This window comes from Scardinius erythrophthalmus (assembly GCF_964197995.2).
Source record: "Scardinius erythrophthalmus genome assembly, chromosome: 5".
NCBI lineage: Eukaryota > Metazoa > Chordata > Actinopteri > Cypriniformes > Leuciscidae > Scardinius > Scardinius erythrophthalmus.
Window position 1 is genome coordinate 36,232,453 of NC_138225.1, and position 288,358 is coordinate 36,520,810.

The 288,358-nt window shown below is 41.3% G+C and overlaps 1 protein-coding gene across 2 annotated transcripts; it reads left to right on the plus strand.

The window, feature by feature from the left end:
- The first annotated feature begins 9,456 nt into the window (after nucleotides 1-9,456).
- Nucleotides 9,457-237,539, plus strand: LOC308691702 (uncharacterized protein). 2 transcript variants are annotated; one of them, XM_081367199.1, is made up of 37 exons: nucleotides 9,457-9,683; nucleotides 12,855-12,927; nucleotides 40,657-40,919; nucleotides 45,776-46,003; nucleotides 76,114-76,236; nucleotides 76,431-76,664; nucleotides 77,886-78,041; nucleotides 80,051-80,236; nucleotides 83,187-83,309; nucleotides 83,504-83,737; nucleotides 92,283-92,438; nucleotides 92,613-92,798; nucleotides 106,349-106,471; nucleotides 106,666-106,899; nucleotides 108,134-108,289; nucleotides 108,462-108,647; nucleotides 133,403-133,516; nucleotides 133,711-133,944; nucleotides 135,684-135,839; nucleotides 136,012-136,197; nucleotides 153,584-153,706; nucleotides 153,902-154,135; nucleotides 156,639-156,794; nucleotides 156,969-157,154; nucleotides 157,433-157,546; nucleotides 160,731-160,844; nucleotides 168,580-168,702; nucleotides 168,897-169,130; nucleotides 212,214-212,369; nucleotides 212,553-212,738; nucleotides 223,348-223,470; nucleotides 223,672-223,905; nucleotides 231,258-231,413; nucleotides 231,595-231,780; nucleotides 232,059-232,172; nucleotides 235,859-235,972; nucleotides 237,341-237,539. In XM_081367199.1, exons 1-37 carry the CDS (start codon nucleotides 9,626-9,628, stop codon nucleotides 237,403-237,405), a joined length of 6,027 nt encoding a protein of 2,008 aa, XP_081223325.1. In that variant the 5' UTR covers nucleotides 9,457-9,625; the 3' UTR covers nucleotides 237,406-237,539. The 2 variants fall into 2 exon arrangements, with proteins under 2 accessions (XP_081223325.1, XP_081223324.1); XM_081367198.1 differs by lacking the exon at nucleotides 237,341-237,539 and having other exon boundaries at nucleotides 235,859-236,068.
- Nucleotides 237,540-288,358: the final 50,819 nt, after the last annotated feature.

The window sequence follows — 288,358 nt, forward strand, 5'->3', positions numbered from 1 at the left end:
TAAGTACACAACTAAAAAAATATATATAACATAGATATAGTGATTTTTGCTATTTTTAAAGCAAAAAAGTTACATATTGTGCCTTTAATGTTAATATAGAAATCTATGTGAGCAAATAAAATCAAGGTTTTAATGTTGTTTGTATGTCTGTGTGGTGTTTTTAATATAATTTAAGTCAGACCATGTGTAAATTCATAAGTCAACACAATTGCTGAGTATTTTCCCTTTAAAACAGAGACGGTTTGAAATCTGATGTCACAGACTACCTTGTAACCAATCATGTCAACGTGTGATCATCCATGAGTGAATCTCTGAGCTGGTGTGAGTGAGTGGAGGCGGGGCTAATTTGAATATTCATAGAACTGCATTAAATTAGGCAAGGGTGTAGAGTTACATTCAAGCTATTTTAAGGTTTAAATATGTAATTTTGGCGATCACAGATGAGTTTAAAGGGATAAAATTATTGACTAGAGGGGGTCTTTAATTAGTGGATAATTGATATACTTCTGAAAACATTTGTATTACAATATTTCACAGAAATACATATTTTGTCTAGGGCTGCACGATTTTGAGAAAAAACCTAATTGCGGTTTTTCTGACAAATATTGCGATTGCGGTGCGATTTTCGATTTTTTTGGTTTTATTTATTTTAAAGCTTAAAACTGTACTTTTTATGTAATTTATGTAATAAATATAACCTTATTGTAAAGTGTTACTGATTAGTTATACACCGATTCAGACGTCTCCTGAGTTCACTGTTGGAAAGATCAGTTGTTTTAACCATTCATTAAAATGAATCGGTTCAAAGGAGTCATTAGTTCGCGAATTGGACGTGTCATGCGCGTTGTGTGATTATCCCAGCAGTTAGGACATGGACATCCAAGATTTCTGTCAACACAGAAAACATTTCATCACTGGATATTTTTTTCGTTTAATTAAAGAGTTTTTTTTTTTTTTGTCAGTTAAATGTCCGGAACGCTTTTCAGTTCAATTTATATAGCACAATTCACACCCAGCGGTAATTCAGGGGGAAAAAAAATCTCCGAATGATCCACATGAAACTTTGGTCTTCCGACCTTTTACCACCGTGTCGATTTATTTTGTGCGAGGGAGAGAGAGCAAGACAGCGCTTAGTTTGGAGACGGTGAAGTCTTGTTTACACTTTCGCCAGGCTCCGAAGAGAGAGAGAGAGAGAGAGAGAATGCGCGCGCGCGCGACCGGCTCTCTCTCTGCTCGTTCTGTTAAACATGCGCCCTGTCACTCACAAGCGCAGCAGTTCATCTACATTACTCACCGATCAAATAATACTTTGACGGGACAAAAATTCACTTTGGCGGGCGCTTAAACAAGTTCAATGCAGAAAATTCATGCGTGAATTTAACTTAGTAGGCTACATGACCATGCACTCGCACAAATGCGACCACATAAAATTTTAACTCGCACATTCTCAAAAAATGGTCGCATATTTCGGCCATTTCTGCGCAGTTACAAGCTTTTTCTATTGGCACAATTCGAGGTACACGTTGTGTGTTAGCTGCTTTGCTGCTGACAAAATACGGTGCACTGCATACAACCTTGTAACTTTCCATTGCCATTTCTAATTGGCCAGCAAGCCAGGAACGCGAGATTCGACCATTTTGATTGGCTAATAGGTTTGTCACTCAAATGTCAGAGGCGGGGGAAAAAACCTCAGACTCCTGAGGTTAGGTTATTGCGGGAGTTAAAACCTCAATATCGATGCGATAAAGGTTAATCGTGCAGCCCTAATTTTGTCTTTAGGCTATGTATATGGTATGATAACTTACAGTTAGTAAATAAACAGGTGTTTACTGTAAAAAGAACTCAATCTCAATTTTATTACATGATTGTAACTTGACCAAAAACATAATACACATCTTCAGAATAGGACTTTGATAAATTATGTTTTATAAACAAAGTTCGGGAGGAGCATGTTCAAATAATCAATCCAATCTACTTTTCATCAAACAATTGATCATCCAATTGGAAAATGAGAAGAGATGCAAATACAACAATAAGAAATACATGAGGCTGAGAGATCTCTCTCTCTCAGCCTCACGGGCGAATCTCACGGGCGAATCTGAGTTACAGAAAAGGCCCCGAACCCTCTGCTGCATTTCATTAAATAGCCAGGACCTCTTTCACTTGGAAATATCTTTTAACAATGGAAATTTGCATTCAGAGGTTACACCTTGGGTGTACACCTTTTTGTCTAGAGGCCAACCCCTCCTTGTGTGCCAGTTATCCATAAACTCTAAAAAACCTTATTACCTTTTGTTTTACTTATTTGGAAACAAGACATTTGTACCAGTCGCACTGAGACATTTTAAATGATACCAAACATGAAAAATACTCTATGATAATAATTCACATTAAACTATACATTTTCTTGGGTGATTTACATGTGGTCTCAGCATGTGAGAGGGGGAGTGAGGAAGAGGGGGAGAGATGTGTTCTGAGGTGAGACTTTGCCTCTCAAATGGTGAGTTCAAATGGTAATTTTTTAGAGAGGTCCTTTGTCCTCTCAGGGTCTGGGTGCTCCCCAAACAGACTGCCCGGCATTTCCTAATTTCTCAATTCTTACACATGCAATTAGATTGGTTTTACTGATAACAAAATAAAAAGATTCTAAATCTGAGCCTTGTGTTGGGTTCTCAGTCAAAAAGCATAGTTAAAGGGGTGGTTTACTGCTTTTTTTCTTTGCATGATTGTGTTTATGGGGTGCAATATAACATGTCTTCTTTCTTTTTTTTTTTTAAGTCTTATTTTTCATAAATTTCACCTTTATTGTAAGCCGCTTTCTCCTCTGTCATTTGAACGACCGGTTGACTTCCTGATTCTATGAAAACACTCCCTCAGAAACAGGCAATGGGCTCAGATTGGTTGTGTGTTGTAATTGACTAAACTGCGTACTGCACGTTGTCCGGAAACTTCACGCCCATTACCTTTACGGGCGAAAGTTGCATGTGCTCCGGTCAAATGTAAATAATGGTGTCAATACTGCCGTAACAGTTTGAGCCAGATCAGACCCAGAAAGCGGCAATGAAGAGAGTCAAGCAACCTCCGCAAACACGGCTCTTACTAAACGTTTCTGAATGGTACATTTTTTATTATTATTATTCTATTCTATTCTACTATTATTATATAAGAATTTCGATACACTGTTACTTGAAAATGCTACTGCTCCTTGTTAGCTTTTGAGATATGGTTTTCTCCTGATTAAACATTTAATATAACTGAATAATGACTGAGTAATACCGTTTTTTAAAGTTATTGTTTTAACTTTAATTGTATTGTTTTTACTTTATACACGTTTGTCTTATCAAAATAGCATCGAACTAACTGGCTATAAACAAACAGCGTTGGCATTGGTTTACGTTCTTGATCAAATCGAAAAATTACGTCATAAAGTATAGGCTACATGGAAAAATACATTTACAAAATTAGTAGCCCACATAATTACAAATTCAGGTCCAAAATGTTTGTACGCGTTTGTAGTTTTAGTAGTTTGTGGCTACTACAGCCAGCGCTGGCATTTGTTTACGTCCTTGATAAAACTAAAACATTACGTCTGAAATTATACATGCAAATTCATTTAAAATTATTAAGTCTTACTTACAGGTTGTGGCCCAAAAACTGTTGCCTCTGGTTTTAAAGTTGGAACTGCTTCATGTTTTAGTAACAGTTTCTTGTTGAATCCGGCATTAAATTCGTGGAGATTCTGGAAGCTGTCTTATGTAAAATGCGCAGCACAGAGAGCTAAATTACGATTATAATTTTCAGGAACATAATCAAACATAAATTTTAGCCATTGTTGACGAACTACAGCGTCCGTATGAAGCCCGAACACAGAAGACCTGACAGCTGGGTGAAAATAACACACTTTCGACGGCATGGCTACAGCTCTCCACTATAACTCTTCCTCTTCGACAAAGCCGCAGAAATATGGCCATGCCCCCTTTTTTGCATGGGTTAGTTACGTATAAAACCCGGGAAGTATCTCGTTGTAGTCCCATTCGAGTCGTTTTTGTAGGCATTAAACTTCCTGATTTTTAAAAGACGATATCTCTGCTTATGTTGAACTTTCAGCACAGCAACTTTGCAGATTGCCTACTGTTCATGCACCAACAGCAACATTACACACTATTTAAAATGAAAAAAGTGAAATCACAATCAACCACCCCTTTAAAACATAATCTTCTGAATTATAGTCCCAAATTATAATCAACATGGTGACGTGGAAATCTATCAGAAAAGATTGCTATCATGTGTATACAAATCAGTGAGGTATGTTGACCTGAAATTTTGATCTTTAAATGATCAAATATCCATGCAGAGATTGCTGAGAATTAAGAGAAATGGGGCGACATGGGGTCTGTACCACAAACTTTCACACAACCTCCAACAAACAAAAGGGTGAAGTACCTCTGTGTGACTAGCCCAAAGCAACTTCCTGTTTATGATTATGTAGCCAAAAACAAAGCATGTAAGGGAACTGTCCTGCAGTTACAGCTCTATGGTGCATTACATGTGCGCTGGGTGTCTGTCCACACACTGTATCTCTGTACAATGCTGTGAAGCAGCTGTGGCCACCCTAAAACAGACAAGTCTGTAGTGCAACCAGCTGGTAAACATGTCAGGCATTTGGGGTTGAAATGTTTGGGTTGAAACTTTTGAATTCTACATTTTACCATTTGATTCTCTCATATCTTCCCCGTCACAACGTGAGCTCTACATCTACCATGTCTTAAAATGTTCTCATTCCAAACAGTAAGATGCCAAACATCTATTGCGAGATGAATCCAGGAGATACCCTCCAAGCTTGAGCTTCACGTCACGCGTGCCAAGCCTGAGAATCTTCACGTCACGCCTGCCCAGCCAGAGACTGTTCACGTCACGTCCACACATGGAGGCTGCGCCTCTATGGCCAGCACGTCCTGCATTTATGTTAAGTACTTTAACTGAATCAGTTAATTCAAACTTATGATGTTACTGACAACATAAATTACAGCTCTCTGCTTCTCTGTTTAACAACAGTCACCTGGTTGAACACTAAAGGCACCCAAAATTGTAAATGTTTGAAGCCATTGTCCTGGCTTATTTTTTGACCATTGGCTAATACCTTTCTGAACTAAATCAAAACAATAAAAATGTACGGTGTCAAAATCCCAAACCTCAGTGACAGCATGCTGCATAATACATGCAACTATTTTCACTTTATCAATAACCATCATCATCATGCAAATCAAATTGAGAAAAATCTGTTTCTACAAGATATGGATAAGTTATCATTAGTCTATGTTACTACAGGAAGAGTTTCTGTACTAAAAGTCATTTTCTCATCAATAAAACAACAAGCACAAAAAAGTGTAGCCTGATGACAAAAACTCCCATTATAATAATATGAATAATAATAATAAATAACTCTTCAAATACATTATCATAAATAAATAAAACAATAAAAAAATTCTGTAGAAAACACACTTTTTTATTTATTTTAAATAAATTGGCTTGGATCCCCCATAGGTGCAGTGTAGGCTTTAGATTAAATTTAAAAAGTCGATATTTGATTATATTTCTAATCAAATATCGACTTTTTAAATTTAATCTAAAAAAGTCGATATTTGATTAGTTATATTTCGATGGTAACTAAAATCTTACTGTTATTGAAACAACAACATCGATCAGCTCATTCAAATTTTGGTGCTGAGATTTTCCCGCTTACATGTTTTGAGATCCCCAACTGAGTTTAATATGGAGCTTAAAATATGACAATATGATTTAAATTTGAATTGTGTAAATTTGAATTATTTACAAGTGAAATCTAATAAAATTGAATTTTAGGTGGTAGTTTAAATAGTTCTGAATTAGATTTTTTTAAAAACGAATATTGAACATTTGAAATTTAACAAACTGAAATGTTTTTATGGCTGAATTTTATAGACATGTATTTTCAAAGTATTCTGTATTCTGTATCTGTATTTTTTTAGTTTTTTTGTTCTGAATTCTTATACTGCAAATATTCAGTTTAAAAAAATACAGATTCAAGTTTTCAAGATGAAGAAATTCTGAACTTCAAATTCAGTTTTCTAAAATTCAGTCTCAAAAATTCAAACTCAAAAATTCAGATCTTACAGAAAGTAGGTCACAGGTCATCCACAGGGAAGAGTAAAGGATCTCAGATAAGTCGAACAGAGCATTTTGGCTGCAGTGCACTGCAGTAGTTTTCTTCCGCAAACGCGGAGGTGGTTCAAGAGAATCCATGTATCTTTCGTTCAGTCGTTTTTTTATTTAATATTAAGAGTAGAAAAATTTTTGGTTTTTGGTGAGCGCCAGAAAGATCTAAAGAGACCGAGATGCGCTAAAGCAGAGCATCATGTTGTTTTATTTATTTTTCAATGGCATGATATTTTGTAGTAATTTTGAATGTACACAAATAAAAATATACATTTTACTGTTTCGAATGATGTCATATTATCTGTATGACTATAAATAACAGAGTATTAACAAAGTTATTTCCCAGCTGTGGAACAAATCCAAGTGATGGCGCTCGCGCATCGCGCTCTCACACAACACAGTAGGCTATCAGTTCAAACACAGTCAACCAAACATATAAAAAGTTATTCTGCCTAATTTAATTGGTCTGTTGTACAATATAAAGGGCAAGCTGTGCCGCACAGTCCTACTTGTTATTCCAAACATTTCCCTTGCTGTGAAGACGCTGATTTAGCCTATATACGTGTATATTGGGACTCGACTGAAGTATGAAGCCTTTTTATTTGTATTATAATGTAATATATTAAAATACATAAACTTCTGCGTTTTATGATGTAGGCCTTATGTGTTTTATTTTAATTAAAATTTATTATAATTTACATCTCAAAAGGATGCGCTTTGTGCATTCTCTGACATTACATTTATTTATTTCATTAATGTTGAGTATCAATTGATGTCAAACAAAACTGTGTGTTATTTTCTCTGGCAACTAAACTTCCAAAATAAATAATAATAAAAAAAAAACAAACAAAAAAAAAAAACTTCCAAAGCAAAGCCATTGTGCGTTCTCTCCGCGCTCCACAGCTTTTCCACACAGATTTTGAGAATTGGCTAAAAAAATAGGCCAAATAAGTATACTAACGGCTAGTGTCTGGGAGATGCAAGGTACATTCATATATGAAATAAACATAACTGATTTTGTCTACACCTAAATACATTTCCAAGGACCCCCTAATAATAACACTGATTAAGCCCAAATGTGGGTGGGGGTAATGAACACAATATGTTTGTTTGTTTTTTTGCCCAAATGGTCTCCACTCTATGCATTTTGTAATACAGCAACATTTTTTAACTGACCGTATTTGCCAGAAAATAAGTCGCATGCACCTGAGTGCAAGTCACACTGGATCATGTTGAGACTGAGAGAGAAACGCGCGCGTGTCAAATCGTCATGAAAAACGCATTTTAATATTAGCCTATTCAGCAATAGTGTATAAGACCTGTAAATAAAATACAACATTTAACATGTATGTGTAGCCTATTTTACTTTCCCTTACTGTATGACAAATCCTTAAATGAATGCAGAAAACAACAAGAATGAAAAATAAGTAGCCATGTATAATAAAATAATATACAGTATAGGCAACATAGCCTATAAAAATAGCCCATATTGTGCCCTTTATTACAAATCAGTGTCTTCACAGCAAAGGAAATGTTTGGAATAACAAGTAGGACTGTGCGGCACAGCTTGCTCTTTATATTGTACAACACACCAATTAAATTAGGCAGAATAACTTTTTATATGTTTGGTTGACTGTGTTTATTTTGATAATGAGCAGTCTGCGATATGAAGCAACGCCATAACTGATATGTGTGAGAGCGCGATGCGCGAGCGCCATCACTTGGATTTGTTCCACTGCTGGGAAATAACGTTGTTAATACTCTGTTATTTATAGTCATACAGATAATATGACATCATTCGAAACAGTAAAATGTATATTTTTATTTGTGTACATTCAAAATGACTACAAAATATCATGCCATTGAAAAATAAATAAAACAACATGATGCGCTGCTTTAGCGCGTCTCGGTCTCTTTAGATTTTTTTGGCGCTCACCAAAAATGAACCAAAATACAGAGAATAGCCTTCTTGGCGCGCCTACTTTTGAAAGTCAACATTTAGATTATTTAACGTTAAATGCATTATGCCTGAGTCACTTTGGAATAAATCACAGCGTGTTTCATGATAAAATGTGACTAGGCTACAGTATAGGTTTATAGCAAATTCAGACCAACTGCTGGTCTACACAGAGAGAAAACCCTTTCTAGGCTCTTCTGTTGTACCGAGCCATTCGTTAGTCTAGTTTGATGAGAAAATGAAATGTAGCCTATAGTTGCAATACACACGTTAAGTTTTGTAAGCTCCGTGCAACTGCAGCAGCGGACTATTATTACTAGAATATTAGAAATCTAATTTTTATTAGATCTAATCTCATTTTTCTACTCTTAATATTAAATAAAACAAGTAATAAAAACTCGGTGAGTGTTTTAGCGCAATTTTCTCACTTCATGGGATCACAACACTATAAGATAGTAAATCTTTTCCTGGATTTTTTTTGTGCGTTCCCGAGATTAGACCTTCCTTGACATAATGCCGAAAACCCGAAGTCTCTAGGTGGTCTGGTTGAGGAGTAGATAGAAGTGCAAGATTGGTGCGCACAGATCATGTCACTAATCACTAATCATGAGTTAACAATCGCAATTTTGTCCGGTGGAAAATTGCGCTAAAAACGACTGAACGAAAGATACACGGATTCTCTTGAACCACCTCCGCGTTTGCGGCAGAAAACTACTGCAGTGCAGCCAAAATGCTCTGTTCGACTTATCTGAGATCCTTTACTCTTCCCTGTGGATGACCTGTGACCTACTTTCTGTAAGATCTGAATTTTTGAGTTTGAATTTTTGAGACTGAATTTTAGAAAACTGAATTTGAAGTTCAGAATTTCTTCATCTTGAAAACTTGAATCTGTATTTTTTTAAACTGAATATTTGCAGTATGAGAATTCAGAACAAAAAAACTAGCTGTTTGAAAATGCGTCTATAAAATTCAGCCATAAAAACATTTCAATTTGTTAAATTTCAAATGTTCAATATTCGTTTAAAAAAAAATCAAATTCAGAACTATTTAAACTACCACCTAAAATTCAATTTTTATTAGATTTCACTTGTAAATAATTCAAATTTACACAATTCAAATCCAAATCATATTGTCATATTTTAAGCTCCATAGTTTAAAGGGTGGGCGTGTTTTCCCCACTGCCATTTCAGAAAGTTTGTAAAGTAAATAAATAAATAGCTAAGGCTCCAGCTCGTGAAGTGGAGTGGCGGAAGGAGCCTCTGGATGAGAGCAGGGGAATGAAGCCTTGAATACATGATCTCATTCACTCAGCTGAGACTGCACGAGCAGCACCAGAGTTCGCGAGGACAAGCCACAAGTGCCATTTTTGGATCTATTCTTTATACTTACGTGATTTATTTCCTTTTCTTCAACAGACCAATGTTGGATATATGTTAAGCCTGCGTGGAATCCCACAACTATCCATAAGAAGAAATGCATCTTTTCCTCGTGAAACTAATTCTTCTGATATCACACATTACTTTGACGCAAGGTAGGCTACGTTTCATTGGAAGATGCTTTCTTCGTTATCAGACAAGAAGCACATTTCTACACGATCTTACATTAGGATTAATATGATTACTAATCAATAGCCTAAGTTAATTTCTGACATTTATTGTAAAATAAAACACCTTGTTCGAGAAGAAGTCACTTGTTGCGCACTGATGTCAGCACGCAGCCTCACTTATTTCAAACCACAGAAAGAGCAGGCGTCATAAATCGTTTGATTTTCTGTAGACTAAAGTTTAACTTTAATATTACCTGTAACTGTATCACAAATTATAGGGTTATCAAAATATTTTGGACTACGGCTGTTAACTTGTAACTAGTGTAACTTTACCGCGAATACATATTCATATTTTTAGTAAACTCTGGATATTGTATTTTTCGCACGTCACTCGTAATGATATAGATTTGAACTGAGCTGTTTTTGAATATCTGTCGCTCCGCATATGGCAGTTCATAAGTAGTATTCGGTGCAAATATTGATCTAGCGCAGTTTGAGTAAAGTTTCAACAGTTTTTCAGTTATGCTACCTAAGGGTATTTATTGCAAGCCGTTTTTTGGTTCTTTTGGTTTGGAACCAAACTGACAAATCAAGAAAATGTAATATATATATATATATATATATATATATATATATATATATATATATATATATATATATAGTGCTGGTCAGAATTATTTGCCCACTTGGTAAATATGATCAAAGATGGCTGTAAAAAATAAATCTGCATGGTTTATCCTTTTGATATTTTATAAAGAAAAATTAGCAAAAATCGAACCTATCATTGAAGTACAAGAATTGAAAGTGGGGGGAAAATCGCATTATGAAATAAATATTTTTCTTCAAAACACATTGAGAACAATTATTTGCCCCCTTTTATTAAATACTTTTTGCAACCTATTTTTTCCAAGATAACAGCTCTGAGTCTTCTCCTATAATGCCTGATGAGTTTGGAGAACACCTGACGAGAGATCAGAGACCATTCCTCCATACAGAATCTCTCCCGATACTTCAGATTCCCAGATCCAAGTTGGCGCTTCTTCTCTTCAGTTCAGCCCACTCATTTTCTATAGGGTTCAGGTCAGGGACTGGGATGGCCATTGCAGATGCTTAGTTTTGTGCTCAGAGTGATACATTTTTGTTTTGATTTTGATGTTTGTTTTTGGATCACTGTCCTGTTGGAAGATCCAAACATGGCCCGTTATAAGATTTCTAGCAGAGGTTGTCAGGTTTTGATTTTTTATCTGTTGGAATTTGATCGAATCCATGATGCCATGTATCTGAACAAGATGTCCAGGACCTCTGGCAGAAAATTAGGCCCACATCATTAAAGATACAGCTGAGTATTTCATTTTACACATGGGCTACTTTTTTATCCCTGTATGAAGCAAACCCATGTTAAAGTAACAACATGTAACTTTTCAACCTTCATAATATATTTCCAAGACCCTTGTGATAGTACATCGACTTACAATAGGTTGAATGAGACGTCTGCCAGAGCCTGACGGGGTCTGTATCGCTTTTACTGGCACTATGTAACTTCGGGGTGCGGGTAGTAACCAGCCCTCAAAAAGAACTACAAAATTCGACTGCTTTACGGCATACGTCACTTCGCCCACCACTTCCTCAAATGTGGCCAACCAGCGCGTTTGTTTTCGTACATCTGTTTTCGTCATGGTTGAAGCAGCAGCGAAACGTAAGAAGTCCAAGGTTTTGTCGGAGTAGAGTCGGAAGAGGAAAAGGGAGAGTGATAAACTGAAAGGCAGGACGAGGATCAATATTGGTCGAGCGTTTGCTCGCTGGCGTTAGCTTATGGAGGAGGAGAGTTACCAGACCGATGCTGACTTGGCCGTCATGCTGTTGAACTAGTAAGTAACTGTAAATTGCTTGCATACTATCTTTAGTTTTTCTAATCTGTTGTCTGCCTGGCTACGTTATGGAAACTATCTGATCCTCCATTTATTTATCTTCATGAATCAGCTAGTAGATGAGCGAATTATCAATCTGGTAGCTAGTAAACACTAACATGGTAGTTTTAGATGGTTAGGATGCTATCGCTATCATTCTCGTTCAGATTTGAGCATTGCAATCGACATGCAAATCGCAAATGTTTGAGTTAAAATGTTTAGTCTACTAAACATGTATAAATTATGAAAGGGGGAAGATTAATAATATTATCATTGCCCATATGAAAAAAAACCTGCATGCTTCATATACAGTAACCGTAAATCATTTTACGACAGCGGTAATGGACAATTCCGCTTCCAACCTGTAGGGCGACCGCAGAGGAAAAGTTCCATGTTGTTGCTTTAAGTGTTTGCTGCCAAAAAGCTCTTTTTTTTGTTTCATCTGGCCATAGAAGTCCCGTTTGAAGTTCCAGTAGTGTCAGTTACTTTTCTAAAGTTCTATGGCCAAAACAAGTAATAAAAACTCGGTGAGTGTTTTAGCGCAATTTTCTCACGTCATGGGATCACAACACTAAGAGATAGTAAATCTTTTCCTGGATTTTTTTTTTGTGCGTTCCCGAGATTAGACCTTCCTTAACACAATGCCGAAAACCCGAAGTCTCTATGTGGTCTGGTTGAGGAGATAGAAGTGCAAGATTGGTGCGCACAGACAGAACAGAAATCATGAGTTAACAATCGCAATTTTGTCCGGTGGAAAATTGCGCTAAAAATAGCTTTTTGGCTGCAAACACTTAACATATAGGTTTGCTTCATACTGGGATAAAAAAAAGTAGCCCATGTGTAATGTGGGGCAAATAATTGTTCCCAACGTGTTTTGGAGAAAAACATTTATTTCATAATGTGATTTTTCCCCCACTTTCAATTCTTTTACTTCATGAAAGGTTAGATTTTTGCTAATTTTTTTTAATAAAATATCAAAAGGATTAACAATGCAGATTTATTTTTTACAGCCATCTTTGATCACATTTACCAAGGGGGCAAATAATTCTGACCAGCACTGTATATATATATATATATATATATATATATATATATATATATATATATATATATATATATATATATATAAAGCAAGCTTGCTTAATTCTAGTCTTTTTAAGGATAATACTACTTTTGGAAATATGTATATCATGATATCAAATCATGCAACACTCAATGGAAATGTATTACCCTGTTTCTGTGTTTCCAGGCCTGGAATGTTCGGAAAAATGCCAAAATGATGGTACATGTGAACCTACTGCAGACGGGAGAGGAGAATGCAAGTGAGTAATTTGAACTCAATTACATAAAGCTGCTGCGTCTGAACCATATTGGAACCCTGGAGGAATTTAATATGATGTTTTTGAATTGCACAAATCACTAATATGAGATTTCCTTTAGATCCGGTTCCAAAAGTTTTGAATGCCGTGTACAAACAATTGCATGCCAAAACACATGCAATCAATTTTAATTCCAGCCTCGCAAACAAAAGCAGTCTGCGCAAAAAGTGTGCTTCTCTCCTTGAAGAACATGGCCTCAGCTAATGAACGACATACACAACCTCTGATGAAGAGAGTCTAGGGCATCACCCCCCACACCCCCCTCCGGCTGGTTGTGAGTACAGGCCACTTCTCCAGCCCAAGTCTCGTAGACACCCGGAGCCCTACATTTTATTTCGCTTTTCTTTTATGGAATGACAGTTGGGTTTTGCCAGAAGCCTGGCAATCATTGTTCTCCAGTCTAGATTAATTCTGTGTGACTAATCTGTTTCAGGCCAGTAATTGGACTGGATGTTTTCATAATTGGTAGCATTGCACCAGTGGAAAATCATGAGCAAACAGATTGCCTCATCGCGCATAGCATCACATAACTCTCCTTTCTGTACTGCACCCAAATGTAACAAACTCGCAAACAAACAATGGTGGACTGCTACTTTCTTCTGATTTTGTTGGTTGATTTTCTAATATGGTTAACTTCTCTTTGTCCCTCTGTACTATTTTACCTGCATTCAGCAGTGATGTGAATGAGGGATTGGGCTGCAAGCATTTGGCCACGTTGTCTTTCTCCGGCTATCAATGAGTTTATCAGGGTATGAAGGAGCACTATTTGAAATGGGATGGTGGTGGCTCTGTTTTTTGGCCTCCCTCAGTGGACTGCGAGCACATGGAGCCGCGCTGGCGGTGGGCCACATCTTAATTCTGTCTGGCAGCCTCCCTGTAGTTCACCCCAAAACATAAATTATGTCAACATTTAGCCTACTCACCATGTCTCTCCAAACCTGTATGACTTTTCTTATTCTGTAGAACATAAAAGAAGGTATTTAGAAAAATGCCCATAAATGAAAGTCACTTGGGACCTATTTGGTTTTGTCTTTCATTAGTGGAACAAAAACATTAGTGTTATTATTCCTCAAAATATTTTCTTAAAAATAACTGAATGTAGTCAGGTTGATTCAGTAATATATATATAAAAAAACATTTCTACATTATATTACACATTAGTTCCTCTTATTAATAATAATAATATTATGGAGAGCGAGGGTGGAAACCCTCTGTGTTTCATCTGGCTGAGGGTCAGGTGTCAACAAAACATTTCGGTTACTTGCGTAAGGCTCGCTTACGCCATGGGAAAACTCCTTTTCTCAAGAATATTGAAGCAAAATCTTTAAAATGCAGTGCAGCTGCACAGCAGACACAGATGAGTGTCAATGCGGTCATTGGCTGTGCTGCGGCAACTGCACGAACCTATGGCGAGGCGGCTCAGACCCATGAACCAATCAGGGCACTTCCCGCCCTGACATGTCAGAGCCCGCCAAAATGAGTGTGGCTTTTGCCTATAAATAACCCATTTCTAGCCTAGGAAACCCAGGTTTAATCGACTGAAGCGATCCTCAGATCACAGCACAGTAGCACGGCGGGTTATGCAATACTCATTCCCTCATCTCAGGGAACCGAGATTACGTTTGTAACCGAGACGTTCCCTTTCGAGAGGTCTCTCGTATTGTGTAAAGCTAGCTTATGCTATGGGAACCCCCCCTTCAAAACGCTGTGCGTGCTTAACTTCGCTCCATACTATAGCCCAAGGGAGACGCCTGAGACTCATAGAAGATTAAAGTATAATATTAGCCAGTTCTTTGACGAGCTTCATATAGGGAATATGAACCTTAGTTCAATTGGCTATAACCAGACATGTGTCGATCCCTATGGCTTATGGGGGGGATGTGTTTTACACTTTATACAGAAAGAACCCTCGCTTGCAAAGCGGGCACTTCCAAGTTATAAAATCTCATAAATGTGGAGGGCAAAGCCCAGCCGGCTGCCTCACATATATCTTCAATAGGTATTCCACTTGACCAAGTCCACGATGAGGCCATACCTCTTGTGGAATGAGCTCTGACGCCTAAGGGGCAATGAAGGCCCTTAGACTATAAGCCACAAGATAGCGTCCACTATCCAGCGCGATAATCTCTGCTTTGTGACGGCAAGCCCTTTAGTGCGGCTGCCAAAGCATACAAAGAGCTGTTCCAACTGTCTGAATGTGGCAGAACGCTCCAGATAAACTCTGAGAGCCAGTAAATTTGCATCTCTTTCGTCGTCTGGTGAGGAAAGAGCTGCCAGCGAAATAACCTGTGCTCTGAACGGATTAGAAAGCACTTTAGGAACATAACCGTGCCTTGGCTTACGGACGACTCTGGAGTCGTTTGGCCCAAACTCAAGTCAGGAAGTGCTTATTGATAGCGCTTGTAAATCGCCCACACGCTTAACTGAAGCCTGCTAGTAAAAAAACGGTTTTGAACGAAAGCGGCTTCAGGTCCGTAGACCGAAGTGGCTCGAATGGGGGACCCTTCATGGCTTCCAGGACCGTGGAGGGGTACCAGATAGGCATAGAGGGGAGTCAAGGAGGGTTTAACCTCCTTGCACCTTTAAGGCGAGACACGGCAGGCAAAAACATATTTTTTTTACTAGTCAGTTTTGAGATTTTTGGATAATTGTCTTCAATAACATGTCTTCTTTCAGACTTGTGGTGAAAAAAGTCCGAAATACACATTTAGGTCTTTATTTTACTACACTTTGTCTGTTTGCGTCTGTAGATTTCTTATAAATTCAACAAAAGTTGGCGTTCTTAATCAACATGCTGCTCCGCGATCGCTGTCTGCTCCCTATCAGCACATGCACCGCTGGAAAGCTCTCTCTCTCCTGTACAATGCTGTCAGATCCAAATATGGTCATTTCCTTTTTATCAGCAACCAATCGTGAAAGTAAAAAGGCTGAATGCGCAATCTCATTGGCTGAGAATAAATCTTTAAAGCCCGTGTTCTCAAAATTACTTTTCTCTCATACTCCAAGTCCGAAATCTCCACTTCAGTAGCACCTATATACAGCAAACTTTCTAGTCTTGTACCTAGTTATATTATGAAGACATTTACAGAGGGATTTGTAAATATATTATTCCTAGCCTGATTTATATAACATTTTATCATTTTTTTAAGGCTATTGACAGTATATTCTGATTTACAGGATAACAAAAGTATATATCCATAAATCCCTCTGTAATTTTTTCCCATCTAATATGTGAACACAATGATTTTTTTTTTAACCTGGCTTTATCCAATAGTCAGATTTAGTTTTTTAAAATAGATGCAAATTAGCGCATATTTAATTAGATATTGCCTAATTTGCATATTTAAACATTAAATTACAGAAAACTTGTAATACATTTTTTTCCTCATCTTAATGTAGGTAATCAACTGGGAAAGTTTCATGGTGATATCTCCTAGTTAAAAATGTTAAGGAAGCGCACAGTGAGGTAATTTCTTCCTATTGGTTTATCGCCCACAAGAGCGTGAGATGCTGTTATGGCAGCCACATACACTTTGAGCGTGGAGGGGGTGCGACCCACATCCAAGAGCTCTTGCAAGAAGGCGAGTACACTTGGTACTTCGCATGATTAGGGGTTGTACAGGGAACTACACTAACCTTTTCCACTGGTGGCACTTGCGCTACTAACTTTTTCAGTTACTGGCGCAAAACATGATTTGGTCGCACAAATTGTTTATAGTAAGCCGCTCTGGATAATAATGAACAATAATGAAACTGTATTGCATACAGATGTGTTTTTTATTTTACTTGCCATCTTTTAAACCACATGCCTTCTTGTTTTTGTTTTCTTTAACATTGGTTGGGATAGATTTACTGCAATAGAAAATACAGTACACAATAAAGTGCAAAATGGATTTCAACATGCTATGGTTGGCACAGATGGGCAGACTCCTGAACTCTTAAGTAGTGATGCACCGATGTGAAAATTGTGGCCGATATCGATAATAACCGATATTAATATTGCTGTTATGGCCGATATCGATATCTCTGTATAGAAAACAAATTTACTGATAATCAAATAAAGAGATATTTTCCAATTTTTTTTTTTTTTTTTTTTTACTTTAGAAATTACTTATGTTGGGCACCTTTACCTGTGTGCAAAATATGTCACACATAGGACACACATGCATTATATTGCATTGCATATAATGTGTGCTGGTCAACTTAGAAAACAGTAAAAAAACCAGAAAAAAAAAAACAGGTGTACAATAAAGATAGGCTACTTAATTTATTATTCCAATAACCAAATATGATACTAAATAGCACAGGGAAAAGGGCTTCTATTTGTGACGTGCTGTCTTTGCATTTGAACATTGCACATTTTAAACAGGACAGGCATTAGCTGCATAAATGTTAGCCAATACAAACATATTTATAGAAAACAGTCGACAATGAATAGACAGGAGTCCAATAATAGCATAACGAATCACGTATTCTAAAAATAGTATCAAGTAGGCTAAGTTTGACGAATCCGACAACGAGGGCTGTGTTGCAAAACGTCCGTCATTTAACGAATTTTAAAAACACGGCTGGATAATACAATATGCTTTCCGACATTTTGACAGAAAAAAAAAACAAGCAAGAACAAAATTTAAACTATAGCCCGTCAATTTTCATTTTACAATTATCTTCTCTCTCTGTGTGCGCGCGCGTCCGTATTTGTGTGAGAGAGAGAGCTCGCGAGTCGCGCAGATACAATGGTACGTTTTAATCTAAGTAACGGTCGCGGGGCTGAAGCCAACTTATGTGTTGAATGCTCAGACAGAGCACGTTATAAAACGTATTCTTAAAATACACATTTCTGTTTTAATAAATGCTCACAGTAAATCATAGCATATTGCCTAAAACATAGGTACAAAAATAATCAGTGATACATTTGCGACCCATTAAAAATTTTGGTCGCAATGGCATTTCAAAAGGTCGCATATGCGACCATTTTGGTCGCAGTGTAGTTCCCTGTTGTAGATTATGTTGATGACGTAGAAGATGACATAGGAGCTCTGGGAAAAGTTAAAGAGCGCAGGTGCGGAAATAAGGCACATGTGAATGTTGATAATAAAGAGCAGACCTGAGTTATACACGACGTGTCAGTAAGTTTTTATACACATATGTACATGGTGTCAGAAGTTAGCCTAGAGTGACGATGGCACAAGGACTTCGTAAGATTGACCCCCTTGTCTTTGACGAGAACATTGCGGACAATTGGACTAAGTTTAAGCACGAATGGCGCATATACAGCAATGCCGGTCTTTCAGCAGCAACCGAAAAAGTGCGAGCATACACATTTCTCAACCTCGCTGGTCCCGATGCCCAAGATAAATATGACACGTTCACTTTCGAGGAGGAGGAAGATCCGGAGGATTCAAAAGTACTGGTAAATTTTTTTGAAGAAATCTGCCTGCCTGTAAATAATGTAATTATGGACAGACATGCATTTAATACAACGAACCAGACGCCGCACAAAACAATCCAGTCCTACGTTGCAACGTTAAAAACACTAGCCAGAAAATGCGAATTTGGCATGTTGCATGACGAACTGATTAGAGATCGATTGGTATGTGGCATTCACAATGACAACATCCGCACACAGCTGGTGAAAGAAAAAAAATTAACTTTAAACTCAGCTATTGAAATATGCATGCTACATGAGCAGTCTGAAAAAGGAAACAAAGAAATATAAAAAAGTGGGTACCAAAGAGATAAAGAAGGAAAGTGAAGTTTGTGCAGTGCAATATTTTACGTGTTCTAAATGTGGTGGCCACCGGCTAGCAGCAGCTGTCCAGCCTTCAACAAGCGCTGCAATGCGTGTGGAAAGTGGAACCACTTCTCTAAATGCTGCAGATCGAGCAAAACGCATCTACAACAGATCAGAACAAGGTTCATCTCAGTCAAACAGAGCACCCCACACGATACGCAGAGGAGGACAGACGCATAGAATTAGTGAACTAGATGCACATATTGCATATGAACCAGCAGATCTGTTCTACTGTGAAAGTGTAGAGGTGCCAGCTGATAAGGGAGAGATATTTACCATCCTGTCCACTTCCAACACAGGGAAGCAACTTGAGGTGAAGATTGACACTGGAGACCGGTGCAATGTACTGTCCAGAGGTGTTCTCCAGCACATCGACCCAGGCGCTCATGTCGACCACAGCCATGTAGTCAACCTTGTGGCCTTTGGCCTTTGGCGGTCAGATCATAAGGACTCTAGGTGTCACTAATGTAAACTTCACATGCGGGACACTACAGTTCCATGTTGTCGACAATGATGTAAAACCTCTATTGGGCCTCAGAGACAGCATCAAATTAGGCTTTGTGCAACTTGGCCAGAATGTGCATGATCTCCAACAAGGGGACCCTGAGCTCACAGAGTATAAAGATCTCTTTGACTGCAGCACCATAGGCAAACTACCGGTAATGTATCACATGCGCTTGGACCCCTCTGTGCACCCTACAATATGTGCTCCCAGACGAGTGCCATTGGCAATGAAGGACAAAATTATCAGTGAACTCAACAGAATGACTGAACTGGGTGTCATTAAGTCAGTTCAGGAGCCCACTGAGTGGGTCTCGTCTATGGTGGCTGCACGTAAGAAAGACGGTGCCGTAAGGCTGCGTATTGACCCTGTGCACCTCAACAAGGCCCTCCTCAGGCCACATCATCCCATGAAAACAGTGGAACAGGTGATTGCTGACATGCCAGGAGCCAAGAAAAGAGCATGACCGGCGCCTCCGCCTGGTCATGGACAGAATACGTGCCGTAAACCTCAAGCTTAACCCTGACAAGTGCCGTTTTCGGGTGTCTGAGGTGTCGTATGTGGGTCACCTTCTAACTGACCAGGGCATAAAACCCGACCCTACAAAGACAGATGCAGTCCGTTCTATGCCAACCCCAGAAGACAAGCATGGAGTCCAAAGGTTCTTGGGCATGACAAACTATTTGTCAAAATTCATCACAGGCTATAGTGAAACTACAGCACCCCTGCGTCAACTCCTGCTTCAGGATGTAGAGTGGTGCTGGCAGGAGCACCACATGGCAGCATTCACCAGACTTAAGGAGCTACTCACGAGTCCTTCTATAATTCAGTACTTTGACGTGCATCAGCCGGTGGTATTATCTGCAGATGCCTCGCAGCATGGCCTAGGTGCTGTCTGCCTCCAAAAGAACAAACCGGTGGCGTTTGCCTCAAGAGCACTTACAGAGACTGAGTCACGCTACGCTCAGATAGAGAAAGAGATGCTGGCCCTTGTCTATGCTTGTCAGAAATTCCACGACTACATATATGGCCATCCAGTGACTGTCGAAACTGATCATCAGCCTCTCATCACAATTCTAAAAAAAACACTGCACTCAGCCTCTGCACGCCTTCAGAGGATGATACTTAAGCTGCAGCGCTATAACCTCAACGTCATTTACAGGAGAGGCAAAGAGCTATACCTAGCAGACGCACTCTCGCGTGCACACCTGCCCTCCAGTGACTGGGCTGAAACTAGTGAGGATTACGATGTGATGACAGTGGAAGTTCTCTCCTCGAGGAGAATGGTGGAATTAAGACAGGAAACACAGGCAGACTATCTGTGCAGTCGCCTATCTGAGGTCGTTGCCGAAGGCTGGCCTGACTCATCAAAGAAGCTGCCACATGACCTCAGGCAGTTCTATGCCATAAGAGATGAACAGTTGATAATGGCCTATTGCTCCGTGGTCAGCGTTTCATCATTCCCCACTCACTGCAACACTATTATATCAGACAGAGAAACCATGTTTTGACCCAGCATATACCAGGACATTGAACATGAAATCTCCAGATGTGCTCCTTGTAATTGTTGTGGTTGTATTCTTTTCAGGGGAATGACTTCAAAGATATTTGACATCAGAAAAAATTAGACTTTATTAACAAACAAAGCCGAGTGTCCCTCTGCAGACAAGACCCTCCAGAAATATTGCCCAGTAAACGTATATACCCTCTCCTTGTCCCAAACATGGTAATACATTCTATAGGTATTTTGAGAAATAGTTTTGTACCATGTGACATTACTGAAATAGAATTTTCTGCTGTGACAACACCTTGTGCTCTCAGGTTCCAAAGTCAGCCAAAGTCACCCACAGACAAGGAAATAATAGTGTACAAAAAAACCAGTTAAATTACTTATTTTCTAAATAATAAAATCTTCAACATTCCCTCCTCTGGGGCTTATTTAAGCCCCACATTCGCTATCCTTTTCCAGAGTGTAGTTTCAAAATCCAGTCCCCTCAGTTATACTACCTTAGTGACTAAATTAAGTCACTCATTCTTATTTTCAATGACTAAAATTATGCCACCATACTCCGGAGGAGCAATCGAGCCAAACATCTTTCTCCATACATTTTCTTTCTTTCAGTTGTTTTTTCTTTTTCAATGGAGAAAGTAAAAGACTCAAATCCTCCCTAATCAAAAATCAAACATTGTTACAAGTGTGTGGATGAAATTGGTTCAGCATTGTCTAATTGTCACAGTTATGTAGAATATGTCAAACACAAAAATCCCTTATACAGTTAAGAGTTCTCTTGCGGTGTAGATATCCTCTTCGACCCAGACCCCCAGGATCTGGCTTATTCATTTTCTTCTTCATCCTTATTCGAGGTACTTCAATCAGCGTCCAATGATTGTAAATCTCAATTTGGTTTATAAGCTCAATCTTAATAATATGATTTTTTGCCCTTTAAAATTAGTTTTCATTATCTTCTTAATATGAGAAGTACACAACAGAATAATAACCCTCTTTCAATTGCAACTCCAAAAAACATTTCTAATCTTTTAAATCAAGCTTTCCTTAACTTTTTTTTTCAATTGTAAAGTCATTCTACTTTTTTCTCATGTAATTGTTTTCATTATTATAAAGTCAAATCATTATAATAAATCTCTGCTGATTATAGAAGAATAAATGATTTAGTTTGCATGTTTATTTCGCATAATCCATATGAATTTTGATTTAAAATAGGGCTGGGTAAAAATAACTTTTCCTCATTTTTATTCGCTTCTTATTTTTATGAAGAAATATCAATTCTTAAATTTGAAGAATCCATCTTTTAGTCAGTCATTTTTAGTTGATGAACAACCATAACACTGTAGTGCAGCTACATTAAATTACAATTTTCTTCGTTATAACGTTTTACATTTCAAATTCTGTCTACTTTATTATCAAATTTAAACAATAAATATCTCACGTGTTGCAGCTTTTTCTCATTATAGCTCCTCAGTTCAAGCATACCTTAACTGAATACCTTTTCTTTCCTTTCTAATAATTTCTAAATGAACTATCATGAATTAACTTAATTATGTCACATGTAATCACTCAAACTAAGAAAGCTTCAAGAGCAATGTTACATTTACTTCATAAAAGTAATTCAATTAACTCATTAGACAATTAGAAAAAATACTCTCGAAAATAACTTTTTATACTCTTACATATTCATTGTACAGTCATTTCTTTTTCTGTATATCTAAGTTTTTCCTTAACCTTTTCAAACATAAAGCATTATAACTTAATTATTGTTAAAACTTCCTTTTCTGTAATTTAAGTTTTTGCATACAATTAATGTTAATTTCAATTTTTCTAGAATGACTGCTAAACCATTATCTAAACTTATTTCTGATAGAATTTCAAATCTAAGGAATAATTCTTTGGTCTTAAATTTAATTACTTCTCTTGACCCTCCTCTGTTGATCTCATTGCCTTTACCCATCTCTATCTTGTTCATATAATCCATTACCAAGAGTTTTATTAGTCCTTCTGGTACTGATATATGGCCTATTTTTGTCACTGTTCCTTTCCTACCTTTATTTTTGTCGCGAATTTCTCTTGTATACAGTCAAAAATTGCAAAAAATGCCTTTTTATTTAATTTTCCTTATTCTTTTTCCTTATTCTTAATTTAGCCTTTTAATTATTGTCCTTCCTTATTCTTTTAATCCCTCCCCCCTTGCGCAAGTGAATACGCATGGTTTGAGAATATTCAAAAAGTATGTTTTTGTGCAATAACCTGTCATTCTTACCCCCCTCTGGTACCACCATATAGATTGTTCATAAGGCAATAATCTACATGGTATTGAACAGTCTATATGCTATAACAATTTGTTTGTTATTGAATTTGAACAATTTCCATCTGAGGTGGTCGTTCTATTAGCACCATTTAAAATACATTTAATTAGTCAAATAGCATATTGAATCAAATCATAATTCAAATCATAAATGAAATCAAATATTTGTTAATGGTCAGTGTTAATCTTTCTTTAATTTCCAACTGTAGTCTTAAATTAATTACTTATACCCCTTTATTGACACTAGTACCCATTATGATTTATCTTAAAATGTTATTTAGGTCGATTTGTATTTTCCTTCATGACTTGTCTTAATTCTCACTGTGCTATGACAGTTACTTGAATTAGTCGCTTATCATTCATTATTTTCATTTGTTTTCTGATTTTTCATTATCGTTTTTACTTTGTTTTTGATATATTCTTTAATTCAATAATTTTTTCTCTCTGGGGTTATTATTAAGTTGCTACTAGTATATTCAATGGCTTTAAAGGAGAACTTGGTAGCTTTTTTAACTTAATAAAACTGTCTAGAAATCATTTGGATGGTTAAACAACCTGTTCTGGTGATATTGGTGACTTTCCCCGCTCCCCCCAGCGTTCCCAGGCGGAAAACCAACCTTGCAACTTGTTCACTACCGTCCCGGCAAGATAGAAATTGGAAGTCTCGTGAGAAGCGAAAGCGAGAACGAGAACGAGCGCGAAACACAAATTGCTTTACGGCAATTCGACATAAACACACACGCATTTATGATGTATTACCAGATTACCCACCTCAGTAGACATAGCTCCACGCGATACAGTTGGCTTGCTCCGATCAAAACAAACGCACATGAGCAGCGGTAGAGAGGGGGAGGAGGCTGCCGCAAGTGAGTTTTTTACGACTGTGTTGTGAAATATACGCCCCACCACAGCTGTAGGGGGAGCTCGTGGGGAAAACATGCGACAACAAAAGGGAAAATCAGCGAAGAAGTGACTAGAGTTCGCTAGAGTTGCCGAGTTCTCCTTTAACATTACATTTAAAGACAGTTTGGTTGATGTTGACTATTGTTTGAACTTGTACTCATCTCTGTTGATTCTCTCTTCTTTGCACAACTCCTTGAAAGTTTCTTATTCTGCAACTTTTCATTTATGTGTTTCTGGTCATTTGTCCTTTTTTTCCATTCATGATGGTCATTGTGAGTTGTTGCAATTGGCTTTTTCCTTTTCTCTCATTGGCAAGGGAAGGTCATTGCCAACATGTCCTTGAAACCTCACTCGCTGTTGTGGGGGTTTCCTGGAGTCGTTTGGTGTATTTTAAGTTGAGAGCCATGGACTCAAATGTCACTTTGCTGATCAAGGTTCAAGCTTCTTCTGAGATGACAAGGCACAGTCACTGGTTCTTTTTGTTTGAATTGTCCCAGAAACCTTCCTGGAATTGAACTGTTCTCATCTGTGAATGAAACCTTCATTATTTCTGTTAGTTCTTTTAGTGACAACAACATATTAGATCATCTGCTTATCTGCTCCATTGTCCTTCTTGTTGTCATCTGTAAAATGATCATGTGGGCTGAGTGGTGTTCTGGCCTCTTTTGTGTGTTTTCTGCTCATTAGCAGTAAGGCTTTACCCCTATATTACTTTTTACAATTAGTCAATTCAGCTCAGTTATCTCATTGTTTTGAGTCCCACTATCAGCATACTAGTTATCAGACTTGGACAACACTCAACCCACTTTGCTAAGAGACAAAAGTTACAAGACAATATTTCAGTCTTTTGACAAAACGTCAGCTCCTTCATGATATGCTGAAAAGAAAGTCAGATGTGTTATGCTCCATCATGATATTCTGAAAGGAAAGTTAGATTTATTAGGTGCTGCGCAAAATATAGTACTGTTTTGTTTTCTTTTACAATTTTTTCCCATTTTCTTTTTCTATTGTTACTACAGTTTCGACCAGGATTTTAAACAAATCCATCCATGGTCATTATTGGGCAGAATATGCCCTGTGGGCCCACATATGAAATTTAGATACAGCTGTAGGCAAAATAATTGATTTGCCTTAGTGTACACTCATTCATTCATAATCAGTCACTCATCGGCCGTCACACATTCTTCTTCCGCAGGTTGTGCTCTAAATGCGGAACTTGCAAATTTAGCTGTGGAATTCCAAAGGTCTGACAGACAACACCACAAAACAGCTATTCAAACACTATTCAGAAGTGTCAGTGATCTTAAGGTTTAGTTTACCACCGTTGTTACAAACCTTTTTTTCTTGTTTTTTCCCAAACTCTAATAGATTAAATATTTCAGAATAATAGGCCTTAGTATGGTGCAGTTGAGAGTAAGACAGCCAATTGTAATTTCTCAAATGCATTTTGTCATTTGTTTGGTCTACTTTTTCATATTCTTTTTGTTTTTGCTCATGAGCTTCTTTAAGAATACAATTGGAGATCTCTGCCTAATCTTGGATCCATGGCCAATAACATTTCCATCTCATTTTCCCAGTTTTGACAGCATTTTTAATTTCATATTTTTGGACTTTTGGAGTTATTTATCCTTCTCCAACTTATCTCTATAAAAAATATTAAAACAAGATGGAGTGACCAGTACCATTGTTTTGCAAACAAAAATTTTGCAAACATTTTGTGTCTATCTTTTTCTTTGCCAGAGAATAATTCTATCATGCTTTTAGCCCTATAGTTGTCTAATATAATAGCCTCACTATACCAAATCCAGCCTCAGTTTTAACTATGTAGTGAGTTGAGCACCCACTTCTCTGTATTTTTTTTTCTTATAGAGCTGGACTTGTACCTATTGAAAAAGCAGAGAGGGTTAGTGTAACAGTACAGAGACGGATACAATCGCAAGTAAAAGAATGTTTATTTAAAGGTCAGAGTACACAGGTCGGGAAACAACACTCAGATGAAGGAATGACGCAGGGACTTCAATGGGCAACCCGGTGATGGTGTGCGGTGAACGGCGTGCTCAGGAACCAGGAACAATAAACAATCCAGACGCGTGAACACACAACGAAGCAAATCCACGAAGACAGGAATCCACACGAGGAGATGAGAGCCACACACGGGAACAGGACACGACACCGGGGAAGCCACAACGATCTGACAACATGAGATGGGAATTACTGCACATATAAAGGGAACGGGGATTGAACACAGCTGGCAACAATAATCACCACAATGAGTAACCACACCCACACACACACAACACACACACACACATCAGTAATGAGACAGCCGATTCATGAACCGTGACAGTACCCCCTCCCTTAGGAACGCCTCCTGGCGTTCCCCGATAACCCTACCTGTCGATTGTAATCATCGATAAGGGAGTGATCCAGGATGTCTCTAGCAGGTACCCAACTTCTCTCCTCCGGACCGTAACCCTCCCAGTCCACCAAGTACTGAAATCCGCGTCCCCTCCGTCTCGAGTCCAGAATACGACGTACCGAATACGTAAGTTCCCCATCTACGAGTCGCGGCGGGGGGGGAACTGGGACTGGCGGATTAATGTGAGAATAAAACACAGGCTTAATTCTAGACACATGAAAGGCGGGGTGAATTCTCCTGTACGCTGGAGGAAGTTTGAGTCGGACTGTCACCGGACTAATAATCTTGGTGACAGGAAACGGGCCGATAAATTTGGGAGCTAACTTGTTAGAAACGGAGCGGAGAGGAATATTTCTGGTAGAAAGCCACACTTTTTGACCCACGACGTATACGGGAGGCTTTGACCGGTGGCGATCGGCCTTGGCCTTCATGCGCCCCCCCGCTTGGAGAAGAGTCTCACGGGCTCTAGTCCAAGTGCGGCGACACCTCTGGACGAAGGCGTGAGCAGAGGGGACCGCGACTTCGGATTCCAGACTCGGAAAAATTGGTGGCTGGTAACCTAAACTACACTTAAACGGAGAGAGGCCCGTAGATGACACTGGTAACGAGTTATGGGCGTACTCCACCATAGAAAGTTGTTGGCTCCAGGACGAAGGATTCTTGGTTACCAAACATCGCAACGTTCTCTCCAGATCCTGGTTGGCCCGTTCAGACTGGCCATTGGTCTGGGGATGATAACCTGAAGACAAACTGACCGTAGCCCCCAATAATTTACAGAACTCCTTCCAGAATTTGGACACAAATTGGGAACCCCTGTCAGAGACCACGTCCGTCGGGAGGCCATGTAACCGAAAGACATGATCAATGACCGTGACCGCTGTCTCCTTGGCTGAAGGTAATTTGGGCAAGGGGATGAAATGTGCCGCCTTCGAGAACCGGTCCACTACGGTTAAAACAACCGTCATGCCCTTGGAGGGCGGGAGGGCGGTAACAAAATCTAGTGCGATGTGGGACCAGGGTCTCGAAGGGACAGACAGCGGTCGAAGTAACCCATCCGGAGGTCGGTTGGATGTCTTACCAGTGGCACAGATAGAACAAGCCAAAACAAAATCGTGAACGTCGCGAGCCATTAATGGCCACCAGAATCGTTGCTTAACTAAAAAACTGGTGCGAGTCACTCCTGGATGACAAGCCACGTTGGAGCAATGACCCCACCGAATAACGTCGGACCGTAACCCCTCCGGAACAAACAAACGATTCGGTGGGCAGCCGGGCGGAGGCGTTACCCCTTCTAAGGCCGTCTTGACCTTCGACTCGACCTCCCATACGAGTGCGGAGATAACTACTTTCTCAGGTAAAATACACTCGGGAGTCACCGGGCGTTCGGAAGGATCAAAAATACGAGATAAAGAGTCGGGTTTGATGTTCTTGGAACCCGGGCGGTACGAGAGAACAAAGTCAAAACGTCCGAAAAAAAGAGCCCACCGAGCCTGCCTGGAGTTAAGTCTTTTAGCAGATCTAATATATTCAAGGTTCTTGTGATCGGTCCAAACGATAAAGGGGACCCCTGACCCCTCTAACCAATGACGCCACTCCTCCAACGCTAACTTGACTGCCAACAACTCTCTGTTACCAATGTCATAATTGCGTTCGGCAGGCGATAGTCGATGAGAATAAAACGCGCAGGGATGCATCTTGTCGTCTGAGGAAGCGCGTTGAGAAAGCACTGCTCCTACTCCCACCTCTGACGCGTCGACCTCCACCACGAACTGACGTGTGGGATCAGGGGTGATGAGAATGGGGGCCGAAACAAAACGACCTTTGAGTTTGACGAACACTGCCTCGGCAGTGTTCGACCACCTGAACGTCGTTCGGGGGGAGGTCAAGGCAGTCAGAGGTGCGACTAGTTGGCTGTAATTGCGAATGAAACGCCGATAAAAATTGGCGAACCCCAGAAACCGCTGTAGGGCCTTACGGGAATCTGGCTTTGGCCAATCTACCACAGCCTTAATCTTGTCAGGATCCATGCGCACTCCCTCAGAAGAGATGATGTACCCTAGAAAAGGAACAGACTGTGCATGAAACGCGCATTTCTCCGCCTTGACAAAAAGCCCATTCTCTAACAGTCTCTGGAGCACTCGTCTGACGTGTTGAACGTGTTCCTGGAGAGACGAAGAAAAAATCAATATGTCATCCAGGTAAACATATATGAACTGATCGACCATGTCTCTCAACACATCATTGACGAGTGCTTGGAAAACCGCTGGGGAGTTGGAAAGCCCGAAGGGCATAACCAAGTATTCAAAGTGCCCCCTAGGGGTATTAAAAGCGGTTTTCCATTCATCCCCCTTCCTGATGCGAACCAAATGATATGCATTACGCAAGTCCAGTTTCGTGAAAATGGATGCTCCCTGCAACCTCTCGAAAGCCGAAGACATCAACGGCAAAGGATAAGAATTCTTTACCGTGATGTTGTTCAGCTCTCGGTAATCAATACAAGGTCGCAGAGAGCCATCCTTCTTCCCAACGAAAAAGAACCCCGCCCCCGCAGGAGAAGAGGAAGGCTGGATGAACCCAGAGGCTAAAGAATCAGAAATATATTTCTCCATGGCCTCCCTCTCGGGAACAGAAAGAGAGTAGAGTTTGCCTTTAGGCGGAGATTTACCTGGCAGTAGATCTATCGCACAGTCATAGGAACGATGCGGAGGAAGAGAAGCAGCACGAGACTTACTGAACACCTCCTTCAGGTCGAGGTATTCCGCGGGCACGTTAGACAAATCCGCTGCCTCACTCTGAAACACAGAACCAGACACAGACGAACAGGCAGACAACAAACAAGACTCATGACAATGGTTACTCCAAGAGGAAACAGAATTATTGTGCCAGTCGATATGGGGGTTGTGTTGAGTGAGCCACGGGTGCCCTAAAACCACTGGTGCTAGTGGTGAATCCATGAGTAAAAAGGAAATGTTCTCGGTGTGATTGCCAGAAGTAATAAGTTTAAGTGGTTCAGTAGTGTGGGAGATTTCAGGAAGTTCTTGTCCATTGAGTGCGTTGACGGAGATCTTGTGGGAAAGGGGAGTGATGGGGATCTGGAGTCTGAGTGCAAGTCCGAAGTCCATAAAATTACCCTCTGCTCCCGAATCCAGCAGTGCTTGAGTGCGATGCGTGGAGGTTGCCCATTTCAGTCTTACCGGGAGGAGGGTCGATGATGGTGATGAGGTCTTCTCGGCGGAGATCCCACCCGATAGTAGCCTCATACTTACTATCGGGCTTGCTCTTTTACCGGGCAGCAAAAAAGGAAGTGGCCAGCCTTGCCACAGTAAAGGCAGAGTCCCTGGGACCTCCGCCTTTCCCTCTCCTCCCGGGAAAGCCGAGCTCTCCCTACCTGCATGGGTTCAAGATCTGGAACTGGGCTGACCGCGTTCCCGCCGCTGGCCCGTGGATCCTCAGGATGGTGCTGGAGTCGACTCTGCTGTGCACGAGAAGTCACACGATCAAGACGAGCATCGACCCTCAGCGCAAGATCCACCAGGCCATCCAGGGTCTTGGGAAGGTCCAGGATGTAAATCTCTTTCTGAACGCGGTCAGCCAACCCATGCAGGAACATGTCCCACTGCGCCTCCTCGTTCCATTGGCACTCTGCAGCCAGGGTGCGGAACTGGATGGAATAGTCCGACACCGAGCCATTTCCTTGGCGTAGATCCGCGAGTAATCTGGCTGCCTCCTTACCCGCCACCGCTCGATCGAATACTCTTCTCATCTCCGAGGAGAGTGCCTGGAACGAGGCGCAGCAGATGTTTTGGTTCTCCCACACCGCCGTTCCCCAGAGAGCCGCCTTCCCCGACAGTAGTGTCAACACGAACGCCACTTTAGACTGTTCGGTGCAAAAGGTTCGTGGCTGCAGTGCAAAGTGCAAAGAACAAGCAGTGAGAAAAGCCCTACAATACTCGGGCTCACCTGAGTATTTCTCTGGCGTGGGCAGACGAGGCTCCGGCTGATTCTCTTGCAGAGGCGGGGGGGGTTGAACGGGCGGTGTGGGCGGCGCAGTGGGAACACGGAGAAGTTGTAGCTGTTGGGTGAGCTCGGACACCTGCGTCACGAGTGTCTGAACCGCGCGACCTGTGTTCGCGATATCTTCTCCTTGTTGATCCATTCTTGTGACGCTGTGCGTGATGAACTCATTCAATCTGGCAGTACTTGCTGTATCCATAGTTGGTCAGATCGTTCTGTAACAGTACAGAGACGGATACAATCGCAAGTAAAAGAATGTTTATTTAAAGGTCAGAGTACACAGGTCGGGAAACAACACTCAGATGAAGGAATGACGCAGGGACTTCAATGGGCAACCCGGTGATGGTGTGCGGTGAACGGCGTGCTCAGGAACCAGGAACAATAAACAATCCAGACGCGTGAACACACAACGAAGCAAATCCACGAAGACAGGAATCCACACGAGGAGATGAGAGCCACACACGGGAACAGGACACGACACCGGGGAAGCCACAACGATCTGACAACATGAGATGGGAATTACTGCACATATAAAGGGAACGGGGATTGAACACAGCTGGCAACAATAATCACCACAATGAGTAACCACACCCACACACACACAACACACACACACACATCAGTAATGAGACAGCCGATTCATGAACCGTGACAGTTAGTTTAGCAGAGAATATAAAGAATTGCCATGAGACCAGTGAATAATCAGAATGAATTAAGTTAATATAATAATGAACTAAATTTGAAGCAGTCTCTAGAGTGTTCATTGTTCGTTGACATGTTTTTCAGCCTTGCTGTCACTCAATGGCCATTGCAGAGTGGAATATAGGCTCTGTTGTTTCTCTGTCTCTTCTCAGTTTGGGATTTTGATCAATCCTGTAACAGTTTTGCATCTCAGGATTTTTCTTTGTTTTCAGGAAAAGTCTCAAGTGAAAGTTTCACCTTTTCCAGTCTTTGCATTAACTCAATCTTTCTGAGTCTTTTTGAACTTCAGGAGGGGAGCTGAGAACCCCTTCTCTCTTCTTCTCTCTGCATTCATGTCTCTGCCCTTTGCCCTCTTGTTGCTTCCACAGGACACTGTTTCCATCTGCAATTTGAACACTCAGAGATCTTTATGAGTCAAATTGAACTTTTACATATAAGCTATTAGCTCTTTATCTACATGCCACTTTTTTAACCTGCATCTTTTCACTATTTCTTTTATATAAAAATCTCACTGGTTGACCATAGCAGTTCCCTCATTCTATTAATAAGCAGTTCTTCATTGCAGGAAAAAGCAAGCTAGTTCTGTTTTTCTATATCAGCAATAATATAACTCTGATGATCTGAGAATAATTCAATTAAATAATTTTCCCTATCATAAAATCAGACTTCAATCTTTCTTCTATATTTGCATGCTGTGTTCACAATAATCTAGTATGTTTCTCGACAATCATCAAGGAATTCTTCTTATTTTTTTACTCTCATCAACTTCTGTAAAGTATTTTTGACTTTTGAAACTTGGTCACTCAATCTTGCTAACCTTCAGCACACTGCACCAGTTATTTTTGTCTTAACACAAACTTATTAATCTGCAATGGAATACTTTTTCCACTCTGTCGTCAGGGATAATGAGATACAAATTTTAGACGTCTTCAGATATAATATATTCTATAATATATTAAGCATGTGCAATCATATTTGTATTTATCTATTAATATTTATCATTACATTTATTGATTAAATATATATCTTATTATTTTAACTTATTTTATACTACAATATTCTGCTAAGCTAATATCTTGAAACAATTGTTTTCCCTTACTTTTCTTTTTTTTCTTTTTCTAATACACACCATTTCAGTCCCTTCATTCACAGGTCAGTCACACATTCTCTGTCCCTCCAAGCAACCAGGGTCAGAGGTCACTTATTTTCAACCACAGGCACAGTCACACAAGACACAGGATCCCTCAAACACTTACACACACACACACTATTCTGTACTCCCTGTCAGATCTGAACAATACATTAACAGATTCACTCATCAACACAGTGACACTTTTAACTATCCTATATAATTTTAGTAACCTGAGCAGTCCCTCGCATTCGAGGCGGTAACCGTTACTTTAAACCTGTAGACTTTTAAAACCTCTATTTTTTCCAGCTTCACCCATAGCAGTCCTTCGTTAAAACTTTGTTTAACAAAGCGGTATCCGTGAGCTAACCATCTGTGCACATGCTATACTTCTCAAAGTAAGCACAGATAAACCACTGATATCCTTATCAGTACACTTGCCATAGGCCCTCTTGACAAGTAAATACAAATTAACTTATATTAATCCCCTGTGTGCATGCTTTTTGCTCATCATCCTTCGAGGCCCACTTGATGAACAAACACAGAACCTTACGTACGTACGTCAAAACTCTTTGCGCTAAATCAGCATCACCAGTAGTTATAGAATCCACTCAGGATTAAACAAGCACTGACAAACACTTTTGGGAGCTCCTTTACCAACTACTTGACATACAAAGACAATGCATGCATTTTTTTCTGACATCAAACATCCCTTTTCACTTTTTAAGTTCTTTAAATTTGGAGAAGCTTTTCTTACCACATCCGGGCCACTGGTGACTTACACACACCTTATTCAAAAGCAAAAACTGCTCACCTCAAAGTACAGCGGCCACTGTTGTCTGTGTCAGTCACCAGCGATCCCTTTGTGGCTCCTTCAGCTCCTAAGCCACGTCCTGCCGGGGTCGCCATTTGTTGTGGTTGTATTCTTTTCAGGGGAATGACTTCAAAGATATTTGACATCAGAAAAAATTAGACTTTATTAACAAACAAAGCCGAGTGTCCCTCTGCAGACAAGACCCTCCAGAAATATTGCCCAGTAAACGTATATACCCTCTCCTTGTCCCAAACATGGTAATACATTCTATAGGTATTTTGAGAAATATTTTTGTACCATGTGACATTACTGAAATAGAATTTCAATTCTATTTCACCCACAAAGTCACCCACAGACAAGGAAATAATAGTGTACAAAAAACCCAGTTAAATTACTTATTTTCTAAATAATAAAATCTTCAACATAATGCCCTCAGACCACACCAAACAAAGGAGCCCCTTCAACTGCACGATATTCCAGACTCGCCATGGGCTCTCACAGCAGCAGACATTTTTGAGTGGGAGGGGAAAGAGCACCTGGTGCTCGTCGACTCTTACACCCGGCTGGTTTGAAATAGACCAACTACCAAACGTGACCAGCACGACCATTATAACCAGGCTAAAGCGCCACTTTGCCACCCATGGAGCTCCTATACAGCTAATGACTGACAACGCAGCATATTTCACAAGCAGGGAGTTCAAAGAATTTGCCCACATATGGGACTTTTGTCATGTCACCAGCAGCCCCCACTACCCTCAGTCAAATGGGTTAGCTGAGAGGGCTGTACGCTCAGCCAAATACCTGCTGGAAAAGTGTGCACGTGATGGTACGGATGTATATGCGGCACTGCTCAATTTCCGTAACATACCAAGGGATGGGCTGCCCTCACCAGCCCAGCGCCTGCTTTCTCGGCGCACTAAGACTCTCATTCCCATGACCAAGGTTATGTATGTGCCAAAGGTAGAATCTCTGACACGGACCAGACAGAGAGGAAATAAACATTATGACAGATCAGCCAGACCTTTGGCTTCATTGCAAGCAGGGCAGACAGTGAGAATGCAGACGAACAGGGGATATGACAGATTGGCGACGGTAATAGGAAGAGCACATATGCAGATGCCACATATGTGAGAAACAGGCGCCATCTTCTATACACACCTGAACAATAAACACCCCTCCGACAACAGCAGAGGCCTCACTCAGCACCAACAGTGAACCTCTGCCAGAACCCCAGCCTAATGGCGAACAGCCGCAATCAGAACAGGTGCAGGAACCACCCGTAGTTGTCACCCGTTCAGGAAGAATTTCAAAGCCCAACCCCCGGTACAAAGACTACACTACATAAGTTTAGAGAGGTCCCTTTCCTCTGTTGCAGCAGCCCTGTTCTGTGTGGCTGAAAAAAAAAAAAAGTTTGGAGGAACAATGTTGTATTCTGTTTTGCAATGTTAAATGTTTTACCTTATTTTGTGTGTCAGGTCGGACACTGCTCCCAGTTCTACTGCACTTAAATAGCAAAAAAGGTTAGGACTAACTGTTACTATATATATATATATATATATATATATATATATATATATATATATATATATATATATATATATATACCCATCATTAAGAAGGGGGATGTAGATTATGTTGATGACGTAGAAGATGACGTAGGAGTTCTGGGAAAAGTTAGAGAGCGCAGGTGTGGAAATAAGGCACATTTGAATGTTGATAATAAAGAGCAGACCTGAGTTATACACGACGTGTCAGTAAGTTTTTATACACATATGTACAGGGGTCCAGGCTCTGTGCTGCACACCAGCCAGAAAACACTGCCCATTTCCGAGCATAGAGGCACCTAGTTGAAGGTGCTCTTGCTTCAGTGATGGTTTTCAGCACCCTATCCGGGAGACTAGTAGCACTGCACACTTGCACTCCCTGATCCTTTCGATGACCTGTGGTAGCATTGTGACCGGAGGAAATGCATACAGCGGGCTGCTCAGCCAGTCGTGGGCAAGCGCGTCCCTGCTCTATGAAAAAAATGTTTGGCAATGAGCGTTGTCTTCCAGAGTCTCGTCCTGTCGAGAGCTCCCTTCCAGAGTCTCGTCCCATTGAGAGCACCCTTCCAGAGTCTCTTCACGTCATGTCTGCCGACCCTGAGCTTCTTCACATCATGTCTGCCGAGCCTGAACTTCTTCACGTCAGTCCTGCCAAGCCTGAGACTGTTCACGTCATGTCTGCCAAGCCAGAGACTGTTCACGAAGGCCGATCCGCCCTGGCCGCCTGAAGGGTCTTCTCCGCCCTGGCCACCTGAAGGGTCGTCTTTGCCATGGCCGCCTGAAGGGTCGTCTCGGCCATGGCCACCTGCACAGCCTGCTCCATCGAGGACACGCCTACCGGGAGGGGGGAGTACTGTCAGGGTTATGTTTGTTTTTGATATGTTTCTCTGTTCATGTCTGAGTTTGTTAAACTTCTAGTCTGTTTATCAGTTCTTCTCTGTTCCCTACCTGTTTGTCTTCTTGGTTATTAATTAATTAGGTTCCTCGTTTCAGGTGTGTTGTGTTAATTATTCTCATTAGTTCCTCTTCTTTGCTATGTATTTAAACCCTCTGTTTATGTCTGTTCCTTGTCTTGTAATATTTAAATATGTGATATGTGGTTGTACGTTTTCATGAGAATCCTTGGATTAAAGTCTTTATCGTCTCTGTCGTTTGGCACTTGATTACAGCCACTTATTCGTAACAATTATAATGTTCATTATTATTCCGTCTTCCCCCAGATGCCAAAAACATGGCATAGTTATTCCATGTTCTGGATGGCTTTAGCTTTTCGCAAAAGGTTATTTCAGTATAGTCATGTTACGGGAGGGCCCCTTTTGTGTTGCTGAGTAAAATCAGCAAAATATTACTTTCAAGCCAACCCAGGAAAAACCTGTTATGAAGCCTGTACGGTTCTTTTACAAAGTTTTCACTGTGCCATCTCCGTATTCCCAAGGTCCTGATTGATGCTGTGGAGACTCTCTACTGTAGAATAATAGCAGGCATTGAGGTGGAGGAAGACAGCTTTGAAGTCCTGATAATGTTAGCCCTGGGTTCAAAGACCCTTGTATAGACATTGCCTTGTGTTTGGAGTGAATGAATTCAGATTCATTCAGAAAGGCTGAGGTGCTCGATTTTCTCCCTAAGAGCTGCTGATGGATGACTGACTTTCATAAATCCATTTGAAACTTGAACATTTTGAAGGATTAGAACTTTAAACATTTTGAAAAAGCACTATCATTTTCCTTTCTTATACTTTTAAAAAAGCCATATATTTGATCTGAATTCATTTCTCACAATGAAATGAAATTAATATGTACTTCTTACACTTTTGTTGCTGCTGTGTTTTGTTGCTGTATACTGTTATGTATTTCTCAAGCATACATTAAATGTAAGGATGCACAATACTAAAATTCTGGCCAATACAGAAGATAACCGATAGATGGCCATTATTAAAAATAATTTTGTGCTACAAGTGAATTTTGGCACCATGACATTATAATGTACAGAATCAAAATGATTAATTTTTAAACTTAAATTATTAAAATTTTTATGTCACGGTTTATTAATTCGCTGTCTCCTTTCTCGTTTTGTGTGTGTGTGTGTGTGTGTGTGTGTGTGTGTGCGAGTGTGGGCGGGGTCACTGATCACTGTCGTTGATCAGCACACCAGCCGCGTCTGATCAGCGCGCCAGCTGCAGCTGATCAGCGAACCCTACTTATGCTGGGTACACACCAAAAGATTTTTTACATTTTATATTTTCAAATGTGATAGACCACAAACATGAGGACAAAAAAATCCTAGATTTAACTGTTTTGCTCCTATAGTGTGTGGTGTGCCATGATGTGACAAAGATAGCACACCACACACAAACAGATTTTCAACCAGAGTCTTGACTGTGAACACAGGAAATCTTGCGAAACCTCGCGAGACCTCAGAATAAGCATGGCGGACGATATGAAGGAAGAAATTGCGATGATAGTGTTTGGAAAGGTTTTACACAACACGTTGTATTAACATTTGTGCTGTTGCCACAAATCAACAAGCTTATCCTCCATCTCTGCTGTCCACATCAATTTCACTTTGTGCTGCGCCATGACTGCCTTTGTTATGCTTCCGTCTTCCATCATCTCGCTTTCTGATCGGATGTTGTTTCATTTCACGTGATAATCTCCAGAGCGTATACACGTTTGTCCTTGGGGTTCCCCCCACACATCAGGATTTCTGATCGTCACAGGATGAGCAGTGCAAGCCTTGGTAGCACAGGTGTCTGAGCTCACCCAACAGCTTCAACACCTAGCTTGTCCCACTGCGCCCAGCCCACCGCCTGTTCCCCCCACTCCACCAGCATCTAGCCACCAACCTGAACCACGTCTTCCTACCCCGGAGTTGTATTCTGGTGAGCCGAACTATTGTAGGGCATTTTTGACGAAATGTTCAATGTTCTTTTCCCTTCAGCTACAGACATTCAGCACGGAGGAATCTTAGGTGGCTTTTGTGCTCACACTACTCTCAGGACGGGCGGCTCTGTGGGGAACAGCAGTGTGGGAGAACCAACATCTATGCTGTTCCTCGTTCCAGGCACTTTCAGAAGAAAGGAGACGGGTTTTTGACCGGGCGGTTGCAGGACAGGAGGCAGCTCGTCAACTTGCTGACCTCCGCCAAGGTAATCGCTCAGTGTCAGATTACTCGATCGAATTCCGTACCCTGGCTGCCGAGTGCCACTGGAACGAGGAAGTGCAGTGGGACATGTTCCTGCATGGGCTGGCTGACCGCATCCAGAAGGAGATCTTCACCCTGGACCTGCCCGGGAAACTTGACGGGCTCATCGAGTTGGCTCTGAGGGTGTACACTCGCCTACATTGACTGGAGCAGCGGACCAGGGCGGCCCAGCTTCCCATGAGCGCCGAAAGCCCTCAGGCCAGTGGCGGCGATGCGGTCAGCCCCATTTTTGATCTCGAGCCCATGCAGGTGGGTAGAGCTCGGCTTTCCTGGGAGGAGAGAGAGCGACGGAGATTCAGGGGTCTTTGCCTCTACTGTGGCGGAGCCGGACACTACTTGAACACCTCTCCAGTAAAAGACCGAGCTCGACAGTAAAAAGGGAGGCTACTGTCGGGCGGGATCTCTGTGAATAAGACCTCAGGTGGTGAAGACCTCATCCTCTACTCTCCTTCCGGTAAGACTGCTTTGGGCAACCCGTCCCACCTCAGTCAAGCTCTTCTGGACTTGGGGGTGGAAGGTAATTCAGACTTATCGTTGGCTCTGACACTCAAAATACCCATCACTCCTCTCAAGGATACCATTTCTGTCAGTGCACTTAACGGTCAGGAACTCCCCGCCATAACACTTACCACCAACCCTCTGACACACTGAACAAATATCATTTCTCCTCCTGGACTCACCTCTGGCTCCCATCGTCCTCGGTCATCCCTGGCTGGTACAGCATAGCCTGAGGGTTGACTGGGGACACAATTCCGTTTCATCTTGGAACACTCAATGTTATGAGTCTTGTCTTGTGTCTGCCTGTTCGTCAGTGTCTAGTTCTGTTTTTCAGAAGGAGGTGGTGAATTTATCAAACGTGCCCGCAGAGTACCTCGACCTGAAGGAATTGTTCAGTAAGTCCCGTGCTGCTTCTCTCCCTCCGCATCGTCCCTATGACTGTGCTATAGATTTACTCCCAGGTAAGTCTCCGCCTAAGGGCAAACTTTACTCACTTTCTGTTCCGGAAAGGGAGACCATGGAGAAATATATTTCTGATTCATCCACCCTTCCTCTTCTCCAGTGGGGGCGGGGGTCTTTTTTGTGGGGAAGAAGGATGGCTCTCTGCGACCGTGTATTGATTACCGAGGGTTAAACAACATCACGGTAAAGAATACTTATCCTTTGCCGCTGATGTCTTCAGCCTTCGAGCGGTTGCAGGGATCCTCCGTCCTCACAAAATTGGATTTACGTAATGCCTATCATTTGGTTCGCATCAGGAAGGGGGATGAATGGAGAACCGCGTTCAACACCCCCAGGGGCCATTTTGAATACTTAGTTATGCCGTTCGGGCTATCCAACTCCCCAGCAGTTTTCCAGGCACTCGTCAATGATGTGTTGAGAGACATGGTAGATCAATTAATATATGTCTACCTGGATGACATATTGATTTTTTCTTTGTCTCTCCAGGAACTCGTTCAGGACGTCAGACGAGTGCTTCAGAGGTTGCTAGAGAATGGGCTTTTTGTCAAGGCAGAGAAATGCGCTTTTCATGCACAGTCTGTTCCTTTCCTTGGTTACATCGTCTCTTCTGAGGGAGTGCGTATGGATCCTGACAAGGTTAAGGCTGTGATTGATTGGCCAAGTCCAGATTCTTGTCTTTGTCAGAGCGTTGTGGATATTCCTGTGTGTTCCTGCCTGTCTCCAGTTCCCGTGTGTCGTTCGTTTCCTGCACTCCTGTCATTCACGCCGTCTACTTCCTGGTCTCCGGTCTCCAATCCATCTCCGTTTTCCCCGGACTGCTATCGTCATCATCTTCATCGTCACCGGAGAGATCGGGTTTGCCCTCAGCATCCCTGTGCTGCCAAATGCCTTCATGAGATGAGACTACTACTCATCATCACTCTCCCTGCATCTGACCAATTCTATAATAAACATATATTTTACCTGCACTTGAATCCTCTGGTTATTATCCTGACATTTTATAGATCATCTTAGGTGAACTTTAGGTGATGGAAAAAGCAATCCAAATAAGTGAAAATAACTGCAGCAATAATGAGCAAGCACAATTAAATATTCAACATTGTATTTCCAATTCCACACCAGTAATTCTATGACAGTTCAGTGGTGGACTTAGTAAATAAAAGCCAGCGAAACTTCTGTGCTTCTTTTCCGTTGTTTTTATATGTAAACATGCACTAGATGTATGTGTTTGACTGTTGCACTCAAAGTTCAGCTTTTAAAAACACCTCTCTAGTTATTGCGTTTTTTTCCCCTGCGTTTCAAGTTTTTAAACGCAAAGACATACTTTGTTTAAATGGCCCCTTAAAGCTGTTTTGTGTAATTGTTTTGACGTTAAAATGCTATCCTAACTTACTATGCAAGTAAATGGAAGCTGTTTGTAGGATGAATCCAATAAAAGTTTTTTTTCTTTTCATTTGTATGAGCATCCCAACAAGTTAGACGCATAACATTACTGGTTGTGATTTGTTAAAAGATACTTTGTAAAACCTTTAAAAGTTAAAAAAGTTGTGGTTTCACATCATTGAATCAGTTGATTTAAGAGACCTACTAATGTCCAGTCCTCTCAATATTCTTTCTCAATATAGTTTTTTTTTTACTCCAAACTGTAAGACATTTAATGTTTGGTAATTTCCATATAAAACCCCCAAAAATGTCTAGTTGTCTAAAAGGATTTGCAATACAGCCCAGTTACCTCAATTTACACTGACACTTAATTCTGTACTAAGCAAAAGCTAATGAAAGTGGCCTTATGACTACAAAGCTCAAATCATATACTGAATTCAGTTTAAATTAATTTGTATTGAATTATGGTTGCTTTCCACTCTCCAGGTGTCTCGATCCTTATGCTGGCTCAGGGTGCCAGTTCCACAACCCTTGCTTCCTCTCCCCTTGCAGAAATGGCGGAGTGTGCCATTTGATTACTTCTGCCAACAAGGTGGACTTTGTCTGCAACTGCAGCCTGGGCTACACGGACCGACTGTGCCTCACTCCCACCAATAATGTGTGCCTTAGCGCCCCGTGCCAAAACGGAGGCACGTGTGAACTCACCAGCATCTACAATTACAAGTGTAAATGCCCACCAGGCTGGTCAGGTAAGACCACAATCCAGTTTTAAATGAGGCATTTGAGAAGTATGAAGTAAAATCTCAATGCCAGACAGTGTAGAGCAGGGGTGCCCAATCCTGCTCCTGCCGATCGACCGTCCTGCACAGTTCATCTCCAACCCTAATCAAACACACCTGCCTTTAATTTTCAAGTGATCCTGAAGACCTTAATTGGTTGCTTCAGGTGTGTTTGATTAGGGTTTGAGATGAACTGTGCAGGACAGTCGATCGGCAGGAGCAGGATTGGGCACCCCTGGTGTAGAGCATATTCTGACCTTAAAGGGCACCTATTATGCAAAATTCACTTTTACATGGTGTTTAAACATAAATGTGTGTTGGCAGTGTGTGAGCAAAACTACCCTAGAATGATAAAAATCCACCCAGTGGGTTTTTTACAATCTCAATAAATCATACGCACTGTCTCAGAATGAGCTGTTCTCAGATTCGGCGCAATGTGACGTAGAATTGCACACAGGCCCCTCCCACGACTGTTGAGTGACATTTCAGTTTGAGCATAGACCCGCCCTGAGTGAGCTGGACACAGAGTCCGCCATTGTTCGACGCTTGAGCAGCTGTAGACAAGAATGTCTCCTAAGCGATTGAGGTGGGTTGTTGATGGATGTAAGAATGAACATAGCAGTCTTCATTTACTCTCGTTGTTACTCGAGGATGGATCCGTAGCTACTGTTTGTGATCAAGCTTACACTCTCCGGAGCAACAGACCTAACGTTACTGATCACGGCAGAAATGAAATTGAGAGCGCGCACTTTATCACAGCTCATCGAGTCATTTTACGGATATACGGTTTACCAGTTTATTAAGCACCCACTGAAAAGGTGTGTATATTTGTTTACTGTTAGTTGTAACGAGTGTTCTGTGTACTTCGCGCTGTGTATGTTGTTGATAATGAAAGGGAGAGAGAGTTTATGGATAAGACTTTAATGCGCACTTCTTATACTGTGTTTATTCAGCTCTTACAGTGATTCTCTGGTGTAAAACTAAGGCTTCATCTTTTGTGTGATGTACAATAAACTTAAAGGGACACTTCACCCATTTGCATTAAGCTTTGCATTGTTAGAAACCCAGTCATACTATTGAATGGTCGTGCAACACTCTCTCATTTTCCCCTGAGACGGGAGAAATCTGTTATTTACCTCTTACACTTCCTCCTACAATGACGCAAAAATCGTCATTTTGCGTCATTGTAGGAGGAAGTGTTACAGGGGGGGATTTCTGTTAAGACTACAGACACTAGTTTCTCATCTTTCCCAGGGTGGGGCGCGCTCACGCTACAGACCTATTACAGATCAGTGGGTGGGACTTTACTCTCTGAAACTGAAAGCAATGTCCTCCATCTTGTTTGAAGCTAAGCTAACAGGCGCTGTGGAGACAGATGTAAAGTTATGACAATAGCGGAGGAGAGTGCTCAATATGATATAGAAGAAGAGGATTTCGGAAGTCTGATGCTTGAATCAGGTGTTTGTGGCTACCTTTACAAGCCGCATTATAGCGAAGAGCAGCCGAGGCAGAAGACCTGCCTGCCGCGGACGAGGAGCCCGGACTGGCTCGAGTTAGGGCGGACTGGTGGCGCCGGTGATCTCACAATGCAGCTACGAACCGCTACGAACACAGAGATAGAGTCCGTCTGCGGCAAAGAATTTCAACGATGACAATTTCTCCTGGACGAAATCTCTGAATCAGACGAGGACACGGACGTTTGTGTTGAGAACTATCCTAGTTTCGCACCGCATATGTTCTGACTGAACATCCAGGTACCATGCAATAATTCACCTTTTCGAAAGAAATACAAACGAGGAGTAATGCACTATATGAGTTCGCCAACTAACTAGACATTTTGTGTGAATGTGAAATGAATTTCAAGCTCTGGTAGTAGCTAGCCTTGTAGACGGAAGAGTGATTTCTCTTATAGGCAGATATGCGCTTTCTGGATTAGTGGGAGTGGCTTGCGGAGCTGTGCAATGTGGTGCATTGTGGGAGTTGTTGTCTTTCATACAAATGCGTTCTGAAGTTATTTTTTGTCTTTTCTCGGTCACGAAGGCACCAAATTCAAAAATTATTTTACATTTCGACTACATATATGACCCACTTTAAATAAAAAAACAATGTTCAAATGGGTGAAATGACCCTTTAACTGAACTCAGTATATTTTGGTCATCATTCGGACAGGGTCTGCCACAGCTTGTATTAATAGTGGATTAACCCCCTGAGGTCGACAATCACGCCGGCGTGATCTGCTCGTTTTTTTTTATATCAGTGTAAAATACTCTGTTGATTTTGATTTTACATACTTGTATTGTACAACATTCAAAACTGTTAAATGTCTTCTTTTATTTGTGTACACTCATAATAAAAATAAAATGTTGTGTTTTTCGCAAAACAAAGAAAATAAACATGATGCGCGTTCTGCCGTCTCTCTCAATTTGAAACTCATTCTGAAACGCGACAGAAAATGACCTGTAACTCAGCGAATGTTTGTCACACAGACTTGAAACGCATGTCTATACAACGCTTGGAATCTCTATTTTTAAAGTATGTAAATAATATAAAAAACAAATATTCTATTTTTAAGTAATCCATACGAAAGCAGCGGCATGTACAGTTTCTCAAACGCGTCCTCATTAAATTTAATTTGAACACGCCTACGAGCGCACGAGCGATTGACATGCAAATGATCCATGCGGAGAAACGCAGACCTGTAAACGCCCTCATCACCTCAAAACAAAGAAGCAGAGACTTCGTAACTTACTCCTTACTGTGTTTTAAAGACGCGCCTGAGCTTACATTGGATTTAGGCTACCTCAGAAGAAGAAGAACGCAATTTAAAGACAAGAAAGATTTAAGGTAAGAAATTTTTACATATTAGTTTGTTATTGTTGCATAAATGTCACATTGCAGTTGAACTGTTGCTAGATATATGGGGAATATTATAATATTTAGACCCGTGTTTACTGTTAGGCCTACTGTGTTTGTGGATATCTGGTCAAACGTAGATATGTATGTATGGTAACCATAATGTTTTATATTTGAGCGCGATCGCGTTTGAATGTATCAGATTTTTCAGCGCGATCGCGTTTGAATGTATCATTTGAAAATTTGAAAAGCAAAACGCACCAAACGGCTTCATGTTTTTACTATTACAGTATCTCATTTCATATCATCATAACGAATGGAAACATTTGAAGTAACATGATAATCAATATATTTTTCTCTAGCTTGGTTGTTACTGAAATATTTTGGAAGATTTATACTGCTATCTATTGTTATTATTATTTTACCCAGCACTGCGCATAGCTTATGCCTATAAGGCACAACAAACCTTGTGTTCATTATATTATATATTGTTGGAAACATTTGTGTGTGTGTGTGTGTGTGTGTGTGTGTGTGTGTGTGTGTGTGTGTGTGTTTTGTGAACTTTAAAAAGCAATTTTAACCAGAAAAATCTAATATTTATTTCCAAAATCGTGCAGGCCTTTCTCTTGATATCAGTATGTTCACTTTTTTTTTCAGGGCCCAGATGCCACTGAGGACTTCAACATTTACATGAGTCTCTGGAACATGAACATGGTAAAGTGAAAATCAAACACCTTGGAAATTAAAGGTATGTAGTATGTACAATGTTTTTAGGAATGGCACAAAGGTCTGTCTTTGAAGTGTTTTTTTTGGCATTTGTTGTGTATCTTTGGGTTATGTTGTGTTGTAAATAAATCCAAACAATTTAAAAGCCATTCTTTTTTAAATCTCCTCATTTACAGTTTTGTGCAAGGTTGCTCAGAATGACAGGGCTATTAGGAGCTATATTAGGATAGCTCCTAATAGGGCCGTTGGGGAGAGTCTTTGTCTTTCTCAGGTGAGAAAAACTTACATATTAATGAGGTGATCACACCTTCCGCATAAGGCTTTCTAACACAAAACACGTCGTAAAAATTTTAAATCAATATATTGTCTTCTCTGAATGAGCCGTCAGGGTGATTTTCACATAGTTTTGCAGCAAATATTCTAGGCTACGTCATACAATTTTCAAAAGTCTTGTGAAGAAATAATCAGTAGGGGTTTCATGGCCTTATTTCAGTGAGAATTTTTTTTTGTATTTTCACAAACCACGCATAAATGTCATTATCTCAAAACTACAAACTTTTACATACATGCTGTTGATATATTATTGTAGCAGAGTTTGTGCTGAATACAGTGTAATTAGACTTTAGCCATGAAAATGTCACAAGTAACAGAAATAACCAGAAATGTCAGAGCATGTCAGAACACCTCCAGGGCCCAGAAAACAGCTCAGACCTCAGAGGGTTAAAGCAGATGACAAATAAGTTAATCGTAATTAAATCAAACTATACCTTTTCTATCTCAATACAGCATATATTCTCTGGCTCTGTGGGCATTATTGTCCGACTCCGAATCGAAAAGATCACCGCAACTGAGAGTTTCTGTTCTCTGATATTACCAGTCTTGACTGAAGCGAGAGCTCGTGAGGCTCCGCCCCCTGTGCGTGGAACCACACCTTATTATCATTTAAAGGAGACACACTAAAACAGCGCGTTTTTCTGAGCCCCAAAAAATGACAATTTAAACATGTTGTAAAAAATTATCTGTTGGGTATTTTGAGCTAAAACTTCACATACACACTCTGGGGACATCAGAGACTTATTTTACATCTTGTGAAAAGAGTCATAATAGGTGCCCTTTAAAACGCTCTTATTCACTAGGTAAAAACTGCCAGCAAGCTGATCCTTGTGCCTCAAATCCTTGTGCCAACGGCGGTCAGTGTAGTCCTTTTGATTTTGACTACCTCTGCCACTGCACACCCTTCTTCTCAGGCCAAACCTGCAAACAAGACGTCAATGAGTGCGCCCAGAGTCCCTCTCCTTGCAAGAACGGTGGTGTGTGTGAGAACGAGGTGGGCACGTATCGCTGCAGCTGCCCTGCGGAGTACACCGGGAAACACTGCAAGACCCTCTATCAGCCCTGTAACCCCTCACCATGCTACCACGGGGGCACCTGCGTACAGAAGGGAGAGACGAGCTACGAGTGCTCCTGTTTGCCAGGTAGGCATCCTTAATTCTTTCATAACCATTTCCATTAGTTACAAGTGATAGCATTGAACTAATCATGCTACATATGCTTCACCCAAACTGGCAAAGCAAAGGAACTAGTTCAGGCTCCTTTCTGACTAAGAAAATAATAAGAGTCCATCTTTCCATCTTTTGATGATATTCTTTTTCTCAATGTTTATGTACTTTCTCTGGAATCATTTAATGAAATGTATAAAGTTCAGTAAATCTAGTTCAAATTTAAATTCCTAAATATTATTACCCCAATCAACAAAACCTCTACCAATTATATACAATATAGCAGTAAAATAAAATGCCTGGCAAAATAATAGGGATGCACGATATATCAACCACTATATCGGTATAGGCATATATATGTTCATTTTTAATGTTATCGTTATTGGCCTGATAAGAAAATTTTGTCAATATATTACAGCCGATAAATAAATATTATTTACTTCGGCTGAGACACTTCAGATGCACACTGTTCGCCATGATAGTTTTGAATTGCTAGAAATATTACTGGAGTGCAACATATGCAGCGCAAGTCTGTCATATTGGCTACATGAAATTATAGACATAATATACAATTTTGTGCTTAGGACATGACTTTTAATTGTGAGACTTTTGTTTTTGTAATCTGGCAAAAATCATATAACAATTTGGATTTAGATTTCTCTGCCAATATATCAGTTCTACCAGAAAGACTCGGTAGAATTAATACTGTGACGATGAACATTTATTTAAGAGCTCAGCAAACAATCAAATTCTTTGGCGTAGTCCCCGTCCGTAATTCGCATTCCGAGGGTATGGAATGTGCATATCCTGCCTGAAGACGAAGGCAGGGGCGCAGCCCACCCCCTGCGAAGTAAGGAAGGGGGCCATCTCGTGGTGGTGAGGTGGAAGGAGGAAGAGGACATCCTGGCGTCTTCAGGATGGAGGGGAGAGCCCGTCTGGAGGTGTTGGGGAGGATGGAGGGGAGGACCCAACATAGTGGTGTTGGGGGGATGGAGGAAAGGTCCCATCTTGGTGGTGGTTGGGGAGGATGGAGGTGGTTGAAGGGACGGCATCTGCGAACTCAGACATGTGAAAGTACCACCCTTTTATACTGGGCTATTAGGATATGATTGGATAGATGAGAAGGTAATTGTAACCACCTCCACTCTATACTCAGGTAAAGGGCTACACAGAAGAAAGGGGTTCTACCTATGGAAAATGTCTGTTAAAATCACACCAGAATCTTCAGAATGAATTAACCATCTGACTTACTTTATATTGCTTTATGGCACAGTGAAAATGAAAACTCTCAAAATAGACATATGAATTAACAAAACATTGAAAACAAAACCCCAAAAGAAAACAAAATACACTGTACTTTGACAATCATAAGCCGCTTGTTTCAATCTCAGATGGACACAATAGTAGTATTCAAGTATTTCCCCTTTGTTTAAATACCACTCAGTTCCCTGGATACCATTACTTAGACAATCACATTAAAGCACAACTTATCTGATAAGAGTCCAAAGGGGCCTGAAAGATGTGGGCCAAGTCTCTGAAGGAAATCATGAGAGAAGTCTGAGTCCAAGCAACAAAAAACCAATCCACAATGATGCAAGGAAAAAATCAGTATCTCCTTTCGCCCACAGTCCTTTCAGTCATTTATGTATCCACATTACTCATTCCTGCAGGCGTTTTCTACAGACTCCAAACAAAGAGCATATCAGTACTCATTCAACGTTTAGCAATAAGTCAAAACATCACCAGTTAAGCATAAAATAAATTCACTTAACACTGAATACAGGTCAGTAATGGGATACCCTCTCACATGGATATCACCATCTCCCCTTTAACCCCCCCCCCCTTCTTCTTTTCTCCCTCACTTTAAAGAAACCATGTCCTAGCGACAACATTCTCCCCGGTGACCCTAGTGGCCGGGAGGAAAATTACATTCTGTAATAGTGGAACTGTTACATACTCCCCTGTTTACTGGAAGAGTTAACTCCACCATAATAAGACTTAAGGTTCTGTACATGAATTGTGTCAAAAACCAAGGGAGGCTCAACAAATGAAATAGAATACTTTACAGGACCCAACCTTTTACACGCTTTAGCTGGGCCTTTCCACTTGGCTGACAACTTGGCCATATAACCTTCCTCAGCTCTGGACAAAGGATGAGTTTTCACCCAGACCAAATCTCTTCTTTAAATTCTTGCACCTTCCTCTTCAGGTCATAGAATCGTTTCTGCTTCCGTTGGGCACTTTCTACATTCTCTCTTACACGTTCCATCAACTCTTGCTGTCTTTCAAGCAGTTCATATGTTTGGCTGTCAGGCTTTGGAGGAGTAGGAATGGCCCTCTCTAGAGGTCCTTTCAGAGAACGTCCCAACGCAATCTGGGCTGGAGTAAAACCTGTACTCTCTTGCCATGCAGAATTAATGGCAAATCGGAATTCAGGAAGCCATCGATCCCATTGGCGATGATGAACTCCTACATGGGAAGCCATCATGGTTTTCAAAGTGCGATTTATCCTTTCTGTAAGATTTGTCTGGGGGTGATATGCAGTCATGAGTTTTCGAACCACTCCCCATTGCTTACAGACTAGGGTTAGGAGTAGTGAGGTAAATTGTGCTCCACGATCTGACACCAAGTAGACAGGCATACCCCATCGAGTGAAGATCTCCTCAACTAGGATCTTGGCGATTTGCGGAGCTTTAGCTGTTCGTAATGGGTACAGCTCCACCCATTTAGAACAATAATCCACCACCACCAGGAGGTACTCGTGTTGTTTTGCACTCTTTGGGAAAGGTCCCATTAAATCCACTCCCAGCATGTAACCCGGTTCGACCACCGGTGTTGTTTGAAGCAGTCCAGATAATTTGGAAATGGATGGCTTATATTTTTGGCATACCTGACATTCCTTACAGTAGTTCCAGATGTCTTTTCGAATACTAGGCCAATAGGCAACCTCAAGAAGCCTCAGGAGAGTTTTTAACCTTCCCAAATGACCACTCAGAGGACTGTCATGGGTGAATTTCACCAATTCCTTCCGATGGCCATAGGGTATAATCAACTGAAACTTCTACCCATTCTGTTTAGTTGGTACACTACGGAATAGATAGCCATTTACCAAAGTGTAGTGGATTCAATTAGGGTCACGTCTCTCTATAGAAGGTACTTTGGATATCAACTCCTTTATCTCAGGGTCCTCCTGTTGGGCCTCGGCTAAATCATTCCATTCAACCGGCAGGTCTATGGAATTCTCAGACATCTGAGAAGCTCTACACACTGCAAGCACCCCTGTAGAAGTGGTTTCTTCATTTCTTCTAGACAAGGCATCAGGTACAACACTACATTTCCCTTTGCGGTATTTTACCTCAACATCAAAGCCTTAGAGTCGAATAGTCCAATGGATTAAGCGTGAGGAGGGCTTGGGATGATTGAACACCCATGATAATGCTGCATGGTCAGTGATGACTTCAAATCAATGCCCCTCAAGATAAGGCCTTCATTTTTCCACTGCCCAAACAACAGCAAGACACTCCCTCTCTGACACTGAATAATCCTTTTCAGTGCCTTGAAGCAATCTGGAGGCATAGGCAATCACAATTTCTTGTTCATTTTCCTCTTGCGTCAACACAGCTCCCAGTCCCACTTGGCTTGCATCTGTCTTTACTTTAAAGGATTTAGTAAAATCAGGAGGAGCCAACACAGGAGCTTCAGTCAACGCCAGCTTTAAAACATTAAAAGACTTAAATGATGTAAAGATAAATATTCTTCACACTTTTCAATATACGTGATTGGGTCATCTGTGCCATCAGCCCCAAAACACGGAAACTCAAGGTTTACAGGAGATCGATGGGAAATATATGAAGTGTTGGATGAAAAGGGTACATGTGATCCTTGTAACTGATAATTTCTGTTGAGAAAACACCTTGAGAAACGTCTCGGTTACGTATGTAACCCTCGTTCCCTGAGTAGGGAACTGAGACGTTACGTCGGATGACGACGAATGGGGTTTCGCTTAGAAAGCCTCTCACCTTCGAGTATACAAAACGAGCCAATGGCAATGAAATGCCATGGGTCTGCGGAATTTGCATAGCGTAAGTCCGCCCCACGTCGTGGGTATATAAGGAAGTACGCTGGCAACATGCAGATATGTTTCTTCGCTGAGGAGCCGAGACTGAACTCCGGCGTTCCAGCGGTACAGCGGAAGTGGCAGGGAGACGTAACGTCTACTCAGGGAACATACATAACCGAGACGTTCCCTTTTGTGGTCACTCCGAGTTACGTCGGATGACGACGAATGGGGTCCCCAGTCTAATCACGCCACCTCGACTGTCTTCCAGTGCCCTGTGTAAGTCTGAGCCCCCTGTCGTGAGACTAGCATGGACGAAGGAGTCCTACTTAACACAGGAATACCAAGGAAGGATATCTCAGCGGAAATATGCAATTATGCCCAGCCCGAAGGGGGGGGGGGTGGACTTGGAATACACATATGACCCAGAGGGGCTGTATATGGAGTATACTGGGGTGTCCAACCGCAGGTGGAATATTTCAACCCCAGGGGTGTCAAGGAGACTTGCCGAGGGAAAGACACATGCTCAGAGAGGCTTACAGTGGAATACACATGTGGGGGTCGCCCAGAGGGGGAACCATGCACATGGAGGCACCTAGCCAAGCGCGAAAGCTGCCGGTGGCATAACTCTGGCGTTGATGTCAACAGTGCTGGAGGAGACTCGAACTTATTAGGCTCACCTGAGGAGAATATTGCACGTATCCCGTCCGTGGAGAGAAATGGCGAGCAAGCAAAGACACCTGAGCAGAATCTAGTACCGGCTAGTTGAAGCGAGTACATGAGAAGAAACTGGCTCCACTCGGAGATTATAGAATCTCGCGAATGTATTAGGTGTCGCCCAGCCTGCAGCTCTACAGATGTCTGTTAGCGAGGCGCCATGCGCTAGAGCCCAAGAGGATGACACACTCTGAGTGGAGTGGGCCGTCACACCAAGGGGGCATGATCGACCTTGCTGCTGGTATGCCAAAGCAATGGCGTCCACTATCCAAAGAGACAACCTTTGCTTGGAGAGAGCCTTTCCCTTCAGCTTCCCATCATAACAGACAAAGAGCTGGTCTGAGGTCCTGAAACACCGCGTTCTGTCTACATAAGCACGGAGGGCGTGTACCGGACAGAGCAGTGCCAAGGCTGGGTCTGCCTCCTCCAAGGACAGCGCTCGCAGTTAAAACCACTGAGAGGTCCCAAGAGGGTACGAGGGGAGGACGAGGAGGATTCCGTCTCCTCGCTCCCCTCAGGAACATGATGATCAGGTCGTGCTTTCCCAGAGACTTACCATCAACTGCGTCATGATGTGCGGCAATGGCGGTAACATACACTTTGAGGGTGGAGGGAGACAGCCTTCGCTCCAACCCTTCTTGCAGGAAGGAAAGCACGACACTGATCGGGCATTTCGTAGGGTTCTTGATGTTTAGAAGAACACCAGTTGACAAAGAGGTTCCACTTCAACGCATAGGCATGTCTCGTGGACGATGCTCTAGCGGAAGTGATGGTAGCCACCACCGCTGGTGGTAGGTTACTCAAACCTGCCTCGTCCAGTCCAGGAGACACACGTGGAGGTTCCAAAAATCGGGACGAGGGTGCCAAAGGGTGCCCCGTCCCTGAGAAAGCAGGTCCTTCCCAGGGGAATTGGCCAGGGAGGTGCTGTTGCGAGGAGTACTAGCTCTGGGAACCAGGTCCGGTTGTGCCAATACGGGGCAACCAAAATGACCTGCTCCTCGTCCTCCCTGATCTTGCGCAAGATCTGCGCAAGAAGGCTCACTGGGGGAAACGCATACTTGCATAGGCCCCGTGGCCAGCTGTGCGCCAGAGCATCCGGGAATACAGGGAGTCGTGGGAGGCAAACACATCTACCTGTGCATCTCGAACTGATCCCAAATCAGCTGGACTGTCTGGGGATGGAGTCTTTATTCTCCAGCGAGAGGCCGAAGCCGAGACAGCTCGTCGGCCACAAGGTTCAGGTCTCCCGGGATATAAATGGCTTGAAGCGACCTCAGATGCTTCTGACTCCATATGAGGAGGTGGCGAGCGAGTTGCGACATACGGCGGGAGCCCGTAGACCACCTTGATGGTTGATGTACGCTACTGTCGCGGTATTGTCTGATCGGACTAGTACGTGCTGACCCCTGAGAAACGCACGGAAGCGGTGCAGGGCGAGATGTACAGCCAGCAACTCGAGGCAATTGACATGCCAAAGGCGTTGGGGTCCTGTCCAGGAGCCCGCGGCAGCATGTCCATTGCACATGGCACCCCAGCCCATGGTGGAGGCATCTGTTGATACAACAACATGCCAGGAAACTCGTTCTAAGGGCACTCCGGCCCGTAGAAAACTGAGGTTCGTCCACGGGGTGAAGGTCTGACGGCAGGCCGGAGTCACTGGGACTCGGAGCGTGCCGTGTTGCCATGCCCACCTCGAGACTCGATTGCGAAGCGAAAGTTGAAGCGGTCTCATATGAAGCAATCCGAGCACCGTTACTGCGGCTGCGGATGCCATATGCCCCAGGAGCCTCTGAAATAGTTTCAGTGGAACCGCACTCTTGCCCTTGAACTGACGAAGACAAGTCAGCAATAACTGTGCACGCTCGCTCGTAAGCTGCGCGCACATGGCGACGAGTCGATCTCCATACCGAGAAAAGAGATCCTCTGCACGGGGCAGAGTTTGCTCTTCTCCCAGTTGACCCGAAGGCCCAGATGAGCTAGGTGCCGGAGCACTAGGTCCCTGTGTTCGCAAACCTGGTCTTGAGAGTGAGCTAGGATTAGCCAGTCGTCGAGATAATTCAGGATGCGAACCCCGTGTTCCCGGAGGGGAACAAGGGCTGCCTCGACGACTTTCGTGAAGACGCGAGGAGACAGGGCTAGCCCGAATGGGAGAACCGCGTACTGGTATGCCCGCCCCTCGAAAGCAAACCGAAGAAACGGTCTGTGTCGAGGTAAAATGGAGACATGGAAGTAGGCATCCTTCAGGTCGATCGCTGCAAACCAATCCTGCGGCCGCACGCACTGGAGGATGCGTTTGGCCGTGATTATCTTGAATGGCAGCCTGTGAAGGAAGCAGTTCAAGACGCGCAGGTCGAGGATTGGCCGTAACCCACCGGATTTCTGCAGAAAATGAAGTAGGGGCTGTAGAAGCCGGACTTCATTTCGGCTGGAGGGACAGTCTCGATCGCACCCTTCGCCAGTAGGGTGGCGACCCTCGCATCTCATGACATGGGCATTGCCACTGATCATAGTGAAGCGGACTCCCCAGAAGCGGGGAGGAGACATAGCCGAGCCTGATGGTTCTCGCGACCCAGTGGGACAGTCTGGAAAGTTCTAGCCAGCCTCCCAGAACTGCGCCAGCATGGTCCTTCGAACCACAGACGTACCGTCGGTGGTGCAGCGAGGCGGAATGGCATAGCATTAACTGCGTCCTGCCAGAGGAGGCCAGGGGAGGACCAGCGTCCCATGAGGGCGTGCTCTGGCAGGGGTCTGGCGACAGAGGGGGATGAGAGGAGCGTGGCCCGTGGGTGGCGCATGCTGTCATCCACAGCCTCTTGGGGCTTGGAGGAAGGGGCATCAGTTTTTGAAACAAGAAATTCTCCCCCGGCCCTCCACCGGGGGATATTCCTCTTCACTATCACCATCTCCTACTTTATGTTCACCATCCGAGCTTACATACATCTCACTGAAGGTATTTATAAGTTCCCTCATTGGCTCTCTCAAAGTAGTGAATGCGCCATCTGAAAAATCTTGTCTGGGCTCATACTCATCCTCTGAATCATCTGGTATAGCAGCCATACTCATTAATATTAATAAATATTAGAGGCTTTCTTAAAACAGTTCAACAGACAAAACAATTTCACATTTGGAGTCCCATCTGGGGTGCCATTTATGTAACCACCTCCACTCTATACTCAGGTAAAGAGCTACATAGAAGAAAGGGGTTCTACCTATGGAAAATGTCTGTTAAAATCACACCAGAATCTTCAGAATGAATGAACCATCTGACTTACTTTATATTGCTTTATAGCACAGTGAAAATGACAACTCCCAAAATAGACATATGAATTAACAAAACATTGAAAACATAACCCCAAAAGAAAACAAAATACACTGTACTATGACAATCATAAGCCGCTTGCTTCAATCTCAGATGGACACAATAGTAGTATTCAAGTATTTCCCCTTTGTTTAAATACCACTCAGTTCCCTGGATACCATCACTTAGACAATCACATTAAAGCACAACTTATCTGATAAGAGTCCAAAGGGGCCTGAAAGATGTGGGCCAAGTCTCTAAAGGAAATCGTGAGAGAAGTCCGAGTCCAAGCAACAAAAATCCAATCCACAATGATGCAAGGAAAAAATCAGTATCTGCTTTTGCCCACAGTCCTTTCAGTCATTTATGTATCCACATTACTCATTCCTGCAGGCGTTTTCTACAGACTCCAAACAAAGAGCATATCAATACTCATTCAACGTTTAGCAATATGTCAAAACATCACCAGTTAATGTTGATAACCCCCCCTCCCCCTTCTTCTTTTCTCCCTCACTTTAAAGAAACCATGTCCTAGCGACAACATTCTCGCCGGTGACCCTAGTGGCCGGGAGGAAAATTAAGTGACGTGAATGACTGAGTCTTCCTGGCAGAACTTGCACTAGGCTTCATTTATCGGCTTTCAAATATAAAGAATCAGTGCATCCCTACAATCTACAGTGTGTGCAGAATTATTAGGCACATTGATTTTCTGATCATATTTTATTTCCAGGAACATTTTGCCAATTCCAAACCATATTAAACTTAATAACTACTATTAATTTTCTATTTAATCATGTATAAGTGATATATAATTGTTCATGAAGGCTGGAAATGAAAAATGTCTTATTTTCAGGTGTGCAGAATTATTAGGCAAGTTTTCTTTTACAGATAAAATAAGCCAAAAATGAGATTTAACAAAGACTGAAAAGTCAAAAATTATTAAATCCCCATGAGAAGAATGCAAAACTAATGCAATACTAGAGATTACAGTTAAGGCATGACCATTGGACAGTGAAATGCTCATTGGGTCAGCAGGGTCAGACAAAAACAGGTGGAGAAGAAAAAACACATGTTAACTGCAAAAGAATGAAGAATTAAGGTGAAGAATTAAGTGTGAAACCATCAGGAACCCTTTAGTCTTCAGCGCCACCATTTTCCAGAACTGCAACCTACCTGGAGTCTCCAGAAGAGCAAGGTGTCAGGGTCTCAGAGACTTGGGTTAGGCAAAGAATCCTAAAAAAATGACCCCCTCTTAATTCTCTTCAAGAGTGACTCTTGAAGGACCAGCACCACATCCTCTTCAACCACTGTTTGAAGAATTCATCTTCCAGAATACATTTTAATACGTTTTGGGAGTTAATTTTTAGTCCATCTCTGCAAAACGGACTTCAGGGTAGGAGATGGACTAAAAATAAACTCACAAAACGTATTAAAACGTATTCTGGAAGATGAATTCTTCAAACAGTGGTAGAAGAGGATGTGTTGCTGGTCCTTCAAGAGTCACTCTCAATCTGTCTGTCTATAAAGCCTATAAAAAAACAGTCTTCATGTATTTAACAACACTTCAGCTTGTGACTCTTATTAAGAGGGGGTTATTATTTAGGATTCTTTGCCTAACCCAAGTCTCTGAGACCCTGACACCTTGCTCTTCTGGAGACTCCAGGTAGGTTGCAGTTCTGGAAAATGGTGGTGCTGGAGACTAAAGGGTTCCCGATGGTTTCACACTTAATTCTTCACCTTAATTTTTCATTCTTTTGCAGTTAACATGTGTTTTTTCTTCTCCACCTGTTTTTGTCTGACCCTGCTGACCCAATGAGCATTTCACTGTCCAATGGTCATGCTTTAACTGCAATCTCTAGTATTGCATTAGTTTTGCATTCTTCTCATGGGGATTTAATATTTTTTGACTTTTCAGTCTTTGTTAAATCTCTTTTTTGGCTTATTTTATCTATAATAGAAAACTTGCCTAATAATTCTGTACACGTGAAAATAAGACATATTTCATTTCCAGCCTTCATGAACAATTATATATCACTTATACATGATTAAATGGAAAATTAATAGTAGTTATTAAGTTTAATATGGTTTGGAATTGGCAAAATGTTCCTGGAAATAAAATATGATCAGAAAATCAACGTGCCTAATAATTCTGCACACACTGTAAATAAATGAATCAACCGAATAGTATATCACAAAACACAAAAGCATAATTTAAAAATAAATAATACTATTAAATGTATATAAAAAATACGTAAGTAAAAAATACAGTTACAATGCAGTTTGGCCACATGACAGAAAGTAGTGACAAAACAAAGCCACATGACATGGAAACCTCAAAATAAAAAGCTTTAAAATAATTGCTATATTCAGTGTTTTGCTGTATCTTATGGCCAGTTGAATCACCATGAATACAGGTGCTGGTCATAAAATTAGAATATCATCAAAAAGTTGATTTATTTCAGTAATTCCGTTAAAAAAGTGAAACTTGTATATTATATAGACTGATTAAATGCAAAGTGAGATATCTCAAGGCTTTATTTGTTATAATTTTGATGATTATAGCTTACAGCTTATGAAAACCACAAAATCAAAATCTCAGAAAATTTGAATATTACATGAAATCACACAGTAATTACACAGTAATCCCATGGTCATTGAACCAGGTTTTGGTTCTTTTGGCAGTGTGGGCAGGTGCAAATCCTGTTGGAAAATGAAGGAAGCATGAAGTGCTCTGAAAATGTCCTGGTAGACGGCTGCGTTGACTCTGGATTTAATAAAGCACAGTGGACCAAAGTCCTCTTTTCTGATGAGAGCAAATTTTCAATCTCATTTGGAAACCAAGGTCCCAGAGTCTGGAGGAAGAATGGAGAGGCAAACAATCCAAGATGCTTGAAGTCCAGTGTGAAGTTTCCACAGTCTGTGTTGGTTTGGGGAGCCATGTCATCGGCTGGTGTTGGTCCACTGTGCTGTCCACTCAACGCAGCCGTCTACCAGGACATTTCCAGAGCACTTCATGCTTCCTTCAGCAGACAAGCTTTATGGAGATGCTGACTTCATTTTCCAGCAGGATTTGCACCTGCCCACACTGCCAAAATAACCAAAACCTGGTTCAATTACTGTGTAATTACTGTGTGATTTCATGTAATATTCTAATTTTCTGAGATTTTGATTTTGTGGTTTTCACAAGCTGTAAGCCATAATCATCAAAATTATAACAAATAAAGGCTTGAGATATCTCACTTTGCATGTAATGAGTCTATATAATATACAAGTTTCACTTTTTTACGGAATTACTGAAATAAATCAACTTTTTGATGATATTCTAATTTTATGACCAGCACCTGTATATTGTGAATATTTGATATATTGCCTGGGTCTAATACTTATGTGATTATGTATTTAGCAGACTTGTTCTAGCATATACCCTTTCCTGGCTTAACAGCTGTTTACCATGATAACAGTTCAAAGACACAATGTCTTAAACATCCCTCATGATAATGGGGTATATGGCTTCAATCTTGAATCTTTTTAATAACAATGAAGGCTTTAACTGGCATTAGTTACATAACAAATTAGTTCATTATATGACGAATCAATGGCAGCCTCTTAACTTTTATCACTCCACTCCACTCAGCTTATTTTGACTCACAAGTGTCCTGTTGACGACATCAGTTCCAGTGGCAAGACAAATAATATCGGCCTTCTGTCCGGGTCAACACTGAAGGTAGAGATTTTAGATGCGCTCAGTGAGTTTGCAATTACAACGCAGGTATCAGTGTTTCCCACAACGTTTTCCAGCATGCCCTTCTCTCAGCCTCATTTAAACCCAGTCTAGTCATAGTATCTGCACTTACACTGCAGCTCTGTGTGTGTGTTTGTGTGTGTATGTGTGTGTGTGTGTGTGTGTGTGTGTGTGTGAACAGGCCGGCAGGAAAATATTTGCGGCCTTGGCGGAAGCTGCACTCGTCAAGGGCGGCTGCCCTGAGTGCAACTAGATGTATCTCCCCACCCTGCGGGCTCGACTGGCTGTTTTCGCCGACGATGACCCCGCGCTTCCCGCCTCTCTCCCTTTGCTCGATCCGCGCAAAAAGAATCGCTGTTCACAAAGGATGCCAGAGCAGATGGATGCGAGCGAACACACGCCGGCCCAGTCCCCGCGTGCCTCGCTCTCTCCCAGAGAAATTCCCTCACCGGTCCTGTTTACACAGGCGGACCAGCGCCCCTCTCTGCGATCGGCAGGTCTCATGTCTTTCGGGGCATCGGACGAGGCGGACGAAAAGGATGACAGCCTTTCCATCGCTGCATCCGAATGCAACGAGTCGGCGGGCTCCGTTTCAGGCCCCGCTCTCTCAACACAAGCCAGCGCGAGAACGAGCATCGATGCAGAGGTTCTCAGAGTGCTCACCAAGGCCGTTGAAAACCTCGGGCTCGAGTGGTCTTCACCCGATGAGCCCACGTGCAGCAGGCTTGATGAGTGGTTCCTGCAGGGAATTCTCCTTCCAGCTCACACTGGAGATGTGATGAAAGGTTTGCCTGCTGTAATGAACGTGCCCCTGCACTCAAGCACTGTTAACACAGCATTACAAGACGGCTGGGCGTCTGGGTCCCTGTCACAGAGCAGCCCGTCCCCAATTTTCATTCGACAAATCCTTGCGTAAATTCGCCCAGGGGATTGGTTTTTCTCAGTGGACCTGAAAGATGCTTATCTTCACATCCAAATATCGCCTCATCACAGGCCATTCCTGAGATTCGCCTTCGAGGGGCAGGCTTACCAGTACACAGTACTACCGTTCGGCCTTTCACTGGCACCTCGTACGAAGTGCATGGATGCAGCACTCTCCCCCCTGAGACAGTGGGGAGTGCGAGTGTTAACCCTTTCACACGTAAGTTTAAAATATTCTGGCTGACCCCCCAGCGTGAGTTTTTCAAGGCGACCGTTATTTAGCACTTGTCACTTTATGGTTTCCATGGTGACGCGTCATTGCTTGTCACGTGACACACGGCAGCAACAACAGAGCTGAATGAATGATGATCTGCTTTTATGTCAGTTTTCCTTTTTAATTCAAAATATTCACAAATTTGTTAGCTATGGCATGAAATATCTGATATTCCGATTGTCAAATATATGCAAGTGGAAGTGTTTTGTTGTTTAAACACCTTTATAACGATCGCGTTAGTTGAGCTGTATGCGCGATGGGCGCCGCCATGTTAGTTTGTGCCGCAGATGCAGTTCAGAGAATCGGATCTGTTGGATTTACAACACGTGAATTCATCCACTTATCCCCAAATACATAAAAGTAAGTGGCTGGTGAACTGGGAGAAGAATAGAGTAAACTTTAAAGTTACTTACACAATGTGTATCTAATATGAATAAAACGTAATTATAATGGAAAGGATTATTATTGCCTCTTCCATAGACATCAGTGTGTACTATTTTACAAACTCTAAATGTATTGTTTTGTTTAGTACTTATGTAAATTTATATGTCTGAAGCCTAAAATAAACATTATGTGGTTGAAAACACTGAAAAGTTGTGATATATGACAGCTCTGAGCGCGCCTGTCTCTGGCTCAGCGCCAGCCAACGCGCGAAAGCACATTTGAATTTAGCAGTTGATCACGTGATGTACTGACCGTTCTAATCACACCGGTGTGATCGTACGCTCCAGGGACCAGCCTAGACTGATCACACCGGTGTGATTGTACGTGCGAAAGGGTTAAACTACATCGACGATAGGCTGATTATAGGTGTAACAAATACGACTCTGGGTAAATGTGAATTAGCTCAAGGATATAGGGAATTTTGGAAATATTAATAATTATAACTCATGGTCATAATAATTCAGAAATCGCATGTACATTTATTTGATCAATTGTCGAGATTACCTTGTTCTGTAACTGGTTTGGTCATCAGTCATTCGTCCAGCGAATAAATGTGAGATTATCACAGTTAAGAAGGGGTATCCCTTTACAAACTCCAAGAAAGTTTTATCTTCTGGCCACGAACATCAAACTTTCTGAGTTTATGAATTAAGAACTACTCAATGTAGTCTACAATATCGAGCTTTGTAGCTTAGATCTTTTAGTTTCATTAACTTATAAGGTGGGTTTTCAAACACAGAGACAGTGAAAAGTATTAATGAATTTTAATAAATGTAAGACTAGAGATTATATGGGCTACGAATATAAACGTACGTAAAAATGCAAACAATAAACACAAACAAACATTTAACCAAACAATAACATACGTGATCAGAATAAAATGAAATGAAAGAAAGAAAGAAAGAAAGAAAGAAAGAAAGAAAGAAAGAAAGAAAGAGATAAGAGATAGAGGGTAACTTAATTCACAGACCTACGAGCTAGACACCAGGACTCAGCTGTTAGAGAGAGAGATACTTGCGAGATGTTGTACTCTTTCAGTGCGATGCTGGAAAAGGGACGCGCGCGTGCTTGCGTCTAGGTTTGCGTCTAGCTTCGTCTTCTGGGTCGTTTCGCAAGACGATGTAAAGGCTCACTTGAATTAAACGTTACCGAGAAAGTTCAGATCATTTCCCTTGTGGAGGGGAAAGGCCAGTAGGAACTTAGTTGCAAAGATTGGCAGCTACGACTCGAACATGTGTTGGTCCGAGGAGAAGGCCAAAGCCTTTCCAGAGGTTCCTGGAGAAGCGTTGCCGGGGAGAAGAGGTCAGAGCGAGAGCGAGGTGAGAGAGAGAGGAAACAGGATCTCTTGCTTTTTAAAGACATCTGTTTACGCCCTGTTTTGTGACAACAGCAAATCAGATCTTCTGATCTGAAGCGGGAAGAAAGTCTCTTTGTTTGTGAAAGAAACGCCTACTTTGACTTTGTCATGTGAGAGATAGAATTCGTATTTCCTCTTTCAGAAAAGATAATACCCGTAAGAATACATTTCATTGTAATCTCATACATATATGTAATTCCGTGAGATCACTATGATTAGAATGATACCAGACATGGTGTACAGAATATGGGAATACAGGTATGCATTTCTAATGTAGGATTCTGAGCATTTTAAGAGTCAATTGATTTCTATGATAGAACATAGAAAATCTCAATCTGCCATGGAAATTATACACATAAAAATACATATCAAAAACATGGTTCTTGGATCGCCTATGTGGAAGTGTATGGAATGTGGGCTTGCAGAGGAACTGGATGAGCTGCAGCTTTGGAGTCATAAAAGTTTATGACCAGGTCGAGGTCGTGTTACAAGACATTATTGAGGAGCCTTTAGAATTCAAAATTATACTCTAGCAAACCACACCTCTATTATAAGGCAAACTAACCACACATGCATAATGGAATTGTACATATATTTAAAATAAATATTGCTTATCCTGAGTTACACACAAAGGTTGGTCTCTTGGTGTGTGTGTGTGTGTGTGTGTGTTTGGAATGTCTTTGAGGCTTGTCACGTGATTCAAAGGTATGTGGTTTTGTTTACAGAGAGGGGGGATTTTACAAGGGTTCCCTTTGTTCACGTTAATGTATGACTTAGATGTCTCTCACGGGAGCCACCACGATGCAATTTTGACCGTTCATGGTAGACTTAGAGGCACCATGAACAGACTCGTTGTCTTTTTAGACAACGAAGAATGTGTTTGCGAGATCAGGATGCAATAATTTGACAGCATGTGACCGAATGTCATAATCATTGTCGTTACATAGGCCAATCGGAGGAACAGTTGATAACTCACAGATCCTGTCTCCTCAGTCATTTACATTGCCTGGGTCTAAGGATCAATACTTCCAAGAGCACACTATCTCCCAGCTAGGGTATTTCTTTCCTGGGTACAGTGATAGACTATACAAATAAAAGCGCGCCTCACGTTAGAGTGCACGCTCACCATTCAACGCCTAGCGGCATCCTTCAGAGCAGGTGCTTGCGCTCCTCTCAAGAGATTTCAGAGGATTTTGGGTCTCATGGCCTCTGCATCATCAGTACTCGAGCTAGGACTACTGCACGTGCGTCCTCTCCAGCGCTGGCTAAAACCCTGAGTACCGGCTCACACGTGGCGATTTGGCCACTTAAACATCAGAGCGAACCACGGCTGTATCAAAGCCCTGGCTCCCTGGAAAGCAGCCGACTAGTATCAGTCAGGCGTGAGTATGGGTGTGGTTTCAAGAAGAAAAGTGATCTCGACAGACGCCTCCAACCTAGATTGGGGGGCCCTTTACGAGGGCAGGCTCGTCTCTGGCCTATGGTCAAGCCCAGAGAAGCGCCTACAAATAAACTTTCTAGAGATGAGAGCGGTTGCTCTATCACTGAGAGCTTTTCTCCCATATCTAAAAGGCCACCATGTCCTGGTCCGGACAGACAACATGGCAGTGGTGTCCTACATAAATCGCCAGCACAACCTGCACTCTCTGAGGGCAGCACATGTGCCAGGCATTCTGAACCAGGGTGCGGATATGCTATCCAGAGACAATGTTCCCCCAGGGGAATGGTGTCTTCACCCGCAGATGGTTCAGCTGATATGGAGCATTTTCAGCGAGGCAGAAGTCGACCTCTTCGCCTCAGAAGACAATGCTCGTTACCGAACGTTTTTCTCAAAAAGCAAGGACGCGCTAGCCCACGACTGGCCTAGCCGTCTGCTGTATGCATTTCCTCCAGTCACGATGCTACCACAGGTCATCGAACGGATCAGGGAAAGCAAGTGTGCAGTGCTACTAATTGCCCCTCTCTGGAAGACCCAGTTATGGTTCTCCGAGTTGGCACAACTGTTAGAAACAGCCCCATGGCCAATACCACTGAGGAGAGATCTCACGCAGGCGAACAGGAAAATCTGAGAGAGACTGGGCGATTTACATGCGCTATGAGTAAGTGCATCCTGCCTTGAGTTTGGGCCTAACGACTCCAGAGTCGTCCTTAAGTCAAGGCATGGTTATGTTCCTAAAGTGCTCGACTCCATTCAGAGCACAGGTTATTTCAATAGCAGCTCTTCCCTCACCAGAGTATGAAAGAGACGCGAATTTACTCTGTCCCGTCAGGGCTCTCAGAGTTTATCTGGAGCATTCTGCCTCATTCAGACAGTCGGAACAGCTTTTTGTATGCTTTGGCGGCCGCACCAAGGGGCTCGCCGTTTCAAAGCAATGATTATCGCGCTGGATAGTTGATGCTATCGCGTTGACTTATGAGTCTAAGGACCTTCATTGCCCCTTAGGCATCAGATATCATTCCACGAGAGGTATGGCCTCGTCTTGGGCTTAGTCAAGTGTAATACTTATTGAAGATATCTGTGCGGCAGCCGGCTGGGCCTCGTCGTCCACATTTATGAGGTATTATAACCTGGAAGTTCCTGCTTTGCAAGCGAGGGTTCTTTCAATACAAGATGTGTAAGCACAAACACCCTGAGCCTTAGGGCCCGATACATATCCGGTCCTGACTAAATTCAAACTATGGTACTTATAATATATATATACAGTATATACATTATAAAAGGTTTGGCCCTCATTAGGCCCATTCCTTGATTTTCCCTATACGAAGCCTGTCACGGACTGGCTTTTATTGGGTTCATACTTTACTCTTCTTTAAGCCTCAGACATCTTGGCTTAGGCTACTGAGCGGAGTGAAGTTAAGCACGCACAGCGTTTTGAAGGGGGTTCCCATAGCATAAGCTATCCTTACGCAATACGAGAGACCTCTCGAAAGGGAACGTCTCGGTTACTACGTAACCTTGGTTCCCTGAGATGAGGGAACAAGTATTGCGTAACCCGCTGTGCTACTGTGCTTTGATCAGGGGATCACTTCAACCTGAGTTTCTTGGCAAAGAATGGGTGCTTATATAACCATAACCATAAGCCAAGTCAAGTCAAGTCATCTTCATTTATATAGCGCTTTTAACAATGTAGATTGTTTCAAAGCAGCTTTACAGAGATAAGCGTATAATTTAAGGTAACAGAGATTGTTTTGGCTTTATAGCAGAGTTAAGTTATTTTCCATCTAAAGTTAGTTTTGATTGATTTGCTTCCGTCGCAACGATCATTTGTTATTAAATTAGGGGCCGCTAAGACGACACCATTCTCTATACACAGACTTTAAACGCGAACCTGTGAGAAACGCTGATGGCGTTCACATGCGCATTTAGAATGGGTTCTATAGTTATGTGCGTTTGAAAATATGCAGGTTTGGAATTCCCTACAAGCCAAGCCTAAACAAAGTACTTGTCTTTCCTTATAAATTTTGATAAAGAATTTTATTTTATTTTGTTGCTTTGGGGTAGGAACGTGAAACTAATTTTCCCGACTACGCCTTATCTGTATAGTGGTAGAGGGATCCTCCATAGGGAGAGACTAGTTGGCACTTCAGCACTGCGTTGTCATCAGTCCAGGCGAAGGTCCTTCGTCAGATATGGATACGGCCTGGATCCGGCAAGCTGCAGGAAAACCTCGGGATAAACACAGACACTAAAATTAGCGTAGATGCCATTCTTCTCATGATGTAACGAGTACATCAGGATTTATGGGAAGTGTTCCCGGTTCCGGCTGACCTAATCTATGCAGCCTAACATTAAATTATAGAAGTCTATAATGTATTATGTGAATGCTAGGTCAAAGAGATGTGTCTTTAATCTGGCTTTGAACTGACAGAGTGTGTCTGCTTCCCGGACAATGGTAGGAAGACTGTTCCAGAGTTTTGGTGCTAAATAGGAAAAGGATCTACCGCCAGCAGTCGATTTTGATATTCTAGGTATTAGTAACTGGCCGGAATTTTGAGATCGCAATAGACGTGACGGACTATAATGCGTTAAGAGCTCGCTCAAGTACTGCGGAGCTAAACCATTTAGTGCTTTGTACGTGATCAGCAATATTTTAAAATTGATGCGATGTTTAATAGGGAGCCAATGCAGTTTTGACAGAACTGGGCTAATATGGTCATACTTCCTGGTTCTGGTAAGAACTCGAGCTGCTGCGTTTTGAACCAGCTGTAGTTTGTTTATTAAGCGTGCAGGGCAACCACCCAGTAGAGCATTACAATAATCTAGCCTTGAGGTCATGAACGCATGAACTAATTGTTCTGCATTTGTCAATGAGAGCATATGGCGTAATTTAGATATATTTTTAAGATGGAAAAATGCAGTTTTACAGATACTAGACACATGACTTTCAAATGAAAGATTGGTATCAAAGAGCACACCCAGGTTCCTAACCGACGACGAAGACTTAACAGAGCAGCCATCGAGTGTTAGACAGTATTCTAGGTTATTACGTGAGGAAGTTTTTTGTCCAATAATTAGAAACTCTGTTTTTTCAGAATTTAGAAGTAGGAAATTACGAGTCATCCAATTTTTTATATCAGCTATGCATTCCGTTAATTTTGTGAATTGGTAAGTTTCGTTAGGTTTTGAAGAAATATACAGCTGAGTATCGTCAGCATAACAGTGAAAGCTAATTCCATGTTTCCTAATGATATCTCCTAATGGTAGCATGTACAGAGTGAACAGCAGCGGTCCTAGTACTGAGCCTTGTGGTACGCCATACTGAACTTGTGATCGATGAGACATCTCATCATTTACTGCTACAAACTGATAACAGTCAGATAAGTATGATTTAAACCATGCTAGTGCACTTCCCGTAATGCCAACATAATTTTCTAATCTATTTAAAAGAACGTTGTGGTCAATGGTGTCAAATGCAGCACTAAGATCGAGTAACACTAATAGAGAGATACAACCACGATCGGATGATAAGAGCAAATCATTTGTGACTCTAACGAGAGCTGTCTCGGTACTATGGTACGGTCTAAATCCGGACTGGAAATCCTCGCAGATATCATTTCTTTCAAGAAAGGAACACAGTTGTGAGGATACTGCCTTTTCTAATATCTTTGACAGAAAAGGTAGATTCGAGATCGGCCTGTAATTGACTAATTCTGTAGGATCAAGTTGCGTTTTTTTAACAAGCGGTTTAATCATAGCCAGCTTAAAGTTTTTTGGTACGTATCCTAGAGACAAAGATGAATTAATGATATTAAGAAGAGGATCTAGGACCTCTGGAAGCATCTCTTTCAGTAGCTTAGTCGGTATAGGGTCTAACATACATGTTGTCGATTTAGATGATTTAACGAGTTTAGTAAATTCTTCCTCTCCTATAGCAACGAATGAATCAAATTTTTCCTCAGGGAGACTACAATGCACTGCCTGATGCGATACTGTAGTGGGCGGTTGCATAGTTATAATCTTCTCCCTGATATTATCAATCTTATAAGTGAAGAAGTTCATAAAATCATTACTGCTGTGCTGCTTGGAAACTTCTGGGCTTGAAGCTTTATTTTTCGTTAGTTTAGCCACCGTTTCAAATAAATACCTAGGATTATGTTTATTTTCTTCTAATAGGGTTGAAAAATAAGCAGATCTAGCAGCTTTTAAAGCCTCTCTGTAAGTAATTGAGCTCTCCTTCCATGAAATGCGAAATACCTCTAGTTTTGTTTTCTTCCAGTTGCTGTAATAATCCCTTGATATGTTTCAAAAGAATTCAATGTCCAGTCTTTTTATGTTCTTTCAACTTTTACTGAGACTATTAATGAACTCGTTTACAACTATTCAGCAGCCACGCTATACACACACTTTACTTCCTTTTCCTGCGTTTCTCATACGTCATCAGTCACGTCACATACTCAGACATAACTAATCATTCTATTACATCTCCCCCTTTCAGTCTATTGTTTGCCTTATAACAAAACAAATGCTTCATTGTTACTTCAAACATACTTGTAACATTTAGGCAAAACATTTCCTTCCATATGTAGAACATACAGTCTCAAATGAACCCATTTTAACTTGGGTTTACTGTAACCTTTTTCTCATAACATTTGTCAAAGTATCTATGCTATCTCTATGCTATGTGTTTTCTCTTATCTTTCTTTCCTCATTTACAGGTCCAGGACTTGTGGTGGTCTGCTAATCCGGCCAGACCTGGTTCGTATCAGTCCGTCAGGAGATGGATTTGTTCCATATTGTTCTGGAACATTTGGTGTTTTGACAGCACTCAGTGATGTTTGTTGTGGCGAGCAGGACGAGGTCGAGGGCCGTGGGAGGACGGCGCGAGGCCGGTGGCGTGATTATGATGAGCCACACCTGTGAGACGCACCGGTCTCGCATCTCTCACGGAGGAGCGGAGGCATAAAGGAGGAGCGACGACAGTGAAGAGCGAGAGAGGACAGGCCTGTGTTTTAGTTGATGTTTTGTTTTTGGTTTGTGTTGCCAGCAGTCATCCGTGAGGGGCTGCTGGCTTTTACTTTCATTTTGTATTTGTTTTATTTTTCATTAAAATATGTTGAATGTTCGCCGGTTCCCGCCTCATTCTTCCCATAACATCATACCTCGTTACACTGGTGCCGAAACCCGGGAAGAAGGAGGGACACGCTGTCGGAGAGCCCTCGCTGCTGGGGGGGATCGTGGTGCTGAGGAGGTCGGGCAGCACGAGGGAGCGATGGCCGCCGATTGCTGCCCGAGGCGATGGTGCTGGAGCTATGGAAGAACTGGGGGGACGGAGCTCGAGCTCGCTGCCGTGCTCCTGGGTCGAGGAGGGGTGGCTGCCGTCCGAGAGGGAGCGGAGGAGTCCCGTTTGCCGTGGGCCGGAGCCTGTTGCCATCGGCCATGATGGGGGCGGAGCAGGGAACGGGAGACTCGCTGCCGGCTGCCCTCAACCGGAGGAGCCATCGCCGTCTGCCAGGAGGCGGAGGAGCGTCGAGCTGTTCCCCAACGGATGTCCAGTACCATCGCATGGCACCGCGAGTGACTCTCAGCTGGTTGAGGACCGAGCGGCAGTGTGTCCGGGAACCGGATCAAGATTTTTTTTTTTTTTTTCTCTCTCCCCTCTCTCGTCTCTGTCGCTCCTCATGCTTCCGTCTCCTGTACTCTCGCCTCGTCTGATTATGATGAGCCACACCTGTGAGACGCACCGGTCTCGCATCTCTCACGGAGGAGCGGAGGCATAAAGGAGGAGCGACGACAGTGAAGAGCGAGAGAGGACTGGCCTGTGTTTTAGTTGATGTTTTGTTTTTGGTTTGTGTTGCCAGCAGTCGTCCGTGAGGGGCTGCTGGCTTTTACTTTCATTTTGTATTTGTTTTATTTTTCATTAAAATATGTTGAATGTTCGCCGGTTCCCGCCTCCTTCTTCCCATAACATCATACCTCGTTACATTTGTATTGCGGTCTCATGCTGTGGGGTATTTACAGATGTTGTTATTGGTGCTTTCCCCACTGGCACTTTCTGTAGGTGGCGCCTGTTTTGGCGTAACATACCGCCTTGCTCTGTCTCCAACAGATATGATCGTGGTGTGACACTCCCCTTCATCACAGTTGCCTTTGTCAGCCAGGATTTTTGGGTGTCCACTTTGGTAAGGACCTGATTCCCTGGATATAAGACAGGTAGGTTTTTCACACCATGACGCCGGTTGTAGTATAAGCTTGTTCCTTTTTCTTGGCTGCATCATTTCTCTCAATGACTTTTTTGTTTGGCCATTTGGGTAACAGATTACTATCAAGGGTGGGTAAGGTGGTCCGAATTTTCCGACCCATCAAGAGTTCTGCTGGACTGGCACCTGTACTACTGCATGGAGTGGATCTGTAACACATAAGCGCCAGGAGGGGGTCTTTTTGCTTTAGAATTCTTTTAGCTACTTGTACGGCTCTTTCAGCATTCCCATTTCCTTGTGGGTGATGTGGGCTGGAGGTTATGTGTTTGAAATCTAGCTCACAAGCCAGTTCTCTGAACACCGCACTGGTGAATTGTGGCCCATTATCACTGACCACCTCTTCAGCTATACCATAGCGGGCAAAGGTGTTCCCAAGGCAAAAGTTTTCTCACTACCTGTGTACTGGTAGTTGTTGGCATGTGTAGTACCTCTAGAAACCGTGAGTAGTAGTCTGAAATGACAAGGTAGCTCTGTTTGTTGTGTTCACACAGATCAATTCCGATCCTCTTCCATGGCCTTTCGGGAAGTAGCGTGGAAATTAGTGGTTCTCTGGGCTGAGTTCTTCTCATTTCTTGGCAGGACTGGCATGACGAGACTTTAAGCTTAATTTGGGACGATATACAGGGCCACCACCATGATGTGTTTGCTCTTTCACGGCATTTGCTCAGACCCTGGTGCCCATCGTGTATGCGATCTAAGATCTCCGCCCTCAGTTTTTCAGGTATGATCATTCTGTTGCCCCTGGTGACGATTCCCTCTAGGGTTGAAAGTTCATTTCTCACGGGGAAAAAATCTCTGGCCACTGGATGCACCCTGGCTATGTGTTCAGGCCAACCTGACCGAATATATGTGATTACCTTTTGCAGGCTTTCATCTTCGGCAGTGCTAGACCGGATGATGTCCATCTTTTGCTTTGAAGCCGGCATGCTGTCAATAATGGATGCCACATAGCACTCCACATCTGAGTGGGTGTCACTACAGTCCTGTAAATCATCTGAAGGGCTCCTGGACAGAGCATCGGCCACTATGAGAGTTTTTCCGGGTGCATATTCTGCAGTAGGGTTGAATCTCATCAATCGCATCAGCAGCCTCTGGCAACGAAGTGGAACCACGTCTAGGTCTTTGGCATTTATTAGTGGCACCAATGGCTTGTGATCACTGATTAGCTTGAACTCATTTAGACCATACAAGTATTTTTCAAATCTTTCCCACGACCAGACAGCGGCCAGACACTCTTTTTCTATTTGAGCGTATCTGGTTTCAGCCTCGCTCAGTCGTCTGGAGCAATAAGCCACTGGTTTCCAGTCCTTGTCATGTTGCTGCATCAGTACACCACCGATTCCATAGCTGCTTGCATCTGCTGACACCATGGTTGGTTTTCTCGCATCATAAAATGCTTAGGTAGGTGAGGACATGAGGAGTCCTTTAATCTCCTGCAAAGCTGCTTGTTGGGCTGGACCCCATGTCCATGTTGATTTGACTTTCAGCAAGTCGTAGAGTGGCCGTCCCACATCTGCTAGGTTGGGGATGTACTTTCCCAGGTAATTGATCATTCCGAGAACTCTTTTTAACCCCTGGGCGTTATCAGGTGGAGGCAGTTTGTTAATAGCCGATACCTTTGCCGGGTCCGCCCGTACCCCGTCCGCACTGATTTCATGGCCCAGGAAGTGTAGCTTCTCTTGCCTCATCCTACATTTCCCCGTGTTTAACCTCAGGCCAGCTGATTGTAGTCGTTCCATCACCGACTGTAGTCGTTGGTCATGCTCCGCCACGTCCCTTCCGTGGATGATAATGTCATCCATGTAAACATCCACTCCCTCCAGGCCTTCTAGAGTTTCCATCATTTTCCTTTGGAAAATTTCCGGAGCGCTGGAAATTCCAAAGGGAAGACGTTTGAAACAGTACCTGGCGAATGGAGTAATGAAGGTTGTCAGTCTCTGGCTATCTTTATCCGGTGGTATTTGCCAGAACCCTGCAGCTGCATCCAGTGTGGAGAACACCCTTGCCCCATTCAGTTTAGCCGTGATCTCCTCTGCTGTAGGTAAAACAAACCTCTCCCTTTTGACAGCTTTATTTAGCTTCTTGAGGTCGACACATATATGCACCTGTCCAGACTTTTTAGGAGCTGGCACTATTGGTGCACACCACTCTGTGGGCTCCGTTACTTTCTCTATGACGCCTTCGGCTTCCATCCTGTTCAGTTCCTCCTTCACAGGTGTCATGAGGGGGATTGGGATCCTGCGCGCCGCATATACTGCATAGGGCTGTGCGTTTTCTTGTAACGCAATCTTCACTGGCTGTGTTTTTAGTAAGCCAACCTCCATTACAGCACTGTTCACCTCCAGAATTCTCTTCACCAGCCACATCTGTTCAGCTACTGTTCGACTAAGTAGGTTACTAGGGGTCTCTCCTCTGATAACATACACTTTAAATGAGTACCGGTTATTTTTTAACTCTGTATGTGCTGTAAACTGACCAATGCAGTCTAGACGGCCACCTGGGCTATTCAGTACAGTCTTAGCAGTGAGCAGTGTTTCCTCAGGCTTGAGCATTCTGAATGCTTTTTCAGTCATTATGCACACATCAGCACCGGTGTCTATTTTAAAGTTAACCGGTGTACTGCCAATCTCTAATTGTACAGTCCATTCATTGCATGAAGTTGTGCTATTAACTGAACCCAGAAAGTGGTAACTATACTCTTCACAGTCTCTTACTTCACTCACCACTTTGCTCTTGCACATCTTTTCCCAGTGTCCCATTTTCCTGCATCTGTTGCATGAGGATTTCAACGCTGGACAGTCAGATTTTTTGTGCATCCCTTTTCCACATCTGCCGCATATTTTCTCTCTTTCATTTTCTCTGGCATGTTGTTTAAACTTTGGCCGTGGAGCGTGTTGCTTCTGATGTGTGTATCGTTTATGTGCTACCTCTTGAACAGCGCACGCAGCAGCTTCTCCTTGCGCGCTAACTTGTGCTTTCACTTCCTCCGATTGGTGGGTTTCTTGCACCGTCATGTCGAGTGTGAGATTTGAAATCAGCTGTAACTTGCGCGACAGCTCCTTGTCCTGAATTCCAACCACGATTCGGTCCCTAATGTGTTCGTCACGAGTGGCCCCAAACTCGCAATGCTCTGACAGTTCATAAAGGGAGCGGATAAAAGATTCCGCTCTCTCTCCAGGACGTTGAACGCGCTGATAGAAGCATGCTCTTTCGTGTATTACGTTGCGCTTTGGTATGAAATACGAATCAAACTTGCTGAGCACTAGTTCGTAATCTTCGTCATCTCCCTCCTCTTCGAAGGTGAATGAACTGAAAATATTCTCAGCTTCGCCTCCCAGGGCATAGATAAGGGTGCTTACTTGTACACTGCCGTCCTCTAAATCCAGTTTAGTCGCCGTTCTGTAACGCGTGAACCGCTTTTTCCAGTCAGTCCATTCCGCTGGTCTCTCGAAGCAAAAGCTTTCAGGTGGGTTAAACTTCGCCATCCCGACGATCGGCACTCTGACACCATGTAATAATCCCTTGATATGTTGCAAAAGAATTCAATGTCCAGTCTTTTTATGTTCTTTCAACTTTTACTGAGACTATTAATGAACTCGTTTACAACTATTCAGCAGCCACGCTATACACACACTTTACTTCCTTTTCCTGCGTTTCTCATACGTCATCAGTCACGTCACATACTCAGACATAACTAATCATTCTATTACAGTTGCGCTCCATTTTTCTGGCTGCTCTCTTAAGGGCCTTCTTTAAGCGCAACGGAGCAACTGTGTCTAAAGTGCTGGAAAAGAGAGAGTTAAACGTTTCTGTTGTAATATCTAGTTCTTCTAAGCTATCTGGGATGCTGAGATGATGAAACTGATCAGGAAGATTATTAATAAAGCAATCTTTAGTAGCAGAAGTGATAGGTTTCACATATTTGAAACACGCAGTCGGCTTTGCAGCCTTGGCTAAATGCAAATTACACGAGACTAGGTAATGATCTGAGATGTCATCGCTCTGCTGCAGAATTTCAACGGCATCAACATCTATTCCGTGTGATAATATTAGATCTAGAGTATGATTACGACGATGAGTAGGTCCTGACACGTGTTGTCTAACTCCAATTGAATTTACAATGTCTTTAAATGCCAATCCCAATGCATCTTTTTCATTATCGATGTGTATATTAAAATCACCAACAATTAGTACTTTATCTGCAGTCAATATTAATTCTGATAGAAAGTCCGCAAATTCTTTGATAAAGTCTGTATGGTGCCCTGGTGGCCTGTATACAGTAGCCAGCACAAATCTCAAACGTGATTTATCGTTTACACTATATATTTTTACATTAAGCACCAATGCTTCAAAAGAATTATATTTAAAACTTGATTTCTTAGTGGTTTTGAAACTATTACTATAAATTACAGCAACACCACCCCCTTTGCGTTTCAGACGAGGCTCATGTTTATAACAGTAATCTTGCGGGGTTGATTCATTTAAAGTAATGTAATCATTTGGTTTTAGCCAGGTTTCTTTCAAACACAGCACATCTAGGTTATTATCTGAAATCATATCATTAACAACGAGTGCTTTTGAAGTAAGTGATCGAACATTCAGCAACCCAAGCTTTAGCATTTGCTCATCTGTATTATAGCTGTTTTTTATTTGTTGAACATCAATTAAATTTGTAACCTTATATGGGTTTAAACGTTTTTTGGATTTCCAAGTTCGGGGAACAGACACAGTCTCTATATGATGATAGCTAGGTGAAAGAGGCTCTATGTGATGTGATTTATCTGACCTTGGTGACGCGAGGCCGCTAGCAGACGGTCGGTTTAGCCAGTCTGTCTGCTTCCTGACCTGAGCCCCAGATTGTCATGTTTGAGCTCTAAGACTATGAGCCATATTACTAGAGAGAAGAGCAGCACCATTCCAGGAGGGATGAATACCATCTCTTTTCAACAGGTCAGGTTACGCCCATTCTGGCGGGCTCTGACGCGCTAGGGTGCGAAGCGGCCTGATTGGTTCGCACGTCTGAGTCGCCTCGCCATTGGTTTGTGCAGTTGCTGCAGCACAGCCAATGACCGCGCTAGTCGCTCATCTGTGTATGCTGTGCAGCTGCACTGCGTTTTAAAAAACCTCAAAAAAAAACCTCGCTTCAATATTCTCGAGAAAAGGAGTTTTTAGAGTATGCTAGTCCCATAGAGTATGCTAGCCTTGTGCAATACTTGTTCGCTCATCTCAGGGAACCGAGGTTACATTAGTAACTGAGACGTTATGTGTTTAGTGCTGATTTTTTAATTCACCCTGCTCGAAAAATACAGGCTATGTTCGCGTGTTTTGGATGATACTGCGAACAGCAAAAATCTCTGACATTTAAAAAAATTCAGATGTGGCTTCACTTTCATATGTGGAATAAAATTGTATAGGTACTCTATCGGTCAAAACTTTGTATTTGGTACGTTTTTTTTTTTTTTTTTTTTTTTTTTTTTTTTAAATAAGTCTCTTACTCTTAGCAAGGCTGAATTTATTTGATAAAAAAACAGTAATATTGTAAAAACAACAATATTGTAAAATATTATTGGTGTTTTGGTTACACTTTATTTTAAGGTGTCCTTGTTACAATGTAATTGTACATTTAGGTATTGAGTAATATTATTAGAATGTACTTACTATAGAGTCAGGATTAGGGTTTTGTTTAGGGTTAGTTGAATGTAATTATTCATAATTTACAGTTATTACTACTGTAAGTACATGTAACAAGGACACTGCAAAATAAAGTGTTACCACTGTTTTCTATTACAATGTATTTTAAAAATGTAATGATGCGAATCCTGTGATGCGAAGCTGAATTTTCAGCATCATTACTCCAGTCTTCAGTGTCACATGATTCTTCTGAAATGATGATTTATCTGAACCCATTGCACTGATTGTAAAACACCTGCCTCAACTCTGGTGTTGTGCCTGCTGCCCTCAAGACTGCTGCAGTCACACCTATTCTCAAAAAACCGGACTGCGACCCAACATCACTATTAAACTACCGCCCTATCTCCAACCTCCCCTTCCTGGCCAAGGTAATGGAAAGAGTGGTGGCCTCTCAACTTCACACTTTTCTTAATCACCATGACCTGTATGAGTCTTTTCAATCAGGCTTCTGTTCATGTCACAGTACAGAGACTGCTCTTCTACGCATAGTTAATGACCTCCTCCTGTCTGCTGACTCTGGTTCACTTAACATTCTCATCCTCCTTGACCTTAGTGCTGCTTTCGATACCATCAACCACAATGTTCTAATCACCCGTCTGTCTGCTATTGGTGTTTCTGGCACAGCACTCACTTGGTTTCAGTCTTACCTCTCCAACAGAAAGCAATTTGTAACACTGGGTCCACATCAGTCTTCCAAGTCCCCTGTCACTCGTGGTGTTCCCCAGGGTTCTGTACTTGGGCCCCTACTCTTTCTCATATACATCCTCCCTATTGGCCAGATTATATGCAGCCACGGTCTTAACTTCCACTGTTATGCAGATGACATCCAACTCTATCTTACCACTCCCTCTCCCTCTGACCCACCACCATGCTCCCTCACTGACTGCCTTTCTGACTTAAAATTATGGATGCAAAACAATTTTCTCAAACTCAACACAGATAAAACCGAAATTCTCCTGATTGGCCCTAAAAGCATCCTCTCCAAATCTCCCAGTCTCACTCTCAACATTGATGGTTCACCTGTCCGACTCCTCCCTTAGCTTTGATCCTCAAATCAGATCACTCACTAAGACTGCCTTCTTTCACCTCCGCAACATTGCTCGCCTCCAACCCTTCCTCTCTGTTAGTGATGCTCAGATTTTGGTTAACTCCTTCATTATGTCCCGTCTAGACTACTACAACTCACTTTTCCTTGGTCTCCCTGCTAAATCACTTCAAAGGCTTCAATATATTCAAAACTCGGCAGCCAGGCTCCTCACCCATACCAGACGATCAGCACACATCACCCATTTTCTCCACCAACTCCACTGGCTACCGGTTCCGTCCCGGATCAAATACAAAGTGTTACTACTCACCTACAAAACACTCCACAACCTTTCTCCCCCCTACATCCGTGACCTCCTGATCCCTTACACTCCTTCCCGCTCACTCAGATCCTCTGACCAAAATCTCTTGGCTATCCCCCGCTCCAGACTCTCCACCCTGGGTGGCAGGTCCTTCAGTGCCTTGGCCCCCAAACTCTGGAACCGCCTCCCACAATCTCTTCGTGACTGTCCTTCTCTTCCCTTCTTTAAAGCACATCTCAAGACCTTTTTGTTTAATGATCACTTCTCCACACCTAACTCATAGCTTCATACAGATAACTTGTCTTTGTTGTATTGTTTTGGTTGTTTGTTGTTGTGTTTTCCTTGTAAAGCGACCTTGGGTTTGAGAAAGGCGCTATATAAAATAAACTTATTATTATTATGAAATCATTCTAAAATGCTGATTTGCTGCTCAAAAATATGGGCAGTTCCTGATATGGGCATGTAAACAATCTTGTTGCTTCTGGCTTTTGAAACTAGATTTTTAAGAACATTTTTGATGAAATCGCTTCTTTCTTTCCAGAATTTAGTGGTCAGAACTGTGAGGAGAACATTAATGACTGTCCAGACCATCGCTGCCTTAACGGAGGGACCTGTGTGGATGGAGTGAACACCTACAATTGCCAATGCAAGCCAGAGTGGACAGGTACCAACTGCCTACTCAAACCCTACACTTCAATTACAGCTAGACACAAAGACATTTTTGAATCAGTAAGGCTAACAAGGTTTTATTGGGTAAAATCTCTTTTTTTATTGGCATTGTATCTGTGTTTAGAAAGGTACATGCTGTATTTTGCAGTGAAATTAACGGCTATAAGTATTTATATATTCATTCCTCAGGTCAGTTCTGTACCGAAGACGTCAACGAGTGCAATTTGATGCCCAATTCCTGCCAGAACGGTGGTACATGCTTGAACACGCAGGGTGGATACAGCTGTGTGTGTGTGAACGGCTGGACAGGGGATGACTGCAGCGAGAACATCGATGACTGCGCAGATGCTGCCTGCCTCGCAGGAGCCACATGTCATGATCGGGTGGCCTCCTTCTTCTGTGAATGTCCTCACGGGCGCACGGGTGTGCATAGTTTTTTCACATGCAACTGAATCTTGGTTTGAGGCACTCATTTCTTTTATTGGAGCATTAGCTTTATGAGAGCTTTGAGCAAAACCACTGAAGATAATTTAAAGACCCTATTTTTAGTTTAATGGACTTGTTAAGAAGTTAAGATGGGACATATCAATTTGCTTTTTTAATCTGCTAAAATGAATTTAGTCCGTATTGTATACACTTGCACATAGATGATGTAAAGCTAATAGCCATGGATAAAGTGTCATGAAATTATGTGTGACACTTTATTTTACAGTGTTTCAATTGTAGTCTTTTAAAAATCATCTGAAATAATAAACTTAGTGCAATTAAGTGTTGTCAAAAATATAGATTTTTCGATAAATATCGATACCGAAATATCTGAACTGCTTCCAAAACAAATTTTCAGCAGAATTGATACATGATACAAGCTGCGCTTTCTCATCTCTCTGACAGCGAGTTGACACACAAACCTGCCTCCCCTCTATCACTCGTCTCATTTGCTTCGAATGAATTGCCCCGGCATATGATTGCGCATATTTTGCATAATTTTACTCATTTTTTCAGCTTTTGTGCTCACACCCAAAGTTTGCGCACATAAAGCTGCCTCTCAGTACTAAATTGAGTTCTTTTTCACTGCTTATTGCACTTAAACAGTCAAAAACACACAAAATAATGTACAAAAAAATGCTGGTTTGGCGAGTATTCATGTAAACACAGTCAGTTATTTTTTAAGTGCACGTAAACAGTTGAGAAAGAAAATGCATGTGTAAGGTCAGGTCAGGTCAGGTCTTAAAGTGACAGCAGTCTAATATACCTGCTGCCAAATTATGAGATAATATTAAAAAATATCTATATGACAGTTTTTCCCAATGGTATTGATGTCAGAATTGTGGCCAGTGAAAATGCTGCGTAGCTGATAACTTTGGAAATCCACTAGCCACAGTGGCTGGTGAGCAAAAAAGTTAATATCAAGCCCCTAACCTAACCATATAGTCAGTACATGTAGTTAAATAATTATTACTCAGTACTTAAATGTATAATTACACTGTAACACGGACACCTTAAAATAAAGTGTAACCAACATTTGTTTTGATTTCATGAGGTCTTTAAAACCTGCCATGCTGTTTAAATAGGAGACATTCGCTTATTTTTATTGTCATAAATTTCTGTACAAGCTAATGTTTATTGTGTGTATGGATGTCTTAGGTCTGCTGTGTCACCTGGATGATGCTTGCATTAGTAACCCATGTCAGAAAGGCTCAAACTGTGACACCAACCCAGTCAACGGCAAGGCCATCTGTACCTGTCCTCTGGGTTATGTTGGCCCAGCCTGTGACCAAGACGTTGACGAATGCTCACTGGGTGAGTAATGGCTTCTTTAAAAAAACACCTGAATAAAATGAACACTTGAACAACACAGCAACCACCCAGAACACCCAATCAACCACTTAAAACACCCTGCCAACCTGAATGTATTAGTGATCGAATGATGGATTTCCCCCCCAAAAAATTTAAAGGTGTTTTGTATGGAGCGAAATATGTGCCATAATTTAACAAACAAATCCAGCATTTTGCAAACAAACTCAATCTACTTTGCAAAGGAAAACTCGACTCGCAAACAAACTCAATCTACTTCGCAAAGGAAAACTCGACTCGCAAACAAACTCGATCCACTTTGCAAAGGAAATCTCAACTCGCAAACAAAAAGAAACCAATGTGTAAGCACAAAGGTCACAAATGCGTCCAGGCAGATTTTCTCACAAATACGTCCAGGCAGATTTTCTCTCAAATACGTCCAGGCAGATTTTCTCACAAATGCGTCCAGGCAGATTTTCTCACAAATACGTCCAGGCAGATTTTCTCACAAATGCGTGCAGGCAGATTTTCTCACAAATGTGTCCAGGCAGATTTTCTCACAAATGCGTCCTGGCAGATTTTCTCACAAATGCAGTTGAGCAACTTCCTCTTCTAAAACAGTAGATGGCGCTAAACTATAGGCTAATTTAGCGCTAGTCTCCCAGGAGAAGCACTGATTTGAAAATTGCCTTTGCCTACAGCTGAGGAAAATGACCGGGGAAAGGGGGTGTTTCTGTCTTATTTGATCTATAATTAACCTTTTTGAGGTTTTCTCTTGCCAAACGTTTATTGCATATCTAGACAGAAATCCACATTAGCACTTAGTAGCACTTCACTCTCTAGGATCGGGGAATCTATAAGCTGAAAGCTCTGCCATCTTGTTGCTTTTTGTCATTTTTTTCTGCATCGGACTCATGCGAAATTACTAAATTAGTGATTATGTCTACACTTGAATGAATCTATTTCTTTCGTTCTCTATAAAGTAATGAGAACATTTAATTTAATTGAAAGGAGGCTCCCACTTATTTATTTATTTAGCCTAGTTGGAATTCAGTCAGCTTAACAATTAATGTAAAAAAATAATTAATGCAAAAAACAAAAAAAAAACAAAAAAAAAAACAATATACAATTGTTTCTTATCTTGCCTGTGACGTAGCCTATGCAGTGCCCAAATTATTATTTTGGACACACAAATGAAACCCGCCGCTCAATTAAATGAAATGTTCTCATTCATTTATGGAGAACGAAAGAAATAGATTCGTTCAAGTGTAGACATAATCACTAATTTATGGTGCTAATGTGGATTTCTGTCTAGATATGCAATAAACGTTTGGCAAGAGAAAACCTCAAAAAGGTTAATTATAGATCAAATAAGACAGAAACACACCCGTTCACCGGTCATTTTCCTCAGCTGTAGGCAAATGCAAGTTTCAAATCAGAGCTTCTCCTGGGAGACTAGCGCTAAATTAGCCTATAGTTTAGCGCCATCTACTGTTTTAGAGGAGGAAGTTGCTCAACTGCATTTGTGAGAAAATCTGCCTGCACGCATTTGTGAGAAAATCTGCCTGGACGCATTTGTGAGAAAATCTGCCTGGACGCATTTTTGAGAAAATCTGCCTGCACGCATTTGTGAGAAAATCTGCCTGGACGCATTTGTGAGAAAATCTGCCTGCACGCATTTGTGAGAAAATCTGCCTGGACGCATTTGTGAGAAAATCTGCCTGCACGCATTTGTGAGAAAATCTGCCTGGACGCATTTGTGAGAAAATCTGCCTGCACGCATTTGTGACCTTTGTGCTTGCACATTGCTTTCTGTTTGTTTGCGAGTCGAGATTTCCTTTGCAAAGTGGATCGAGTTTGTTTGCGAGTCGAGTTTTCCTTTGCGAAGTAGATTGAGTTTGTTTGCGAGTCGAGTTTTCGTTTGCAAAGTAGATTGAGTTTGTTTGCAAAATGCTGGATTTGTTTGTTAAATTATGGCACATATTTCGCTCCATAGTTTTGTGTCTCTTTTTTAGGTGCAAACCCTTGTGCACATGCTGGAAAGTGTATAAACACAAAAGGTTCCTTCCAGTGTAAATGTCTGCAGGGATATGTGGGTGCTCGATGTGAACTGGACATAAACGAGTGCATGTCCAACCCATGCCAGAATGATGCTACCTGTTTGGATCAAATTGGAGGCTTCCATTGCATCTGTATGCCAGGTAATCCAAAAAATCTGCTGCATTTGGTTTTGGACAGTCTATATCTAAATGCTCACTATATATTACCTCATTCTGGTGATGTCATTACCTCACATGACCAATCTGTGATCCAATAAATAGCTTTTTTTTTTACTGTAGCTCTGATTATACTGATGCCTGTCTACATAAAGCTGATATATTGTGTTTATTATAGACAAAAGAAGCATCGCTAAGGCAGGCTGAATTCTCTTGCTAAATCTGGAACTAATCATGCAACATATGCTTCACCCAAACTGGCAAAACAAAGGAACTAGTTCAGGTTCCTTTCTGACTAACAAAATAATAAGAGTCCATCTTTCCATCTTTTGATGATATTCTTTTTCTCAATGTTTATGTATTTTCTCTGGAATCTTTTAATGAAAGGTATAAAGTACAGTAAATCTAGTTCAAATTGAAATTCCTAAATATTATTACCCCAATCAACAAAACCTCTACCAATTACATACAATATAGCAGTAAAATAAAATGCCTGGCAAAATAATAGGTATGCACGATTTATCAGCCACTATATCGGCATCAGCCGATATATGTTCATTTTTAATGTTATTGTTATTGGCCTGATAAGAAAATTTGGTCGATATATTACAGCCGATAAATAAAGATTATTTCCTTCGGCTGAGACACTTCAGATGCACACTGTTCACCATGATAGTTTTGAATTGCTTGAAATATGACTGGAGTGCAACATATGCAGCGCAAGTCTGTCATATTGGCTACATAAAATTATAGACATAATATATAATTTTGTGCTTAGGACATGGTTTTTAATTGTAAGACTTTTGTTTTTGTAATCAGGCAAAAATCATATAACAATTTGGATTTAGATTTCTCTGCCAATATATCGGTTATCTAGCCTGGCAAGCCAGACCTACATCAAGATGTTGGGTCTGGCAACTCACTATAGACACGGCTCAATCCGAGGGGCGGGATAAACGGCTGTCTTTCAAATTCCCTCTGCATGAAATAAGAACGCTTCAACCAACCAGCGCGTTTTCCCAACAGCGGAGCTAACGTCAGTTGATAGATTCAACTTTTGCCATATCTGGCCGGCAAAACTACGAACACATCTTCCTTTTTTTAAGAATGACTTAAGTGCTGTTCTTTGCTCTTTTCTCAAAGAAAAACTTAACTCCAAGTCCTCCAGAGTCGCGGCCAAAGCCGTAGGAAAGACAGCTGTTCGTCATCAGCCATTCTTTGTTTTCAAGTAGCAGGGAACCGTCACAACTCTGTCATCATTATGTTAAGCCCGCCCCGCCTACTCTATACACAATGTGATTGGCCTGACCCAATTTAGGTTTTTGCAGCTCGAAAGTCAATGGAGAGTTGCTAGACTACCCTGGCTGCAAAATACATTTTGCTGCCGCTAGTGTGCGTCTAGATTTCTAGGTTATCGGCTTTCAAATATAAAGAATCAGTACATCCCTACAAAATAAATAAATGAATCAACCGAACAGTATATCAAAACAAAAGAATAATTTAAAAATAAAAGATGAAATTAAATGGATATAAAAAATACATAAATAAAAAATACAGTTACAATGCAGTTCGGGTTTGTGACAGAAAGTAGTGACAAAAACACAAGCCACATGACATGGAAACATATTGGTCAAAATAAAAAGCTGCACTTCCACTGCAGCTCTGTGTGTGTGTGTGTGTGTTAGGGCTGCACGATATTGAAGAAAAATGCGATATGCGATATGATAATGCTTAAAGTGTGTAAAATAAACTTAAATTATCTTTAAAATATATTTAAAATGATATAACCTACTTACTTGTTTCACATTCTTTTTGTGACAAGAAAACACCCCTACAACTTCTGAAAGTGAACAGCAGTGTTTTACTGTAGCATAAGAAGTGTTATTTTAACATCAGTGTAAACCACGGGATTTAGGGTTTCAGGTTATCCTACATTAGGTTTATTTAACAACAGAAACTGAATAATCAAATGTAAAATAAAACACTGCTTAGTTTTCACTGTATGAATTAAATATATACTGATTCTTATTAAAGCTACAAAAGTTATTTAGCCAAGAGCAGTGAGTGATTTTCTCTCCGTCTTTTGTTCATGACACCAGATTATTGCAAGCCGTTGCGATATGCATATCGCGATATATACATTTGCGATATTTCAATAATTTCGATATATTGTGCAGCCCTAGTGTGTGTTGTGTGTGTGTGTGTGTGTGTGTGTGTGTGTGTGTGTGTGTGTGTGTGTGTGTGTGTACATTTAGGTATTGAGTAATATTATTAACATGTACTTTCTAGAGTTAGGATTAGGGTTTTGTTTAGGGTTAGTTGAATGTAATTATTCATAATTTGCAGTTATTACTACTGTATGTACATGTAACAAGGACACTGCAAAATAAAGTGTTACCACTGTTTTCTATTACGATGTATTTTAAAAATGTAATTTGGTCCCACTTTATATTAAGTGGCTTTAAGTACTATGTACTTACATTGAAATTAATAATTTGATACAATGCACTTATTTTGTAACTACATGTTTTTACATTGTACTTACATTTAAAAAATTCCTGTATGTAATTACAGCTGTAATTAATTTATGTAATTACATTTGTAATTACACAGTTGACCCTTCCCTTACACCTTAAACCTACCCAATCCACCACACCTGTCCCTAACCTTACCCGTATCACACCTCAATAGCAGCAAAAGTGTTTTACAATACATCATGAACACAATAAGTACATTGTACTTATTTTTTGATGTAAGCACATAGTACTTAATGCCACTTAATATAAAGTGGGACCGAAATCTTTCTAAAATTCTGATTTGCTGCTTAAAAATATGGGCAGTTCTTGATATGGCCATGTAAACAATCTTGTTGATTCTTACTTTTGAAACTAGATTTTTAAGAACATTTTTGATGAAATCGCTTCTTTCTTTCCAGGCTTTAATGGTCAGAACTGCGAGGAGAACATTGATGACTGTCCAGACCATCGCTGCCTTAACGGAGGGACCTGTGTGGATGGAGTGAACACCTACAATTGCCAATGCAAGCCAGAGTGGACAGGTACCAACTGCCTACTCAAACCCTACACCTCAATTACAGCTAGACACAAAGACGTTTTTGAATCAGTAAGGCTAACAAGGTTTCATTGGGTAAAATCTCTTTTTTTATTGGCATTGTATCTGTGTTTAGAAAGGTACATGCTGTATTTTGCAGTAAAATTAACGGCTATAAGTATTTATATATTCATTCCTCAGGTCAGTTCTGTACCGAAGACGTCAACGAGTGCAATTTGATGCCCAATTCCTGCCAGAACGGTGGTACATGCTTGAAAATGCAGGGTGGATACAGCTGTGTGTGTGTGAACGGCTGGACAGGGGATGACTGCAGCGAGAACATCGATGACTGCGCAGATGCTGCCTGCCACACAGGAGCCACATGTCATGATCGGGTGGCCTCCTTCTTCTGTGAATGTCCTCACGGGCGCACGGGTGTGCATAGTTTTTTCACATGCAACTGAATCTTGGTTTGAGCCACTCATTTCTTTTATTGGAGCATTAGCTTTATGAGAGCTTTGAGCAAAACCACTGAAGATAATTTAAAGACCCTATTTTTAGTTTAATGGACTTGTTAAGAAGTTAAGATGGGACATATCAATTTGCTTTTTTAATCTGCTAAAATGAATTTAGTCCGTATTGTATGTACACTTGCACATAGATGATGTAAAGCTAATAGCCATGGATAAAGTGTCATGACATTATGTGTAACACTTTATTTTACAGTGTTCTTGTTACACATCTTACATGTAGTTGCTATAGTAATTACTATAAATTGTGGATAATTGCATGCAACTAACCTAAACCACACCTTAATCCTAATCAGGGTTTGGTATTATGCGTGTGGATTTCAGCAGTGGCGTGTAACGCAGTCACTCCTACTAGCCAATTTGGCAGGTTGAATTATGTAGCGACTGACCGAATCCTGATTGTTTTTCTCATGCTGAACAAATATGAACACATACATGTTCAAATTCAGAAAGCCTTAAATGAGGTGACTTGGTGCCGCGATGTCTAAGCGATGTCTACAAGTGCAAATTACAAAGACTGGCTCCATTCAGTGTCTAGGACTAACTGCTTCCCTCATCAATTTTTACGATTCCTCAGGCCGATAAGTGAATCTGCATACAAAACTACTTTTGTCTCTGAGATTGCCATTTCCAAATTAAACCCCCAACCCCTCACGTGGTACGCGTACCACGGGATGCAACAGATGCCGACCATAAAGTCACCTCACACACACGCAGAAACCTAATACAGAAAATGACTTTTTTACCCATAAAGTCACTCTTAAATGTACTAAATATATCCCTTTTGTGTTAAGATGTTTATAAACCATAGGAAAGCATATATATGTCCTATTGTAACATTAATCGAACTGCAAATGCCTATACTAATGCATAATAATGTATCTTTGCATTGCTACAACATCTATATTCTATTTTTGATACCTGTGCGATCCTTTTGACCTGATGGAGTTGATTTCGATAACCAATTGCAGTAATTTGTATCATTAGACACATTTCATATGACTTGAGCAAATCTTCTCAAATTCGATCTCACTCATGACTCATTCGAGTGGGTGTGTCTAACAGGACAAAGGAAAACCTTCCGCTCTTCGGCCTGCTTCTCTTCTCTTTTATTTCTTTGTATGTTTTCTATAATCAAGTTTCGTTTTCCTATTCGCCTCTGTTCATTCACGAGCTGAATGAACTTAGCCTGAATCATTCTCGGTAACGTTACGTTCAAGTGAACCTTCAAATCTTCCCACTACACAACTGCGGAAGAAACCAGGACACGCAGCTCAGCTCTAAAAGGGACACACCGATCCCTTTTTCTCAGCTCCACAAAAGAGTGCCTCAAACTGCAAGTTTCTGACATATTTTAAAGCTGAATCTAGGTGTCTCTCAAAAGGGTTCTTTTTTGGTAATAAGTTGCCAGTCTCTTCTTCAATTCTCTCTCATTCTCTCTCTCATCCTTTTCTGTCATTCTATCTTTCTCTAAGTCTGATCATTTTATTCTCCCTCTCACTGTTATTCGTTATCTTGTATTGTTTAACTGTATTTTATGTACATAGACATATAATCCGTGTATATTGTGTAGTTTGATGTTGTCACGGATTCAATCATCAATGATACCACTCCATCAATATCAACTCAGCGCACCTGGTCACGCTCGTCATCCCCGGAATTCTAATCGTTACCACCTGCGCGTTAATCTCATTCACCCTGATGAACGCTGTTATATAACCTCAGTCAACATTCATTCAGTGTCCGGTCTCGTCTTTCGTTACCTGACTCTCTGGTTCCTGGAGATCTTCATCCGGATTCAAGTTTATGATTCCTTCAAGTGGTTTATACCATTTCCTTACGTCCTGTTTATATCTCCTCTGCAGCGTCCGTGAAGTAGGCTTCCAGTGACGCACCTTAACCTTCCTGGGGTTCTCCCATACGGATCATCGACACTTCTAATAACCTATCGTAAGATCCAGCTGATCCATTCAAGCTCTACCCTCCTCACTCCTTCACAAGTATCCCCGGGGACTTCCATCTTCGTGGGACATTACAAGCCTTCAAGTATTCTGAAGTTGCTTATGCTTGATCAATAAACCTTGTCACTTTATCTTGGTGTCTTCGTTTCTCAGTACAAGCGTGACAGAAGACCGGACCACACCATGCAAGCTTCATCGGCTTCTGATGTCCCGCTCCCCGGTGCAGTGACCGATCAGGGTGCCACCATATCGACTGCTCCGGTACGCTCGTCTCTCTCCGCGGCATCATCCACTCCGCCCACTACACTTCAAGAAACGCTCGCTGAACTCAGTCGCACATTACAGAGCCTCAGACCCACCTCCAACAGCCCTATGGCTCGACCTTCATCTTATTCTGGAGAAGAGGAGTGCAGTGGATTCCTCTTACAGTGTCGACTTTACATGGAGATCCACGCCCCTCAATTAACTTCTGAAAGAGCCAACATAGCCTTTGTTGTTTCTTTACTTACCGGTCGTGCACTAAGTTGGGCACAAGCCTTATGGAATTCCAATGCACCTGCTCTACAATCGCTGAATTGTTTTGTGGAACATTTTCAAGTTGTCTTCGCGCAAACCTCTAATGCTGTATCCATCCACGATCAGCTGTTACGATTGCGTCAGGGCCGTTCTACGGTGTCCGACTATGCCCTGCAGTTCCGCACTATTGCCACTAACAGTGGATGGAATGAAGTCGCGTTAATGACTGCATATCGACGTGGATTGAATTCAGATATCTGTCTGCAGCTCGCCATCTATGAAGATTCGATTGGAATCGAGAAACTAATTCAGCGATCGATCCTTATTGCACAACATTGTACTGCTTGTCTCAGTTCTTCCACACCTTTTCCTCAGCGATCCTCGTTCGCCAGCAGCCCAAGACCGTCCTCTGAACTCTCTTCACCACACTCTCCGTCTGTAAACTTCCCAGCACCTGAGCCTATGGAGATAAGTGCAGGACATCTAACCACCACTGAGCGTACTCGCCGTCGCAACAATAATCTGTGCCTCTACTGCGGAGCAGCCGATCACTATTGCCTGGACTGTCCTGTTCGCCCCAGACGCTCGGCGGTGAGTACCATCGATCTCCCTCATTCAGTTTCTAATCTGACACTAACCCCTGTAATTCTTAAGTATCGTGAATACTCTGTTCCAGCAAAAGCCCTTATAGATTCCGGCGCGGCGGGGAATTTCATTTCAGCATCATTACTCAACCGCCTCAATGCCCGCCGTCGACGGTTAGTGCACCCGGTGATTATCCTTTCCATTCTGGGCAAACCACTGGGGAGAGGTAGCATTCAGCATTATAGTCCCGTGGTACATCTGTCTGTTGGCTACTTACATGGTGAGGAATGTTCTTTTTATGTGTTGGAGGATTCGACTGCAGACCTCGTGCTGGGACGCCCTTGGCTCGATCAGCATTCTCCTGTCATCCGTTGGTCCACCGGTGAGGTATGTCAATGGAGCGAATACTGTAAAGAGAACTGCCTTCAGTCAGTTAAGAGGAATCCGTCTAAACCCTCCACTCCGGTGCTTCTGGGATCCACTTCTGTTGAAAGTCCAGTCTCTGATGCAGTCCCGATCATCCCACCTGAATACCAGACATTCCAGGACGTATTCAGTAAACAAATGGCCACCACACTTCCGCCACATCGACCTTGGGATTGCGCTATTGAATTACTTCCTGGGGCTACTCTACCGCGAGGGAAGGTTTATCCCCTGTCCATTCCAGAACATAAGGCCATGGAGGAATATGTGAAGGAGGCGTTACGTCAGGGATATATCCAACCATCCACGTCTCCAGCCGCATCTAGTTTCTTTTTTGTCGGAAAGAAGGACGGTGGTCTTCGTCCATGTATCGATTACAGGGTCCTGAATGCTTCAACAATCAAATACAGATATCCACTGCCATTGGTACCTGCTGCTCTTGAACAACTACGATCTGCAGTAATCGTCACAAAGCTCGATCTACGGAGCGCCTATAACCTGGTCCGTGTACGCAAGGGTGATGAGTGGAAGACGGTGTTCATTACCCCCGCAGGTCACTATGAATACCGGGTCATGCCCTTCGGCCTGTCCAACTCACCATCAGTTTTCCAGGGTTTCATGAATGAGATCTTCCGTGATTTCCTTAACCGGTTCGTCATAATCTACATCGATGACATCCTCATCTACTCCACCAGTCCCGAGGAACATGTAAGTCATGTACAGCAAGCACTGAAACGGCTCCGTGAGCACCAGTTGTATTTAAAACTCGAGAAATGTGAGTTCCACCAAACAACCATTCACTTCCTGGGTTACGTCATTCGTCCAGAAGGTATTTCCATGGATCAAGCCAAGGTGAAGGCGGTTCTCAACTGGCCCCAGCCTCAGACTTTGAAAGAACTACAGAGGTTCCTTGGCTTTGCTAACTTTTATCGTCGTTTTATCAAGGACTATAGCAAGACCTGTGCTCCGGTAACATCCATGGTACGGAAGGAGGTCAAACATCTCACTTGGTCTCCGGAAGCCACTGAAGCCTTCGAGAAGTTAAAGAAAGCTTTCTGTTCCGCTCCCATGCTCTGCCACCCGAATCCAGATAAACCATTCATCGTGGAAGTCGACGCCTCGTCCAACGGTGTCGGAGCTGTACTATCTCAGCGGCAGGGGTCTCCTCCTCAACTTCGACCGTGTGCCTTCTTTTCTCGCAAGTTAACACCAGCAGAACAGAATTATGATGTGGGCAATCGGGAGTTGTTGGCCATCAAACTAGCTTTAGAGGAGTGGAGACATTGGTTGGAAGGAGCAAACCATCCATTCCAAGTAATCACAGACCATCGCAACTTGGAATACCTTCGAGACGCCAAGAGGTTAAACCCACGCCAAGCCCGATGGGCTTTGTTCTTCACCCGTTTCAATTTCTCTGTAACCTTTTGCCCTGGAACCAAGAATCTCAAAGCCGACGCTCTGTCTCGCTTGTTCCAACCTGAAACTTCTCCGAAAAGTAGTGAACCCGTCCTTCCTTCAACCCTCATCATGAGTCCCATTCTCTGGAATCTCGACGACCGCATCGCTGATGCAACTCTGTCTGAACCTGCTCCACCGGGGTGCCTGAGGGTAAAATCTTCATTCCATCCCAACTACGCATAGCCCTTATGGAGTCAGTGCATACTTCGCTGGGATCTGGACATCCAGGTAGCCATCAGACCTTAACAATACTCCAAGAACACTATTGGTGGCCCAGGATGAGTCAGGATGTCTTACGATACGTACAAGGTTGCACAGCCTGCGCCATGGCCAAGGTACCTCGGCGTCTGCCTGAGGGCAAACTGATGCCTCTACCCATACCGAATCGACCTTGGTCTCACATCGCTGTCGATTTCATAACTGACCTACCCTCATCTGAAGGCAATACCTGCATACTAGTCGTCGTCGACAGATTCTCGAAATCCTGCAAACTACTAGCACTTCCCAAACTTCCCACAGCATTCAGAACCGCCGAACTCCTGTTCACAGAAATATTTCGCCACTTCGGCATCCCAGAAGACCTGGTATCTGATCGAGGACCCCAATTCATATCTCACGTCTGGAAGTCCTTTAAGTTATTGGGTGTATCAGTTAGTTTGACGTCGGGGTACCATCCCCAGTCTAACGGTCAGGCGGAACGTAAAATTCAAGAGATCGGGAGGTACCTACGGACCTATTGTCACGCTAAACAGGATCACTGGAACAAGTACCTACCATGGGCAGAGTATGCCCAAAACTCCCTCCATCAGTCCTCCACTGGTCTAACACCTTTCCAGTGCGTCTTAGGCTACCAACCACCATTGTTCCCTTGGTCTGGGGAACCATCTGATGTTCCAGCAGTTCAGCATTGGTTCGTGGAGAGTGAAAGGGTCTGGGATTCTGCCCATGTTCATCTACGAGGGGCAGTTCGGAGACATCAAGTTCAGGCCGATCTTCGTCGCAGAGACACTCCTCTCTACACTCCAGGCCAGTTGGTGTGGCTTTCGACTCGGGATATTCGCCTCCGGCTGCCTTCACGTAAACTGAGTCCCAGGTACATCGGGCCATTTGCGATAGAGAGGCAGATCAACCAGGTATCCTACCGCCTAACACTTCCTCGTCACTACAGGATAGCTCCCACCTTCCATGTATCTCTGTTAAAACCTTACATCACACCCCTCTCATCTCGACCCACTGAATCAAGCGTCAACGAAACACCCCCTCCCCCCTCAGTAGACCCCACAGAAGATACAGTATACCAGGTTCACACCCTCTTAGACTCCCGTCGTCAGGGAGGACAGCTTCAGTACCTCGTGGATTGGGAGGGGTATGGACCGGAGGAACGCAGCTGGGTGCATCGGGATAACATCTTGGATCCCACTCTCCTTCAAGACTTTCACCGGGATCATCCGGATCGTCCAGGACCCCGTCCGCGGGGGCGTCCGCGTCGTCGGGGTATACGGCCCTCAGGAGCTGGCCGTGGAGGAGGGGGTACTGTCACGGATTCAATCATCAATGATACCACTCCATCAATATCAACTCAGCGCACCTGGTCACGCTCGTCATCCCCGGAATTCTAATCGTTACCACCTGTGCGTTAATCTCATTCACCCTGATGAACGCTGTTATATAACCTCAGTCAACATTCATTCAGTGTCCGGTCTCGTCTTTCGTTACCTGACTCTCTGGTTCCTGGAGATCTTCATCCGGATTCAAGTTTATGATTCCTTCAAGTGGTTTATACCATTTCCTTACGTCCTGTTTATATCTCCTCTGCAGCGTCCGTGAAGTAGGCTTCCAGTGACGCACCTTAACCTTCCTGGGGTTCTCCCATACGGATCATCGACACTTCTAATAACCTATCGTAAGATCCAGCTGATCCATTCAAGCTCTACCCTCCTCACTCCTTCACAAGTATCCCCGGGGACTTCCATCTTCGTGGGACATTACAAGCCTTCAAGTATTCTGAAGTTGCTTATGCTTGATCAATAAACCTTGCCACTTTATCTTGGTGTCTTCGTTTCTCAGTACAAGCGTGACAGATGTATTCTTAGTTCAATTATTAAAACCCAATGTATCTGCGATTGATTCTGTCTATATTTCCCACATTACGAGTCCCTGAAATGTTTGATCTAGCTACAAGCTTTACAATTTGATTACGGTTTTAGTAACCTAAATTTATAGGGACAGGAGAATAGTTTTCATGGCCAGAAAACTGATCTTCCTGGAATTATAAGAAGTGATAACTTTTATGAGTAGTTGATAAGTTAATCTTACGGTCGTTTGCCGGACAAACAACTGTTCGATAATTACATTAATTTCCAGTAAAGGATATCAGGATAATTGATCTGAAGAATGGAATAGTGATATATTCAATTTATCTATTTTTCAGCTTCAATAATTTGAATGTAACTGTAATATGCAATGTATATTAATCATATTCCTGATTAATTATTAAAATTCCCTGTATATCATTTGAGCTAATGCGTTTACGTTACAATTATGTATATAATACTGTATATGCATGTTTCAATTGTAGTCTTTTAAAAATCATCTAAAATAATAAACTAAGTGCAATTTAGTGTTGTCAAAAGTACAGATTTTTCGATAAATATCGATACCGAAATATCTGAACTGCTTCCAATACAAATTTTCCGCAGAATTGATACATGATACAAGCTGCACTTTCTCATCTGTCTGACAGCGAATTGACACACAAACCTGCCTCCCCTCTCTCACTCGTCTCATTTGCTTTGAATGAATTGCCCCGGAATAGGATTGCGCATATTTTGCATAATTTTACTCATTCTTTCAGCTTTTGTGCTCACACCCAAAGTTCGCACACATAAAGCCGCCTCTCGGTACTAAATTGAGTTCTTTTTCACTGCTTATTGCACTTAAACAGTCAAAAACACACAAAATAATGTAAAAAAAAAAAATGCTGGTTTTGACGAGTATTCATGTAAACACAGTCAGTTATTTTTTAAGTGCACGTAAACAGTTGAGAAAGAAAATGCATGTGTAACAGTATAATGGATCTGTGCGTCAGGTCTTAAAGTGACAGCAGCCTAATATATCTGCTGCCAAATTATGAGATAGTATTCAAAAATATCTTTATGACAGTTTTTCCCAATGGTATTGATGTCAAAATTGTGGCCAGTGAAAATGCTGAGTAGCTGATAACTTTGGAAAACCACTAACCACAGTGGCTGGTGAGCAAAAAAAGTTAATACCAAGCCCCTATCCTAACCCTATAGTCGGTACATGTAGTTAATTATTATTACTCAGTACTTAAATGTATAATTACACTGTAACACAGACACCTTAAAATAAAGTGTAACCAACATTTGTTTTGATTTCATGAGGTCTTTAAAACCTGCTATGCTGTTTAAATAGGAGACATGCACATTTTTTATTGTCACAGATTTCTGTACAAGCTAATTTTTATTGTGTGTATGGATGTCTTAGGTCTGCTGTGTCACCTGGATGATGCTTGCATTAGTAACCCATGTCAGAAAGGCGCAAACTGTGACACCAACCCACTCAACGGCAAGGCCATCTGTACCTGTCCTCTGGGTTATGTTGGCCCATTCTGTGCCCAAGACGTTGACGAATGCTCACTGGGTGAGTAATGGCTTCTTTAAATAAAACACCTGAATAAAATGAACACTTGAACAACACAGCAACCACCCAGAACACCCTAGCAACCACTTAAAACACCCTGCCAACCTGAATGTATTAGTGATCGAATGATGGATTTCCCCATATTTAAAGGTGTTTTGTGTCTCTTTTTTTTAGGTGCAAACCCTTGTGAACATGCTGGAAAGTGTATAAACACAAAAGGTTCCTTCCAGTGTAAATGTCTGCAGGGATATGTGGGTGCTCAATGTGAACTGGACATAAACGAGTGCATGTCCAACCCATGCCAGAATGATGCTACCTGTTTGGATCAAATTGGAGGCTTCCATTGCATCTGTATGCCAGGTAATCCAAAAAATCTGCTGGGAGATACATCTAGTCGCACTCAGGGCAGCTGCCTTTGGCCAAGGCCGCAAATATTTTCCAGCTGGCCTGTTCACACACACACAAACACACACACAGAGCTGTAGTCCATCACCGCTCTCGCTCTGCAAAGAGCCAGCAGTTCCCTGAGAGGCGGGGACCCCGACCCAAGATTGTGTTGGACCCTGAGCCTCGTAAGCCTTCCTAGCCTTAGGAAGAAAGAGAGAGAGTTTGAGTCCCCCCGAGGCCAGACCACTCTCCAAAAAGCATCTCACACATTTCCCAGTCCCCTTTTTTCAGGCAGCTGGAAATACCGATATTGTAGTTAATGTGTCTGTTATAAAACACGCACACCTGCAAACAAACAGCAATTTTATGGCGACACAAATAAAGCACAAAAAGAGCTCTTCTCTGTCTGTCAGATGTAGGTCAAGTGCCCACGATAAAGTACACACCCCTACATACAACCACTGTTCCCACAGTATTACCCTCTCCTCCAGCTCATGCTGGGGATGCAATAAATGCAAGTCATGTGCCCACTATATAGCAGAGGTGGGAGACTCGAGTCATATGACTTGACTCGATTCAGACTCGAGTCGCAGTTTTCTGGACTTGAGACTTACTTGACTAGATCTCTGAAAAGACTTGACTTTAGACTTGCTCCTTGTGACTTTAGACTTGACTCGGACTTGTGCCTATTTACTTGAAATGACTTGTGGAAAATATATTTTTTTTCAATTAATGGGTTTTTTTTTTTTTTTTTTTTTTTACGGAAACTCGTTTTCCCTCCTCTGCGGCTGTCAATCATTCTCCATTCAGTATTCAAACAGCGCGCGCCTCTTCCGGTTGGATGTACGGTAAAACTCTCTCCAATATGATATATTCACATTATAATGCATGATCTGTAGATAAAAGGCTGTGGATTTGCATAAAATTACTTTATTTTGTTAGAGTTTGTTGCTGTTTTTAAACGACTCACTACCGTGTGCTTGTTAGATCACACACATCACAAGGACTATGAATCGGCATCAAACGCACAATAACTGGAATTTAAAACTGTGAAACAAATGATCAATAAACTGTTGGACAGATATACACTAGGTTTTGTGCGCTTGACATTTCTTTGCTTTGTGCCGTGAACTTTTAAATGCGCACTTGTGCAGCGCTGCACACTGTGACTCTATGTTGCTTTGAGCACATCTGCACCCGCGATGCGCATACGCGCTTTGTGCGCTCTGTTTTGAAGCGTTTCATATTATCATGGTTTTGTGCACTGAAAGATTATTAAAAGCCTATATTTTTTTTATACCTAGCATACTCAATACATTTAAAATAAGCATAATTTAATTGTATATTATTTCTGTGTAGTGTAGGCTATATAAATATATACACTTCTGAATTCTTGACATTAATATATAAATATAAAATTGTGAAATGTATGTGTCACGGTTTTACAGAGGATGCAGACAAGATGGTAAGGTTAATAGTTTATTTTCAGGGAGTGTGGAGATGCAGACAGATGGTGAGTAACAGAAACACAGAATAACAGTGGATGCTTAGCTGGTTGGTAATGTCCTTGTCTTTCTTTTTTTTTGCAGATGATGTCGGGCTGAAGGCAGAACAGGATGGCAGGCAGGATGGATTGGAGAGGATGAAATGACAGGTAGGAATCCAGGTAAGTGTTCGGTAGTCTGTGGGTCATGTTAAGGTGAACATCGACGAGACCAGACAAGGAGTGAAGGGAGAGTGCTGAATATAAAGGGTGGTTAATGAGGGAGTGCAGGTGATGATGATTGGTGATTGGGTGAGTGAGTGCAGGTGTGCGCCATGGAGGATTCTGGGGAATGAAGTGCACACACAGATGAAGGCTGAAGAACGTGACCGTGACATTACTCCCCCCTCCCGTAAGGCGCGTCCCGCGCCGAAGAAGGCAGCATACGGGAGGGGGGGGGTGGGCATCCTGGAGTCCGTGACGGGAAGGTGGAGCAGGTTCATGAGTACGGACTCCAGGATGGTGGCAGGACAGACAGAGGAGGTGATCAGGACGGTGCAGGCTGAGCAGGGAACCAAGGTGAAGCAGACTGATCAGGGGACCATGGTGATACAGGCTGAGCAGGGGACCATGGCGGTAAGGACCTTTCGGGTGGCCATGGCGGAGAGGACCCTTCGGGTGGCCATGGCGGAGAGGACCCTTCGGGTGGCCATGGCGGAGAGGACCCTTCGGGTGGCCATGGCGGAGAGGACCCTTCGGGTGGCCATGGCGGAGAAGACCCTTCGGGTGGCCACGGCGGTGAGGACCCTTCGGGTGGCCACGGCGGAGAAGACCCTTCGGGTGGCCACGGCGGAGAAGACCCTTCGGGTGGCCATGGCGGAGAAGACCCTTCGGGTGGCCACGGCGGTGAGGACCCTTCAGGTGGCCATGGCGGAGAAGACCCTTCGGGTGGCCATGGCGGAGAAGACTGATAGCCCCCCCCCCCCAAAATTCCTTTGGGGAAATATCAGGCTTTAACACTGGACTGGAAGAGGCAGGGGGCGAAAGCGGCTCTGGGCTGGACAGGACCAGTGATGAAGGCGGCTCTGGACTGGACAGGACCAGCGGCGAAGAGGACTCTGAGCTGGACGGGACCAGCGATGAGGGCTTTGAGCTGGACGGGACCAGCGATGAGGGCTTTGAGCTGGACGGGACCAGCGATGAGGGCTTTGTGCTGGACGGGACCAGCGATGAGGGCTTTGAGCTGGACGGGACCAGCGATGAGGGCTTTGAGCTGGACGGGACCAGCGATGAAGAGGGATTTGAGCTGGACGGAACCAGCGATGAGGGCTTTGTGCTGGACGGGACCAGCGATGAGGGCTTTGTGCTGGACGGGACCAGCGACGAGGGCTTTGAGCTGGACGGGACCAGCGATGAGGGCTTTGAGCTGGACGGGACCAGCGATGAAGAGGGATTTGAGCTGGACGGAACCAGCGATAAGGGCTTTGTGCTGGACGGGACCAGCGATGAGGGCTTTGAGCTGGACGGGACCAGCGATGAGGGCTTTGAGCTGGACGGGACCAGCGATGAGGGCTGTGAAAACTCCTGCTCTGGCTCGGGGATAACGACGCTCACAGGCTCTGGCGGGCAGGCGACTGGCTCCGGCGGGCAGGCGACTGGCTCTGGCGGGCAGGCGACTGGCTCTGGCTCTGGCGGGCAGGCGACTGGCTCTGGCGGGCAGGCGACTGGCTCTGGCGGGCAGGCGACTGGCTCTGGCGGGCAGGCGACTGGCTCTGGCTCTGGCGGGCAGGCGACACTGTCAGTCACAGGCGCGGCGGGCATGACGCTCATAGACTCAGGGGCGGCGGGCACGACGCCTACTGCCTTGGTCTCGGCAGCTCTGGCGTGAAGTGCGGGCTCGGCATGACTGGCGTGAAGTGCAGGCTCGGCTGGACTGGCGTCAAATGCAGGCTCGCTAGTGCTGGTGACTGAATTCCGGATGATGATGGGTGGCGTGGTGAAGATGGCTGGAGATGATGGTTGAGTGGCGATGTCCTCAACCTCACCTACGGTGAACCTTGAGCCACTCAACCACAACACATGATCTAGATACTGGGCAAATGAGCCTGGGATTGCCTCCGCTGGAGCTTGCTGGTACAGATGGTTATCCAGTCCGCCCCAAAATACTGTTTTTAGGACATCATCTGTCCAGCTTACCCCAACAGAAAGCTCCAGAAAGCCGGCGACATATTCCTCGATTGAGCAGCCATCTTGAAAACAATGAATCAGACGATCAGCTGGGGTTAGGGTGAAGTGAGTAACTTCCATGCTTCGTGTGGTCTGGTCTTCTGTCACGGTTTTACAGAGGATGCAGACAAGATGGTAAGGTTAATAGTTTATTTTCAGGGAGTGTGGAGATGCAGACAGATGGTGAGTAACAGAAACACAGAATAACAGTGGATGCTTAGCTGGTTGGTAATGTCCTTGTCTTTCTTTCTCTTTGCAGATGATGTCGGGCTGAAGGCAGAACAGGATGGCAGGCAGGATGGATTGGAGAGGATGAAATGACAGGTAGGAATCCAGGTAAGTGTTCGGAAGTCTGTGGGTCATGTTAAGGTGAACATCGACGAGACCAGACAAGGAGTGAAGGGAGAGTGCTGAATATAAAGGGTGGTTAATGAGGGAGTGCAGGTGATGATGATTGGTGATTGGGTGAGTGAGTGCAGGTGTGCGCCATGGAGGATTCTGGGGAATGAAGTGCACACACAGATGAAGGCTGAAGAACGTGACCGTGACAGTATGATTGCCTGATTGAATTTTATAAGAGTACTAATAGTAATTTGTTTTTATTAACATGTTTAGATTTTATAAAATTACTGTGCAGATTTTTTCAAGAATTACTTTTTGCTGCTGATTTATACACTCATTAAGTTTAATAAAAATGCATAATACATTTATGTAATATTTAAAGGTGTTAACTGTAATCTTTCACTGCAAAATAATAACTTAAAAAGGATTAAATTCATCACAATTATGTAAGTATCTGAAAATTTACCGCGGGGCGAGGGCTTCGATAACCTCTCTCTTTTTTGACCACATGTGTTTGCATGCCTGGACAATTATAGGTATTATTACTATATGTTGAGATGGGGGCATGTGACAATGTTCACTCCATGTTTACACAGATTCATCATGGTATTCATAGATAGAAATGATCCAGTTTAACAGCTGTAGTTCTGACTCCTCCTGAGAAGGGAACATCAGCACATTCTACTGTCTGAAAAACTTACAATAATATGAAATTCCCAGATATATGTTCTTAGGTCTTTTTAAGTGTGTTCACGTTGGCCTAATTGGATTAAATTGAAATTTTGAATGTTTTTGTTTAGTTTACACTTTCATAGGGGACATCACAGCAAAATAACTATATGTAGGGCTAGCACAAGATGGGAACAGTTTTATTAATTCTTGTTTACTTGTGTTCATTTAATTTATTTTTATTTTAGAGCATTTAAAGTGCTTCTTAATGATATTTTATTTATTACACACAAGTTAATTTATTTATTTTTGTAACCCATCAGCCCTCTGTGTCTAATTAAGTAATAAAAGTCCCAGAGTTAAAAAATGTGTAAAACAAGCCTGTGTGTGACTTGGTATGACTTGATGACTAAGTTGCGACTTGACTTGACTTGACAAAGAGTATGACTTGACTTGACTTGACCCTTACAACAGAACGACTTGACTTGACTTTGACTTGCAATGTTAAGACTTGGACTTGACTTGAGACTTGCATTTAGTGACTTACTCCCACCTCTGCTATATAGTACGCACCCCTGCACACAAGCACTGTTACCACAGTATCAAACTCTCCTCCAGCTCACGCTGGAAGGGTAATGAATGTAGAGCGTGTGCCTACTATGAAGTACGCACCCCTACACATAAGCACTGCCACCACAGTACCAATTCTCCCTCCAGCTCACGCTGGAGATGTGATGAAAGGTTTACCCACTGTAGTGAACGTGCCCCTGCACTCAAGCACTGTTAACACAGCATTACAAGACGGCTGGGTGTTTGGGTCCCTGTCACAGAGCGGCCCGTCCCCAATTTTCATTCGACAAATCCTTGCGCAAATTCGCCCAGGGGATTGTTTTTTCTCAGTGGACCTGAAAGATGCTTATCTTCACATCCAAAATATCACAGGCCATTCCAGAGATTCGCCTTCGAGGGGCAGGCTTACCAGTACACAGTACTACCGTTCGGCCTTTCACTGGCACCTCGTACGAAGTGCATGGACGCAGCACTCTCCCCCCTGAGACAGCGGGGAGTCCGAGTGTTAAACTACATCGACGATAGGCTGATTATAGGCTAATCGGAGGAACAGTTGATAACTCACAGATCCTGTCTCCTCAGCCATTTACATTGCCTGGGTCTAAGTATCAATACTTCCAAGAGCACACTATCTCCCAGCCACGGTATTTCTTTCCTGGGTACAGTGATAGACTATACAAATAAAAGCGCGACTTACGTAAGAGTGCACGCTCAGCATTCAACGCCTAGCGGCATCCTTAGGAGCAGGTGCTTGCGCTCCTCTCAAGAGATTTCAGAGGATGTTGGGTCTCATGGCCTCTGCATCATCAGTACTCAAGCTAGGACTACTGCACATGCATTCTCTCCAGCGCTGGCTAAAACCCTGAGTACCGGCTCACGCGTTGTGATTTGGCCACTTAAACATCAGAGCGAACCACGGCTGTATCAAAGCCCTGGCTCCCTGGAAAGCAGCCGACTAGTATCAGTCAGGTGTGAGTATGGGTGTGGTTTCAAGGAGAAAAGTAATCTCGACAGACGCCTCCAACCTAGATTGGGGGGCCCTTTACAAGGGCAGGCTCGTCTCTGGCCTATGGTCAAGCCCGGAGAAGCGCCTACAAATAAACTGTCTAGAGATGAGAACGGTTGCTCTATCACTGAAAGTTTTTCTCCCATATCTAAAAGGTCACCATGTCCTGGTCCAGACAGACAACATGGCAGTGGTGTCCTACATAAATCGCCAGCACAACCTGCACTTTCTGAGGGCAGCTCATGTGCCAGGCATTCTGAACCAGGGTGCGGATATGCTATCCAGAGACAATGTTCCCCCAGGGGAATGGTGTCTTCACCCGCAGATGGTTCAGCTGATATGTAGCATTTTCAGTGAGGCAGAGGTCGACCTCTTCGCCTCAGAAGACAATGCTCGTTGCCGAACGTTTTTCTCAAAAAGCAAGGACACGCTAGCCCACGACTGGCCTAGCCGTCTGCTGTATGCATTTCCTCCAGTCAGGTCATCTACCACAGGTCATCGAATGGATCAGGGAAAGCAAGTCCTACTCGTGCAAAGTACCCAGTGTACTCGCCTTTTTGCAAGAGCTCTTGGACGTGGGTCACACCCCCTCCACACTCAAAGTATATATGGCGGCCATAACAGAATCTCACGCTCTTGTGGCCAGACAATCACTATGAAGAAACAACGTCATTGTGTGCTTCCTTAAAGGGGCAAGGAGGCTAAACCCTTCGCCTGAAGCATCTCTCGCTCAAAACCGCTCTCTTACTGGCTCTCGCTTCAGTCGAGAGACTGGGCGATTGACATGCGCTATGATTAAGTGCATCCTGCCTTGAGTTTGGGCCTAACCACTCCAGAGTCGTCCTTAAGTCAAGGCATGGTTATGTTCCTAAAGTGCTCGACTCCGTTCAGAGCACAGGTTATTTCACTAGCAGCTCTTCCCTCACCAGAGGATGAAAGAGACGCAAATTTACTCTGTCCCGTCAGGGCTCTCAGAGTTTATCTGGAGCATTCTGCCTCATTCAGACAGTCGGAACAGCTTTTTGTATGCTTTGGCGGCCGCACCAAGGGACTCGTCGTTTCAAAGCAATGATTATCGCGCTGGATAGTTGATGCTATCGCGTTGACTTATGAGTCTAAGGACTTTCATTGCCCCTTAGGCGTCAGAGATCATTCCACAAGAGGTATGGCCTCGTCTTGGGCTTAGTCAAGTGTAATACTTATTGAAGATATCTGTGCGGCGGCCGGCTGGGCCTCGCCGTCCACATTTATGAGGTATTATAACCTGGAAGTTCCTGCTTTGCAAGCGAGGGTTCTTTCAATACAAGATGTGTAAGCACAAACACCCTGAGCCTTAGGGCCCAATACATATCCGGTCCTGGCTAAATTTGAACTATGGTTCTTATAATATATATATATATATATATATATATATATATATATATATATATATACATTATAAAGGGTTTGGCCCTCATTAGGCCCATTTCTTGTTTTTCCCTATACGAAGCCCGTCACGGACTGGCTTTTATTGGGTTCATACTTTACTCTTCTATAAGCCTCAGACATCTTGGCTTAGGCTACTGAACGGAGTGAAGTAAAGCACTCACAGCGTTTTGAAGGGGGTTCCCATAGGATAAGCTAGCCTTACACAATACGAGAGACCTCTCGAAAGGGAACGTCTCGGTTACTACGTAACCTTGGTTCCCTGAGATGAGGGAACAAGTATTGCGTAACCCGCTATGCTACTGTGCTTTGATCAGGGGATCACTTCAACCTGAGTTTCTTGGCAAAGAATGGGTGCTTATATAACCATAAGCCACGGCCATTCTGGCGGGCTCTGACGCGCTAGGGTGCGAAGCGGCCTGATTGGTTCGCACGTCTGAGCCGCCTCACCATAGGTTCGTGCAGTTGCCGCAGCACAGCCAATGACCGCGCTAGTCACTCATCTGTATATGCTGTGCAGCTGCACTGCGTTTTAAAAAAACAACAAAAAAAAACACCTGGCTTCAATATTCTCGCGAAAAGGAGTTTTCCCATAGAGTAGGCTAGCCTTACGCAATACTTGTTCGCTCATCTCAGGGAACCGAGGTTACATTAGTAACTGAGACTGTAATGAAGATCCCTTAGATCGTGTGTGAGAAGGAAGGAGACCAGGGTCGGCTGACTGAGACTCGTGGGTGTTTTAATAATAAACTCAATTCGTACATAACAATCGCGCCACATGCGCTCACAAACTCAATACAATGTTACAGCAACAAGCAGTTCTGTATTCTCAGTCCACAGGTTTCTCAGTCCGCTTTCTTTCTCCCAGTCCCACGAGTGCTCAGTCCTTCTCTCTCCCATGGCTTGTGAGAGCTCTCCTTAAATGCAGTCTCCCCACGCCAATTACTGCAACGAGACACAGGTGTCAATCATTTCGTATTAAACCCACTTACCGCTGCTTCTCTCCCCGCTCTCTCTCCTGTCGCAGACCTCGCTGAACCACGCCCCCCTCGCCACATACCCCCACCGCCCGACTCAGGCCGGGGAGCCATCCGGCCTGCAGCCTCCCTCCCCCTCCTCCTGGAGAGAAAGTCGGCCACAGCCATCTGTACACCCGGCCTGTGGATCACCTGGAACTTAAAAGGCTGTAAAGCGAGATACCAACGAGTGATCCGCGCGTTGGTATCCTTCATGCGGTGGAGCCACTGCAGGGGAGCGTGGTCCGAACAGAGGGTGAACTCCCGTCCCAGGAGGTAGTAGCGAAGGGTGAGGACCGCCCACCTGATAGCCAGGCATTCCTTCTCAATGGTGCTGTACTTAGTCTCTCTCTTTGAGAGCTTGCGACTAATGTACAGCACCGGGCGATCCTCTCCCTCCACCTCCTGGGACAGTACAGCACCCAGCCCCCTGTCCGACGCGTCAGTCTGCAACAAAAAAGGGAGAGAAAAGTTAGGGGAGTGTAAGAGCGGCCCGCCACACAGAGCAGCCTTAACCTTGGTAAAAACCTGTTGGCACTGCTCCGTCCACTGGACCGTATCTGGCACTTCCTTTTTAGTGAGGTCAGTCAGCGGGCTGGTGAGGTCCGAATAACCAGGAATAAACCTTCTATAATATCCCGCCAGCCCCAGGAACTGCCTCACCTCCTTTTTGGTCTTAGGTCTCGGACAGGTTGCAATTGCTGCGGTCTTATCAATTTGAGGACGCACCTGCCCATGACCTAAGTGGAAACCCAGATACCTTACTTCCAACCGCCCAACTGCACACTTCTTCGGGTTGGCCGTCAGCCCCGCCTGTCTCAGCGCCCTAAGAACGGCCCTCACATGCTCCATATGCCGCTGCCAATCATTACTGTAGATGATAATATCATCCAAGTAAGCAGCGGCATATGCAGTGTGGGGCCGCAGAACCTTATCCATAAGGCGCTGAAACGTGGCCGGAGCCCCGAACAGCCCGAAAGGAAGTGTCACAAATTGGTGTAATCCAAACGGCGTGGTGAAAGCCGTCTTTTCTTTGGACATGGGAGATAAGGGGATCTGCCAATATCCTTTCGTTAAGTCCAATGTCGAGTAAAAACGAGCCGAGCCCAACCGATCAAGCAACTCGTCAATCCGCGGCATTGGATATGCGTCGAATTTCGACACTGCGTTCACCCTGCGATAGTCTACACAGAACCGCACCGAGCCGTCCGTTTTAGGAACTAAAACTATCGGGCTCGCCCAGTCACTGTAAGACTCCTCGATTACCCCCAACTCCAGCATAGCCTCTAATTCGGTCTGAACCACTTTTTTTTGTGTTCAGGCAACCTGTATGGCCGGCCGCGAACTACCACGCCCGGCTCCGTCTCAATGTGGTGCTGAATCAGATTAGTACGACCGGGCAGGGGCGAAAACACGTCTGCAAACTCAGATTGTATCTTTGCAATGTCAGCGAGCTGCAAGGGCGAGAGGTGATCTCCTCCGGGGGCCAGGGCGAGAGATTTCCCTTTGACGATCGCCTCTGGCCCGAGATCTTCCTCCCCACTCACTGCCGTTGCAAGCAACACTGACTCCTCCTCACTCCATTTTTTAAGGAGATTGAGGTGATAGATCTGTCGTGAATCGCCTCTGTCCGTTCGTATTACTTCATAATTGAGATCGCCTATTCGCTGTGTGACCTCAAAGGGTCCTTGCCACTTAGCTAATAATTTAGAGCTGGAAGTTGGTAGTAACACGAGCACTTTATCTCCCTGTGTAAATTCTCTAAGCTTAGTTCCCCTGTTATATAGCCGGCTTTGCCTGTCTTGAGCCTGGAGCAAATTCTCCATAGAGAGCCGCCCCAGTGTATGGAGTTTTGCTCTCAGGTCCACGACATACTGAATTTCATTTTTGCTATCCGAGCGTCCGTCCTCCCAAGTTTCTTTCAGGACGTCTAAAACCCCACGAGGCTGACGTCCGTAAAGAAGCTCGAATGGGGAAAACCCCGTGGAGGCTTGCGGGACCTCGCGCACAGCAAATAAGAGGGGTTCTAGCCATCTGTCCCAATTTTTCGCGTCCTCTTGTACGAATTTACGAATCATTGTCTTCAACGTGCGATTAAACTGTTCGACCAGCCCGTCCGTTTGTGGGTGATAGACACTGGTTCGTACCGATTTAATGCCCAATAATTCGTACAATTCGCTTAACGTGCGAGACATAAACGCGGTGCCCTGATCCGTGAGAATCTCTTTCGGGATTCCCACGCGGGAGATTAAACGAAACAGTGCGTCCGCCACACTTTTAGCGGAAATGGTGCGGAGGGCTACTGCTTCGGGATATCGCGTTGCGTAGTCCACTATGACCAACGCAAAGCGATGTCCCCGTGCGGTTCGTTCTAATGGCCCGATGAGGTCCATCCCAATTCTCCTGATCGGCCCGCAAGTCCAGCAGGGCTTGATGGTTCTCTTGATGTAGACCCGCGAGCGATGTAATGATGTCCGCAAATGGCGTTCCCGATGTTCCTGGCGGAGATTGCATTTCGGCGGCGGCGTTCTCCTTCCTTCCCGGGTTTCGGCACCAGTGTAATGAAGATCCCTTAGATCGTGTGTGAGAAGGAAGGAGACCAGGGTCGGCTGACTGAGACTCGTGGGTGTTTTAATAATAAACTCAATTCGTACATAACAATCGCGCCACATGCGCTCACAAACTCAATACAATGTTACAGCAACAAGCAGTTCTGTATTCTCAGTCCACAGGTTTCTCAGTCCGCTTTCTTTCTCCCAGTCCCACGAGTGCTCAGTCCTTCTCTCTCCCATGGCTTGTGAGAGCTCTCCTTAAATGCAGTCTCCCCACGCCAATTACTGCAACGAGACACAGGTGTCAATCATTTCGTATTAAACCCACTTACCGCTGCTTCTCTCCCCGCTCTCTCTCCTGTCGCAGACCTCGCTGAACCACGCCCCCCTCGCCACAGAGACGTTATGTGTTTAGTGCTGATTTTTTAATTCACCCTGCTCGAAAGTTACAGGCTATGTTCGCGTGTTTTGGATGATACTGTGAACAGCAAAAATCTCTGACATTTAAAAAAATTCAGATGTGGCTTCACTTTCATATGTGGAATAAAATTGTATAGGTAGGGGAGAGGCGGGACGATTGAAACGCGGGACGGATGAAACACTGAGATTTTCTTGAAAACCACTCACGTCATGTACTTCAAATTTCGTCAGCACGTACAGCACGCAATGCCTCAAACATTTATTCTTTACGTCGTGTCGTTTTGGAGTTAAAGCCGCAAAGCTGTTTTTGAATGCGGTGAGTGAATTCTTTCGTGCGGTACTTTTTTTGACTGACAAGTTGGATTTATTGTTTCATGTGCCATTGTAATGATAATACGGCAGGTGTATTAGTACTGCAACACACCCTTAAGTGGGCAATATCAGAGTTTTTTAGTTTAAGAGCAAAAGAGATTTAAATGACAGGATGCGCTGTCGGGCCCGCCCGCGCGTCCTACCCGTTAAACCTGGTCATAGCCTATACTGTTCATAGATTCATATACTGTTTCTAGACTTGTGTTTCTTTTAATGCAAATTAATTTTCAATTACGCAACACATGCTATCTCTGTAATAATCATCAATTGTCCAATCTTCAATATTCAATAAATTTCATTTATTGTCGTCTGGTTGACCTCGTTTTCTTCATAATAACAGGCTATTCAACTAGCAAACACTCAATATGACTCAAGGAAGAAATGTAAGAAAATTAATTGTAAACTGATTTGTCTGTCTTCGTCAAAATAGCCTGTTAGAAAGATTACAAAATGCGCATAGGCTTATCGCCTATTGTTTATTGGTTAATATGAACCTTTAAATGAAAATAAATTACAAAATATGTTTGTAACAATATGTACATAAGTTACATGTCAGGTGTTGTTCACAAAAAAAAAACATTAGATGAATAGTTTCCATTTAAACTGTCATGTTTCATCCGTCCCACCCCTGTGTTTCAACCGTCCCGCACAGGCGGGACGATTGAAACAAAGCACAACTCCCGTTCAAAGTCAAATTTTACTTAAATCATTCTATATTTGTACCGAATAACACATGATACTAAGAGAACACATATGTGTGTTGTTAATCACAAAAAAATAAAAAATCTATCTGTAACCTTATCTTAGAAAACGACATTTATCTGAAAAGTGTTTCAACTGTCCCGGCTCTCCCCTACTCTATCGTTCAAAACTTTGTATTTGGTACGATTTTTTTTTTTTTTTTTAATAAGTCTCTTACGCTCAGCAAGAGTGAATTTATTTGATCAAAAAACAGTAATATTGTAAAAACAATAATATTGTAAAATATTATTGGTGTTTTGGTTACACTTTATTTTAAAGTGTCCTTGTTACAATGTAATTGTACATTTAGGTATTGAGTAATATTATTAAAATGTACTTACTAAAGAGTCAGGATTAGGGTTTTGTTTAGGGTTAGTTGAATGTAATTATTCATAATTTACAGTTATTACTACTGTAAGTACATGTAACAAGGACACTGCAAAATAAAGTGTTACCACTGTTTTCTATTACAATGTATTTTAAAAATGTAATTCATTCCTGTGATGCGAAGCTGAATTTTCAGCATCATTACTCCAGTCTTCAGTGTCACATGATTCTTCTGAAATCATTCTAAAATGCTGATTTGCTGCTCAAAAATATGGGCAGTTCCTGATATGGGCATGTAAACAATCTTGTTGCTTCTGGCTTTTGAAACTAGATTTTTAAGAACATTTTTGATGAAATCGCTTCTTTCTTTCCAGGCTTTAGGGGTCAGAACTGTGAGGAGAACATTAATGACTGTCCAGACCATCGCTGCCTTAACGGAGGGACCTGTGTGGATGGAGTGAACACCTACAATTGCCAATGCAAGCCAGAGTGGACAGGTACCAACTGCCTACTCAAACCCTACACTTCAATTACAGCTAGACACAAAGACATTTTTGAATCAGTAAGGCTAACAAGGTTTCATTGGGTAAAATCTCTTTTTTTATTGCCATTGTATCTGTGTTTAGAAATGTACATGCTGTATTTTGCAGTGAAATTAACGGCTATAAGTATTTATATATTCATTCCTCAGGTCAGTTCTGTACCGAAGACGTCAACGAGTGCAATTTGATGCCCAATTCCTGCCAGAACGGTGGTACATGCTTGAACATGCAGGGTGGATACAGCTGTGTGTGTGTGAACGGCTGGACAGGGAATGACTGCAGCGAGAACATCGATGACTGCGCAGATGCTGCCTGCCACGCAGGAGCCACATGTCATGATCGGGTGGCCTCCTTCTTCTGTGAATGTCCTCATGGGCGCACAGGTGTGCATAGTTTTTTCACATGCAACTGAATCTTGGTTTGAGGCACTCATTTCTTTTATTGGAGCATTAGCTTTATGAGAGCTTTGAGCAAAACCACTGAAGATAATTTAAAGACCCTATTTTTAGTTTAATGGACTTGTTAAGAAGTTAAGATGGGACATATCAATTTGCTTTTTTAATCTGCTAAAATGAATTTAGTCCGTATTGTATGTACACTTGCACATAGATGATGTAAAGCTAATAGCCATGGATAAAGTGTCATGACATTATGTGTAACACTTTATTTTACAGTGTTTCAATTGTAGTCTTTTAAAAATCATATCAAATAATAAACTAAGTGTAATTAAGTGTTGTCAAAAATATAGATTTTTCGATAAATATCGATACCGAAATATCTGAACTGCTTCCAATACAAATTTTCCGCAGAATTGATACATGATACAAGCTGCGCTTTCTCATCTCTCTGACAGCGAGTTGACACACAAACCTGCCTCCCCTCTATCACTCGTCTCATTTGCTTCGAATGAATTTCCCCGGCATATGATTGCGCATATTTTGCATAATTTTACTCATTCTTTCAGCTTTTGTGCTCACACCCAAAGTTTGCACACATAAAGCCGCCTCTCAGAACTAAATTGAGTTCTTTTTCACTGCTTATTGCACTTAAACAGTCAAAAACACACAAAATAATCTAAAAAAAAAAACATGCTGGTTTGGCGAGTATTCATGTAAACACAGTCAGTTATTTTTTAAGTGCACGTAAACAGTTGAGAAAGAAAATGCATGTGTAACAGTATAATGGATCTGTGCGTCAGGTCTTAAAGTGACAGCAGCCTAATATGCCTGCTGCCAAATTATGAGATAATATAAAAAAATATCTATATGACAGTTTTTCCCAAGTGTATTGATGTCAGAATTGTGGCCAGTGAAAATGCTGCGTAGCTGATAACTTTGGAAAACCACTAGCCACAGTGGCTGGTGAGCAAAAAAGTTAATATCAAGCCCCTATCCTAACCCTACAGTCAGTACATGTAGTTAATTATTATTACTCAGTACTTAAATGTATAATTACACTGTAACATGGACACCTTAAAATAAAAAGTGTAACCAACATGTTTTGATTTCATGAGGTCTTTAATACCTGCCATGCTGTTTAAATAGGAGACATTCCCTTATTTTTATTGTCATAAATTTCTGTACAAGCTAATGTTTATTGTGTGTATGGATGTCTTAGGTCTGCTGTGTCACCTGGATGATGCTTGCATTAGTAACCCATGTCAAAAAGGCTCAAACTGTGACACCAACCCAGTCAACGGCAAGGCCATCTGTACCTGTCCTCTGGGTTATGTTGGCCCAGCCTGTGACCAAGACGTTGACGAATGCTCACTGGGTGAGTAATGGCTTCTTTAAATAAAACACCTGAATAAAATGAACACTTGAACAACACAGCAACCACCCAGAACACCCTAGCACCACTTAAAACACCCTGCCAACCTGAATGTATTAGTGATCGAATGATGGATTTCCCCATATTTAAAGGTGTTTTGTGTCTCTTTTTTTAGGTGCAAACCCTTGTGAACATGCTGGAAAGTGTATAAACACAAAAGGTTCCTTCCAGTGTAAATGTCTGCAGGGATATGTGGGTGCTCAATGTGAACTGGACATAAACGAGTGCATGTCCAACCCATGCCAGAATGATGCTACCTGTTTGGATCAAATTGGAGGCTTCCATTGCATCTGTATGCCAGGTAATCCAAAAAATCTGCTGCATTTGGTTTTGGACACAGTCTATATCTAAATCCTCACTATGGGCCCTACTTGTTCCATGGCGGATTGCTATCATAACAGTGGATTTGCCAGGCGCACACCAGGAGCGGTTCACAGCCGAGGAGACCGACGTTCTCGTCAGGGCCGTAAAACACAGAGAAGTGACATTGGGGATGGGAGAAACCCACCCAAATTAGCTTCGGTTAAACAGGCATATATATGATCATTTGGGTAAATGTGTAAGCTAGATTTATGCCTATTTTTTCACATCTTCAAGGACACAGCAATGATTTCCCTTGTGTGTTAATATTTTCCTTGTAATAATGTATGATTTGCAAAAATGAAAACTGCTGCTTTTGTGTAGATGAGAGAATCAAAGTGTATGCGCGTTGTGCACACGCTACATTGATTATGGCCAAGCATGCGCCCTTAAAATAGCATATGAATAACATGCGCAATGGAATTGTTTTCTAAACCTGCAAAATAGCATCAGGGAACGTTTGCGTCGGAACACGCCTCCTCTTTGCGCTGAACCGCCCCCGGGAGAGCAAGTTCATTTCCTAGTTTACCGACGTGCGTCTGTGGAGGGAAAAGTCCGCTGTGCGCGGGTGCAAAATAGGAATGATACATGCGTCGGTGTACAAAGTCAGTTGTGCATATATTATTGCACACAAGGGCGAAATTGCCAATCACACATTGGGGGGGACAGCTGTGGGACTTTTTGTGTTGGCGCATGCACACATTTTTTTAATCAAAATAAAATAAAAGTCAGAGTCCGAACACTTAAAAGCATACAACAGTCATGCTGTTAAGTGTACTTGGTACCTCTAGGGGGGTCCGGGGGCATGCTCACCCTGAAGAAAATTTTGTACATTTTAAAGGTAAGTTCATTAATCTGGTGCACTTTGAGTCACCCGAATCCACTGTTAAAAATAAATAATCCACCCGCAAACCGCCCGAACCTATGATATTCTCTGATTTAGATATATGCATCTGATCATCACATTACAATTATTCAAATTCTTAGTGTTAAGTAGGGCTAGGTATCGTTCAAAAAATTTCTATACCAATACCGATACCGATACCTTGATTTCGATACCGGTTCCTGAACGATACTTTTTTCGATACCAATTTTTTTTAAATCCATTTTAACAAGATTACATAACACATTACCTCAGAAAAACTTTGGTTTTATTTTTTCAGTTTGACTCATGCTCCTTTTAGTCAGTGCACAAAGGAACAAAAAAAGCACAAAGGAACAAAATATTCCTTATACATATACATAAGGAACAAAATATTTTTTTATAAAGAGCTCATGCTCACCAAAGCTGAATTTGTTAAAAACATACAGTAAAACTTGTAATATTGTGGAATAGTATTACAATTTAAAATCTTATTTGAATATATTTCAAAATGTAATTTTTTCCTGTGTTGTCAAAGCTGAATTTTCAAAATCATTACTTCAGTGTCACAGTCATGATCCTTCAGAAATATGAAAACAGTTTTTTGAAACTATGATACATTTTTTCATGATTCTTTGATGAATATAAATTTCAAAAGAACAGCATTTATTTGAAACAGAAATCTTTTGTAACATTACACATGTTTAAGGTCATTTTTGATCACTTTAATGCATCCTTACTGAAAAAAAATTCTGACCAACACATTTTTGAACGGCAGTGTACATTCAGTAAATTGCAATATAAGCACTGTCAGAGTCATCAACAAGGTATCTCTTCATTTACCAGTCAAAGACGGAGCAACTTTCTGCTCTTATGTTTACTCCGTGCACTGTCAAGGGCTTCATCATATCTGTCGTGGTACCGGTCTTTGCAGCAATTATTTTACCGCAAATACTGCATCGCGCGCTGTTGGCATCGAGCCTGGAGAAATGTAGCCACACTTTTGATCGACTTTTCCACATCTTTAGGGTATTGTGAGTGTGTGTGCTCGCGTCTCATTGAGTATGTGCGCGAGTTTGTGTGTGTGTGTGCTCGCGTCTCATATGAGAATGTGCGTGGACAGTTTGTGTGCGCGTGCGCGTCTCATATGAGTAGGCTATGTGCGCAGAGAGTTCCGCACGTCTCGTGTGTGTAGAGTTTGCGTGTATGTGCTTGAGCGACTTTAGGCGTGTCGTTGTGCATTTCATATGTATTTGTTTGAGCACTGACATTGACGAGTTAACCCCTTAGGTATCGGAATCTGGTACCGAAAAACAAGTCATTTTTCGATACTCGATAGTATCGAGGCAATTCGGTCGGTACCTAAAAAGTATCGAACTCGGTACCCAGCCCTAGTGTTAAGCATGATAATATGGTAACATATCAAACTGACATAGGCTAAAATTAACATTTATTTAAAATAAAAGTTCTTCTTTTGCCAAAATTATATTTCCTTAATAGCCTAAACAGAGGCTTTACTCAGTTTGAGCCATGCAAATTATGGGAGTTTCCCGGGAGAAATAACAAACCGGGAGGGGTCCGGGAGATAGGGCTAAAAAACGGAGATGGTCCTCACTGCAGAGCATAAAATCCGGGGGGAGGAGTCGGATAAAATCAAATCCCACCTTACATACCTAAACCTACCAATCTCCACCCCCTGATCCCTAAACCCACCCCTAAACCTACCCATCTCCACCCCTAAACCTACCAATCTCCAACCCTTTATATAAGATCCGACTCCTCCCCTCGGATCTTGTGTACTGCATTGAGGTGCTACTGAAAAAACGGGAGAAACCCGGGAAAAACGGGAGTGTTGACAGGTATGGCCAAATGTCTGTCAGATTTCGCGCTCCTAACTCTTCTTCTGTTTGGTTTTTCCTAACTCACTGAAGGTACACAAGCTACTAAAGGTATAGGGAAAACATGACATGGATTTCAGGAGAAATAGGTTTTGTTAATGTATAGTGTAAGGCCAGTCGAATGGATTTGGGAAATGGACCGGCCGGGATTTTATATTTTTGGAGCTGGAAAGAAAGACGTATTTGCAATCACATCGATATTGCCCGCATAATCATACAGTATGATCAAATATTGGGGGGGGACAAATTGCCCTTCTTTGAATATTGGGGGGGACGTGTCCCCCTGTCCCCCCATAGAATTACGCCTATGATTGCACAATTGATATTACCTATATATTACCTCGTTCTGGTGATGTCATTACCTCACATGACCAACCTGTGATCCAATAAATAGCTTTTTTTGGCTGTAGCTCTAATTATACTGATGCCTGTCTACATAAAGCTGATATATTGTGTTTCATATAGACAAAATAAACAATATTAGCATCGCTAAGGCAGGCTGAATTCTCTTGCTAAATCTGGAACTAATCATGCTACATATGCTTCACCCAAACTGGCAAAGCAAAGGAACTAGTTCAGGTTTATTTTATTTTGCAATGTTTTTGTGAGCTGTGTGATCCTAGCCCGTGGGACTACGGATGGAAATTAGCCCTTGGCTATAATCCGGCATTTTTACATGCATGTACTCCATGTTATGTTCATTAAAATGCACTGTCCCAATCAAATAAATATTAAACATAAAGGTTCCTTTCTGACTAACAAAATAATAAGAGTCCATCTTTCCATCTTTTGATGATATTCTGTTTCTCAATGTTTATGTACTTTCTCTGGAATCATTTAATGAAAGGTATAAAGTACAGTAAATCTATTTCAAATTGAAATTCCTAAATATTATTACCCCAATCAACAAAACCTCTACCAATTACATATAATATAGCAGTAAAATAAAATGCCTGGCAAAATAATAGGGATGCACGATATAGCGGCCACTATATCGGTATCGGCCTATATATGTTCATTTTTAATGTTATCGTTATTGGCCTGATAAGAAAATTTGTTATTGGCCTGATAAGAAAATTTGGTTGATATATTACAATATTACAATTACGATATATTCAAATATTGATCTCTCCTGCATATTGATCTCTCCTGCCATTGAAGCTAGATCTGTGTCTGTCAAGAAGAGATGCTTGAATGAGAACACTAGTGTACTATTTATGAAGGCTATATCCTTAACACCAAGCATATCTGCTGACTCTGTTGATTTTCTCCTTGATTCTTTTAACTCAAAAGTTGAAAGTGTAATTGATGATCTTGCTCCTGTGAAAGTCAGGAAGAAGAGTGGCAGACAAAAAGCACCTTGGAGAAACTCAACAGCAGTGCAAAATATGACAATGCAGAAAAGCAGAGCGCATGTGGCGGAAAACAAAACTTGTAGTCCATTATAACATCTACAAAGACAGCATCCATGCTTTCAATATGGAACCAGGGGCGTCACTAGGCCCTTTTTAGGGGGGCTTCCCCTAAACTTCTGCCCAGCCCCCCTAAAAAAAATTTGATTAATACATTTTTGATCGCTTCAGTCCCCTTTAAAAAAACTCATTTGAAACGGCGGCAAGCTGCATCAAGTTCCGGCTCCTCCCCTTATCTGAGTCTGCTTGGATTTAGCGCATTTTTCAATCTGCAGGGGTGCCGAGCAGAGCGAACATCAGAGAGTACGAGGTGTGTCGTGAGTGCATTTATTGATAGATTGCTATGATATTACATCTGCATCGGTGCAGTTCTTTGTCATAAATGCATTGCAGTTTACATAATGTAATGTTACTGGAGCATTGGGAGCAACACGGGACGGTTCGGTTTCTCATCCAATACCATACGTTTCGCTGCGTACACCTTCAGCCCTTATCAGTGTGATAGTTGTTTTTTATTCCTACAAAAATGAAGCGATTAACACCCATGAAAACATACTTTAGAAAACGATCATGATTTATTTTAATTTACTTTTTAAACTTTAAAACATATTATTTTGTATTTCGGCATTACATTATGCTGCCATGCACAGAAATGATTAAAGACACACATCATTGTCTGAAAGCACTAGATGGCCCAGAGAGAGAAACATCATGTGGAGTTATTTTGTTTTGTATTAATATAGTTTTGTATTAAGTAATAATGAATCAGGAGAATTGTACCATGATACATATATTAGAGTAAGAGTAGAGTAAAGGGATTTGTGATTTTCTTTTAAGTACTTTATTTATAGAAGTGGAAAATTGATAATTCATGTTGCTATTTAGAACAGAATATAGAACAGATTAATCATATTGCCAATAGACAGTTACATTAATACATGTTTAGCTGGTTAGTTAAATGATTTGAAATTAAATAGATTTTCACGGGGTGACTTGATGAATAACCAACCGTATTGTTGATTTATAAAGGCTAAAAAGCTTAAAAAATAAAATAATTTATATTTCATTGTAGATGGACTTAGTTACCTAGCTTTCCTGGTAGCTTTGTCTGAGAAAATGATTCATAAATCAACCTATCAGTTGACCCTATGTTTACTTTCTTCACTGACAGACAAAAATTAAAAGCCTATATCAGTCAAAGCTCAGCTTTAGGAGAGGAAAAGATAAAAACAAAGAGAAAAAGAGTGTGATGCTGATGAGGAGAGAAAAATAAACAGCTGCCCGACATGGTTTTAAAGCTATTGTCATCCAATTTTTTTGGCCTTCAAAACATCTTAAAATGCACATATGTAGATCAGAGAAATCAAAATTTTCTCGGGGGAGCATGTTCCCGACCCCCCTAAATACCTCACATTCGGGACCTCAGCGATTATAAAACCCTGCCATATGCATGTTACTGGATGAATGAATGAGACTAGTTAATAATGAGCATTAGACCATAAACAATTTTTTTTTTTTTTTTTTTTTTTTTACATCATACCCTCATTGGGGGCTGAGCCCCCCTAAAATGAAAATCCTAGAATCGCCCCTGTATGGAACTAGGCAAAGCTAGACAGACTTTCTTCTCAAATATTATAAACAGCAATTTAAACAACACACGCACTCTTTTTGCTACTGTAGAGAGACTGACAAACCCTCCAAGCCAGATCCCAGTGAAATGCTCTCAGACAGCAAATGCAGTGAGTTTGCTTATTTCTTCTCTGAGAAAATCAATAATATCAGAAAGGTGATCAGCACATCATTGAGTTGCGCTGGGGTCAGACAGATCAGACCACCTGAGAAAGTAGTTACTATGTCTGATTTCAAAGAAATTGATGGCAAAATTTTGGAAGAAACCGTACTGCACCTTAAAACATCAACCTGCGCTCGACACACTTCTTTTTTCAAAAGTGTGTTAAACAGTTTAGAAGCAGATCTCCTAGAAGTGGTAAACTCCTCACTTCTTTCTGGGAGTTTTCCAAACTCCCTTAAAACTGCAGTTGTAAAGCCACTCCTGAAAAAGCAATCTGGATAAGAACATATTAAGCAACTATAGACCGATCTCAAATCTTCCTTTCATAGGCAAGATCATTGAAAAAGTTGTCTTCAGTCAGCTGAACAAATTCTTAAGCTCGAATGGATACTTGGACAATTTTCAATCTGGTTTACGACTGCACCACAGCACAGAGACATCGCTCATAAAGATAATGAACGATATTCGCTTAAATACTGATACAGCCAAATTATCAGTGCTGGTACTACTCGACCTCAGTGCTGCATTTGAAACTGTCGATCACAACATATTTCTTGACAGGCTGGAAAACTGGGTGGGGCTTTCTGGGATAGTCCTAAAATGGTTCAGGTCATACTTAGGAGGGAGAGGTTATTATGTGAGAATAGGAGACCATAAGTCTGAGTGGATATCCATGACATGCGGAGTCCCTCAAGGCTCAATTCTTGCGCCACTCCTGTTCAACCTGTATATGCTTATGCTCCCAATGAGCCAAATAATGAAAAATAACCAAATTGCTTACCACAGCTATGCAGATGACACACAGCTCTACTTAGCCTTATCGCCTAACGACTACAGCCCCATTGACTCCCTGTGCCAATGCATTGATGAAGTCAACAGTTGGATGTGCCAAAACTTTCTTCAGTTAAACAAAGACAAAACTGAAGTCATTGCGTTTGGAAACAAAGATGAAGTTCTTAAGTTGAACGCATACCTTCACTCTAGGGGTCATCACCAGCAGGGTGGATTATTGTAATGGACTCCTCACTGGCCTTCCCAAAAAGACCATAAGACAGTTGCAGCTCATACAGAACGCTGCCGCCAGGATTCTGAGCAGAACCAGAAAATATGAACATATCACACCAGTCTTCAGGTCTTTACACTGGCTCCCAGTTAGATTTAGGATTGATTTTAAAGTATTATTACTAGTATATAAATCATTCAGTGTCCTAGGACCTCCGTACATTGCAGATATGCTCACTGAATATAAACCCAACAGATCACTCAGATCATTAGGATCACATCAGCTAAAAATACCAAGAGTTCACTCTAAGCATGGCTGTCACATTCACCATCTGTCTTCATCTGTGTGTGCACTACACTTCCCATCATCCTCCTTGGCACACCTGCACACCTGCACTCGATCACCCATCATCATCATCACCTGCACTCCCTCGTTAACAAGCCCTTTATATTCAGCACTCAGTCACTCACTCTTCGTCTGGTCTCGTCCACACACATCTATTCATGACTCACAGACTCTCTACTTCACCTACCTGCATACTTACCGTCAATCCCGATCTTCTTCAGCCTGTCTTCAGTCCATCTTCAAGTGAATCTTCATCATCTGCATCTGCAAGAGAAAGAGAGACTTTGTTATTCAGTTAAGCTATCATCTGATTTTCAACTTACTGTTTTCTCACCTGTTACGCTGTACCGATCCATTCTGCAAATTAAAGCATTTAAACTTACCATCTTGCCTGCTTCGTCTATACGAAACCTGACAATGGCGAGTCTGCTTTTAGCTATTATGCCAGCCGCAGTTGGAACCAGCTTCCAGAAGAGATCAGATGAGCTCCTACAGTAGTCACATCCAGACTCAAAACACATCTGTTTAGCTGTGCATTTAATGAATGAGCTTTGTGCCATTGTTCGTCTGACTGTTTGTACTGTACTGTATGTTGTTTTATTTTTCTAAACTGTTTTAACTGTTATTTCTTTTTATTATTTTAATTTATTCTATGTAAAGCACTTTGAATTGCCATTGTGAATGAAATGTGCTATATAAATAAACTTGCCTTGCCTATTACAGCCGATAAATACAGATTATTTCCTTTGGCTGAGACACTTCATATGCACACTGTTCGCCACAATGGTTTTGAATTGCTTGAAATATGATAGGAGTGCAACATGTGCAGCGCAAGTCTGTCATATTGGCTACATGAAATTATAGACATAATATATAATTTTGTGCTTAGGACATGGCTTTTAATCGTGACACTTTTGTTTTTATAATCAGGCAAAAATCATATAAATTTCTTGGGCCAATATATCAGTTGTCAGCTTTCAGATATAAAGAATCGGTGCATCCCTACAAACTAAATAAATGAATCAACCGAATAGTATATCAAAACACAAAAGCATAATTTAAGAATAAATAATAAAATTAAATGGATATAAAAAATACGTAAATAAAAAATACAGTTACAATGCAGTTTGGCTTCGTTACAGAAAGTAGTGACAAAACAAAGCCACATGACATGGAAACTTACTGGTCAAAATAAAAAGCTTTAAAAAAATTGCAATATTCACAGTGTTGCCATATTTTATATGGCCAGCTGAATCACCATGAATATTGTCACAATAACGAGTTCAAGATCCAAATGCAAGTTACTCAGTTTATTAGACAGAGAAGATACTCAGATCAGACAAGATGCAGGAGACTGATGAAATTTGACAGACGAAACCATAAAGGAATACTCAGGGTGCACTACAAGAGACTGGTCGATGTGAATTCCCGAACTGGTAATCCAGCGCCACATGGGACTCAGAGGAGAACACGGGGAGCAAAACACAGCAGGCAGCTCAGACGAGGTAACTAGCAACAAGAACAAGACATAAGTGAAGAACCGACACCCAGCATTACTCTCTCCAGCTAGATATAGGCAGTAACTAGCTGCAGCTGTAGTGACTGATTGGAGTGATGAGCTGGTCACTAGGCAACAAACAGGCAACACACATAGACCCCACACCTAATGCCTATAGTTCACACTACATGATTTTAAGCCCGATTTAAGCCCGATTTGTAAATTAACGAGCTCGCCGACAGGTCGGGCTGTAATCGCGTGCAAATCTGCGGGTGATCCGCGCTCGCCAATCTTTGAGTGTGAAATACTTAACGACGCATCAAAACCCCTCGCTGACACATCGCCGACGCCAGAAAAATATCTAGCATGCCAAATATCTGGAATTGTCGGCCGACTCGATAGCCCGTGGTGTCACGTGTCGCGACGAGCAACAGCCAATGATCATCTTGTTATGATATTACAAAAGCCCTTTGTATTTGTAACCATCGTTGCCAAACCACAACAGGCAGCTGCTTTTTCATTATAATGTTTTACTCACTTCCAAATCTCTATCTGACAGACAATCCCTGCTGCCCGCGTGTGCTTATCCATCCGTTCACCCATATTCTTTTTTTTTTTTTTTTTTTTTTTTTCTTTCGGGGTTCTAAACAGATCATTGCAAAAAAAACAATATAGGCCTATATATATGGGGTGTGCGTGTGCCGGTTTCAGAATTGGTGTGACGGTTATGACGTGAGTCAAATGACATAACTCATCGGTTATTATATTGCCTATTTCCTTTTTATTTTATAAATAGGCCTACATGCAATTGGTTGATGAAACATTTATTAAAATTAAGATACAATTTGTACAAAACGAAATTCGTTTTAAATAAATTATTTCTACAAAGCAAAGTGGTAAAAATCATGTCTCACGATTTACAAAACAAAACTTCATTAAGTGGTAAAAACCCAATAGCATCTTATGATCCTATCTTTTATTACAATTGTTTTTGAGCTAAAATGTAATACACATCATATATACACACTGTATATGTTTCTTTTATCAAACATGTTTGGGGCCAGTCAAGGGGTAATTAAACTGCACGATCAGTTATCGGTAATGATATTGTTTATTATTGCAAATGTTTATTGCTAATGTTTATTATTGGAAATGTTTTTCATTTGTTTAATAAATCTCATAATGATGGCACATCACTTAGTCATAGCTTTTATTTCTATCTCAAATGATTGAAAGAATCAATTACAGTTGGAAACGTATAGACCAATAATAACACAGACTGTCAACAATTGTTTTTAATTAGTATTTAAACATTCTCTATAATAGAAAAGATAGAAATTTAAAAATATTTTAATAACACGTTTTTTTGCGGTTATAGAGTTCTAATGACGGTGCTCAACTATATATATATATATATATATATATATATATATATATATATATATATATATATATATATATATATATATATATATATATATATACCAACAATTTTGTCCCGCCGTCCATTTGCCATTGGAATGCGCCAAGACTTGTTGTCAGCTCCTGTAGTGTGTAAGCCCCTGTTGCAGAAGATTTACGTAGTGTCACATAGTCTGAACACCACAACGACTTCAAGACTCCAGAGCAAGTCATGTAGTCTGAACAGCACAGCGATCTGCCGACGTTTAAAGTTGTGTAGTGTGAACTAGGCATAACACATACAAACAGATCCACAAAATGAACACAAGGATTTGTGAACCGTGACAAATATATTGTGAATATTTGATATATTGCCTGTGTCTAATACTTATGTGATTATGTATTTAGCAGACTTGTTCTAGCATATACCCTTTCCTGGCTTAACAGCTGTTTACCATGCTAACAATTCAAAGCCACAATGTCTTAAACATCCCTCATGATTATGGGGTATATGGCTTGAATCTTGAATCTTTTTAATAACAATGAAGGCTTTAACTGACATTAGTTACATATCAAATGAGTTCATTAAAGTCCGCGTGAACCAGAAGTTGCAAACGTCTTTTCTTCAGTGCTGTGACGTATTTCCCAGTGAAACGGAATATTGAACAGAGGGCAGGGTTTTACTCTAGCGCTCCTCCTCTCCATCTCTCGCTCATCACAGACTAACGATTTGAGGGGAGTGGTTAAGCGTTTCCCAACCCAAGTCCTCAAACCTACGTCATCAGAGAAGGGACGCCTAATTGTTCACCACAAGACTAGTAATATGCGCTAACAACGTAAATAGGGTCAATTTTGATTTCAGTTGGACTTTAAATGATGAATCAATGGCAGCCTCTTAACTTTAATCACTCAGAGGAAATCCACTCTGCTTATTTTAACTCAAAAGTGTCCTGTTGACGACATCAGTTCCAGTCGCAAGACAAATGATATCGGCCTTCTGTCTGGGGTAAACACTGAAGGTAGACGTTTTAGATGAGCTCAGTGAGTTTGTAATAACAACGCAGTATCAGTGTTTCCCACAACTTTGGAACATGGGATAGGCTACGTTTTCCAGCATGCCTTTCTCTCAGCCTCATTTAAACCCAGTCTACCCAGCCACTCAGTCTGTGTCTGTGTGTGTGTGTGTGTGTGTGTGTGTGTGTGTGTGTGTGTGTGTGTGTGTGTGTGTGTGCTTGTCTCCTGTCACTACTTTGGATCTGAATGGAACTCATATCATGTCAGACAAACATAACCTAAACCTCAGCTGTAAGGAAACATCACTTAATTAATTTCTCACTTTTTTTTTATTATTCCATGCATTCTTGGGTTTTGAAAAAGGAATTAATTTTATATAATGTGATCAGTTATTAAATATATCCTAACCGAACTTTTTGGAGTTAAATCATAGGAAATTGGGGTTAGTGTCGGTTAAGTTGTTGTCGTTTAGCCTCTAACAGAGCCCTGGTACTACCAGCCTTCTCAGAAAAGGAAGACTGTTGACTGCAACAACACTAATGACTGTTTTCGAATGTAATAGGGAGTTTCACAACATTTTATCCCTCTGCTTATACTGGGAAACAATACAATTTTCATGTTTGTGTTAAAGGATCTGTGCTGTGCAATCTGATATAAATATTTAGTTCTTTGCAAGGCGACATGAATTCTGTCAGCAAACAGTTGCTCAAATATTTATCCATGTCTAGTATATTTGAATTTATGGGTTCCCTTTCGAGAGGTCTCTCGTATTGCGTAAGGCTAATTTACGCTATGGCAAAACTCCTTTTCTCGAAAATATTGAAGCCAATTTTTTAAAACGCAGTGCAGCTGCACAATATACACAGATGAGCGACTAGCGCGGTCATTGGCTGTGTTGCGGCAACTGCACGAACCAACGGCGAGGCGGCTTAGACGTGCGAACCAATCAGGCCGCTTCGCATCCTAGCGCATCAGAGCCCGCCAGAATGAGCTTGGCTTATGGCTATATAAGTACCCATTCTTTGCTAAGGAACTCAGATTTTATTTCCTTCAGAGAACACTCCACTTCGCTGATCTCTGGATAGAAGCCTTCGCCACTGTCGACAAGCTTTCAGTGGAACAAGCCTTCTGCTATTCAGCCCTGAGGACGCCGGCTTCCTGGGTTCACCGGACGCTGCCTTCAGCCCGCTGTTTTGCTGTGCCATCTGGCGTGCCATATTCTTTAATGCTAGTGTGCTCGCCGTCGCGTCACACTTTCTAAGAGAGCTAAATTTGCGAGGCGTTGCTTCAAATGCCTTGCACCACATGCGCCTCATGCCGAGGCCCTCTCTTCGGCAGGGACCGTCACATTCTCTGCGCTTCCTGTCTGGGCCACGACCATACGGAAGCTGCACTCGTCAAGGGCGGCTGCCCTGAGTGCGACTTGATGGATCTCCCCACCCTGTGGGCTCGACTGGCTTTTTTCTCTCTCCCTTTGCTCGAGCCACGCAAAAAGAAGCGCCATTCACAAAGGATGCCAGAGCGGATGGATGCGAGCGAACACACGCCGGCCCAGTCCCCATGTGCCTCGCAAAGAGAAACTGGTCTCCTGTTTACACAGGCGGACCAGCGCCCCTCTCTGCAAGCGGCAGGTCTCATCTCTTTCGGGGCATCGGACGAGGAGGACGAAAAGGATGACAGCCTTTCCATCGCTGCAATGGAATTCGACGAGTCGGCTGGCTCCGTTTCAGGCCCCGCTCCGTCAACACAAGCCAGCGCCAGAATGAACATCAATACAGAGCTTCTCCGCGTGCTCACCGAGGCCGTTGAAATCCTCAGGCTCGAGTGGTCTTCACCCAATGAGCCCACGCGCTGCAGGCTTGTTGAGTGGTTCCTGCAGGGGTGCCGGCAGGCCCCTCAGCAGAGACCCGCCCCCTTCTTCCCAGAAGTGCACAACGAGCTGACGAAATCGTGGAACACGCCACACTCAGCTCGCTTAAAGCCTTCCTTCTCCTCGACGCTCTCTACCATAGATGGTGCTCTGGAGAAAGGCTATGAGGCCATTCCTCCCCTCAAGGAAGCGATGGCCGCACACTTTTGCCTGTCCACCGCTACTGGATGGAAAGCTAAAGCATCACATCCATCCAAGCACTTCAGCTCTCGCTGGCCGTGCATACGCCGCCGCTGGCCAAGCTGCTTCGGCGCTTCACACCATGGCTGTCTTCATTTTCAGGCCAAACTTCTCTGCTCTTTGGACGAGTCTGGACCTGAACCGGAAGCTTTCAGGGATCTGTGCAGCGTCACAGACCTGGCCTGCGAGCCACAAAGTCGACAGCCCAGGCGATTGGACGAAGCATGGCTAGCTTGACGTTGCTTGAGCGCCTATGGCTTAATTTGACTGATATGAAGGAAGCAGATAGGGCAGCTTTTCTGGACTCCCCTATCTCCACCACCGGTCTTTTCGGCCCAGCAGTCAAAGGGTTCACGGAGCGCTACACTGAGGCTCAGAAAGCGTCACAACCTATGCATCACTTTCTCCCGAAATGCTCCAGCTCTGCTTCTCAGCACTTAAAATCAGCGCCTCTGGTCTCCCAGCCCCGCCCAGCGGCTGAAGTCCGTCACTGCTCTCGCTCTGCAAAGCGCCAGCAGTTCCCTGAGAGGCGGGGACGCTGACTCAAGATTGTGTTGGACCCCGAGCCTCGTAAGCCTTCCTAGCCTTAGGAAGAAAGAGAGAGAGTTTGAGTCCCGCCGAGGCCGGACCACTCTCCAAAAAGCGTCTCACACATTTCCCAGTCCCCTTTTTTCAGGCGGCTGGAAATACCAATGTTGCAGTAAATGTGTCTGTTATAAAACACATACACCTGCAAACAAACTCCGTAAACGCGCTGTTCACCATCATTACAAGACGGCTGTCACAGACTGACCCATCCCTAGTTTTCATTCAACCCCTAGCTATGCAGTATATCAGTATGGGTGTTGAACATAATAAAACGAGGCTACTCGCTACAGTTTGCTTGCAGACCCCCGCGCTTTCAAGCCGTGGTCGAAAGGACAGTGAGAAGAGATGTGGCGCACATCTTTCACACCGAAGTGTCGAAACTGTTAGAAAAGGGAGCTGTCGAACCAGTCCCTCTTTCATAAAGCGAGTCAAGCTTTTACAGTCGCTACTTCCTCGTTCCAAAAAAGGATGTCGGCCTCAGGCCCATCCTAGACCTCAGACACCTGAACAAAGCTTGGTTTTTCTCAGTGGATCTGAAAGATGCTTAATTTCACATTCAAATATCGTCCCATCACAGGCCATTCCTGAGATTCGCCTTTGAGGGGCTGGCTTACCAGTACACAGTACTACTGTTCGGCTTATCACTGGAACCTTATACATTTACGAAGTGCATGGACGCAGCACTCTCCCCCCTGAGACAGCGGGGATTGCGAGTGTTAAACTACCTCGACGATTGGCTGATTATAGCCCAATCGGAGGAACAGTTGATAACTCACAGATCCTGGCTCCTCAGCCATTTACAATGCCTGGGCCTAAGGATCAGTGCTTCTAAGAGCACACTGTCTCCCAGCCAGGGTATTTCTTTCCTGGGTACAGTGATAAGACTATACAAATGAAAGCACGCCTTATGTCAGAGCGCGCACTCACCATTCAACGCCTAGCGGCATCGTTCAGAGCAGGCGTTTGTGTTCCTCTCAAGAGATTTCAGAGGATGTTGACCTCCAAGCTGGAGGTCATGGCCTCCAGCTTGGACTACTGCACATGCGTCCTCTCCAGCACTGGCTAAAACCCAGAGTACCGGCTTACGCGTGGTGATTTGGCTTACAAATCAGAGCGAACCACGGCTGTATCAAAGCCCTGGCTCCCTGGAAAGCAGCTGACTAGTATCAGTCAGGTGTGAGTATGTGTGTGGTTTCGAGGAGAAAAGTGATCTCGACAGATGCCTCCAACATAGGTTGGGGGGCCCTTTAAGAGGGCAGGCCCGTCTCTGGCCTATGGTCAATAAGCCCCGGATAAGCGCCTACATATAAACTGTCTAGAGATGAGAGTGGTTGCTCTATCACTGAAAGCTTTTCTACCATACCTAAAAGGCCACCACGTCCTGGTCCGGACGGACAACATGGCAGTGGTGTCCTACATAAATCGCCAGGGCGGTCTCAGGTCAAACAACCTGCATGCCATGGCCAGGAGTCTCATTCTAGGGGCTCAGCACAACCTGTGCTCTCTGAGGGCAGCGCATGTGCCAGGCATTCTGAACCAGGGTGTGGATATGCTATCCAGAGACAATGTTCCCCCAGGTGAATGGTCACTTCACCTGTAGACGGTTCAGCTGATATGGAGCATCTTCGGCGAGGCAGAGGTCGACCTCTTCGCCTCAGAAGACAACGCTCGTTGCCGAACATTTTTCTCAAAAAGCAAGGACACGCTAGCCCACGACTGGCCGAGCTGTCCGCTATATGTTTTTCTCCGGTCACAATGCTACCACATGTCCAAAAACCATCACTGAAGCAAGAGCGCCTTTGACTTGGTGCCTCTACGCTCAGAAATTGGTGGTGTTCTCTGGCTGGTGTGCAGCACGGAGCCTGGACCCCTACTCGTGTGAAGTACTAGGTGTACTCGCCTTTTTGCAAGAGCTCTTGGACTCGGGTCGCACCCCCTCCACCCTCAAAGTATATGTGGCGGCCATAACAGCATCTCACTCTCCTGTGGTTGGACAATCACTATGAAGAAACAACATCATCGTGCGCTTCCTTAACCCTCTGGGGTCTAAGGTAGTTTTGGGGTCCTTGAGATGTTCTGACATGCCCTGACATTTGTGCTTTTTCAGTTGCTTATAAACATATTAATGGCAAAAAAAAATTACACACTATTTAGCACAAACAGGGCTACCATAATATGTGAGCAACAAGAATGTACATGTCTGCATTTTTGAGAGAATAATGTTTATGCATGGTTATTGAAAAAACTAAAAACTAAAGTTTCTGAAATAAGGCCATAAAACACATTCTAAATATGGGCCAATAAGACTTTTGTCTAATGGATGTCATCGCCTAGTGTTTTTTCTTCAAAATGATGTGAAAATCACCCTGCCTTATCATTCACATAACACAATACATTGATTTGAATTTTGCAAAGCACTTTCTGTTTGGAAAGGCAATATGCGGAGTGGGCGTCAACGATCATGCATATTTAGTGGTTCACACCTTAGGAGACAATGGGGCCTGCATACTTAATGACCCTTTCATTCAGGTGAGTCACTGAGCCACAAGAATGCAAGAGCAACAGTTGGAAGCATCTCAATTCTTTTTTATTTTTCCACATATTGTGCTTGCAATTTGGCCTATAATATCCAAGGAAAACATGTCTAGTAATTGTGCAGTTAATTCTCATACTGTATTTTCAGTTTTGGAATATTTATCCTCTCCCCAAATTTGTCACTAATAAAACACAATAAAAATTATTTAAAGAAAAGGCTTATATTTACCTTTTAATAGTTTGTTTATATCTACCTTGTAAATATATTTTTTTATTAAAAATGTTACAATTACAACAAGAATTCAAATGTAATCTTTCTTTGTAAAAACTAAAGTATACATTTTATCATACATATTTCAAAGTTAAGGATTTGATTGATTATTTGATTACTTTATTTTTGACAAAACATACTATATTTAACATGAGCAAATATTGGCAAACAAAAGCTTATTTGAGGTGGCAGATATTTTACAGTAAAAATGTATAATCTATCCAAAACTAATCAACGAAATGTTGTCTTTCATATGTCTGTAACATAGGTCTTTCATTTTTATTATAAGAAATAGAAATGTTAATTAGCAGTTTAATACGTTGCTTATACAAATACATTTTATTTCAACATATTTCAGTCGATTTTTACTCAGTATAGCAATACAGTTTGCTAAAACCAAAACATTCATTCACAAACAGAAACGCCTGACTGTAACGTTGTTTTTATGAAATATTAGGGCATATAAATGTTAATTTTCAGTTTAATACGTTGCTTATACAAATAGCCTACATTTTATTTCAACATATTTCTGTCGATTTTTACTCAACTCAGTATAGCAATACAGTTTGCTAAAACATCATCATTCATTTACACAGAGACGCAATTTAAATTTAAACTGTCTTTTTGGGAGCTGTGATAAACAGCGCGCATCTCTGCGGCTGCCGTTCATTCATTCACAGAAACGCGATTAACTTGAGAAGGAAAAAAAACGTACTACATATTCGGATCCTCTCTCCTGCAATACCCGCACTCTGAGGTAGATTTTCCATTATTATTATTTCTCACAGCGCTGCCAGATGGTGTAAACAGTAGGCTACAATTATATGATTAAACTTGTGTTTTCTCGAGCTGATATGGGGGCGTTCACAGGTTTGCTTGGATTGCCTCAGTAATTTGCATTTGAATAGCACGCGCTCTCCGTGGGCGGAGTCACATTACATTTGAATTAGCTCTAATGAGCTCGACTGGAATCGCTCTCTTTTAATACAGATTTCACAAGATGAGAATATTTGTTTTTTATATAAATTACCTCATTTAAAAGAATAGAATTCAAGCTTCATGCCTGTGTGTCTGTATGCCTGTTTGACTGAGTATTCGCTGAGTTACAGTTCATTTTCGGACGCGTTTCAGAATGGTCTTCACTGACAGAGAGAAGGCAGAACTCGCATCACGTTTATTTTTCTTTATTTGACAAAAAGCACAACACTTTGTTTTTATTGTGAGTATACACAAAAATAATACACATTTAACAGAATCGATTGATGTATGAAACTTGCTTGTAATATCAAAGTCCACAGAGCAAAATTAATTTCTTTTGAACTGAACTGAAAAAAAGCGAGCTGGTATCGCCAGCGATACCGTCGACCCCAGGGGGTTAAAGGGGCAAGGAGGCTAAACCCTCCGCGACCCCCCTCTGTGCCTATCTGGGACCTCTCCACGGTCCTGGAAGCAATGAAGGGGCCCCTATTTTAGCAGCTTCGGTCTGCGTACCTGAAGCATCTCTCGCTCAAAACCGCTCTCTTACTGGCGCTCACTTCAGTCGAGAGAGTGGGCGATTTACATGTGCTATCAGTAAGTGCATCCTGCCTTGGGTTTGGGCCTAATGACTCCAGAGTCGTCCTTAAGCCAAGGCATGGTTATGTTCCTAAAGTGCTTTCGACTCTGTTCAGAGCACAAGTTATTTCACTAGCAGCTCTTCCCTCACCAGAGGATGAAAGAGACGCAAATTTACTTTGTCCCATCAGGACTCTCAGAGTTTATCTGGAGAGTTCTGCCTCATTCAGACAGTCGGAACAGCTTTTTGTATGCTTTGGCGGCCGCACCAAGGGGCTCGCCGTTTCAAAGCAAAAATTATCACGTTGGATAGTTGATGCTATCGCGCTGGCTTATGAGTTAACTTAAAGTTGATGCTATCGCGCTGACTTAATGAGGGCCTTCATTGCCCCTTAGGCGTCAGAGCTCATTCCACGAGAGGTATGGCCTCGTCTTGGGTTTGGTCAAGTTTAATACCTATTGAAGATATCTGTGCAGCGGCCGGCTGGGCCTCGCCGTCCACATTTATGAGGTATTATAACCTGGAAGTTCCTGCTTTGCAAGTGAGGGTTCTTTCAATACAAGATGTGTAAGCATAAACCCCCTGAGCCTTAGGGCCCGATACATATCTGGTCCTGGCTAAATTCGAACTACGGTTCTTGTATATATACATTATAAAGGGTTTGGCCCTCATTAGGCCCATTCCTTGTTTTTCCCTATACGAAGCCTGTCACAGACCGGCTTTTATTGGGTTCATACTTTAAGCCTCATACTTTAATACTCTTCTATAAGTCTCAGACATCTTGCCTTAGGCTACTGAATGGAGCGAAGTTAAGCACGCACAGCGTTTTGAAGGGGGTTCCCATAGCGTAAGCTAGCCTTACGCAATACGAGAGATCTCTGGAAAGGGAAGATCTCGGTTACTAACATAACCTCGGTTCCCTGATTAGAGGGAACGAGTATTGCGTAACCCGCCGTGCTACTGTGCTTTGATCAGGGGACCGCTTCAGTCGATTAAACCTGAGTTCCTCGGCAAAGAATGGGTGCTTATTTCTATGATATCACCACTTCCTATTGATCTTCGCATGCGTCGCGTCTGAACGCGTTGTTTGTATTTGGAGCTCCATCGATTTGATTCATAATCCGTGATTTTTCTCTTTAAACTCACTCACAACGAACATTTTCTACTTTTCCTCACTGAGAAGCACTGCTGCTCAAACCTCATAGTTCCAACGCGGACTGTTTAGCAGACGCGTCTCAAGCTGATTTGTGACCCAACACTGGACCGGTAACCCTGTGGGTCACGGCTGAGCACGTCTTCTTTACACTTACTTACAAACGAACATTTTCTCGCCTATCGTGCGTCTACATTACATCCGTACTACTAAAAAGACGGATTATATCCAAGACTTCAGTCATAAATTAGTATTAATATTGATAGCATCACTGGTAGCGTCGTTGCTAACTTACTGCCCATCTGTTAAAATGGCGAATATATCAGATGTATGTCGTCTACCTTTTGGTGCAGGTGAAGACTCACTCGAGCTGCACGCGGTGCTGTCTGAGCTGGAATCTGTAGAGAAGCAGATCCGCGAGCTTTTAGAGAGACAAGCCGAGCTGATAGACCGGCGTTTAGCTCTTGAATCAGCATGCGTCGATGCACACAAATCAGCGACTAACATTAGTAATCCGCTGACCCCGACCTCGTCTACTCCGTGCGTTTCTCAACATTGGTCCCGAGCGCCCAGGTCACGATCAGCCATGGTTTCGTTCACTCCGGCTCCGACACACCACCACTAAGCCTGGGTGGTTCCGCAGCGGAAGACGCGAGCCAGCACCAGAGCAAGAATCTCTCCGCCCCTCCCGGTTTTCAAGATCTCCACCCAGAACCGCTTCTCCCCTCTTTGCGAAACGGAACGCGATGCTGTCATCATCGGCGATTTCATCGTCCGGCACGTCCACGCTACGTTAGGTAAAAGTAAGGTACGCAGTCACTGCTTTCCTGGTGCTCGTGTTTTCGATATCACTGCGCGGGTACCCGAGATCTTGAACGGTGACGAGCGTGTCGGAGCCGTCGTGTTGCACGCGGGAGTAAACGATATCAGTCTGCAGCAGACGGAGGTTCTGAAGAAAGACTTCAGGAGCCTGATTGAGACGGTACGCAGCACATCGCCTGAAATAACGATCATTGTGTCTGGACCACTTCCCACGTACCGACAAGGGCATGAAAAGTTCAGTAGATTATTCGCGCTAAATGAATGGTTAATGACATGGTGCAATGAGCAGAAACTGCTCTTTGTAAATAATTGGAATCTGTTTTGGGAGCGTCCTAGGCTTTTCTGCCCTGATGGCTTACACCCAAGTAGAATCGGAGCAGATCTTCTGTCTGATAACATCTCCAAGACGTTAAATACCGTTTGACTAGTAACCAAAAGTCCAAATTACAGTCTCTGCTGCACCAACTTAATTGATATAAATATTAGTGTGGAACATTGCATAGAAACGGTGTCTATTCCTCGTTTAGTGAGATCAAATAATAAATCTACTGCAGTATCTAGAAAAAATCGAATTGTTATTAAAACAGAAAATCTCGCTATTAGTGAACAAAAACAATTTCTAAAGCTAGGTCTTCTAAACATTAGATCACTCACACCTAAGGCAGTTATTGTAAATGAAATAGTCACAGATAATAGCATCGATGTACTTTGCCTTACTGAAACCTGGCTTAAGCCAAATGATTATTTCGGTCAAAATGAGTCTACTCCATCAGGTTACTGTTATAAGCATGAGCCCCATCTGATTGGTTGTGGCGGCGGTGTTGCAACAATCTATAGAGATATTCTTAATGTTACCCAGAAAACAGGTGACAAGTTTAATTTGTTTCAAGTACTTGTACTAAATGTTACGCTCTCAGATGTACAGTAAGAAAAAAATCCCTATTATCTCTAGCTTTGGCTACCGTATATAGACCGCAAGGGCCTTACGCTGATTTCCTAAAAGACTTTCCATCCACCATAGATAATTTCTCAAATTGCTTATCTGATCTGTCTCAGCTGCTGCCTGAATCCAAACAAACAGATGAACTAGAGAAACTAACTAGCACCATTCTCTCTAGAACACTGGATTTTGTTGCACCCATTAAATTAAAAAAGGTCAGAGAGAAAATTAAAGCACCATGGTACAACAATACTACGCATGTTCTAAAGAGAGAAACCCGTAATTTAGAGTGTAAATGGAAACAAACTAATTTAGAGGTCTTTAGAATCGCGTGGAAAGACAGTATGTCACGTTATAAAAAGGCCCTAAAAGCGGCCAGGGCTGAGCAGCTCTGCAAACTAATAGAAAATAACCAAAATAATCCAAGGTTTTTATTTAACACCGTGGCTAGACTAACAAATAAACAGACGTCACCTGAACAAAATATCCCGTTACAGTTTAGTAGTAATGATTTCATGAACTTCTTCACTGAGAAAATAGAAATCATCAGAACCACAATTGTAAACGTTCAATCTTCAATCGCGCCTTATAATTCAGCCTCAATTATCACCCCGCAAGAACAATTACAGTGCTTTACAACTATAGAACAAAAAGAGTTAAATAAACTTATCACTTCATCTAAAACAACAACATGTTTATTAGATCCTATACCAACTAAACTACTGAAAGAAGTGTTACCTGTAGTGGAAGAGCCTCTCCTCAATATTATTAACTCATCTTTATCTTTAAGTCATGTTCCAAGAACATTTAAATTGGCAGTTATAAAACCACTCATTAAGAAATCACAATTAGATCATAATAACCTAGCAAATTATAGACCCATTTCAAATCTTCCATTTATGTCTAAAATATTAGAAAAAGTGGTGTCCGCTCAACTGGGCTCTTTCTTGCAAGAAAATGGCATCTATGAAAAGTTTCAGTGTGGATTCAGGCCTCACCATAGCACTGAAACTGCGCTCGTTAAAATCACAAATGATTTACTTTTAGCTTCTGACCAAGGCTGTATCTCAATACTAGTTTTACATTGATCTTAGTGCTGCGTTCGATACTATAGATCACACAATACTCTTAGATCGACTACAAAATTATACTGGTGTTCAAGGACAAGCATTAAGCTGGTTCAGATCATACTTATCTGACCGCTACCATTTTGTCTATTTAAATGGAGAAAAATCGATCATAACTTCAGTAAACTATGGAGTGTCGCAGGGATCTGTGTTAGGCCCTCTATTATTCTCAATATATATGATGCCACTTGGAAATATTATAAGGAAACATGGAATTAGTTTCCATTGTTATGCTGATGACACTCAAATATATATTTCATCACGGCCGGATGAAAACGTGTATTAAAGATATAAAAGATTGGATGACGCGTAATTTTCTTTTATTAAATCCAGACAAGACAGAGGTACTACTTATCGGTTCAAAAAACCGCCCACAAAACCTCTCACAATACAACTTTAACATAGTAGGATGTCCTGTTACTTTATCCTCTACAGTAAAAGACCTGGGTGTTATATTAGATTGCAACCTTTCTTTTGAAAATCATATTTCATATGTTACAAGAACAGCCTTTTTCCACCTTAGAAACATTGCTAAGCTACCTAGAGACTAGATTACTGTAATGCTTTATTAGCTGGTTGTACTGCATCCTCAATAAACAAGCTACAGTTAGTCCAAAATGCAGCTGCTAGAGTTCTTACTAGATCAAGAAAATATGATCATATAACACCGATTTTATCATCACTACATTGGTTACCTATAAAGTTCCGTATTAATTACAAGGTATTGCTACTGACTTATAAAGCCCTAAATGGCTTAGCTCCAGTCTATTTAACGGATCTTCTATCGCCCTATAATCCATCGCGCTCTTTAAGATCACTAAATTCGAGGCTTTTGGTCATACCTGGGATATCCAGATTCACCAAAGGAGGGAGAGCATTTTCACATTTAGCTCCAAAACTCTGGAATAGCCTTCCTGATACTGTTCGTTGCTCAGACTCACTCTCCCAGTTTAAAACTAGATTAAAGACGCATCTCTTCAGCCAGGCATTCATATAATATTCTTAATCTTACAGTTCAAACTACAATCCGGCCTCTAGTTCATAAACGCCAGAGGAGAACTGGCCCCCGACTGAGCCTGGGTTCTACCAAGGTTTTTTTTTTTTCTCCATTAGGTCACCTGATGGAGTTTCAGCTCACCATTAGGTCACCTGATGGAGTTTTTTCGGTTCCTTGCCACTGTTTTGCCTTTGGCTTGCTCAGGTGGGGATATTTTGGGAATATTTAATTTAATTTTATCAATCAATAAATTTCACTAGAAACAAACCTTGTTGTATTATTTTAATTTAATACTGTGAAGCTGCTTTGATACAATCTGTATTATGAAAAGTGCTATACAAATATACTTGACTTGACTTGACTTGACGTGCTTATATAGTCATAAGCCACGCCCATTCTGGTCAACCATTCTGATTGGTTCACACGTCTGAGCCACCTCTCCATAGGTTCGTGCAGTTGCCGCAGCAAAGCCAATGACCACGCCAGTCGCTCATCTGTGTATGCAGTGCAGCTGCACTGCATTTTAAAAATTTGTCTTCAATATTCTCGAGAAAAGGTGTTTTCCAATAGCGTAAACTAGCCTTAAGCAATACTCGTTCCCTCATCTCAGGGAACCGAGGTTATGTTAGTAAACGAGATGTTATGTTTTAGTGCTGATTTTTTAATTCACCCTGCTCGAAAGTTATAGGCTATGTTCACATGTTTTGGATGTGAACAGCAAAAATCTGTGACATTTAAAAAAATTCAGATCTGGACTCACTTTCATATGTGGAATAAAATTGAATAGGTACTCTATCGTTCAAAACTTTGTGTTTGGTAAGATTTTTTTTTTTTGAAAGAAGTCTATTATGCTTAGCAAGGCTGAATTTAATTGATCAAAAAACAGTAATATTGTAAAAACAATAATATTGTAAAATATTATTGCTGTTTTGGTTACACTTTATTTTAAGGTGTCTTTATTACAATGTAATTGTTCATTTAGGTATTGAGTAATATTATTAACATGTACTTACTATAGAGTTAGGATTAGGGTTTTGTTTAGGGTTAGTTGAATGTAATTATTCATAATTTACAGTTATTACTACTGTAAGTACATGTAACAAGGACACTGCAAAATAAAGTGTTACCACTGTTTTCTATTACAATGTATTTTAAAAATGTAATTCATTCCTGTGATGCGAAGCTGAATTTTCAGCATCATAAGTCCAGTCTTCAGTGTCACATGATTCTTCTGAAATCATTATAAAATGCTGATTTGCTGCTCAAATATATGGGCAGTGCCTGATATGGACATGTAAACAGTCTTGTTGCTTCTGGCTTTTGAAACTAGATTTATAAGAACATTTTTGATGAAATTGCTTCTTTCTTTCCAGGCTTTAGTGGTCAGAACTGCGAGGAGAACATTGATGACTGTCTAGACCATCGCTGCCTTAACGGAGGGACCTGTGTGGACACCTACAATTGCCAATGCAAGCCAGAGTGGACAGGTACCAAATGCCTACTCAAACCCTACACTTCAATTACAGCTAGACACAAAGACATTTTTGAATCAGTAAGGCTAACATGGTTTCATTGGGTAAAATCTCTTTTTTTATTAGCATTGTATCTGTGTTTAGAAATGTACATGCTGTATTTTGCAGTGAAATTAACAGCTATAAATATTTATATATTAATTCCTCAGGTCAGTTCTGTACCGAAGACGTCAACGAGTGCGATTTGATGCCCAATTCCTGCCAGAACGGTGGTACATGCTTGAACACGCAGGGTGGATACAACTGTGTGTGTGTGAACGGCTGGACTGGGGATGACTGCAGCGAGAACATCGATGACTGCGCAGATGCTGCCTGCCTCGCAGGAGCCACATGTCATGATCGGGTGGCTTCCTTCTTCTGTGAATGTCCTCACGGGCGCACAGGTGTGCATAGTTTTTTCACATGCAACTGAATCTTGGTTTGAGGCACTCATTTCTTTTATTGGAGCATTAGCTTTATGAGAGCTGTGAGCAAAACCACTGAAGATAATTTAAAGACCCTATTTTTAGTTTAATGGACTTGTTAAGAAGTTAAGATGGGACATATCAATTTGCTTTTTTAATCTGCTAAAATGAATTTAGTCCATATTGTATGTAAACTTGCACATAGATGATGTAAAGCTAATAGCCATGGATTAAGTGTCATGACATTATGTGTAACACTTTATTTTACAGTGTTCTTGTTACACATCTTACATGTAGTTGCTATAGTAATTACTATAAATTGTGCATGCAACTAACCTAAACCACACCTTAATCCTAATCAGGGTTTGGTATTATGCGTGTGGATTTCAGCAGTGGCGTGTAACGCAGTCACTCCTACTAGCCAATTTGGCAGGTTGAATTATATGTATCATATATGCATGTTTCAATTGTAGTCTTTTAAAAATCATTTGAAATAATAAACTAAGTGCAATTTAGTGTTGTCAAAAATATAGATTTTTCGATAAATATCGATACCGAAATATCTGAAACGCTTCCAATACAAATTTTCCACAAAATTGATACATGACATCAAAATCTCATCTCTCTGACAGCGAGTTGACACACAAACTTGCCTCCCCTCTCTCACTCGTCTCATTTGCTTCGAATGAATTGCCCCGGCATAGGATTGCGCCTATTTTGCATAATTTTACTCATACCTTCAGCTTTTGTGCTCACACCCAAAGTTTGCACACATAATGCCTCCTCTCGGTACTAAATTGAGTTCTTTTTCACTGCTTATTGCACTTAAACAGTCAAAAACACACAAAATAATGTAAAAACATTGCTGGTTTTGGCGAGTATTCATGTAAACAGTCAGTTAGGTTTTAAGTGCACGTAAACAGTTGAGAAAGAAAATGCATGTGTAACAGTATAATGGATTTGTGCGTCAGGTCTTAAAGTGTAATATACCTGCTGCCAAATTATGAGATAATATTAAAAAATATCTAAATTACTGTTTTTCCCAATGGTATTGATGTCAAAATTGTGGCCAGGGAAAATGCTGCATAGCTGATAACTTTGGAAAACCACTAGCCACAGTGGCTGGTGAGCAAAAAAAGTTCATGTCAAGACCCGAACCTAACCCTATGTCACATTCACCGCCTTCTTCCTCGTCTGTGTCTGCACTACACTTCCCAGAATCCTCCGTCATCATCACCTTCACCTGCACATCATCATCATCATCCTCATCACCTGTGTTCACCCATCATCATCACCTGTTGTCGTGTTATTATCATCTCTGTATTTAAGTTCCCCTTCTCACCCATGTCTTGGTTGGTTATTGTTTGTGTAGTTAGCACTCTGTTTGTGCACGCACACTCTTTCGAGTTTGTTTGGATTTTGCCTAAGGAAATAAATATTGAGTATTTTGTATCTTCGCTTGACCTTCGTCTTCTTCATCTACCCGGCGACGTTACACCCTATAGTCAGTACATGTAGTTAAATAATTATTACTCAGTACTTAAATGTATAATTACACTGTAACACAGACACCTTAAAATAAAGTGTAACCAACATTTGTTTTGATTTCATGAGGTCTTTAAAACCTGCCATGCTGTTTAAATAGGAGACATTCCCTTATTTTTATTGTCATAAATTTCTGTACAAGCTAATTTTTATTGTGTGTATCGATGTCTTAGGTCTGCTGTGTCACCTGGATGATGCTTGCATTAGTAACCCATGTCAGAAAGGCTCAAACTGTGACACCAACCCAGTCAACGGCAAGGCCATCTGTACCTGTCCTCTGGGTTATGTTGGCCCAGCCTGTGACCAAGACGTTGATGAATGCTCACTGGGTGAGTAATGGCTTCTTTAAAAAAAACACCTGAATAAAATGAACTCTTGAACAACACATTAACCACCCAGAACACCCTAGCAACCACTTAAAACACCCTGCCAACCTGAATGTATTAGTGATCGAATGATGGATTTCCCCATATTTAAAGGTGTTTTGTGTCTCTTTTTTAGGTGCAAACCCTTGTGAACATGCTGGAAAGTGTATAAACACAAAAGGTTCCTTCCAGTGTAAATGTCTGCAGGGATATGTGGGTGCTCAATGTGAACTGGACATAAACGAGTGCATGTCCAACCCATGCCAGAATGATGCTACCTGTTTGAATCAAATTGGAGGCTTCCATTGCATCTGTATGCCAGGTAATCCAAAATATCTGCTGCATTTGGTTTTGGACACAGTCTATATCTAAATGCTTACTATATATTACCTCATACTGGTGATGTCATTACCTCACATGACCAACCTGTGATCCAATAAATAGCTTTTTTTGGCTGTAGCTCTAATTATACTGATGCCTGTCTACATAAAGCTGATATTTTGTGTTTCATATAGACAAAAGAAACAATATTAGCATCGCTAAGGCAGGCTGAATTCTCTTGCTAAATCTGGACCTAATCATGCTACATATGCTTCACCCAAACTGGCAAAACAAAGGAACTAGTTCAGGTTCCTTTCTGACTAGCAAAATAATAATAGTCCATCTTTCCATCTTTTGATGATATTCTTTTTCTCAATGTTTATGTACTTTCTCTGGAATCATTTAATGAAAGGTATAAAGTACAGTAAATCTAGTTCAAACTGAAATTCCTAAATATTATTACCCCAAACAACACAATCTCTACCAATTATATATAATATAGCAGTAAATTATTGTTATTGTTATCATTATTGGCCTGATAAGAAAATTTGGTCGATATATTACAGCCGATAAATAAAGATTATTTCCTTCGGCGGAGACACTTCAGATGCACACTGATGGTTTTTGAATTGCTTGAAAAATTATTGGAGTGCAACATATGCAGCGTAAGTCTGTCATATTGGCTACATGAAATTATAGATATAATATATAATTTTGTGCTTAGGACATGGCTTTTAATTATGAGACTTTTGTTTTTGTAATCAGGCAAAAATCATATAAAAATTTGGATTTAGATTTATCGGCCAGCTTTCAAATATAAAGAATCGGTGCATCCCTACAAACTATATAAATGAATCAACCGAATAGTATATCAAAACATAAAAGCATAATTTAAAAATAAATAATACAATTAAATGGATATAAAAAAATACGTAAATAAAAATTACAGTTACAATGCAGTTTGGCTTCGTGACAGGAAGTAGTGACAAAACAAAGCCACATGACATGGAAACTTATTGGTCAAAATAAAAAGCTTTAAAATAATAGCAATATTCACAGTGTTGCCATATTTTATATGGCCAGCTGAATCACCATGAATATATTGTGAATATTTGATATATTGCCTGGGTCTAATACTTACGTGATTATGTACTGTATTTAGCAGACTTGTTCTAGCATATACCCTTTCCTGGCTTAACAGCTGTTTACCATGCTAACAATTTAAAGCCACAATGTCTTAAACATTCCTCATGATTATGGGGTATATCATATGGCTTGAATCTTGAATCTTTTTAATAACAATGAAGGCTTTAACTGACATTAGTTACATAACAAATGAGTTCATTAAATGACGAATCAATGGCAGCCTCTTAACTTTGATCGCTCAGAGGAAATCCACTCTAAAGTGTCCTGTTGACGACATCAGTTCCAGTGGCAAGACAAATGATATCGGCCTTCTGTCCGGGTCAACACTGAAGGTAGAGATTTTAGATGAGCTCAGTGAGTTTGCAATAACAACGCAGTATCAGTGTTTCCCACAACTTTGGAACATGGGATAGTTCATTTAAACCCAGTCTACCCAACCACCCAGTCTGTGTGTGTGTGTGTGTGTGTATGTGTGTGTGTGTGTGTGTGTGTGTGTGTGTGTGTGTGTGTGTGTGTGTGTGTGTGTGTGTGTGTGTGTGTGTGTGTGTGTGCTTGTCTCCTGTCACTACTTTGGACCTGAATGGAACTCGTATCACGTCAGACAAACATAACCTAAACCCCAGCTGTGAGGAAACATCACTAAAGTAATTTCTCACTTTTTTTATTCCATGCATTCTTGGGTTTTGAAAAAGGAATTAATTTTATATAATGTGATTAGTTATTAAATATATCAGTTATTAAATTATAGTTACCTAAAGGCACCGGGGTGACGGTGCCGCCGGCTTTGGCCCTTCATCGCTGTATATATATATATATATATATATATATATATATATATATATATATATGACAGAAAATATTACTTGACTTACCTTATTCTGATTTTATGATACACTCAAAATATTCCACAACAAATCCTTTAAATTTAATGTAAAAATAAAAACGAAAGTAAGTTGTGTTGGGCTCACGTAACCCTCTCATTAGAATCAAAATGTTTCAACATTTGCCATGTATTTGGATGCTAAACTATTCTTTATTATAGGCTTTGTACTTCACTCATGTTCCAATATCGATAGAAAAAATCATCCTCTTCACACGCGCAAAAATGTGCTTGGAAACATCACAGTGGAGCTCTGCTTACTGTGAATGGTACAAATTGTACTACTGACTATTTAAACAGAGCAGTGTAATTTGTATATGTTAGGTTTACTATTTTATTATTATATTTTATTAAGGCTATAATGAACAGGCTGCGATGTCAAGATTGCAATGCTGGAATGTGTGTGTGTGTGTGTGTGTGTGTGTGTGTGTGTGTGTGTGTGTGTGTGTGGCGCGGGCGCGATTGAACAGTGGACACATAAAAACATACTCCGTCATTTTGTTCATATAGAACGACATTCAAACTGCTAAGTGTTAACTTATACTTGTGTACAGTCGCAATAAAACACAACATTGTGCTTTTGTACAATAATTTCAAGCAATCCGCCCCCCGAAAGGCGCTAATTTTAAAATTAAACTAAAATGCTCATGGCTGCACGGGCATTCATAACGGTGCGCATTCACGGTGAGGAACGAGCAGAACATAGAGTGAATGTTTTTTAGTTAATTCCTACTTCCAAAGGAATTCATTGAAAATGCTCGCTCTGCTCCGCACCATTATCAATGTCCGTGCGGACGAACATACTTTACTTTCGTTTTTAAGTTAGCGATTCAAAAGCCCCCAGCGGTGTCACATGTTGATTAACCGGTGGTAAAATAATCTCGCCGTCACATACCTAGTATATTTTTATATAGATACAATAGGCTACCTGATTTTGAACACAAGAGGGCAGTATAGCACTATGAATGACATGATTTATTTATTTATTTTCTGATATTTGTATAATTTTATATAGAAATAAATGGTGTATAATTACATTTTTAGAAGATATGAGGCTTTTAGTTTTTCCTTTTTTGACATTACTTTAATCCCTCGACATAGCAAAACCGTTTGAGATATTTATTATCCGTTCACAATTTAGCATTTTTAATGTATTTTCATCATGTTGAAAAAGTTTGGTGGGAATAAAATAAACCAGTTAAGAGGAGTGGGTAAAAATTCAGAGGCTGATTTTGCAAATAAATACACATTCAAACCAAAATATCTGACTTCCTGTTGGTCGGAGCTGATGACTGTAAATTAGAAAGTTGTCCGGCTTGATAAAAACAATATACATACCGAGTTTTGTTGCTGTAGATAAAACTAACACTAACACTTTTGTCAAAAGGTGGCGCTACTGAGCCCCTCACCTCGCCCGTTTCTGAAACTTTTCACATGTCTACCGGCTAATAAATGTGATGTGTCTGTCGAGTTTCATCCAATTTCAAGCATGATAAGAGTCTCAAAAGCATCTGAAAAGAATATTAAAGTTTGATGCGTTGCCACGGCAACAGTATCTAAGATATCAAGAATCCTTTCACAGGTGTACATCAACCTTGTATTTGCATTATACACATAAAGTTTGAAGCAAATCGGGTAAAAATAAGAGGGTGATTTCAAAGCATTTTGAAAGTGCCACAATTCCTACTGCCAGTTGGTGGCGCTATAACTTTGACTCACAATAGTCACATCCATGTGATCGGCCTCTTACAACGAACATACTGCTGAAGTTTTATCAAGATCAGTCAATGTATGCTGAAGTTATAACACACTTCCTGTTTCTCTTTTCTCCCCGTAAATTCGTTTCCTCGCCACGGCCAAACCGTTCGAGATATCAAAAATCCGTCCGCAATTTATCATCCTCAATGTCTTAACTATTTTCTATAAAAATAGGGATGGAAGCCTAACGGTGACAAAACTGGCTTGCAATGAAATATGTTTGAACCAAATTTGATTCATTTAACAATTCTTATGAAGAAAAATAAGCATATCTGCTTTTTCTGGGAGAATCCTAGCTCTCTCTTGATTAATAGTGTCTCCAGCAGTGGAGAACACCCTCTCAGAAGGGGTAGAAGATGCCTGAACACACAGATATGTTTGGGCAAGATCAGCCAAAAGAGGCATCGTGTCCCTCTTCTGCCACCACCAAAGAGTATCATCCGCTGATACAGAGATGGAAGGTATGCCTCTGTACATCAGTATTTCTCGGTCCAGTCGTTCAAAAAATGTCTGAGTCTGTTGTGGGGCTGTTTGTAAATCATGATCCTCCTCCGCAAACAGCTTCTCCAAGGCTGTCTTCCTGGGGTGTTTTACATGTGGTGTCTGAAAGGTATATCAAGTAAATCTGATGTCCAAAAAACAAATATACTTATGTACTACTTCTATTATTAAAGCTAGTGCCACTGGTAGTAGAACTGTTACTTTACCACCAAAATCTTTAGATCAATGATTTGATTAGTTTATTATATCTTCATCTATGCCACGTTTACTATGATTAAAAGGACTTACATAGTTTTCTACGTTTCTCCTCCTGTTGCTTCTCTTCCACCTCATGAGATTGTCCTAGACTCTGTATGTTGTCTTCCTGCTGTGACTGCTTAAAAGAAAAAAGAACATGTCATCCCTACGAATGAAACCAGAGTTGAGCATCACAACAGAAATAAACCACAAACTGTGAATCAAATACCTTTTCTGTCTCTCTGGGTGTGGCTGCTACAATTGCTGCAGACCTCAGCCTGTCCCATATGGCATCACTGTCTATTTTCAAGTGGAAACTTGGGTCCAACACTGTTGCTTCTTCCAGGAAGTTCTGGACATTTTCATTCTTAATAAAAAAAAATTAAAAAAAAAGAAAGAATGAATCATTTACATGAAGAATGGAAATTAATGAGTATCTGTCAAGGAACCTGGTAACTTGTTGAAAGATCAGTCCAGATTTTCTCCTTAATGTTTCTTGCAAATGCAGAGTCTTCGGCCTGGACTGCATAGTGGCACTCCAACTTTTTTAAAATTGGAATGATTTGGCCACATGTAGGGCTTTTTTCCACTAGAAACACAGAGTGTCGACATGTAGAGTACAGACATCAACTCCATGAACTCCTTTGCCTTCCTGAAGTCCTCCATTTGCAGTTTCTCAAGCAGTCTATAAATATAGATAATCATTTTCCTTAAGCAAGGTAGCACAATAAGTGGTCCTCTCTTGCACCCTACACTAATTTAGTAGTAGTGGTAATCATCACAGAACTTACTTTTCCTTCTCAGATTGTTTTTTTTTATCCGCGGGTCCATTATTACTGCTTGAATAGCAGGGACCTGCTCATAGAACCTCTCAATCATCAGATAAAGAGAATTCCATCGTGTCTTTACATCAACAATTAGTGAGTGCTGAGCGAGGTCTGTGAAAAAAATGCACATTTTTGTTAGAATAAAATGTAACAAAACATTTTATAATCATATTAACTATTTTGCTAAAATCTGATATATATATATATATATATTTTTTTTTACATCAAAATATTAACATTTTACTGTAAAATCTAATTAAAACAGAAATTCATGTGTACTTACTCAGTAATTGCTGCTTTTCCTTCAGAATGACCTTTGCCATGTAGGACCTCATCCAAACAACTATAGCGCATACTCTTGCAGACCAGTTGCAAACGGTGCTGAATTTGTTAATTTTTTTGTGCTGCGAGATTTAATGTGTACAAAGCAGCTGATCTTCAAAACCTGCATCTTCTTCATAGCAACATCCATATTCGCTGCATTGTCCACTGTTGCTGCAACAACCTTTTCTCTAACTTCAAATTCCTTCAGTATTGCTTCAACTTCTTCGGCCACAGCATCACCAGTCTGGGCTTCATATACTGCCTTAGTTTTGAGGACTTTCCCTACAGTGGTGCCCTGTCTGGTGTAATGGAGTGTGACTGTGAGGTAATGGTCCTGGGCCAGGCTAGTCAATCCATCTGCTGTGATGGCTGCCTTTGTAACATCCTTGACAGCAGATAACAAGTTTTCTTTTTCAACTTGGTACCAGGCAGGGATCAAGCTGTTGCCAAGGTAGTCCCTTGAAGGTGGCTTATACCTGGGGGTTATTGTCCTGATCATCTCCCTACACATTATTCATGTAAATTAAATAATGTGATAATTAACATGCAATTTTAATGCTAGCTGTACTCTATATATAACATAAAAGTATTCATTTGATTTGCCTCAATCAAGAAGACTCGCCTAACCAAACATTTCACCACATACCGAAAATCTGGTTGGTCCACAGTTGCGAATGGGTGTAACCCTTTCACCACGAACTTGGTTACTGCTCGGTGACACTCGTTTATCTTTCCAGAGCAGCGAGTGTGAATGGCGAACGCATTTCTTCACTCGTAGTCGAGCAGCCTGTCGACTGGGAGCTAATGATTTCATCCTGCCTATCATCTAAAATGGATATTGCGAGAATAATTATACACAAACACAGTACAGTGTTTTCGTAGAATATGCCTGTTCTTTGTAAGACGCCTGTGATGTTTAACATTACATTACCCTGTTCAATGGAGGTTACGGTGCTGCTAGCTTGGGCAGTTGTACGCAGCGGATCAAAACACGACATTCCTGCAATTTAGTACCATGGGTTAACATATGTTTAAGCATGTTGCTTGTATTTGCACCCTTACACGAAATCACAGCCTTGCAGTTATTGCAAAGGCATGATTTTCGTCACGTTTTGTAAAACAAAGCCAAGCTTTAGATCGCCTCTTTCTCTCCATAATTCCCTCCTTTGCTCAAATCGCTTTGACGTCATGATGACACGCAGATGCATAGACGCCGTGCTATCTATGGTGCCCGATAAAGGACAAAAGGGACAGTTGTGAGTTCACGGTCTGTATATGGCTGGGACTCGGAGCAGGAGCATCGATAAGAGGACTCGTTAACGTTGAGGACATACAATATCGATGGTTCGTTAAACTTAGAACCGGTTCTCGAGTGGAACCGGTTTTCGATTCCCATCCCTACAGCATACACAGATGAGTGACTGGCGTGGTCATTGGCTGTGCTGCGGCAACTGCACGAACCAATGGCGAGGCGGCTCAGTTGTGCAAACCAATCAGGCCGCTTCGCACCCTAGAGCGTCAGAGCCCGCCAGAATGGGCTTGGCTTATGGCTATATAAGCACACATTCTTTGCCAAGGAACTCAGATTTTATCTCCTTCAGCGAACACTCCACTTCGCTGATCTCTGGATAGAAGCCTTCGCCGCCATCAACAAGCTTTCAGCGGAACAAGCCTTCTGCTATTCAGCCATGAGGACGCCGGCTTCCTGGGTTCACTAGACGCCACCTTCAGCCCGCTGTTCTGCTGTGCCATCCGGCGCGCCATATTCTTTAATGCTAGTGTGCTCGCCGTCGCGTCACACTTTCTAAGAGAGCTAAATTTCCTGTCTGGGCCACGACCATGCGGAAGCTGCACTCACCAAGGGCGACTGCCCTGAGTGTGACTTGATGGATCTCCCCACCCTGCAGGCTCGACTGGCTGTTTTCTCTCTCCCTTTGCTCGAGCGACGCAAAAAGAAGCGCCGTTCTCAAAAGATGCCAGAGCGGATGGATGCGAGCGAACACATGCCGACCCAGTCCTGCGTGCCTCGCTCTCTCCCAGAGAAACTCCCTCACTGGTCCTGTTTACACAGGCAGACCAGCGCCCCTCTCTGCGAGTGGCAGGTCTCGTCTCTTTCGGGGCATCTGACGAGGAGGACGAAAAGGATGACAGCCTTTCCATCGCTGCATCCGAATGCGACGAGTCGCCTTAGGAAGAAAGAGAAAGAGTTTGAGTCCCGCCGAGGCCGAGACTCTCCAAAAAGCGTCTCACACATTTCCCAGTCTCCTTTTATCAGGCGGCTGGAAATACCGATGTTGCAGTAAATGGGTCTGTTATAAAACACGCACACCTGCAAACAAACGCCGTTTTACAGCGACACAAATAAAGCACGAAAAGAGCTCTTTTCTGTCTGTGTCATATGTAGGTTATGTGCCCACGATAAAGTACGCACCTCTGCATACAAGCACTGTTCCCACAGTATTAATCTCTCCTCCAGCTCACACTGGGGATGCAATGAATGTAGTGCGTGTGCCCACTATGAAGTATGCACCCCTACACATAAGCCCTGCCACCATAGTACCAGTTCTCCCCCCAGCTTGTGCGGGAGATGTAATAAATGTAGGTTGTGTGCCCACTATGAAATACGCACCCCTACACATGAAAACTGTTCCCACAGTTTCAGTTCTCCCTCCAGCTCGCGCTGGAGATGTTATTAAAGGTGTGCCCGCTGTAATGCACCTGTTCACACTGCATTACAAGACTGCTGGGCGGCCAGGTCCCTGTCACAGAGCGGCCCATCCCCAGTTTTCATTCAAACCCTAGCTATTAGGGCCAAGGCCTGGGAGGCCATCCCCGGTATATCAGTATGGGTGTTGAACAAGATAAAACGAGGCTACTCACTACAGTTTGCTCATAGACCCCGCGCTTTTGAGCCATGATTGAAACGACAGTGAGAAGAAATTTACATTTACATTTATTTACATTTATGCATTTGGCAGACGCTTTTATCCAAAGCGACTTACATTGCATTATCCTATACATTTTATACATAGGTATGTGCAATCCCCTGGGATCGAACCCACAACCTTGCGTTGTTAACGCAATGCTCTTACCACTGAGCTACAGGAAAGCTGGAAATGTGGCGCACATCCTTCGAAACTGTTAGAAAAGAGAGCTGTCGAACCAATCCCTCTTTCACAAAGCGAGTCGGGCTTTTACAGTCGCTATTTCCTCGTTCTGAAAAAGGATTGCGGCCTCAGGCCCATCCTAGACCTCAGACACCTGAACAAAGGTTGCTGACAACCAGACAAATCCTTGCGCAAATTCGCCCAGGGGATTGGTTATTCTCAGTGGATCTGAAAGATGCTTATTTTCACATCCAAATATCACCCCATCACAGGCCATTCCTGAGATTCGCCTTCGAGGGGCAGGCTTACCAGTACACAGTACTAGCGTTCGGCCTATCACTGGCACCTCGTACATTTGCGAAGTGCATGGACGCAGCACTCTCCCTCCTGAGACAGCTGGGAGTGCGAGTGTTAAACTACCTTGACGATTGGCTGATTATAGCCCAATCGGAGGAACAGTTGATAACTCACAGATCCTGGCTCCTCAGCCATTTATAATGCCTGGGTCTAAGGATCAATGCTTCCAAGAGGACACTGTCTCCCAGCCAGGGTATTTCTTTCCTGGGTACAGTGATAGACTCTATACAAATGAAAGCGTGCCTTACGTCAGAGCGCTCCCTTGCGCTCCTCTCAAGAGATTTCAGAGGATGTTAGGTCTCATGGCCATCATCAGTACTCCAGCTTGGACTACTGCACATGCGTCCTCTCCAGCGCTGGCTAAAACCCAGAGTACCGGCTCACACTTGCCGATTTGGCCACTTACAAATTAGATCGAACCACGACTGTATCAAAGCCCTGGCTCCCTGGAAAGCAGCAGACTAGTATCAGTCAGGCGTGAGTATGGGTGTGGTTTCGAGGAGAAAAGTGATCTCGACACACGCCTCCAACCTAGGTTGGGGGGGCCCTTTACGAGGGCAGGCCGGTCTCTGGCCCATGGTCAAGCCTGGAGAAGCGCCTACATATAAACTGTCTAGAGATGAGAGCGGTTGCTCTATCACTGAAAGCTTTTCTCCCATATCTAAAAGGCCACCACATCCTGGTCCGGACAGACAACATGGCCTTAAAGGGGCAAGGAGGCTAAACCCCCCGACTCCCCTCTGTGCCTATCTGGGACCTCTCCACGGTCCTGGAAGCAATGAAGGGGGCCCCATTTGAGCCGCTTCGGTCTGTGGACATGAAGCATCTCTCGCTCAAAACCACTCTCTTACTGGCGCTCGCTTCAGTTAATCAGTAAGCGCATCCTGCCTTGAGTTTGGGCCTAACGACTCCAGAGTCGTCCTTAAGCCACAGCATGGTTATGTTCCTAAAGTGCTCTCGACTCCGTTCAGAGCACAGGTTATTTCACTAGCAGCTCTTCCCTCACCAGAGGATGAAAGAGACGCGAATTTACTCTGTCCTGTTAGGGCTCTCAGAGTTTATCTGGAGTGTTCTGCTAGGGCTGGGCAATATATTGCATGACATTGTTAGGCGCATCTCGTCAGTAAAGCCGGTTCCTTGATTAGTAGTAAATCGCCATCACCTGCTTTCAGATGGAGCGGCATTTACAACACAGAGCCGTAGTTAACTGACAAGCTGAGCCATATCGCATTAGTTATCATGGACGTATCGCCTAGTTAACTACAACTCTGTGTTGTAAATGCCGCTCCATCTGAAAGCAGGTAATGGCGATTTACTACTAATCAAGGAACCGGCTTTACTGACGAGATGCACCTAACAATGTCATGCGATATATCGCCCAGCCCTACGTTCTGCCTCATTCAGACAGTCAGAACAGCTTTTTGTATGCTTTGGCGGCCGCACCAAGGGGTTCACCGTTTATAAAGATTATTGCGCTGGATAGTTGATGCTATTGCGCTGGCTTATGAGTCTAAGGGCCTTCATTGCCCCTTAGGCGTCAGAGCTCATTCCACGAGAGGTATGGCCTCGTCTTGGGCTTGGTCAAGTGTAATACCTATTGGAGATATCTGTGCGGCGGCCGGCTGGGCCTCGCCGTCCACATTTATGAGGTATTATAACCTGGAAGTCCCCCCCCGATACATATCCGGTCCTGGCTAAATTCGAACTACGGTTCTCATATATACACATTATATAGGGTTTGGCCCTCATTAGGCCCATACCTCGTTTTTCCTATACGAAGCCCGTCACGGACTGGCTTTTATTGGGTTCATACTTTACTCGTCTGTAGGCCTCAGGCATCTTGCCTGGGCTACTGAATGGAGCGAAGTTAAACACTTACGGCATTTGGAAGGGGGTTCCCATAGCGTAAGCTAGCCTTACGCAATACGAGATACCTCTCGAAAGGGAATGTCTCGGTTACTTACGTAACCTCGGTTCCCTGAGATGAGGGAATGAGTATTGCGTAACCCGCGGTGCTACTGTGCTTTGATCAGGGGATCACTTCAGTCGATTAAACCTGAGTTCCTTGGCAAAGAATGGGTGCTTATATAGCCATCAGCCACGCCCATTCTGGCGGGCTCTGACGCGCTAGGGCGCGAAGCGACCTGATTGGTTTGCACGTCTGAGCCGCCTCACCATAGGTTCGTACAGTTGCCGCAACACAGCCAATGACCGCGCTAGTCGCTCATCTGTGTATGCTGTGCAGCTGCACTGTGTTTTAAAAAATTGGCTTCAATACTCTTGAGAAAAGGAGTTTTCCCATAGCGTAAGCTAGCCTTACACAGTACTCGTTCCCTCATCTCAGGGAACCGAGGTTACGTTAGTAACCGAGACACATCCAAAACACATAACACGTTATGTGTTTAGTGCTGATTTTTTAATTCACCCTGCTCGAAAGTTACAGGCTATGTTCACGTGTTTTGGATGATACTGAGAACAGCAAAAATTTCTGACATATAAAAAAATTAATATCTGGACTCACTTTCATATGTGTAATAAAATTTTATAGGTACTAGGGCTGGGCGATAAAATGATAAGGATTATTATCGCGATATAATTTTTTCTCGATAAAACAATATCAAGAGTTCGATAAATGTTCGATAATATTTGTGTTCCAAAAGCAGAACGAAACTCATTTGAACCACGCGCCACACGGACCATTAATCCGCTCTGCTCAAAGTCCAAACGCCAGCATAGCGCGAGCTCACTAGAGCAGATGCGTTTACTCTGATCGGTCTCGGTCACGAGATCCAGTGAGAAGCGCTTGAATTCAGCGAAGAACACAATGTCTTTAAACCAGTTTAAAAGCAGATGAAACAGCGCTGACAAACAGGAGAAACACTGTGCGCAATGATACAGTTAGAAGGCTCTTCCGTCTACAAATTCCCATCATTTACCATGGATTTACTGTAATGTTAGCCTAGTAATATTAACTGCACCATGACATGTGGGATATACACTCACCTAAAGGATTATTAGGAACACCTGTTCAATTTCTCATTAATGCAATTATCTAATCAACCAATCACATGGCAGTTGCTTCAATGCATTTAGGGGTGTGGTCCTGGTCAAGACAATCTCCTGAACTCCAAACTGAATGTCAGAATTGGAAAGAAAGGTGATTCAAGCAATTTTGAGCGTGGCATGGTTGTTGGTGCCAGACGAGCCGGTCTGAGTATTTCACAATCTGCTCAGTTACTGGGATTTTCACGCACAACCATTTCTAGGGTTTGCAAAGAATGGTGTGAAAAGGGAAAAACATCCAGTATGCGGCAGTCCTGTGGGCGAAAATGCCTTGTTGATGCTAGAGGTCAGAGGAGAATGGGCCGACTGATTCAAGCTGATAGAAGAGCAACTTTGACTGAAATAACTACTCGTTACAACCGAGGTATGCGGCAAAGCATTTGTGAAGCCACACCACGCACAACCTTGAGGCGGATGGGCTAAACAGCAGAAGACCCCACCGGGTACCACTCATCTCGACTACAAATAGGAAAAAGAGGCTACAATTTGCACGAGCTCACCAAAATTGGACAGTTGAAGACTGGAAAAATGTTGCCTGGTCTGATGAGTCTCGATTTCTGTTGAGACATTCAGATGGTAGAGTCAGAATTTGGCGTAAACAGAATGAGAACATGGATCCATCATGCCTTATTACCACTGTGCAGGCTGATGGTGGTGGTGTAATGGTGTGGGGGATGTTTTCTTTGCACACTTTAGGCCCCTTAGTGCCAATTGGGCATCGTTTAAATGCCACGGCCTACCTGAGCATTGTTTCTGACCATGTCCATCCCTTTGTACCATGTACACCACCATGTACCCATCCTCTGGCTACTTCCAGCAGGATAATGCACCATGTCACAAAGCTCGAATCATTTCAAATTGGTTTTTTGAACATGACAATGAGTTCACTGTACTAAAATGGCCCCCACAGTCACCAGATCTCAACCCAATAGAGCATCTTTGGGATGTGGTGGAACGGGAGCTTCGTGCCCTGGATGTGCATCCCACAAATCTCCATCAACTGCAAGATGCTATCCTATCAATATGGGCCAACATTTCTAAAGAATGCTTTTAGCACCTTGTTGAATCAATGCCACGTAGATTTAAGGCAGTTCTGAAGGCGAAAGGGGGTCAAACACAGTATTAGTATGGTGTTCCTAATAATCCTTTAGGTGAGTGTACATATTGAATTGTATTATATTATTAATGTAGACAATGTATTAAAAGACTAATGGAATATAATTACAGTATTTAATAATGTATTTAGGCTACTGTTTTTCATACAAATACCATAGAAACCATAAAGTTACATTTTGCCATGATAGTGATGTGCTATAGGCTATGCCTAGTTTTATATGTGGAAACTGTGAAACTCAAACAGTCAGAATATTACATTTTACCAAATAAAAATGAGGTCATTACATTTTTTTTAACAGATGTTACTGTTTTTGTTAATGAACATAAATTTAACATAGTAAATCTGCATCCTAACTCAAGCTAATACTACTGTCAACTCACTGTCAAATATGCGTTTCGAGGCAAAACATGTAATATTAATATTGCAGCCTGCACTGCAAACTGTGCTGAAGATACGTGCCATCAAAGTCAGGCAACACAAACCTGTTTCAAGACTTGAAACAATATCCCCAATTAGCACATGCAGAAACTAAGAAATACATTTTTCTATTAAGATATTTATTTTGTTAAGGAAAAATGACAAATGTTTGAATGTTCTATCTCAGATTTGTGAAATGTTCACCTGTTTTGCAAGTGTTTGTCTGTTGTAACGAGGCAGACTCAGAGAGATCCATTTGCAGCTTTTATTAAGAATAATCAAAACAGGCAAGGTCATCAATAGCAGACAGGGCAATGCAGAAGAGACAGAGACAAACCAGGGCTGGGTTTCCCGAAACCTTCTTAACGCTACGTCGTTCTTAAGGCGTACACACCGGGACGAATATCGGCGCGCGTTATTCGCCAGCGTTTTTCAACGCGTTTTTTGTGTTCACACCCAAGCGATTTTCGCTGACGATGAGCCGAGTGAACATGCAAATTCATTCCCTGACATTAGATGGCGCTTAATACCACTCCATAACAGTTCTCTTTTATCAAGATTTTTGTAGTCGCTGTCGCGTTTGTCATATAGTTCTTTATGTTCCGACACCAACGAGACCAGCAGCTCTACATTCATCTTGCCTTGCTGCATCTTCCTCGTCTTATTTCTTCCCGGCAGTGTTTAGACGCTACTCGGCATATATCTTCTTCGCCGTTACGTATGTGTGCTCGGCAAGACCGTTTTGTGTTTGAGCGCCCCCAAGTTGTGTTTTACTGTAACTTCAGAAGCTCCAGACACGTGAGCAAAAGCGCCAATCTCATTGGTTGGATAGTTTTTGACGCGGCACGTCAAACCAAAAAAAAACGAACCCGAGGCGTTTTTTTAAAAAATGACGCTTTTACGCGTGGCGTTTTTCGCGTCGGTGTGCACACTCATATTGGCGCCCTTTGTTTAGTCACGAGGCGTTAAACGTCGGCCCGGTGTGAACAGGCCTTTAAGTTACACCTTAAGCTGTACCTTATCGTTAATACGTGTTTCCAGAAACGTTTTTAGTTAAGTATACCTTCTGTAAGTCATACGTTCGGAAGGTTGGTCTGGGCTGGGTTTCCAGATAACGTTGTCTCTTAGCGTGCTACGAAGACTCTTAAGGTATAACTTAACTAAAGGTATACCATTACTAGGCATGTTCCCCGAACTATACCTTAGAAAGCTGGGCCCGGTTCCCCAAAACGTTCTTATCGCTAAGTAGTTCTTAACCTATTCCTTAACCTCTCTCTTAACGTTATGGCACGATTCCCGACACATTCGTACGCTAAGTATATCTTCTGTAAGTCACACTTTCGTAAGGTTGGTCTGGACCACTCTTAGCTTTACCTTATCACTGTTGCAGGTCTATACGAATATAATTCTGAAGTTTTAATACACCCAGACAGTATTCAATTAGGCTAATTCAAGTGTTTTCATGCAAATAATAAACTTGTCATTACACTGATTGTTGTTAGATTTTTAATTATATTATTATACAATATTATTAATTTAATTAAAAAGCGCTTAAAGGCCAGTGAAAGCATAGGCTACTGTCAGTTTCTCCTATTCGGATGCTAATATTGTTTCTCATGGGCTTGTATGGTATTTTAAACATTTATAGGGGTAAGTCGGTGATTTTAGTGCCGTCCGAATCCATAATATCAGTGTTTTTCTTACCCAACCCGCGTAAAAATCCCTGTCCAAATTAGTACCTACTGTTTTTTGACAAACAGGTTGTGTGGTAATTTAATTGCCGTCTGAATCCACATCTCTGAGTTTACAAGAAGAGATTCAAAATTCACGGTTTAAATCCTTTTTGATCACTGCCGAGCACCGTACGTAAGATGTAAACTTTTATTACTGAAATGCTGGAAAGTATTTACAAGAACAATATTTCATCTCAGCTCCACCTCAGCGAACAAAAATGGGAAAGAGAAGAAAGCACGTAAAATTTTTGAAAAGGTTATTGTGGCAGCAATGTTACAATTTTAAAATATGTAGGCTAGGCTATTATAGGCTATTATAGTTTGGATTATTTTTTATAATATCCAATAGTCCTAATAAATGTAATTTCAACTATTTCTGAAGTGCTTCTTTAATAAAGAACACCGCTTTCTCACATAAACAGCCCCTGCACGAGAGAATAATTGATTCTCGAACCATCGATATCAACCAATTCAGCACCATTGCCACGGAGAGCACCCGGTAACGTCGCACGTAAGAAGGTATATCTTAAGCAGCTTTCTAAGGTATAGTTCGGGGAACATACTTAGGAACATAAACAACTTTGGTAAGATATATCTTTCGAGTCTTCTTAGCGCGCTAAGAGTGAGCGTTATCGGGGAACAGGGCCCTGGTAGACGAGCTAAGGATCAGGGCAGGCAGCAAGAATCAAAGTCCAGTAAACAGTCCAGGTCAGGGCAGGCAGCAAGGGTTCAGCAGTAATAGGCAGTCCAAGGTCAAACACAGAAATCAAACACAGGGAAATAACGCTCAGAGATGATGGCTGGGGCAAATCAAGACTTCGCAATATGTGTGTGTGTGTGTGGAATTGGCTTATATATGTGTGTGAATGAGGTGCAGGTGTGTTGTGCAATCAGTCCCAGGTAAGAGGCATTATGGGAATTGGAGTTCGGTGAAAAGAAGTTAATACTCTGGCGACGGCTCCCTCCGGTGGGGAAGAGGAGGTGGAGAGGAAACCTGCTCTGTAACATTGTCATGATATGTTCTGACAATAAAGAGTAGTTTAAAACCACAAATAACGCTCTGGTTTCTACAAATTTCACTTAGGAGCAAAAATCTGCCTTAAAACTTGAAAGAAATAAAGATTTGACATTTATTTTGATAATTATCGATATCGACTGATATAAAACAATTATTGTGATCTTTTTTTTTTTTTTTTTGGCCATATCACTCAGCCCTAATAGGTACTCTATCATTCAAAACTTTGTGTTTGGTAAGATTTTTTTTTAATGTTTTTAAAAGAAGTCTCTTAAGCTCAGAAAGGCTGAATTTATTTGATCAAAAAAACAGTAATATTGTAAAAACAATAATATTGTAAAATATTATTGCTGTTTTGGTTACACTTTATTTTAAAGTGTCCTTGTTACAATGTAATTGTACATTTAGGTAATGAGTAATATTATTAACGTACTACTATAGAGTGATTATGGTTAGGGTTTTGGGTTACACTTTATTTTAAGGTGCCATTGTTACAGTGCAATTATATATTTAAGTACTGAGTAATATTAATTAACTACATGTACTTACTATAGGGTTAGGGTAGGATTATAGTTTGGTTGAGGGTTAGTTGCAAGTAATTATGCATCATTTACTGTTATTACTATGGTAAGTACATGTAACAAGGACACTGCAAAATAAAGTGTTACCATTGTTTTCTATTACGATATATTTTAAAAATGTAATTCATTCCTGTGATGCGAAGCTGAATTTTCAGCATCATTACTCCAGTCACATGATCCTTCTGAAATAATTCTAATATGCTGATTTGCTGCTCAAAAATATGGGCAGTGCCTGATATGGGCATGTAAACAATCTTGTTGCTTCTGGCTTTCAAAACAAGATTTTTAAGAACATTTTTGTTGAAATCGCTTCTTTCTTTCCAGGCTTTAGTGGTCAGAACTGCGAGGAGAACATTGATGACTGTCCAGACCATCGCTGCCTTAACGGAGGGACCTGTGTGGATGGAGTGAACACCTACAATTGCCAATGCAAGCCAGAGTGGACAGGTACCAACTGCCTACTCAAACCCTACACTTCAATTACAGCTAGACACAAAGACATTTTTGAATCAGTAAGGCTAACAAGGTTCCATTGGGTAAAATCTCTTTTTTTTATTGGCATTGTATCTGTGTTTAGAAATGTACATGCTGTATTTTGCAGTAAAATTAACAGCTATAAGTATTTATATATTAATTCCTCAGGTCAGTTCTGTACCGAAGACTTCAACGAGTGCGATTTGATGCCCAATTCCTGCCAGAACGGTGGTACATGCTTGAACACACAGGGGGGATACAACTGTGTGTGTGTGAACGGCTGGACAGGGGATGACTGCAGCGAGAACATCGATGACTGCGCAGAAGCTGCCTGCCACGCAGGAGCCACATGTCATGATCGGGTGGCCTCCTTCTTCTGTGAATGTCCTCACGGGCGCACGGGTGTGCATAGTTTTTTCACATGCAACTGAATCTTGGTTTGAGGCACTCATTTCTTTTATTGGAGCATTAGCTTTATGAGAGCTTTGAGCAAAACCACTGAAGATAATTTAAAGACCCTATTTTTAGTTTAATGGACCACTTATTTTACTTATTTTCTATTAAAAAAAAGTTAAGATGGGACATATCAATTTGCTTTTTTAATCTGCTAAAATGAATTTAGTCCGCATTGTATGTACATTTGCACATACAGTAGATGATGTAAAGCTAATTGCCATGGATTGAGTGTCATGACATTATGTGTAAAACTTTATTTTACAGTGTTCTTGTTACACATCTTACATGTTGTTGCTATAGTAATTACTATAAATTGTGCATAATTGCATGCAACTAACCTAAACCACAACTTAATCCTAATCAGGGTTTGGTATTATGCGTGTGGATTTCAGCAGTGGCGTGTAACGCAGTCACTCCTACTAGCCAATTTGGCAGGTTGAATTATATATATAATATATGCATGTTTCAATTGTAGTCTTTTAAAAGTCATATGAAATAATAAACTAAGTGCAATTTAGTGTTGTCAGAAATATAGATTTTTCGATAAATATCGATACCGAAATATCTGAAACGCTTCCAATACTAATTTTCCGCAGAATTGATACATGATACAAGCTGTGCTTTCTCATCTCTCTGACAGCGAGTTGACACACAAACCTGCCTCCCATCTCTCACTCGTCTCATTTGCTTCGAATGGAATGCCTCGGCTTAGGATTACGCGTATTTTGCATAATTTTATTCATTCCTTCAGCTTTTGTGCTCACACCCGAAGTTCGCACACATAATGCCTCCTCTCAGTACTAAATTGAGTTCTTTTTCACTGCTTATTGCACTTAAACAGTCAAAAACACACAAAATAATGTAAAAAAATGCTGGTTTTGGCGAGTATTCATGTAAACACAGTCAGTTATGTTTTAAGTGCACGTAATCCATGTGTAACAGTATAATGGATCTGTGCGTCAGGTTTTAAAGTGACAGCAGCCTAATATACCTGCTTTCAAATTATGAGATAATATTAAAAAATATCTGTATGACAGTTTTTCCCAATGGTATTGATGTCAAAATTGTGGCCAGTGAAAACGCTGAGTAGCTGATAACTTTGGAAAACCACTAGCCACAGTGGCTGGTGAGCAAAAAAGTTAATGTCAAGCCCCGAACCTAACCCTATAGTCAGTACATGTAGTTAATTATTATTACTCAGTACTTAAATGTATAATTACACTGTAACACGGACACCTTAAAGGTCCCATTGCATGGAAATGTCACTTTATGAGGTTTTTTAACATTAATATGAGTTCTCCTATCCTGCCTATGGTCCCCCAGTGGCTAGAAATGACGATAGGTGTAAAACAAGCCCTTGGTATCATGCTCCGCCTTTGAGAAAATGAAATCTGCCAATCTGGAATCTTCCCTATATGTCATCATACGGGGAAAGGTTACCTCCCCTTTCTCTACTTTGCCTGCCCAGAGAATTTGGCCTGCCCATGAGAAAATGAGCTACGACCGTGCGAGCGCGATATTGGTTTTTCCTTGAGAGACATCATGGCTTGCAAACGAGCAAAGCATGGCAGTTGCTCAGTGTTTGGATGTACAAATGAACACAAAAGTATTTTTTTAGTTCCTTCATCCGAGCCTCTGAAGAACCAATTAAGACTTCAATATACGTGGACATGGAGAACTTTGTCATTAAAAAATGAGCCAGAGTACAGTCTTCTCTAAACTACAAAGATTACTGATACAGCTTTAAAACGATAGCAAATCAGAGCAACATGAAAAGCCAACAACGTAGGCTTAGCATTAGCTACATGATAATGACTGTAACAGCATACATAAACAAACCAAATAAAGTACCGTATCCAGACACAATATTTTAAACTAACCATTCGGAGACGTCCTGCTATAGCTGCTGAGTTGCAACTTCTTCAGGTGCTTCTCCATCCGGATCAGATTCTGTGTCAAATTGGAAAGCTTGAACGACTGCGTGTCTACGAGCCATTGCGATACATCCACTGTAAAAATTAGTGGCACCGTGGCCGCAGGCTGGTCAAGGACACACCCCCACCCTCCACCTTGCCCCACCTCTCTCCTCCTCATTAGCATTTAAAGCTACAGACAGAAATGGCACGTCCTAAGGAAAGCTCATTGTGGGACAGGCTCGTAGTTGCTGTAATTCTGCATTAAGGCTGAATTTCGGGAAAGAGACTATTAGGGGACCACTAAGGCCTATATAAAAGCATCTAAAAAGCAGCATGTCATAGGATCTTTAAAATAAAGTGTAACCAACATTTGTTTTGATTTCATGAGGTCTTTAAAACCTGCCATGCTTGTGTGATCGTACGTGCGAAAGGGTTTAAATCTGCCATGCTGTTTAAATTGGAGACATTCACTCATTTTTATTGTCATACATTTCTGTACAAGCTAATTTTTATTGTGTGTATCGATGTCTTAGGTCTGCTGTGTCACCTGGATGATGCTTGCGTTAGGAACCCATGTCAGAAAGGCTCAAACTGTGACACCAACCCAGTCAACGGCCAGGCCATCTGTATCTGTCCTCTGGGTTATGTTGGCCCAGCCTGTGACCAAGACGTTGACGAATGCTCACTGGGTGAGTAATGGCTTCTTTAAAAAAAAACACCTGAATAAAATGAACACTTGAACAACACAGCAACCACCCAGAACACCCTAGCAACCACTTAAAACACCCTGCCAACCTGAATGTATTAGTGATCGAATGATGGATTTCCCCATATTTGAAGGTGTTTTGTGTCTCTTTTTTTAGGTGCAAACCCTTGTGAACATGCTGGAAAGTGTATAAACACAAAAGGTTCCTTCCAGTGTAAATGTCTGCAGGGATATGTGGGTGCTCAATGTGAACTGGACATAAACGAGTGCATGTCCAACCCATGCCAGAATGATGCTACCTGTTTGGATCAAATTGGAGGCTTCCATTGCATCTGTATGCCAGGTAATCCAAAAAATCTGCTGCATTTGGTTTTGGACACAGTCTATATCTATATGCTCACTATATATTACCTCATACTGGTGATGTCATTACCTCACATGATCAACCTGTGATCCAATAAATAGCTTTTTTATGGCTGTAGCTCTAATTATACTGATGCCTGTCTACATAAAGCTGATATATTGTGTTTATTATAGACAAAAGAAACACTAATAGCATCGCTAAGGCAGGCTGAATTCTCTTGTTAGATCTGGAGCTAATTCCCCTATGCTAATTGGCAGGGTACGAGGGAGTCTTCTGCCAGATCAATACTGATGAGTGCTCCAGCATGCCCTGCCTCAACAATGGGAAGTGCATTGACAAGATCAACAACTACCAATGTGAATGCCCCACAGGTGAGCATACAGGGGTCAATCACCTCCCAGGACAGAACAGAGAGGAGAACACTAATCCCTCATTATGCATCCTCACTTTACAGCATTTTTATTTTTAGTGCCTAAAACTTTTCACAGTACTGTTGCTTTGCAGGTAGGTTTCTTCAAGCGTCTTGGAGACGTTGCCACAGTTCTTCTGGGTCTGTCTCAGTTTTTTCTGTTTCTTCATGTAATCAAAGACAGACTCGATGATGGTGGGATAAGATCATTCCAGCTGTTGTCAGACTGTTGGCACAAAAAAATATCTCTGTTTTTTATACAGTTAATTACTGTTATTAATTACAATTCTTACAATTAATGGCAAAAGGAATGTTTGGAAATGTAAACTGATATTTCCTACTGATACACTACAGCCAAAGATATAAATAACTTGCTTAAAGCCTTTTTTTTTTTTTTTTTTTTTGTGAAAATACTAACGTGCCCAAGACTTTTGCACAGTACTGCATTTCATTTGTGCGTTGCAAAAATGTGCTTATGGCATTTATTGTGTTCATAAGTCTGTCAGTGTTTTAAATTTAAATTGTTCTGAAATTAGTGAGAAATAAAATTGTGAATATAAAATTGAATATATTCACAAAATAAGAACTTATTTGTTATATAAACATTTTAATATGAATATGTTATACATTTTATACTTTTATATTAATTTAATTTTAATTAAAAAAACTAAAATCTTTATTAAACTGAGAAATTTGATTCATTTGATGATGAACTGAGAAATTTGATTAAATTCAAATTTCATTAATTTAGAAATTCTAAATAGTTTAATGTTCTTTCAGTTAATTATTTAATGACTACATATTAAAATGTTTTGAATGTTGTTCACAGTAGATATATAACTTTTATTATTATTTTACACTACTTTGATACTTTGTCCAGCTCCAATGATGCGAAAATAATTTAGTTGAAAATGTAGGTTTATGAAAAAGGCTGTTCTTGTAGGAAAACGACTCATTTAGGATGAGTAAAAATTAGTGGCACCGTGGCCGCAGGCTGGTCAAGGACACACCCCCACCCTCCACCTTGCCCCACCTCTCTCCTCCTCATTAGCATTTAAAGCTACAGACAGAAATGGCACGTCCTAAGGAAAGCTCATTGTGGGACAGGCTCATAGTTGCTGTAATTCTGCATTAAGGCTGAATTTCGGGAAAGAGACTATTAGGGGACCACTAAGGCCTATATAAAAGCATCCAAAAAGCAGCATGTCATAGGATCTTTAAAATAAAGTGTAACCAACATTTGTTTTGATTTCATGAGGTCTTTAAAACCTGCCATGCTTGTGTGATCGTACGTGCGAAAGGGTTTAAATCTGCCATGCTGTTTAAATTGGAGACATTCACTCATTTTTATTGTCATACATTTCTGTACAAGCTAATTTTTATTGTGTGTATCGATGTCTTAGGTCTGCTGTGTCACCTGGATGATGCTTGCGTTAGGAACCCATGTCAGAAAGGCTCAAACTGTGACACCAACCCAGTCAACGGCCAGGCCAAAAAAATATCTCTGTTTTTTATACAGTTAATTACTGTTATTAATTACAATTCTTACAATTAATGGCAAAAGGAATGTTTGGAAATGTAAACTGATATTTCCTACTGATACACTACAGCCAAAGATATAAATAACTTGCTTAAAGCCTTTTTTTTTTTTTTTTTTTTTGTGAAAATACTAACGTGCCCAAGACTTTTGCACAGTACTGCATTTCATTTGTGCGTTGCAAAAATGTGCTTATGGCATTTATTGTGTTCATAAGTCTGTCAGTGTTTTAAATTTAAATTGTTCTGAAATTAGTGAGAAATAAAATTGTGAATATAAAATTGAATATATTCACAAAATAAGAACTTATTTGTTATATAAACATTTTAATATGAATATGTTATACATTTTATACTTTTATATTAATTTAATTTTAATTAAAAAAACTAAAATCTTTATTAAACTGAGAAATTTGATTCATTTGATGATGAACTGAGAAATTTGATTAAATTCAAATTTCATTAATTTAGAAATTCTAAATAGTTTAATGTTCTTTCAGTTAATTATTTAATGACTACATATTAAAATGTTTTGAATGTTGTTCACAGTAGATATATAACTTTTATTATTATTTTACTCTACTTTGATACTTTGTCCAGCTCCAATGATGCGAAAATAATTTAGTTGAAAATGTAGGTTTATGAAAAAGGCTGTTCTTGTAGGAAAACGACTCATTTAGGATGCAGAGGAAATCATGCATAAATAAAAAGGGGTAGAACGGAGGTACAATATTAGGCATGATGAGGTTGTGTAAGGAAAGGGGCCTACGGGAACTATAGAGGGGTGTGGAGGAGTTTGGAGGGCGGTAAGCTGAAGAAGTGGAAGCTAGGCCTCTTCGCTGTTTCAGATGGAAATCAGAGCTCCTTTTCAGCATGCGGCGCAGGGATTCTTTTCAGTAGTAGTAGGCTCTGGGAATGGCATGAGCAAGTTAAAAATTTGTTATCAGGATTATCACTATTGAACAAGATGTGTAATTAATTAAATGTGATCAGACTTACCAGGCATACAATAAACAACTAAAAAAAATCCATTAGATTTACCTTAAGAACTCCATAGCAACAACTTTCTTAAAAAAAAAAAAAAAAGATTTATTGTTGAAGAACTTTAGTCTCCAACTGTGTCCCATAAGTCTCTGCACTGATGGATTTGTAGCCCTTAATGTGTTCAGACTGTATATTTGAACAGCAGACTTCTTTAGCGAGGGATTAAAATAACTTTTTAGGGAGAAAGCACAAATGTTGGGGGTTCCTGAGCGGCAGGGTTGCTGAAAAGCATTAGGTCAGGGGTTGGTGAGACAGATTCAGAGAGGGGGGCAAAGGCTGGATGGGAGAATGCACACTGTGATGGAAAACTTATACGGGAAAAAGGAGGCAACCGGCATGGTTTGGCGTTCCACTGAATAGACAGTTATAGACAGTAAACTCACCGTGATGGTTTGTTGAAAAGCAGCTTGAAAACATGAGAGAAAGAGAGAGAGGGGTAAAGCTTTCTACCGTGTATTAATGAACGCTGGCTTAGTTGTATAGGCGAGTGTGGAGGAATGAAGTGAGTGCAAACCAGAGGAATGATTGTAATGACCCGCAACTCTTTCCTCTTACCTCCCTCTCAGGATTCTCGGGTAGCCAATGCCAGTTCGACATCGATGAGTGTGCTAGCACCCCCTGTAAAAATGGGGCCAAGTGTATTGATGGGCCCAACATGTACACCTGCCAGTGCACTGAAGGTATGAAGACACTGTCTGCTTGTTTCAGTTTTTTAAAGCCTGAAAAAGTATATGATGGTTTTGAATTGCTTGAAATATGATTGGAGTGCAACATGTGCAGCGCAAGTCTGTTATATAAGCTACATAAAATTATAATCAGGGGCCGGTTTCACAAAGCTATTTTAGACCGGTCTAGTGTTAGACTAGTCTAAAATTTGCTCATAGACTAGTCTAATGCAAGTTAGACTGTTTTAATTTAGACCAAAAAAATTACAAACCTTACCCCCAGGCTAACTTAGGTCTAAGAATCTATGTTACCTTGGCAACCAGCAGTAACAATCAGTTACATTACAAACAGCCAAAAGAAAAGGGAAAATGGCTCATAATTTAAACATTTCTACTTGTTACTACATTCTCCGCTAAATTTCCCAAGTAAAATGTCCTTGTAACTGTTATACTCTTCCAACAAACACATATTTTCCGCTGGGGTAAACTGCACTGAGCGGTTGAATGCGCTTACTCGATCCGCCATGTTTTTTGTTTCAAAAAGTGTCTTATTTTACCCAGAATGCATTGCAGTGTAGTCCTACTTAAGATAGTCAGAGTCTTAAGTGCTTTGTGCAACGGTCTGATTTTGATGTCTATCTGAAGTCTGACTATATACTATATCTAAGCCATAGTCCAAGTCTATCTTTGTGAAACCGGCCCCAGAGATACTATATAATAGTGTGCTTATGACATGGCTTTTAATGGTTAGACTTTTGTTTTTGTAATCAGGCTCTCGAAAATTATATACAAATTTGGATTTAGATTTATTGGCTAATATATCGGTTATTGGCTTTCAAATATAAAGAATTATCGGTATCGGACAACATTTTCTTATCGGCGCATCCCTTGTTGTATTTCTGTTGTCAATATTTTTTGTAGCTCTAAAATATTTGGTAGCACTTTATTTTACAGTCCTGTTCCCCATGTACATACCTATTACACTAATTACAATAACTGGGTAATAACTAGTTACTAACCCTCGACCTACTCCTAAACCTAACCGTAACCCCTGTAGTTACCTTATATTACCCAGTATTTTCTTACGTAAGTACACATACTGTAAAATAAAGTGCAACCAAATATTTATTTGGCTATAAATTGCTCTAAAAGTAATGCACTCAGAACAAAATGTACAAAAGCTATCACTGTTTTCTAAAATGTACTAATATGCACCTTTTAAGTTTATATAAGGTATAGATGTACCTTTTAAAAAGGTACTGTCCCAGTGACAGCTTTTGTATCTTTTTTCTGTAAGTGTGGAAAAACATGTACATTTTAAGGCCAGAATGTGAGAAAATGCTGTCATAATAAATATAATAAATGAATCTGTTTTCTTTTTAGGTTACACAGGGCAGCACTGTGAGACAGATGTAGATGAATGTCTATCCAATAGGGCTGGATATTGACACAAATTTCACAATTCGATTCGATTTCGATTCATAATCTTGCATTTCGATTCGATTCGATTCGATTTCGATTCCAATTCGATTCCAATTCGATTCCAATTCGATTCAATATTGATTATTTTGGATATCAGGTAAAATACATGACAAATTTCCTCAAGGAAAACAAATCTCTTAACTAATGCTGTAAATTATGGGAGTCAGTTGTTGTCTACTAGGCTTCATTAGCCTAATATTGAAGGTAAAAATGAACTGATTTGTAAACAAACACTTAATTTGCACTTTTATGGTGGCTGTCATAAAAACTTGCCAGATTTATTCAAACATGCATTAAATATTGAAGAACATAAAAAATTATAATGAATATGTAATAGGGTGCATATATTTAGCAAAATTATTCTCTCTAGAGTTAATTTTTCTATCTGACTAACAAGTTTATGGTCACTGGATATGGTAAATGTGACTTTACATGACATTTTTTACAAGCTGTTTTACTGACGTATTTCCATGGTTGAAACACTGATTCATCGATTCCATGTGACATGATACGGATTTCGATAAGTTGTACTCTATCTTTTAACACACTTTCAAATGCTCATTCGTGTTAATTTCGCACTGTAACTGGTATTATTAAGGCAGAAGAGAAGATCATGTGTGCTCTGCGCTGCTGCTTCTCTTGAGCTGAGCTGCGCCAGAGCGATCTCACGCCACAGCGCCAAAATGGTATTTATGTTTTTGAATTTCGTAAGAAAATGGACGTAATTTGAAATCTGAGACTTTGTTTCATATCAATAGTAACAAAGCACAAAGATTATTGCGATTTATTGGATGGGATGCATGCTACAATGTTCCATTCATTCATCAACTGAAAACAGGATGACTAGCCTTTGTCTATTCAGTACTTATGGAGAGTATGATTGCTATTGACAGTCTTGTTTCTTATCTTATTTCTAATCCTGTGATCAATAAATGAGCTCACATATACTGTATACCACATATTTGATTTACATACATTCCTAAAAATATTTTTTTTTATTTTATTTTTATTTTTATTTATTTTTTTATTCACAATTTAGCACATATTACACACACAGCCCAACAACATCACACAAAACAGTATGGGACAATACATATTGACAGGACAGTAAAGAAAAAAAAGAAAAAAGAAAAACAGTTTTTACACTACCACAGTCTGTGGGTTATCCAATATTCCATGCATTTTGTTGCATGCATTTCCATCCGTTTGTCATTTTATAGTCTCTATATAATTCAGTACTAAAGACCATGTGGATTGGAAATCTTCTTGAATACCGTTTACTTTTAATTTCTTCAATGGGCAACAAGTCTATTATCTGCTCCAGCCATTGACCCAAGGTGGGTCCTGATTGGAGAAGGGTCTCGCTGTAGCCTGTGGTGGACATCCAACCCAGGCCAAATCCAAGTGTGACGGTAGAAGCTACGACCATGCCCTAATACGGCACGTTCTCATTAAAATTGCTGATTGGGAAAAGGTTTAACTATGATTTACTCAATTTTTTTGGTGAAACATTTTTACACTCAAAAAAATGTACTAAATTTTAAAGCTGTGAAATCAATGAAATATACTGTATGAACTGAGTAAATGCAAGTAAAAAAAAAAGTAAATCTGAGTAACTGCATCTGGTACATTAACAAATAAAATTGAGTAGAAATAATTTAACATTTAAACATTTAAAAAACAATATTTATGAGTAATATTAACTTTTTTTTATGAGTAATATTAATTGTTTTTATTTCCTCTAAACCTTTGTAAAATAGTATTGCATAACCAGCAGTATACATGACATTGGCCTTTATTGTTGATGAGTACAGCAATACAGCATATTTTACACTGTTTTAACATGTATACAATATTGCCTATATTTAAACTCATTTAACAAACATTTTAGAAGTAAAAATGAAACATTTAAACATTCAGGTAGCCTAATTCAAGTGTAATCAACCAGTCTGTTATCCAATTTCCACCGGATCAGCGCTGGTTCACGTGCCGGAGATGGAATAAAGTTGTGTGTTTTATGCAAGGCGTTTCAATCATGCGAAAAGACAGGCGCGACTCTCGTTTAGGTGTCACATTACGCCTCTGTATGTTGTTTTGCATTAAATAAAATTATTTAAAGCACAGTAATGATTTTATAGATAAAATAAAACGTCTCGGGATATGACTGTAACCCTTTTTCCCTGAGAAAGAAACTCGTGCTGCGTCGAGCATCGACACATTGGGGAATGCCTTCAGCGTGACGTGTCTGAAGTCTGTATAGAACTAGTCCAATCTTGATTGGTGTTGCGGCATGACGTCACTCGTGACGTCACATGTGACGGTGATGCGGAAGCTATAAAAGGACGCCGGAACATAACAGCGTCAGCTTCTGATTGGTCGAAGGAAGTCGTTCTCAGGAGCGCGAGAAGTGTGGCCGAGGGACGCAGCGTCTCGTTCCCTTCTCAGGGAACAAGGGTTACTGTCGTAACCTGAGACGTTCCCTTTCGAGGGAACTCACGCTGCGTCAAGAATAGACACATTGGGGAACGAAATGCCTATGGACACCCCTATGTTAAATTCCCATAGAGGCAGGCAGATTTTTATTTTTAAAGGCCAGTTACTTCATGGATCCAGGACACTATGCATCCTGATAAAGTTCCCTTGGCCTTTGGAATTAAAATAGCCCCACATCATCACATAGCCTTCACCATACCTAGAGATTGGCATGGAATACTTTCCATAAGATCATCTCTCAATGCAAATCAAACTAGCTATTAGGCTTACTGAAATAAAACCATGTCAATCTCTAGGTATGGTGAAGGCTATGTGATGATGTGGGGCTATTTTAATTCCAAAGGCCAAGGGAACTTTATCAGGATGCATAGTATCCTGGATCCATGAAGTAACTGGCCTTTAAAAATAAAAATCTGCCTGCCTCTATGGGAATTTAACATAGGGGTGTCCAAACTTATGCACCCTGTATTTTAAGGAAGAACATTTATTTACTTATGATACATTATTCATTCACAAAGAAAATTGGTGTCCTTAAAGGTTGAATTTTTCCTAATTTTTTAAATTAAGGCATTAAGTTCAGTTTCCAAAAGATGATTTTTTATTCCTCTTTTTAGTCAACTTTAGTATGGGTGTCTAAACTTATGCATAGCACTGTATGAAGGTGTGTGGGGAGGCCCAGCCTGCGGCATCACAGACCTCTTGAAGGGAAACCCCAGCTAACAGAGCTTTAGAGGAAGCCACTCCTCTGGTTGAGTGGGCTCTTATTAGAATAGGTGAAGGCAAGCTGCATGCCTCGTAAGCTGAAGAAATAGCTTCTACTATCCATCTGCTGATAGTTTGCTTAGAAGCAGGGGAAGCCTTCTTAGGTGACCCAAAGCACACAAGTAACTGATCCGACTTCCATCAGCCCGAGGTTCTCTGAGAATAGGCCTCAAGGGCATAATAGATATAGCTTCGCTTGCTCATCGGACACATGCGATGGAGGATGAAATGCCTGAAGAATTACAGACCGTGCCACATTTGTAGGCACCTTGGGCACATAGCCGGGTCTAGGGTGGAGAATGGCTCTTACTCTGCCAGGAGCGAACTCGAGGCAAGAGGGAGCAACGGATAGCGCCTGCAGATCGCCAACTCTTTTCAGGGAAGTAATAGCGAGCAAGAAGGCTACTTTTAAAGATAAAAACTTCTCAGACACCTTGTCCAAAGGTTCGAAGGGTGCCAGGGATAACCCCTAAAGAACCACAGCCAGGTCCCACGTGGGGACCCTGGACTGGACGACAGGCCTCATCCTCCTAGCTCCACGAAGGAAACGTACTATAAGTGGGTGTCTCCCCAGGGTGCCCACTCCTAAAGGCGTGTGGAAGGCAGCTATGGCCACCACATAGACCTTAAGTGTGGACGGGGAGAGCCTGTCAGAGAAGCAATTCTGGAGGAACTCCAGCACTGAAGCCACTGGGCAGTTAACTGGGTCCAACTGATGTTCTCTGCACCATAAATTGAATACATTCCATTTTAATGCATACAGTTTCCACGTGGAGGGGGCTCTAGAGTTTAGGATGGTCTCAACAACCTCAGTTGAGAGACCAGCATTTATGAGTTGGTCCCCCTCTGGGGCCAGACCCAGAGTTTCCACAGCTCCGGCCGAGGGTGCAGCAGACCCACGAGACCTAGGACGACGGCGGGGGAAGAGCTGTTTAAATGCGGCTGACTGCCGTTTTGCCTCCTGAAACCTCTCAACGACGTTATTGGGGCATCGAGGAGGAAGGCCCTGTCCTTGTCCCCGATGCCTGACAGGTTCGGCCACAGATGTCTCTCCGTAGCTACCAAAGCTGCCAGGGAGCGGCCAATGATGCGGGCCGTCTCCTTGGTAGCCCGAAGAGACAAGTCGACCGCTCAACGCATCTCTTTAATGTCATCGAGGGCGACCTCCCCACTCTTCGTCCACCTCTTTGAGGAGGTTGGCCTGGTACGCCTGCAGTAGCCCCATAGTGTGCAGGCATGCACCAGCCCGACCTGCCGCCATATACGCTTTCCCAACCAAGGCCGATGTTGAACGGCAGGGCTTGAAGGGAAGCGCCGGAGCCCTCGGGGATGATGCAGCGTCGGGCGAGAGATGCGATGCAAAAGTCTCTTCAACCCGAGGCATCATCCCATAGCCCTTCTCTTTTGCGCCCATGATGGTAGAATAATGATGTACATTAGGGCTTGATAAGCGCGAAGAGAAGGGCCTGTTCCACGATCTCGACAGCTCGGTGTGGAGATCGGAGAAAAATGGGAGGCTCCGGTGCGAAGGTTGTGACCGAGCTTGCAGGAACCACTCATCGAGTTTGCTTTTCTTGGTCGCTTCCTGCTTCTCTGATGGCCATTCAATATTTCATTTACTGACCGCTCTGGTCACAACATCCAGCAGCTCTTCAAAAGCGGGAGAATGGGGTGGTGAATCCTCGCATTCTCCCACATCAATGCTCATAACTTCTAACTCCTCGGAGCCAGATAGTTCGAGCATCGGGTCCGTTTCACGGGCGGAAGAAGCCGCAGAGCGGGCTTCCGGTCCGTGAGCGGGACCGATGGAGCTGGCATCTGAATGTTGAGAAAGCACGTGAACATATCCTGTAACTTTCGAGCAGGGTGATTTAAAAAATCAGCACTAAAACATAACATCTCGGTTAGTAATGTAACCTCGGTTCCCTGAGATGAGGGAACGAGTATTGCATAACCCGCCGCGCTACTGTGCTTTGATCAGGGGATCGCTTCAGTCGATTAAACCTGAGTTCCTTGGCAAAGAATGGGTGCTTATATAGCCATAAGCCACGCCCATTCTGGTCAACCATTCTGATTGGTTCGCACGGCTGAGCTGCCTCGCCATAGGTTCGTGCAGTTGCCACAGCAAAGCCAATGACCGCGCTAGTCGCTCATCTGTGTATGCTGTGCAGCTGCACTGCTTTTTAAATTGTCTTTAATATTCTCGAGAAAAGGAGTTTTCCCATAGCGTAAGCTAGCCTTATGTAATACTCGTTCCCTCATCTCAGGGAACCGAGGTTACGTTAGTAACCGATATGTTATGTTTTAGTGCTGATTTTTTAATTCACCCTGCTCGAAAGTTACAGGCTATGTTCACGTGTTTTGGATGTGAACAGCAAAAATCTCTGACATTTAAAAAAATTCAGATTTGGACTCACTTTCATATGTGGAATAAAATTGAATAGGTACTCTATCGTTCAAAACTAAGATAAGATTTTTTTTTTGAAAGAAGTCTATTATGCTCAGCAAGGCTGAATTTAATTGATCAAAAAACAGTAATATTGTAAAAACAATAATATTGTAAAATATTATTGCTGTTTTGGTTACATTTTATTTTAAGGTGTACTTGTTACAATGTAATTGTTCATTTAGGTATTGAGTAATATTATTAACATGTACTTACTATAGAGTTAGGATTAGGGTTTTGTTTAGGGTTAGTTGAATGTAATTATTCATAATTAACAGTTATTACTACTGTAAGTACATGTAACAAGGACACTGCAAAATAAAGTGTTACCACTGTTTTCTATTACGATGTATTTTAAAAATGTAATTCATTCCTGTGATGCGAAGCTGAATTTTCAGCATCATTACTCCAGTCACATGATCCTTCTGAAATCATTCTAAAATGCTGATTTGCTGCTCAAAAATATGGGCAGTGCCTGATATGGGCATGTAAACAATCTTGTTGCTTCTGGCTTTTGAAACTAGATTTTTAACAATATTTTTGATGAAATTGCTTTTTTCTTTCCAGGCTTTAGTGGTCAGAACTGCGAGGAGAACATTGATGACTGTCCAGACCATCGCTGCCTTAACGGAGGGACCTGTGTGGATGGAGTGAACACCTACAATTGCCAATGCAAGCCAGAGTGGACAGGTACCAAATGCCTATTCAAACCCTACACTTCAATACAGCTAGACACAAAGACATTTTTGAATCAGTAAGGCTAACAAGGTTTCATTGGGTAAAATCTCTTCTTTTTATTGCTGTTGTATCTGTGTTTAGAAATGTACATGCTGTATTTTGCAGTGAAATTAACAGCTCTAAGTATTTATATATTAATTCCTCAGGTCAGTTCTGTACTGAAGACGTCAACGAGTGCTATTTGATGCCCAATTCCTGCCAGAACGGTGGTACATGCTTGAACACGCAGGGTGGATACAACTGTGTGTGTGTGAACGGCTGGACAGGGAATGACTGCAGCGAGAACATCGATGACTGCACAGATGCTGTCTGCTTCGCAGGAGCCACATGTCATGATCGGGTGGCCTCCTTCTTCTGTGAATGTCCTCACGGGCGCACAGGTGTGCATAGAGCATTAGCTTTATGAGAGCTTTGAGCAAAACCACTGAAGATAATTTAAAGACCCTATTTTTAGTTTAATGGACCACTTATTTTACTTATTTTTTATTGAAAAAGAAATTAAGATGGGACATATCAATTTGCTTTTTTAATCTGCTAAAATGAATTTAGTCCGTATTGTACACTTGCACATAGATGATTGAGTGTCATGACATTATGTGTAACACTTTATTTTACAGTGTTCTTGTTGTTCTTGTTAGTAATTACTATAAATTGGGCATAATTGCATGCAACTAACCTAAACCACACCTTAATCCTAATCAGGGTTTGGTATTATGCGTGTGGATTTCAGCAGTGGTGTGTAACGCAGTCACTCCTACTAGCCAATTTGGCAAGTTGAATTATATATACAATATATGCATGTTTCAATTGTAGTCTTTTAAAAATCATCTGAAATAATAAACTAAGTGCAATTTAGTGTTGTCAAAAATATAGATTTTCCAATAAATATTGATACCGAAATATCTGAAACGCTTCCAATACAAATTTTCCGCAAATTAACATGACACCAAAATCTCATCTCTCTGACAGCGAGTTGACAAACAAACCTACCTACGCTCTCTCACTCATCTCATTTGCTTCGAATGAATTGCGCCAGCATAGGATTGGGCATATTTTGCATAATTTTACTCATTCCTTCGGCTTTTGTGCTCACACCCAAAGTTTGCACACATAATGCCGCCTCTCAGTACTAAATTGAGTCCTTTTTCACTGCTTATTGCACTTAAACAGTCAAAAACACACAAAATAATGTAAAACAAAATGCTGGTTTTGGCGAGTATTCATGTAAACACAGTCAGTTATGTTTTAAGTGCACTGTGATGAGGTTCAGTTCGTATACAGGGAAGGAAGAAGACAGGGCTCTGCTTAACTGGGACTCTCGTTTATTCCCTATGGTTTATTCACGTACTTTCAAATAAAAACAAAAAGGTGCCCACACAGCACGCTCACCGTGCAGAAGCACAGCATAAACACAATCAGTAATTCAGAATATAAATCGTTGATCTCTCTCTCTCTCTCTCTCTCTCTCTCTCTCTCTCTCTCTCTCTCTCTCTCTCTCTCTGTTGCATGCTGGGAGTTGGGGATAGTGGTGGTGGTGAGAGCTGTTGTGTGAGGGTGAGAACTTTCTTGTTTTCTTATTTACATTTTCTTTATTCCTTCCAGAAAATACATGGTCTAGGAAACGAATTGTAAATATAGTGGTAGTTGTGTGGCAGGATGGCGTCTCTTGATAAGACGCCGTCATTATCTCTCCGCAATGGGTTTAGATGTGTTCCTGAGGATAATGCCACAGTGGAGGATGTGTTAATTGCAGTTGGCGATCAAATTGGTCAAGAGAACATTGTATCTGCATCACGGATGAATCAGGCTGTCGTCGTTTTTTTGAAGGAACAAAATTTAGTGAATCGTTTGATAGTTAGTGACCTTACTGTTAAAGATGCTTTTGTGCAACTTTCTCCAATATCGACAACAATTTCAAATATCCCGCCTTTCGTATCCAATGACGTTTTGCAACGTGAGTTTCCCTTTAAAACTGTTGCGCTTGGATGTAAACATCCGGCTCTGAAGCACGTTGCGTCTTTTAGACGGTTACGTTTACATGGTGCTAGAATCGCCTGAGAATACATTGGATATTATATATGGTGTATGCAACTACTGGCAGCATAAGATGTTTCGAGTGTGGAGACATCGGACACAAGCGCCTGATGTGTCCACATAAGAAAACAGGTGCAGAAAACGCGACAGGAGCAGAGGATGAGGGCGAAAACATACTCGGTTACCTTATGTAACCTCAGTTCTCTCTAGAAGAGGGAACGAGTATTGCGTAAGTTGCTTACGCATCGGGAAAGTCTTCTTTCTTCGAGATCTGAAGCCAAAAATTATCCTTAATTTTGTATTCATTGTCAACACAGTGCAGCAGCCGGCAGACCTAGGCAGGCTGTATAAGCGTGCTCATTGGCTGCTCGGCGGCAACTGCTTAAGCCTATCAGTGAGCACTCTGAAACGTGGCCTCCAATGACGTGGCCTAACCGTCAGAATGGGTGTGGCCAGCGTGTATATAACCAGTGCTCACAGGCTAAATATCTGGTTTTCGCAGTCTGAAGCGCAAAAGCTCGTGGCGCGACATGGCAGGTTACGCAATACTCGTTCCCTCTTCTAGAGAGAACCGAGGTTACATTAGGTAACCGAGTACGTTCTCTTATGAGAGGTTCTCTCGTATTGCGTAAGTTGCTTACGCATCGGGAACCCTTTGTCAACGCCGTGTGCGCCGAGCATCCAGCCCATGAATCCCAGGGAGACCGGGGAAAACATTCTGCTGGAATAGGTGGCCGGTCGGAGAGACGGGCCAACACAGTACAAAGCACTTCACTCAGTATATAAAATAGAGCGGCGCGGCCGGTCTATAAGCATGTAACAGTGCAAAACAGTAGGGCCGGCAGAGCGAGCCCACACAGTACATAAGCACGTATAGGGTAATAAAAGAGCGACATAGTCGGTCTTTCATGAAGAGAATAAACCCCCGAATACGGGCGGCCAGCAGCGCGGGCCAGAACCGGTAAAACAGCGCGCAAAGGGGAATGAGAAACAGAGCGGCCCAGCCGGTCTGATTATAAAACACTTCACCCTAAGTATCATACCAGAAATATCGCCAGCATGTGAACGTAGTCTGTACATGAGAGACTGGGCAGAGCATATATGTCACTTATACTGACAGTAATTTTGCCTGTAAGGCGGGAACTTCCAGGTTATAAAACCTCACGAATGTTGATGGGGAGGCCCAGCCCGCCGCCATACAAATATCGTGGATAGAAATTCCGCTGGACCAGGCCCACGAAGAGGCCATGCCTCTAGTAGAGTGGGCTCTGATACCCAGAGGGCATTGCAGGTGTTTGGAGGCATAAGCTGCTGCAATCACTATCCACTATCCACCTGGACAGGCTTTGTTTCGAGGCGGCGAGACCCTTGGTGCGTCCGCCGAAGGAAACAAAGAGCTGCTCTGAATGCCTGAAAGCGGCGGAGCGCGTGATGTAAACTCTCAGCGCCCGGACAGGGCATAGGAGGTTATCACTGTCCCCATTATCGGATGCTGGCAGAGCCGGAAGGGAAATGACTTGTGCCCTAAAAGGGGTTCCAATCGCTTTGGGGATGTAACCGTGTCTCGGTCTGAGAATGACTTTTGAGTGGTTCGGTCCGAACTCAAGACATGCAGGGCTTACAGATAGCGCGTGCAAATCCCCCACACGTTTAACTGAAGACAGAGCTATCAGAAAAACGGTTTTAAGCAACAGGTACTTTAAATCCACGGATTCGAGCGGTTCAAAGGGAAAAGCCTTCAGGGCCTCCAGGACCAAGGACAGATCCCAAATAGGAACCGAGGGGGGCCGTGGGGGATTCATCCGTCTAGCTCCTCTGAGGAAGCGGATAATGAGCTCGTTCCTTCCTATTGCCCGGCCGCGCGTCGTCTCAGCGAACGCTGCAATAGCCGCCACATACACTATGAGCGTGGAAGGGAACCTGCCCTTTTCCAACAGCTCTTGTGGGAAGGAGAGCACCCTCGGAACCCCGCATGCGCATGGATCCAAGCTCTTAGTAGCGCACCATTTAGAAAACACCGACCATTTAGACGCGTAGAGCCGTCTCGTAGAGGGGGCTCTAGACTGTGTGATCGTGTTCACGACCCCTTCTGGCAGGTCAACGGGTATCCGTTGATCACCCATGCATGCAGAGACCAACGCTCTGGATGGGGATGCCAGATCGATCCACCGGCTTGGGAGAGGAGATCCTTTCTCACCGGGATCGGCCATGGGGATGAGTGCGACAGCCTCATTGGTCTCTGGGTATCAAGTTTGGTTCTCCCAGCGTGGGGCTATAAGAAGCACTGAGTGGTGCGTTTCTCTGATCCTCAAAATGACCTGTGGCAACAGGGAGATCGGAGGAAAAGCATACAGCGGGAGGCTGGGCCATGTCTGGGACAGCGCCTCCTCGCTTTTCGATAAAAATTTCGGGCAGTGAGCGTTGTCTTTCGACGCAAAGAGGTCGATCTCCGCTCTGCCGAATAGGCGCCAGAGAAACTGGACTGTCTGGGGGTGCAGGGACCATTCTCCCGGGGGAATGTTGTCCCTGGACAGTGGACCGACATTCAGGTGGCCCGGCACGTGCGCGGCTCTCAGCGAGCGCAACGAGCGGTAAGCCCACACGAGAAGGCGTTCTGTCAGCTTGCACAGATTCGTGGATCTGACACCGCCCTGTCGGTTCACATAGGATACCACGGACATGTTGTCCGAGCGGACTAGCACATGGTGATCCTGTATGAATGGGAGGAAGCGCTTGAGCGCGTTCTCGACCGCTCTCATCTCCAAACAGTTTATGTGGAGGCATTTTTCCTGGTCTGGCCACAGGCCAAAAACCGGTTTGCCCTCGAAAAGAGCGCCCCAACCTAAGGTGGAAGCGTCCGTCGAGATAACTTTGCGGTGTGAGATGGCTCCCATTGTCACTCCCTGCTGGTACCAGTCGGCCGCTAACCAGGGCTTCAGTGCTGAAACGCAGCTCTGAGTCACTCTGATTCGGATGCCGCCGGAAGCCCAGGCTCTGTGAGGCACTCGGGCATTCAGCCAGCCTTGAAGTGGGCGCATTCGTAAGAGACCCAGCTGAAGCACTGCTGCAGCTGAGGCCATACAACCCAGCAACCTCTGAAATGTTTTGAGAGGTGCGGTGCTGCCCGGCCGGAAGGACGCGGCCAGGCGTCGAATGCAGCGCGCGCGCTGTGTCGACAGGCGGGCCGTCATAGCCACAGTGTCCAGATCCAAACCCAGAAAAGAGGTTGATTGACTGGGCACTAGCGAGCTCTTGGTCCAGTTGACCGTAAGCCCCAGGCTGTCCAAGTGGCTTAGAAGCACTGTTCTGTGGGCGATGAGTTCGGCCTCTGACTGTGCTAGAATCAGCCAATCGTCCAGGTAGTTCAGAATTCGCATTCCCCGACCCCTCAGGGGAGCGAGAGCCTTGTCCATGCACTTCGTAAATGTACGGGGTGCCAAAGACAAGCCGAACGGCAGGACGGTGTACTGATATACCTGACCGTCGAAGGCGAATCTCAAGAATGGCCTGTGACGGGGTATTTTCTGGATCTGAAAGTACGCGTCTTTTAGATCGAGAGATATAAACCAGTCCCTCGGGCGAATTTGCGCGAGAATTTGTCTGGTTGTGAGCATTTTGAACGGTCTTCTCATAAGAGCCTTGTTCAAACGTCTCAGATCCAAGATTGGCCTGAGAGCTCCATCCTTCTTGGGAACGAGGAAATAACGGCTGTAAAAGCCCGACTCGCTCATGGAAGGGGAAACCGGTTCTATAGCCCTTTTGCACAGAAGTGTAGCTATTTCTGCTCGAAGTAGATGTGCTACTTCCCCATTCACTCTGGTCTCGATACGCGCTTGAAAGCGCGGAGGGCGGCGAGCGAACTGCAGAGTATAGCCCTGTTTTACTGTGCTCAGCACCCATTCTGACGCGCCTGGAATAGCTTCCCACGCTTTCGCGTGTGCAGCCAGGGGCAGAATGGCCTCCGGGCTCTGATCGCCGCTGATCGCGGGCTCGAGAGCTCGAAACGGAGGGGCGGGCGCGGCGCGCGCGCTCTCGGTGCTTAGATACGGCGGGTCGCAAGCAGCGATTACTGGCCGTTTCACACACAGCGTCCTGGTGGCTTTGGACGGGGAACATACAGTGTGAGGCACGACGCTTGAAAGCGGCGTCGGGGGCGAAGTATTCGAGAGGATGTGTGAGCGCGTGGGAGCGGGCACAGCATCTGTATTTATAACATGACCGGTCGTGAGGGGTTGTGTAACAGAGCGGGCAGTGAGTAGGTGTGGGCACAGGGCAGAGCGTCCGCGAGGACGGAGGTCGAGCTGGGCACTGGGCAGAGCTTTACGCAGGCTGGTCACAAGAACGGCATGCAGCAGGCCTGGAGCGCCGAGGCAGAAACAAATTCATCGCCTGTGTGGTCTTCTGAACCTCCGAAAAGTGGTCCACGATCCCGTTTACCGCTGGGCCGAACAGGCCGGTGGGGGAGAGGGGGGCGTTAAGGAACACCGCGCGCTCAGACTCCCTCATATCCGCGAGCGTGAGCCAGAGATGCCTCTCTGCGACAGTCAGAGAGGCCATGCACCGTCCAATGGCCTGGGCAGCGGATTTCGTGGCGCGAAGGGAGAGGTCCGTCGCGCTCCTCAAATCCGTGACGGAAGCAGACTCCGAACCCTTCTCGTCCAGATCACGGAGGAGGTTAGCTTGGAGAATCTGCAGTACGGCCATAGAGTGGAGTGCAGATGCAGCCTGTCCGGCGGCGGCAAAAGCGATGAGGTGGCGGTCTCCGTTGCTGAGCGGGGCGCGGCACGAACCGCAGGAAAAACTGGGCATTTTTAGAAAAACGCCCCGTGCTCTTTTAGAGAGAGAGAAAACGTGTGTCGCAGTAGGCGAACACACAGCAGTAAAGGATATGACGCCGGATAGCGTAGCAGGCACGGAAGGCTGAAGGTGGCGAAAGTGGCCGGCTTCTTCAAGCGCTGTCCTCGGCTTGCTGATCGCTGGTTTCAACGGCGGCGGCTCTCAAGATCCAGCGATGCGAAGAGCTTCGCTGAAGACAAGAAAATCAAATATTTAGCCTGTGAGCACTGGTTATATACACGCTGGCCACACCCATTCTGACGTTAGAAGGGTGTGGAGAGCGCGAAGCGCCCTCATTGGAGGCCACGTTTCAGAGTGCTCACTGATAGGCTTAAGCAGTTGCCGCCGAGCAGCCAATGAGCACGCTTATACAGCCTGCCTAGGTCTGCCGGCTGCCGCACTGCGTTGACAATGAATACAAAATTAAGGATAATTTTTGGCTTCAGATCTCGAAGAAAGAAGACTTTCCCGATGTGTAAGCAACTTACGCAATACGAGAGAACCTCTCGTAAGAGAACAATAGCGTTGATGCGGCCCAAGATGAGGTTGTTCCACTAACGTTAGTTGAGGTGAATGATGTGAATTCAGATGCTGTGTTACCGGCTGTTGACACTGAAAATGACGATGTTGTAACTTTTGTAGCCCCAGAGATTAGCATAACTGACCTAGTTTCTGATGTTAACAAAGAAGTAGCTAGTACCAGTGGTACAAAAACGGGGGAGAGTGCAAGTGATGGAATTGAATCGTTTTCAAGCGTCTTGAATAATGAGGAAATGGAGGAGGAGCAGTCTGATGATACTGAGTCACAAGTTTCTATGTGTGAAAATGATGGTAGTTCACAGGGAAGTGTATTTAATGCATCTCAGACAGTTTTTTCGGGAGTTTTCAATAAAGATTCATTGTATAGTTTGGAAGAAATTAACAATTTTTTTGGACGAAACGTATGGTAAACAAATCAACATAAATGATTTCTTCTCTGATGTAGACAAGTTTGTTCACTCTGTTAGTTTTTATCAGAAGACTTGGAGTTGATGAACTTTGTGAGAAGAAGTGTTTTCGTTTGAAAAAGCTTCTTATCACTATCAGAAAAAGTAAAGCAATGAGTAAGAGAAAGAGTAAATCAAAAAAATTGTAAACCATGTATTACACAATGTCTTTTCTTTGCTTTTCTATCATGCTTTGTTCTTTATTTCCCATCTTAATTTTGTATATGGAGGCTTTGAGGATAGGCTCTTTAAATATTAATGGTGGGAGGGATAGTGTAAAGCGTGCTACAGTCTATGAAATAATTGAGCAAAAAAAGCTTGATATTGTCTTTCTCCAAGAAACTCATAGTGATTTGATGAATGAAGTTGAGTGGAATTTGTGGTGGAAAGGACATAAAATAAGTAGAGGTGTGGGCATTTTTTTTTTCTTTAAAAATAAGGGCGGATATTAAAAGTATAGAGGAACCAGTGAAGGGTCGATTGTTGGTGGTTAAAGCTCAAGTTCAAGAGATGCTTGTTTTTCTGATAAATGGGTAGTTGACGTGACGTGGCTTTTTCACCGTCACAGAAGATAAAAAATAATTTATGTCACATTTTCATCATTTAGAATACTGTAAATGGTTAAACATTTTCTTGTTTTACATGAATTTGTTGTTATAATACCCGAGTTATTTTTTATTTTTTTACAACTTTGAGCCAAATCTCAAAATCGTCCTATGGTGTGACGGTAGACAACATTATTTCATAAATATTAACTTAATGTTATAAAAATAATGTTTAAACATCTTAATGAACACTCCTGGCATAATTATGCAAGTGTCTATTTCACTAAGCGGCCATCACTTTTCCTATACGTATACATTTCTAAAAGTGTAGGAATTTCATAAATTTGGCACAGAAAAAAATGTCCTTTGGTGTTATGCAATAACCTGATATTAAGTTGGGCAATATCATGGACAACTAAATTTAGTTGAAAGACCTCATTCAAGGTCATGTGACTGAAGACCCCTATAAAGCCCATGAGCAGTGCACATGGCAAGTATTTCTCTCAGAATTGTTCAAATATTTAACTATGTTTTCAGACCACTGAAGTTGTTAAGTTTTTTTGTCCTTTAGTGTGACACCCCTAAATTTTTTTTTTTTTTATTCAAATTTGTATTTTTAACAGCAGGACTATGTAATATTATCTATCTAAATGTATCATGCCAATTGCTAATGACAGTTCAGCTAGTATTAGCATGGTTATTAACTGCCACAAAAGCTCAAATGTCCTTTGGTGTGACAGAAAATGTCACAGGAAGTGTCCTTTGGTGTGACACTTTGGCCTGTCACACCATAGGACACAGATTTCACACAATAGGACAAGACCTCCTTAAGAAGTTTTTAAAACGAATATATAAAGTTTCAACAAAAAACAAATGTCCTTCTTTATTAATGGTACAATAAACACTATATATTCTGACTCTTTTTATGCAATGACTATCTTTGTCCTTTAGTGTGATGTTTTGTCCTATGGTGTGACAAACATAAAACAACAGAAAAATATACTTATTATGACCGCCGCTAGCGTAGCTAGCGAAAGCGGTCATATAGGGATTGTCAAAGTTTTTTTTTTTTTTTTTCCCGTCACCTTACTGAATTTTTCGTCAACGATACCAGGGACACCGAAGCACCGGGGAACATGAAATTTGGTGGGCATGTAGCCCCACTAGACTTCTACGGAAAAATTTCGTTTGGTCCCCGGGGGCCACTCCCCCCCCGCGCTGGGCCCCCCCAAACCCAAAAAAATGCAGTTTTTCCTAAATAACTACCTGAACCGTGGCACCGACGATGAAGAAATTTTTATGGTATGTTGGTCTACTAGACTTTTACGGAAAAAATTCGTTTGGTCCCCGGGGGCCACTTCCCCCCCCGCGCTGGGGCCCCCGTAAATTTTTCGTCAACGATACCAGGGACACCGAAGCACCGGGGAACATGAAATTTGGTGGGCATGTAGCCCCACTAGACTTCTAAGGAAAAATTTCATTTGGTCCCCGGGGGCCCTTCCCCCCCCCCCGCGCTGGGCCCCCCCAAACCCAAAAAAATTCAGTTTTTCCTAAATAACTACCTGAACCGTGGCACCGAGGATGAAGAAATTTTTATGGTATGTTGGTCTACTAGACTTTTTTACGGAAAAATTTCGTTTGGTCCCCGGGGGCCACTTCCCCCCCCCCGCGCTGGGGCCCCCGTAAATTTTTCGTCAACGATACCAGGGACACCGAAGCACCGGGGAACATGAAATTTGGTGGGCATGTAGCCCCACTAGACTTCTAAGGAAAAATTTCGTTTGGTCCCCGGGGGCCACTCCCCCCCCGCGCTGGGCCCCCCCAAACCCAAAAAAATGCAGTTTTTCCTAAATAACTACCTGAACCGTGGCACCGAGGATGAAGAAATTTTTATGGTATGTTGGTCTACTAGACTTTTACGGAAAAATTTCATTTGGTCCCCGGGGGCCACTCCCCCCCCCCCCCGCGCTGGGGCCCCCGTAAATTTTTCGTCAACGATACCAGGGACACCGAAGCACCGGGGGAACATGAAATTTGGTGGGCATGTAGCCCCACTAGACTTCTAAGGAAAAATTTCGTTTGGTCCCCGGGGGCCACTCCCCCCCCCGCGCTGGGCCCCTCCAAACCCCAAAAAAATGCAGTTTTTCCTGAATAACTACCTGAACCGTGGCACCGGGGATGAAGAAATTTTTATGGTATGTTGGTCTACTAGACTTTTACGGAAAAATTTCGTTTGGTCCCCGGGGGCCACTTCCCCCCCCGCGCTGGGGCCCCCGTAAATTTTTCGTCAACGATACCAGGGACACCGAAGCACCGGGGAACATGAAATTTGGTGGGCATGTAAAAGTACCTTTTCTTGGCCATTTGTCAACTACCCAAATATTTAGGCTATGCACCAACTGCAGGACAGGAGCGCCTACAGTTTTTAGATATACTTAGTGAGACTGAGGAACCTCATATACAGCTCTTGGATATGTGGAGAATCAAACACCCAAATGATAGACAGTATACATGGATTAAGGCTTTTAATAATCGAGTTAGTGCTGCCCGACTAGATAGATTCTATGTGTCAAAGTCTTTTAACAGTAGAGTAATTGAGTGTTGCATTTGTCCTGTGGGTTTTTCTGATCATCATTTAATTATTAGGCTATGACATTAAACATGTCAAATACACCTAGAAAATCTGTTTACTGGCATTTTAATATAACTTTGCTGCAGGATGCTGCGTTTTGTGAAAATTTTGTTTTCTTTTGGGATGATTGGAAAAGGGAATCTCTCTCTCTCTCTCTCTCTCTCTCTCTCTCTCTCTCTCTCTCTTGCTCCACGCCAATTACTGAAATCAGACACAGATGTTCATCATCTGCACTTGACCTACTTACTCACCGCTCGGCTCCCTCCTCTCTCTCCCGCTACAGACTCTGCAAAACCACGCCCCCCTCGCCACATGCACGTAAACAGTTGAGAAAGAAAATGCATGTGTAACAGTATAATGGATCTGTGTGTCAGGTCTTAAAGTGACAGCAGCCTAATATACCTGCTGCCAAATTATGAGATAATATAAAAAAAATCTAAATGACAGTTTTTCCCAAAATTGTGGCCAGTGAAAATGCTGCATAGCTGATAACTTTGGAAAACCACTAGCCACAGTGGCTAGTGAGCAAAAAAGTTCATGTCAGGCCCCGAACCTAACCCTATAGTTGTCACATCCACCGTCTGTTTTCCTCATCTGTCTCTGCACTACACTCCCCAGAATCCTCCTTGGCGCACACCTGCACTCACTCTCTAAGTAGTAATCACCGTCACCTGGATCCCATCACCAGCTCACCTTTATATTCAGCACTCAGCAGGGCTCCAGACTAACTTTTTTCACCTCGGTCCTGGAACCGTCCTGAAAAACTATTTGAACCGTCCTAAAGTGAATGTCAACCGTCCCAAAATAAACATGTTATTTCTGTACTTTGTTATTATCATCTATAGTTGTTAGTTGTTAGTCACATAATAAAAACACCATTAAAATGTTTATAATATATATTATTATATTTATTTAGCTTCATTCAAAGTAGTTATCTGTAAACAGGTAAAAAACAGATTTAATAAAAAATAACATGAGCTAAATGCTTTTTTTGTATTCATGCAGAACAAATCTTTTTTTTTTTTTTTACATATATACGAAAATGGAGGGAAAAATACATACAGCTCAAAACGTTTTTGAGTTGGTTGGATTAAAAAATAACAAGTAAATACTGGTGACTAGCCTACATATCTCAAAAATATCATCATTCTTTATTCTTTCAAGCAGCAGACATATTTATTTGTATGAATTAAATATAATGTATCCTTATTAAAGCTATTAACGAGCAGTGAATGCTTTTCTCTTTTTCTTTTGTTGCTTGATCAATGTAGAGCATCACAGTCCCGCCCACAGCCCGAGAGCGCTTAGGTGCCGGAAGTAAATTTCCCATTCATTTCTCCCATTGACGTTTTGGAAAATCCGTATCTAAAGAGTTTTAGAGCATGTCTGAGAATAACCAGCTACGGCTGAACTCATAAGCATACAACATATCATTTCGAGTGAAAAAACGAAGAGAAAATCCAAAAAGAGTCAAAGGTACAAGACTGTGTACATAATTAATTTCCGAGCGAAGGAACTACTCATCCCATAAACCACCTCGCCTCACTGAAATCGACTGAAGCCACAACCGCGAAAGAGCCTGCCTTTTGAGCGACTTCCAAATCTGACGACGGCCACGTGAACTTTTTCCTCCAGTGCGGTCATTTATCGTAGTGAATGTGCAGTTAATAGCAGTTCTTTCAGTAGTAATCGTGTAAATAAAAGTGTTTTATATAGTTATTGTGTATTGAATTTTATATTTATCATCGTGTATTTTATATTGTGTGCGTGTGTGAAAGCGGTTAACGATAACTATACAATTATTTGTGATGTCTAGCATGTTGTGTTGTGTGTGGACGTGTTTATGAAACTGCTGGTAGCCGGGTCACGCTCTTAGACCAACCGCCTGCGAGGGTGGGAGGAAAATGAAAAGACTGGCTGGGAGTCGGATAGCAAGGCTGTTTCACCACGGCTCATGGGTGCAGACCTGGCGGTCCGCGGCGTTCTGCTCATCGGTTTCAGCAGCCCACGGGCAGGTTGCTGACAAATACTCCAACAATTTCCCACTTGTGGTCCATGCTCATTTTATTCATGAAGTTATAGTTCATCCTTAATTTTAATAACATTTAATGTATTGTCTTAATATCCACAACAAGTGAAAATTCCAACACCATCATATTCAGTTTATTAACTTGCCATGAATTATTACACAAATGTTCAGTAAATGCATGTATGCCTAGGCTAAATACTGTTTTGACAGTGGCATCATAAAATGCTTGATATGACTCATACCATATGTGACCCTGGATCACAAAACCAGTCTTATGTTGCACGGGTATATTTGTGGCAATAGCCAACAAAACATTGTATGGGTCAAAATTATAGATTTTTCTTTTATGCCAAAAATCATTAGGATAATAAGTAAAGATCATGTTCCATGAAGATATTTTGTAAATTTCCCACCTTAAATATATAAAACATTTATTTTTTGTGAATGGATGCAGCACTATCGCAAATTGAAATGAACAATTTTAAAGGCGATTTTCTCAATATTTCGATTTTTCTTTACCCTCAGATTCCAGATTTTCAAATAGTTGTATCTCAGCCAAATATTGTCCTATCGTAACAAACCATACATCAATGGAAAGATTATGTATTCAGCTTTCAGATGATGTATACATCTGAATTAAAAAAAAAATTACCCATAAGACTGGTTTTGTGGTCCAGGGTCACATATGAAGGCTACAGTAGCCTAGCTAACGTGAACGATAATGCTAACTAACGTTACCAACCTCCCTGCAAAACTCACCACAACTTTGTAGGTCTTGTCCCTCATGCTGGCCCTTACAAAACCCACAAGCTGACCCTCGGACACGCTAACGTTACACTCAACTACATGACCCGATTTGAAGTGGTTTTCACAATTTGAACACTTTTGTTTTCCTCCTTGAAAAAAGCCATCATGGCAGCCAAGAGAACATGATTGCACTGATAAGTATACCGTGCAAAAACGCAACACAGGCTTTTTTTATATATATTTTTTTATTAATGATCTTCAGTCTTCACGGACCTTTGCGGGGTTTAACAGACAGTTACACGAGTTCCACCAATCAGATGCATCACTGTTGGATTGTGGGATTGTTCAGGATTGTGGGTAATGAAGTACTTATCCAAGACATCGCGAATAAAAGGAATTTATCTCAAAACAAGGCTAGTGCCCCATGAACTTTTGGCGTTTATATGAGCATATACAATCGCTTAGTACAGCCGTAGCTGGTTTTAAGTCTACCATGTATGGTTACGTTTTTATGGCTTATACCCCAACTGGCTATGGAGAAATTGTATTGAATTCTTATTTCCGACACTGGCTGTGGGCCGGACTGTGATGCTCTATTAAGGACACAGACCGCATTAGGTTTATTACGCACTGTCACTTTAAGACAGAGATCGATCGGATCATGTCCAATGACGTGCGCTGATGCACATCCGATACACTCAAAACTGTTTAAGACATAACCAACATAGTTTACGTGAATACTCTCCAAAACGGACATTTCGACATAATGTTGTGTGTATTTGTCCATTCAGACACGAAAGAGAGCTCAATTCAGTACTCGCGTGCTGTATAGGTGTCTATGTGCATGGCTGCACGCTTCGGGTCGGGTGTGTGCGCACAGAAAACCGTACGGAATAGAGCTCTTTTTTTGCATCGTCACTCTTATTCAGATCTATATGTCTGCTCTACACATTCTCCCAGACGATTACCTTTTTTAACATTTAATGAGACATGCAGCGCATATCAACCCGTGTGCCGCTGGGTAGATCAGCACATTACAGTACAAATGTGCGCATCTACCACAGGACATCAGCTCTGACTGGATCGCTTCCCAAATCGTCACTATCTAACATTTTTGTCTAGTTTTTATTCGTTGACGAAAATGTCAATCGATTTTCGTCATAGTTTTTGTCATTCAAAACTAGTTTTTATTTAGTTATCGTCTCGTTTTCGTCTGTGAAATAAGCCATATGTGATAGATCCGTGAAACAAGTCTCCGGGTGAGTAGTCGGCCAGTGATAGTAACTATAGTAACAGCATGAGAAGACGCGCTCTGTTGTAGTCAGTGCTTGGTCAGTTAATTTTGGCATTTTCTAAGCAAGTTACCCTAATAGGCTAGTAATAAATGAACACACATACAAAAATGTCTTTCGTCCTGTACTGCCGTGCAAAGGCAAAAGACCGTAACTTCGTTTTTGGTCGAAAATGAGTTATTTATATTTTTGGCACATTCACGACCTTCTTTATCATGTGGATAAGTATCTTGAATAAATTCTGTTTATTTTTCGAGAAAATAATGATTTGTCTTAACAGTAACTTCCAAAAGCCCATGAGAAACCAAGGCAGAACACCGTAACATCAGTTACCGCTCTTTGGCTTTGTTTTGGAACGCTCAAATTACGAGTTACGGTGCTCTGCCTTTGTTTAGCCGCGCGTCAATATGAAGTTACGGTGCCGGTGATTAATCAAATAATGCTACCTACCAGATTGTAAGGTTATCTGCCTTTGTTTTAATGTCCATTAAAATTAAAATTACGGTGTATCCTGTGTACTTTGTACAGCTGCCATCAGTCGCTCTAACTTCTGATGTCCTCAGAGCGGTCAGAACATTTAGTATGGTCTGCTCCATCGACAAACGTGCGATTACGATCGCGAATGATTATGCAGAGTTGACAGAAAAACGCTACACATTGCCGTATCAGATGAATACAACCATGAATTAAAGCTCGCAAACTAGCTGGCAGAGTGCCAAAACTTCGCCTTCAGCCCCGCCCTAAACGCGGCCGAGTCAACGCTGGACTAATAGGAGGTATTTTGTCATGTCAAATGTATTAAAAATGCCTTCAGAATGCAACCAAAGCACAGGATAGCAATAAGTAGATGGCTATAAATAATTGTAAATCATACAAAATAAATGCCATGATCACTAGATTTTATACAGGTGTGTACTATAATGATTTTGTTAATGGTGATCAGCAACTAAATATTGATAATGTGGAAGTTACGGCCTTTTGCCTTGGTATGACCTCTCACTTTTTGCTGACAATACAAAGGCAGAGTACAGTAACTTTAAAATAGTGGTCAAAAGTCAAGTTTGAGCTCAAGGTTTTTTTATGTATATAATTTCCATTACTCAAACATCTATTTGCCAAATTTCCAGTGTCCTACCTATAATTAATTAAGCGGGACAACTAAAAATCTTTAAAGTCATTTTTCTCAGTTCCACACTCTAGCGACTTAAGGTCTTTTGCCTTTGTAGGGCAGTGTAGGCGTCCTGGAGAATATTTCTGTTCGTCCTAAACACATTTTCTATCGTCCCCAGGACGATAGGACGCCGTTAGTCTCGAGCCCTGACTCAGTCACTCACTCTTTGTCTGGTCTTGTCACTACACGTCTATTCATGACACACAGACTCTCTACTTAACCCTCTGGGGTCTGAGCTGTTTTCTGGGCCCTGGAGGTGTTCTGACATGCTCTGACATTTGTGCTTATTTCTGTTACTTGTGACATTTTCATGGCTAAAGTCTAATTACACTGTATTCAGCACAAACTCTGCTACAATAATATATCAGCAGCATGTGTGTAAAAGTTTGTAGTTTTGAGATAATGACATTTATGCGTGGTTTGTGAAAATACAAAAAAAAATTCTCACTGAAATAAGGTCATGAAACCCATACTGATTATTTCTTCACAAGACTTTTGAAAATTGTATGACGTAGCCTAGAATATTTGCTCTAAAACTATGTGAAAATCACCCTGACTGCTCATTCAGATAAGACAATATATTGATTTAAAAATTTTACGACGTGTTTTGTGCGACAAAGCTTTATGCGGGAGCTCATTAATATGTAAGCTTTTCACACCTGAGAAAGACAAAGACCCTCCCCTAACGGCCCTATTAGGAGCTATCAGGCACTATCATTCTGAGCAACCTTGCACAAAGAATGAGGAGATTTTAAAAAGAATGGCTTTCAGAAGCACTCATTGAAACCAATGATCCAAAGACAGAGACCTTTGTGCCATTCCTAAAAACATTGTACATACCTTTCATTTCCAAGGTGTTTGATTTTCACTTTACCATGTTCATGTACAGAGACTCATGTGAATGTTGAAGTCAGCAGGACTCAGTGGAATCTGGGCCCTGAAAAAAAAAGGGAACATACTGATATCAAGAGAAAGGCCTGCACGATTTTGGGAATACATTTTAGATTTTTCTGGTTAAAATTGCTTTTTAAAATTCACAGAATAAACACACACACACACGCACACGCACACACACGCACACACGCACACACACACACACACACACACACACACACACACACACACACACACACACACACACACACACACACAATGTTTCCAACAATATATAATATAATGAACACCAGGTTTGTTGTGCCTTGTAGGCATAGGCTATGCGCAGTGCTGCATAAAATAATAATAACAATAACCATAGCAGCCTATAAATCTTCCAAAATATTTCAGTAACAACTAAGCTAGAGAAAAATATATTGATTATCATGTTACTTCAAATGTTTCCATTCGTTATGATGATATGAAATGAGATAATAGTAAAAACATGAAGCCGTTTGGTGCGTTTTGCTTTTCAAATGTATCAAATATGATATATTCAAACGCGATCACGCTCAAATATAAAACATTATGGTTACCATATACATATCTACGTTTGAGCAGATATCCACAAACACAGTAACAGTAAACACGGGTCTAAATATTATAATATTCACCATATATCTAGCAACATTTCAACTGCAATGTGAAATTTATGCAACAATAACAAACTAATATGTATGAATTTCTTACCTTAGGCCTACATCTTTCTTGTCTTCAAATCGCATTCTTCTTCTTCATTTCATTTCATTTAATTTTATTAAGGATAACCCCTTGAGATGGAACATCTCATTTTCGAGGGGGGACTTCTTCTGAGGTAGCCTAAATCCAATGTAAGCTCACAGTGCGCCTTTCAAACTCGACGAAAAGCAGAGACTTGTGAAGTGTTTTGGTGTTTTGTTTTTGAGGTAATGTATGAGGCGCCACGTAGGATTTAAATCAAACTTCGCTTATCAATACATACATAACACACGTGCATATACACCTATACATTACTCGCATATACATGTATACTATTGGATGTTCAAAATACATATATGAAATACACGTGCACACTAATATGAAATCCATACCAATACATATAATGTTAGTCATGAATGCATATACACTTGTGAATAACTTGCATATAAACTTGACGCACGCATACACCTATAAACACTCGCATATACATATAAACTTCCATGCATATACACCTATAAACACTCGCATATACATATAAACTTCCATGCATATACACCTATAAACACTCGCACATACATATAAACTTCCATGCATATACACCTATAAACACTCGCATATACATATAAACTTCCATGCATATACACCTATAAACACTCGCATATACATATAAACTTCCATGCATATACACCTATAAACACTCGCACATACATATAAACTTCCATGCATATACACCTATAAACACTCGCACATACATATAAACTTCCATGCATACACACCTATAAACACTCGCACATACATATAAACTCGATGCGCGCATACACATCCATAAAACACTCGCGCATACATACGTGGATGCATGCTTTAGTTGTGTATGTATATGCGAGTGATTTCATATGGATGTGCGTGAACTTTTCAGTGCAACCGGAAGGCTTTTCAGTGTAAAAGGAAGTCTTTAAGGGATGTCTTCCTCATAAAGATCGACATGAATTTCAGAGTGACCTTAATAGCTGTTACGTTTGTTAGTGTTTTATTTGCTTATGCAAGGTGCAATGAAGACGATATATTCGATTTCTTTAATAGCGTATTACAGTGCCTAACGCGTATACAGCAAGAGCCGAGAGAGATACTTTATCGAGATTTAGATAACCATGCCAGAACAATTAACAGTCTTTTGTCTGTGGTTCGTTATGATCAAAATGCCGAAACCAGAGAATGCATAGTTATTCTCGAGACGCTGTACCGCATACTGCGCCAAATCACACATCCGCTTGATATTGGAAGACCTGCTGGAGCTGGACTAAGAGCAGCCCCACCACCTACATGTAACACAGGCCACAGAGGTCGTCCGCGCTATGATATTTCGTATGAGCAACTGTGCCATTGTCTGCGGCTTGGATTTAACTGGCAGGGAATCGCATCCTTATTCGGGATAGACCGCCGCACTTTGTTCCAGCACAGGCAGCGTCTTGGAATCAGACCGTTGGGGTTTGCAGAACTGTCTAACTATGAGTTGAACACAATTGTCAGACAGATTTTGCAAAGAACCCCAAATGCAGGCGAGACCTACATTCTGGGCAGTCTCCGGTCTCGCTCCATCCGCATCCAGCGCTGGAGGGTGAGACAAAGTTTGCACGAGATAGATCCTATTGGAAGGTCACTCAGGCGCCGACGTGCAGTTAGAAGAAGAATTTATTCTGTGCAAACTCCTAACCAACTCTGGTATGTACAAGTTATTTGACAACTTCATTAAAATATACCTTAAAATGAACTAATGTTAATTAATTAAATATGGTATTTATGTTGTAATATATCATCCCGCAAAAATCATGTAAGCAACACTTACTAAACGATGGTTAATTTTCCTAAGGGGCTATTCCACGTGACATTATAAAACAATTAGAACATTACAATTAAACACTTAAAAATAAGCTTGTAATGAATTCTCTCTCTTAACAGGCATATAGACGGAAACCATAAACTGGTCAGATGGAGGCTGGTTCTCTTACGAGAGTCCTCTCGTACTGCGTTTTATCAAAACGCTACGGGAAAAGTCTCTTTTCACGAAACACTGAAGCAAAAAATTATCCTTTAATTTTCATATATGTAAAACGCGTTGCGGCAGCAGCAGACAGCTATGGCGAGACGGCTTGCTCGCTCATTGGCTGCTCTGCGGCAACTGCTTAAGCCTATCGAGCGAGGCCTGGGATGACATCAGGCCAATGAGGGCGCTTCGCACCCTCCTCGCCACTTCCCGCCGAAACGGGCGTGGCTTACCTCTATAAAAGGAGCTCGAGAAGACTGACTCACTTGATTTTAATCTCTTCAGCGAAGCGCACGCATCGCTGGATCACGGAAGCAGCGTCTTTGAAGCAAGCACATCAGCGGGACGAGCCCTCGAAGCCGCTGGCCAACGCCGCCTTCTACAGCCGTACCTGCTGCGCTTTCCGACGCCTATATCCTTTCATACTATTGCTTTTCTGTGTGTGTGTGTGTGTGTTCTCCGCAACACTCACCCCTAAAAGAGCTGCGTCTTTTTAAAGATGCCTTCCTGCGGCTCGTGCCGAGCCCCACTCACCGAGGGAGACAAGCACGTCATCTGTGTTTCCTGCCTGGGTGAGGACCATGCAGCGCTCGCGCTCGCTGACGGCGGATGCCCTCACTGCGAGCTTTTGCCGATGGTGACTCTGAGGACTCGCCTGGCATCCTTTTCCAAGCCTGCATTCACCGCCGCGATGCCGCGCCGTAAGAAGCGCCGCTCGCAGCGGGTCCCGGAACCCGCTCCAGCCCGACCAAGCTCGCCGGTTCGCCCGCCAGCTTCACCGGCCTCTCTCGAATCACTTCCTGATGCCCAGCGCCCGCAGTCTGCCGCCGCTTCATCAGAGGAAGTCGGTTCAGAGGCCGCGTCGGGGGAGAAGGATTCCTGCTCTCTGCTAGCTTCAGGCAGCGAGGATTGGGCGAGCTTTGAGGATCTCGCGCCTCCTGCCCGCAAGCCCTCAACGAGAGCCAACATTGAGACGGAGCTCATGCGGGTACTCGCGCTGGCCGCGGCGAGCCTCGGCCTCGAGTGGTCTGCACCGGAGCCCCCCTCTCGAACCCGGCTGGATGGTAGCTTCCTCCCTGGTGAGCGCACTTCTCCGGAATCTAAGCCCGCTCCTTTTCTTCCTGAGTTACATGAAGAAGTTGCGAAGGCTTGGAACGCGCCCTACTCTGCGCGGACGCGCTCATCTGTGTCACCCGCATTTTCCTCTCTGGATAATGCCAGTGACCGAGGCTACCTCTCTCTTCCGCCGGTGGAACAGGCGATAGCGACCCACCTTTGCCCGCCCTCTGCTGGACGGCGGACTAAACCGGTGTTGCCTTCCAAAGCCTGCCGCATGACGTCGACGCTGCTCGCGCGAATCTTCTCCGCCGCTGGGCAGGCCGCGTCATCGCTACACACCATGGCTACGCTGCAGATTTACCAGGGTGATCTCCTCCGTAAGCTGGACGAGATGGGACCTGACGCTATCTGCATCGCGGATTTAAGGAGCGCTTCAGATCTCACGCTCCGAGCTACTAAAGCCGCCGCACAAGCCATGGGACGGTGTATGGCTTCCGCCACTGTCGATGAGAGGCACTTATGGCTGACGCTCACGGAGATGGCCGATTCCGAGCACACTGCGTTTCTCGATGCCCCGCTGTCTTCCACCGGCCTTTTTGGTTCTTCTCTCTCCGAGTTCGTGGAGAGATTTACCGAGGCCCAGAAAGCGTCTCAAGCCTTCAAGCACTTCCTGCCGAAGCGCTCCGGTTCTGCAGCGGTTCGTGACAAACGGACCCCGCGGAGCTCTCAGCCTCAGCCCCCGCCTTCGGCCGCCTCTTCGCAGCAGCCACAACAGCGCAGCTCGAGGCCCCGCTCTCGGTCCAGCGCCCGGCGCCCCTCTTCGCGCGGGCCGCGATCGAGGGTTGTGGTAAAACCGGAAGTGCCGAAGAAGTCCTAGCAAGCCTGGGAAAGCGCAGGTGTGTGAGTCCCGTTGCGGCCGGCCTCCCACCCAAGCGCCCCGCTGTTTCAGTCCCAAGGTTTGCGACTGTTCCAGTGTTTTCTGCAGAGAGCAAGCCTGCACTGCCGCCCGCTTGCCTGCACACAAAAGCCGTTCTCACGGCTACCCAGATAAATCTCGAAAAGAGTGTATTTTCTGGTGTCCCGGCCACGGCCGATGGTGCTATAAATGTAGTCTCGATGCCCACTCCTCAGTGCCCATCACTACACATAAGCACAGCCCTACACGTAGGGCCCGCGCACATAAAATCGACTCAGGTCGGTTGCGCTTCCAGCATAGTGAGAGTGCCCACTTCCCAGTGCCCACGAACACTATGTCTAACACATCACAGGCTCTCTGTAAAAACGAGAACTGTGAGCGCGCGCTCTGCTCAGGCAGACGCCGCGCCCAAAGCAGTAAATGTGCCCGCTCCCAGCCCACATCTACTCGCTCACATGGGTCCTATGAGACTTTCTCAGTCCTCCCTCACTCAGCTAAGCACTGTAGTAAGGTCGAGGACGAGCGTCTCGCCCGCTGTATTAAGCGCGCGCCCCGCCTCAAATGCCACAGGCATAACGCCTATGTTTGTATCCCCCGAAGCACCTCTGTCGCACGGCGATCAGAGTGCGCTCCGTATCCAGCCCCTAGCCAGCCATGCAGAAGCATGGGCAGCGCTCCCAGGGGTTTCGGACTGGGTGCTAGGCATTATAAAGAGAGGCTTCTCGCTACAGTTTTGTCGACGCCCTCCCCGCTTCATAGCGCGCGTCGAAACTACGGTCTCGTTGGAAGTAGCTCACCTACTTCGAGCCGAAATATCAAAACTGATAAGCAAAGGGGCGATAGAGCGCGTTCCCCCAGCTCTAAGCGAAGGGGGACTATACAGCAGATACTTTCTAGTCCCCAAAAAGGACGGCGGTATCAGACCCATACTGGATCTAAGACGGTTGAACAGAGTATTGGTGAAACGCAGTTTCAAAATGCTCACAACCAGCAAAATTCTCGCGCATGTTCGCCGAGAAGACTGGTTCATGTCAATAGATCTGAAGGACGCGTATTTTCAAATACAAATAGCGTCACACCACAGGCGATACTTGAGATTCGCCTTCGAGGGTCAGACATACCAGTATACAGTCCTGCCATTCGGCTTGTCCCTAGCACCCCGTACATTTACGAAATGCATGGACGCAGCGCTCGCTCCTCTCAGACTCAGAGGCATGCGAGTGCTGAACTATTTGGACGACTGGTTGATCCTAGCTCAATCACGATCACAGCTCGTGGAGCACAGAACCATTTTACTCGATCACCTCGAGAATCTTGGTATCACAGTCAACTGGACAAAGAGTTCATTGAACCCCAGTCAAACGATTTTGTTTCTGGGCGTCGTTCTGGACTCACAGTCTATGACAGCGCGGCTGTCACCACAGCGCGTGTTGATAATTCAGCGCGCGGCGAGGTCTTTCCGCCGCGGCGCTGTCACCCCGCTCAGGAAGTTTCAAAAGATGCTGGGTCTCATGGCTTCAGCATCGTCAGTTCTCCGGCTGGGCTTGCTCCGCATGCGCCCGCTGCAGTTCTGGTTGAAAACGCGGGTACCGCGCAGAGCGTGGGCGACCGGTCGATTACGCCTCAAGGTCGATCAGAGCTGTGTTTCAGCCCTGGCGCCTTGGACGGCGGACGACTGGTACCAATCAGGTGTAAGCCTGGGGACTTCCTCGAGAGTGAGGATGGTGTCGACAGACGCATCCACCTCGGGATGGGGAGCTCTGCTCGAGGGCAGACCGTTCTTCGGCCTGTGGTCGAAACGAGAAAAGCTCCTACACATAAACTGCCTAGAAATGCTGGCAGTGCACAACGCGATGACGCGTTTTTGTCCCCGCATCAAGGACGAACACGTCATAGTCCGTTCGGACAACATGGCTGTGGTGTCCTACATAAATCGCCAGGGCGGTCTGAAATCCATATCCCTGTACAGGCTGGCGAAACGCCTCCTACTATGGGCTCAGCACAACTTACGCTCGCTGAGAGCAGTGCATGTACCTGGGCTTCAGAATGTGGGCCCAGACAGACTGTCCAGGAACAATGTTCCCCCGGGCGAATGGTCTCTACACCCACAAACAGTCCGGCTGTTGTGGGAGAGATTCGGCAGAGCGGAGGTGGACCTTTTCGCGTCCCGCGAAAACGCGCACTGCCCCGCGTTCTTTTCAAAGACCGACAGCGTGCTGTCCCGGAGGTGGCCGCGCTGCCCGTTATACGCTTTTCCCCCCGTCTCCCTCCTGCCACAGGTGCTGGAACGGGTCAGGGAAACGAAATGCCCAGTCCTGCTTGTAGCTCCGTTCTGGGAGAACCAGACATGGTTCCCAGTTCTGATGCAGTTGGCAGATATCGCTCCATGGCCACTGCCGTTGAGGAGAGATCTCCTCTCGCAGGCCGGGGGCTCGATTTGGCACCCACACCCGGAACTGTGGTCCCTTCATGTGTGGGTGCTCAACGGATACCCGTTGGTCTCACAGAGGGAGTCGTGAATACCATCACTCAGGCTAGAGCACCGTCGACACGGCGGCTTTATGCTTCGAAGTGGTCGGTTTTCTCCGGCTGGTGTACAGCTCGGAGCATTTCACCCCTCGAATGTGAGGTAACGGAGGTTCTCTCCTTCCTACAAGAGCTGTTGGATAAGGGCAGATCCCCTTCCACGCTCAAAGTGTATGTGGCGGCTATTTCAGCGTTCTTTGGTTCAACGCTGGGTCAGTCGCTGGGAAGGAATGATTTAGTCATCCGCTTCCTCAGGGGAGCTAGGAGACTGAATCCGCCCAGACCTCCTTCAGTTCCTTTGTGGGACCTTTCTACGGTCCTAGCGGCCATGAAAGGTGCCCCTTTCGAGCCTATCCAGTCTATTAGCCTCAAACATTTGTCTTTCAAAACAGTGTTTTTGATGGCTCTCGCTTCAGTGAAGCGCATAGGCAACCTGCACGCGCTCTCTGTGAGCCCGGCGTGCTTGGAGTTTGGTCCTAATGACTCTAAAGTCATACTCAAACCTAAGCATGGCTATGTGCCGAAATCCCTCAACACGCCTTTTCGGGCTCAGGTTATATCCCTGGCTGCCCTGCCGGCATCGAGTGAGGAAGGGGACTCGAGTTTTCTTTGCCCTGTTAGGGCTTTAAGAGCTTATATGTCCCGCTCTGCTGTCTTCAGACAGACAGAGCAGCTCTTTGTCTCGTTCAGCGGACGTTCCAAAGGAATGGCTGTTTCGAAACAAAGTCTATCCAGATGGATAGTTGACGCCATAGCGCTGGCTTATACTGCCAAGGGCATTCCATGCCCGTTGGGAGTCAGAGCGCACTCTACGAGAAGCGTTGCTTCTTCGTGGGCTTGGTCCAGCGGGATTTCCCTACAGGATATATGTACGGCGCCAGGTTGGGCCTCGCCGTCTACATTTATCAGGTTTTATAACCTAGAGGTTCCCGCCTTGCAGGCTAAGCTTTTGTCGGTGTAATCTGTTCGGCCGTCTAGTCAGACCGCTGAAACTCATGCGCTATGCGCTACCGACTATCTTGGGCAGAACTGTGTAAGACCCACATTTTCCGCATTAGTTCAGGTTCCCTACCCTGTCTATGTGATGATTATACTTGCGTCTGTGGACATGTTTTTTCTACGACGCTAAAGTTTAGGGAATTAAGGCTCTCACCCTTATTCCCTGACTCTGTGTGAGTCAATCTGGTGATTATGCACTGTATGCCTGAAAAAGCTTCCGGTGATCAGTGTTTTTATCCCAGCACGCACGGCGTTTTGCAAGGGGTTCCCGTAGCGTTTTGATAAAACGCAGTACGAGAGGACTCTCGTAAGAGAACGTACTCGGTTACTAACGTAACCTCGGTTCTCTCTAGAAGAGGGAACGAGTACTGCGTTCTCTGCCGTGCGTACGGTCAGCCTTCTCGAGCTCCTTTTATAGAGGTAAGCCACGCCCATTTCGGCGGGAAGTGGCGAGGAGGGCGCGAAGCGCCCTCATTGGCCTGATGTCATCCCAGGCCTCGCTCGATAGGCTTAAGCAGTTGCCGCAGAGCAGCCAATGAGCGAGCAAGCCGTCTCGCCATAGCTGTCTGCTGCTGCCGCAACGCGTTTTACATATATGAAAATTAAAGGATAATTTTTTGCTTCAGTGTTTCGTGAAAAGAGACTTTTCCCGTAGCGTTTTGATAAAACGCAGTACTCGTTCCCTCTTCTAGAGAGAACCGAGGTTACGTTAGTAACCGAGTACGTTTTCCACGGGTGCGTTGACGGATATAGTCGCACCATTATTTATCTCGACTGTCTGAACAATAATAGAGCATTAAGTATGGAAGCTTGTTTCCGCCACTGAATAAAACATTTTAAAAGATAATTGCGACTTTTTATCTCACAATTGCGAGTTTACATCTCGCAATTCTGACTTTATTTCTCAGAATTGCGAGATATAAAGTCAGAATTGCGTGTTTTAAAGTCGCAATTGCGTGTTATAAAGTCAGAATTCTGAGATATAAAGTCAGAATTGCGTGTTATAAAGTCAGAATTCTGACTTTTTTTCTCGCAATTGCGACTTTATATCACGCAATTCTGACTTTATATCTCAGCATTCTGACTTTATATCTCAGAATTCTGACTTTATATCACGCAATTGGGAGATATAAAGTCAGAATTGCATGATATAAAGTCGCAATTGCGTGTTATAAAGTCAGAATTGTGAGATATAAACTATTCTGAGGTAAAAAAAAAAAAAGTCCGTCTTTTTTCCCCCCCTTAGAATTGGACTTTATATCTCACAATTCTGAGAAAAAATGTCAGAATTGCGAGATATAAACTCGCAATTATGTGTTATAAAGTCAGAATTGCGTGATATAAAGTCAGAATTCTGAGATATAAAGTCAGAATTGCGTGATATAAAGTCGCAATTGCGAGAAAAAAAGTCAGAATTCTGACTTTATAAGACGCAATTGCGACTTTATATCTCGCAATTCTGACTTTATATCTCAGAATTCTGACTTTATATCACGCAATTCTGAGAAATAAAGTCAGAATTGCGAGATGTAAACTCGCAATTGTGAGATAAAAAGTCGCAATTATCTTTTTTTTTTTTTTTTTTTTGTGGCGGAAACAAGCTTCCATAATTAAGTGTTCTGTCTTTGTTCCGAGAAGGGGTTGACAACTTTGGATTGCCTTCAAGGGTTAGATGTGACCATGGCATGGAAAACATTGAGGTTGCACGCTACATGTTAAATAGAAGGGGACTAAATAGAGGAAGTGTCATTACGGGCCGCAGTGTGCATAATCAGCGGATCGAACGTTTATGGGCAGAACTGAACAGAGTTGTTTCATATTATTATTCGGACTTGTTTACTTTCATGGAGGACCAAGGTATACTAGACTCTCTGTGTGAGCTTCACATATATTGTTTGCATTTTATTTTCTTACCTCGGATCCAGAGGGCAGTTAGGGAATTTAGGGACATGTGGAATAACCATGGACTCTCAACTGAAAGAGGACAAACCCCTCTGCAGTTATGGCACATGGGTATTGTTACTCACATTGGAATCAACAACACAGCTATATCTGGTGTGTTAGAGAGTGATGAACATTTTGACATCAATGAAAACAGACCACCACCTGAACTACAGAGCAGGAATAATATAATAGTTCCTGAAAACATTTACCGGCCAAATGACACTACCATGGAACATATTCTGGAAGCATTTAACCCATTACAAAACGATGGAAATCATGGAATTAATCTATTTTTGGCACTTGTACAATTATTGGAAAGACAACAGGCTAGAACACAGTAAAAGTGCTTTATTGTGATTGTTCTGAATTAGAACTCCTTAACAAGTGTTGACAAATGTTGCATTAAGGAAATGCTAGCAAAAACTGCAACGGCTGAAAACTGTTAAATTCTATAGCTAAGGTTTAAACAAGTACTGCTAAGATTGATTCTAACATTGCTGAAAATTATTTAATAAAGTTTTGTCAGACTAAAACAAATGCCTCAATAAGAACACTTTGGCTCAGCATTAAAACATCTTAGCATTTAAAAGTGTCTCTTACTCCTTGCCAAATCCTTGGGTATTATTAATGGCAAATTCCATGTTGCTTTTAAAAGCGCCATATGTGCTATATAATGGCAGGCGAAGGCAGTTGATGCATGTATTTGCAACTGGAAATCTTTGTGGAGTTTCTGTGTCATGGTGAAAGGCAATAGAGGGCTGAGGATGAAATCCAACTGGTGGGACCTGATCGGATCCTGTAGCAAATGCTAAGATTGCTCCAAGCCTTTGTGACCCCTCCTCTGAGTAAATAGAAAAAGAAAAAAAGAAAAAAAAAAAGGAAAAAATCAACAACTACACAGTGTATTTGGGTGGGGGGAAAAAAGACACAGATACCCCCTAAAAAATCTGCAAAAAGTTAATATATAAAAAAGGAGGATCAAAATGTTTTTATTTTAGTTTCTATTTAGTAGTACTGCCCTGACCAAGCTATTTCACATAACAGATGTTTACATGTAATTTATAGCACATAATAATAGCCAAATTTATAAAACCACCCCAAACAGTTAAGATACACTCTTTTCTTAATACTGTATGTTACCTGGACAATCAACTCTTTTTATGTTTGTGATAGTTATGACTCATGTTTGTCATTGACCTGGCTCTTAATGTATTGAATTGTGTTGCGTCCCTGTTAACATTTGCAACACTTAATATTTGAAACTTCAGTAACTGATCTCTCAACTATCCATAGTGTGAAAACATAAATCCCTACATCATACATAAGTCACTGCTAGAACATGCTCACAAATGCAGATAATGTTTGAAAAGCAGAGAAATTTAAGGATTTTTTTTAATGTGCTGTGGACAGTTTAATGGCTAATAAAACAAGACACTCATGAACAGCTATCACAAAGCTCAAAAACATACAACACAAAATTTAGAATGAAGAGTCTGTACACCTTTGAACTGGGTTATTTTGGTAAATTCAAGTATTATTTTTGTGTTCTGTGAAATACACAGGTCAGTGGTAAATAAAACAAAATGTGATTCATACAATCTGTCTTTTTTAAATATCACTTTTAGAAGAGATATGAGCACAGCTGTATATACATATAGATATTGTATCAATGGAGTTAGCAGACCACTAGCAGCAATAGCGTCACATACAACAATACATGCGTTTAAAATCACATTACACTAAAAAGCTTCATATTGACATTTGTCTTTATATTGCAGAACAAATGATAATTTACTGCTTCAAATCAATGAATTGATTTAAATTATGATGCTGTAAAAAAATGTTGTTCCAACTTAAATTAATTTGTTACCCCCCTGGCTTTATTTTTATTTTTTTTTAGTTCCATTTTTAAGTAAACTTAAAATAATTTGTTACTCTGCTGACTTAAAGTTGACAAATTATTGTTTACAGTGTGCACTTCAAATATATTTGAATGAGATGTTATCAGCAAGCCAAAAAAAATGTTCCAGTTCCACTAATTATTGTCTGTAACTTATCAAAAGTGAAATGTGCTTATTACAAAGTTTACCTTCCACATCCTGCAGGTAATCCCTCCAAAAAGCAATTACTCGGTTCTCATTTGCTCGTTTGTTGCTCCCATTCTCTGACCACTGTATTTCAAATAGGTCATCCATTATGTCTGCTGTCAGCTGATTTGGCTGGTGACAAAGCACAGATCTAAAAGCTTCTGGGTGTTGTTGGACTTTTGCAAGGACGCCGAGAGTTTTTAGTCCATCCCTGAACCTATATTAAGAGAATTTAGTATGATTCACAATTAAAAGAGAGATTTGAAATAACAACATAGCATTAATACATTTTATGAAATAAATTAAATAATTGTATTGAATTTTATAATTGTATTTAATTTTATTTTAAATACATTTGTTTGATTCAAAATATTCATCAAATGGACTGTGTATATTTCTGAAGTCCTAACAAACCTTTCAAATGGTCCACGAACACGATTCACCACCTGAAACATCAGTAAGTCTTCAACCAGCCTGTCCCTGTCGGCGATGCTTCTTAATGGCCTAAGACAACCTGTGTTGGCAAGGTAGTCCATAATGGGCTCTGTTGAGTGTTGTAGCTCTTCAAGAGTTGGGGCTTCAGAAATCTGTATGTGAGCAAATGGAATGTGAATTTCAAATTTAAGTTAGAAATATTTCAGAGAAAGTTTTCTATAAACAATATTGTTATACTAAGCTATGGCTTTTATAATGGAACACATTTTTGAGTAAATCCGAGAAAGCATGATGGTGCATAAGTAAATGAAACGTTTATACTGCAGTTGTAAGCAAACCTTTTTGATTTTATTATAAAGCTCACAGTCAGCTACGTCATCCAAGACAGGTATGCACATGTCTGGCCCCTGAACTAAACTGTCAAATAGGGTCTTAGAGAAACAACCCGGTGCAGGTCCTCCATGTACAAGGCTGACTGCTACTGCTCTCCCTGCTATGAAATACCTGTCCTCCCTGATGGCTGACATGAAATTAGAGAACATGTCAATACAACAGCCTTAAAACATCCTTAAAAATCACAATTATGCAACGTAGAATAAAAGTTCTCAAATCTGTACAACAAACAGCACAAATATAATGTTTACCTTGGGAATCAAGAGCCAAGTTGAGACTGTTCTCTTTTCCCTCAAACATTGATGACTGCATTAGTGCCACAAGGAGTAACCGTAAAAATTCACGCCTTGGACCACCCAGATCAATAGCCTCTTCATACTTCCCTTTATCATCAGAAAACCTGATCACCATTCTGTTATTTGGATCGTATGAGAGTCTGGTAAATCCCCGTACAGCACCATCCAGCACAGATGCACGGTTAATATTAAACTTGCAGGTTTGATTGGAGTTTATTTTTGTTGCAAGTTCTTCCAATATTTCCTTGATGGGGGTTTCCACTGCAGGCGGGATTCTGAAGAAGTACAGGTTTTATTATTTAAATTTCAGTATAATTAAAAAATATATCAAATAATATAAACATCATGTATACACAAAAGTGCTGCATAGTAGGGAATTTGTATTCCAATCACTACTGAATCAGACTGATTGAAAATAGTTGCAAACTCTGCAGGTCCTCAGTGAGTTGTCATGTTTTTCTATAGACTGGTAAAACTATTTGTAGTTAAAAAGTTTTTTTTTTTTGTATATATATATAAAATTCTACAATTATATACATTTTGTAGTGTTGGAAGAGAACAACACATTGTTAAAGGTGCCATATGTAACAATTGAGGTAAAAATATCCCAAAAATGAGCTACACACATCAAAAGAATGAGAAGAAATAAGAGCGATGATGTCATTAAAAAAATGTCAAGTTATAGTGCTGCAGAGATATCAACCTTAATTAGCATTAGCATTACTAGCCACGGCCCGACAGGTGTCGTAATACCAGTTTCGGCCATGGGAGGCGGTATACGGGCAACATAACCACCAGCCAAACATGCAATACACGAATAACTTGCACGGCTTGTGGGCGTACTTGAACCTGATGTGGAAAGTACAGCCCACTACTACATTTCAGTTCAGGGAAGAGAGCGGAAGGATGGCTGAAGCCCTTGGCAAGAGACCCCTACGACCACCCGCTGCAGGGAAAAAAACGCGCTCTGAAGCACAAATAAAATCTCAAAAAGCTATCCGCCACACTGGCGGGTGAACGATCATACCAAAATATGACATTTTAAGCGCGCACGCGCTCTTCTGCCTCTAAGAACTAGCAGAGAGAGAGAGCGAGCCCCGGCCGCGCGCGCTCGCACTCACTCACTATATTCAGAGCGGTCAAGTTTCCCCGTACTTTTTGACAAGCGTCCTTGACAGGGCGGCCAGAGCTTCTTTGCAGCTCAAGTCGGCGGCGGTGTATACAGTTTTAGTAATGCTCTATCTGTTGACGGCGCTGAGGAAAAAGCTCCCGCCACTGGAAGAAGCTGTCGCCGCCCATTTGTGTCCTCCTGCGCACCCATCAAAGCCGTGCAGAACGTCTTCAGCACTCACGGATCGCGCATACTCCGCCGCTGGCCAGGCTGCTTCTGCTTTACACACCCTGGACGCACGAAACGTAACGGAAAACATTGCAAGGTGTAATGAGACCGAATGTTTTTTGGTGACTAATGATAACTTAGCTAGAAGTGGTATTGCTAATGAAAATCAAACTTGATATATGCTGCTAAATTAGCTTCAGGCGGGCAGCGTAACACTCTAAATAGATGTTGTCCCTATTTTAACTTGTATATGTGCAGCTAAGAAGGTAGGGGCGGAGCATAGACCAATTCACTTTCTGGAGGTATACTGCCCCCATCTGGTATGGAATGTGGAGTATGACTTGATTTTTTTTTGCCAGACATGACATATGGCACCTTTAAGTGAAGTTACAATGACTGAATCCTGTGTTTAGTAGCAATGCAACTACCGGAATGAATCAGTAAACAAGGTGTAACCAGCATTTATGGTAAGCAGTATAAAAAAAATTCAAATAAATGAGAATACTTTCACAACTGAACTGAAATATCAATAATAAAGGAAAATACACCTAAAGGAAATGGTGTACTTTGTAGTGTAATGGTTTGTTACATGTCCAAAATTTTGAAAATTATTTTTTTTATTTTAAATTAGAATTAGACTGAATAACTGAATAATACTCACGTCTGGTCCTCAATGCTTGCCATTATGGCACAGCAAAGATCTTCATCCTCTTCCTCATCTTCAGACGCTGCTCGAATAAGGGAAAGGTAGGTATCATAATCACCCTCCCAGGAGGCAGATCTGAAGGACTGGTCATTGGACTGCGCACCGATGGAACTGGTGGAGAATTGAGCTCTTGTGGGGGACTGAACTCTGGTGGATGACTGCGCACCGATGGAACTGGTGGAGAATTGAGCTCTTGTGGGGGACTGAACTCTGTCGGAGGACAACGCACCGATGGAACTGGTGGAGAATTGAGCTCTTGTGGGGGACTGAACTCTGTCGGAAGACTGCGCACCGATGGAACTGGTGGAGAATTGAGCTCTTGTGGGGGACTGAACTCTGTCGGAAGACTGCGCACCGATGGAACTGGTGGAGAATTGAGCTCTTGTGGGGGACTGAACTCTGTTGGAGGACAACGCACCGATGGAACTGGCGGAGGACTGAAAAGTAATGCTGTGAACTGAAAACTAAGAGGAAATGAAGGAATGTACATTAGACAAAGACTAAAAGTGCTAGAAAATAATTTAACCATGTCAAAGAAGGCACTCACTGAGTTTTGTGTGGAAGACTGGTCATTCAAATCAATGGTCATATTCTCTCCAGAAGCAGAACCTGATGACTGGTAGACCCTTTCGCCAGGCATGTCAACCTCAAAGCAGCTGTCATCAGAGCTGTCTGTTTCAGCCTTGGAAAATAATACACCACAGATGAGATCTCTAGTTAAACAATGTATCTTGCATAGTTTATAGTATTGTTGCCACTTCACAAGAGTTTTCAACAGTGACTGCAAATGTGAAAATGAATTAAAAAAAAAAACAGAAAACTAAAAGTAAATTATGAAGTATAAAACAAGTTAACATTGCATAACATTTATACACTACAGTTGTGCTCATAAGTTTACATACCCCTGACAGAATGTGCAAAATGTTAATAATTCAAATAAAATAAGAGTGATCGTGAAAATTGCATGTTATTTTTTATTTAGTACTGGCCTAAATAAACAATTTCACATAACAGATGTTTACATATACTCCACAAGACAACATAATAACCGAATTTATAAAAAATGACCCCATTCAAACGTTTACATTCTCCTATGTGTCATTTCCTGGATGATCCACGACTGTTTTTATATTTTGTGATAGTTGTTCATAAGTCCCTTGTTGGTCCTGTGCAGTTCAACTGCATGCTGTTCTTCAGAAAAATCCTCCATTTTTGAACAGGATGATGATTTGTAAATTCTTCTCATTTTATTTAACAATCATACTTCTGAAGCTACATAAATATTTATTTTGTCTTCTAGGAAACATACAAGTACAATTTACCCTGATCGTGCATTTTTTAAAAAGTTTACATCCCCATCTCTTAATGCATTTTGTTGCCTTTTTGCGCATCAGTAAAAGTTTTCACCTTTTGTAATAGTTATGTATGAGTCACTCAATTGTCCTCAGTGTTAAAATATGGATCTCAGAATCATACAGCCACTGTTAGAAAGGGTTCAAATATGCAGAACATGCTGGAAAACCAAAGAATGTGAACGAGTTGGAGGATTTTTCTGAAGAACAGCATGCAGTTGAACTGCTCAGGATCAACAAGGGACTCATGAACAGCTATCGCGAAATATAAAAACAGTCGTGGATCATCCAGGAAATGATACACAGGATTATGTAAACTTTTGAATAGGGTCATTTTTACAAATTCAGTTATAATTTTGTTTTGTGGAGTATATGTAAACATCTGTTAGTGAACAGTGAGAGTACTAAATAAAATAAAAACATGCAATTTTCATGATCCCTCTATTTTTGTTTTAATTATTAACATTTTGCACATTCTGCAAGGAATATGTAAACTTATGAACACAACTGTATATGGCCTAAAATAAACCAAAACCCTATAAGGAAGCCCATATGGTTAAGAAAAATAATAATAATTAAAATTCATTAAAAAAAAATACACCAGTCTTACCAAGAGTAGTGGTCTTGAGGGTTTTACGTATAAGGCCTTCAACTTGAACACCTTTAAAATCAAGCTGCCATCCAGTTCCTGACCTTCACTTAACTTAGGTGTAATGAGCTTGTTGCCACATCCCATAAGTATTTCCAAACTGCACACAATGAAAACCAGTGGTACTAATACACCATCAAATAATACATCTCACAGTAAAACATATACAATAACAAAAAAAACAAACATCTTACCTTACATCAAGTGGCACTTTTTCTTTGAAGCCTTCTTTGATTTTCCTTAAAACCGTTGTACTATCCCATGCTTTGTCAAATTCAAACGCATTTAATACGTGTCCAATCTCATGCAAGTGCTGTTTTTTCTTTTGCTTTACAACAGCATTATCGTCAGGAGAGGTCAACAGTATAACATCCTTATTAAAAGTCCGATGGTATTGTGTCCTGGGCCTGTAAAAACAACCACATCTTAAAAAAGCAAACTTCAACAGCATTTATCACAAATTACTTGACACCATTAGTTAAAGCTGCAGTCCATAACTGTTTTGGGTTAAAAATGATCTGAAACCAATATTTGGAAAAGTACATAACCAGCCAGTGTTCAAAACTATATTGCCTTACTTTAGACCGATTCAATATCTTGCAATAATGTTTTCAAATTTGAGTGGTAAGGGTAGGTTTTCACGGTAGATTCCAGCATGGCACTGCGTCATTATGTCACGTCTGTAGATGGGTCAATGACGTGACGCCTACATTTTCTGTCCGATTGCATTTTTTCAGGCAAAAATGGGTTTAAATGCCTAAAAAGATACTGTATATTTATAGTACCTCTCCCATGTATGTACTCACTTTAACTTTTAAAAAACCTTTACTTATTTGTTATTTTTTTTGTTATTTAAAGTGTCAAAACATCATGTGGTGCGACCGTCCGGCCATAACTTCTGTTTTGAAAACATCTTTGAAATTACTCTGAATTTATTCAAATTAATTTTCTGCACTATTTGGCATGATTTCCAAAATGTTTTGTAATCCTTTTAAAAAATTCTAAGCATTTGTATTTATATTTCCATCATAATATACAAACAAACTTTGTCCGATGATGTCCATTTTATGAAATATCATGTGGTGCGACCATCAAGGAACTACCATTTTGGGACTTTAATGTTGAAAACTATTCAAACACAGGAAGTTACATCATAAACCAATTTACCAAGGACCCTTGGAAGCAGCAAGCAGGTTTGTAATTCTCTCAAATTGAAAAAAAAAAAAAAACCTTTGCAATGGTTGGTATGTAGTTGCCACATTTGGATGTCATGTGGTATGACCTCAAAAAAAGAATAATATTAAAGTTATTTCTACAAATATATATTTTTATTATAAATTTCATTGTGACCTTTTTTGGCAAGCTAGCTTGTTTTGTTTAGGTGGCCAATTCTGTGCCTGTAAATTATGACTGAATGTGAAAATGTCATGTGGTGCGACCAAATATCATGTGGTGCGACCACTGCAGACTGTTTTCCATGATAGATATATGTCCTAGATTGGCAGTTTTATGCTTTTATATTTAATTGACGGTTTATATAAAAAAAGTACTTTACTTTAGTATCATTTGGAATAGATTTTTATGCAATTTGGGATCTTTTTTATAGATTTCAGAGAGTTTGTGTTTACTCTTTGTACAATATGAGAAAAATGCAAAAAAAAAAAAATTAGAGCATGTAATTTCAGTTTAGTAATAATGCATTTATTAGTAGTGTATTTATTATTGCCTATTTATTTATTTAAAACTATTTTAGTCTATTTTACCAGATGCCACTGCCAAGCGAAAAAATTCTAACCCTGCAGCAAGAGCAGAGTACCTTGATAGGAGAAGAGTGAAATATTATTACAGTTTAAAATATCTGTTTTCTATGTGAATATATAGTAAACTGTAATTTATTCCTATGATCAAAGCTGAATTTTCAGCATTGTTACTCCAGTTTTCAGTGTCACATGATCCTTCAGAAATAATTCTAATATGTAACCCTAGACCACAAAACCACTCAATGGGTCAATGTCACATGGGTAAATTTTTTGACATTGAGATTTATACATCATATGAAAGCTGAATAAATAAGCTTTCCATTGATTTATGATTTGTTAAGATAGAACAATATTTGGCCGATACAACTGAAAATCTGGAATCTGAGGGTACTACAAAATCGAAACTTTGAGAAAATCGCCATTAAAGTTGTTCATTTATGTTTGCAATATTGCTATATTCACTCACAAAAATTAATGTTTATAAGTTTATGGTAGGACATTTACAAAATATAAAACATGATCTTTATTTAATATCCTAATGATTTTTTGGAATAAAAGAAAAATCGATAATTTTGACCCATACAATGTATTGTTGGCTATTGCCACAAATACCCTGTGCGACTTGTGACTGGTTTTGTGATCCAGGGTCACTAATGATTTGCTGCTCAAGAAACATTTCTAATTATTATCAATGTTCATATTTTTTTTGGAAACTGATACATTTTTCATACATGTCAGGATTATTTGATGAATATAAAGTTCAAAAGAACAGCATTTATTTGAAATAGAATATTTCGTAACATTATAGCCTGCTCCTGAATGTGACACTGAATGTGTCCTTGATTAATAAAGTATTAATTACTTAAAAAAAAAACAATTGACCCCAAATGTTACCTGTATACAATACTTTTATGAAATAATTTATATCTATAACATTATTATTTGTTAGAAAGAAAGTCTAAGTCAAGTTAAATTAAATGGTGCACTTCTGTTTGTGAAGTGATTTTTTTTTTTTATAAAAGTGAGTTTATAAAATGTTTATGTTCAGGAAAATTCTGTGAAATTTGTATAAAATCTGGTTTAAATAAAAAAAAATTGTATAAAATGTATTGTTCATTGATCTCTTTAAATAGATTTTTAACTATATAAGGTTTTTGTGTCATTTGGAGCGACCACTTATCATGTGGTGCGACCAATAAAAGCTATAACTGTATTAAATTTAAAATAAAATATCTTATTTCTGTGGCTGAAATATGAATCACTGATACAGTATGCTTTAGTAAATTATATTTTTAAAACATTTCTATCAGTTTTATGCGATTTACAGGAAAAATAAGTCTGTTAACTGCATTTTAGAAGGCGACTGAAATTGCAGAACAAAAATATGAGATCATTATATACAAAAACTCAAAAGAAATTAAAATACTCTGTTTTTAAACACTTTAATTACTGAGAACATGTAAAAAAAATACATTTATGTTAAGGAAATTAATAAATTTTAAGATAAATCATGGTCGCCCCACATGACATTTTTTAAGCCTATGGACAATTCATCTAGATGAAAAAACACTAAAATCACTTAATTTATTTTTTTTATTTGAATTTTTATGTACACAACATTCTTAATGATTGAACAATTGCAATATATATTGTTAATTTTCGTATTTTAAAATTGGCCTGTTGAAAATCCTTATACGTCATTGACCCAGATATGAAGAAGTTTTCCCGGGTAGTAGGCTATGGCATGTGAGGATCCTGCAGGTGGCAGATATAGCCTTTTCTTACAGCAGCTAGAATAATTAAATTTATCATTTTGATGTCGGATTGTAATCCAGAAAGGATTAGCCTATGTGTTACGTGTGAATGAAATTATATTGCAGTTTTAAATGTGCTTCTGATTACAGATAGCCTGGGATTACACAAGATTTGTATATGAAAGAAAACCAGTTCGAAGGGAGCATAGTTTGCTTTTTAAGTTAAAATATTTTTTTTATATGCAAATCGAATGGTATGACAATTAGATATTAGACTGTACAGAAATTGAAATCTACACGATAATACACACTATACTCATAGTCACGCAATGTTGTTAACATTAACAATTTGAGAATAAAGTATAACGCTTGTAATTTGCATAGCGTCTGGAAGCTATGACCCCGACCCGACCCGACCCGTTCTGTTGTGCCAGAGCGGATTTATTTTTTCTTACCTTTTTCTAGATCGAGACTGCCAATTCCCATACTGCTGGCGAGTGTGATATCGTGGTCCGTGAACTTCGCCGGCAGATGATGTTGTTGGCCTGTTATTGATGCTTTGTATAGCAGGCGCCGATGGCCGAAACAAAGTGCGCAATTCAGATTCTGTTTCTGACTGCAGTTGAGCAGAAGGCGACACATTCGATTCAACTGAATTAGCAATTGATCTTATAATAGTGGGCGAAGCAAGCACATTTCGCAAAATGCTAATTGCTTCAGTTGTAGCACGATCCCTCTCCATGATTGCAAATGCGGTAAATGGTTACTTCCGTGTACGCACAAATGACTTCCTTTTACACTGAAATGCCTTCCGTTTACACTGAAATGCCTTCCGGTTACACTGAAATGCCTTCCGGTTGCACTGAAAAGTTCACGCACATCCATATGAAATCACTCGCATATACATACACAACTAAAGCATGCATCCACGTATGTATGCGCGAGTGTTTTATGGATGTGTATGCGCGCATCGAGTTTATATGTATGTGCGAGTGTTTATAGGTGTGTATGCATGGAAGTTTATATGTATGTGCGAGTGTTTATAGGTGTATATGCATGGAAGTTTATATGTATGTGCGAGTGTTTATAGGTGTATATGCATGGAAGTTTATATGTATGTGCGAGTGTTTATAGGTGTGTATGCATGGAAGTTTATATGTATGTGCGAGTGTTTATAGGTGTATATGCATGGAAGTTTATATGTATGTGCGAGTGTTTATAGGTGTATATGCATGGAAGTTTATATGTATGTGCGAGTGTTTATAGGTGTATGCGTGCGTCAAGTTTATATGTATATGCAAGTTATTCACAAGTGTATATGCATTCATGACTAACATTATATGTATTGGTATGGATTTCATATTAGTGTGCACGTGTATTTCATATATGTATTTTGAACATCCAATAGTATACATGTATATGCGAGTAATGTATAGGTGTATATGCACCTGTGTTATGTATGTATTGATAAGCGAAGTTTGATTTAAATCCTACGTGGCGCCTCATAGTAATGAGCACGTTCGCGTTCCATGTGGAGATTTGCATGTGAATATCTTTTGGGCGAGTGGGTGTGTTCAAATTAAAAATAATTAGGAAGCGTTTGAGAAGCTGGACATCTTGTTGGTTTTATACAAATTAGCCTACTTAAACAGAGAATATTTGTTTTCAGTTTGAATCCGATCATTTAAAAGTATACACTTAAATGTTTATAAAGGTATATGGCTCATAAATGTGTGACAAGTATTCGCTGAGTTTTGTTTCAGTTTATAGACGTGCTCAAGAAAAAAGTTCACCGCGACGGAGAGGCAGAACGCACACCCTGTTTATTTTCTTTATTTTACAAAAGCACAATGTTTTGATTTGATTGTAAGTGGACACATACAAAAGTAGAAATATCACAGATTTTTTTTTTATATTTCTTCTTTCTGTATGACCATAAATGACGGAGTAATTTAAGTTTATAGTTCTACAATGTGAAGAAAATCCAGCAAAACGCGGGGGCGCGTTTGCCGACCTCAGAGGGTTAACCTACCTGCATACTTACCGTCGATCCCGATCTTCTTCAGCCTGTCTTCAGTCCATCTTCAGAGAATCTTCATCATCTGCATCTGCAAGAGAAAGAGACTTTGTTATCATTCAGTTAAGCTTCATCCAATTATCTACTTCCTGTTTACTCACCTTTCACGCTGTGTCCGATCCATTCTGCTATTAAAATATCAAACTTACCATCTTGCCTGCTTCGTTTGTACGAAACCTGACAGAAGACCAGACCCAAAATAACCGATGAACATGGATCCAGCAGTGGCCCTCCTGTGTTTACACCAGGGGAATCGCCCCCTGGATGATTATGTCCAGGACTTCTATGAACTCTCTCATCAGGTCATCATTTTAATGACGTGGCCCTTAAGGACTGTTTTCGAATGGGACTAAATTAACCTGTTCGTTCCAAGCTTCCTGGGGGAAAGGTCCACTGTTCCCTGGCCCAATACCTTGACTATGCCTTGTTGTTAGGTGGTTCATCATTCACGGTGGGTGTTGTGGACGAGGAACCACTTTACGTCATGCCTGCCAGGTCTGGGTCTCTTCACATCAGGCCTGCCACCAGATCGGTTTATCACAGACTGCTATCGAGCCTGGCAGATCCTCCGCTGATGTCAGTGCGATCTGCCAAGATGTCAGCTCCTCCAGAGTTTCGTCCAGCCATCGCCTGCCCACCAGAACCACAGCTACCAGTCATCTTCACTTCCTCACCCATCCTCATCCAGAACCATATCGAGCCTTCAAGTGTCTGTCCAGCTGAACCAGAGTCTGCAAGTGTCTGTCCAGCTGAACCAGAGTCTGCAAGCGTCTGTCCAGCTGAACCAGAGTCTGCAAGCGTCTGCCCAGTCGAACCAGAGCCTGCAAGCGTCTGCCCAGTCGAGCCAGAGCCAGCAAGGGTCTGCCCAGCCGAGACTGTTCACAGCGACTGCCCCGCTGAGACTGCTCACAGCAACAGCACGAAGAGCCCGTCCAGCACAGAGCCTTCACCGCTGGTTCCGTCCAGCTCAAAGCCCTCTTCACAGCTGGTCCTGCCCAGTTCAAAGCCCTCTTCGCCGCTGGTCCTGTCCAGCTCAGAGCCTTCTTCGCCGCTGGTCCCGCCCAGCTCAAAGCCCTCTTCATCGCTGGTCCCATCCAGCTCAATGCCCTCTTCATCGCTGGTCCCATCCAGCTCAATGCCCTCTTCATCGCTGGTCCTGTCCAGCTCAGAGCCCTCTTCGCCGCTGGTTCCACCCAGCTCAAAGCCCTCTTCATCGCTGATCCTGTCCAGCTCAAAGTCCTCTTCATCGCTGGTCCTGTCCAGCTCAACGCCCCCTTCATCGCTGGTCCTGTCCATCTCAGAGCCCTCTTCGCCGCTGGTCCTGTCCAGCTCAACGCCCTCTTCATCGCTGGTCCTGTCCAGCTCAGAGCCCTCTTCGCCGCTGGTCCTGTCCAGCTCAGAGCCCTCTTCACAGCTGGTCCTGTCCAGCTCCGAGCCCTCTTCGCCGCTGGTCCTGTCCAGCCCAGAGCCGCCTTTGTCACTGGTCCTGTCCAGCCCAGAGCCGCTTTCGCCCCCTGCCTCATCCAGCCCTGTGTCAAAGCCTGATAATTTCCCCAAGGAAATTTTCGGGGGGGGGCTATAAGTCCTCTCTGCCATGGCCACCCGAAGGGTCCTCTCCACCAAGGCCACCCGAAGGGTCCTCTCCGCCATGGCCACCCGTAGGGTCCTCTCCACCTAGGCCACCCGAAGGGTCCTCTCCGCCATGGCCACACGAAGGGTCCTCTCCGCCATGGCCACCTCCTCAGCCTGCTTCACCATGGCCACCTCCTGAGCCTGCTTCACCATGGCCACCTCCTCAGCCTGCTTCACCATGGCCGCCCGAAGGGAAGTTTCCGCCATGGCCACACGAAGGGTCCTCTCCGCCATGGCCACCTCCTCAGCCTGCTTCACCATGGCCACCTCCTCAGCCTGCTTCACCATGGCCACCTCCTCAGCCTGCTTCACCATGGCCACCTCCTCAGCCTGCTTCACCATGGCCGCCCGAAAGGAAGTTTCCGCCATGGCCGCCCGAAGGGAAGTCTCCACCATGGCCACCCGAGGGGTTGTCTCTGCCAGGACCGCCCGAGGGGTGGTCTCCTACTCCACCATGGCCCCCTGACCAGTCTGCTCCGCCATGGCCGTCTGGACAATCCTGGAGTCCGTCCATCTACACCCGGTCCACCTCCCCATCACGGACTCCAGGATGCCCACCCCCCCTCCCGTGTTCTGCCACCTTCGGCGCGGGTCGCGCCTTGCGGGAGGGGGGAGTAATGTCACATCCACCGTCTGTCTTCCTCATCTGTCTCTGCACTACACTCCCCAGAATCCTCCTTGGCGCACACCTGCACTCACTCTCTAAGTAGTAATCACCGTCACCTGGATCCCATCACCAGCTCACCTTTATATTCAGCACTCAGTCACTCACTCTTTGTCTGGTCTCGTCAATACACGTCTATTGATGACACACAGACTCTCTACTTAACCTACCTGCATACTTACTGTCGATCCTGATCTTCTTCAGCCTGTCTTCAGTCCATCTTCAGAGAATCTTCATCATCTGCATCTGCAAGAGAAAGAGAGACTTTGTTATTATTCAGTTAAGCTTCATCCAATTTTCTACTTCCTGTTTACTCACCTTTCACGCTGTGTCCGATCCATTCTGCTATTAAAATATCAAACTTACCATCTTGCCTGCTTCGTTTGTACGAAACCTGACAGTAGTCAGTACATGTAGTTAAATAATTATTATTTAGTACTTAAATGTATAATTACACTGTAACACGGTGTGGTAATCAAACCACTGGAGGCAAGCTGGTGAGGACCCAAACGCAAACTTTACTTTTCAAAACATAAACAAACAGAAAACAAAGGCATGGCAAGGCATGAGACAAGAACAACGGCAGGAAATAGTCAACACTAGAAACATACAATACTAGACCCAGACACAGGGCAAACATGAGGGCTTAAATACACAAGACTAACGACAAGACAAGGGACACCTGTGAACAATAATCAGACGATTAACCAATGACAAGACACATGGCAGGATCACATGACAAACGGAATCACATGACAAGAACCAGGAACAAAAAAACAAAACCCAAACCGTGACACACGGACACCTTAAAATAAAGTGCAACCAACATTTGTTTTGATTTCATGAGGTCTTTAAAACCTGCCATGCTGTTTAAATGGGAGACATTCACTCATTTTTATTGTCATAAATTTCTGTACAAGCTAATTTTTAATGTGTGTATCAATGTCTTAGGTTCGCTGTGTCACCTGCATGATGCTTGCATTAGTAACCCATGTCAGAAAGGCTCAAACTGTGACACCAACCCATTCAACGGCAAGGCCATCTGTACCTGTCCTCTGGGTTATGTTGGCCCAGCCTGTGACCAAGACGTTGACGAATGCTCACTGGGTGAGTAATGGATTCTTTAAAAAAAAAAAAAACATCTGAATAAAATGAACACTTGAACAACACAGCAACCACCCAGAACACCCTAGCAACTACTTAAAACACCCTGCCAATCTGAATGTATTAGTGATCGAATGATGGATTTCCAAAAAGAAATTGTAAAGGCGTTTTGTGTCTCTTTTTTAGGTGCAAACCCTTGTGCACATGCTGGAAAGTGTATAAACACAAAAGGTTCCTTCCAGTGTAAATGTCTGCAGGGATATGTGGGTGCTCAATGTGAACTGGAGATAAACGAGTGCATGTCCAACCCATGCCAGAATGATGCTACCTGTTTGGATCAAATTGGAGGCTTCCATTGCATCTGTATGCCAGGTAATCCAAAATATCTGCTGCATTTGGTTTTGGACGCAGTCTATATCTAAATGCTCACTATATATTACCTCATACTGGTGATGTCATTACCTCACATGACCAACCTGTGATCCAGTAAATAGCTTTTTTTGACTGTAGCTCTAATTATACTGATGCCTGTCTACATAAAGCTGATATATTGTGTTTCATTTAGACAAAAGAAACAATATTAGCATAGCTAAGGCAGGCTGAATTCTCTTGCTAAATCTGGAACTAATCATGCTACATATGCTTCATCCAAACTGGCAAAGCAAAGGAACTAGTTCAGGTTCCTTTCTGACTAACAAAATAATAAGAGTCCATCTTTCCATCCTTTGATGATGTTCTTTTTCTCAATGTTTATGTATTTTCTCTGGAATCATTTACTGAAAAGTATAAAGTACAGTAAATCTAGTTCAAATTGAAATTCCTAAATATTATTACCCCAATCAACAAAATCTCTACCAATTACATATAATATAGCAGTAAAATATTGTTATTGTTATAATTATTGGCCTGATTAGAAAATTTGGTCGATATATTACAGCCGATAAATAAAGATTATTTTCTTCGGCTGAGACACTTCAGATGCACACTGTTCGCCATTATGGTTTTGAATGGCTTGAAAAATGATTGGAGTGCAACATGTGAAACGCAAGTCTGTCATATTGGCTACAGGAAATTATAGATATAATATATAATTTTGTGCTTAGGACATGGCTTTTAATTGTGAGACTTTTGTTTTTGCAATCAGGCAAAATTTAGATTTATCGGCCTATATATCGGTTATCAGCTTTCAAATATAAAGAATCGTTGCATCCCTACAAACTAAATAAATGAATCAACCGAATAGTATATCAAAACACAAAAGCATAATTTAAAAATAAATAATAAAAATAAATTATGTTTTATAAACAAAGTTCGCGAGGAGCACGTTCAAATAATCAATCAATCAACTGGTCATCAAACAATTACCATGTCTACCCTATCAGCATGAGAGGAAGCATATATATATTCACTCTGTCAACTCACCTAACATTCCTTGACAGTTTCCAGCATCCCTCCACCACCCCGACTCCTCACTCTTGGCTTGTTCTTTCACAGCCAGGAATACGGGGGGAGTACTCTGGGTTCCTGGGTTACTCTGAGCCCGGAGCCCTCTCCTCGGACAGCACGCCAAATACACATTTATTCTATCTGACTTATTTGTAAGTGTGAACTCGTGTTATGGATATAAAAAATACGTAAATAAAAAATACAGTTACAATGCAGTTTGGCTTTGTGACAGAAAGTAGTGAGCCAAACAAACAACAAACAAAGCCACATGACATGGAACTTATTGTTCAAAATGAAAAGCTTTAAAATAATTGCAATATTCACAGTGTTGTCATATTTTATATGGCCAGCTGAATCACCATGAATATTGTTAATATTTGATATATTGCCTGGGTCTAATACTTATGTGATTATATATTTAGCAGACTTGTTCTAGCACATACCCTTTCCTGGCTTAACAGCTGTTTACCATGCTAACAATTCAAAGTATAAAACAAGAATCTGTGATATTTCTCCTTTTGTATGTGTCCACTTACAATCAAATCAAAACATTGTGCTTTTGTAAAATAAAGAAAATAAACAGGGTGTGCGTTCTGCCTCTCCGTCACGGTGAACTTTTTTTTCTTGAGCACGTCTATAAACTGAAACAAAACTCAGCGAATACTTGTCACACATTTATGAGCCATATAACTTTATAAACATTTAAGTGTGTACTTTTAAATGATCGGATTCAAAACGAAAACAAATATTCTCTGTTTAAGTAATTTGTATAAAACCAACAAGATGTCCAGCTTCTCAAACGCTTGCTCATTACAGTTAATTTGGCCACGCCCACTCGCGCAAAAGATATTCACATGCAAATCTCCTCATGGAACGCGGACTCGCTCATTACCTCAACAACAAAACACTTCACTTCACTTTTCGTCGAGTTTGAAAGACGTGCCTGAGCTTACATTGGATTTAGGCTACCTCAGAAGAAGAAGAACGCGATTTGAAGACAAGAAAGATGTAGCCTAAGGTATGAAATTCTTACATATTAGTTTGTTATTGTTGCATAAATGTCACGTTGCAGTTGAACTGTTGCTAGATATATGGGGAATATTATAATATTTATACCCGTGTTTACTGTTGCTGTGTTTGTGGATATCTGCTCAAACGTAGATATGTATATGGTAACCATAATGTTTTATATTTGAGTGCGATCGCGTTTGAATGTATCATATTTTGGATAGCGATCGCGTTTGAATGTATTATATTTTGCTGCGCGATCGCGTTTGAATGTACTTTATCATCCGGCAGGCCCCTCAGCAGAGACCCGCCCCCTTCTTCCCAGAAGTGCACGACGAGCTGACGAAATCGAGGAAGGCGCTACACTCAGCTCGCTTAAAGCCTTCCTTCTCCTCGACACTCTCTACCGTAGACGGCGCTCTGGAGAAAGACTATGAGGCGATTCCTCCCCTCGAGGAAGCGGTGGCCGCACACCTTTGCCCGCCCACCGCTACTGGATGGAAAGCTAAAGCATCGCATCCATCCAAGCCTTGCCACGCTACTTCAGCTATCGCTGTCTGTGCATACGCCGCCACTGGCCAAGCTGCTTCGGAGCTTTACAACATTGCTGTCCTCCAGGCTTTTCAGGCCAAACTTCTACGCTCTTTGGAACCTGAACTGGAAGCTTTCAGGGATCTGTGCAGCGCCACAGACCTGGCCTGCGAGCCACAAAGTCGAAAGCCCAGAAAATTGGACGAAGCATGGCCAGCTTGACGGTGCTTGAGCAGCACCTATGGCTTAATTTGACTGATATGAAGGACGCAGATAGGGCAGCTTTTCTGGACTCCCCTATCTCCATCTCTGGTCTAAAGGGTTCGCTGAGCGATACACTGAGGCTCAGAAAGCGTCACAAGCTATGCGTCACTTTCTCCCAAAATGCTCCAGCTCTGCTTCGAGCCGCCAGAAGAAGGTGCTACCTCCTCAGCAGGTAAAATCAGCGCCTCCAGTCTCCCAGCCCAGAGCCAGCAGTTCCCTGAGAGGCGGGGACCCCGACTCAAGATTGTGTTGGACCCCGAGCCTCGTAAGCCTTCTTAGCCTTAGGAAGAAAGAGAGAGAGTTTGAGTCCCGCCGAGGCTGGATCACTCTCCAAAAAGCATCTCACACATTTCCCAGTCCCCTTTTTTCAGGCGGGTGGAAATACCGATGTTGCAGTAAATGGGTCTGTTATAAAACACGCACACCTCCAAACAAACGCCATTTTACGGCGACACAAAAAAAGCACGAAAAGAGCTCTTTTCTGTCTGTGTCATATGTAGGTCACATGCCCACGATAAAGTATGCACCCCTACATACAAGCACTGTTCCCACAGTATTAATCTCTCCTCCAGCTCACGCTGGGGATGCAATAAATGCAGGTCATGTGTCCACTATACAGTACACACCACTGCACACAAGCACTATTCCCACAGTATCAAACTCTCCTCCAGCTCACACTGGAAGGGTAATAAATGTAGGTTGTGTGCCCACTATGAAGTATTCACCCCTACACATGAAAACTGTTCCCACAGTTTCAGTTCTCCCTCCAGCTCGCACTGGAGATGTGATAAAAGGTGTGCCCGCTGTAATGCACGCGCCCCTGCACATAAGCGCTGTTCACACAGCATTACAAGACGGCTGGGCGGCCAGGTCCCTGTCACAGAGCGGCCCATCCCCAGTTTTCATTCAACCCCTAGCTATTAGGGCCAAGGCCTGGCAGGCCATCCCAGGTATATCAGTATGGGTGTTGAACATGATAAAACGAGGCTACTTGCTAGAGTTTGCTCGCAGACTTTTTCTTTACTTTCTTTATCCTCATTTATATAGCGCTTTTAACAATATAGATTGTTTCAAAGCAGCTTTACAGAGACAAACGTATAATTTAGGATAACAGAGATTGTTTGGCTTTATAGTGGTTCTTTAATAAAGTTATTTTCCAGCTAAAATTAGTTTTGATTAATTCGCTTCCGTCACAACGATCATTTGTTATTAAATTAGGGGCCGCTAAGACGACACCATTTTCTCTACACAAACTTTAAACGCGAACCTGTTATAACGTTCACATGCACATTAAGAATTGGTTCTATAGTTATGTGTGTTTGAATATATGTGCGCAGGTTTGGAATTCCCTACAGACCAAGCCTAAACAAAGTACTGGTCTTTCCTTATAAATTTGGTACAGACTTTTATTTTATTTTGTCACTTCGGGGTAGGTACGCGAAACGAATTTTCCGACAACGCTTTATCTGTAGAGTGGTAAAAGGATCCTCCATAGGGAGAGACTAGTTGGCACTTCAGCACTGCGTTGACATCGGGTCCAGGCGAAGGTCCTTCGTCAGATCTGTATACGCCTGGATCCGGCAGGCTGCGGGAAAACCTCTGGATAAACAAAGACACTAAAATTAGCGTAGATGCCATTCTTCCTATGATGTAATGAGTACACAGCTTTTGAGCCGTGGTCAAAGCGACAATGAGAAGAGATGTGGCGCACATCCTTTGCACCGAAGTTTCGAAACTGTTAAAAAAGGGAGCTGTCGTACCAGTCCCTCTTTCACAAAGCGAGTCGGGCTTTTACAGTCGCTACTTCCTCGTTCTGAAAAAGGATGGCGGCCTCAGGCCCATCCTAGACCTCAGCCACCTGAACAAAGCGCTTATGAAGTTTGCCCTTCGAGGGGCAAACTTACCAGTACACAGTACTACCGTTCGGCCTATCACTGGTACCTCGTACATTTACGAAGTGCATGGACGCAGCACTGAGACAGCTGGGAGGGCGAGTGTTAAACTACCTTGACGATTGGCTGATTATAGCCCAATCAGAGGAACAGTTGATAACTCACAGATCCTGGCTCCTCAGCCATTTACAATGCCTGGGTCTAAGTATCAATGCTTCCAAGAGCACACTGTCTCCCAGCCAGGGTATTTCTTTCTTGGGTACAGTGATAGACTCTATACAAATGAAAGCGCGCCTTACGTCAGAGTGCGCGCTCACCATTCAACGCCTAGCAGCATCCTTCAGAGCAGGCGTTTGCGCTCCTCTCAAGAGATTTCAGAGGATGTTAGGTCTCATGGCCATCATCAGTACTCCAGCTTGGACTACTGCACATGCGTCCTCTCCAGTACTGGCTAAAACCCAGAGTACCGGCTCACGTTTGGCGATTTGGCCACTTACAAATCAGATCAAACCACGGCTGTATCAAAGCCCTGGCTCCCTGGAAAGCAGCAGACTCGTATCAGTCAGGCGTGAGTATGGGTGTGGTTTCGAGGAGAAAAGTGATCTCGACAGACACCTCCAACCTAGGTTGGGGGGGCCCTTTACGAGGGCAGGCCCGTCTCTGGCCTATGGTCAAGCCCGGAGAAACGCCTACATATAAACTGTCTAGAGATGAGAGCGTTTGCTTTATCACTGAAAGCTTTTCTCCCATATCTAAAAGGCCACCACATACTGGTCCAGACAGAGAACATGGCAGTGGTGTCCTACATAAATCGCCAGGGTGGTCTCAGGTCAAACAACCTGCACACCATGGCCAGGAGTCTCATTCTATGGACTCAGCACAACCTGCGCTCTCTGAGGGCAACGCATGTGCCAGGCATTCTGAACCAGGGTGTGGATATGCTATCCATAGACAATATTCCCCCAGGTGAATGGTCTCTTCACCTGCAGACGGTAAAGCTGATATGGAGCATCTTCAGTGAGGCAGAGGTCGACCTCTTCGCCTCAGAAGACAACACTCGTTGCCGAAACATTTTTCTCAAAAAGCAAGGCCGCACTAGCCCAAGACTGGCCGAGCCGTCCGCTATATCCATTTCCTCCGGTCACGATGCTACCACAGGTCATCGCACGGATCAGGGAAAGCAAGTGTGCAGTGCTACTAATAGCCCCTCTCTGTAAGACCCAGTTATGGTTCTCCGAGTTGGCACAACTGCTAGAAACAGCCCCATGGCCAATACTGCTGAGGAGAGATCTCCTCACGCAGGCGAACAGGAAAATCTGGCATCCCTGTCCCGACTTGTGGGCCCTTCATGCATGGCCCCTCAACGGGTACCCGTGTGTCTCCCGGATAGGGTGCTAAAAACCGTCACTGAAGCAAGAGTGCCTTTGACTAGGCACCTCTACGCTCAGAAATAGGTGGTGTTCTCTGGCTGGTGTGCAGCACGGAGCCTGGACCCCTACTCGTTTGAAGTACCAAATGTACTCTCCTATTTGCAAGAGCTCTTGGACACGGATTGCACCCCCTCCACGCTCAAAGTATATGTGGCAGCCATAACAGCATCTCACGCTCTTGTGGCTAGACAATCACTATGAAGAAACGACGTCATCGTGCGCTTCCTGTTAAGCTGCAACCCCACTTTTGAAAAATCCCCAGAAATTACATACCCAAACTGAAACAGATACAGTTCATGAACCCTTTGTACTAAAAGCACAAGTATGATTTCATTTGAAAGCTGACACCTGGCAGTTTATTGTAAATGTAGAATTAATTATTGTCATAATGAAAAAAATTGTTATAAATAGCTTTAAAGTTTTGTAAAGTTATTAGAAATTTATTTTTATGAAACATCTTCATGAAAATAAAATTGAAGTTGACCCTGTAGCAATCTAGAAATGCACTACAGCTAAAGCCACATGTCTAAACATTTTATGTTTAAAATCTGAAGATGATAAGTCTAAAACTCTGTATTTAGTTAATTTTTTTTCAAGATAGAAGCACCTAGAGCTAGCTAGCATGTTAGCTTAGCACACCATCAATACATGACAATTTATGAGATTAAAACCATGTTTGTGCTCCAAACTTACTTTAAAACGCAAGTGAAGTGTTTTAAATAATCTTCTGTGATCTAATTTGACATCAGATAAAAAAAATCAGACAGAAAATATACTATTTGATCATATTCTGCACAATGATGGTCTATAGATTAGCATTACATTATAAATATAATCTATTATTATGAAAATACCTGGCATGGCTTGAAAAACACAGGTAACTCAAATATCATTGCAATCATGTTTATTGTCTTCAAAATATCTGTATCTGCATGATACAGCGCGATCTCTTGTTAGCTTTGTGTGTATCAGTGACGTCCTGGAATGTCACATGATATGGCTCTTCTTCATGTTCCATATATGGGTTATTCTTGTGCATATAGCGCCCTCAGGCTATTGGTATGAATTGAAAACACAGTAAATGAGAGTGCCAAACGCTCATAAAGATTACATCGACGCATTTGGGTATAAATTCAATAAATATTATTCCTGTCAATAGAAATCTGATGTAAACCTATGAGAATCTATCAATATTTCTCCAAATCTGCACATTTTTGAGCTAAAAGCCCTGAGGGAAGTTGTTTCGTGTATCGCTGTCATGACGACAGCACGGAGTTTTTTTTATGAATGAAAGCGGCTGACGCGCATAATTCATATTAAAGGTATCGACTCATTTTTTCATTTCATAACTCCTGACAGAAATTAAGAAATAACTGTCGCTATAAGTTTCTCAGAATACAATAGTGGTCAAATACTGAAACTTGAGTATTATATCTTTTTAATGATGTATAGTTTGTCAAGGTATAACATTAAATCTGATAGTAAATTTGAACTAAATAAAAAAAAAACGCTTCAGTGCGCGGGCGCACTGGCAACGGTTAACAGGTTAAAGGGGCAAGGAGGCTAAACCCTCCGCGACCCCACTCTGTGCCTATCTGGGACCTCTCCATGGTCTTGGAAGCAATGAAGGGGGCCCCATTTGAGCCGCTTCGGTCTGTGGACATGAAGCATCTCTCGCTCAAAACCACTCTCTTACTGGGGCTTGCTTCAGTCAATCAGTAAGCGCATCCTGCCTTGAGTTTGGGCCTAACGACTTCAGAGTCGTCCTTAAGCCACGGCATGTTTATGTTCCTAAAGTGCTCTCGACTCCGTTCAGAGCACAGGTTATTTCACTAGCAGCTCTTCCCTCACCAGAGTATGAAAGAGACGCAAATTTACTCTGTCCCGTCAGGGCTCTCAGAGTTTATCTGGAGCGTTCTGCCTCATTCAGACAGTCGGAACAGCTTTTTGTATGCTTTGGCGGCCGCACCAAGGGGCTCGCTGTTTCATAGCAAAGATTATCGCGCTGGATAGTTGATCCTATTGCGCTGACTTATGAGTCTAAGGGCCTTCATTGCCCCTTAGGCGTCAGAGCTCATTCCTTGAGAGGTATGGCCTCGTCTTGGGCTTGGTCAAGTGTAATACCTGTTGAAGATATCTGTGCAGCGGCCGGCTGGGCCTCGCCGTCCACATTTATGAGGTATTATAACCTGGAAGTTCCTACTTTGCAAGCAAGCGTTCTTTCAATACAAGATGTGTAATCACAAACCCCCTGAGCCTTAGGGCCCGATACATATCTAGTCCTGGCTAAATTCGAACTACGGTTCTCATATATATATATATATATATATATATATATATACATTATATAGGGTTTGGCCCTCATTAGGCCCATTCCTTGTTTTTCCCTATACGAAAGCCTGTCACGGACTGGCTTTTATTGGGTTCATACTTTACTCTTCTATAAGCCTCAGACATCTTGCCTTAGGCTACTGAACTGAGCGAAGTTAAGCATGCACAGCGTTTTGAAGGGGGTTCTGTCACAGTTCATGAATCGGCTGTCTCATTTCTGATGTGTGTGTGTCTGTGTGTGGGTGTGGTTACTCATTGTGTTGATTATTGTCGCCAGCTGTGTTCAATCTCTGTTCCCTTTATATGTGCAGTAATTCCCATCTCATGTTGTCAGATCGTTGTGGCTTCCCCGTTGTCGTGTCCTGTTCCTGTGTTTTGCTCTCATCTCCTCGTGTGGATTCCTGTCTTCGTGGACCCTCGTCGTTTGTGTTCACGCTGTCTGGATTGTTTATTGTTCCTGGTTCCTAAGCACGTCGATCACCGCACGCCATCTCCGGGTTGCCCATTGAAGTCCCTGCGTCACACCTCCACCTGAGTGTTTGTTTCCCCGACCTGTGTTCTTCTGACCAGTTCAAATAAAGATCCCTTTTACTTGCAATTGTATCCGTCTCTGTTTCCCAACAGGTTCCCATAGCGTAAGCTAGCCTTATACGCAATACGAGAGACCTCTCGAAAGGGAAGGTCTCGGTTACTAATGTAACCTCGGTTCCCTGAGATGAGGGAACGAGTATTGCATAACCCCCCGCGCTACTGTGCTTTGATCAGGGGATCGCTTCAGTCGATTAAACCTGAGTTGCGTGGCAAAGAATGGGTGCTTATATAGCCATAAGCCACGCCCATTCTGGTCAACCATTCTGATTGGTTCGCACATCTGAGCCGCCTCACCATAGGTTCGTGCAGTTGCCGCAGCAAAGCCAATGACCGCGCTAGTCGCTCATCTGTGTATGCTGTGCAGCTGCACTGTGTTTTAAAAATGAACATAAATTTAACATAGTAAATCTGCATCCTAACTCAAGCTAATTCTACTGTCAACTCACTGTCAAATATGTGTTTCGAGACAAAACATGTAATATTAATATTGTAGCCTGCACTGCAATCTGTGCTGAAGATACGTGCCATCAAAGTCAGGCAACACAAACTTGTTTCAAGACTTGAAACAATATCCACCATTTGCACATGCAGAAACTAAGAAATTAATTTTTCTATTAAGATATTTATTTTGTTAAGGAAAAATGACAAATGTTTGAATGTTCTACCTCAGATTTGTGAAATGTTCACCTGTTTGGCAAGTGTTTGTCATGATATGTTCTGACAATAAAGAGTAGTTTAAAACCACAATTAACACTCTGGTTTCTACAACTTTTACTTAGGAGCAAAAATGTGCCTTTAAACTTGAAAGAAATAAAGATTTGACATTTATCATGATAATTATCGATATCGACTGACATAAAACAATTATCGTGACAAATTTTTTTTTTGCCATATCACCCAGCCCTAATAGGTACTCTATCGTTCAAAACTTTGTGTTTGGTAAGATTTTTTTTTATGTTTTTGAAAGAAGTCTCTTACGCTCAGCAAGGTTGAATTTATTTGATCAAAAAACAGTAATATTGTAAAAACAATAATATTGTAAAATATTATTGCTGTTTTGGTTACACTTTATTTTAAGATGTCCTTGTTACAATGTAATTGTACAGTTAGATATTGAGTAATATTATTAACATGTACTTACTATAGATTTAGGATTAGGGTTTTGTTTAGGGTTAGTTAAATGTAATTATTCATAATTTGCAGTTATTACTTATGTAAATACATGTAACAAGGACACTGCAAAATAAAGTGTTACCACTGTTTTCTATTACGGTGTATTTTAAAAATGTAATTTTTAGATGTAATGTAATGTAATTCAGCATCATTACTCCAGTCACATGATCCTTCTGAAATCATTCTAATATGCTGATTTGCTGCTCAAAAATATGGGCAGTGCCTGATATGGGCATGTAAACAATCTTGTTGCTTCTGGCTTTTGAAACTAGATTTTTAAGAACATTTTTGTTGAAATCGCTTCTTTCTTTCCAGGCTTTAGTGGTCAGAACTGCGAGGAGAACATTGATGACTGTCCAGACCATCGCTGCCTTAACGGAGGGACCTGTGTGGATGGAGTGAACACCTACAATTGCCAATGCAAGCCAGAGTGGACAGGTACCAACTGCCTACTCAAACCCTACACTTCAATTACAGCTAGACACAAAGACATTTTTGAATCAGTAGGCTAAGGCTAACAAGGTTTCATTGGGTAAAATCTCTTTTTTTTTATTGCCGTTGTATTTGTGTTTAGAAAGGTACATGCTGTATTTTGCAGTGAAATTAACAGCTCTAAGTATTTATATATTAATTCCTCAGGTCAGTTCTGTACCGAAGACTTCAACGAGTGCGATTTGATCCCCAATTCCTGCCAGAACGGTGGTACATGCTTGAACACGCAGGGTGGATACAACTGTGTGTGTGTGAACGGCTGGACAGGGGATGACTGCAGCGAGAACATCGATGACTGCGCAGATGCTGCCTGCCACACAGGAGCCACATGTCATGATCGGGTGGCCTCCTTCTTCTGTGAATGTCCTCACGGGCGCACAGGTGTGCATAGTTTTTTCACATGCAACTGAATCTTGGTTTGAGGCACTCATTACTTTTATTAGAGCATTAGCTTTATGACAGCTTTAAGCAAAACCACTGAAGATAATTTAAAGACCCTATTTTTAGGAGATCACGTGACCCTCCGGTAGCAATGGCTGTGTAGTTCGACTGCTCCTTGACTCGGTATCCTTAATCTAACTGTTCTCAATAAAATTATCAATGCTTGGTTAGTCTTGGCTGTTCTGATAACGGTGCAACAAATGAAGATGGCAAAACGTTGGCCTCCCCGGAGAAAAAAACGAGACAAAGACCCTAATAGTGTTCCTGAGGGGGAACTTCGCGCCATTGTTGCTGACGAGTTAAAGATGCACCTTAGCTTCGTCAGGGAAATGTTTAAGGAAGAATTCGCCCCAATCGCAGAGAGACTTGGAGTCTTGGAAGAGGACGTTCAACTGGTCAGAAATAACTTTGACAACATGCAGGCAGCTCTTCGCAACACAAAGAAAGACACCGTGGAAGTGAAGCTAGCAGTGGATTCCCTTCAGGAAAAGTTGGCGAGAATCGAAGACAAAAGTCGTCAGTCCATTGTCCGTCTAGTGGGACTAAAAGAGGGTGTAGAAGGAGATGACCCTTTGCGATTTATACAGAATAATCTTCCTAAATGGATCCCCTCTCTTGTTGGCAAAGTACTGGAGATTGAAAGAGCTCACTGTATAGCGGTGAGCGCGCAAAATCTACACCGCGTACGTTCATCTTTAAGATGCTGCGGTATCAAGATCGGAATGCTATTTTGAAACAATGTAGATTGTTTCAAAGCAGCTTTACAGAGATAAACGTATAATTTAAGGTAAGATTGTTTTGGCTTTATAGCGGTTCTTTAATAAAGTTATATTCCAGCTAAAGTTAGTTTTGATTGATTCGCTTCCGTCGCAACGATCATTTGTTATTAAATTAGGGGCCGCTAAGACGACACCATTCTCTCTACACAGACTTTAAACACGAACCTGTGAGAAACGCTGATGGCGGTCACATGCGCATTAAGAATTGGTTCTATAGTTATGTGCGTTTGAATATATGTGCGCAGGTTTGGAAATCCCTACAAGCCAAGCCTAAACAAAGTACTGGTGTTTCCTTATAATTTTTGATACAGAATTTTTTATTTTATTTTATCAATTCTGGGTAGGTACGCGAATTGAGTTTTCCCCACAACACTTTATCTGTAGAGTGGTAAAGGGATCCTCCATAGGGAGAGACTAGAGACTGCTTGAGACACCGGCGGAGGTTGAAAAGTTCATCCTTAATATGAATCCCATCGCAAATTCTTTCCGGAAGGGAGCAGAGGCGGTCGTTTCACAAGAATCCGAAGAGAAGGAGCATGAATCTGCAGTTCCCATGGAGGACCTTACTGAGACGGATTGATTCTCTTTTTGTTCATCCGGAAAATGACCGGGTCAGATCAGGTGTCGACGGACGAGCCGGACTGCTAGTTGGCCGGGTATCCAAAGACTGTTGCGTTAACGGCAGGTATTAGAGTGTGTTTTAACTCTTTGCTTGCTGCCCGTTCTTTTACTGTTCTTGTTTGTGTTTTTCTGTTCCATGCCTAAGTCCGCCCATGTAAGTTTAATTTGTTTTATGCATACTTTTATATGCATAGTATTTATACTATGCATATAAATATTTTTTTTATTTTTTATTTTATTGCATATTTTCTGATTGTGGCCCACTGTCTTTCCTGGGGACTACTTTTTGGTCCTCCTGCCTCGTTCTGTTTGGTCTACATAGCTTTTACTCATTAAATTATGGCTTTACATATATTGTCATGGAACGTTAATGGATTAAATAGCCCCATCAAGCGGACCAAATGCTTAGACTATCTAAGATGTAAAAAGGTCTCTTTTGCCCTTACACAAGAGTCTCATTTGAAGTCAGCTGACGTGCGTCGCTTTCAAAATAGATACTTTAAAATTATTTCCTCCTCTTCGGCCGTCAATAAATCTAAAGGGGTGCTGATATTGTCTAGGCGTTCTAACTTTTCTGTTATACGTTCTGGTGGGGATAAAGAAGGCCGAGTTACCTATGTTGTTGGTTCTCTAAATAATACTAAATACGCTTTTGTGTCTGTTTATGCACCCAATGAGGGTGATCTGTTATTTTTTCAAGAATTACTACGTTTAGTTTGTAGGACTGTCTCGTGGTGTTAGGGGGCGATTTTAATGCTGTGTTAGATCCTCAGCTAGATAGATCTCATGCCTCTAAAGCTGATTCAAGGATTTCTGGTTGCTTTAACTCATTTTTGCGACATTCTAACATATGTGATGTTTGGCGTTTACAAAATGATGGTTCCAGGTATTATACATTCTTTTCAGCTCGTCATAAGAGCTACTCAAGGATTGACTATTTACTTATATCTCCTTCTCTAATTCCCTATATTAGTAAAGTGGATATTCTGCCACCTCTTATATCTGATCATTCCCCAATAATTTCTACTTTAACTCCTGTATCATTGGGGCTCCAGACACAATCGCTGGAGGTTTAATACTTCCTTGTTAAAGGACAGTACATTTGTGGCTGAATTACGTAACTCTTTGAAGGAGTTTTTGCAGATTAACAGGGACTCAGCTTCTAACCCCCAAGTATTGTGGGAAACCACTAAATGTTTTGTTAGGGGTAAATGTATAAGTTATTCATCTTTCAATAAAATTAAATTAGAAAAACAAATTGATCTACTAGAGAAGAAACTAAACGGTACATTTTGTGAGACCAAAGCCAAAGAAGTTAACGTCCTTAACCCTCTGGGGACCAGGGTATTTTTGGGGCCCTTGGGATGTTTTGACATGCCCTGACATTTGTGCTTTTTTCAGTTATTTATAAACATGTTAATGGCAAAGGTGTATATTCACTCTATATAGCACAAACGGGGCTACCATAATATGTAAGTAACATGTATGTACATGTTTGTATTTTTAAGAGAATAATGTTTATGCGTGGTTGTTGAAAAAAATAAAAATGAAAGTTGCTGAAATAAGACCACAAAACACATACTAAATATATGTCCACAAGACTTTTGACTAATGGATGTTGTCGCTTCGAGTTCTGGCTTCAAAATTATGTGAAAATAGTCTTGCTTTATCGTTCACATAAAACAATACATTGATTTAAATTGGGTAAGACAGGTTTTGCTTGGAAAGCCAATATGCGGGGGGGGGGGGGGGCGTGAATGAGGAGTGGTTTACACCTGAGAATACAATGTCCCACCCATTCTGCATAATGAGCCATTCATTCAGGTGTGACACTGACTGAGCCACAATGCAAGGACAAAAGATATATTTAGAAGAAGAGTTATTTTGACCATTTAAGATTTTGCTTACATCTATCTTGTAAATATGTTTTGCTATTTTATTAAAAAGGTTACAATTACAACAATAATTACAATTTCAACAATATTTCAAGTGTACTCTTTCTTTGTAAAAAAAATGATTATAGGCCTACACTTTATCATATGTTTCGCTATTTTATTAAAAAGGTTACAATTACAACAATTACAATTTCAACAATATTTTAAGTGTACTCTTTCTTTGTAAAAAAAAAAAAAATGATTATAGGCCTACGTTTTATCATATGTATTCATTAGTTTGAATATAGCCAACATTGGAACATCTAACATCTTAGTTGATGACTTTATTTTTGACAAAAATAGTATATATATATATATATATATATATTTGATGTGGCAGTTTATTCTACAGTAAAAACTGTACCCAAATCTAGTCAACAAAATGTTGTCTTTCATATTTCGCCTGACTATAACGTTGTTTTATGAAATATTAGGGCATATAAATGTTAATTTGCAGTTTAATATGTTGCTTATACAGACATTTTATTTCAACATATTTCAGTCGATTTTTACTCATCTCAGTATAGCCAAGCATTTTAGTTGATTAAAGCGGTTTATTCTTTCACACACAGACACGCGATTCATATTTAGGTCAAACAGGCAAACATTGGATCGGTGTGTTGGAGACTTGAACAAATCTGATCAGTCGGGTTTTTTAAGGAGGAGATTTGCTGTGGACAATTTACATAGACTTCTTCATATTATTCAACTAGCAGACACCTATACAGCTTCCTCTGCAGTCCTTTCTCTGGATGCAGAGAAAGCATTCGATAGAATTGAGTGGGAAATTTTGTGGTCTGTCCTGGAGTGTTTTGGGTTTGATTCTTTTTTCGTGCAAGCTGTCAAAACTGTCTATTTTGATTGTTCAGCCAGAGTTCTTACTGGCCCTCATATTTCTCCTTCCTTCCATCTTGGCAGGGGCACTCGCCAAGGATGTCCCCTGTCACCTTTGCTTTTTAATTTATCATTAGAGCCTTTGGCCCAAGCGATCAGACAATGCTCTGCAATAGTCCCTATAAGCTGTATGAATACGTCTCATAAGATTTCACTCTATGCTGACGACATTCTGTTTTATCTATCAAATATCACAGATTCGGTCAAAGAATGCTTAAAATTATTTTATACATTTGGTAAACTGTCCGGTTATAAAATTAACTGCAGCAAATCCATACTTTTACCCCTTAACTTAGCAGCTAAATCAGAGATTCAGGCCTTACCCACTATGGTTCCAGTCAGCGACCAGTTTAATTATCTTGGGATTAGAATTTTCTGTTCACTATCTCGCATTTCTAAGTGGAACTACCAGTCTCTTCTGGATAAGATTTCAAGCAATCTTCTGTGTTGGTCTCCACTCTGCTTGGCTCTTCATGGTAGGATGGCCACTATTAAGATGAATACACTTCCGAGGCTGAGCTTTTTATTTTCAACTTTACCTCTGGCACCACCTACTGGTTATTTTAAAGAGCTTCGTACAGCAGTAGCAAAATTTTTATGGAATTATAAACGGCCTAGAATTCGACTCAAATCGATGCACAGGCTAAAACCTCATGGAGGCTTATCGCTACTGGATTTTTGGTCCTATTATTTAGCATACCAAATGAGACCACTTAGGACATGGATGGATGTTGACTCCCCTGTGCCATGGCGGGCCCTAGAGACTAATATTATTTACCCATTGCGTCTACAGGATTGACCTTTTACTGGAATACCTAAGAAAGCTCTGGAAAAGTTTGGTCCAATTATATGCCATTCTATCAAAACATGGAGAATGGCAGAAAAGATCATGGGAGCTTCAGATTCCTACTGTGACTCTACCCCCATTTGGCATAATAGTAATCTCTGTACGGGTAATAAACCCTTTGTTTCCAAATGCTGGGTTAATTGTGGGGTTTATACCCTGAAAGACTTGCACAGTGGTTATGGACTTAAGTCCTTTCAGATTCTAAAGGATGAATTCTCTCTTCCAGGATTTTCCTTCTTTCTGTATCTAAGATTGAGATCTGCGCTAAAAGCATATGATGTACCCTGGTCGAATAAAATATCTTCTCATCCTATGATAGACTGGATAGACTCCAGTATGGCTTCTAGGGGTATTGTTAGCATAATTTATAAATCGCTCGTGGTACAACAGGCATGAAAATTTCACTTTGAGGTTATTTAACATTAAAGGGGTGGTTGATTGCTATTTCACTTTTTTTATTTTAAATAGTGTGTAATGTTGCTGTTGGTGCATGAACAGTATCTGCAAAGTTGCTGCGCTGAAAGTTCAACGTAAGCGGAGATATTGTCTTTTAAAAATCAGGAAGTTTAATGCCTACAAAAACGACTCGAATGGGACTACAACGAGATACTTCCCGGGTTTTATACGTAACTAACCCATACATTTACATCAACCCTCCCTCCAGAACATGTTCTGCTGTCGAAGAGGAGGAGTTATAGTGGAGAGCTGTAGCCGTCAAAGTGTTACTTTCACCCAGCTGTCGAGTCTTCTGTGTTCAGGCTTCCTACAGACGCTGTAGTTCGTCAACAATGGTTAAAATTTAAGTTTGATTATGTTCCTGACAATTACAATCGTAGTTTAGCTCTCTGTGCTGCGCATTTTACGGAAGACAGCTTCCAGAATCTACACGAGTTCAATGTCGGATTCAACAAGAAACTATAACTCCAACATGAAGCAGTTACAGCTTTAAAACCAGAGGCAGCAGTTGTTGGGCCACAACCTGCAAGTAAGATTTAATCATTTTAAATGTATACCTAAAGAAAACAACAAACTGAGTAAACTACCAGTAAGTTTTGTGAATAGTTAAACGGTTGTTCATTCTATCAATAAAACAATATCTTTAAAAAACGGTATTACTCAGTCATGTATTCAGTTATATTAAATGTTTAATCAGGGGGAAACCGTATCTCAAAAGCTAACAAACAGCAGTAGCATTTTCAAGTAACAGCGTATGGAAATTCTTTGAGAAAAAAAAAAAAAAAAATTACCATTCAGAAATGTTTAGTAAGAGCCGTGTTTGCGGAGGTTCTGCTTGACTCTCTTCATCACCGCTCTCTGGGTCTGATTCTGGCTCAAACTGATGAGGCAATATTGACACCATTACAATTGACCGGAGCACATGCAACTGTCGCCCGTAAAGGAAATGGGCGTGAAGATTCCAGACGCAGTTTAGCCAATTACAACACACCGGCCGAACTAACCAATCTGAGCCCATTGCCTGTTTCTGAGGGAGTGGTTTCATAGACTCAGGAAGTCAACCGGTCGTTCAAATGACAGAGGAGGAAGCGGCTTACAATAAAGGTGAAATTTATGAAAAATAAGGCGTTTTTTAACAAACGAAACACGAAGACATGTTATATTGCAGCCCATAAACACAATCAAGCAAAGAAAAAAGGCAGTAAACCACCCCTTTAATATGAGTTCGCCTATCCTGCCTATGGTCCCCCAGTGGCTAGAAATGACGATAGGTGTAAAACAACCCCTGGGTATCATGCTCCGCCTTTGAGAAAATGAAATCTGCCAATGTGGAATCTTCCCTATATGTCATCATACGGGGAAAGGTTACCTCCCCTTTCTCTACTTTGCCTGCCCAGAGAATTTGGCCCACCCATAAGAAAATGAGCTACGACCGTGCGAGCGCGATATTGGTTTTTCCTTAAGAGACATCATGGCTTGCAAATGAGCGAAGCATGGCAGTTGCTCAGTGTTTGGATGTACAAATGAACACAAAAGTATTTTTTAGTTCCTTCATCCGAGCCTCTGAAGAACCAATTAAGACTTCAATATACGTGGACATGGAGAACTTTGTCATTAAAAAATGAGCCAGAGTACAGTCTTCTCTAAACTACAAAGATTACTGATACAGCTTTAAAACGATAGCAAATCAGAGCAACATGAAAAGCCAACAACATACATATCTGTACAAGCTAATTTTTATTGTGTGTATCGATGCCTTAGGTCTGCTGTGTCACCTGGATGATGCTTGCATTAGTAACCCATGTCAGAAAGGCTCAAACTGTGACACCAACCCAGTCAACGGCAAGGCCATCTGTACCTGTCCTCTGGGTTATGTTGGCCCAGCCTGTGACCAAGACGTTGACGAATGCTCACTGGGTGAATAATGTCTTCTTTAAAAAAAAAACACCTGAATAAAATAAACACTTGATCAACACAGCAACCACCCAGAACACCCTAGCAACCACTTAAAACACCCTGCCAACCTGAATGTATTAATGATCAAATGATGGATTTAAAAAAAAAATCATTTTAAAGGCGTTTTGTGTCTCTTTTTTAGGTGCAAACCCTTGTGAACATGCTGGAAAGTGTATAAACACAAAAGGTTCCTTCCAGTGTAAATGTCTGCAGGGATATGTGGGTGCTCAATGTGAACTGGACATAAACGAGTGCATGTCCAACCCATGCCAGAATGATGCTACCTGTTTGGATCAAATTGGAGGCTTCCATTGCATCTGTATGCCAGGTAATCCAAAAAATCTGCTGCATTTGGTTTTGGACACAGTCTATATCTATACGCTCACTATATATTACCTCATACTGGTGATGTCATTACCTCACATGACCAACATGTGATCCAATAAATAGCTTTTTTATGGCTGTAGCTCTAATTATACTGATGCCTGTCTACATAGAGCTGATATATTGTGTTTATTATAGACAAAAGAAACACTAATATCATCGCTAAGGCAGGCTGAATTCTCTTGTTAGATCTGGAGCTAATTCCCCTATGCTAATTGGCAGGGTACGAAGGAGTCTTCTGCCAGATCAATACTGATGAGTGCTCCAGCATGCCCTGCCTCAACAATGGGAAGTGCATTGACAAGATCAACAACTACCAATGTGAATGCCCCACAGGTGAGCATACAGGGGTCAATCACCTCCCAGGACAGAACAGAGAGGAGAACACTAATCCCTCACTAAGCATCCTCACTTTACAGCATTTTTATTTTTAGTGCCTAAAACCTTTCACAGTACTGTTGCTTTGCAGGTAGGTTTCTTCACAGGCACGTGCAGGGGGGGGAGGGGGGGAGGGGGGGGGGGGGGGGGCGTTGGGTGCACCTGCCCCTTTGCCCCTTGGTGCCCAAAGTGCCCTTTTGTCAAGGCAAAATTTCCTTTCCTTTTTTTGTAATTAAAGGCCCTTTTGTGGATGCCTGCCCAAGCTAACAATTAGTAAAATTAATTATTAATAATTTAGCCGTAAATGAAATGACCCACATGATGACCTTTCACCTGACGAACTCATCCGGGACGATTCCAATCCTCACCCTGCACCGTCTGCACGCACATTTTTTAATTTCGCGCGGCTACGCGCACTACCAGAAGATATCTTCAAATCTGCGGCTGCTGGTAAGGGGGATTTCATTCTCAGCGAAGTGATTTTGATGTTTGTTTACTTATTATTATTATTTTACAAGGACGACGTGAAGAGAGCATGCAGAGATGTTGTTTATATTGCAGTGTAGGCTGTAGAAGTAACTGTTTTCCTGAATGCCATCAAGATTGAAACCGAGACTGATTTCATAACAGGTCAATAAACAAATAGTTAAAATTAAGTCACTTACATTTTAGACGCAATGACTGTTTTTGTTCTGTTTCAGCAGTGAAAATAGTCCCAAACAAAGATCACCGCAGAACCATCGCGCATCTCACAGCAACACTTGTTGCAGCGGCACTGAATGATTCAGCGTTTTGAACGAATCGGTTGAGTCAAAGATTCAATTACTCATTCACAAACTGCCTCATTCTCAGGCTCATTCTGAATAAATCAGCTTTTTGAACGAATCGTTTGAATGAATGACTCAATGACTCGCTCATTAAGAAGGTCGCCTGCCGCCTCCTGCTGGCGGTTTAGTTTCATAAAGTATCATCTTTTCAACATTCCTTATTTTTGTATATTCAAAAATATTTAAAATAATCTAATTTAATACAGTTATAATTTTTCAATGTAAATTATTTAATTTGATTGGTAACAGCCTAGTGTCTTATTTTAATTGAATATATTGATCAAATTTAAGAATTTGAAATGAAAGATGGAGCAAACATTTAATAAAATTAGGGGGAAATGCCCTTTATAAAAGGTACAAAAAATTAGAGTTTAATGAAACATTGACAATTTAAGTTTGAAGGGAGTAAAGTCTCTGTTAAGGCTATTAAGGAAATGTAATTTTGCCAAAAGAAGAACTTTTATTTTATATAAATGTTAATTTTAAATCAGCCTACTTCAGTGTGATATGTTACCATGTTATCATGCTTAACACTAAGAATTTGAATAATTGTAATGTGATGATCAGATGCAGATATCTAAATCAAAGAATATAGGCAGTTTGCGCGTGGATTATTTATTTTTAACAGTGGATTCGGGTGACTCAAAGTGCACCAGATTAATGAATTTATCTTTAAAATGTACAAAATTTTCTTACGGGGGGGCATGCCCCCAGACCCCCCTAGAGGTAGCGAGCTCAACCCACAAAAATACTGTGGGAAACACATTAGGCTATATGATGATCTACAAAAAAATACTAATTTAATTATCTTACTATTAAAATACATTATTAGGATTTTACCACCTCCACCTCATTTTCCTTGTTCCATGTGCCCCCCTTTTATACTTTGAGCACCTGCCCCTCCAGAGGTCTCTGCACGGCCCTGTTTCTTCAAGCGTCTTGGAGATGTTGCCACAGTTCTTCTGGGTCTGTCTCAGTTTTTTCTGTTTCTTCATGTAATCAAAGACAGACTCGATGATGGTGAGATAAGATCATTCCAGCTGTTGTCAGACTGTTGGCACACAAAAACTCTCTGTTTTTTATACAGTTAATTACTGTTATTTATTACAATTCTTACAATTAATGGCAAAAGGAATGCTTGGAAATGTAAACTGATATTTCCTACTGATACACTACAACCAAAGATATAAATAACTTGCTTAAAGCCTTTTTTTTTTTTTTTTTTTTTGGTGAAAATACTTACGTGCCCAAGACTTTTGCACAGTACTGCATGCATTTCATTTGTGCGTTGCAAAAATGTGCTTATGGCATTTATTGTGTTCATAAGTCTGTCAGTGTTTTAAATTTGAATTGTTCTGAAATTAGTCAGAAATAAAATTGAGTATAAAATTGAATATATTCACAAAATAAGAACACTTATTTGTTATATAAACATTTTAATATAAATATTTTATTCATTTTATACTTTTATATTAATTTAATTTTAAATAAAAAAAACTAAAATCTATATTAAACTGAGAAATTTGATTCATTTGATGATGAACTGAGAAATTTGATTGAATTCAAATTTCATTAATTTAGAAATTCTAAATAGTTTAATGTTCTTTCAATTAATTATTTAATGACTACATATTAAAATGTTTTGAATGTTGTTCACAGTAGATATATAACTTTTATTATTATTTTACTCTACTTTGATACTTTGTCCAGCTCCAATGATGCGAAAATAATTTAGTTGAAAAAAAAAGGCTCTTCTTGTAGGAAAACGACACATTTAGGATGCAGAGGAAATCATGCATAAATAAAAAGGGGTAGAGCGGAGATACAATATTAGGCATGATGAGGTTGTGTAAGGAAAGGGGCCTACGGGAACTATAGAGGGGTGTGGAGGAGTTTGGAGGGCGGTAAGCTGAAGAAGTGGAAGCTAGGCCTCTTCGCTGTTTCAGATGGAAATCAGAGCTCCTTTTCAGCATGCGGCGCAGGGATTCTTTTCAGTAGTTTACACACTGAATCCATAGCAACTACAATGGGTGCTTTTTGTAATGTGGCATTTTAGCAGCTCAGAAGATATTCCAGTTTTTCTGAAGATTCATGAGACAGAACTTGATAACAGATACCAAGGGGGCTCTGGGAATGGCATGAGCAAGTTAAAAATTTGTTATCAGGATTATCACTATTAAACAATATGTGTAATTAATTAAATGTGATCAGACTTACGATTTTAACCAGGCATACAATAAACAACCCAGAAAAATCCATTAGATTTACCTTAAGAACTCTATAGCAACAACTTTCTTAAAAAAAAAAAGATTTATTGTTGAAGAACTTTAGTCTCCAACTGTGTCCCATAAGTCTCTGCACTGATGGATTTGTAGCCCTTAATGTGTTCAGACTGTATATTTGAACAGCAGACTTCTTTAGCGAGTTTTTTAGCGTCTTTAGCAAATGTTGGGGGTTCCTGAGCGGCAGGGTTGCTGAAAAGCATTAGGTCAGGGGTTGGTGAGACAGATTCAGAGAGGGGGGCAAAGGCTGGATGGGAGAATGTACACTGTGATGGAAAACTTATATGGGACAAAGGAGGCAACCGGCATGGCTTGGCGTTCCACTGAATAGACAGTTATAGACAGTAAACTCACCGTGATGGTTTGTTGAAAAGCAGCTTGAAAACATGAGAGAAAGAGAGAGGGGTAAAGCTTTCTACCGTGTATTAATGAACACTGGCTTAGTTGTATAGGCGAGTGTGGAGGAATAAAGTGAGTGCAAACCAGAGGAATGATTGTAATGACCCGCAACTCTTTCCTCTTACCTCCCTCTCAGGATTCTCGGGTAGCCAATGCCAGTTCGACATCGATGAGTGTGCTAGCACCCCCTGTAAAAATGGGGCCAAGTGTATTGATGGGCCCAACATGTACACCTGCCAGTGCACTGAAGGTATGAAGACACTGTCTGCTTGTTTCAGTTTTTTAAAGCCTGAAAAAGTATATGATGGTTTTGAATTGCTTGAAATATGATTGGAGTGCAACATGTGCAGCGCAAGTCTGTCATATAGGCTACATAAAATTATAATCAGGGGCCGGTTTCACAAAGCTATTTTAGACCGGTCTAGTGTTAGACTAGTCTAAAATTTGCTCATAGACTAGTCTAATGCAAGTTAGACTGTTTCACAAAAATAAAGACTGACTTAATTTAGACCAAAAAAATTAGACACCTTACCCCCAGGCTAACTTAGGTTTAAGAATCTATGTTACCTTGGCAACCAGCAGTAACAATCAGTTACATTACAAACAGCCAAAAGAAAAGGGAAAATGGCTCATAATTGAAACATTTCTACTTGTTACTACATTCTCAGCTAAATTTCCCAAGTAAAATGTCCTTGTAACTGTTATACTCCTCCAACAAACACATTTTCCGCTGGGGTAAACTGCACTGAGCGTTTGAATGCGCTTACTCGATCCGCCATGTTTTTTGTTTCAAAAAGTGTCTTATTTTACCCAGAATGCATTGCAGTGTAGTCCTACTTAAGATAGTCAGAGTCTTAAGTGCTTTGTGCAACGGTCTGATTTTGATGTCTATCTGAAGTCTGACTATATACTATATCTAAGCCATAGTCAAAGTCTATCTTTGTGAAACCGGCCCCAGAGATAATATATAATTGTATGTGTACTTATGACATGGCTTTTAATGATTAGACTTTTGTTTTTGTAATCAGGCTCTCGAAAATTATATACAAATTTGGAATTAGATTTATTGGCCAATATATCGGTTATTGGCTTTCAAATATAAAGAATTATCGGTATCGGACAACATTTTCTAATCGGTGCATCCCTTGTTGTATTTCTGTTGTCAATATTTTTTGTAGCTCTAAAATATTTGGTAGCACTTTATTTTACAGTCCTGTTCCCCGTTTACATACTTATTACACTAATTACAATAACTGGGTAATAACTAGTTACTAACCCTCGACCTACTCCTAAACCTAACCGTAACCCCTGTAGTTACCTTATATTACCCAGTATTTTCTTACGTAAGTTCACATACTGTAAAATAAAGTGCGACCAAATATTTATTTGGCTATAAATTGCTCTAAAAGTAATGCACTCAGAACAAAATGTACAAAAGCTGTCACTGTGTTTTAAAATGTACTAATAAGCACCTTTTAAGTTTATATAAGGTATTTTAAAAAGGTACCGTCCCAGTGACAGCTTTTGTATCTTTTTTCTGTAAGTGTGGAAAAACGTGTCAGAATGTGAGAAAATGCTGTCATAATAAATATAATAAATGAATCTGTTTTCTTTTTAGGTTACACAGGGCAGCACTGTGAGACAGATGTAGATGAATGTCTATCCAATAGGGCTGGGTATTGACACAAATTTCACAATTCGATTCGATTTCGATTCATAATTTTGCATTTCGATTTGATTCGATTTCGATTCGATTCAATATTGATTATTTTGGATATCAGGTAAAATACATGACAAATTTCCTCAAGGAAAACAAATCTCTTAACTAATGCTGTAAATTATGGGAGTCAGTTGTTGTCTACTAGGCTTCATTAGCCTACTATAATATTGAAGGTAAAAATGAACTGATTTATAAACAAACACTTAAATTGCACTTTTATTTATTTTTAATAATAAAGTTATATGAAATATAAACATTTAAATGGTGGCTGTCATAAAAACTTGCCAGATTTATTCAAACATGCATCAAATATTGAAGAACAGAAAAATGCATTTCCGGAGGAACTGCAAAGTGTGCTTGCTCGGGTGCGGTTCACTAACGTTAGAAGGTAGTGGATAAGGGTGCGTTGAAGTTTGCTTGATCTGAGAATTTCAACAATAGTACTTTTTTCAAGATTGTGCAAAAAGGTGAAAAGTTATGTGTATTAAGAGACATGGCTGCAATGCTCTTTATGGTGTGCGAGTGATAGAGCGCGGCAGCAACGAACCATCAGCTTGCAGCGTAACAACATTGAATGTTCAGCCGAACAGCTGATCATAGCTGTACAGGGCGCCTTATTATTTTTCATCTCCATAAATATATCTAGTAGTAAAGCTAATGCAAGGGCTAGAAATCTATTAATCTTTTGCTGATACTTCCTTAGCTGTGTCTGAAACCGCTCACTCGTTCACTCATTCACTAATCCCTACATAGTGAATGGCAGTTGAGTGCACTACATCAGCAAAGAATAGCGTACCGCACGATATACGTCACCTTTTCTCATTAATATTCATTAAGTTAGCGACGGTTGCTAGGGGGGTCAAACTCGCGCGTGTCACTCATGCTAGACACATGTAAACAGTTTACGGACGAGATGTCTACTGAGCTAAACCTGCTAACTCTGTCCGAGAATGATGTCCCCGGTGCCAAATTCACTGGTATAGAAGTAGAAGAACATACAAATATTCAATTGAAGAGATGGCTTGAGTGTAGAGGGCTGAAAAAGACGGGAAAAAGAGCCGACCTGATCCAGAGGTAGATTGTTATCGACAGAATTTCTCCCCCAAAAAACATCGCCTTACGCCACTGACAGTGACATTTTGCAGTTTCAACAAGCTATCTTTTACCACCCTATGTCCTGTCTGTCATATATACTATGTCCTCTGGTTGTCTTACGTCTGACAGTTGTTGGGGGTAATTTATTATTATTATTAATGTATTTATTTTTTGTTTAGCGATCGCTAATGCTACTTGGTCACAACCAACAACACTTAATTTTTAATTAATATCAAATCTAAATTCTCTCAATTATTTTACCCTCCCCCCTAAGGCTGTTTCCTTACTACAGAAAAAGTAAATCTGTCAGATCTAGGGCCTACCTGTAGCATGACCAGGCTTGCTAGAAAAAGGCAGAGGCTGAACATGTCTTACATATTTAAATAAGAGTATTTTAAGAAAGTAGGCCTACATATAACTTTTATGATAAATACATGTCATTCAAGGCAGTAGTAGCACCTACAAGTAACTATATATATATAAATGTTTAAAAAATGTTTACAACATATGAAGGTGAATGGTTTCACGTTGCTGGCATTGAACTGGTCTTTTGGACGTCCGCACAAGTTGACCCATCGTTCACATTTATCCCTCTGGGTTTTTGGCTTCGGGAAACGAATAAAGAATACATCCTTCATATGTGGACGGTCATAGTGTCTGGAGTCGTTTCTGCAAGTTCCATAGCAGCAGTGTTTACTCGGCATGTTCTTATTTGAGGGATAACCGGCAGAAAACAAGCAGTACTAGCATGAATCATAAGCGAGCGCGCTTCTATGTTGACCCCCTTCCGGTTTATGTTGCTGACGTCACGCGGCCTTGCGGTCTAAAAATAGCACTCGTGCGGCACGCTATAGGGTATATGTCGAACGCCGCATTACGAAACCGGAAAACAGAACGCATCGCTTCCGGTTCAGGTCTTTTGTATGTGCTTCATGCATTTTTTTACTGTTTTATTCAAGATAACTTAAAAGGAGCGAGCAAAGATGATCATAACCAATGTCCCTCGCATGTGAAGATCGATATTTAAAAGTAAAAAAAAAAAAAAATCTTCACACTAACGTTTAGATATTTAAATAGAATAAAAAGCCAATAACAAAGTGAGATAGGTAGGTTAGCTGATTACCTTAAAATTCCATAGATATCGGCATCAGTTCATACGGCTGTTAACACTTTCTATGACAAGCGGATGCGATGAGACCAGGTTTCCGGTTTCGTCATGCGACGTTCGACATATACCCTATTTGGACGCTGACATAATTATCACGCGCCAGAGAGCTCAGACAATTTTTTATAAACATTACCTACCCATCTTTAATATTTCCTTTTTTTGGATGTATGAATTGTATGTAACAATTGTATGTATGTATTTTTCACGTTTATTGCGTTATTTGATTAAAAAAAAAAGATAATAAAAACACTTGCTTGTCATATTTATTTACTTTTTACATTTATATGTGAAAATAAAAGAGAACAAAACACTACACAACACATTTGTTTATAACGGTATATATAAATAAATAACCAGGCGTCTGGTCTTATAAATGATTGTTTTCTAACTCGTGTGCATCGTTGCCATGGTGACATTTTTGTTTATTTTTCATTCGCGCTCTATACATACAACCGGCGTTTCATAGAACGTCTCTGAAAAGGTTCACGCCCACTTTTAGGGGAAAACAATCCGGTGAGCGCCATACACAGTAACGGATTGAGGACGTGTACTAACCCTTACAAACATGTAATTTGTATTTAAACATTTTTTTTCACACAGTAGGCTACCCCTATTATGTATTTGTATTTAATTATTTTTTTCCACACAGTATTTTGTATTTTTTATTTTATTTTAAATACATTTCCATGTATTTATGCCCATCTCTGCCTGCCATCATCATCAATATCTTGCTGTTATGGAAATATCATGAATTACGGATGATGCTATCGAAAGCTAAATCAGGCTAGTTGTATAGCTGGACAGAAAAGTGCACTCAGTAGCTACTCTAAATATAAAGACACAATATTATACATTTAAAGATGTTTACTTCTTAAAACCGTAGTAAAATCATTCACTGGCTACCTGGTGACTCGATGAGGTACGAGTAAATGTCCGGGTAAACCACTGGGTGGGGTTGTTAGACCAATTTGACGCTGGTAGAATGAAACGGGATATGTTTTTAAGTTGCCCAAATTAAGTTTATAAATGTATCGTTCACGCTCTATGGAAGGCAGGGTGGACATAATTACTCGACATATTTCATCTAAGTGATTTCTGAAGTTATACACGTCTTCTGCCGGCTGTGTACGGACGTTGTTTTGTGCCGCTAGTTTGTATTGAAGTCTATGGGAAATCTGGCTTGTTTTCCCCTAAAAAGGGGCGGTTACGAAATTGACAGTTAAGTTCCCGGATGTGCCGGTTGTATGTATCGCCTTATCGTGTTGGATTGTGGGAAATAGTGTCTCAGCAAGTGTACATCGTATGTACACTCGAATTCAGAGAGGATTGTGGGTAAAAGTAGTGAAGAATGTAGGGAATGATGTCGTTCACTCAGAATTCGGACACCACTACAAAATGGCCGACACCCAATATAGTGCACTATATAGTGGATAGGGAGTGATTTCAGACACAGCTCTTGTCATCATGGAGAGCGCAGTTCACGGTTGCATAGCAACGACAGACGCCACAGGAGAACAAGCGCTTGTGGAAAGGAGACAGCGGCGCGCTCGCGCTTTCCACTTGTTTTTACACATCTAATGTGCGTTCCATTCGACAGGGTCCATACGCACTGCTCCCCTACTCCCTGAGCACGGTATATCAGTTGAAGTGGACTTCACTGACAATACCTGCTCATTTGAAACGCCCTGCAAATGTCATCAAAGAAAGTCAACGACGGAGTCGCGCAGATTATGATATAACATAAATAGGACTACATTCATATTTAAATTTGTATTATTATATTATATATTTACAATTATATTGCACTATTTTACAACTACCTAAAATAAAATCACTTTACTTCACAAACTAGCTAAGCTGGCTGCATTCACTGAGGTAAATTATAATCATCAAAAATAGTATATTGTAATATTCACAACATAACCGTTAAAATACTGTCATTTGTATAACAATGGTGAAATGTATGAATACTTACACACATACGTAAACTCCTCCATCGTTAGTTATGACCGTTCTGACTAGTGATGACGTGGTGCGCGAAATGACAGTTGGGTGATCATCGCTCTCCACTTCCTGTGAAGTGATGTATCGATATTCCCTTATTCCCTATGCCGTGCGCAGTGCCCTTCGAACTGAACATGTTCGCTCCCTTCGGATTAGAATCTAACTTAAGATGGCGGAAAACCCTGTGAAGTCCACTTCACAGTCCACTTATGGTCAAATGGAACGCACCTGTTGATTGTTTGAGCATGTGACCGCGCGTTTCTCCTTGTTTTCTATTGTTATGCGCAGCATATTTCCCGTGCGCACAAACACAGCCACATACAATGAATTGTTTGTGCGGTTAGCGAAGAAGAGCATGATGTATTTTGTATAAAGTTTTTTTTTTTTTTATTAACTGCTTTGAGAACTGGAAATGCACAATTCATGCATACAAATCTGTATATATTAATAAATGAAGATGATTAAATTAGACCAATGCAAAAAACCAAATCCATGCCTGCATTTATTAAGACAAACCTAGTAAAAACGAATGCAGTATATACACTGACTTGGCAGCTCTGTGAAATGTAATACAACAGTGCCACCTACTGTCTAAATGCATTAACATTAAAAGTGTGAGGCTTTACTCTTGCATAGACATAGGTAAATGGGTTTGTCTATTAGCCTGAAATAAAAAAATTAAAAAAAAAATTCAGATCTTGTGCTTCCTCACATTGGAGTCCCGAGTTCATGTACAAAGTTTGGTTTCGATACGTGACAGAGTTCCTGAGATATGGACGACTTCCTGTTTGGCGACTACGCCACTGATTTCGTTTGGCTGTGACGGGCAAACGCTTCCAAAAATCAAAAATCCTTCTAGTAACTTTTGTGAGGTTTGGTCCAAGGATCATGTACGTCCAGTTTCGTGAAGTTCGGACCAAATTTGTGACCTGTGAAAATTTTGTTTCGCTTTCTGTTCAATCCAATATTGCGGACAAACGACTCGTGATGTCATCTTCGCGAGCAATTTACACCGGTACTGACCATACGTTTTAAAGTTGGAACGGTGTCTCTGTCTCAAAGGGCCTAGGTGCAGGAGCTGGCCAAAATTTTTCTCCCGGGAATAATAATAATAATAATAAGAAGAAAACTTAAGAAGAACAATAAGTGTGCTGCTTTCAGCAAGCACACTTAATAATAATAATAAGAAAACTTAAGAAGAACAATAAGTGTGCTGCTTTCAGCAAGCACACTTAATTATAATAAATATGTAATAGGGTGCATTTATTTAGCGAAATGCTTCTCTCTAGAGTTAATTTTTCTAGCTGACTAACAAGTTTATGGTCACTGGATATGGTAAATGTGACTTTACATGACATTTTTTACAAGCTGTTTTACTGACGTATTTCCATGGTTGAAACACTGATTCATCGATTCCATGTGACATGATACGGATTTCGATAAGTTATACTCTATCTTTTAACACACTTTCAGATGCTCATTCGTGTTAATTTCGCACTGTAACTGGTATTATTAAGGCAGAAGAGAAGATCATGTGTGCTCTGCGCTGCTGCTTCTCTTGAGCTGAGCTGCGCCAGAGCGATCTCACGCCACAGCGCCAAAATGGTATTTATGTTTTTGAATTTCGTAAGAAAATGGACGTAATTTGAAATCTGAGACTTTGTTTCATATCAATAGTAACAAAGCACAAAGATTATTGCGAATTATTGGATGGGATGCATGGTACAATGTTCCATTCATTCATCAACTGAAAACAGGATGACTAGCCTTTGTCTATTCAGTACTTATGGAGAGTATGATTGCTATTGACAGTCTTGTTTCTTATCTTATTTCTAATCCTGTGATCAATAAATGAGCTCACATATACTGTATACCACATATTTGATTTACATAAATTCCTAAAATACAATTTTTTTTTTTTTTTTTCACAATTTAGCACATAGCCTATTACACACACAGCCCAACAACATCACACAAAACAGTATGGGACAATACATATTGACAGGACAGTAAAGAAAAAAAAGAAAAAAGAAAAACAATTTTTACACTACCACAGTCTGTGGGTTATCCAATATTCCATGCAAGTTTGTCATTTTATAGTCTCTATATAATTCAGTACTAAAGACCATGTGGATTGGAAATCTTCTTGAATCAGTCTTGAATACCGTTTACTTTTAATTTCTTCAATGGGCAACAAGTCTATTATCTGCTCCAGCCATTGACCCAAGGTGGGTCCTGATTGGAGAAGGGTCTCGCTGCAGCCTGGGTGGACATCCAACCCGGCCCACATCCAAGTGTGACGGTAGAAGGCACGGCCATGCCCAAATACGGCACGTTCTCATTAAAATTGCTGATTGGGAAAAAGTTTAACTATGATTTACTCAATATTTTTGGTGAAACATTTTTACAAATTTAGTAAATTTTAAAGCTGTGAAATCAATTAAATATACTGTATGAACTGAGTAAATGCAAGTAAAAAAAAAAAAAAAAAAAGTAAATCTGAGTAACTGCATCTGGTACATTAACAAATAAAATTGAGTAGAAATAATTTAACATTTAAACATTTAAAAAACAATATTTATGAGTAATATTAACTTTTTTTATGAGTAATATTAATACGAGTTTTTATTTCCTCTAAACCTTTGTAAAATAGTATTGCATATAACCAGCAGTATACATGACAAAAATGTATGACATGACAAAAAAAGTAAAAATGAAACATTTAAACATTCAGGTAGACTAATTCAAGTGTAATCAACCAGTCTGTTATCCAGTTTCCACCGGATCAGCGCTGGTTCACGTGCCGGAGATGGACTCGTGCTCTGCGGGTGAACTTTTAACTTCAGACCCCGTCCTGCGTTTCACTCATAGCCAAAAGATACTGCGAGCGACTCCATAACCTACCAATAAACAAACAGTGCACAGTTCTGCGGACATTTTATCATCCAAATTAATTATATTCATTATCATTATAGGAATAAAGTTGTGTGTTTTATGCAAGGCGTTTCAATCACGCGAAAAGACAGGCGCGACTCTCGTTTAGGTGTCACATTACGCCTCTGTATGTTGTTTTGCATTAAATAAAATTATTTAAAGCACAGTAATGATTTTATAGATAAAATAAAACGTCTCGGGTTACGACTGTAACCCTTGTTCCCTGAGAAAGGAACTCGCGCTGCGTCGAGAATCGACACATTGGGGAATGCCTTCAGCGTGACACGTCTGAAGTCTGTATAGAACTAGTCCAATCTTGATTGGTGTTGCAGCATGACGTCACTCGTGACGTCGCATGTGATGGTGATGCGGAAGCTATAAAAGGACGCCGGAACATAACAGCGTCAGCTTCTGATTGGTTGAAGCAAGTTGTTCTCAGGAGCGTGAGAAGTGTGGCCGAGGGACGCAGCGTCTCGTTCCCTTCTCAGGGAACAAGGGTTACTGTCATAACCCGAGATGTTCCCTTTCGAGGGAACTCGCGCTGCGTCGAGAATAGACACATTGGGGAACAAAATGCCCACTGGGCCACACTGAGAGATATACGCCCTGGTGTGACGCAATCTGGCACACTCAAGACGAGAGAACTTGTGAACCCGGTGTAGAGGGCAGATCCAGACCGTAATGTATTATGAAGATGTGTGGGGAGGCCCAGCCTGCGGCATCACAGACCTCTTGAAGGGAAACCCCAGGGAAGAGCTGTTTAAATGCGGCTGACTGCCGTTTTGCCTCCTGAAACCTCTCAACGACGTTATTGGGGCATCGAGGAGGAAGGCCCTGTCCTTGTCCCCGATGCCTGACGGGTTCAGCCACAGATGTCTCTCCGTAGCTACCAAAGCTGCCAGGGAGCGGCCAATGACGCGGGCCGTCTCCTTGGTAGCCCGAAGAGACAAGTCGACCACTCAACGCATCTCTTTAATGTCGTCGAGGGCGACCTCCCCAATCTTCGTCCACCTCTTTGAGGAGGTCGGCCTGGTACGCCTGCAGTAGCCCCATAGTGTGCAGGCATGCACCAGCCCGACCTGCCGCCATATACGCTTTCCCAACTAAGGCCAATGTTGAATGGCAGGGCTTGGAGGGAAGCGCCGGAGCCCTCAGGGATGATGCAGCGTCGGGCGAGAGATGCGATGCAAAAGTCTCTTCAACCCGAGGCATCATTCCATAGCCCTTCTCTTTCACGCCCATGATGGTAGAGTAATGATGTACATTAAGGCTTGATAAGCGCGAAGAGAAGGGCCTGTTCCACGATCTTGACACCTCGGTGTGAAAAATGGGAGGCTCCGGTGCGAAGGTTGTGACCGAGCTTGCAGGAACCACTCATCGAGTTTGCTTTTCTTGGTCGCTTCCTGCTTCTCTGATGGCCATTCAATATTTAATTTACTGACCACTCTGGTCACAACCTCCAGCAGGTCCTCAAACGCGGGAGAATGGGGTGGCGAATCCTCGCATTCTCCCGCATCAATGCTCATAACATCTAACTCCTCTGAGCCAGATAGTTTGAGCATCGGGTCCGTTTCACGGGCGGAAGAAGCCGCAGAGCGGGCTTCCGGTCCGTGAGCGGGACCGATGGAGCTGGCTTCTGAATGTTGAGAAAGGGCTCACCTCACTCACCTCGCCTTCTCCAGCAACACTGACGAGTGTCGGGTCACCTTGCACAGAAATGATGGTCGTCAGCGTTGCTGGAGAAGGCGAGGTGAGCGATACGCCGAGGTCAACATGGTCCCCATGGTTAGCTTTGGTGGAGGAGGTGTAACAGTCTGGGCAGACATCACCAGCCAGCGCAAAACTGATTTGGTTATTGTAGATGGCTCAGTCACTGCACGTTATTACCTCAGAGACATCATAGAACCCATCATCATCCCCCAATTCCGCCAGCACACCCCCAACTTTCTGTTCATGGATGATAATGCTCCACCACATCGTGCCAGAATTGTCACAGCTCGACTTCAGGAAGTCGGAGTGCCTCATATGGTATGGCCAGCAATGTCCCCTGACCTGAACCCCATAGAGCACGTTTGGGACCAGCTGAAGCAGAGACTGGATGATCGTACCCCACCCCCACGAGACCTGGCAGAACTGCGTGCAGCACTTGTGGAAGAGTGGAACGCATTGCCTCAGGACAACATCATGAGGCTAGTGAGGAGCATGAGACGTCGCTGTCAAGCTGTCATTGCGGCAAATGACATTGACATTACTGACATTGTCAATTTTTGTTATTTGGGGCTACCCTTGTTATTGTCTACATTTTTGGGGTAATAAATATTACACTAATGAAAATGGTGTTTCTTCTCATTCATTATTAGTAATATCAAAGGATACTTTTACTTATTTCATTAAAATTCAGACCAAATAGGAATAGCACTCATGTAAATAACAATATCCCTAACTTATTGTGAGTAGTGTAATTGGTTTGTCAAATACTAAATTTTTTTAGTGAAAAAAAATTAAATATAACAAAATTTTAGATAAAATTAACTGTTGGATTTTTAGTCAATTATTTTGGTATGTTTAACTCAAACAATCAAGTAAACGATATTCAGAGATTTTATTAAGTTAATAAAGTTAAATATTACTGTAATATTTACTAAGCCACATAATTTTTTTTAGAGTGTAGTTTATCCAAGGCGGGTCTCACTTGTACTCATATTTAAAACCATATACTGACCAATAAATGGGGCATTCTTTCTTAACATTTTCTTCATTTGGAATATTAAGAGGGCAAGCAACGGATTTTTTTTAAATTAACCTTATACCCTGAAATCTTAGAGAAGTTTTGAATATCTGCCAAAACATGGCTCATAGTTAACATAGGTTCAGTAACAAATAATAAAGTATCGTCAGCATAAAGTGAAATTTTGTGGCATTGTGTGCCTGCAGTCACTCCCTTTATCATAGGATTTATTCTGATCATCTCAGCAAACGGTTCTAGAGCAATAACAAATAATAATGGAGAGAGAGGGCAGCCTTGTCTAGTACCTCTTCCTAAATGCACTGGGGGAGATTTGTGGAAGGGTTGCTCTGTAGAGGGAGCAAACGTGCCGCACAAGCCCTGAAAAGTGAAGCCAAAACGTCTCGATCGCCCCCCGGTGACTGGTCCTATGGTCATATGCCCCGCCTCCCCGTGTTATTCAACAGGACGTGAGACCAACTAAACAATTAAATTACACTTCAAATATCTTTTTTCCAAAGGTGTTTTTTTTTCATGTGCTGTCGTATTTATCACGCTGATGTAAGTTTGTCTGTTTCAAAAATAAGTTGGTTTTTAGTTAGGTTACGTGATGCGGTGGTGTAACGTCATGATTGACAGCTGTGATTGACAGGTTCTCTAAGCGAAGTAGTCACTGAAGCACCAACGGACATCGTTTTCGGGATCTTCGGAGGACTGAGGAGATTGTATTTACTTTATTTTAACAAGCCTCTTGTCGTACTGCAATCAATTTTTAAAAAAGTATGCAGAATGCACTCTCCCTGAGTGCATTCTGCGAGAGTGAGGGCGGAGCGTTGATTTCGCGGCTTTACTTCCTGCTCACTACTGCGCAGGTCTGGTCCAGAGATCGCTACTGCGCAGACTCAAGTTCCAACATGTCAGCGCCATATCGGGACACTGGTGGCTTCAGTTCTCATCAATGGGAGAGAGCGAATGCGCGTCGTCCATCTTTTTTTACAGTCTATGAGAGGGAGGCACGAAGAAGATTTCCAAGATAAGATAAATTTAATAAACCATTAGGATATACAGACAACAACCAAAACAACTTTTAAACAGCCGTCTAGTATTATCAGATGAGTGACGACCTTTAATGAATACAGTTTGATCTTGAACTTAGGGAGAACTGCTTCTAATCTCTTCGATGACAGTTTTGTGATAATTTTGTATTCACAATTAAGCAAACTTATAGGCCTATATGAGGCACAACTCTGAGGGTCTTTACCTTCTTTTAATATAACAGAAATTCTATCTGTTTTCATAGAAACAGGAAGAGTGTTATGGCTAGAGAAGTCATTAACCATTAACATAAAAACTAATTTAAGTTGTGGCCAGAAATTTTTATAAAATTCTCCAGAAAAGCCGCCTTGGCCTGGTGATTTATTTGCTGGCAATGATTTAATTGTAAATATCACCTCTTCCTCAGAGAAGTTTTTATTGATGGTTTGTTGATCTGAGGCTGTAACCAAACGGTCTAAAAAAGCTGTTGCCTCAAAAATTGGTTTCAATGGCCATAGTTCTCTTAGCCAGTGGCGTAGGCAGAAATTGTATTTTGGGCGGGCCAGTGAAAAAGTGAGTGGGCCAATAGTTTTTCCTAGAAAAAAAATTACTTAAATAATAATTAATAAGTAAATAATAATAATATATTAATAAGCATGGTTTGAAATGAATAACAACACACTCCCCAATTTCTGTTAAATCAACCATATACAATGCAGCCTGGTGGAAATTAAGCTTTTGTGCCAAAAAAATTGCAACTAATTTAAACTAAACAATGTACAGTAGGATAGCCTATAAGGCATTCAGCTATACAGTACACAACACACCAGTAACTTAAAGGAGAACTCCGGTCAATTTTAACATTGAGCTATTTTTTTTGTACATTTGGAGTGCTGTCAATACAGAGAACAACGACAAAAATCGGTGTTGCCTACACCGAGTTATTCTATTTTTAAAATTTGCACCCTATTGACTTCAATGGGGCAAGTAGCAAGCCTGCTTTTTAGCCTCTTAACATCCTTTAAGTGTCATTACAAGTGCACAGAAAATGTGAGTGATTCCTTCCGAGTGAACACGGGTGAATCTGACTGCAGTAGATGTTAGAGATATTAATAAAAATGAAGTTAATTCAGCCAGCGCTCATACCTCTGTTTGCATCCTGTTTTCGGTGGAAGGCCATAGTAATCGATTGTCGAGTTCACGCGCATAGGTTTAGTGCCTATGATCACGCGCGTGAACTCGACAATCGATTACTATGGCCTTCCACCGAAAACAGGATGTAAACAGAGGTATGAGCGCTGGCTGAATTAACTTCATTTTTATTAATATTTCTAACATTTAAGTCAATTTTTCACTCGGAAGGAATCACTCACATTTTCTGTGCACTTGTAATGACACATCAAGGATGTTAAGAGGCTAAAAAGCAGGCTTACTACTTGCCCCATTGAAGTCAATAGGGTGCAAATTTTAAAAATAGAATAACTCGGTGTAGGCAACACCGTTTTTTGTCGTTGTTCTCTGTATTGACAGCACTCCAAATGTACAAAAAAATGAGCTCAATGTTAAAATTGACCGGAGTTCTCCTTTAAGGCGAGACAGGTGAATAGGGTAACATTTTAAAATAATAGATATTACCATAAAACTTCCTCAGTTATTCTGGAGAATGACAAACAACTAATTTTGAGAAAACAGCATTTAAAGATTTGTAATGTAAAAAATCATACTTTTTAGCAGAAACAACTATTTACAGACACAATATCTTATCAAATCATCAGCAACAACAATACAAACCACCTAAAACACATCAAAACTTATAACACAGCATTTATGGCCAACAACTGAACAGAACCCCAGTCAAAAACAGTCAAAAACACACATCAAAATGTCAGAGCACGTCACGTGATGCATCTGAACGAATCATATTGTCAGAAATTGATATCAGCCAATGAGATTTCGCTTTTAGAGTTAAATGCCCCATTGTACTTTCACGATTGGTTGCTGATTAAAGGAATTTACCATATTTGGTTCCGACAGCATTGTGTACAGGAGAAAGTAGAGAGCTTTTCAACGGTGTTTGTGTTATGACAGGTGCAGAAAGCGATCGCGGTGCAGCATATTGATTAACAACGCCAACTTTTGTTGAATTTAGGAGAAATATACAGACGCAAATAGACAAAATGTAGTAAAATAAAGACCTAAATGTGTATTTTGGATTTTTTTTTCTCACCACAAGTCTGAAATAATGCATTGAAGAAGACAAATAGCCCAAAATCTTAAAATTGACCAGTGAAAAAAAACCCCGATGTTTTTGCCGTGTCTCGCCTTAAATCACTTCACGGGCAAAAATTAAGGAAATTAGTTAAACAACTGGCCTACCTTTGTTGTTTTCATTCTACAAAACAAGATGCAAGTGCCTGGGTTTAGTATTAAAAACAGAAATGATCTCATCATAGTCCAAAGAGTCACAGAGTTCTTTTTCAAAGAACTAAAGGCCGCCAGAGCCCGCCGCCTAGAGAGTCTGCCTGTCGGACTCGGAACCCCTAGCAACCATAGCAACCAATTACGTTCCGGAGGGAGGCTTTCACGCATTTTATTCGGAAACAGAATTAAACACACACACCAGTCAACAATAAATCAGGTTTATATTAATATATTTTCTTAAATACATTTGAATAATAAAAATAAACTAAAAATGTATTTTGATCAAACTTGCCTGGGCGGGCCAGTGAGTTATGTGGGTGGGCCAGTGCCGCCCTGGCCCATTACTGGCTACGCGCCTGCTCTTAGCTTGTTCATTTTTTAAATAATATGCCAATAGTTTACTTGGTCTGTTCCCAAATTCATGCATCTTTTGTTTCAAATACATATTTTTTTGTTTGATATAGTTTGAATGGTCTAAGTTAAAATTAATTTGTTCCAATTTTCTTCAGATTGTTCTTGTTTGTGTAATGCTTCTCTAAATAACAATTCTTCATTTAGACCATTAGTAATTGATTTTCTTTCTTTATTTTTTATAAGAGGAGTATGATATAATATGTCCTCTCAAAGTAGCTTTTTCTGCATCCCAAAGTATGGATGGAGCTATTTCAGATGATAAATTATAAGTATTAAAGTCTTCAATCCACTCTCTCATTTACTTACAGAACATTTCATCTTCTAATAACAGGTTATTAAATCTCCACATTTTAGATTTGTGAGCTTCATTTAAAGTGATTTCCAAGGAGACCATTGCATGGTCTGATATTGAGATTTCATGTATTTCACAAGATGAAACAAGCTACATACATTTTTTAGGAAGAAATAAATAATCTAAACCAGAATAAGATTTATGCTTATTGGAAAAAAGTATTATCCTTTTTAGGGTTAATTTTTCTCCATGCATCTATTAATCTTGTTTCTGATCCCAAAGTCCCAAATGTACGGTTAGAACCTCCAGAATGTGAGGATCTATCCAAATATGAAAGAGTAAAGTTGTAATCTCCTCCCATCAAGCCAAATGTTGTACATTGTGTATTCAAAAGAGAGACCATATCAAAGATGAATGTAGGTATATCTATATTTGGAGTGTATAATTTAAGTATAGTTATCTGTTTGCCCCAATTTTTCCCATTCACCAAGATATATCTTCACTCTGCATCTGAAATCTGATCAAATCATTCAAAAGGTATGTGTTTGTGAAACAAAATAGCAACGCCTCGGGTGTTTGATTTAAAAGATGAGAAGAAAATTTGTCCAACCCTGTCTTTCTGTAGTTTAAGATGTTCTTCAGGTGAAAGGTGAGTTTCTTGTCATAAGGCTATTCCCACTTTCTCTTTTTTGAGAGCTCTAAGTATTCTTTGTCATATACCTTTAACATTCCATGTAATTCATTTTAATAATTTATCCATAGTAGTCTTTTAAAGAAAAAAAAACTCTTGAAACCCTTAAGGCTAGCATGACAGGTAGAATTTATGAAATAAAAAAGCAACAGAAAAACAAAAAAAAAAACTACATTTAACATATCTGAAACCCACACACTCACATACATATAGACTAACAAAAAAGTTCCATCTGCACCACCCCATTGCTGGGTAATATCTTTTGGTGACCGTTGTTTTGTCTAAGAGTTAGGGTCAATGTAACCACGTTTGTTTAGGCTACATACCCTGAAGCAGCTTGTGGAGTGCCCCCCTCCCCCATTCATAATAGTTTCTACAGTAAGCAAACAATCGCTTTCTGGCATATCCTAAATAAGCTTGTTCAGCCCCAAAGCAACATTATCACTGAGTATCCGAGGGGACTATAATCAACTATTAATCTTTTAACACAAACGTTCCCAATGAGCTAGTTGCTTACACACTTCAATAAACACATTAGGTCTCTTTGTTTTTTTTTGTCTCTTCAAAGGAAAAATATAAACAAAGAAAATAACCAAAATTAAAGTTCAAGGGCTTCATTGGTATTCTTAAGCAAAGAAGTAGGCTAACCGAATCAATGTCCAAGCCATTATGTTTTCTAATCATACCTCAAGTGTGAATTCATTGATCAGGATGGATTTCTCATCATCAGCTTTGTATAATCCTTTTTCTTCCAGTTCTTTTATTGCTGCAGCTGGAGTTGGGAAGATTGTTGTAGACCCGTCATCGTTGAAAACTTTTAGTTTAGCAGGAGCCTGAAGAATGTGCGTTTTGATGTCCTGGGCCTTTAACTGTTCTCTGATGAGCTTGTACAGAGATCTTTGTTGTCTCACCTTGAAAGTAAAGTCGAGATCAAAGAAAATCCGTGTGTCCTGTAGCATTACTTCCTTCTTTGTCCAGGCAGCTTGCAGTCTAAGTCTAAAACTTGCAGTCTTTTAGTTCTGTTACTGAAGAAGGCAACAATAATCGGCCAAACAGAGTCTTTGCATTCTTGATAAGTGTGATGGGCACGAATGTTGTTCAGTTCTCCCGGCACTCCATGTTCTTTTCCAATCAGCTGATGTCCTTTTAGCTTTTAGTCCTTTGAACTCATTGCTTAAGGAATCTTTAACTTGGCAAACAATTTGTGCATTTCACTTAAGTCAGCCATGCTGTTTGCGTCACCAGCAGTTTGTTTGTTTGCAGTTTTCTTCTTTGACTGATACTTATTAGCCTCCATATGCGTTCCAGAGCGAAGGTTCATAACTCAATTTTCACTTCCAGGCATATTTTCTTCTTTAAATGTAGGATAGATGAAGTACAGAGTTAATTTTGGGGGAGGTATGAGCAAACTCAATCAAGCTGCCGCCATGTCACCAGACCTGTGACATGGCGCTCCATTGATTATATGTTCCCTGGTTTTAGAGCAAATTCTGTTGGATGGGGATTATGCGGTCCAGTCATTTTGGCTGCCCCACAAGAACAGAGAAAGGTATTTTTGCAGCTTCACTATGCAAATGTGTTAGAAGACAAAGTGCATGTATATTTGATGAGGAACAAGGCAGCCTTGTCACTTTTCTGTGGGAGAGACAGAGCTTGAAGTGCACCGAAGAAGAAGTAGTGACCTCCAGCCACACTGAAAGTAATATGCCATGTCTGCAGACAGTTTTTAGAGTTGAGATGATTAGATTATGATTTAAATCTTGAGCCTAATCATAATCTTATGGCAACCCAATTGATAGTGGGACTGTAATAAATGATAAGGTGTTCACTCATTTAGCACAGATTAAAGGCAATACCGATGGACCATTTAACTTCCGTCCTGGGCAGCCAATGACCTGCAGAATTTACTTTCGTGCCGAATCATCCTGAAAACACATCTGCCTATAACCCTGAAGACCTTGATTAACTAGTTCAGATGAATTTGAAGTGGGTTTGAGTTTAACTAAAAAGTGAAATTAAATTTATGGTAAAAAAAAAAAAAAGCTGACAGTGGCGGTTGCAATAACTTTACTGTAAACATATGATATTTCAGGGATTACAGCATGTAATTTTGGTCCCTGTATAATTTACACTTTATATTTTTCATAATCTTGCATTGTTTGCATGCATATAAATACATTTGTATTAATAATAATAATAATTATTATTATTATTACTACCGGTATTATTAATTATACCATTTATACCATTCATTTGTTTTGTTTAAAGGGGGGGTGAAACACTCAGTTTCAGTCAATCTCATGTTAATCTTGCGTACCTATAGAGTAGTATTGCATCCTTCATCCAAAAAGTCTTTAGTTTTATTATATTTATAAAAGAAAGATGGGCTGTACCGAGTCTTTCCGGAAAAAAACGAGCAGCTGGAGACGTGCCGTGTGGGCGGAGCTAAAGAATCACGAGCATACATACAGAACGCGTACTTTTTGCTTAGAAAAACGTGAGATTGGCAGTGAAATGGGGGGAAAACACAAGGTCTCGAGAGTTTTTTAAAAGTAGAAATGATTTTAACTTGAGCGCAGTGATTTTAGAACACCATGTCATGCACGAGTTTTACAACATTTGTGTGTTTACTCGTGGTTTATGAGGACATGAATTGGTTTATGGATTATTGTATGTGACTTAGCAGTAGCAAGCGGAACAGTTTTGCACATCAGACTAGTATTTTCATAGAAAAACAATGGAATAGTAGCGCATTTCAATGAAGAAGCGCGCTTTGTGTGAACGGCCCCTAGGTTTATTATGAAATAATTCATTTATTTCAACATATTTTCACACTCTTTGTGTATTGTTGTTTGGAGTGGTTTTACAATAAACAAACAGACACCTACAGTGGCCAGCTAAACAAATGTATTTAAACACACACACACACACACACACACCATATATCGCATGCTCCATAGATACATTAACTATACGTGATCATGTTGTTTACTTGCTGTGCTTACGCGCCGATAGCTAACAACACACAGACATTTGAAGCAGTTTTACTTATGGCGTTATATGTGTGCCTCAATCCTGAGCGAGTAATTGTAAGTTTTGAGCACAGAGAACTATATTTTGCAAGCACATTACATTATATTTTAAACAGAAATTAACAATCGCAAAAAAAAAATTCGTTTGAGCAAAGAAAAAACGATTCCGTGCTCAATAAATGTATTTGCTTGTTTGCTATTATCCATATTAACGTGCAATAATAACCCCTCTCACGCAGTTTACTCAGGTGCTCTCTCACAAACTTATTCTTTGCGCTCCTGTCAAGTTCCTCTCTCTCAACCTCTTAATTCTGTGCGCGCTCAACTCTTGACACACACGCTCGCTCAACTTGCAACAGCGTTACAAGTGTGCCACAAAATCAACCAATAGGAAAATTAAAGGTCAATTGTGATTGGCTGTTGGTCTCCAATCAAATCGCTAGTAGAACCAAAGCCCTTGTAGAACTATCCATAGATATCTATATATATCCATCTTCTACAAGCATTTAATAAAAAATAAAAAAAAGATATCCATATATATCCATATATCCATATATAATCCTTTATTATATGATATCTATGGAACTATCTACAGCATCCCGGAAGCTTACTGAAAAAAAAAAAAATCGAAAAAAATAACTGACTACGCGAGACTAATGGATTAAAACACATTTTGGTAAGTTTTTTTTTTATTATTATTAACTTAAAAGTGTCTTGTTAGTTTTGTGTATTATAATGCTGTTGTGTTGTTTAACTTACAATATTATATCTCCTATTGTGACTAAAGTTAGTTTGACTTATCCTTTTCAAGCATTCTAACGCTAGCAGACAATGTCATCAGAACAGCAACACCTAAATGTCACACCACTTTAGTCACAATAGGAGATATAATATTGTAAGTTAAACAACACAACAGCATTATAAATTATAAGCTGAATCTCTGGAGAAGTGTCATAATATTCCTCTGTCACATATAGCTGTCAATCACCTCACACAATGACCTCACTCTTAAAACTGACATTTTCTGAACAATTAAACAAAATTTGCCCTTCAACTACTAGGCTAATGTCTGTGATCTAAAGAAAACCACCATTATAATAATTATTTTAATTATTATTTTTGTGTATTATAATTTATAATACACAAAACTAACAAGGCACTTTTAAGTTAATAATAAAAAATAAAAAAAAGTTTTTTTTTTGTTTGTTTTTTCAGTAAGCTTCCGGGATGCTGTAGATAGTTCCATAGATATCATATAATAAAGGATTATATATGGATATATATATATATATATTTTATATTATTATTATTATTGCTTGTAGTGCAGCAGATTAATGGCATATTTCAAGAGAATCGTTCAAATTGGTATAAAAGCATGAAATTTGGCACAGATACTCTCTAAGGGTCACTTTTTGGGAAAAAGGCGTTGGCCATCCAAAAATTCAACATGGCGGCCATTTTTTCAAGATGGCCGCTATTTCTGTCAAATGCTCATTATGTCAATTGTTCAAACAGTGATGTAGGCATAACATTTTGTGAAAATACTCTCTTCAGAATGTTTTTTTGGAAAACGGTGCTTGTCCCTCAAAAATTCAAGATGGCAACCATTTTTCAAGATGGCCGCCATTTTTCTTGAATCCTTAAATTTTTTTTTCAAATGGTGATGCTATCATTGTCACGTTTCTGTGTTTTGGTTCAGTTTTGTGATCTAGTTTTCCCCTGTCTTTTGTGATTTTTGGTTTAATCCTGTTAGTTTTTCCCTGTCTGTTTAATTAGAAATTCCCATCACATGTGTCTTGTTAATTATCCTGTTAGCCCCAATGTATTTAAGCCCTGTGTTTTCCCTCAGTGTTTGTCGGTTCTCGTCCATGTATGGTTGTGTGTTCCTGAGTTCCTGGATTTTCCTGAGTTCTTGTATTTTCCTGTAACCTGAGTTTGTAAATAAACCAGCTGCACTGAAATTCTGTTCCCTCGTCTTTAGCAACCTGCACAACCCTGACAGAAAAACCGACCGTAAAAAGGAAAAAGATGGAGATATGTAGGCAGGCCTTTGTGGGAACCCGCCAAGCTGTGTTCCGGGGTATCCGTGGAGGTCACAGGGGAGGATATAGGCGATATGGGTCCAGACAACTTTTTCAGCACCAACATCCCCACGTCCAGCCAGATCCTCATCTCATCAGTCCAGTAAAGCCAGAACCAGAGCCAGTCATCTGCACAATCAAACATATCTCCAGAGATGATGACTTCTCTGATCTCCCTCCTCTCATCAGTCCAGCCGAGCCTGCACTTCACGCCAGTCCAGCCGAGCCTGAGACTGAGAGCGTCATGCCCGCCGAGCCTGAGACTGAGAGCGTCATGTCCCCCGAACCAGAACCAATTCCGAGTCCAGTTCCGAGTCCAGAAGTCGCATGCCCTGTCGAGCAAGAGCCAGAGGCAGTCTTCGAGCAAGAGCCAGAGGCAGTCTTCGAGCAAGAGCCAGAGCCAGTCTTCGAGCAAGAGCCAGAGCCAGAGCCAGAGCCAGTCTTCGAGCAAAAGCCAGAGCCAGTCTTCGAGCAAGAGCCAGAGCCCGTCGCCTGCCCGCCAGAGACTGAGTACGCCACCCTTGAATCTGTTCATGAAGACGCAATGCTGATTATAGCTATTCTGTGTGTGTGGGCAACACACACATCGACTACGGCCCATGAGTCCAGCCCCGAGTTCCCTGATACACTGGTCCCGTCCAGCCCCGAGTTCCCTGATATGCTGGTCCCGTCCAGCTCTGAGTTTCCTGATATGCTGGTTCCGTCCAGCCCTGAGTTTCCTTATATGCTGGTCCTGCCCAGCCCAGATTCGTCTTCGCCACTGATCCTGCCCAACTCGGAGCCCTCTTTGTCACTGGTCATGCCCAGCCCAGAGCCCGTTGATCCTGCGCCAGAGCCCGTTGATCCTGTGCCAGAGCCCGTTGATCCTGTGCCAGAGCCCGTTGATCCTGTGCCAGAGCCCGTTGATCCTGCGCCAGAGCCCGCTGATCCTGCGCCAGTCCTGTCCAGTCCAGAGTTTCCTTCACCGCTGGTCCTGCTTTGCTCAAAGCCCTATTTGCTGCCGGACCCCCCCTTTCCTGTCAATTTCCCCAATAAAATTTTGGGGGGGCGCAGTATACCTGCTTGGGGGACCGCGGAGGTCCCTCCGACGAGGTTCCCAGTGCTACCATGGCCACCTGAAAAAATATCTCCGCCATGGCCACCCGAAGGGTCATCTCCACTATGGCCACCCGAAGAGTCCTCACCACCATGGCCACCCGAAGGGTCCTCACCACCATGGCCACCCGAAGGGTCACCACCGCCCTGGACGTCCGAGGGTCCGACAGCTCCGCCCTGGACGTCCGAGGGTCCGACAGCTCCGCCCTGGCCACGCCCACAACCTGTTCCGCCTTAGTCCCCTGACCAGCCTGCTCCGCCTGGACCATCCTGGAGTCCAGGATGCCCACCCTCCCACCCCTTTGGATGTTATACGGCGCGAGGACGCGCCTTTCTCGGAGGGGGGGGTACTGTCACGTTTCTGTGTTTTGGTTTAGTTTTGTGATCTAGTTTTCCCCTGTCTTTTGTGATTTTTGGTTTAATCCTGTTAGTTTTTCCCTGTCTGTTTAATTAGAAATTCCCATCACCTGTGTCTTGTTAATTATCCTGTTAGCCCCAATGTATTTAAGCCCTGTGTTTTCCCTCAGTTTTTGTCGGTTTCGTCCATGTATGGTTGTGTGTTCCTGAGTTCCTGGATTTTCCTGAGTTCTTGTATTTTCCTGTAACCTGAGTTTGTAAATAAACCAGCTGCACTAAAATTCTGTTCCCTCATCTTCAGCAACCTGCACAACCCTGACAATCATGAAATTTGGTACAAATATTATTAAAGGAACATTATAATGGAAAAAGATTTGTGCCACTTTCAAATTCAAGATGGCGACCATTTTCAAGATGGCCACCATTTCTGTCAGAGCTCAATTTAATGTGTTAAAGGGGTCATATAATGGTACATGCACTTTTACAAGTTGATTGTACTGAAATGTGTGTTGGCAGTGCCTGTACACAACCATCATAAAATGATAAAAATCCATCCAGTGGTTTTTTTTTAATCTTCTTATATGTTTCCTCCTGTCTCAAATCAAGCTGTTCGATATTGTGACGTCACAAAATCGACGCCCCTCCCACGATGGCTGATTGACAGCAGTGTTTCAAACACAGACCCGCCCTCGCGCCCTCGTGAGCGAGCTGTCAATCATAGCACGCGCCGACTCGCATTCATTGTTGATAGCTGGAGTGCTGAGTAGAATGGCGTCTAACGATTGTGGTGTTCTGTTCTTGGGTGTAATAACGAACACAGCAGTCATATTGATGATGTTTAAAAATCCGTACAGCTGAAGACGCAGTGGCTGAGTTTGTTTTCGAAGGGAATATCCCCCATGATCAACGTCAATGCTGTCATGTTTGCGCGAATCATTTCACCAGACTGCTTTACAAATGAGGGTCAGTATAAATCTTTTTTAGCTAAGAAGCTGCTCCTGAAAAAAGGATCAGTACCAACTATTCGTGTTCCTGCTGAACCTCCAGAAGAACAAGTGAGTGTAACGTTTTATTGACCTTTATATTAGCTGCTAATCGCTTCACGATGAATGTGGCTATTTTTACACTCAGGGTACATTATGGCATGTTTTCTATGTACGACTTTATCAATATAATTCATAATCCCACGTTTATAATGAACGACGCGTTATGGTTATTGTCAGAGAATGTCCGTAGACGGGCTCTGGTTATTGTGTTACAAACGGTGTACGCACAGAACAGAGGGGCGGGGTGAGCAAAGCTCATTATCATTTAAAGACACATGCACTGAAACGGCGTGCTGAAAACAGAGCTGTTTTTGACCAGGTAAAATGAGTGTTTTCTTACAATACTAATGAGAATTTTTAATTAAAGTATATTACAAACTTTTAATTTAGACCCTAAAGAATCATATTAGCTTGTACAAAAATGACATTATATGACCCCTTTAAGGAAGGTTTTGTTTAATAGAGTGAACGTCATTACACAACCAGGGCACACTGGTGACTTCACTGCTGTGGAACTCAGCATGGGGTTCAGTGTCAGCTGATCTAGTTTTACTTACACTGTAGTTCTTGACTAGTAGTAATAGTATAGCTAAGTTTAGTGTCCCAAATGCTGTCTAACAGCCCCTCATCAATTAGCTAGTAATAGATGTAGTTAGATAGCCGCACCTGAATTGACAGGTTGCGCCAGCGCGGGAGAGCCGAGCCAAGGGTAAGCGGGGCAATACATGACTTGTTCATGTATGCTTACCTGGAAGGTGTACAGATCACACGGGACTTAAATGGCACTGGATGAATGATTGGGCTAGGTGTAGGTGACCCGTACCTAGTTGTATCCCATACCTGAATGTGTACTATGTCTATGATTGAGGTGGTAAAAGGATAACCCCTCTGCCTTAATCAGACAACAAACCTCCAAAATGGCAAATGAAAATCCCATGTCAGCCAAGAGGCCAACTGATTGGATGAAATGTTGTCTTTGTCAGACAGACACAAAGTAACCCCTCCAATCACCACCTACTCATCATGTTTCTCAACATGATGGCTATAAAATGATTGCCACCAACATTCCACTCTTTCACAAGATGAACAAAATGCCAATGACCCTGGACCTGGAACGATTGGATGAAGGTGGTGGTATAGAAGCTACTTTGAGAAGGAACCAAGTGAAGTATCACTACAATTGTCGACTTCGGTTCAACAACACAAAGTTACTTCGAGCAACAATCCGATGTTCATTGTAGTGAGACAGATGAAGGCCAAACAAAGCATTGCAGAACCATGATGCAGATAAGTCTTGATGATCAGGTTTGCTTTCTTTGTGATAACATATCTCCTGAATCTGACCTACGTCAAGTAATGACACTGCAACTGAATGACAGACTACATGAATGTGCACAAACACTGAATGATGCTAAATTATTGTCTCAACTAAGTGGTGCTGATGCCATTGCACAGGAGCTGAAATACCATCATTTGTGTCTCATTCATCTTTACAACAGAGAGAAACTCCACCTCAGAAGGCTTGAGAAAGAGTCACAGAGTGAAACAATTCAACCAGCCATCTTTCTTATGGCTCTTTCTGAACTGGTCACCTATATTGTTGAAACCAATTCTGTCTCAACTGTCTCAATTCTGATGGTCCTTCCGCCTTCCGTCTCGCAGATACAGTGGGGAGAACAAGTATTTCATACACTGCTGATTTTGCAAGTTTTCCCACTTACAAAGCATGTAGAAGTCTGTAATTTTTATCATAGGTACCAGTGATGCACGGGGCAATGTATAAACAACCCGCACCCGACCGACGTTTTCAACTAACCCGCCCGCAACTCGGACCGCAAAAAAAATAAAATAAAATATTGTACCCGACCCGCTTCCTGACCTGCATTTTTTAAAAGTAGTAAATGCATAGCAAGAACTACACATGACAAAGCCAGCACTTTGGTCATCATCTTTCATTATTTCGGCAAATGTCTCCCACACTTTGTGTATTTGCGGAGCTTCCACCCCTCAGTCTACACCTTTTCTCTTGCCGCCTCCATCTCTACCTGCAGACTGTGCTCGTGCGTCATCTTCACGCCAGTTATTCAGCCAATAAAGTGTAGGCCTATGTATTTCATAGAAAATTGTGGAGCATGTGAGCGGAGTGGAGCGGGAGTGAGCGGGGAGCCCGAGCGGGCGGATCTTGGACAGAGCGCAGAGCGGCATTTTTAAAAGGACGGAGCGTCGCCCTATTTCCCCCTCCAATTTCGCTCCGCGCACACCACGATTCTGAAGCATGCTCAGTCTAGCCTGACTCAGTCTGCTGTTGATGACTGCAAGATGGATTCTATTTACAGTCAAAACTTGGCTCAATAATGGAGTTAAAAAAGTAGCCTACTTCAAAAAGGAAAATAAGAAGTCATACAGGTGTACTATAATATAGGCTACAACTAACTATAATGTGGTAGAAGAAAACGAATGTGGAGACATCGTTTCAGTCAGTAAAGATTAATTTTGAAATCTAAAAAGACACATCTCTCGAAAACATGCAGTGTGCTATGTGAACACGCTGGGAAGAAAGCAAAAGGTTAGCAAATTGAATAGGCCGTAATATTCAAACAATTGATACAAGCCCATTTAAATTTTAATCCTGCGCGCTGCGCAAAAATTCAGTTATAAGAATGTTGGCCTAATAGTTAATTTAGTCTATTTTTAAAACGTTTAGGCCTGCGTATATTTTTTTTAATATTTTTGTATATATAAATTTTATTTATATTATCAGGCCCATTTATTCGTTTTATTTTACAGCAGTTTGTGTGTACAATGGATATAGGATAAGCCCATTTAAATTTTAATCGTGTGCGTTGCACAAAAGTTCACTTATCAAAATTCTGGCCTAATAGTAAATTTAGGCTACTTTTAAAAATGTTATGTAGGCTATATTTTTGTTTATATAATTGTTATTTATATTATTAGACCCATTTATTCGTTTAATTTTACAGGACTTTGTGTAGGCTATATTCCTTACATAGGCCTAATTTGTCATTTGAAATAAAACATTTCTATTTGAAAATGTTGTTGTTGCTCATTAGTTCTTTAGGAGGTAAGGCTGTGGTCTAAGCTAAAAGTGATATACATGTAGATTTTTTTTCCTTTTTTGGATCGCGCGGGGGGCGATTTGAGTGGAGCGCGGAGCAAACTGCGTTGAGCGCTGTGCGATAATGAGCGGAGCGGCCTGATGTAGCTTTGACCGGGGGAGCGGAGGGGCGAACAGGTCTGTGAGCGATGAGCGGCGGAGATTCTCACCGCTCCACTCTGCTCATATGCTCTCTTGTACTATATAAATTACAAAGGTTTAATTGGCATCTTTATTTCAAACGACCCGACCGACCGCAACCCGAAAAACATTAAAAATATTTTTGGATGACTCGTAACCGTGGGTGACCGCAGGCACCCGCTCATTTCGGATCAACCCGTGCATCACTGATAAGTACTCTTGAGCTGTGAGTGACGGAATCTAAAACAAAAATCCAGAAAATCACATTGTATGATTTTTAAGTAATTAATTAGCATTTTATTGCAAGACATAAGTATTTGATACATCAGAAAAGCAGAACTTAATATTTGGTACAGAAACCTTTGTTTGCAATTACAGAGATCATACGTTTCCTGTAATTCTTGACCAGGTTTGCACACACTGCAGCAGGGATTTTGGCCCACTCTTCCATACAGACCTTCTCCAGATCCCTCAGGTTTCGGGGCTGTCGCTGGGCAATACAGACTTTCAGCTCCCTCCAAAGATTTTCTATTGGGTTCAGGTCTGGAGACTGGCTAGGCCACTCCAGGAACTTGAGATGCTTCTCACGGAGCCAGTCCTTAGTTGCCCTGGCTGTGTGTTTCGGGTCGTTGTCATGCTGGAAGACCCAGCCACGACCCATCTTCAATGCTCTTACTGAGGGAAGGAGGTTGTTGGCCAAGATCTCGCAATACATGGCCCCATCCATCCTCCCCTCAATACGGTGCAGTCGTCCTGTCCCCTTTGCAGAAAAGCATCCCCAAAGAATGATGTTTCCACCTCCATGCTTCACGGTTGGGATGGTGCTCTTGGGGTTGTACTCATCCTTCTTCTTCCTCCAAACACGGCGAGTGGAGTTTAGACCAAAAAGCTCTATTTTTGTCTCATCAGACCACATGATCCAGATGGTCATTGGCAAACTTCAGACGGGCCTGGATATGCGCTGGCTTGAGCAGGGGGACCTTGCGTGTGCTGCAGAATTTTAATCCATGACGGCGTAGTGTGTTACTAATGGTTTTCTTTGAGACTGTCGTCCCAGCTCTCTTCAGGTCATTGACCAGGGAGATTGACCGTCATCTTGAACTTCTTCCATTTTCTAATAATTGCGCCAACAGTTGTTGCCTTCTCACCAAGCTGCTTGCCTATTGTCCTGTAGCCCATCCCAGCCTTGTGCAGGTCTACAATTTTCTTATTTACAATTTACAAATTCCTTACACAGCTCTCTGGTCTTGGCCATTGTGGAGAGGTTGGAGTCTGTTTGATTGAGTGTGTGGACAGGTATACAGGTAACGAGTTCAAACAGGTGCCGTTAATACAGGTAATGAGTGGAGAACAGGAGGGCTTCTTAAAGAAAAACTAACAGGTCTGTGAGAGTCGGAATTCTTACTGGTTGGTAGGTGATCAAATACTTATGTCATGCAATAAAATGCAAATTAATTATTTAAAAATCATACAATGTGATTTTCTGGATTTTTGTTTTAGATTCCGTCTCTCACAGTTGAAGAGTACCTATGATAAAAATTACCGACCTCTACATGCTTTGTAAGTAGGAAAACCTTCAAAATCAGCAGTGTATCAAATACTTGTTCTCCCCACTGTATGTGCAACCTGTACCAGCAGCGTATCCTTTTTTCTAACAGTGGCCCTTACTCTCTGTGGACTACACCTTGCCGTGGTGGAGAGGCTTGTGTATGAACTCCAATGAACCTGAGAGCTATGCCGGCGGGGATTTTATATCTCTGGCAAGTTTAACTAAGCTGGACAGGTCAAAGGAGAGGAGGCAGACAAAGCAGACATTATGACTATTTAACAGAAATGGTGGCCATCTTGAAAATGTTGGCCATCCTGAATTTTTGAGTGGCACATACCTTTTTTCAAAAGAGTGTACCTTGAAGAGTATTTCTGCCTAATTTTGTGCTTGCATCACCATTTGAACAATTTAAATAATTAAGGCGAGACACTACAGGTGAATAGGGTAAAAATTTTAACTAGCAGATATCACCATGAAACTTTCCCAGTTGATTACCTACATTAAGATGAGAAAAAAAATGTATTACAAGTTTTCTGTAATTTAATGTTTAAATATGCAAATTAGGCAATATCTAATTAAATATGCGCTAATTTGTATATATTTTAAAAAACGAAATCTGAGTATTGGATAAAGCCAGATTAAAAATAATTTTTTCATTGTGTTCACATATTAGATGGGGAAAAAATTACAGAGGCATTTATGGATATCTACTTTTGTTATCCTGTAAATCATAATATACTGTCAATAGCCTTAAAAAAATATTTTCGCCATGTTTTTTGGAATAAAATGTTATATAAATCAGGCTAGGAATAATATATTTACAAATCCCTCTGTAAATGTCTTCATAATATAACTAGGTACAAGACTGGAAAGATTGGTGTATATAGGTGCTACTGAAGTGGAGATTTCAGACTTGGAGTATGAGAGAAAGGTCATTTTGAGAAAACGGGCTTTAAAGATTTATCATCAGCCAATGAGATTGCGCATTCAGCCCTTTTACTTTCGCGATTGGTTGCTGATAAAAAGGAAATGACCATATTTGGATCCGACAGCATTGTACAGTGAAGAGAGAGCTTTCCAGCGGTGCCTGTGATGACAGAGAGCAGACAGAGATCGCGGATCGGTGGGAGGATTTACAATGACAACTTTTGTTGAATTTCCGCGAAATCTACAGACGCAAACAGACAAAGTGTAGTAAAATAAAGACCTAAATGTGTATTTCTGACTTTTTTCACCACAGTCTGAAAGAAGACATGTTATTGAAGACAAATATCCAAAAATCTCAAAATTGACCAGTAAAAAAAAATTTTTTTTGCCTGCTGTGTCTCGCCTTAATATTCGACAGGAACTTGCCATCTTTAAAAATGGCGGCCATCTTGAATTTTTGAGGGACAAGCATCTTTTTCTATTAGCATGTCCTTTAGAGAGTATATTTGTATCAAATTTTATGCTTGGATCACTTTTTGAATAATTGATATAATAAGCATTGAATAGCAATGGCGGCCATTTTGAAAAATGGTCGCCATATTGAATTTTTGAGTGGCCAACGCCTTTTTCCAAATTAGTGGCCCTTAGAGAGTATCTGTGCCAAATTTCATGCTTCTATACCAAAGTGAACGATTTTTTTACTAATCTGCTGCACTACTGTAGAAGATGGATATATATGGATATCTATGGATAGTTCTATAATGGCTTTGGTTCTACTAGCGATTTGATTGGAGACCAACAGCCAATCACAATTGACCTTTAATTTTCCGATTGGTTGATTTTGTGGCACACTTGTAACGCTGTTGCAAGTTGAGCGAGCGTGTGTGTCAAGAGTTGAGCACGCACAGAATTAAGAGGTTGAGAGAGAGGAACTTGACAGGAGCGCAGAGAATAAGTCTGTGAGAGAGCACCTGAGTAAACTGCGTGAGAGGGGTTATTATTGCACGTTAATATGGATAATAGCAAACAAGCAAATACATTTATTGAGCACGGAATCATTTTTTCTTTGCTCAAATGAATTTTTTTTTGCGATTGTTAATTTCTGTTCAAAATATAATGTAATGTGCTTGCAAAATATAGTTATCTGTGCTCAAAACTTACAATTTCTCGCTCAGGATTGAGGCACACATATAACATCATATTTACTCACCGCCTGCGGTTCCAACGCACGACCGTGAACCTTTATCGTTGGGACTGCTCCATCCTTAAGCATTAGACGATCTGCAAATCCGGCAAATACTTCCCTAAAGCCGAGCACAGCGCTTTGATGGGCGTACTGCTTTCGCTCTCTTGCTCTGGTCTACGGGTGTGAGCGCGCGCCCTTCCGGGAGAAGTGCCCTTAGGACCCGTATAAGGAAATTCCGCCCCATCTGACGTCACACATGCCCATACTCAAAAAAAACTTTCCAAAACTTGTGACAAACCGGAAGGAGTATTTTTGGTACAGAAATACTCAATCAAACGTTCAACTTAATATTTGAAACTTTGTCCATGTTTAGCATGGGAATCCAACTCTTTAACAGTGTAAAAAACTCAGTATGCATGAAATAGCATTTCTATGGAGAGAGAATTGTGTCTTTATTACATGCGAGAAAATAAATGATCTGAGAGAAAAAAAAAAAGTTTGAGAGAAAAAGTTATCACTTTGATAGCAAAAATATGGAAGCTTGTTTCCGCCACAAAAAAAAAAGATAATTGCGACTTTTTATCTCACAATTGCTCACAATTGACTATTTCTCAGAATTGCGAGATATAAAGTCAGAATTGCGTGAAATAAAGTCGCAATTGCGTGTTATAAAGTCAGAATTGCGAGATATAAAGTCAGAATTGCGTGAAATATAGTCGCAATTGTGTGTTATAAAGTCAGATTTGCGTGTTATAAAGTCAGAATTGCGAGATATAAAGTCGCAATTGCGTGTTATAAAGTCAGAATTGCGAGATATAAAGTCGCAATTGCGTGTTATAAAGTCAGAATTCTGACTTTTTTTCTCGCAATTGCGACTTTATATCACGCAATTCTGACTTTATAACACGCAATTGCGAGTTTATATCTCGCAATTCTGACATATTTTCTCAGAATTGTGAGATATAAACTCATAATTGTGAGATATAAAGTCCAATTCTAAGGGGAAAAAAAAGACGGACTTTTTTTTTTTTTTTTACCTCGGAATAGTTTTTCTCACAATTCTGACTTTATAACACGCAATTGCGACTTTATATCATGCAATTCTGACTTTATATCTCCCAATTGCATATTATAAAGTCGCAATTGCGAGAAAAAAAGTCAGAATTCTGACTTCATAAGACGCAATTGCGACTTTATTTCACGCAATTCTGACTTTATATCTTGCAATTCTGACTTTATAACACGCAACTGCGACTTTATTTCACGCAATTCTGACTTTATAACACGCAATTGCGACTTAATTTCACGCAATTCTGACTTTATATCTCGCAATTCTGACTTTATAACACGCAATTGCAACTTTATTTCACGCAATTCTGACTTTATATCTCGAAATTCTGAGAAATAAAGTCAGAATTGCGAGATGTAAACTCGCAATTGTGAGATAAAAAGTCACAATTATCTCTTAAAATGTTTTATTTTGTGGCGGAAACAAGCTTCCATACAAAAAAGCATTTCATGAGAGAAAAAAAATATTTGAGAGAAAAAGTTTTCATACCAATAGCAAAAAATAATAATAGCCTATTTGAGACTAAAAAAAGTTTTGAGAGAAAGTATTTTCTCATAGAACATAAAAAAATATAAATTAGAATTTTTTTCTTAGAACGGAACGTCCTAAGCCCTTGATCACTTGGAATCTGCTATGGAGTTGATTTATTATTTACATTTTTTTTTCCTTTAAGAATTTGTGTTGTGCAGCATACAAATGTTTATATGTGTGTGGGTTGTTTAAAAAAAATAAATAAATAAATAAATTATAATTAATAATTGAAGTGTACATAGACTCGCTCCCTCGGTCAAAATTGAGAAGTGGAACGCACTTCAAAATGACGGCAGGGATTCCCCCTGAGGGGAAGTGCTTAGGGAAGTTCGCAAGTGCGTGTCTAAGAGTGGACTGGAACGCAGCACCACACACCTGCCTGGAAGTTTTCATTAGGCTTGTTTGAGATGAGCAAAATCTGCGCAGAATCGATCACCGGTGATCAGCGCGAGATGCATGCCGGTTAGAAATGTGTCCGAGTGCGGTCCGCCTGGCTCTGATGTCATGCTGACGTATGTCAAAAATCTCTCGCGAGCGCAAGGCACACCTGTCGGATTCTGCAGTCGAGCGCAGTTGCTCTCCACCGACTGCGCTGATCAAAAGCATGATGGGAAACGACTTGCTGACGACACAGCTTAATGTTCATTGGTTTAAACAACCGTGATGTATTGTTCTCTTTTAAAATGTTTGATTTTAAAACTCTGATATCATGTTTTATGTATGTGTGAATATTCCCAAACTATCTAACAGTGCGATCTCTATGGATTATGCAATGTATTTTTTATAAAAAAGAAAAGAAAAAAACCACATGTCTGTATTAAAGAAAAAAAGACTGATAAACATGTATTTGGAATGGAATTAAATAAGTAGGCTACTTTGGGTGTCTTGTCCATTTTATTTATTTTCATATAGAAGCAACATAACTTAAATTCCATCCAGTTTATTGGCAACACTGTGCACGAGCGTGAATCCCGCGAATCCCGCGATATCCATCTTTGATCTCACAGGTGTCAGATCCACTATGAGAAGAGAGAACTGTCCGGCTTGCCTGCGCTTTTTTCACTCCTCCTCTCACTGCAGCCGCCTACTCTCGCCTACATTTCAGGCGAGGCGAGGCGCATCTCAAACAAGCCTATTGATCCTAATGACCTTGATTAGCTGTCTCATGTGTGTTTAATTAGGGCTGGAGATAAAAATCAGACACCCCTGCCATAGTCCTTTCTTTTGATTTTAAAACATTAATAGATTTTAGAAAAATAAATTAAATAGAATTTAACGATACTATAATCGTAGTTAGAATATTTTGTGTTCAGCAATTTTTTTTATTTAATTTTTTAAGTGAATCATATTGATTAGTATATTAACATTCTTGAATGTGACTGTATGTATGACAACTGAATTGACTTGTTCTTGAGTAACATCACGCTTGCTTTTTCAGATTTCAGAGAACCCAAAGGAAAAGAGGCAGTAGTCTGATGTAAAACAGATTTTTAAAAACCAGAACCGTTAGACCACCTTGAAATTTGAGGGTTTGAAGGTTGAAATACTTTTGTCCTATTTCTCCCCCTTTCTTTTTTAAAGAATGATCTTTTAATACATGTTTGTCATTGATTGATTGAATAAAATAAATTGACTCAACTGCTGGAAAGGTGTCATTTATATCTTAAAATGTTTTTGGCAAATTTTGAAATGGTCAGGAATTTGTTGACACACCATTGAAGTGTAGTTGAAATATTAATGTTGTTTCAACATTAACTTAGTACATCAGATGGCAGCATTGTTTGACATTCCTTTTCAGTTGTATTTTCAGTGTTTCAACAAAATGTATTTAGAATCAGCATCACATTGTAACATTGATCAAAACATATTACCAAAGATTATTTTTGTTAATTCCAGTGTTGATTCAACAGCAGTGATGTAGATTCAACATTATAGTGCAACGTTGATTCAACAATATTACCATTGATTATTTTATTTTTTTATTTCAATATTGATTCAGCATCGGTGATGTGGAATCAATCATAGTGTAATGTTGGTTCAATTGCATTACCATTGATTTTTTTGTTCAATATAGTTTCAACATTATCTGAGGGTGCAAAAGTGATGTTGATAAAAAATAACTTTGTAATGTTGAATCAATATTACCGTTGATTTTTGGTTAAAATCTCAACATTATTTCAAAATTAACTGAGGGTGCAAAAGTGATGTTGATAAAATATCACTTTGTAATGTTGAATCAATACTATTACCATTGATTTTTGGTTGAAATCTCAACATTGCTTCACCATTACCTGAGGGTGCAAGAAATGCTAAACATAACTTTGTAATGTTAATTCAATATAATTAGCATTGACGCATCAACACTGACCCAACATTGTTTTTAATGATTACATGCTATCTGGGTATGCATTGATTTCACCGTACATTTCTGACTACAGTAAAATAGACTTTCCAGTAAATTCCTTAAAATTTTTTACAGTGCAGATAACAATGCCCTGCAGATAAAAAAAAAATCCTGTACAAAAAAGGCTAAAAGTACAAAAGAATATAAATGATTAAAAATAATTTTAGATAAAAAAAAAAAATACATAATGTTCTTTGCTTCATCATTCTATAAATGTAACTTCTAAGACATCTAAACATTAGGAGACTGGAAACATATGCATTAGCAAATAATACCTATAGCAGTGATACTGAGTTGTTCAGAAAGGAGAAGAGAGGAAACAGGGTGAAGTCTAGACCCATTTCCTATGGGTCCTATTTCCTATTTCCATTTCCTAAAAATGATACTATTATTATATTATTATTATATCTAATACCAGATTACATAAACTGACATTGCTCTTTGGTCAGCTTGAATGCAGTTTAGTCACGTCAAGTGGTCTAGGAAAGGATAAAGAGGACTGGCAGTTATGCTCCTAACTTTATGCTTCTTTAACTAAGCTCTGTCTTCTTGGGAAACTGGGTTACAGAATCCAGTATTTCTCTTTTTCTCTTCTGAATCGTTGGCTCTTTATTCCCAGTGGCTTTTATTAGGCTTTCAAGTATCCAAAAGGACACAAAAGCACCATAAAACTATCATAAAAATAGTCCACATGACTCCTGTCCTTCTTCTGCCATAAGTTATTCACTGTAAATCTTCAGTTCTAGCTGTCCTTGGCACAGTTATGAGAGTTCATGAGAGAAGTATGAAGTCTGATTCATGAACGAAATATTCTTTTGAGTCGGCTCTTTTCAATGAATCATTTGATCTGATTCACTGGAAAACAGTGACCACTACATTATACTACACTACACTACACTACAGCTTTTATGTTATGTGTTACAAAATAAATGAGATGGGTTTCGAACAACATGAGGTAAATAATGACAGAATGGCAAAGCTCTCCTTCACATCAGCTACAGTACAAATTTGATAGGTACTGTGCAGTTTTATACCATGATTTATGTTATTAATGACATGTTAACATTTCTCTAAATTCATTCCAGCTCTACATCAAGGAGTACAGCAGTTAAAGCACTTTACACTATTTTGTAACCTTGTGCATGTAGCACATAAAGCATAATAAGATTTGTGAAATGTAGAAGATCAAGCAATATTTAGTCTTTGCTTGCCTTAAACCACACAGCATAGAGTGGTGCAGGTATGACATCATTTTGTAGGCCAATCAGCAGTTAGCATCACACTGGTTCCCTCGACAAAAACCTAATAGGACTTTTCCAATAGGCTTTTGTATTAACACAAAAAACAAGCCCTGTGATCAACAAAAGTTTATGATACTTACACATTTTGTCCATCAAGATATTTTTCACAGATGAGCACAACTTTGATGAATTGTGAAGCCTAAATGCAGTCGCCAGAAGTAAAAAGCTAAAGTTATAAAACTACACCACATTCCCACAATTTCAACATCACCATCACTAAGCTTCAACAACTCTTTTAGTTTTTATCTAAAAACATTTTCCCAGAAAGTTTGAGTTAGAATAGTTTATAAGAGCACAGTTATAAGCATAACAAGGCTGTTAAAGTGGACGTTTAATCTCCTCGACAGCCTCTCCAATCCCATTTAGCCACTTGTTAGCAATCGCCTTTTTCAAGACTCATAACATCTTAAAAAAATCACGAGTGGGGTATTAATGATGTATTTTATGTTGTAGAATAAAACGTGACAGTGTCTTGAGCTTGTGTTCACCACAGACCTTATTTCAGCCATTCAACCAAAATACCATTAAAAAAAAACCCATTGACTTTGTGACGATGGAACTGGAGGTGCTAAAATGCTAACTCGCTTCCATGTTTTGACTTACGAAGTGATGTCATCCATGCACCACTCTGTTTTTTCTAAGCAAAAGACTCAGCTAGTTGACAGTTCAATGTTATTCTGTGATATCGCACCCTGCTGTTCACATATGGTAGAACGGCAGTAAGTGCATCGCATTATACATTTTCATCAAATTTACAAGGTTAACAGGTTACAAATAGTTATGTGGGCACTCAGTTTTTTCTATCATTTTGACCAAAATCTGATGTTATAAAAGATGAAGTGCTGTGCACAGGCTATGTAGACAGTATTGCCCTTACGAAAAATAAGTTTATTCAAGTGTGCTGTTAGTAGGCCTATACTTTTAAACTAAATATGTATAGGCTACTTTATGTACTTCTCATAAATTTAGGCCTATTTAAGATTGCACTTAAAGGGATAGTTCACCCGACAATGAAAATTGTCATCATTTACTCACCCTCATGGTATTCCAAACCTGTATGAGTTTCTTTCTTCTGATGAACACAAAATAAACTATTTTGAAGAATGCTGGTAACCAGACAGTTGATGGACCCCACTGACCCCACTGACTATGTGGGGAGACCGGAGACAGTTGCAACATGGGGATGGTTCCAACATGTCATTTTTCTCCAATCAGAAAGCTAGAGTGATGACACTCATACTGCACATGCACAGTTAGACCCTCCCTCCACCAAGAAGACAGTAGACATATTCAACATCTGCTGCTGCATTTATTGAACAAAACTTGTTTTTGAGGTATGAATGTAATTGTTTAGATATTAGATATATTTTTGTCATACTGTCCTGACATTTTGTATGAATTAATCAAAACTTACTTAGTTTGAATTATTGTTTTGTTGACTTCTAAGTGACATGGTTAGCATGTGTCAAAGTCAGTCTGTCTAGCAGGCACATGATGTTCTGTCATGGCTGATAGGGTTGGGGACGGTTGCAACAAGTTATAAATTGCATGTTTAATAAAAGTTTGTTGCATTGCAAATTGTTCAATTCTTCCTGTCTGACACTGAAATATGGAGGGATTGAATAGCATCTGTAACACCTGCACACTGAATCAATGTAGGCCTATGTTCTACACATAAACAAACAAAACTCAATGGGCCCTATCTTGCACCCAGCACAATTTACTTTGTACACCGACGCATGTATCATTCCTATTTTGCACCCGCGCACAGCAGACTTTTCCCTCCACAGACGCACGTCGGTAAACTAGGAAATACATTTGCGCTGCCGGGGGCGGTTCAGCGCAAAGAGGAGGCGTGTTCCGGCGCAAACGTTCCCTGATGCTATTTTGCAGGTTTAGAAAACAATTCCACCACTGACCAGGAAAAACCTAGTCTAAAGTCAGTGGAGCGTTGCGCATGTTATTCAAAATGCTATTTTAAGGGCGCATGCTTGGCCATAATCAATGTAGCGTGTGCACAACCCACATACAGTTTGATTCTCTCATCTACACAGAAGCAGCAGTTTCCATTTTTGCAAATAATACATTATTTCAATAGATAGATAGATAGACAGTTTACTATAAAAGCATAAATCTAGCTTACACATCTACCCAAATTATCATACGCCTGTTTAAGTTAATTTGGGTGGGTTTCTCCCATCCCCAATGTCACTTTTCTGTCTTTTACGGCCCTGACGAGAACGTCGTTCTCCTCGGCTGTGAACCGCTGCTGGCACGCGCCTGCCTGGCAAATCCGCCGTTATAATAGCAATCCGCTATATAACAAGCGTGCCTGCTCTTAAAGGGAATGTGAGATGTCGCTCTGATTGGTTTATTTCACGTTACGCCCAAACCACACCTATGAAAAACGAAGCAACTTCAGACCAACCCATTTTAGATTTGCGTCGGGCGCAAGAGTCATTTATCCCGCCAGTATAATAGCAACAGCGCAACATAAATTATAGGCTACAATAATATTATTGAAATAAATAATACTATAATATTATAGTAGGCCTAAAACAGTTAATATTTTCAGAATTATACTCATTGAGACAAAAAGCTAAAGTTAATGAAATTTAAGGTATTTTTAACATGTTGCAACCGTCCCTGGGTTGTGTTGCAACCGTCCCCTGGGTTGGGGTCAGTTGCAACATCTGACTTCTTCCGTTCAAATAAATAATGTGCGATATGTCAAATAAATAACGATATGTCATATATAATCATCTTTAAATGGTATAGGTAATTAGCAAACAGATGCAAGTTTAATATATACAAATTTGGATGGCCTTGTCCAAATAGTGTCTGAGTAACTGAGAGAGTGTTGCAACTGTCCCCGGTCTCCCCTACCGTAAAACTTCAAATAATAGCCAAGTCACAAAAAGACCCCCGTCTCTTTTACACGCCTGGTGTGGCTACAGGTTTGGATAAAATAAAATCTAACCTATTGGATAAAAGCCCGGGCTATTATTTGAAGTTTTACGGTAAGTCAATGTCAACGTCAACTGTCTGCTTACCAACATTCTTTAAAATATCTTCTAATTATCTAATATAACTTTATCACTAAAATGAAGAAGGATGCCGCTTGCAGCCGCTTCCATGGTCCTTTCAAAAAAATGAATAAATCAATTAACAATAAATATTTTTGTTTGTTTGTTTGTTCCTGTTATTCAGTTATAAATCGTCTTTAATTGCAGAACTTCATTACCTGCATTTAGGTTAGTGGCTATTCACTAGTGATGAATTTTACACCAGATGATGGCGCCACTCTCCATAAATCCATATATTCCCTCACAACACCAGCCTGATGAATCTTCACTGTACATTCAACTACACACTCGAACTTCATGGTTTTATTTAGATGCGTTGTAATAACTTACATCACTTACAGCCTGTAATGGTCTATGATCAAGACAATTATGTAAATGACACACACTACCATTCAAAAGTTTGGGATCGGTAAGATTTTAAATGCTTTTGAAAGATTTATGCTCACCAACATATCAGGCTAATATATTCTTACAATAAAAATAATAATAATAAAAAACCTGTTTTCAAATTAAATATATTTTAAAATGTAATTTATTCCTGTGATGGCAAAGCTGAATTTTCATCAGCCATTACAGTTTTCTGTGTCACCTTCAGAAATCATTCTTATATGCTGATTAGTGCTCAATAAACATATTATCAATGTTTAAAATAGTTGTGCTGCTTAATATATATATATATATATATATATATATATATATATATATATATATATATATATATATATATATATATACACACACTCACCTAAAGGATTATTAGGAACACCATACTAATACTGTGTTTGACCCCCTTTCACCTTCAGAACTGCCTTAATTCTACGTGGCATTAATTCAACAAGGTGCTGAAAGCATTCTTTAGAAATGTTGGCCCATATTGATAGGATAGCATCTTGCAGTTGATGGAGATTTGTGGGATGCACATCCAGGGCACAAAGCTCCCGTTCCACCACATCCCAAAGATGCTCTATTGGGTTGAGATCTGGTGACTGTGGGGGCCATTTTAGTACAGTGAACTCATTGTCATGTTCAAGAAACCAATTTGAAATGATTCGAGCTTTGTGACATGGTGCATTATCCTGCTGGAAGTAGCCATCAGAGGATGGGTACATGGTGGTCATAAAGGGATGGACATGGTCAGAAACAATGCTCAGGTAGGCCGTGGCATTTAAACGATGCCCAATTGGCACTAAGGGGCCTAAAGTGTGCCAAGAAAACAACCCCTCACACCGTTACACCACCACCACCAGCCTGCACAGTGGTAACAAGGCATGATGGATCCATGTTCTCATTCTGTTTACGTCAAATTCTGACTCTACCATCTGAATTTCTCAACAGAAATCGAGACTCATCAGACCAGGCAACATTTTTCCAGTCTTCAACTGTCCAATTTTGGTGAGCTTGTGCAAATTGTAGCCTCTTTTTCCTATTTGTAGTGGAGATGAGTGGTACCCGGTGGGGTCTTCTGCTGTCGTAGCCCATCCGCCTCAAGGTTGTGCGTGTTGTGGCTTCACAAATGCTTTGCTGCATACCTCGGTTGTAACGAGTGGTTATTTCAGTCAAAGTTGCTCTTCTATCAGCTTGAATCAGTCGGCTCATTCTCCTCTGACCTCTAGCATCAACAAGGCATTTTTGCCCACAGGACTGCCGCATACTGGATGTTTTTCCCTTTTAACACCATTCTTTGTAAACCCTAGAAATGGTTGTGCGTGAAAATCCCAGTAACTGAGCAGATTGTGAAATACTCAGACCGGCCCATCTGGCACCAACAACCATGCCACGCTCAAAATTGCTTAAATCACCTTTCTTTCCCATTCTGACATTCAGTTTGGAGTTCAGGAGATTGTCTTGACCAGGACCACACCCCTAAATGCATTGAAGCAACTGCCATGTGATTGGTTGATTAGATAATTGCATTAATGAGAAATTGAACAGCTGTTCCTAATAATCCTTTAGGTAATGAGAAATTGAACAGGTGTTCCTAATAATCCTTTAGGTGAGTGTATATATATATATATATATATATATATATATATATATATATATATATATAGATAGATAGATAGATAGATAGATAGATAGATAGATAGATAGATAGATAGAGATATAGATATATATATATTTAGCAGCACATTTATATATATATATATATATATATATATATAGATAGATAGATAGATAGATAGATAGATAGATAGATAGATAGATAGATAGATAGATAGATAGATAGATAGATAGATAGATAGATAGATAGATAGATAGATAGATAGATAGATGGATGGATAGATGGATAGATGGATAGATAGATATATTTAGCAGCACATTTATTTATATATATATATATATATATATATATATATTTTTTTTTTTTTTTTTTTTTTTGTGGAAACCATGTTAATTTTTTCAGGATTTCTTTGATGAACAGAAAGTTCAAAAGAATATTGTATTTATTCTTAGGATTTTGTTTAGATTTTTAGAACAATGTAAAAGTCTACTGTCACTTTTCATTAATTTAATGTATCAGTGCTGAATAAAAATGTTCATTTAAAAAAAAAAAAAAAGATAATAATATCTTACTGATCCCAAACATTTGAATTTTTGCAAATGTATTATATATCGTTTCCTTAAATAGCCAAATCAAATACATACTTTTGAAATAACAATAATGTTCCCTAAATATCTATAGGGTCTAAATAATACTTTGTGTCACTACACTGTTGGAAGAAAAGTGTCAAACACTAACTTCTAACTCAATACCTCTGAGAAGATGATGTAAATTATGTGAGCCAGAGAGATGTGCATTAGATTAAGAGCAATATGGAGCACTAGTGAAGATCTGTCCCAACCTGCCCTAAGCCCCCTACAGCCTTAACTCAGCAAGCGTGTAAGAACAGGTCTCAAGGCCTGCCTGAGGTGAGAAATAGAGGGTGCTCCAGGGACTCCTCCCTCATCTCTTGCCATACGGCGTATCTGTTATTACTATGTGTCCTGGCAGGCAACTCACACTATCTTAACAGTTGATTCACACTATCCTGTCCACCCCTCCCCTTATGCAAACACATGCAAACTACCAGCAGACTACATCTGCAGTAAATCATAACTGTCCCAGAAGAGTAAATCTATTGCCTCAGTGATTTTGAACTGTTTTGGACCCTTCCTGGCTGATGAAAATGGAGTTTTGTCTGCAGAAATGAACCCAGATATGAAAGCTTTAGCGCAAGTTCTGCTGGGAAGACTCAATTGTTACGTCACTTATTACCTTCTCATCTATCCAATCGTGTTCTAATACTTGTAGTATAAAAGATTGGTACTTACACATGTCTGAGTTCGCAGATGCTGACGCCTACATTCACCTCCATCCTCCCCACCACCACCAGCAGGATGGTCCCTTCCCCTCCATCCTCCCCACCACCACCAGAATGGTCCCTTCCCCTACCTCCCAGGGGGTCAGCTGTGCACCTGCCTTCGTCTTCAGGCAGAAAATGCAGATTCTATACCCTCGGGCCTACGTCAAAGAACTATATCATAATACTTGCTTTCTGGGCTGTTAATAAATGCATACTTGTTACATTATTTTGCCTCCTGAGTCTTTCTGGTAGAAAAAATTATGACGACTTTGATGGAAGACAAACACTAGTATAAGGGATAATGACTGTGAATGATAATGATAATGAATGTGAAGTTAGCACCTCTAGGATTTGCTTGTGTTGTGTGAGGTAAATATTGACTTAAAGGACTGAATGGCTTGCCCTACTCCTGGGCACCTGTGTGAGTGTCATTTTGCCTGAGATAAGAGGGAACAGATCAGTAAATATACCAGCAGACAATGTGGTCTCATCCAGATGTCTGTAAAACCCCCCGTTTTACCATCACACACACACTGAGTACACAATGTACCATAAATCAACATAAATATTAGCCTGGCAAGCCAGACCTACATCAAAATGTTGGGTCTGGCAACTCACCATAGACAAGGCTCAATCCGAGGGGTGGGATAAACGGCTGTCTTTCAAATTCCCTCTGCACGCAATAGGACAGCGCTTCAACCAACCAGAGCGTTTTCCCAACAGCGAAGCTAACGTTAGTTGATAGATTCAACTTTTGCCATATCTGGCCGGCAAAACTACGAACACATCTTCCTTTTTTTAAGAATGACTTAAGTGCCGTTCTATGCTCTTTTCTCAAAGAAAAACCTAACTCCAAGTCCTCCAGAGTCGCGGACAAAGCAGATTCGAAAGACTGTTCACCAGCAGCAGCCGTCATTCTTTGTTTTCAAGTAGCAGGTAACCGTTGCAACTCTGTCGTCATCATGTTAAGCCCGCCCCGCCTACTCTATACACAACGTGATTGGCCTGACCCAATTTAGGTTTTTGCAGCTCGAAAGTCAATGGAGAGTTGCTAGACTGCCCTGGCTGCAAAATACATTTTGCTGCTGCTAGGGTGCGTCTAGATTTCTAGGCTACATAAATATGGAAATTGTACAGCAAAAACCTCAATTCTCAATCAGTTGAAAAATAAAAAGCTCATAACATACTTCCCCACAAATCAAGATTTTAATTTACATATCAAATAATTACAATTGTAAATCATGATGAAACAAATTAAACTAAATGATTTTTTTTTTCATATATCCATATCTGTATATAGTAGAGCTGCACTGAAATTTATTAAAAGATTGTAATCTTGATTTAAACATGTACACAATCTTATTCCTAAATGACGATGATTTACCTGTGTATGTTAACCCTCTGAGGTCTGAGCTGTTTTCTGGGCCCTGGAGGTGTTCTGACATGCTCTGACATTTGTGGTTATTTCTGTTACTTGTGACATTTTCATGGCTAAAGTCTAATTACACTGTATTCAGCACAAACTCTGCTACTCTGAGCTTATCAGGGCCCATCATTCTGACCAACCTTGCACAAAGAATGAGGAGATTTAAAAAAGAATGGCTTTTAAAATTGTTTGGATTTATTTACAACACAACATAATCTAAAGATACACAACAAAAAAGCACTTATTGAAGAAAGAGACCTTTGTGCCATTCCTAAAAACATTGTACATACCTTTCATTTTCTAAGGTGTTTGATTTTCACTTTACCATGTTCATGTACAGAGACATGTACTGTGAATGTTGAAGTCAGCAGGACTCAGTGGCATCTGGGCCCTGAAAAAAAAAAGTGACCATACTGATATCAAGAAAAAGGCCTGCACGATTTTGGGAATACATTTTAGATTTTTCTTGTTAAAATTGCTTTTTAAAATTCACAGAATACACACACACACTCACACAAATGTTTCCAACAATATATAATGAACACCAGGTTTGTTGTGCCTTGTAGGTATAGGCTATGCGCAGTGCTGCATAAAATAATAACAATATAGCAGCCTATATATATTTTCAAAAAGATTTCAGTAACAACTAAGCTAGAGAAAAATATATTGATTATCATGTTACTTCAAATGTTTCCATTCGTTATGATGATATGAAATGAGATAATAGTAAAAACATGAAGCCGTTTGGAGCGTTTTGCTTTTCCAAAATATGATACATTCAAACGCGATCGCGATCAAAAATATGATACATTAAAACGCGATCGCGATCAAAAATATGATACATTAAAACGCGATTGCGATCAAATATAAAACATTATGGTTAGGCCTACCATATACATAGCCTATCTACGTTTGAGCAGATATCCACAAACACAGTAACAGTAAACACGGGTCTAAATATTATAATATTCACCATATATCTAGCAACAGTTCAACTGCAATGTGAAATTTATGCAACAATAGCAAACTAATATGTAAGAATTTCTTACCTTATCTTTCTTGTCTTCAAATATCGTTCTTCTTCTTCTGATGTAAATCCAATGTAAGCTCAGGCACGTCTTTCAAACTCGACGAAAAGTGAAGTGAAGTGTTTTGTTGTTGAGGTAATGAGGGCGATCGCGTTCCATGTGGAGATTTGCATGTGAATATCTTTTGCGCGAGTGGGCGTGGCCGAATTAAAAATAATTAGGAAGCGTTTGAGAAGCTGGAAATCTTGTTGGTTTTATACAAATTACTTAAACAGAGAATATTTGTTTTCGTTTTGAATCCGATCATTTAAAAGTACACACTTAAATGTTTATAAAGGTGTATGGCTCATAAATGTGTAACAAGTATTCGCTGAGTTTTGTTTCAGTTTATAGACGTGCTCAAGAAAAAAAAGTTCACCGCGACGGAGAGGCAGAACGCACACACTGTTTTTTTTCCTTATTTTACAAAAACACAATGTTTTGATTTGATTGGAAGTGGACACATACAAAAGTAGAAATACCACAGATTCTTTTTTTATATTTATTTTTTCTGTATGACCATAAATGACGGAGAAATTTAAGTTTAAAGTGCTACAATGTGGAGAAAATCCAGCAAAACGCGCCGGCGCGTTTGTCGACCTCAGAGGTGGAGCCAGGGTGCCGGAGGACAGACACAGCTGGTGAGACCAAGGACCATGGCAGACCTGAAGGGAAGGCAGAGCCGAAAGGGGTGGAGAGATGTGGCACAGCCAAAGTCCTGGAAATCTGTAGCGTAGGCAGTGCAATGACTCACCAAGTGGAGCCGGAGGGACAAGGGAGCCCTGTGATCCGTAAAGATAACGGTACCAGGTGGAGCTGAGGGAGCGAGGAGCCAAGGTGGAGCCGACTGGTCGATGGGCTGAGGTTTGGGGTTGGCGAACCCAAGGTAAAGCCAGGAGATCCAATGCCAAAGTAGAGCTGGAGACCGGAAGACCCAGGGTGATCCGTGCAGCAGAGGGGAACAAACAGAGAAGGCACAGAGGAACTGAAGGGGGCCAGTGGAGGTGGGGCCGAAAAACCGTCTGTCTTAGGTAGGAGGCAGGAGAGGGAGGCAGGAGAGGGAGGCTAGTGGGACAATCAGCGACAAAGGAGAGTTGAAGCTAGGCAGGACCAGCAGAGACTCAGGAGACTTGGAACTGGCAGGACCCTCCAACCCATCCCCTCGTACTCCATGAGTACACCCACAGGAACAGGTGATGTTGCTGGCTCACACACCTGGTCAGACTTTCCATTGGGCTCAGGCTCCAGGACGACGATTGGCTCTGGTGTCGGCTCTGGATCTGGTGACATATTCTTCTGTAACGCAGACCAGCACCCACACCACATACTGTAGGTGGTGAAATTCCCCAGATGATTGTTAATGGGCAGGCGTGCCTTGGACCACTCTCTGAGCCTGGTGTAGAAAAATATCCAGAGTGAGCAGATCTAGAAAGTCCTTTGTGTGGTCCTCGAAGAGCACTCTTCTTGCTTCAGCAAAAGAAGGTGCACAGCAGGTAAATCCATGATCTTTCCTGATTTTCGCAGTAAAAAAAAGAAAAAAAATTCTAATCTAGGTTCGGTTTTCTGTTAGGCTGTGGCTGTAATAAACACACAATGACGAAGGAGTACAAACAAACAGTCTTTAATAATAAATCAAAAAGTAACACATTGGCAATAAACCATAAAACAGAATAGCACAACTACATTCAAATTAAGATGAAACCGAACACTAAACAAAGGGAACTAAGGGCTTAAATACACAATGAGGCTAATCAACAGAACTAAAGACAGGTGCATAACGTAATCAGTAACCATATAAACAAACAAGGATCGGAAGCACAGGCAAACAGAACAGAACCAAACCAAAACTCAATGAAACTAACATACCCGTGACAGGAAGTAGGAAATACTTAGCACACTTTTAGTCATAATTTTCTCAACTTGCATTGTTTCTGAGTGCAAGAATTCAAAGAGTTAACATTTAGTGGGGGTGTTATTTTCGGTTTCCAATGAAGGATCCAGGAAAAAAAAAATGAAAAAACTGTCATTCCTTCAGTTCTGCCCAAAGCAAAACACAGGTGAGAAAGCTGTTGCCATAGTGTTACATTTTACCGTAATGCTGTTTAAAGAGCAGACAAAGTACAATACGATTTTCAAAAAGAAAGGTTGAAAGTTAGGTTTAAAATCAGCAAATTTCAAACTTTAAATTGCTCTAATTTCCAAATTCATACTAATGAATTGGTTTGTTCGGACAGTTCTTGTAAATGAACAGGAAACAAAAAGAGTCCCTACGTTTCATTTAATCTTTTTTGCATCAATATGTCTTTGACTCATATAAATTAGGGAGTATTAAATATATGTTTTGTGTAAATGTATCTTTTCAAGTTTGATGTTGTCACCCTAATTAGGATTGTTTATTCATACCCACATTGATATAAAGGGCCATCCTAGCATGTGGTGGGGCCCAGTGTGGGTAGATGTGCAATAGGATTGCCATGTTGATATGCAATTACAAAGAATATAATTGGAAAGAGTCATAAAGCGCGGTTTTACAAATATCCACACAACATGACGGTGAAAAAAATGATGAATGACTATTGTGACTATTTCTGGTATACTACTTATTTCAAAAATACACATTTATCTGAAAAGCATAATTGCATAATCTTAACACTATTTTTTCCACTTGTTTTACTATAAGCAATTATCTATAATTTTGCAATATTATTTATCATTTTCAAACAGACATTTTAAGCAAATCCAAAACAGATATTCAAAAAAGAATCATGTTTTTATAAAACTTTTTTTTTGCACAGTTATCAAAATGTTCTCTCTCTCTCCTCTCTGGCAGTGAGTAGAGGGGAAATCGATCCACTGACATTAGAGGCCATCTAACAAGGATAATAAATATCTTAATAAAGAATCATAATCCCTCCCTAATCCCTCATTACAGCAGGAGCACCATTCACAACTCCTGCCTCCATCATGACAGCAGCTCCTCTCATTCTCTCGCTATTGTTCTGGTTCTTAAGCACATCTCTCCACGGGTCCAGAGCTCTTTGTTTTTCCTCAGCATCAGTTTTACTTCATCTGCTCATTGCTCTTTGAGACCAGATATGTTTTAAAGGGAAATATTGAGCTTTTGTGTGGTGTTGGGTATAAAATGATTAAAATGAAACGTAAGACATATGTTTAATGACTCCTAACCCATAGGGAGCTTTTGAAAAGTCACTGGTTCGTTTGGTTTCAGGGTGAGAATGATTAAGCCCTCAAAGAAATGGTCAAACAATTCTGAAAGTGGAAGTGCTCAATTAGTTAAATAAAAGAAGAGTTATTACTGCTGGACCAGAAAGAGGAATATAATAATGCTTATAATGAAATGTGATGAAGAAAATCAGAAGAGTATTGTTGCTGAACAAAGTTTTGTCCTCTTGAATAAAAAAAAAAGGAGTGGAGGAGTTAGTAACCAGTCTGTTGGAAAGCAACCCAACCCAAACCTATAGCCATACGTTTAATTAAGACTAGTCAATAAGTATCTTGTGTCTTTTGTCTTCATTCTTCCTTATGAGGGTGCATTCATGTGTAATGTAAAAAAGAGCTACCTGGATTCAGAGCACCAGAAATATAAAATATTATTTGAGAAATCTCAGTTGTTTTGTGTCTAAAATTATGCTTTATTTTGTTTGACATTGTCAGCAATAATTCATACACGAAATCAGAGATGAAAAAGTGCACAGAGGACTGCTTTATTTATTAAATTTTTGCAGATTAACAGGTCATAAGTATTGTTATGGACTGATATACTGGATTGTGCCTATTATGAATTAAAAAAGGACTAGTTCACATAAGTCATCATTTACTCACCCTCATGTCATTCCAAATATGTATGATTTTCTTCAAAAACAGGATATTTTGTAGAATGTCGAGTGTATTTTCCATTTTATGACATTTTGATAGCCAATCCAAATATATTTTCAAAGTCCTCTCTAACCACCTGAATAGTGTTTAGTCAAATTTACTCTTTAGCCTTATGTCTTACATTTTCACCTTTTTTTCCATTTAATCATAACATGATCTGGTCTGAATACAGTGTAGTTTAAAAACAAAAAAACACGATTCTTAAAACTTCAGTCCTTAAAATTTCAGGGTTACATATCTAACAGATGTCGTTTGACATTTACTGAACAGTTAACGCTAATGTGACGGTTGCTTCTGAGGCATGTGAAAACAGGGCTGAATTAATTGTAACTGTGCCTTCAAAAAAGAGTAAAGAATTGATTTAAGACAGCATAACCGCCTGTGACAATGTGGTTTGATGAGATCTGTTCATGCATCATTGGCTCTGCAATAACACCAAACACAGCCATTACAAACTAAATTTAAACAAATGTGACAATCACAGCCATTGGAGTTCAGAACATTAGACTGCTTAATGGGTCATTGTGGTTAGTGATTCAGAATCACTAATCACTATATAATCAGATTCAGAACTGTAAGCTAACAATTTTTCAAAACCATGTTTTTATTTTATTTCCATGTGTAAGGCTGTAGATGTTTTTTTATGAATGAATAAATATATACATTTGTATTAAAGTCACATGGGTTCTCCGTTATATTTAATCAAAAATATAATAAAAGCTCTATAGCTCTATGATGATTAAAAAGCGTAATAAAAGCAAAATCCTTGTTCTTTTTTCTTCTGTTCTTTTTCACATGCATTCCACAACTGCAGAGAGAATGAAACTCAATCACTAGTCACTCAGTCATTGCACATTTATCCGGGTGTATTGAATGAATGGAAAGCACCCCTCCTCTTTGATACTCTCTCTACTCATCCGTATCTCCTGAACTCTCTAACCTTCACTCCCTCTGCAAGTGTTTGCCTTGTGTAAAGAGAAGAGCAGGTGCAGATCAGACTCCTTTAGGCTATTTATGTGCGTAAACGTGAAGACTTAACCGCAATCACCATCTGCAAGTGGCATTGAACTCTGTGTAGTCTAATCAGAGATGATAGCGCTGGCAGCAGACGCCAGGCACACGTTACACCCTGAGGCTCTGTTCACGCTGCCCTCTGCTCTTGTAATGAAGCGTGGCGGAGAAACCTCACTGACTCATGCCTTGCATTTTCTGTCTTCCGAACCGAAGGATGCAGGGTGTACAAACACAGTATACATTCTGTTTAAATTATATCTGCTACATGATTTTTTGTTATTATTATTTCATAGCTTCCGGGTGCTTGATTGAAATCCCGTACAGACCAGTAAATCTCTGAAGAATTTGGTTCCTGCTTTGCATGTATCTAATGTGAAGAGGGTTCTGATGTTCAGATCTTGAAAATTAAAACAAGTCCAACACAATTGCATAATCCAAGTGTATTCATCAGCACGCAGCTTTGCTTACGCTATCATTGTCACTCCTGATGATTCATATCCCACATGTTGCAATTTTACAAAGTAATCTCATACTTTTTTTCTTTTCTTACTAGAAAATGTTGTTTCTGCTGATTTTGTGTCTATCAGTTATCATTTTAGAATTAGATTTAATCTCTGCATACAGAGAAACAGTTACACTTTATTTTAAGGTGTTATACATTTATGTGCTGAGTAATATCAATTAACATGTAATCACTATTGGGTTAGCATTTGGGTTTGGTTTAGGGTTAGTTGCGTGTAATTATGCATAGTTTATTGTTAATAAGTACACAGTAAGTACATGTACTTGTGTAACAAAGTAAGTGGTGTGTTAAGTACTATGTACTTACATAAAAAAATACAATGTACTTATTGTGTTCATGTTGTATTGTAAAACACTTTTGCTGCTATTACGGTGTGATACCGGTAAGGTTAGGGACAGGTGTGGTGGATTGGTGTAAGGGAAGGGTCAACTGTGTAATTACAAATGTAATTACATAAATTAATTACAGCTGTACGGTAATTACATGCAGGAATTGTTTTAATGTAAGTACAATGTAAAAACTTGTAGTTACACAATAAGTACATTGTATCAAATTATTAATGTCAATGTAAGTACATGTAAGTACATAGTACTTAAAGCCACTTAATATAAAGTGGGACCCAATAGGGTCACTGAACTTTATCATCAAAAAGAAAATCTGGAAACACTTTACAATAAGGTTTCATTAGTTAACATTAGTTGACTACTTTAGTTAACATAAACTAAGAATGAATATTTATAGCATTTATTAATCTTGGTTAATGTTAATTTCAACATTTACTAATACATTATGGAAATCAAATGTTGTATTTGTTAAAATTAATGAATGCACTGTGAACAAACTTGAACAAACAATGCGCAGCTGGATTTTTATGAACTAACATTAACAAAGATTAATAAATACTATAACAAATGTATTGCTCAATGTAGTTCATGTTAGTTAATACATTAACTAATGTTAAAAAATGAGAACTTATTGTAATGTGTTACCGATAATCTTCTAGACATCATTTAAAAAAAAAAAAAATCACAATTTTCAAGTAATATTCCAGGATAAGAAGTTGTAACATTACCTGTAAATTACTTTTTTAAAGCTATATGTGAAAAAAGCATAAGATTAATTAACATGTACAAGGATTGGATGCACTAAAGTAAGGAGTATCCTTTGGACCAGTCATAATGATTGGACCCAAGATTATGCGAATTCTCCACTGCATCTAAATATGCCACTTCCTTACTATATATTAAGTGAAAAATAGTATGTAAAAAAGTAGCATTTCCAAAACACAGTATTCATAAAACAGGCAGATGCATTGAGGGCAGATACTGTGACACTTGTCCATTTGTGTCTGTAAGTGCACCTCAAACCACCTCTTGGAATGGTTTACGATGGGATTGCAGTCTGTCTCAAATGTGTTTCAGAGGGCATTTACATGGTCTTTTCATGATCGCATAGCTATTCAGAGATTATGCATGAAGTGGCCAAGTCTAAATAGGCCAATGACAAAACAACATGATAAATGTACTTGTAGTACGTCCATTTTACATTCATAACACACAAAATGTTATTTTCTGTAACAGTACATTGTAATATTACTCTTGCTGCTGTATACCTTTTTTTCAGAGCAGCACCATGACAGGTATGAAAGCGAGGCTGTGAGTTTGAGGGATAGACTTTGTTTTCAACGGCATCTGCTGTAAAAAAGCTGTATGTGTCAGGGTTCTGCCCTGACAGCCTTGTCTGTGTTGTCTTTGTTTCATATCTCTATGTTTGTTTTGTGTGTCAGCACATGGTTCTGTCTTGATTTGTGTTTGCCATGTCCTGGGGCCTATACCATGAAGCCGGTTTAGGTGGCTAGCCAGCTATATTTCAGTTTAGTTTCCGCCAACCCTGTGTTTTAGGTACAATGAAAGTAGCTTGGCATTAATCGGTGTTCGTCGCCATGG

What these genes read in the sequence shown, in the direction of transcription:
- LOC308691702 (XM_081367198.1), top strand. Translation starts at nt 9,626, where the DNA reads ATGCATCTTTTCCTCGTGAAACTAATTCTTCTGATATCACACATTACT. An exon ending in GACGGGAGAGGAGAATGCAA is followed by an intron (nt 12,928 to 40,656) that starts GTGAGTAATTTG and finishes TCCACTCTCCAG; the next exon opens with GTGTCTCGATCCTTATGCTG. An exon ending in CCATTGCATCTGTATGCCAG is followed by an intron (nt 80,237 to 83,186) that starts GTAATCCAAAAA and finishes CTTTCTTTCCAG; the next exon opens with GCTTTAATGGTCAGAACTGC.